We start from the raw sequence: 288,358 nt of genomic DNA on the forward strand, positions 1-288,358 counted from the left end.
GGAGTTCTGTGGATAGGTGTTTTCTTTTTAAAACACTGATACTCTGCTCAGCTAGCATGTTTGCTGTTCTCTGCAGGAAACGTCAGACTCAAATAGAATTGCCACAATGACAAGGGCACATGTAAAATTTCCACAGATCACTCGGCTAGTAACTTTCTGTTGAAATACTAATTTTTATAAAATAAAATATAAATTTGCTGTTTTTGAGCCATGTTTTTTCCTCAAGTCTGTCTCATTATTGATTAGCCTTGCAGGGCTTTATTCAGTTTAGGAGCTTTTAAGGTGGCCCTTATTTCTCAGAAGTGAGTGCTAAAAATAGCTTTCTTTCCAGAGCAAAAGGATGATCAGACATGCTGAATGCCAGCATATTCAAAATAAACCCAGCATTCAACCTCATTATCAAGGGGACAGCTGTTTTTCACTTAGGAAATATAGCTTACCCTTAGTGGTTATTCTCCCCAGGTATAGTTAGAAATTGATTACAGTTTGGCAGTAATGTGATCTAACTTGGTTTTGTCTTGGTGGCTGGCAGTAGAAGCAAGTCCTGAGAAGAAACACAAAAGTTGCAGATTTTTAGCCAGGCTTTTCCAAAATACATCTCCTAATGCTGGGTTTCTCAGGTTTGATTTACTTTATTTTTTCTCATTTGTTAAAAACTTCATAGGATTTGTGTGACATGAAATACATTGGATGCAGTGAAGTAATCAGATACAGTATTGTGAGTTGTAACTATTCTAAATATTTCAGAAAAAACATCACTTTAAAAACCTGTAGTGTTTTGTATCTGCAACATAAACCATGTTTATTTGCACAAGACTTAGAAAATTGAAGTTACACCTGCTCCCAGAGTACATTGCAAAATTATGTCTCTTTCACAGTCATTTCAATTATCGTCCTATCTCCATTTATGTACTTTTTCATTCTTTTTGGTGATTTCACAAGTATTCTAATACTTGCAAGTGAAAAGCATTCCAATGTGCCTGTAAGAGCAAAAATTACAGTTATTCCATCATAACCTTGGATTTTTCCTCCTGCAGTCAGGTAGGAAAGGCAAGGGAAGGGATGAGAAAGGCAAAACAAAGCAAGGCTAGAGAAGAAAGCAGTAGGCAGGTCAAGGTGGGGCGTGCAAGGTAATGCCAGGCAAGAGAGGGGTAGCAGGGAAGGCAAGGAAAGGGCTGGCTTTGCGTGGCAGAGCAAGTTAGAGGCAGGCAAGACAAGGAGAGTCCTAGGAGGAAGAGACAAGGCAAGGCTCCTAAGACTCCTGCTGAAGAATCCAGCCCTCCCTGGGACATCCGATGCAGCAGATATTGAAAAAGGAGGGGAAAAGGCAAGCTTGGAGTGGAAAAAGAGAATCTAAATACACCAGCCTTTAAAAAACCTTCCAATTGCAATAGTGGAAACCAGTCACATTTTCCTTGCTTTTTGTGATGACATAAATATGAAGTAAAAACACATTAAACACAACGCAGAGCTAGGATTTTACAGGTCTTCATTTCGACAGTCTGGATGACAAGTGTCTCTTCCCACATTAACACCCAGCCCAGTTTAAATCCATCCTTAGCCCAACCCTTCCTCACATCCCATTTCCCAGCACTGCTCAAGGCTTTGCACCTCACGCTCGTTCCTCCCGCAGCAGCATCGCACCAGAACGCAGCAAGGTGTTGGCTGGCAGCCACACTCTCCAAGCTGATCTTACCAGGAACTCCTGCTTTTCACTGCACTAGCCACAACATTTGCTCACTACAATAAATCTTTCCCACAGTGAACTGCAGGTGCAAGGGAAAAAGCTCTGCACAGCACAGCAATATTTTTCAGCCTAAGGACAAATAAATACTTTCTATCATTTGGATCCTGTTCCAGTGCTCCAGAACCAAATCAATCTGCTTTGGCTCTGGAAACATCAGCACCACCAAACTCAGCTGCCAGCATGAAATACCTCACTGTTCCCATCCCCCTGTCCCTCACACCCTGCTCTGTCACGTCCTATGCTACCACACTGCAGACTGCTGGGAGCAAGATTCATCCCTGAGAACAGTCACACCAATATCATTGGACATTCCAACTTCAATGTCAATATTGCAGGAACCTCCTGCATTCCATTCCTTAGTACAGAAACCAGACAAAGCTCTCACCCACCCTGTGTCTTCATAAAATCATGTACAAGATTTAAAAAAGCCTCCTGGTTTGAGGGGCACGGTTCGCCCAAAAAGCCCAACTCTGCATCCAGAGGAAATGAACATCACAAACAGACCACTGAACACCAGATGCAAGGGACACTGTCAGCTTGGACCTGCACAGCAGTGCTGAAACGTGAACCCGAAGGTCTCATGACAGAGTGGCATCCAGAGGAAATGAACATCACAAACAGACCACTGAACACCAGATGCAAGGGACACTGTCAGCTTGGACCTGCATTTAACACAGCAGTTCTGAAACATGAACCCGAAGGTCTCATGACAGAGTTAAAATATATTGAACACTGTTTCTTGAAGGTGCCCATGTCTTTACTTAAAGGTGTGGCTCAGTGAGTGGGCCACAGATGAAAAGCCTGTGTTTTTTTTTCTTTAAAAACCTCTCAACTACCTCTGCCACCCGGATGTGGATGGATGGAATGTAGGAGAGTAGAGATAGTGATGAAGGTAATTTACCCCTAAGGAGTTACAGCTGTGCTAATTATCAAGAATTAGGAACAGGCCTGCCCTTAGGCCACAGCTGGATCCAGTTAGGATGGGTATTGTAAAAAGTAGGTTGGCTGGCCGAGAAGTTTGGTGGAGTTTGTTGGCTGTGCTGTGAGGAAGAAGGAGTCAGTACTGTGAGGAGGTGCTCATGAGAAACCACCGAGAAGGTATGGAGGTTTTTGTAACAAGATGATAACATATCTCCAGTTATCATGAAGAGCAAATAGAAGTGATAGTACATGAGGCAAGGCATAAATGTTGATCTTTCTGAGTCAAAGGCTGTGAAGGCAAAAAAGGCTGAAAAAAGAGATGGTCATGTTAGGGTGAAAGTGGAGGAAACTTTTAACAAAGCTATTTTTATAGAATTTAACCAACGTGACCAATGCGGTCTCTATAGAAACTACTTCTAATGCGTTACGGAGAAGAAATGAATTTTTCTGTGTGGTCTAAATGAGTGGATTTGATTTCTGGTTTTGCTACTCTGGCCAGGAACTGGGGGAACACATAAACCCCTCTTAGAATTTGAAAACAAAGATGTCTGGGAGAATTGTCCTTGTCAACCTACAAAAAATCCTCACTGTGTGTCCCTGTGGCATGACCTGGAGAAGAGAGGGAGATAACTATGGAGCACTGGCACAACTCAGGAAGTGGGCAGGTTACTGAGGATGTTAGTGGTGTCAGGAAGAGACCTCTGTTTCCTGTCACTGGGAAAGTGAATGAAAATCAAAGGTGATATAAAGCTGTATTTGCTCACCATGACAAAGTGACCCCATCAATGAATGGGGGCCTATTGCAAAAATGCTTCTGTTACCCACTAGTCTGGTTGTAGAGTGGCCAGGAAATCTTCACAGAAAAAAAGCTGTACTCACTGTAAGAGAAATTAAAAGCTGTTTGTTTTCATTTAGACTTTGAACAAATAGCTTGGGTCTAATGTATTCATCTTAGTATAGAGAAAGTTTTAATACTGGCCCAATGACAGCTGCAATTTAGCTGGTTTTATCTCACAGTAGTAAACTTACTTTGCTAAAGAAACTGAGTCCTTCTGAAACACAGAACAGCTATGGTCATTATCCTGAAATGCACTGCCTTATATCTCCTTATACAGCAGTTACACATCAGAGATTTTTTGGTGCTTGGATACATCCAACATAATAATTTTCTTAAAACAGCACTCCCCTAAACAGTGTGTGTCATCAGCACAAGGGGGGCCATATTCTTGGCCTTTAGTATTCTTGCTCCTGGAGCCCATAGCTTGTACCTTCTGAAAATTGTTAAAATTAGAAATGGGTGATGCATGGAAAATAAGAAAAAGAAATTAAGTCCTCTTGAACTTTATTTGCATCCACAGATATGGGAACATTGCTACAGTGTCATGTTTGTATAAAGTTGAGCAACTGACCACACACTGAACTTAAACTATTTTTGAATAACTGTATGCTGAACTCACCTGTTAAACATGGATATAGAGATTACACACATGGAAAGCATGAGGTTATATGTGTGTTATGACTACTTAGTGCCACCTAAGTTTCTTCTGTTGGAACTTGTTTGCAAATGCAACTGATAGGTGTGCATAACTGGAATGCAGACCTGCCTTGAAAATACAGTCGTTACGAGGCATCAAAAATTGTATAACACCTGACATTGCTTGTTTTCTCTAAGTTCTTTAAAAAAGGTAGTTTGCAGTAGAAAAGAAGCTGTTTTATATAGTTACAAAATTTACAAATGTCTAGTGAAATTTCTTTCTGACTTGGAATACGCATATGGATTAGATGGTCCAGACAACTTTATGTGCCAGCTCTGTCTCATTCTTTGTGAATTGTAGCAGTTCATGTTACTTGCAGATTTAAGAGCCAGGGTAGATTGTACTCGACAAAATTGCTGGCTTTTGTTTCTCCCATCTCTTTGCTACCCCTTAGGGTTTAGGTAGATTGACTCTTCATTCATGAAGCAGTAAGGTAATTTTCAGTATTACACATGCATTTTAATCTTACAATTTGCAACATGCTAATTTAGAGTGGAGCCTTTTTCCCCACTTCCATTTTCAAGGGCCCTCTAGGTCTATTAAATTGTGTTTATATCTGTATCAGTGCAGACACTTCATTAGCATAAAGCATTCAGAATTACAATGTGGAAGGTCAAGAATACAAGGCTTTATTGACAGCATTTTAGGAATGATGGGTTTTATTTGGAGGGGGGGATAGAAGGGATGGAACTTAAAAAGGAGCCTTTTAATGGTGAGTTTAAAGCTCCTGGAATATATGCTTTAAATGTACAGACCAGATTACTGTTTTCTGCCACAAGGAATGTTTCTCAAACCAACTGCATAAATCAGGGTCATTGGTACTGGTGGTGCTAACAATTGGTTCTTTACAGCTGGGGTTTTTCTACTTGCAAAAGCACTTTCCTGACATAAGAGGCATTATCTGTTGTGATCTGAGAGATATCCAAGAAAATAAAACACAATCGAAAAAACTCCAAACTGATAGAGTATATGTCTGTAGAGCCTTACCTCAGACAGTCAGAATGCAGTACAAGTCTGGGACAAAGGTGCTGCCTTTATTTACTGGTTGGCAATTTTCTTGTAGGGAAGAAAAGCAAAATCTCAAGAATCTGACAGACTGCAAGTCACTTTTGGATGCAAGAAACACCTTCCAGTATTTTTCATGGAAAAACCCTAAAACCCAAAGCCAACAAAAAGCCAAACAAATCACAAAACTTCTTGAGACAAAATTCAGGTTTGGTGTTGGTGTTAAGTACTTCTGTAGCTTGCCACTATTGAAAATCCACACAGTGGTGATATGGAAGAGTCTTGGTGGTTATGCTCAAAGCTATTCTTATACCCTCAGCCTTTAACTAGATTTTCATATTGGTTATGAAGTGGAACTTATCACTTGATGGGTTTTGAGGAAAGCTTTGTTTTGGGTGAAGAGCATCAGAAACCCTTCAGAAGTGCTTTTTGTGTTACAAGAATACAAGGTTTTGGCTTTCTGCTGTCATTGTGCTCCATTGGGTTGACTTTTGCGTCCAGAGAAAATAAGTTAATAACTCTGCCCAGTTCTGCCTGGAGGAGAAGCCGTGGTCGAGTTGCAGGATGGGCACGAAGCCTCTGGGTGGCAGAGGAGACTGAGCTATCCGGCAGCTCAGCGAGCGCAGTGCCTGCGTTTGTGCTCCCGGCTGGGAGACAGACCAGCCTAAGGCACCTGAGCTCCTGGCTGGTGACTTCTAGTGGATTTTTCAGGAGCTGGAAAAGCAGAGAGAAGTGGAAGAGTCCAGCAGATCCAGTAACAGACTGAAGTATTCTGCTGGCCAACTTAAATTGCTACACAAGTATTGCATTGAGAAGGCAGTGCATAATCTAATGCACAGTTACAGGGTTTACTTGGAATAACATCCATGTCCAAAAGCAGCATATGCTTTCAATTTTTGTCCTTTTCTTCCTATCCTAAATTTAAACTATTGACTACTTTAAAGAAGGTGAAATGAAAAAAAGAGATCCAATTATTTCCTCTTCTCTGATGTACTGAAAACAGAAGTACTGGTATTTTATTTTTTTTTAATAAGGTACTAGACTATTCCCATCTTCCTGTATGAGGGGGCCTCGTACTCTGCACTCTGCTGCCTCTCCCCTCACTGTCTCTGGCAAGGTTATATTTGCACTTCAGGATTACAGCTTTAAAAGGAACTAGAAAAAAAAATTCCAAGTTGCAGCAGTTTCCTCTGATGGACCAGTTCTGCATTTACTTTGTGCTTAGTTTGCTAGATTGGTTCTAATTACATTTTTTTGTTTGATTTGTAGTGGGAGATATTTGTGCTGCAGGTCATTACTTGAGGTCTCTGCATCTGCCTAGTGCCCACAAATTACCACTGCCCACCATGAAGCCTGGAGCTGAATGAGAGACCCAGGTGACCTGGGTGAGGGACACAGTAGAGGAGCAGTGTTGTCCATTCTGCTCTTTCTCTGTGCCTTGGGGTGGGCTGGAACACCTGGCATACAACTTGAGAGACATTGCCCCATTAACTTACAGTGAACACATTCAGCATTCTCTCTGTGAACATTTAGCTGTTAATATGAAAAAAGAATCCATGGCAGTGGCTGGTAAGGGAGCAGTAGAGAGCTTGTTAATATGTCATTAGTAAAGTCCAGTTATTCTTCTCTTAGCATCAATGAATAATCTAGTTTCTCACTAGAAAATGCTAATTAGCTAAAACTGAGGTATGGGCACTATGTGACTGGTTAACAACAGTTGCCTGGAGACCTGAGGCTTTGCAAGTTTAGCAGGAATAATGACATATACTATATGCCAAATATAATAATACATTTATACAAATTATTATATAAGTTTATATATACTTATAATTATATTTTATTATATAATAATATATTTATTATAAATAATACCTGCCAAATATAATAATACGATCACACAGATTCCTAGATGACAGCATACAGGAATCAAATAGCATGGGAAACACAGGCAGCACAGGTCACTGAAAGAAGAGGGTGCTTGAAAATAATAGTTTGCTTTGCATTTTGAAACTATTTCTGGCGTAAACTACTTTTCAAAAAGCGAGGGGCAGTGACAGTGAGCCAATGTTTTCCTTTGCAGGTAGAGGTTGGGACATGCATCTGTTCCTCTTGTTCTGGAAATGGAATTTATGGATGAACAGTTCTCTGATTCATAAAAAGTAGGAAAATCATTCATCTAGGGCCTGATGTCCTGATTCCCATGTGACTCTTTTCATCTTTAGAGTAAAGCTCATCTGATAGGTGCAAAACCTTCTTCTCTCCAAGTTGCAAATTAAAATAATTAGCAAACAAAGCCTGTTGTGGATTTTCCATTGAAGCTGCAAAAATACAAACAGACACAGAAGCATCAAGGCACTTTTTCTTTCTTGTTTAAACATTATAAATGTCATGGATAATTTTATGGAATTCATCTTGCAAGATTAATTGCAAGAGCAATTAATGGTGTGAAATGGTGTGAAAAGGGTAGGCTGTGAAAAAAAACCCAGGGTGAACGTTAATGCAAGTACTCTGGTTGTCAGTGAACAAGCAAACAAGACACTTAGTGGTAGGTTGGCTGAAGAATATTTCTATAATAGAGAGAAATGAAGTGTGTAGCATAGTAAATGCAATCTGAAGAGCCATTTCCTGGCAACAATTTTTGTTTGTGTCATAGCCCACCATTAAAGAAAGCGTGGCTGTGTGTTCCTCTGTTTTTGTGCTGAGACTTTCCATTCTTTGCTGTGAGCTACAGTGATGTGGGAGGTCCTGTGGGGAAATGAAACTCTTTGAAACTCTAGGAAGTGTAAATGCTAAAGAAAGCAAAGCGTTGCTTCTTTGCATATGCAGAGTTTGGCTTGAAATAGCAGCCCAGAAAGCAAATTGTGAAAGTTCCTCAGTCATGATTTAAGTTTAAATTTGTTTTGGAGAACAATTAGGTGACCGATTCTTTTCCATTAGGAGTTTAGAGGTACATCCTTGTCTTTTAGTGTTTGACCAAAACCTGACAGGTTGTTTAAAGAGACAGGTTGTTTAAAGTTTCACAGACATTTCTTTAGCTTGCTTTACTGCATTTTAGGCATACCTACCACTGCCTTTCATTTTCTGTAATTTTTAACTTATTGTCTTTTGATGTCTCTTGTTGGTTGGATTTAAAGTTCTGCTGCTCAGTCATGCTGAGCTCCTGCACTGTTACAAAGAGCAAATGCTGCAAATCCAGGAACTGGGTATGTGCTCAAGTGCCTTAAATGAGTTAGTGCTGCACTCTCTCCACGTGGGTTGGGGCAGTCTGTAGGAAACAGTCTGAGGGAACAGTGTGTTCTGGCCCCTTGTGCTCTTACACCCCTCTTTTGAATCCTCCGATGTGGTGCTCTAGGGACAAGTCTGTCTTTGAAAGCTCACGACAGCCTCATGCATGGATCCACAAGCCAGGATAAATGGCAAGGTTCACAAATGTAAATCAATTGTCACCAGGCCTAAAAATAAGGCTTCTTTCAAGATAGTTCTTTTTACCATTTCCTTCAGAGCCAACAGTGCTAATTAAGCTTTGAAAAACTGAGCATGGAAGGAATAGAATACCAGTGCTTTCTGCATGAATAAAACATGCTTTTATGCAACAACTATTTTTGTGCCTAATCTGGGTTGAACTTGTTTTTACAAGTCATACTATTGCAAATGTAGCAAGAACTGAAATTTGGGTACAATTTCTGTATAACCACATAAATAATCTAATCAGTAGTCCAAATTTTTCCCATTTTCTAGTGGCATTAAAGGCAACTCTGAAACACAACTATATTTCTTATTATATTTGTACTTGATGTTAAATGAGTCATGAAGTGAGGCAGTGGATAAAGAAGTTGGAGAGAAGGAGAGAAAACTAGTGTCATCCTTATCTTCATTGAATGACTCATAAACCCCTCCCATGCCATGAAATCAACTCCAGCTCTACAGCCGGAAACTTTCTTTGGAAGTAAAGATGTAAAAAACAATCCTACCCCACCGAGTTACAGTCCAAATATTGCTGTGGGTGTAAACATCTCAAAATCATCCTTGTCTGAGTTGCAGCATAAATAATCTGTGCTCCAGCAATGGTTTTTCACACTTATTCTGCTGATGAAATGTACCGGATTTTGAATCTACCTGACTTCTTGTTCAAGAGTGTTTTGTTGTGATTTTTGGTTAGAGTTATTACTGTTTGATGGGAGACATTGTGAAAAAAAAAGTTGCTATTATAAGAAAAGCAAAAGCCAAAATACTCCTCAAATGAAGTGTCTTATCTTCCCTTAAGTATTGCTTCAGAAATGGGCTATGATCTTTTTTTTCTGTAATTCTTATTGGCAAAGGTTGCAGTGTTCTAGAGGCCAAGACACATCAAGGATAATAAATTTGTGGAGGCTAAGAGTTGGAATGATAAGCCTGGCCATCAGGAGAAAGAGGTGACCTTATTTAAGATTGTTACAGGTCATTGCCACAGTTTGGTGAGGGCAAAAGCAGCGATAATCAGGAAAGTTTTTTATTAAATGCTCGAGTTGCTGTTTCTCTTGACAGGGAAGTTCCCATTTAAAATTTTGCTTCAGGTGTCTCAGTCTGGTCTGATCTAGCAGGAAGATTTTTCAGTTCAGCCTCTGATCCTCTTGCTCATTCTGCCATCCATTCTCCTGAGACTGTTTTCCTCAACTCATATTCTCTCTTCCTCTTTCCTGCCTACCTGCTGAATACAGGTGTACTGACCTAGGCAGCAAGGATGGCTCTGCTTTGGGGCGTTGCTGCAGCTGTGGAGGTGGAGTGACATTCCTGTCCCTTGGTCCCAGCTCACACTTCCAGAGAGAAATGCAAGAAGAAATCTGCTTTTGTGTTCCTGGCTTTTAGCCTAAAAAAAAGTGATGCCCATGCTTGGATTTCATAAAGGAAAACTGTACTGTTCCACTTGCACTGCCAGCTCTGAGATGCCTGCTCCCCTTTCTTCCTCACTCTGTGGCACAGCTATTATTAAAGAGATGCAAGGTCATTCTTCAAAAAAAAACCTTCCTACTAGTTGGAGTGTTGACAGCAGGGTGGTCCTGTTGTTAAGCAGGGTTAAGGGATACATATTTCCTGACATACACAGATGTTCTCTGAAACTCTCATGTAGATCCAGATCTTCTCCCTGGCCAAGATTTTTCTTGTGAACTAACAGCTTCATTTAGATTCTAAAACAAGCATCCTAATTTTTAGAAATCTAATTTCCCTTGGGCATGGTTTGAAGCTATCTCCTGTTTAGATGGTAAATAGACCCATGAATGAAGTACTAATGATTAACATTTACCTTGGCAACAGACAAACAGCTCATTTTGGGGAAAAAAAAAAACTGACTTTTCCTGGATCAGAGTGTATTTTGGTGGGAGGGTTTGGAAAGGAAGTAAAAGTGTGAGATGCATCCCTTATTTTATAAATTTCATCTTACTAGACAGATTTTCTTCATACTTACAAAGCCTGTTGATTGATATGGCAGATAAATGTAGTCTGCATATACATGTATGAGTAATATCAGTAAAAAATTCACTGCTGAGTTGGTCATGGCTTTGTGCAGCCAATGTGGAATTTGGGGGATGTGATAGCATAATGAAACGTTAATGGGAAATGAAGGTGCAAATATAGTCCGGATTATGAAAGTGAGTTGGGTCCAGAATACACTGGCACTTCCTTTTATGCTTGAATGAAGCTCACATTTGTCTGGATGTCACTTAGATTTGTGTAGTGTCACATGAGAAAGGAAATATAGAAATTTATTACCAGTCTTTGCAAGGAGCAGGAAGTGATGGCAAATAACCAGGGAAGAGAAAGCCATTCAGAATTGTTTGCTAATGATTTTTATAAGAAATGCATTTTTATAGGAGAAATACTACAAGAAGTACAAATCTGTTAGTGACAAAGTTAAATGGAAAAGATATAATTGCAGAAAAGTATGGAAAAGTCATGGAATGGGCCTTGGATTGCTCTAAAGCTTTGAATCTCTGCCTAGTTCAGGGCCAACAACCTGGCAGTATATTGTAGAAGCTCCTCCTTGGGGCAAATATTGTAACTTTTCCAAAACTGGCCATAGCTAAAGAAGAGCCAAAGCAATTTCAATGACAAGAGATAAAGCTGGTCCTCTACTGAACACAAATAGCAACCAGTTCAAGTCATGAAAATGGAGACATTGGAGACCACAAGCAAGTTCCACATCGGCTATGAGTGGCTTACTTTTAAATATCCCTGACCTAAAGTGCAGCAAAGTTAGTCAAATCCAGAGAGGGATAAAATGTAAATATTTTACAAGTTGAGGAAGGAAGCTGGCAACTGTATATTGGCACAAACTTTTGAAGGGGTGATGGACAGTGTGTTTCAAACCAAGTCACTAACAGTGGCAGGTGGGACAACTTAAACTCTTGTTTCTTTCCTCCTAAGAACATTTTCACTGAAACATATTGCTCTAAGTACCTTGGGTGCATTTGTGGCTTACAGGTATGGTGGACTCTGTCTGGATGTTTAAAGTTTGAGTTTTTTGAGAGGGTCAGCTCACTTTTCTTTTCAGCATGGCCAAAGAGTAATGATGTAAGTGATCTTTCGAAGTATTTTCTTGAAGTCTTTTTTTGGTAGAATATTTTAAATAGCACAAAATATTGCATGGCTTAGTATGCAACAATGAAGAGCTTTTCAAAGATCTGCTCATTTTTAAAGCTGATGTCTATAAAACCAGCAAGGTTTCAGCTTTGGCACATGTGGAGGTTATGCAAAATCAGAATATAAAGCATTTAAAGATTTCCAGGTATATCCTTGCAAGCTGATGAGCAGCAATTCACTTAGAGGTGATGTTTTCCATCAGAAAGCAAAAGAGCAGAAATACAGAATGGGTAAATGTTTGCAGGAGGACAGGAGGAAAGTAAACATGTTTGTGATGACTGCTTATCATGAGCTGGCTGACGAGGGCAGTCAGCAGATGTCATAGAATGTATTATTTTTGTTCTTTCTGCAGTCCATTTACGTATCTTAGCTAAGTGCATTAAAGCCTTAACTCAGATGCAGTAACTCTGCCTTGCATCGCTTCATGCTGGAAAAACAGACCTTTTCCAGTGAACTAGAATGAACAGATGCAGTTTCAAATGGCTAGCAGATGTTAGAAACAAGTGAGCAGGAATCAGTTTGAGGGGCCTGTCTGACGGAAGCAAGTCTCCCAGGAATTATGAGAAAGGGAAGGAACTGAGGAGGATTTTCCTGAAGAAATGGCAAACAGTGCCATATTGACTTTTTTTAGCTTAGGTGAACAAGGTCCTAATGAATTCCAGAAATCTCTTCTCTTACACCTCCCTTTGGGTTTTTTGGTTGATGTTTTTTTCTTGTATGTTTTGCAGCCCAGGTGAGACTGCTAGCTTGGATATGTATTTATGGCATAAGAATGGTCTGTAATAAGTCTCCAGAAGTTATCTAATATCTAAGAGCAAAGTAGGTTTTATATTACCACTTTGCAGAAGTAGAATGAGAGAAGATTAATGGAAAAAGGCCATGTGAAAAAGACAGCAGAAAGAAAAAAAATGTAATTAGCATAACTTTTTTTTTGCAGCTCTTGAAGAGCTGGTTCTTCCTGCCCAGCAGTGTCACAGAGGTTTTTAGCAATCTCTGGATTGCTGCTCAGGCATTAAAAACCGAAAATTACTGTTGTGGCCGAAGTGCTTGCAATTATGCAGATTACCTGGTTCATTATTTTTATAAGGTATTCCATGTGGACCATTAAGAAACTCTCTACTATATAGAAATCCATTTTCAGTCTGCATGTGAGACCATGCTGTATTGTTGTTTTGCTCTGTTTCTTTCAGAAAATATGTTACAAAGAATGTTATTCTTTTTGAAGGAAAAGAAAAGCCCAAAATCATAGACCAGCAACATTAATTAGGCAAATTTGACTGTGTAAGGTGGGAGTACAGAATGGACTTTAAAGAAAGTACTTTGCTTTTTGTTATTACATACTGATGGAAAATTTGCAGACTGAATTCAAGTGGTATTTTGTAAAAAGGTAACACCTTTGTTCTTTGGGAGATGGCAGCAGTTCTGTTCACTTATTTCTGCCACAACTCATTGTTTCTGGTACAAGTGACAAAGCAAATGGTACCTAAAATGGGCAAATCCTGCTCAGACTGTCCAGGACGAGTCTTTTAAATAAAGCTCCAGTTAAACATCTAACTCCAAAAGAGAGAAGTTGTTCAAGGCATTGTCTTTCTGATTGAATAAGAAATTGTCAGTTAATCAAAGTGGAAATTGTCTGTTAATCCAAGTGGACAACTGTTGGCTGGCCTACGGATCGTTTCAGTATGGAACTTGATTGACAAATCTATGAGCAGAAACATGTAATTAAATGTACAGAACCCCCAAGTTCTCCAGCCCAGCTGCTTTGCCTGCCATGGCTGCTCTGCCATGCCTTTCCATGGAGAGGAGGTTGATGCTGGATGAGCTGTTGGGCCTTTGTCTGCTGCTGGAACTACTCTGTGAGGCTCCTGCCTTTCCTAGAGGGATCTGGTGCCACCTTGTCCCTTTTGTCCTACAAGCCAAGACCCATTGCTTCCAGGCCTTGTATTCCAAACATTTGTTCCTGACACTTTGGTCCCTCATTTTTTCAGTAGGGTTGTATGGGTTAGCAGTTGGATATCTAGCAGTTATTTTTTTCACTTTCTTGCCTGGTGGTGTTCTCTTGCAGTACGAGCTGATTTGTATTGAACATTAATCTGGTTATAAATAAGAAACCCAGCCCAGTTCCATATATCAGACTCTGGGCTGACTCAACCTGTAACAACTCTCCTAAAATACAACCATTTGACTGGTTCAGAGTCTGGGAGGTGTGAGGATTAGACCAATGGCTCTCTAGAGCAGGGAGCCTTGAACTGCCTATAAAGCAAACCCCGAAAAATAAAACACGCTTTTTGGCTCATGATCAGCAGAGGTCTGTTGTGTGTTAAGTCTCAGATGCACAAACATCATGTATCAGTGTTCTATTTATTAATGAAGTGTTGTTTTTTCACTTTTATCTATTAGTAACCATTCCTTATTGGTGAAAAGGGATTGTTGGAATCCTTAAAAGTAAGACAGATAATTCTACAGTGTTCTCCTTTAAATTGTCTCCTAACAAGACAACTCTGCCTTCAGCTAAGGCTTGTACTTAGCCTCTGTGCAAATTGATTACCACAAACTGTGGAAAGAGAGAATGATTTCATCTCTGATTGTATGTAGTAATACAGCAACCTTCCTTATAATACAGATTTGTCTTGTGTAAAAGACAAATCTTCTGCCAAATTTTCTCATTGTAGACTTCTTGACTTTGACAGAACATTGTTAAGGGATTGTAAATAATTGAGTAAAAATCCACAGAAAATCCAAAAATTTTTGTCTGATAATATTAACCACGTTATTACAAGATTGATGAATGTGCATTTTTTGTGTCTGTGTGTGTAATTCAAGTTGCCAGATTTGGTTATATCCCTGGGGAAACCAAATATCCAGAGTACAATTTTCATTTTTCATATTATCTAATATCTACTGGTGAATGTTGTTCATATGGAAAATGAATGAGAGTGCTGTCATCAATGTCTTGCTTCAGTTATAACTTCTTTTCTCAACAACATATGTGCAAGTGAGTGATGAAGTATACAGATGCTGTAAAACTGGGGGGGAAAATTAATTTTGTTTATATAAGATTACTCAGATCTGCTGTAGACCGAGCAATGCTAATCACTCCTTTTGTCCTCACAAAGCTTGCTCTTTTCTTGCTTGCAATTATTCAAATATGAAACTTTCCTGAAACACAATTTAGGAAATGATCAGGCTTTAAAAAGTTATCAAAATTAAGCCAAATAAATGTTTCTTCCCCTATACCAAAGAAAAGCTACTCAGACACTATTCATCTTTCATATGTATATGCCATATATGTTCATAGAAAAAATTCACATATCTAGCTATTCTTGTTCATGTCATTTAAAAATTATTATATATTTCTGATGGCAGATTTGCTAATGGTAGGATATGAGGACAATGCTGTAAAAAGATCTATCAGCTGATGTTGGTGATAATTCACAGCTGTTTCCCTGCTGACAAAACAATTTGTTTAACTCATGTCCCTGGTACCTATAGGGCTGAAAAAAAAAATATCAAGACACACATATACCATCTCCCTAAAAAACACATACACAGCCACTCTCACATGCACCTTCCTCCACACTCACTCCCTCCAAAAAAACCCACAAAACTCAAAAACTCAAAAAAAAAACTCACAAAGGAAACCAACTCACACAGCTGAACAGTCTGAAAATTTTCCTTCAGGTACAAAGATGTTTTGTGTGCTCAGTATCCCAAATAACTTCAAAAGAGTGAAATCTTTCCATGTAGGGAATAAAAGATCAAGAGCATTGGTTTAATATAGAATAACAGAAGTGGTCTTTAACCTTGTGCTGGTGGTAAAGTAGCTTTTAAGGATTTTGGGTGTCAGGAAACTATGAAAGTTCTTGCCTTTAATCTTCCCCTGTTTCAGCCTCACACTGAGGAGATTAGGCTGAAACACTGGGCACTGAGGACAAAAGTTTCTAACTTAGTTTTCACATTGTCCTGAAAACAACTGGCTTCTTAGCTAGTAGACAGGGATGGAGAGCAGAATTACTCCCCTGTTATTCCTTCCTCTGGGAGAAATCAGTTAGTGACCTGCTGAGCTACTTAGATGCTCACAAATCTATGGGACCAGAGGGGATCCATCCGATGGTGTTGAAGGAGCTGGTGCAAGAGCCTGATGAGCCACTTTCCTTCACTTTTCATGAGTCCTGGCTATCTGGGGAGGTCCCAGATGACTGAAGAGGCCAATGTGACCCCCATCCCAAAGAAGGGCTGAAAGGAAGATCTGGGAAACTCCAGGCCTGTCAGCCTGACCTAGTGCCCAGCAAGGTTGTGGAATAGATCATATTGAGTGTGGTCACATGGCCCTTACAGGACAGATGAGGGACCAGACCCAGCCATCATGGATTTGGGAGGGGCAAGTCCTGCCTGAGCAGCCTCATCTCCTTTTGTGACCAGGTGATAAACATCCTGGTGGATGTTGTCTACCTGAACTTCAGCAAAGTCTTTGACACCATCTCCCATGGCACAATCTTGGAAAAGGTGGCAGCCCACGGCTTGGACAGATGCCAATTCTTGTTTTAAGAACCACCTGGATGGCCAGGCCCAGAGAGTGATGGTGAGTGGTGTTGAATCTACTTGGTGACCAGTCACAAGAGGTGTCCCCCAGGGACCTGTGTTGGGCTCAGTCCTGTTTAATATCCTTACTGATGACCTGGGTGAGGGGATTCAGTCTACCAGATGACACCAAGTTGGGTGCCAGTGTCGATCTGCTGGAGGCTAGGAGGGCTCTGCAGTGGAACCTGGACAGGCTGGATAGATGGGCTAAACCCAACAATATGATGTTTAACAAGACCAGGTGCTGAGTCCTGCCCTTTGGCAACCACAGTCCCCTACAGCACTACAGGTTGGGATAGAATGGCTGGACAGCAGCCAGGCAGAATGGAACCCTGGGGGTACAGATTGACGGCAGAAAGAAGATTAGCTAGCAGTGTCCTCATGTGGCCAAAAAAGCCAACAGCATCCTGGCCTGTATCAGGAATAGTGAGGTCAGCAGGACCAGGGAGGTCATTCTTCCCCTGTACTCGGCACTGGTTAGGCCATGCCTGAGTGCTGTGTCCAGTTCTGGACAGCCCAATTTGGGAAGGATGTTGAGATGCTGCAGCATGCCCAGAGAAGGGGCAAGAAGGCTGATGAAGGGTCTAGAACACAAACGGAAGAATGTTGAGATGCTGCAGCATGCCCAGAGAAGAGGCAAGAAGGCTGATGAAGGATCTAGAACATGAAGGGAGCTCATGTTCCTGTGAGGAGCAGCTAAGGGAGCTGGTGTTGTTTTGCCTGGAGAAGAGGAGGCTCATGTAGACCTCATCACTCATTACAACTCCTTGAAAGGAGGATGTAGCCAGGTGGAGGTCAGTCTTTTCTCCCAGGCAACCAGCGACAGGACAAGAAGACAGTCTTAGTCTGTGCCAGGGGCAATTTAGGACATTAGGAAGACATTCTTTGCAGGAAGAGTGGTCACTGGAATGGGTTGCTCAGGGAGGTGGTGGAGTTACCATACCTAGAAGCACTTAGGAAAAGACTGGAAGTGATACTTAGTGCCAAGGTCTGCTTAACAAGGTGGTGTAAGGTTATTGGTTGGACTTGATCTCAAAGTTTTTTTCCAGCTTAGTTGATTCTGTGGTTCTGGGATTTGAGATGAGTATTTTGATGCACTGTGAAGCAAAAGGGCCTTCCTGTGAACAAAACAGAAGGGACAGAAAACTGGAAAGTAAATATTTCCAATGAAATTCACTTACTCTTATATTTGCCTTCATACTAGAACATGGACCGTTGATAGTGCTTGTTCTGGTCTTGTGGAGATTCTCTATCATGCCATGTCCTACCATGAAGTTGAGGTACGAATTCTAATTTTCTGTAAGGTTTTGGGTGGTAGCTTGGAAGATCTCAGACTAAACAAAGGCATTGAAATTCTGAAGCATAGTTACCACATAGCAGAAATTTTACTGCTTGTTTTCTGTAGATGAAAATAAATTGCCAGTATTGTGCCCTTAAAGAATAGATGAGCTGGAATTACATTTCTTCTTAAAGACCAGGGAAATGCTGGGCATTTCTCTGATGTACATTCATGATGCTTCTTACAGAAGTAAAAAAAACTAATTATCCTCAAAAGCTGTACAGATGCGTCTTAAATGGGAGTTCTGGTATGTTTGAAGAGCAGTTTTTCAGCATTCTGAGGATTTGAAGAGTCCTTCCATCCCTGTGGCATTGCAAAAACACCTCCATTACGTAAGTTGCCTTGGTACATACTGTGTGCATCTCCTTGTGCTCTAGATGTGAGAGGCAGCTGGTGACTGCACTTTGATAGCTGGTAGCTCTGAATACTGCCCTAAATTAAAACTTCATATGCATGTGGACAGTGCCATGCTCAGCTTTGGCCTGTGTGATGATGTAGGATAACAGGTTGCTATGGTAAAAACCGTGGTGACGACAAGCTGCGTGATGGCAAGCTAATATAAGGTGGTTTTAGCAAAATGAAGAAAATACATTGAGAGAAATATTAGGGAGATATTTTGGTGAATAATGCTCTTTATAGTTAATGAAAAGAAATACTATTCTACCTGCATCCTCTTTGGATACTGAATCCAAACCAGATGGGGCTCATGTAAATCTCTGGCCATTCATTTCAATCCGCGTGCTCAGGCAAACGGAATCTAATTGATGGAGAAGCGTCATCATTTCATTTTGTGCAGGCAATTTATACATTTCCTGAGATTAAGCTGAAACAGAGATGCTTTTGTGAGTGGGAGAGTGCTGTATTTAGAGAAAAACACAAGTATGTCCAGGGAGATATCCCCATTTTTGTTATCCAACTTTCCTAAATTGCTCCTCTTTTGAGAAGTATGCTGTAGAATGTCCCTCAGTTCCCAAGATTTGTAGAAGTACAGTGGTGTCTAGGGGATTCAAACTAGGTATTAAGCTATAAAGGAGGGGCATACAGAGCCTATATCTGTTGTTCAAATTAGCTGAGATAAGCCTTATTTTTATTAGTGCCTGATTGTTCATGTAGTAGAATTTTTTAACGTGTCCTATTCTAAATGGGTAATCTTCCCATTCCTCACTTCATCATGTTTCCAAGTTAAGGTTTTTGGACTATTTTTTAGCCACTTTGTATTTTTCAATACAGTTATAAATAAATGGTGAGAGAGTGCAGTAAATGAAAGCAATTATTGTTTTAGTTCTGAGGAACAAATGTACTAGGAGATGTTGTCATCAAATAACCAAGTCCCAACAAAAAATTGCTTAGAAATACACAGCAGAATTAGTAAATCTGAAAGGACACCATGACACTTGCATGAGGTTTTTATATTTGAGTTTGACTTTAAGTTTTTGATTGCAATCATTAAGCTGTTTTCTGTAAAGGGGATGCTAAGTTGTTCATGCTCTAGTAATGGTCAATTTATAAAGGAATAACAGCAAAAAAATGGGTATCAGGGCTGCTGAGTGGGAATGCTACTAGTTGTCTAAAGTTCTCAGCAGAAAAAAATGTGCAAAACTTGTTAGACTGTTAGAATAGAAGCTTATTAGTGTGGATAAAATGGTGAAAGGGCAATATAACATTTAAAGGATATTAATCATAATAGTTGTTCACCTGTTAACCCCTTTTTTTCTGAAGATAGCTACACAAAGCTCAAAGCATGATGCCGTTTTTTAAAATTTTCTTTCAAAAAGGATGAAAAAACCTTAGCCTTTATAGTTTTTTTACAGTCTAAGCTGATTTCTTCTCTTGTGAACTCTTAGCTGGCTTGAGAGAAATTGCTGTAGGTCTTCTTTAACATTTGACTTATCATCCTTTCACACATCACATTTAATTGTTGATATAATTTCGATCCAGAAAAAGTTATTTCCAAATCTTCCTTTCAGTTTTTTCCATTTTGTTTCTAAAGGTTTTTTTTGTTTTGTTTTGTTTTTTTTTTCCCAAGTGTATTTTTCTCAGCTCTGCCTCATGCTGGTTGAGGAATTAAGCTTTTAAATCCATAACAAATAGATGGCTACTGTATTGCCTCTTCTCAAAACTATGCTGAAGCTGGTGGAGCAGAGATTTAATGACTGCTAGGAACGTTTCATTAACATTTCATTAACATTCCTGTGCTTACCCTTTCTCTGGTGTGATGTTTGCCCTCCTCTGTCTCTCTGGATCCTAAGGCTGACTCAGGCAGGGGTGACGATTTTACAGTGGGTTGCGACAGTCTCAAATCATCACCACTGGGAAGAACACGGTGTATTTTTTGAAACATTTTCTAAGTGTTCTTACCCTGCTTTTTCTTGTCTGTCTTGCTTTTTCTTGTCTGTCTAGCATAAATTAGCTACATATATGGTGAGTATTTAAACTACTGGTTAACTATTTGTTTATTACCTATTTGTTTATTACCTCTAAAATGGTTAATACCTATTTTTCCTAGTTCTTGGCTTTTTCTATTTTTATATCTGCATCTTGTTGAGTTCTTTATATCCTTGGGCTCTCCAGTGTCATCCATATCACCTTCTGCCTGTATGCCTTTCACCAGGGGATGTTCAAGTGGGTAGTTTTGTTTAGCTGGTTTTTCTTCTTTCCTGGTTTGGTTTTTAAAGAAATAGCAGTTTGTTCTGAGATGTTTAATACGCCTTCAGCTAAAGGTGATGTGTGTACTATGAAAAGCAGCTGCTGGGATGAAGCAGCTTACCTTCTAATGCTTGAGCTCCCCAGCCCTGATCCCAAATGTTCCCAGTATATGCCTGGAGACCCTTCCAGGTCATTCCATGCAGAAGAGATCCTATATCCCTTGGGGAAATCCTGTGGCAGCTACTCACATGATGGAGATAGTGAAGATCAGCTAGTATCATTGAGGGAGACCATAATTAAAAAGTCTCTTTGGTGACTACCAAAACCGCTATGGGTTATAACAGAGCAGAGCCCTGCGTTTTTACTATCTCGACGGGAAGAAACTAAGAAATCTGAGTAGCTTACTAGGAAAACTGTAGAGCAGTGCAGGCTAAAGCAAAAAATATACTAATCTACTAATGCTACAGAGATTTAAAAAAAAGTTATATATGATTTCTTCCCATGACTGAAAAATCTATCCTCCCTCTCTGCAAAACCATCTCTTTCTACCAGCTGCAATACCAGAAATACCTTCAGTAGAATTTTAAGACAGAAGTTAACAGGATTGAATTAAGGGGGAATTAGGCTATCAAACAAACTGACAAATGGCTTTTCTTAAAAAAAAAAAAAAAAAAAAAAAAAAGGCAAAAAAGCAGAGAAGTAAAAAATATTGTACCAGCCTCTACCTATTGAAATATCAGGGATGGGTTTTCTCTCACTTTCCTTTCTCTACTTTCTGTTTTCCCACTCAGGCTGCTGGGTTAAGTTCCTGGATGTATACATCTTGGGTTGCTGCCTTCCAAGCCTAAAAAGCCACTTGGTGCCAGCCATGGTTCTCTGTGTGAATGAGGCTGGCTTTTTGGTGCATGTCCTGGTAGAAGTTTCAGAACTGCTGCGATAGCTTGGGCTGCGGGAATTTCTCCCTCTGCCAGCCCTAGGCAGTGTTTGAAACAGGTCAACACTCAGTGCACCTCCCTGCTCTTTTCTGTGGGTTTTCTGCTGTCAGTCTTCTCCTGCTCCACCTTCCGTGTTCTCCACTTTCTGCCATCAGCTGCTCTTTTCCTGCATGTCATGTTCACTTTCTTGTTCTCAGCTTACTCCAATCGAGTGACATTGTTTATAACACGGAGAAGAGATGAGAATGAAGGCCCAGTGTTGTCATCTTGCAAGGTATTTTGATGGATAATTAGAAATTGGAGAAATTGAGTTAATTAGCTGTACTAGGCATGCTCTCCATACCACTCACCTTGCTCCACTGTGCTGAGATGAGCCAGTGGAAGAAAACACAGGCTCTTTCTATGTTGTAAAACCTCTCAGTGATGAAGAGTTTCTTAAGGAAGCTTGGAGATCAGGGTGCTTTTTTGGTCTATCTATTTATGTCTCATCTTCTTGAAGCCTATGTGGAACAGAGATGCAGACTTTTGAAGTGGTGGGTGCTTTATCAAATAAAAACAACCAAAATTCAGTCTCCTTTGGAGATGCAAAATGAATTGATTTCTCTATTTAACCAGCATCATGTTGCATTTTGAGATTTTGGTAAATGGCATTGTCTGCCCAGTTTCATGTCTTAAAATTGTCAAAAACTTGAGTAGTGCTCCTAGGAGTCAAATATGTGGTTTACACATGTGGAGCACTCAAGTGTTTTATGGCAGCCATACATTCTTGTTTGTAGGCTACGATGTTTTGAGTTTTGTTTGACAATTTTATTTGGAAGTTACTTAAGGTCAAGTCCAGAAGTATTTCTTCATCACTGCTGCACTTTATGTAAGCTTCCAAGACAGAATACATTATTAGCTTTTTTAATAAGAAATATGATGTGTTGTTCACATTTTCCAAGATAGAAACCCCTGGTTTTTAGCACCTTCCCTAGGAATCTAATCAAATGGGCCCCTTCAGCAGCAGTATTAAGCTAATTTCAGGCAAGTGGCTGTCATGGCAAGTATGAGCTCATGTCTGTCTTCACTATTAAAAGAAAACAAAGGAGAGAAAATGAGAGCTGCCAAGGTGTGACCTTTTGTTTACAGAACTCCGGCTAATGACAGTATTTCAAAGCACATTGTTACAGCCAATCCATCCTTGTTGCTTCTGAGGAAAAGACATGAAGGAGACACCTTGCAAAGAACACAATTGTATTTGCAGGGTTGAGCAAAGATGTAAATGGCCCAGGGAACTTGTCACTACCTTAGATGCAGAGAATAGCTGTTTTAAGAGGATATTTCTTTTCTGTACCAAAGTCTTCTTTCCCCCATAACCTGACATGAAACTGAATGTCAGCAGTCAAAATGTTATGAACAATTATGTATCTCATCTAAATTCAGAAATATCACGCACTTTTTTTTTCCTCTGCCCAGGGCCAATAATCTAGTTCCAGATTCTACTTATTTTAGTAAGACTTCTTTATTTTTTTAATTCTCTGACGTAAAAAGAAACTATTGTCAGTAAAGAAAACAGACTATGGAAAGCTTAGATGATCCGGTGATTTAGCAAGTGTTGGCTACCAGGAAATGGGACTCAAGAATTTTTTTGTCAGGTGCTTTGAAAAGTTTGTGTTTGCTTTCATAATGGAACTGGAGTGTAGGCAAGTGCACCAGGTAGGGATCTAGCTATCTCTTTACATAAAAAAACATTCCTAAGAAAACATGCTGATACGCACACAATCATAATTAGTAATTGTGGCAATTTCTGAAAGAGGTGAAGATCAAATTTATCTGGAAGGAGTGCAGTTCCTCCCACCTCTGCAGAAAGACATAAGCTAATAGGGAAGCTTGAGAGAGAACTACAGGCAACAGATTTTGTTCAACACACAAAATTGTTTCCAGTTTTAGCTTGAAAAATGTTAGACCTTGGTCCATTGCTAATAAAATCAATTCACCTTCTGTCCTGATCTTTTCTATGAACTGTGTCAAATTTTTACCACAGAAGAATCTGACATAATATAAAAAGCTTCTGTTATTATCACATTAGGAGCTCTTGTACCAGAGTAATCAAATTCAGTTTAGCAAAATGCAATGCAAATTTGTAACGTGGAGGTGATTGAGGACCCTGTAAATTTGTTATTCAAGCTATTGCAGAACATAAAGTTATTTTCTGAAAATGCAAGTTCTCCAACAGAGAGTTGACTTGTGATGGTATGTTCAGCTCTGGGAAGGTTTGTACTGGGGGTTGGTAGAACAGTCCTCAAGTATAAAATTAAGAGGGTTATACAATGTACTCTTTTTGAACCTACACAGATTATTATTGCTGTTCTTGCTGCTATTTCTCCCCTGTAATTTATATCCCACCATATGTGGAGCTTTTGTCCTGCAAATAGTAGTTTGAGGTTAAACTCTATATAAGCGGCTCTCTTTTATGCTGCAGAGAAGATATTGAGGGCAGACAAGTGCTTGAGTCTTTCCTCAAAGTAGCATTTAAAGATTTTGTTCTCTTCCCTGCATACCTGCTGTCATGCCAGGAGAAGTTTTGCAGTGAGGGGCATACTCTCCCTCCATTCCTGTGCAATCCAGTTGACGCTCCTTTATGGAGTTCGTTCCTCAGTGCTAAGAAGCAGCTCTTTTTCTACAAACTACTCCAAGCTTGCATGTTTATGAGAGCCTGGGATATACAGGGGTTTGGGGTTTTTTTGGCTGGGAAACTTGTTTGTAAGTGGGAGATGGTAGTGTAGATTTTGTTGCAGCATATATGTTGCCTAGAAAAACTTCTTCCTGTCAAATAAAGCCATTTAATTTCTCTAGTAGGTATCTTCAGAGGAATTTTAAATCTCAAAATGTAGTAATAAGGATAGACAGTGTTATATATGAAAACTGTTTTTTGGTCCATTTTTCATTTCCATTTTCAAGTGGACAGCAAAACTTTTGAAAAGCAAAAGGTTGATTTCAGGTGTTAAAAATATATCATGCTCTTCAGCAAACATCTGCTTCTGCTTCTTTTTACTTTTTTAGTAAAAAAGACTACTTTTTTAGTTCAGCATGGATATTGATCATGCATTTTGTTCCTCTAGTCCTCAACTGAGGCCTCTTAGACTTAGTAATGGAACAAATACTCTTTTTACATGAAAGAAAATTATAGACAAGGTTCATATTTTTTAGCATTTAAATTGCTATTTATGATTGTTCTTTTGCAAGTTTTAAGCTCATGTCACTATGGCACAATATGCAAATACTGTATTATCCTTATTAAAGTGGAGAAGAAATGAAATGGTTTTGACATTTTCCAGAATAACTGCAGTTTTGCTGCCTGAAATATCCAATTGGGATGGAAGCTGCAGCGCCATAAGATGAGTAGGAAGAAGTAAAATTGGAGAGATTTTAGGTTGTGGGGTTTTAATGATTTATAGGAACTGACATCTTACATGCTGTTTTGGGAATACCTACCGTTTTTCCAGTCCCAAACACCACCTTTATAGCTAATTGTGAAATGACTCAGCATTATCTCTCGGTATAGGTTATTATATACCAAAATCTGGCACAACGTGTGCTTGCAAAATGTGTTGCTTTTATTTTAGAAGGCAAGTTCTTGAGACAAAGGAATTCTTCAGTAACCTTTACAGAGGTTTCAACATTCACTAGAGTAAATGTCCTGTGCTCTGGGAAAGTGAGGTTTCCTTTATATTTTTATTCATTTTCTCTATGCTGAACTCATAAAAGGAACCAGCTGACTGATTTGCTATCTTAATAACTAGTATATTAATGTTTGCTTACAGCTGTGATTTACTGTTGGTTATTGTGTTACATTACTGGTTTCTGGCTCAAGAAAATATTTATTACCATGTGTTTGTTCGTGTGCACTGGAGAGTTCTCTCCCCTTCTTTCTCACACACTACAGCATCAGTATTCAGAGCACAACACTGCAAGGCTGGAAATTCAGAGCTGAAAGCGTATTCCATGAACATGCCCCTTTCATGGGTGCCCCTGCAGGATGAGTGAGCTTTCCCAGGCTTCACCACCTGCTTGGAAGTGTTGGCATCCCCAGCAGAGCAGTGAGTGGTGTCAGTGGCAGATGCCTCTGTATGGTGCTGCTGATTTAGGTCAGACCTGGATGCTGTGATATATGGCCCTGTTCTGTGTGAAGAGTCACTGAAAGAGATTATGCTGGAGTATAATTGTTGCTATTGTAGTTTGAGAGGGTCCCAGGACAAGGGAAGAGACAAATCTCATTCCATAATTCTTGAAGGCTGAAATAAAATATAATATCGTGCCATGTGATGTAGTGTCATGACATGTAATACATGGTCATGGCATGTTATGTACGATAATGCCAAAAAATATAGTACCATATAGTATATGGCCATATCATACCATGTAATATATTGCCATAAAATGTAATGCCATACAATGTAATGCCATGTGATCCTGAATAATATAATGCCATGTAATGCCATACAATATATTGCCATATCATGCCTTAAATTATAATGCCATATAAAGCAATATAATAGAATGCCATATAATAGAATGCCATATAATGCCACATAATATAATGCCTTTTAATGCCAAATAATGCCATATATTATCATAGAATATAACATGTCAATATCATGCTATGTGATATATAGCATGTCATGTGATATAATACCATGCCATATAATATATGGTCAAGCCATGTAATATATGGTCATGCCATGTAATAAAATATAATTACATATAATATATTGCCATATCCTACCACATAATATATTAACATACAATGTAATGCCATGTGATGCCTTGTAATGCCATATCATATAATATAATGCTATATAATTGAATGCCATATAATAGACTGCCATATAGTGCCACATAATATAATGCCTTTAAGGCCAAATAATGCCATATAATACCATATAATGTCATGTAATATAACATAACTTAGCACAATATCATGCCATGTGGTATAATATCATGTGATGTAATATATGGTCAAGCCATGTAATATATGGTCATGCCATGTAATAAAATATAATACCAGATAATATATTGCCATATCACGCCATATAATATAATGTCATAAAATGTAATGCTGTATAATATAATAGAATGCCATATGACACACAATATGATGCCTTTTTATGCCAAATAATGCCATATAATGCTGTATGTCACATAATATAACATAACATCACATAACACAATATCATGCCATGTGATATATATCATGTCATGTGATGCAATATCATGCCATGTAATCTATGGTTATGCCATGTAATCTATGGTTATGCCCAGTAATATATGGTCAAGCCATGTAATATATAGACATGCCATGTGATATGTGGTCATACAATGTAATATATGGTCATGCCATGTAATATAATAGAATGCCATACGATACATTACCATATCATGCCATAAAATGTAATGCCATATAATGTAATGTCATATGTGATGCCATATAATATAATAGAATGCCATATAATGGAATACTATGTAACGCCACATAATATAATGTCTTTTAATGCCAAATAATGCCATATAATATAACATAACACAATATCACGCCATGTGATATATATCATGTGATATATGGTCAAATCATGTAATATCTGGTCATGCCATGTGATGTATGGTCATACCATGTGATAGATGGTCGAGCCATGTAATATAATAGAATGCCATATAATATATTGCCATATCATGCCATACAATATAATGCCATAAAATGTAATGATATATAATGTAATGCCATGTGATGCCATATAATATAATTCTATATAATAGAATGCCATAAAATGCCACTTAATATAATGCCTTTTAATGCCAAACAGTGCCATATAATGCCATGTAATATATCATAACATAACACAATATCATGCCATGTGATATATATCATGTCATTTGATATATTATCATGTCATGTAATATATGGTCAAGCCATGTAAAATATAGGCAAGCCATGTAATATAAAAGAATGCCATGCAATATAATATCTTGCCATATCGTGCCATACAATACAATGCCAGAAAATATGTAATGTCATAATATAATGCCATGTAATATAATGCCATGTCATGCCATATAATATATTGCCATATAATGCCATATAAATTAATATAATATAATGCTATATGATAGAATGCCATATAATAGAGTGCCATATAATGCCACATAATATAATGCCTTTTAATGCCATATAATGTCATATAATATAACATGTCACAATATCATGTGTCCTGCGTTGACTATATGATGCTTTTATCCACAGTCGTCTTGTTCTGTTTATACTGAATAATAAGTTTTACAGCTTTAAGACTCTCTTCCAGAGAGTGGAGAGGGGTGAGAAGAAGCGCGCAGTTTGTTTTCAGACTGCACTCACTCCTCCCCATCCTCTCCTGGACTGTCTTGTCTGTGAATGGACAGACAGCAGGACAGAACTCTCTTTTGCTTTTAGTTATTTTTTAGCTAGCTGAGGCAGAGAAGTTCCCTGGACTGTGGTTTTTCTTTTTCTTGGACCTGCTCAAACCTGCTCTGGCCTGAACACCCAGCAGAGCACCAGCAGCTCCACCTGTGACCCCCTGGCCGGGCCTGGGCTGAGGCATTTCCAGCACCGAGGGACCGATCAGAGACAGTGAGCCGAGCTGCAACCCGGGGAGGGGACTGTTCTGAGTTTGTCATCTCTTTTGCAGCAGCAAGAGGTTTTATTGTTTAATATTGTTTGGGTTCTATTGTTTAATAAACAAGAGTTTCTTTCCACTTTTCTCCAAGGAGATATTTTCTCCTGAACCAGTTGGGGGGAGAGGCCAATTGAATCTGTTTTGTAGAGGAGCCCCTTTGAGGGTTATCTCCCAAATTTGCCCTGAACCAGGACATCATTCCTTGTGATATATATCATGCTGTGTGATATAATAATGTGTGACATAATATATGGTGATGCGATGTAATATATGGTCAAGCCATGTAATATATGGTGATGCCATGTAATATAATATATTGCCATATAATGTCATGTAATGCCGTATAATATAATGCCATGTAATGCCCTATAATAGAATGCCATATAATGCCACATAATATAATGCCTTTTAATGCCATATAATGTCATATAATATAACATAACACAATATCATGCCACGGGATATAATGTCATGTCATATGATATAATATCATGCCATGTAATATATGGTCTGGCCATTTAATATATGGTCATGCCATGTAATATAATATAATGCCATATAATATATTGCCATATTTTGCCATGTAATATAACATATCATGCCATGTGATAGAATATGATTCCATGTGACATATGGTCATGCCATCTAATATGTTATATTACATTACGTTACATTGTATTATATCATGTCATATTATATTACATTGCAATTTATTCTATTTTATTGCATTATATTGCATTATATTATATTACATTGCATTATATTATTTTATATTTTATTGCATATTATATTGTATTGTATTGCATGAAATTATATTATATATTTTATGACATATTATATATTATATTATTTTATATGACACAATATTATTATATGATATTATATTACATTTTATCATATGGCATGATAAAATATGACGTTATATTATATGACACATTATATTTTATATGATACAATATATAAGATATTATATATATTATATTATATCTCATTTAATTTTTATATCATATAATACAATATTATGTTATATTTTATTATATTATGCTGTGCTAAAGCTATACTTAGAAGAATTGAGAAAGGAATACTTTTATGACATATTATATATTATATTATTTTATATGACACAATATTATTATATGATATTATATTACATTTTATCATATGGCATGATAAAATATGACGTTATATTATATGACACATTATATTTTATATGATACAATATATAAGATATTATATATATTATATTATATCTCATTTAATTGTTATATTATATCATATAATACATTATGTTATATTTTATTATATTATGCTGTGCTAAAGCTATACTTAGAAGAATTGAGAAAGGAATACATCAGAAGGCTAGGAAAGGAATGAATGATAGAAACCGGGGGCAGACCAGATAATGTGACACATCTGGATTTGATTCGTCATTAAGGTAAAACAATTAATATGGAACCAATCAAAGATGCACCTGTTGGTAAATGATCTCCAGACCACATTCCAAAGCAATCAGATCATTACTGTTTTTATTTCTTTTCTGAGGCTTCTCAGCTTCTCAGGAGAAAAATCTGGTGAAGGAATTCTTCATAAAATAGCATGGTGGCATATTATTGCATTTTCAGGCTGCGGTGCAGCACCCACACACCAAAGCACTTTGCTTTCCTTAAAAATACTTTGATTTTCCTTAAAAATAGAAAGGTCTCAGGTAACTAGAAATAAAAGGCAAGAGATCTGAGAGCTGGGAGGGAATAGACCAAGAGGTATTTCCAATAGAAGAAAGGCAAGGGATAAAATAAGGAGAGCTGCAGGAGAAAAGTTCTGACATGAACTTCACTTGCCTGGAAATGAGTAGCAGCAAAAAAACCAAAGACCTTAAAGTTTTCTTTAAAAAAGACTACAGGTTCAGCAAATAATACCATGGATATTCATTGGGTACCATGAATAAGACAGTAATTCCTAGTTAGGGTTCACATATTTGTTATGTGAAAGGGAATAAACACTTCCGGTTGCAGATACATGGAAGATATGAACTTTATAGCATGTAGCAAGATTTTCTTCTATAGGTCTCCATGTACTTTACAGAGGAGGGATAGACCATCATTTTTGATCCTTACACATCTGGTTTTTGTGAATAGTTACAGTAGTATATAAGTAACTGGCAAAAAGTGTAATGACTGAAGCTGCACTGTGCATGTTGGATCCCAGAGCAGGATCCTTTCTTCCTTCCTGTCTGCACAGATCTACATGTAGAAATATGCACTATGTATGACAGCTTCAGATAACCAGGCACTGGAGGGGGTTTCTATTTACCTTTCACGTGGCTAGAACTGCCTGCTAATGCAGGAAAAGAGGAATGAGAATATGGACACTAGTATGAGTGAAGGAATGGCATGTGGAGGTCTGCCTTCAGGTTGTAAAAGCATCTTTTTGCATCTTGTTTTGAGTTTCTTGCATCAGTAGAACCTTAGCCTAGATACTAAGACTGTTGTGGTTTTGTATCCTAATATGGAACCTGAGGATGGAACTGCTCACAGTTAAAATATGCCTATACTCTCAAGCCCACAGGGGCTTTGCTCTAATTGTTCATTGTGTATGAAAACATCAGGCATGTCCCCAAGGGCTCGTCTGCCCTCCCAGGGACCCATGGGACCCCTGCAAGCAGAAGGCCCTGCATGTTGACGTACTCCTTTTGTGAGCTTGCTGATAAGCTCAGGGAGAGTTGCGTTTCTGAGATCCAGGGCAGAGGGGAGCAGGATGGATGAACTGAGAGCTCTTTTTAGATGAACATTGCCATGGAAACCACTGCCATTCCTCTGTGCTTGCAGATGTATGTTGGACATTTACCTCTTGTGAAGTCAAGCTCATATATCAAATTTGTGAAGCAGAAGTGCCTCAGGGATCCCTGGGCTGTGCCTGAAGGAAGTCAGCACTGTTTAAATAGGGCTGATCAACCTCCACAGTTGAGTGGGCTAATGAATGTCTGCCTCAGCTCTTCAAGGATTGTTGTGAGAGGGAACAAGTGTGGTGCCTTGTCAGGCCTGCTGTGATCCCTGCTGAGGAAGAAAGCCTGCCCAAGCTATATGGGAATCTGCGTCTCATTTTCAGCTCTGGATTTGAGCTCCCTTTTGTGCCTTCATCTGTCCAGCTGTAAAATAGCATGGATATTTTGGAGGTTTTTTTGCACAAGTGAAAAAGATTTTGTCAACAGCAGTTATGATAAGATCTCCTCCAGAAATGTCTCTGCATTAATGGAAGAATGAGCACAACACTTGAAGTTGTTACATATGCTGAAGAAGAGGTGTTGAGCCCTTCTGTCCCTGCAATCAGTGAGGATTTGCACGACAGGATTTCAACTTGTCATCCACTTGCTAGATTATTTGCCCAAGAAATCTTAAAATTCCCACCCATTCTATGCAATTTTGTTGTTGTTGTTGTCCTTCATCTCTGGGACATAAGACAGAAGATGTGTTTGTGTAATAAGATACTGGAAGCCTCTGGGTGATTGCCAGTCACAGGCATCCCTCTTCTGGCCTTGCAGCAGAGCAAGTCAGTGTGGCAGAGAGCTGGACAGAGAGAACCTGTCCTCAGAGGGACAGGGAAGAGACAGACTATCTATCACTCTCTGGTCAGATTTTCTGCTCTTGTTTCGTTCATTTTGTGAGTGCTAGAAAGTGATCTGAATTTATAAACTGAAATCTGTTGGATTCAGGCATGTAAATGTACCTGGAAAATCTGTTATTCTGGGATTTGTTAGTTTTACCTACACAGTGTTATATAGTATCTTTTTATTTTGATTTCCTGAATCTGCCTGTGGATCTTTATAAATAATTCATCTTTTTTTTTCTTGTTGAGATTTAAGCCTGTTCGTCTTATGTTAAAGAAAATGTCAAAGAGACCAAATTGATGTTCCTGTTTACAAAGCTGGAATAGCACTTCTAGTTTTCTGCTGTTGTGTCACATACCTCCTTGATGCAGGCTGAAAAAATTAGACTGAAAATATGATTAAATATTGTGACTATGCTTTACTTTCTATATTTACTGAGATTTGTGTTCCTTGTCTTAAAGATTTTTATTCTCTAGAGAAAATGAAAGCTGGGGTTCTGAGTGAAGAATTGGATTCCACAAGCTGGAATTCCAGGAGAAACTTTTCTTCTTTGTACCAGCTCTACAAATCTTCAAAATTCTTACAGAGAATCACTCATTTTGGCATTTATTTCTTGATCTCTGCTCCCTGTGTTTTAAAAATGGAGCTATCCTGCTTGCTTTCATCACATTAGAGGCAGTCAGCCTCTTGGCAGAATAAGGAAAGGTTGTTTCTAATTAGTTTTTTCATGCTAATGCATCTTTCAAATATTGTTAATGATCCAGCAATTATTTAGAACCATCCTTTTAGTTCCCTGTGACCTTGTGTGCTTCCTTATTTCTTGTTGCAGTTAGTTTTTTGCATCTGAAGATACAGGGAAAACAAGAGACCAGGATCCATTGATTTTTAAAGACTTGCATAGCTCTGGGAGCAAAGCTGAGCAGTTTCGTGACTGACATTTACAATAAGCCCTAATGTACACATCTTGAATTCTGCCAGATGAGAGTAGGTGTCAATTAAGGAGGTGTGACTACTGTGAGATAATTTAGTCTGTTGACACCTTTTTGTGATCTACATCAAATCTTCTAGTTGGATTCATGTTAAAAAGTGGGGACATGGAGGTAAACTTGGAGAGTCCCTGTGCAGAAGTTTAGCACCTATTGTATAGCTTAAGTAGGAATTGTATTATTTATGGGGTGCCCTTGGGAAGACTCTGGAAGAGAGTAGTAATTGCTCACTGTTTCTATGTAATAAGGGATGGTTAACTTCCCTTACACGCTGTAGAATAGTTTGTAGAATATTTTTCAGAAAGCCAGTATTTTAGATGGAGTCATTGTAGTGAGGGGACAAAACCATAATCAGGATGTGTGACTTAATTGTTCTGGATTTTGATGAGGTTCTGTTGGGAGCTTCAGTCACTGCTGCATGAAACAAGGTGGATAATTGCTCTGGAAAAACATAAATCTTGCAAGATTGGATATTTAACAGCAAGAGTTTCTTTGTCTGGGGATGTATACAGTTATTACGTAAAAATGAGTCTGCCAAAGAGAATAGAGCACCCAGTGTGCTGCCTTTGTGAAGTGCAGAGATAATTTTAAGCACAAAACTAGTTTTTATCAGGGTGGAGGATGCTGAGAGCTGTGGACAATGGCAGAGAGAGTTTTATTGTGTTTCATCTTGATGATGCAGTTCAGGAAAGTCAGTGTTGAATCAGAGCTGCTCTGTAATCGTTTATCAGGGTCAGGAGAAGGGTGTTCTCTACAGAGGGAACAGGCTGTGCCTGAGATCCAGGGGCGATGTTGCTGGCCAATAGACGCATGTTCTTCCAGGATAATGTTGCATAAGAAACAGGAACAAGGGATAAACAATTTGCTGTCCTTGGACTTGTATTCCTGCTGAAAGGGATTTGAATGAGACCTTTCCATTGCACAAATGTCTAACTTTCAAGCACAACTTGTTTACTTTAGCATATTGGAAAATACGTGTATGGCAAATTCCAAAGAATCCCAGACAGTGTGAAGGAAGTACCTCAGTGCTCAATAAACTTCCAATTAAAAAAGTATTGGAAATCTAGACAGACAAAACTACTCTGGCTCTGGTGTTACACCTGTCCTACCGCAGGCCCTTGGTGATATTTGTCATCACTATGAAAGAAAAGGAATAAAATTTCTGTAAGTTCAAGTGCAGTAGCAATAACTAAGAAAACTACACTGGGATAAATTTTACATGGAGGGAAAACAGAAGGCAAAAAAATTAGTGTACTTTTAGAAGTGACAAAGAGAAACATTGAAGCTGGGACTCTAACGTGTTTGGAGAAGGGGTCTAGAGAAGAGAAGCCATGCTGGTTGTACAATAGCAAGAGCAATTGCTATAGCAATACATAGTTCTGTGACCTTGAGCGTGTCTCAGTGAGCAAAAAAAATTGCAAAGATGGTTGGATCATTCAGATTTTCAGAGATTGGATGGTTACACCAACCTTTAGAGATTCTTAGTGATCTCTCACTAAGGGAAAAAGAGGATTTAGCACTCCTCTATTTTGAGGAAATGTAACTAGTAAAATAATGCTAAAACATAATGGAGAGTGACTAGATTCACCTAGTAAATGACATGGGTAACTAAGAAGTTAATGACTTGCTTCCATTTACAGGAGAAAGCATTCAGGAATTGTTTTCTCTCTGGCAGAATTTCTTTTAAGTCAGGAAAGTGGTTTTTTATTTTCATAATTTTTTCTTTCTTATTTTTCTCTGAGGGGCAAAGTACTTGGACCTATTATCAAACTGAAGGCTGTGATCTGAAGGCTTTTGCTCAGGGTGAGCTGATACAGTGAGGGGCCATGGTGTTCTGTTGGCATTGCCCTTGCTTGTTCTGCAGAGAGAAGGACACATTGAATGATCTGTTCCTGTAAATGAACCCGTGTGCCACGGTTTTGGTACTGCTGTACTCATTGTCTGTTAGTCAAGCTGTAGGTCTGGCCATTTGATCTTGAGAGACCTGAACTGGCATTCTTGGGGAGGAAAGGTGGTCACAGAGAATATTTCTTTGAAGTGAGGGACCACAATATGAACCCTCCTGGAAAAGGTCCCGTGGTCCCCCTCTCTACCTGTAAAGCTTCGTAGAGTGGCACATTTGCAAAGAGATGGGAGACATGGGGTCAAAACTCCCGAGGAGCAGGAATTTAACTCTGCACATGGCTCTGACGAGAAGAGGGAACGCGAGCAGAAAAACATCTGGGGGGGGGGGGGGGGGCTACCTGTCATGGCACTCACTAGTACTTCTCTCTACTGGCATCTGTAAAGAAGTAGAATAGTAGTGTTAAAGGTAAAAGGCACCATTAACCGCAGATTTTGCTACTTGACTGTGTCCTATTCCCCATCTGTGCTTAAAACAGAAATGCTTGATGGAGTTACCTTAAACACTCTCTGGGAGCTGGTTTCATGACCACAAGACAGATGTGCAAAAAATAAAACTTCTATGGTCATTGAGAGTATTCAACAGAAGCCTAGTGAATAACTTGCTAAAATAGTTGTGAAGTCCTAAATATATTTGAGGGAAGAAGACTGAATAAAGTCATAGCTAAAAATCAGCCTTCCATGCAACATGTAAAACTTTATAATGAATTATAGACACTTTATAAGAATTTGTCCTATGTCAGATAGGCTAGGCTGAAACCTGTTAGGAAGCAAGTTAAAGGCCTCTCAGTCAGATGTGCCCAAGTAATGATAATAGCATTTAGGAACTCCAGGGAAATAAAGAACTGTGGTAACTCATCCCTTCGAGGAATACTCTAAAGGGAGGGAAAGGAAGAAAAGAAAAACTACATTAGCTAGTAGCTTGGCAGTTTTTGGCCTGAGGGGTAGTTCTTCCAGGCAGTGTCATGCAGATGATAAATTTATTTTATTGTTTTAGAGACCATTTTTCCTTTGAGGAGAGATACCATTCCAGATATTTTCTTCTCCATAAGTACAGCTTGTGCAAATGAGGAAAGCTCTGTTTTTAACAGGAAGCTGGGGAGCCCATTTTGTAATTGGAACAAACAGTGGAGGAATCCCTAATGCTCACTACACTAGTTATTCTACACAGAGCTTTCTCTGTTACCAAAATATCTACGTCTGACCTTTTTCTCAAAGGTGGGGAAGGGGTTGAGCATTTGTTAAGCACTGGTGGAAAGACAGATCAGAAGGTAAGACACACATGAGTATGCCAGTCAGGAATACAGTCCTGATTCTGTGGAAGGCTTCTAATATGATCTGAGGCAGTTTAATTTGAGGCACTGCTCTCTGACTTACCCTAATGGCAAGCAGCAGTGTTAAAGCCCCTTGCCTCACAAGGGTACTCTAATGGCTAACATTTTCTGAAGTATTTGGATGTAAAAGGTGATGGTAGCAAAGAAAAATATTTTGTGGTTTGAAGTGTATTGCATAAAGTCTGTGCTTACTTACCTGTGGTAAGTGAGCTCTAGCATGTAATGAGGAGATCTGAAATAAGATGTTTTTAGTTATTAAAGTTGTGTTTCTGGCCCTTTCCCCCATCCTTCTGATATACTGTTGTTATAGCAACAGTGTTTCTATCAGTAGATTCATAAGAACTACTAAACCCTCCTTGCACTTTTACCTGTTTTGTCGCAGTCGAGCTTATGTTTACTTTTTTAACCAGAACAAGTGTAATCATAATTTTGAGCAGCACTTCACTTGCTCAAAGAGGGCTGTGGCAAAATCATCCTATCTGCTGTTAAGTACTGTTTTTTCTTAATCCAACCTGTATTAAATAGCAGTACTTATTACTGTACTGCAACAGCAGTGTATTTCTTCTTTAATGCTCTTGAGCTGGACAAACAGGACTTCACAGCAACTTTCTTGCAACTTTTAATAAACATGGTTGAATGGAACTGGTATAATCAAGTTCACATGATTTACAGGATTATATTTCATTTTTCTGTCACACAACCTATTTTTAAACTTCTGCATAGCTCTGAAAAGAGACTCTGGATGGAGGGGTTTTCTTGGATATCACAGGACGTGCAGCTCCACACATAGCAATGCCAGAGCTTGCAGATCACCCTCCCATCCTCAACAAGAACAGCAAAGTGGCACTGACAGGATCATGAGAGAGTCATGAGGAGTCCCAAAACAACAGATGGCAGTAAAACATTATTGGGTCTCCTAACCAAAAGGAATGGAGGTGTGTGATATTACAAGCTTCCAGATGGCAGACTGTAGAAAAGACAGTTTTGTGATCTGCTCTTATGAATCCTAACCACTGCACATCACAGAAACAATTATTTAGAGGGAGAAGGTGTTTTAAATTATTTTGAGTGATATTTCACTAGTTGGATGTGTTTACCCAAGCTGCATTTTGAAATATTTTCTGGACAGGCAGAGCAGAAACTTACAAACAATTGTGTCATTCTTGAGCTTGGTGTGGTCAGTCCTTTTCCTTAGGTGCACTTGAAGTCTTAGTTTTTATTGACTTGAACATACCACTTCCTTCCTGTAAAAATGTCTAGAAAGCTTCTCATGACCAAATACAACAAGAAAAACATGGTTAAAACTTGACACATCATCAGAATACTCCATATTGGGTTGTGTCTTTAATTTTCTTTTGTTTGTTTGGGAAATATTCTTCAAGACAGATTTCATCTGAAATGTTTCAATCAGCAGGCTGTGACTTGGAAACCCCAATCTATTAAATAATTGTTGACTATTCACAGGTCTTGGGTAGTTCCCCCTTTTATAATATGAAAAATGTAAACTATAGCCTGATGTTCAAGAAATATATTTATTATATTAGTCTTAGAATAAATCTTAGTGAAAGAATGATCTTGGGACTTAGTAATTTTGCATCTAGTAATTATTTGTTATTTTTTGCCTGTTAATAAACTAAGGTTTTTTTCACTTTACTCATACTAATTTTCTCCATATTTTTGGAGATGGATTAGCTGAAACTAAGGGGTGGTAACTCATTTTAGGATGCCCACCCCCTCAAATTGTCTTAAAGAAGGACAGCAGCTGTCATTGCACGTTGCTCGGAGCACAGTTTGCAGTTGAAGTGTTCTAGGTGTGCTGAAATACTCATGTGTGTTTTGGGGTTTGGAGAGCAAGTGAGGCCACATTGAGATATGGGTTAATTAAAAAAAAAATCTACAGTTCTGAACAAATGCACCTGAAGATATTTACTGCTCATTGTTTCATGAACTATATAACTTTTGGTCTCTACATGAGCTTTAGCAGTTAGTGAGCTCTTACTAGCACTGGTCTCAATAACCAGCTTTTAAGACTTTTATGTAGAATTTCAACATACAAGAAGCAGTTTGAGGACTTATTTACTTTGCCTTTTACTTTTAGACCGTATCTTTGTACACTAGTAATTCAGTGCACCAGCAGTGAACCAAACATTAAATCAAAAACTTGCTGATGAGGCATTTACATCTCCATTGAGCATTGCCTGTCAGGTTTCTGTGGGACTAGATTTAGCATGGCCTTCTGAACTGAGGGCTGGCACCAAATGGGCTTGGAAGCTGCTCAGAGGTTCAGTCAGTGATTGACTCTTTTGTGCCACGGAAGCTTGGGTATACAGTCACTGAGTACTTCTAGAGGTGATGCTGTAACTGTCTCCATGCCCTGTAGGTACAAACAAGCTGCAAAAAAGTGTATTGTGTTTTCTCCCTGGCCTCTACATGTTTTTAACCTCATTTCCCAAGTTTCTTTCTTTGATGGTTAAGCTGCTCCTTGTGTGTATGAGGAAACGGACAGATCAAAACCTGCTCTGATGTATTCCTGTACTGGATGCTTTACCAGTAGCACAGTGACTTTAGAAAATCTTTATAATTACAATAACCACTTACTGAAAAAATTAATATGCTTTTTAAAACTCAATTAAATGAAGTTCTGTCATTAGTGGTATTCATCATTCATTGGCATTCACTAGCTGCCCCAGCTGGTTTGCATTGCAAAGTAATTCAATTTTTCATGGATGGTTATAAATGTGTATGAGCTGTGTTATTCATATGTAAATATTCTTTTGATTAAATCCATCTTCACTTGCCAATGCCCTAAAATGCTTTGATTTTCAATATTCTTCAAGCTTGTAGGCCAGGATGTAGGCCATGCTGCATTTTTCAGTAGTTTGTCTGCTCCCACAAGGTCTTTAATTTCTCCTCAACAGAAGGGACTATAGCAACACTTCCTTATACCTAACTGGGAACATTGGTTTCCTATATATTAAATTTTATTGTATGCTTGATTGAAAATGCTGTTTTGATGGATTTCTTTGAATTACTTGGAATACTTTCAAAATGAGGGGTTTTTTCTAGGTTAAAATTGAGATGATGATGATGATAACTTCTGCATTCTGGCAAGAGAGATTTTTCCACATGCTTACATGCTGTTCCCAAGCCACTTATTAGTGGGCTGTTGATTTATAGCCAGAAGGTAGCCTCCTCCCATGACAAAACTGTGAGATATTTGTTTGAAAATATCATGCTCATTTTATTTCTATAGCTGGTGATTATAAGGATAAACTTTCATGTTTAAGCAGTACAGATGACTTGGAGGCTAACTGCCATCAGCTTACAGAAGTCTTTAATTTTCTACTGCTTTTGGGACCCAGTCTCTGACCCAGAGCTGGTTTGAAGAATGCAAATCCCCATGAACTGGTTTCCTTACCCAGCGATATTGTGGTGTGCTGCGCCACCTGTAAGAGAAGCCTCAGTTCAGCTGCTGGTCATGCTGGTGATTCCAGGACTGGATAAATCCATTGTTACAGTCAATGTCTGCTGGATCTTGCCCACCAGTTTAATCAAAGAGGCTAGTTCAGCTTGAATCCTACTGACAACGTGCCAGAGAGAAAAGTGTCTCACCTCTAAGCAAAAGGATATGTGTGCTTTTGGGCAATAAACCACCAGAAGTCATAAAGACCAAGAACACGATTTTTCTCATCTCAGAAGAAACTCATAATGATTTACATCCCTGTAACTGAGAAAAAAAAATGAGGCTCTGAATATCTTAGAGGACATTATCCAATTGGAGAAAAGGTTAGATTTGCACATTTACCATCTATAATAGTATTTTTCTTCCCCAGATACTGTTGGTCAGACTTGTGTGTGTGAAATGCAAATGCACATGTGGGAGAGTAAGAGAGAATGTCATATCACAGGACAAATTTGAGCAGGAATAGGAGTGAATATATTCAGAGAAAACTTGTCCATTAGTCACTCACCCTTACTGCTTTTTCAGCTGCCTTTCATGTCTTCACTTGCATTTCCTAAATATATTTTCTTTATGAATGTAGATGTAAAAAGGTGAAGCACAGGCTGTTGGTAATGCCGTGTTCAGAAGTACAACATCTAATTAGAGCTAAAGCAATAATGTGTATCTGTCTGAGAGATGGACATAACTATCATCATAATGGTAATGAATCCATGTTATTTAGAGGTGCTTAACAAAACTGTGATGGTTTAGCTTGAGAAGGCACAAGCTGCACAGTTTAGCTCTCAAAAATTACTCTTCTTGGTTCTCTGTAAGAAGAATTTGTATCTTCCTTTAGACCTTTCCAGTTCTAACTCTTCCTGGGGAATGAAATTAAGAAACTGGGTGTAGAGTCCTAGATAAACCAATTAGTACTGTTTTTACATTAAACAATATATTTTATGTTAGAACAACTAGAATAGACTTTTAAAGAACTTGAGTTTTTCAGTCTAAGAGTCTTGGAGTGCTAATTTTTGTGTCATTGTAATTTAGAGCTGTCAGACTCCTGGTAGAAAGGGTGCAAAGCTATCAGTGCCTCCTCTGCTACTAGCACTTCCCAATTTCTATCATTGCAGCCATATCATGGGAAGAACTCCCTGCCACGGACCTCCCATCTCTCTGTATTACCTCCCTGACTATCCCAAGACTGGGGGATAAACCCCACATGAATGTGAGTGTCTAATTTGAACAGAAAGAAAGCCTTGCATGTAATTAGAAATACCTATGTACAAGTTTAAGAAGAAAATTTTTAGTTAAACTCATGTATAACTTTTGCTGGGAATCAACTTGCCTTTTGGGTATTGATTGAGAGATGTATGTGGCACAATAACATCAGATGGACCCTTCTTCCTGGGCAATTTTCAGTTATGGTCCATTAAAGGACCTTCTTGCTTTATTATTTAAAATCTCAGGTCAATGCGATGTGGGACTAAATGAAGTACTCTGCTGAACTCATCTTGGATATTTGCTGCTCAGTGCAACGCTGTGTTTCTTTAGAAATCCCCTTAGTCTAACTTTAGTCAGGGTATATTTGCATGACAGTAATGACATCTCAAGAACAAAAAACAGTCTTCTACCTGCCAACTACACTGTCACAGCTGTACCATTCCCTGAAGTCCTATGACCTGTGGTTTCGCTCTAGTGTTGGTGAGGGCTGTTGAGGTGATTGGTAAGCATCTGGAGTCCTTCCCCCTCGTTTCATCCTTAACCTAAGTTACACTTATTACTCCAGGATATACTTGGTTTCTTTTCTATCTCTCTGCAGCACAGCTGCCCACCTTTGCTTTTTCTTCAGTGTTTTGCAGCTCTGTATTACATTCAAATCTGCTGTATATGGCCATCTTCCTTATGCTGGATAATATTTCTTTTCTTTGTTACTTATAAGCAAAGATTTTTCCACATTTATTCTGTATTTCTTGAACTGCCCACTGATGAGTTGTTTATAGCTGTGTATTTCCTAGTGCCACGCCTGTGCCCCATTTTTTATGCCATGCCTGGTTTCCTATACTGCATCTCGTAACTGAGCTTCCCCAGGCCTCCGTCATCAGGCTGTTTCTCTGTGTACCACATTCCGTTAGTCATGGAACCATGGTATCACCATACAAAGATACACAGATGGAAAATTAATTAGCCATAGGTACCTGATTAATTAGGGGCGGGGGGGGAAATCGTGTTCCAGGGAAACAAATTAAGTTAAATTAAGTTGCAGGCAGGTCAAGGTAAGTTCAGATAGAGAAAGGTTGGTAAGTCTCAGTCCTACAAACTCAGTACAACACTTATGGGTTGTTAGTAGCAATAGCAGTATCATATCAGAGGGCTAGCTGGTTACTGCATTGTGAAGATGTCCTGTGCCAATTAAGTATGCTAAATTAAGACAATTGTTCAAAGGTGAGTATTTAATACACTGGAATGAAAAGTTTTATGTAACTTTTTGCCAACTCAGTACATCCAGTGACTGATAATTCTGTTTAGAAATAAAAATGCCTGGGACTCTAATATTTCAAAGTATTTCACAGCACTTTTAGAATATAGTGAAGGGGGGAAATGTTAGTAGCTGCCATTTTAGTGTGATGAAAGGGTCAGAACTGATCTTCAAAATTATGCAAGTGCATTGAAGGAATGCTATTCGTACCTAATGCCCTTAAGAGGGTGCTTATTCAGCATTGTTTTTGTTGTTAACATCATCTGTTACAATAATGTGATTTTAAAATCATCTTCCACTACTGTAGGTTAACATCTGACTGCAACCTATTTGGGCTTGTTATGGTTACTGACATTAGCAGATACAAGTACACAGCCATATTACACAAGTTAGACTTTGTTTATACAACAGTTGTGTCAGTTTACAAGAGTACCACTTCCACCCAGAGCAGCAAGTGCAAAGCAGATCCCCACTTCTTAAAAGAAACAGCTTTTTGTTACACAGAAATATTCTGATTTGATTTGAGGTTTTCTTTGGCTCTGCCTTTTCTGTGACAGTCATCAGCTGTAATAAACTTTGATGCTTCATCCTCTGAAGTTGTTCTTTGAGTTATTCTTCATTTATACTACTGCCTAAGTAGGGGTGCAAGAAGACTCTGAAGAATCAAGAACAGCCCTGGTAACTAAATTGGATTATCACTTTCTAAGGCAAGTGTTGCGAAATTATGTTCTATTTTCTTGGAAAGGTTTTTTCCAGTCAGAAGTTCTGCTTGTTGTAATCATAGTGGCAGCTGGATAGATGTGGCAATCAATGCTTTTTCTCAAATAGAACTGGATTTGTCTAAAGATCTCAATTAGTTCAGACCTAGATCTTGGTATCACAATCTGTTATTTTCCACACAAAACACTGGAGAATTAAAGTGCTTGGTACAAATTTGGCATCTCCATAATTGGATTTTGTCACATGCCACTAGCAGCAACTTCAATGTAAATATATATGCAAACTTCATAACATATAAATGATCACAAAATGTACTTATGCATCGTCTGTTTGGAAATAGAGAGCTGATTTCCACTCCCCCTTGCCCATTCATCCTTTTAGAGCTGGCATTAATGTGGATTTGAAAGACTGCTTAATTGGAGACAGCTAAACTGTGGAATTTGTATGGAAGAGCTCAACTCTGGTAACAGAATTCTGCTTGATTTTTAAAGCCTTCATATATGATTGGTAAGCCTTTTCCATATATGATTGGTGTCTTCCATGTGAGTCTGAAGGAGTAAGAACATTTTTCAGTGGCTAGTACACGAGCATGAAAATTGTGTATAGGCCACAGACAGAATAACCACATAAGCGCTTCACAGGGTGTATTCTGCATGGGATCTTATGGTTGTGGACATCAAAGCTTCATATTGTGAATTTATAAAGGTGTCACTTGCTCATCATTTCAAAACATGCTGAACACATGTATCCTCATAAAACTTTGTGATCATACAAGTTGTACAGCTACAGGCAGTTACTTCAGGTTACTTCTAGGCAGCAAAAAAAGTGATCTTTCTGATGCTCTTTTGTAACTAAAGTGAAGTCTGTACGTTTGTTTCTCTCTCACATATGTCTGTGTGGCATCCTTCAGCTGAAACAAGCTGATTTATTCCAGTGGTGTGTAGGTGGAATCTGGCCATTTACCACCTTTCTATACCTTGTTGGCCTTTGTTTACCATTCATCTACACAGAGACCACTGGCGTTAAGTGCATATCTCTAGGACACAATTTAATTTTGCATGAATAGATGGGGTATAGCTTCTGATACTAAAATAATTATATATATGTTTATGAGATTATGAAACATTGCTTTGTACCTCTATCACTACATAAAACTGAATCTCATTAAATAAGCACTATCTGCCGTGCCTGAGGTTAATTGGAAAATACTTTTAATTCATTTGCCATAGATCTAGAGGACTGCTGTGCCTCTTTTTGACCTTGAAAAGGTTACTGAATATTTTGGTAACAAAACTGATGAAGGAAACTGTTTGTCCTTCCTTCCTTCCCTCCCTTCTTCCATTTCAATAAAACCATCCATCTTAATATATTAAACCAATTGTTACTTCTATTCTGAAATGGTAAAGGAGGACACTTAGTGGTTTACAAGCCTTAAGAAACCTCTAGAAACCTCTAGAAAACATGGTTCTAGAGGCTTTGGAACAAAGGAACTTCTTCATCCTTTGCCTTTGTATTTTGTTGCTAGTGCTGGGGAGGTCTTGGTACTTCAGGCATTCTAGGAGTCCTGGTCCCAAGTCCTTGCAGGTGCCACCAGGTGAAACAAGTGTGACAGGTACTTGATCAATAGTAAGGACAGAAACTCCTGCCTTCTAGTACTAGGAAGAAACGTGTTACAAGTTTTCTCAGTGCACTGAGATGTCACAAATTATTTAACATCTGAGAATTTTCTCCAGTGGCTAAGTGACTTGAAGTTATTGCTGATGTGTCATAGGAGGCATGTGAAAACAAAAGAACTGCTTCCAGAGGTGGCAGATCTCTGTTTAGTGTTTCTATTTTGTTATGTGGCTATGTTTTAACTGTTCACATTGAAATTTCCTCTGTTGCTTTCAGTGGAGCTCACAAGTGGAATCCTTTGTAAAAGAATAGGCTGTATCATATGGTCTCATAATCACTATGAAATGGTACAGGCAGAAGTGCTCTTGAAGGAAGCTGCTGTAATTACCACCAGCAAGCACAATCTCCTGTCAGAACTCTAACGACTGCTGAAACATCTTCTACCCATTTTAGCTGCTTTTGTTGTTAAAAGGTGAAAAATTATTTAAAGTGAAATCTGGAAAACTCTGGAATTATAAATTAGCATATGAAAATTTTGCCTTTGAAGATTGTTTATGGTGAAGTGTTCATCATGCATAAATATATAACGTAATGATACTAATAATGGAGTTGCTCAGACATTGATTACAGCTTCATTAAGTGAGATTACTCACTGTGATCTCAGTGCTGCAAATTAGGTTTTGGTAATTTGAGCTATAATTTAGTGAAGCAGAAAAATAAATTGCTTAGGCAGGACACTATGTTAGAAAATATTTTTCTAACATTTTGCGAATGTTTATTTAAAATTATAAATATTACTCTAATACATGTTTATTTAAGATAGACAAGCTCATCTAAAATATTTTTAAATGTAACATTTTTATATTAAAACCTTGGGACACTTTATTTTGATTCAGTTTTAATTTTCTTGTCATAAGAAAGTTCTTCCAATTGCAGTGTGAGCACCTTTCTCCGAAGTATGCAACAGAAATATTTTCATGTCATAAATTCCTTTATAATCTTTTATGCATGTGTCAGAGACTGAAATGGTTCATGTCTTAAACATTGTTATGAAGGAGTTTTGCCCATTTTAGCAAAATCTGTATGAAGAAGCTACAAGCACAAAAGCCCGCCCCTCCTTGAAGATGAATGGCTGGAACTTTGGACTGTCAGTTAAGCTGCCTAGGTAAGACAAAAGGGACACTGTTCAATCATCTCAGGCCTAGGGAGAAATAAACGAGGCCGAGGGAAAGGAATGCTTCCACAAGAAAGCCAAACACAGCAGAAAATCCTCCCTGGCAGGGTTTGGGGTGGGGGAGACTACAGCCCACAGAGGTCAGGGTTACACAGACTCCCCCCAGCTGAGAGGCAAGGAGAAGGTTTCGGGTGTAACCTCTGGTCACAGGAGGTGAACACCCTCACACATCCTCCCTTACACAAACTGGCCCAGCTGTGGAACCCCCAACCCCACAGGCCCCATCCATGAGACATCTGCTTGAGAGGCAGATGAGGAGGTGTCATAATCCATCACAGACCCCCTGAAGTGCTGCCAGACATTCCTGGAGCCTTGCACCACAGGACTGTAGGTGATGCAATGATGCAACTGATCCAGAGCCTGCTGTAAGTGAAACTGTCATCGTCGCTGTCCCAGGGCAGGTACCTGGCCTAAGCATGTATTAATCCAATGCTTTCTGGGGACCTTCACCCTTTTGCCAACAAGAAAAATGAATGCCAGTGGGTGAAAGTGAAAAAGACCTGTTTATTGACAGACCAAAGTGCCTGCACAGCGCGGAAAAAAACTGAATAAATGCTAGATATTGAACTTTCAGAACCTTACCCCTCATCCCCATCCCCTCCCACTCCACCCCCCCTTCCAGCAGAACAAAAAGAAACCCAAAACACCCCAAAATGCCTGGGGAAGAAAACACACTGGCTGGCTGCTGGCAGGGAAGGCAAAACGCTGGCCTTCCCTTTGTCTCAGGGAAGGGAAAAAGGAGTTCATGCAGCAGCTCAGGCAAAACAGATGGGGAGAACCTGTTGAATTTCTGGTGTTGGTCTCCTCCTCACAGCAGATGAAGCTGTGGGTTTTGGTGTACTTTCTCTTGTTGGTTCAGCTTTTCCCAAGGTCTCGGGCTGGCTGGAGCAGCCCCTGCTGATCCTCCTGCAGGACCCCGTGAACCGCCTCGGCATTGTCTGATTTTGCACCGAAAGTAAGCCAAAGAATTCAAGAAAAAAAAAAAACAAAACAGAAGCCACCAAAAGGATTGCTGGTGCAGCCTCCAGTCCAGGGGAAGGGGAAAAAACCTTCTTGCTTAAGCTAGAAAAAAACTAACCGAGCTAGGCTAGAACACAATGTCTGGTCCATGCCAAACAAGCACACTCTGGAGAGAGTCTTTGAACAAAGCTTGCCCTGGGCTTCCCACACTCCTGCCCCTCTCCCAGATCCATCGTAAAGCTACACAGCCATTCTGGGCGTCAAGCAGATGGTCAGGAATAGAGTATTGTCATAAAATCACCCCAAGACAGTGAATTAACACATGTTTATTAATAGGTTTATCATGAACTCTGAGGAGTGCTTAAAGTGGCTCTTGAACCAAGTGGCTTAGTTCATGCAAGGTTATTGCACAGTTTAAAACCTATTTATTTCTCTCAAGTCTGAGTGCTGATTTTCATGAAGTTATGTATCTCATACTATCTCGTATCCTTTCCCTGTAAATAAGGAAATTTTTAGATCACTCCGGCAAAAATTTACAGAGGGTTCTCCTCCTTCCAAACACAATGCACATTCCTTAATGTAACATTAACTACGTTCTTATTCTATTACTGTATAGACAAAACTATCAATCTTCAATTATAGGATTAACTAAATTTTAATCATTATTTTTGAAAGCCACAGGGAGAAAACATAGCACACGGTTGTATCCTAAATCTGTTTTTGTCATTCCTCTCAGACTCAGTTATTAAATACATGGTCTTGAATAACTTGTAGAAATTTAACTTATATTTTTAGCTCAATTTTCAGCACTAATCACTCAGGCTTTATGAGAAACAGCACAATGAAATGTTTGTGAAATAACCTTACTCTGACTTAAAATAGTCCCCCAAACATGGATAAACATCAGATGCTGTGAAACAGACCTCCCCTGCTAAGTGTTTGTAGCTCTGGTTAACACAAATTTACATGAGGAATTTGAATGCCTGCTAGTATTATCTGTTTGCATATAAATGCATGTTGTCAGATGTGTGAAGATAAACCTCTCATTGCAGATGAAAAAGGAAAAATGTTGATATTATGACTGACGTGGAAGTTTTCATTACTAGGACTGTTAATTTCTTAGATTATTAACTGAGTTTCTTAGCTTCTTAGTTTATAGCCTGAGCCATAGGATTTCAGGGCAAATACATAGTATTAAGAGTAATTGATGGTGTGTCACCTTACAAATACCAAAAAGGAGCTTGTCTCAGGATGACAGGGAATCCTTCATCAAATTCAGTATCTTTTTCGCAGATGCAATCCACTGAACATGCAGAGTCTTTGTCATTCCTTTTCCATCTTTCAGAAGTATTAAATTTCAAACTACATCAGAGAGAGCCCACCCTGGCAGGTCTGTAAGTGTGGATGAAGCCCATGCATGGTATCTAAGGAATGTATGGATGATGCCTGAGTCTCCCTTCCAGGAGCTTAGCCAGACAGAGCTGGTTTCCCTGTGTCATACCTGTGACAGTGACTCTGCTTCTGGAGGATGTTCTGAGCCAGACCCATCATATCAGGGACAACAGCACCTCCAATCCCAGCACTGGCACTCTGTCACTGTAGTGATTGTTATGGTTCCTTTTAATGTCCTTCAGGTCACAGGGGGTTCTCTTTGTTCTACTTGGGGTTTGCCCACATTTTAACTATTTGAAATTCTTACACTGTGTCCCGTCTCAAGAAGCTTGATCTTGAAATTGAGCAGCAAGTATTGCAAGATATCCCCAGTGGACCCCTCATAACCCGCAGTGGCAAGTGAGCAGCTCTTTATACGTGCTTTCATATTTAGATCCTATTTATGTCAATTATAACCATCATAATCTCTAATTGACATGATTTTTTTTCCTTCCATTTTAACACAAGCTCAGAGTTCACACAAAACCAGTTTTCTATGTTTGAACTCTATTCAGTACTGGAGCTAGACATAGATTTATACATTTTAGTAAGTCGGATTTTCCAGCTTCCTTAACTGATGTACCATGACAAATCTGGCCCACATGATGAGTTTCTCCAGTATTGCTAAATTCAGATCTGATCAGCTAACGGGTGGTTTCATACACTCAGTGATGCAGAAGATTTTTGGTTATTGAAGAATGGAATGGAATGCAAACCAGAATGGAATGCATTATTTAACAGATTTTGCTAGTTCATCAGTCTTCAAATGGATGGCCTTGAGTCACTTCACTATCCCAGGAGACAGACCATCTAAGAGCTTTTCCTCTCTCTTGTTCTCTATCTGAAGTAGTGGCTGAAGGTTGCAAGCTCTGCCCAAATGTGCTCTTCTCACACTCCTGCTGCAGAAGCCGTGGACGTGTGAAGTGCCCAAAACTCGTGTAACACACTATGGCTAGCCGTTCTTTTCCTGCCACTAGGAGGCTGTCTTGTGAAGATGATGTACAGCTCCTGAGATGCACTGCTCAAAACCTTCCCCTTCTCACCGAGCAGCCAGCCCGATAAAGGCTTTTGATCACTGTCACTTTGACTTTGTTTAAAAGTCAAAAGGCTCTGTTCTCCATTGATTGATCTGTAGCAGCAGGGATGAAATAAGGACTAGCTTTTCAATTTTCCTTTCTCACATCTTCTTGCAGCTCAGCAGGGCTTCATGGGATGTGGACTACCTGCTCTCCATCCAGGCCCCTCCTGGAGTGGTGTTGTAGGGAATGATCTCTGCAGTGTCCAAGCTGCAGCCAGCCCTGATGGCAGCAAGTCCCAGACATGCTCTGCAAATGATGATTTTATGCAGTCAAAGCTGATCTAAAGAGCTGTTGAGGAAAACATTTTCTTGGTCTAGCAAACCCATATGACTCTGTCTCTGAAATCCTCGTGGATGCTTACTCACTTGCTCCTGTGCTGACACAGCACTGCCCCCAAACATTTTCAAAGGCAGGGAACAGTCCCTGCAACAACTCAAATAGACAGAAGTAGCATTCTTCTCCTCTAACACCTAAAAAATCAACACATGGAGAAAAAGCTACTAATCCAGCTACTAATCTGCCAGAACTGGAGGTCAAACATAGATCTCTTCTTTTTTTGAGGTCAGGTTAATGTCTGATAATGGATTGCATGAACCTGTTCATATTCTTTCTAGCTTGCATTATTGAGAGGTACTGAATTAATAGGAATATTCCTACAAAGCCATTTGGTTTTGTTGAGATTTTAAATAGAGATATTGCTGTCAGTAAAGTATATATTTTTAAATTAATTTTTTAAACTTGATTTCAAGCGTCTTCACCAGCCCCCACAATTTTGAGACAACCTGTATTTGGCTGTTGCAAAACAGGACTTCCATCTGAGATCTAATATGATGCTCATGCTTTGCTTACAAGCTAATTAGAACTGCAGCAGACAATGCTTAAAAATGACATTTTGTGTTGGTTTTGCACGACTTGATTTTTGATGAGGAGCAAAGAAGCCAGCCACAAAAGTGATTTTCTGTGAGGAGCTGCTAAAAGCTTCCTCTGTGCTGGCAAAACCAATCTCTGTCTGGCTCTGAGAACAGGCACACTGCTAAGCCAGTTAGAAAAGCTGATAACATTGTCACTGTGGGGATGGACACATGACATACACTTGTGCAGTGACATCAACAGCTTCTTCTTTGTTACAAGCTGTTCTCAAGTTTTATACCCCTAACAAAGTGTGATCTTAAGTCATTTGTTACATCAAAACAGCTCATTATATTCATTGGATAAGACAATAGCTTATTGTATTTTATTGGTACAAAGCAATTGACATCAATAATTAATTGGCAAGAGTTTAGAACAAGTTATTATTAAGGCATGTATGCTGCTCACTAAGGCATGTATCCTCTCACTGCAAGTATCCCTTATCCCTATTTTGTTGGTTTCCGTGCTAACGGCCTTGCTTTCTCCCTTGCTATGGATAAACTCATATTTTATCAATTTCTTCTGCTAACTCAGTCCTTTGGCCTGCAGGCCATCTGCTAAGCCTGTCTATGCAACGTCTCTGTAATAACATGTTTAAGAAAGGAATAAAAGGTGGGAATCCTCTTTCTTCCTGCCCTCCAAGGGGTTGTAAGGGGGCCCCTTCCCAGTGTGGCTGCTGGGGCCACGCTGTGGCTCACGTGGTGCCAGTGGGGACCACACAACCAGCAGTGAGAGGCATGGTGAGCAATTCTGCAGTGCATAGCACGGACAGGATCAACCTTGCAGCCTTCCAGAACTCTAGAAAAACTTTTTAATTGATAGAACTTGTAAACAAACAAACTTACGGACAGCAATTCTCCCACAAATCAGAGAAAAGGGAAAGGTGAAGACATGTGAAGAGAACAACATGGCAACAGCTAAGGGCAGTGCAATAGAGGGAGGGGGAGGAGGAGATGCTTCGTGTGTCGGAGTTGAGGTACTTCTGAAGCCATGGTGAGGAGTATAATGCAACAAATTATTTACCTATAATTCATGAAGTGCAGGGTGGGGGGGACGCAGAATTCAACCAAAGCCTGTGAGAAAAAGGTGGTTTTGCTGGAATGTGTGGATGCTGAGAAACTGATCTGGTGAGAGACTTGAACAGAGAGAGAGAACCCTTGCTTCTAGAGACAGAGGAAGAGGACCCTTGCTATTATAGTGTAACAGTAAATCCTGAAAAACTACACTCCATGAACCAAATGGCCCACAAAAAAAGAGTTGCGGGAAGACTGCTTTGCCCATGGAAGGGACTCATGTTGCAGCAGGTTGGGTGGAACTGCTACTTGTGAAAATTAAACCACATTAGAAAAGTTCACAGAGAACTGTCTCCCTTGAGAAGGACCCCATGGCATAGCAAAAGAGACTCCTCTCCCTAAGTAAACTGAAGAAAAATTTTTAGAAGTGACAAACTGAATAAAAACTCCATGTTTTATTCCCTGTGCTGTCAGTGGGAATGAAAGAACAGCTGAGGGGGGGCAAAGGTATTCTAAAGGTTTATTTTAGTTCTCAAAATGCTACTTCTTTTAATTTTGTCTATAAATTTTTCTTTATTTCTTTTAAGTTTTGATCCTGTTTTGCCTTTAGAGTGTTTTCTTCTAATACTTATCTCACCCCATAAGACTTTTAATTGTTCTTTCCCCCTCCTCATAGCAAAGGAGAATGAGTGAATAATTTTTCTCACTGGCTTCTAACCGATGTCAACCCCCTGACACATTTATCATGACGTTTTGCTAAGCAGCATGTTTTTGCTCAAGCATGTAAATGTCAAGGAGTAGAGCTCCTAGCAACCAGTTTGCAAAGATATTTTCAACCTGAAAACAAGGTTCATAGAGTGTGTTGGCAGATGTACGTTTGTTAGTGATCAGTAACTGTCCCAGTAGCAGCCTTGGGTAGATAGGTTCTTCCTTACCTCTTTTTTTTTTTTACTTATTAGCTTAGGAAAATCACACTTAGCAGGATAGGTATGCTTCAATCAGATGTCTTCTAGTTAGCTCAGATCTCTCAATCCAGTCCAGAGTCATTTTATGCAGGAAGAGTGGTGGGCGGACAACCTTTCAAGATTAAACCCTCGTATCATAAGATAAGAGAAGGCCTGATAGTCATTCAGTCCATTTTTCTCTCTAAAGGCAGCATTTGTGACAAGTCCTGACAAGAGGGTTTTTTTGGAAAAAATTTCCTTTGATAGAAATCCTGCCTTTCCTTTGGCTATTCAGTTAGAAGAAACATTGTCCTTTTTGATAGAGAGACCTTTGGTTCTGCTTTTCTTTAGAGGCAACCTTATTTTTCATTGGTGTAGATTTAAGCCTCACCTTTTAGAGGCAACCTTATTTTTCATTGGTGTAGATTTAAGCCTTTTGTCTTTACTTACTATGGGTGTGGAGAACATACAGGATTGCAAGAAATGTTCTTGTTGTGTAACACTGCAGTCTGCCTCCACCACAATCACAGCCAGAGGCCTGAGCAAGACTCACTAAGGTCTCCATTTGATTCTTCCTCTCCTTGTGACAATTTTTGTTTTGTTTTGTTTTGAATGCTTTTCCATCTCTTTTTTTTTCTTTTCTGATGATTGCTCTTTAGACTGCACAATCATTGCATACTCTCCTGGATCGTGTCTTCTAGACTTCTGACCATTGCCCTGTTCCGTGCCATTCTGGTCTGAAGGCAAACCGTTGGGAGGAATTAGCTCCACGCAAATATCTTCTGAGACATTCCAAAGCACAACTACAATTTAATAGGAAAATTATGATAAAGGCAATATTATAGAAGCACTGGTTTAAAGTTCTGACAAAGTCAGAATATGACCTGACACGCTGTTTGTTGGTCAGGGTCCTGGTAACAGTCCAATTAAATTGTAGCTGCAGTCCCGTTGGAGTGATGGATGTGGTTCTGTCAAAGTGGTGATCCTGTAGGAAAAGGTCTGGTACTTCTCTGAGGTCCAGTGGTGTTGGTCAAGAGCTCCTGTGCTCTGGGAATCTGGTGGTTAGAGTCTCCTGGTGTTCCAAACTCCAGATTATAGACATGTTTGGTTCCTCCCCCAGGGTGGGGCATCTCACAGTGGGATGATGTAATTCTGTGAGTCACTCTGGGAGACCTTGATGGCTCTTTGGTGGATTTGGGCCCCTCAAGGTGGCTGCTGCTTCCCTGGATGGCGCTATCAGGGCTGAGCCATGGAGAAGTTAAAGAACACTGCCCCGTCATTTTTACCAGCTCATGTAGATGGTAATAGAATACTTTTGGCTACCTTCTGCTGCAACCCAAGACACTTTCTTAAACCATATGCGTTATACTGATCATATTACATCAGTCCAACCTTCACCCGTGCTGATTATGTACCTTCTTTATGCCCCATTTATATCTTATTGATATCATTAATGCTCTGTTTTCTGGGAAGTGTGTTCTGTTATAGAGAGCATAAACTGGATTTTTGGCTAAAATATATGTTATAACGAGGACCTATGACTTGATTTTGAAGATGCTTCCATTCTGTTTGAACTAAATGGGGACAAAGTCACTTGTTCTTCAGATTATTTGAAATTTGTAACCATGGAGAATATTTATACATCTCCCTCTGCATCTGAGATCTGTTCTTTCATTGTTACTGAGGCTATTGTTATTGAGCCCTGAAAGAGCTTGTGGTTTTCTTAACTTGTGCTGAAAAAGACCTTTTCCTTTGGACTAGTATGTCTTTAGCAATAAATTCCAGTCCATCTCTGCAAATTTGGAAGGGGCACTCTTCTTGCATGTAAAAAAAAGAGTTCATGCTTCTCCATCCTGCTATCAATTAAGTGTGTGTGTTCCCCCACACAAGTGTCTCTATATGACAGAGCAAAGCACTGCATTTAATATGATACATAGGAGAAGGCAATCTATAAAAAAACCCACATTCTCTTCACATTTTCATATACTTTGTTGTGGGAAACAATGCAGTATCCGTGAGTCCCTAGATGAGAGAAAGATAGATATAGATACATCCAGTCTATCAGTCTCTCAATACTTAGATGTTCAGCCCTTGAATTTCCACAGTTCCATTTAGTATGTACTTGCTAGACTTCTGTGTCATAATAAATAGAACCTTGAAAGTGTGTTTTAGATATGCTACAAGCAATTGAGAGCTATTGCTGAAAGCTACACTTGCTTGTCGACACTGGCCAAATAGACGTTTGAAGGTGATTTCAAATGACTTCAAGATTCAAAGGAATATAAGTCTTGCTGAGTCCAAGTACATGTGTGGAACATTTCCCCTTTCTCCAGAGGAGCTCTGCTGGTCTTTGCAGGCATACTGAGAAGCAACACAAAAAGTGTGTGCCCCCAATGGTGCAGTGGTGGAAGGATCAAGGGAGGTAGATAACAGACAAAAATGGGCTCAGCTGTGGATGTAGTGATGTTCTCTGTCTTCATCATTGAGACTATGTGAGATGCGAACGAGTCTCTGGATGTTGCTCAGGACTGGGACAGTGTTTGGCATCTCAAAGGACTGGTATCTCCCTGAATATCTGTGTGACTGAGAAAGCTTTGCCTCTGAGAGGAACGTAATGATGTGAAATAAGTTTTTAGTGGCTTACTGTGCTTGTGCTGATTTAAAGTTATATTTTTGTTTAGAGTGGTGTACAGGTTGTCCAGTCATACATTATCTTGGAGTATTTTTAAAGGACTACGTTTATGGAAAACCAAAACCAAACAAAACCCACAAATGTTGCTTCTTTTTCCATTCCCTCTCCCCTCTTGCCCAGCTGAAATCCACAGTCAGGAAATTGCCATTTTTTTGGATCCCAGTCCTCAGAAAGTACTCTGTCGTGGCTCTTAAATCTGTCCCAGTAGATGAGAGTTTGTCCCAGATATTAGAACCTCTATCAACATGCCTTTCAATTTGAATCTTATTAGCTTTCATTTGCAGAGAGGTTGCCCTAACATGGCAAAGATCATGAACTGTTTTTTAGATGCTGTTACTGCATAGCAGCTGAGCTGGCCAATAGATCTTTAATTTCCTTTTGGCATCCAGCCCAAGGGAACATACAATGAGCAATTTCCTCAAACATAGCATCGGTGGAAAATTCATCTTTTTCTTAGCTAGCCTAGCTACAGGATCTAAGCAGGGGGCAGTATGATTTTTGGCTTTGATATTCTGAAACAGAGATTGGAATAGAAAATCATCCTCAGTATTGAACTGCCTGTACTTCCATGGGGGCATTTCAAATGATACAACTGCTTTCTTATCCTGACATTTTCTTAGGAGTTTCTTTAGTGTAGCTATCAGTAAGCTGTTTACTAAGTAAGGTGTAGTCCACCAATCCTGTGTAAAATAAAAACATTTTATTTCTTGGTAAGGAGAGAGAATTTAACAATCAAAATGAAACCAAGCAAGCAGGAATTATGTTTTGAGTCTTCAGAATTAGCTTATCTATTATTAACTATTTAGTGTCTAATTCTGATCTTTGTATACTCAAACCTCCAATGCTTATTTCACCTGTCACTAAATTTCAGTGGTTTTATTTGATTCTTCTCTTTACGTGTCTTTGCAGTTGTTAGATTGTTCAAATTATCTGTCATTTCAAAACCATTTCTCACACTTTTTTCTTTCAATTGATGATTCTTTAAGTGATGGAAAGCTGTATATGCTTTACTTGTGTAGCCTTGGATAGATTTTCAAAATTTCTCCTGAGCTAAAGATTTCTATACATTCTCTCACTCCACCCACATAATTGTATTTCATAGTTCCTATGGAAATTTGTGTTGTCTGTTGCCTGTTATTGTTGTATTGCCACACTGAGAGTTCAAATAGACAGCTTGCTTTACTGTAAGGGCTTTGCAGTATAACTGCTACTGCTGCTTAGCTGTGGTTTTCGAAATTTGTGTTGTCTGTTGCCTGTTATTGTTGTATTGCCACACTGAGAGTTCAAATAGACAGCTTGCTTTACTGTAGTATAACTGCTACTGCTACTTAGCTGTGGTTTTTGTTCATGTCCTTTATTCATTTCTTTCCCTTCAGTTTGGATCTTTGGGGCTAAGATTGTTGACCAGATGAATCCTTCAGCCTGTTATGTGTCAAGGATAGAAATTCAGGTCATTAGACAAAAAATTAATTCCTACTTTGGTTTGTCTGAATTTTGTTTTCACGATTGGCAGGTGCTCCATACATCAGACCTCAGTCCCTTTCAGTTGGAGTACTTTGCCTGTCCATAATGTACAGGACTTTTGGAATAAGGACACTCCAGTGTCGTCGACTATCCTCCTGCACCTCTCATCTTTCTTCTTCCCTGGTAGATTCCCCTCTCTGAGCACAGCTATCTAGGTTTTTTGGCTGCTTTGCTTGAACAGCCATCCAGCTTTGAGTTAGGACAAGTTCCATTTTCTTTGCTTGCTTTGCATAAATGCACTTTCCTTTTCTTGACAGTCAGCTTTGATCATGAAAGTCTCCCTCCTTCATGACTCCCTTTGCTCTGCTCTTGTCATATGTCTTAGTCCAGGTAGTGCATTTAACTTTCTGAATAGATTGTTGCTTCATTGCCTTTTCTGCTAGATTAATTTTTGTTAACTTCAGCAAGAAGTTTCTGGGTTTTTTTGTTTGGCTTGGTTTGGGTTTTTTTGGTTTTTGTTTTTTGTTTTTTTTTTCATTCCCCTGGCCTGGAGGCTTTTCATGGGCACATTTTTTCAGCAGTATTTTTGTTGGGTTTTTTTTGGTTTTTTCTCCCCAGTTCGGGGAGCCTGAGGGGCAGCTTTGGCAGGTCTGAACTCCAGTTTTTCTTTTTTTTTTCATTCCACTGGCCTGGAGGCTTTTCACGGGCACATTTTTTCAGCAGTATTTTTGTTGGGTTTTTTTTGGTTTTTTCTCCCCAGTTCGGGGAGCCTGAGGGGCAGCTTTGGCAGGTCTGAACTCCAGAAAGTCTAAGCCAGCAAAAGAAGGGACATTAAACTCCACTGACTTCGCTGGCTGTGAGAAGATCCATGCCTGAAATCCAGCAGGTTCCCAGCTGCTTTGTGAACTCTTTGCCTCTCGGCCACAAAATTAAGTGGATGTGGGGTGGTGTTGCAGCCTGAAGAGCTGCTGGTAAAGTCCAGGGTAGGGAAGTAAAAAGGGCCTAATTGCACATTATCCACAGATGTTTTATTCAGCCACGTAGTGAGATGTTCAGGTCCAAGGGAGACACACATGGAGGGTCCCGGTTTCTCTCCCCAGGGACCCCTGGGTGTAAACCTCAGGTCAGTACCAAATGAAGGCCAATAAGGGAATAGGCAGGGAGTGGCTCAGGGACACAGGAACAGACATAGGAACAGGGGAAGGAGCCAATGGGGTCTAACAGCTTTTTGAGAGAAGATTTTTGTGTCTCCCTAACTTAGGGGATGCCTCCCAGGGCCTCCACAGAGTGGAAGGTTCAATTCTCTTTCTTTTTCCTGTGCTTTGTGGGTATCTTGCTTTGCTTCATAAACAGTTTTACTTTTTTTCCACTTAGATCCTCTGGCATTTATTTCTCTCATTGGCAGAAGAAAGTGGAGTTATTGAAGCCCTCTCTCTTTAGAGAAAACCACTCATTTTAGAGCATTTTTCTCTTAGAATTTGTCTCCAAACTGAGACAAGGAGCTTGACATCAACACGGAACATGTTGGTGTTGTTCCTGCAGAAAGAGAAAACAGCTCCCAGTATTTTTGTTCCTTCTTGATGTTGATTCAGTAACAGAGGTCATGCTTACTTATCTAGTGTTTATTATCTTTTTCCCTGTCTTGCTTCACTTTTGGGAACTTATTAATGTCACTCTTGAAAGAGTGACTGTTAGGCTGCTCTTTGCTGCTTCCTTCATCTTAGCTCATAAGTGCCTGGCTTGGAGATTTTTCTATCCTTGGAGAAGATTTAAACATTCTGATGATGTTCACTGATCTTAGGCAAAGACTTAATACAGAGAAAGGTGAGCTTAGAAATTATCCCTTAGTCACCTTTAATTTGCATTCAGTATCATTGTCACCATGCTAGAATCAATCTCTGACAAATGCAAGGATGAACACTAACTTGTTCAGCTTCACTGTGCTGTCCTCAGCCTCTACTAGATGTTTCACATGTATTTTGATGTAAAATTGCATGTTCATGTGATGCACAGACAGATGCCTCTTCAATTAATTAATGTTGAAAAGAAGGGTGTTTATTGCACCGCACTGGACATGTGTGGAATCATTTCCAAATACATGTGCAAGGAGTCGCAGACTCCTGCTCTCTATTTAAAGAAAAGGTTTTACATATCTAAGCAGTTTCTAAGGACTCATAATACATTATTATTACCTGCCCACTTCGTATTATAATCAGCTGAATATCCACTGTACTCTCTTATCTACAATATGGGTGCTGCAGCACTTTTTTATTGCTCTTCTATATGATGCAAATTTGTGAATCAAACAATCACCCTATACCATCTCTGTCTGCCTGAGTTAGTTTAGTTCATCACTGCCTGTTTCATTTCTTGAGGAGTGTAACAATATTCATTACAGGAGTAAATGATGTTTCTTATTAACCTTCTGCTGTGGCTTTCATTGCGACCTATTCCCTGCAACTTTTTTTGGTTTTCTTCCCTCCTCATTGGTGTGCAATTTATTAAAGACTTTTTTTTTTGTGCTCCTTTAATTTCACATTGTAAATATTGTTGTTATTCAGCTACATTATTAGCTGCATTCTGTTTAGTAGAATTATTGCCAAGAAGTTTTTCTCATCTTATTTCTTGCTATTTCACAAACTGTTGCAGATAAGCTTGACCTCCAAGGGGTGTTCATTCTCTTCCTCCTCCCTGATGCATGTCTCCGCTACATTAAAACTAACTAATATTTGCCTTGAATATCATTACTTGCATTGCTGTTTTTATAGTATTTGTCTTCTCTGTTCTTGGCATATGCCCATGCACTATTTTAGTAATGTTTTTCATAAGTCTGTGCTCTTACTGCTTGCTCTTTTTTTCCTACGTGTGTATCTTGTTTGCTGAATTGGAAAACCTCATCAGAGTACAAAATACATTGTGCTCTATGCACAGTGGCAGAAGAAATGGGTAATATTTGCTAGGGAAAATAGTCTAACAAAAGAAAGTGAACTTTGAAAAAAAAGTTCTTTTGACTTCTCAGGCAAATTTCAATTTCCTGAAATCAACTGCTGAAAAAGTCAAAGTGAGTTATTTAAAAATGGATAGGTGTAATTCTTTTTATAAAAAGCTTTGCTTTTCTGGGACATAAAGGAAGCATTTACCATGTCAGATATTTGTGGGCATTGGTTTCTCCCAACATGGGGCCCTGTCTATAGGTGAATGGACAGGACACTTCATACTTTCAAGAAAGGTTTGAAGTTTTGTGTAGTCTGCCTGGGTGAAAAGAAGGAGATGGGGCTGTATTTTATAATGTGAGGTGAAGTGTTAACAGCTGCTGTCCTATCATCCATTTAATATGTCTTTTCAGGTGTCTCCTTTCTGCCCATTTCTGTTGTTTCCTAGGACAGGGATCAAAGCCAAGGTCCCATTCAAGGCTGTGGGTCAGATCCTGGACTGATGAAACTGAGTGTGTGGCAATGGAGACAACATCTCTGACCTGAGGACAGAGATTAGGGGATTTGTCAGTGTTTGCCATTGAAACAGAATTATAAGATACATTAAACCCATGGTCTCTCTTGTTTACTGCTGGAGATGGGTGATGCTGTAATACACAGCCTAATTAAAAAGCAGTTTGAGATTTTTTTCTCCTTTGCTATTTGATGACACTTTCAGAAGATTAATGTCATAAGGAAAGATTTTTCCTACAACCATAGTTCCTTAAGTGCAATTAAGATCCTAGAATGATTAGGGTTGAAAGGGACTTTAGAGATGATCAAATTCCAAACCCCTGCCATGGGCAGGAATGCCATTTACTAGGTCAGGTTCCTCGGGTTTCCATCCAAATAGGCCTTGAACATTTTCAGGAATGACAAAAATAAAACCCTATCCAAGACAGCTGGTAAAAGGCAAATCTCAAAAGACAAGTGAATAGCGGTACTGGGAGGTGAATGGAAAGAAACTAACCCATTTTCTACTGAAAGTGTCGGGTTTGCTGCTTCAGTGCAAAACCTGCATTGTGTATGACTTTGATAGATATTTCTGCACTGTATATGACTTTGATAGATATTTTTCTTTACACAACCCATCTGTCTTCCTGTTTAATTTTGCTTTTCATAATATCAGGAAACACTGAGGGATATGATAATTCAAATGACCATTTTTGTTGCCATTCTGTCTTAAAATGTCTAGATGTTTTCAGTGCATATGTGACAATAGTAAATACAGTTTAATTGAATTCCAGTTAACACTCTGTTCAAACTTTAGAAACAGTACTGCAATTATTTTAAGTTCCTGGTCCTTTTTCTATGGTAGGGGATTATGTTTGCTATTTCAGATCAATCCAGAAATTGATCCAGCATAGTAAATACTTTCAGCCAGTAGTGGAGGAAAACTTAGGAAAACAGTATGGAAAGAAGTGTGCTTAGGATATCTTTCCACATATATTTCTTTTTAGCTCTTGGTAAGCTGCTGAGTATTGTTTTCCACACTGATTTTCTTGATTATATCCACCAAAGATGAATGAGTCTAATTTCTTCTTCAACCTACCTATTTATAATTTGGCTTCCACAACATTTTCTTGTGGAGAGCTTAAAAATTAAGCTGGGCATTGCATAGGGGAGAAAAGAATACCCCTTGTTTGTTTTCAGCAAGCTGCCAAGTTGAGTACAAATTATACCTCAAACCTCTCAAAGTATTTAATGATCAGCCTGAACCTACCATTTTTCTAATGCTGAAGTTTCACATATGGTTATAAAGGACTCAAGGCTAATGGTAGTTCAGTACCTCTTGATATCTAAACTTAGGGCCTGTATCCATGCTGTAAATATTGCACTTAGTTTTGCCAATTAGCTTTGACATTGTAAACAGGCTCTGTTTTGGAATCCTGTGCTCAGTTGAAAATTTTTTGCAGGAAATATATAGAAGCTTACTCAGGTATCTAAAAATACTTGCACCAAATGATAAAAAACAATGATTACTAACAGTCATCTGTTATGCAAACCTCACTGTTTTACATCATCTTTTCCTCTGCTAACTTTTTTTTCCTTCTTCAGAAATATCTGCTGTGGTTTAAATAAAAATGGAGTAGGGTGTGTATTTGTAATACGTCAGGTTTCTCTTTCAGGTGCTGTCTGATAGAGCATACAAGTTCTATGTGTTTATCCCTAGGGAATGGTAGCCAATGGTGAAAAACCATCTTGTCTCAAAAAAAATTGCATGCAGTGGGTCATTAATGTATTCTATGTACACAGCTGTGCTAGTTAGAAAGCAAATCAGCAGAGGAATTAACACAAATATTTTGTGAGAGATTCCAAGTCAGAACTACAATTTAATAGGAAAATTATGATAAAGGCAATATTATAGAAGCACTGGTTTAAAGTTCTGACAAAGTCAGAATACGACCTGACACCCTGTTTGTTGGTCAGGGTGGTGGTAACAGCACGATTAAATTGTAGCTGCAGTCCCGTTGGAGTGATGGATGTGGTTCTGTCAAAGTGGTGATCCTGTAGGAAAAGGTCTGGTACTTCTCTGAGGTCCAGTGGTGTTGGTCAAGAGCTCCTGTGCTCTGGGAATCTGGTGGTTAGAGTCTCCTGGTGTTCCAAACTCCAGATTATAGACATGTTTGGTTCCTCCCCCAGGGTGGGGCATCTCACAGTGGGATGATGTAATTCTGTGAGTCACTCTGGGAGACCTTGATGGCTCTTTGGTGGATTTGGGCCCCTCAAGGTGGCTGCTGCTTCCCTGGATGGAGTTTTCAGTGCTGGGCCATGGAGAAGATAAAGAACATAGCCCCATCATTTTTACCAGCTCATGTAGATGGTAATAGAATACTTTTGGTTACACCTTCCGTTGTAACCCAAGACAACAGCCATTTGATTACAGTTGTTCCTGTAGTTTAGCACAATAAGACAGTCCAATTAGAAGTTCACCAGGAGTAGTGATGATGGGCTTTGTGTACTCTTGGAGTGAACTTATATCTGGATTTAGTTAGACTGCAGGCTACCTTATTTACTGAATATTTACCCTTGGTGGCAAGAGACGTTTGTTTTGTTCTTTGAAGGAGCAGAAGCAATATTAAAACTAAAAGAAAGCATAACTGAAGTTTGCTAACAGCAGCAGAGGATGGATAGGCACAATTAATTTTATTTTTGCTTGACAATTTACTTCATAATCACAGATATTTTTTCCTAAACCTCAAATGACTATTAAAAAGAAAAAAAAAAAGGGAAAAAAGAAACACAAGCCTTCTTAGCAACTTGGGATGATTCAGTTCTGCTTATTCTAGATGCCTTTCCAGTCAGAATGCTCCAGTAAGAATGACATGGCATTTTCTATAAAGATATGTTTACATACTTACCTGAAGTCTTTATATAGTTATCTCACAGAGATGCAGATATTTCCAATGTTTATGTTCTTTTCTACAGTTTTTTTTTTAAATCAAGGTTGTATTTTCTAAGCAAGAATTTATTCAGAGCACTGTGTCCCTCAGCTTATTTTATTTTAAGAGAGAAGGGCAGGTCTCAGTATGATTAAAGTAGTGTTCAGCATAGGAGTAGAGCTGTGTGTTTGGAAACAGTCATACTGGTGATTATTTAGGAAAGTCATGCAACTCTGTATTTCAAAAAGGACAGTGTGTCTTATTAGTGAAAAAGCAGCAGGAAGGTGAGTATCTTCTGGGTCTCTCTCTGCTGTCTGTTACCTGTCAGAGGTGTGACATTTTATGTCTATCAGAATTAGGTGTTGTAACAACAGTTAGTTTTGGCACTCAAACTGGTTTTGGTAGCTTATGACCTTCCCACTGACAGATTTCAGTGAGTTTGTCTGACTTTCTTGCTGGTTGCAGCATTAAGGCTATAAATCACAAGTTGTAGGGGTTTTTTGTTGTTGTTTGTTTGGTTTTTTTTTTGTTTTTTTTTTTTTTTTTTTTTTGGGGGGTTTTTTTTCTTTTTTGGGTTTTTTTGTTTGGTTTGTTTTTTTGTTTTTTTTTTTTTTTTTGAGGGGGTTGTTCTGCTTTTTTGGGTTTTTTGGTTTGGTTGGTTTGTTTGATTTTTTTTTTCTTTTAAATTTGTCTTGCTGTTCAACATGGAACAGACCATTTTGCTGTCTTGAGCAGGACCTCAGTGCTCCCCATGGAAATACATCTCTGACTGACATATCATTTCTCAAACCACTGCCTATTTCATCCATGTTTGCTGTAGAAGTTCACACCTTCACAAAAGAAAAAACCCAAAATACTTAATTTAGATAGACAAGACACAAAGCTGGCATTGTCATCCCATTTCCCTTTGGGAACACACAAGCCTGGACTTCTCCCCCATGCAGAACTGCACAGAAATCCTGCTGGGAATTAAAACTTGAATGAACTAGAAATTTATTCTCCCCCTTGCATCTACAGTTTTCTGGTTTTACACTCTGTGCCATTGTTCTCTGATAAACCCAAACTTAGCCCTGTCTTAGTGCCTCAAAACCTGCATTTTTCTATGTTGAAAGTGTAAATTTTGAGATGTCATTGCTTTTGCAATTTTGATGGTTTGACCATATTGTAGGTAACTAAAAATAGCATCTTATAATGGGAAATGTTGGTAAATTGTAGTTGCAGTAAGTACATACACAATTGTGTATTGTTCCTTGTAATAATAAGTAATGGGGTGAAAGAACAAATAGGCAATATTCTCTTTTTACAGTGATAGAAAAATCCTGCTTGATTCATGAATTATGCCCATGGAATCCATGCAAGGACTGACACACCAGAAATGGTAATCTTATGCTTTTCTCCTTTTCATGACTTCTGTTACCTGCAAAAGTGTCTGAGGTAGCTGTTTTCTGACCCTCGAGAGAGGCTTGTTCTCTTTACCAAGCCCTAGAGTTTTCAGCATTGTTCAATGTGAGCTTTAATTTGGATTATTTTCTCTTTCCACCAGTCAATTTTCCTATGTCAAATCATGAGCACTTTGGCCCTCACAGTCATGTCAGTGTGATTTGTTCATGTTCACTTGAATAAAAAACCTTGCTCGCTTGGTTTTCCTCCATTGAAAGTTAGAAGATGCTCTCACAAACATGCTCATTACCCTCTGGAATTATGTCCAATAAACCTCTCCCACTGGGACTGTTGTATCATGCTTTTTGTTTTATTAGTAGGTTTATGGCTTGATTTGTGATTTGGTGATTTTCCTTGGTGCTGTTTTCCTTTTGTCTCCGCCTTTCCCCAGTTATGTCGTCAGCTAGTTTCTAGTTTCTATTTCTCCAAACTTTACCCATTTATTGAAACCGTTTTTTCTCCCTTGGAAGTTTATTGGTTCACTACTGTTATTCCCTGCCTAGGTTTTTCACTCCCAACTCTCTTGATTTGTTGAAAGTTGGGTCTTCCCCTGACTTTCTCCCGAGATATAAGTCTTTGTTCGCCCCTTGAACGGGGCCCAGGAGAGGAAAAGGGGAAGTTTATCATCAAATAAAGTTTCCCTGGGACCCGTGTCCGCTGCCTGTGTTTTATACTGCGCCGAAACAATTGACAACTGGGATTCAACGGAGCTCCAGGGGGAACCTGCCGCCCCGCTCTCTTGTCATAAACTAGCCGGGGAAAGAGAAGCGGCAGGGACGTCTGGTGCATCCACATCCAAGAGCTACTTGTCTTCATGAATGGAGTCAGTTTGCCAGAAAACTCCCCTCTGCACCTGTTGAAACATGCTATGATCACTGGTCATCAGTGTGGTCTGGTGTTCCTAACAGCACATCTGAGAGGAACACAGCCCTGGATATCACCAGCCCAGTGAAGCTCTGGAGAATTATATTGAGACCAAAGAACAATTACAAAAATTGGACCAGACCTTTGGCACTGCTGCTCCACAAAATGTGCTCAACTTACCAAAAGTTCAGCATGGAAAAGTGCAACCTCCCTCCCAGAAGCTGTTTTCCTGCCTTCTAATGACTTTGTGTATCTGAGAGCAAGTGAGATTTTTAAATCCTGTTGAATTAAACACTGGGCTTAAAAGCCTGGCATAACTGCTCCTGTGTGGAGCAAACTCAGTACGGTGCCAAGAGGAGCCCTGCAGGCTGACTGAGGTGCAGGTGGTCAGCTCTGTGCTGATGGAGTGAGATCTCCTCCTTGTTATGCCATTACATCCTGCTGGCAACTGCCTCTGCAGACAGAGAAGCAGCAACCAAATGTGGCAGTGGCACACACGACTGCTTGAGGTCAGTCCCTGAGGGTTGAGAGCCACACAGCAGCACTGTGCAGAGAGAAAAGCCCAGTTCTTTGCTCTTCAATTTCAGGTACTTTTCTGAAGTTCTGCTCTAGTTTGTGTTGTTCTTGGATGAGATTAATTAACAAGTTATTTAGAGGCCATAACTAAGATGTAAATGCACAGATAAACCAGGAACCATTGGTGGAGAGGGTTCTCTGACCACAGAGTGCCTCAAACGCCTCTTTTGTGTTTGCTGATCCTCCCTTTTCTCTCTAGCTGAACTAAGCAAGGGCATTGTTCTTCAATTATTTTTCTCCAAAATCCAGAGATCTTATGTGTGCCTCTTTGCCCATACCAGAGAAATTGGGAGAAACAGAGGAAAGGGCAGACTGACTTGGAGCTATCGGTGTATCAGTATGTCATGTTTGGCAATCTACTTGATGACAGAGCTCTTAGTCCTTTAGCTCCAATTCCTTGCCTTTTCTGTTGTCCAGCTTAACAAACAAAAGTGATATTGCTGCCATTTAAACTGCAACTTTTAATCTGACATAATTTCTGTTAAGACATTTCCTTCACTACAATTTTCTGGATAAACACAGATGTTGAAAAAGGCAAGAAAACTTGAAACTGCCTTGAGAGCAGCCAGTTAAGTTATGGATAAAAATTTGCGCTCAAAAAATTCCTCGAGAAATAGTTTGTTGTTCACCTACCAACTCTGTCACCATTACATTATGGGTTGATGGGATTGTTGAATCTGGGAAGAGAATTTTATTCAAAAATACTTTGTTATGAAACTGACAGTTTTCTGGTTCATGGTATCCCTGAAGGCTAAATGGTGAGATGGGAAATGGTTTTCATCAGAGAACTGGCACAGAGGATCTCGTACTGCAAACTCTTCTACAGATGACTGCATATTCATTCTCCTGTTCCTGGTTCTCCTGATGATGGTTCTTGACTCATTTGTGACATTTAAAATAGAGAACTGGAAAATCCTGGGACAGAATGGCAGTATGGCATAACTACTTTAGATTTGGTACCAAGAGGATTGAAAGAACTCAGTGTGTTGTGTTATTCTTGTGTGAGAGTCAATTAAAACAAGAGAGGATCAAGTCCTCCTGCTCACTCAGAGCCCTGGTTTACTTTCCTACCAGATGCTCTGCCTCCTTCCCTTCTCAGTATTGAATTCTCTTTATTGAAACAGCAAATTTCCCCTGCAAAATCTGTGTGCAGTTGTCTGCTGTAGTTGTGAGGATGAGGGGAAGCTCTGCTGACTCTCAATGGGCCTGTAGCTGGACACAAAATAGACTTCCGTGGTTCATTCTCTCACACATGGTTTCAAGTTGTTTTGTGCAAATCCATATCATTCCTGATTGTCTTTGCAGGACAATCCTGCCTGTCAGAGCAGTTTATTCTTTTCCGCTGCAGCCACTGAGTAATCTCTCTCAGGAATCCTGCACCCCAAACCCTTCCTGGTGTGGAGCACACATAGCTTTGAGGAACTTGCTGTGTTTGAATAGACATGGGATTAGCTGTAGCAGTGTGAAAACTCATATGCTGGATACTTTCACAGAATTTTAGTAATCTCACAGTGCCAACAAAGGAACGACAAGGAGCCCTGGAACAATTACTAGGCTCTCCTAGCTAGGAAATAAAAAAGCAAGATGAAATTAAATAATACAGAACAGTGCTTCAGCTCACCAAGGTTTGCAAACCCACTGCACATCCTCATAATCAGGTTAAGCAGTGATATATAAGAAACATCTTCCTGGAGGTGATAATTATTTTTAATTCCCTTTGTTCTGTTGTCAAAACTGTCCCAATAATCAGCTATTGTACAGAAGGATCATTTTCTACTGTTTTGACACCATCAACTGCATGCAGTGCTGCTGGGTTTGGAGCATCAGAGACTTTTGTTAGGCCAGCTTGACACCTTATCTTTTCTTGTAAGTTCTGCTTTGGAGGTTCTAGGTATATGTATTGAATTCTGATCACCATTTTCTTTCATTTGTAAAAATAAGCAATGTGAGAGCACAAACAGTCTGCCTGGCTCTCAAAAAGCAGTATCAGCACTATTTTAGCTCATAGTCACAAGGTTGTTTCCCCTCTTCTAAATTTTTAATGAGACAAGCTTATATAGCACAGAATTCTATTTGAAAAGCATTTTAATTCAGCTTGATTGGAGTATCATGAAGAATTTACACAATTTACACATACATGTAGAAAGAACTGGAAACAAAAATTATACAGTAGCATAATATTTTAATGGCTGCTTCTATTTTGATTTCATTTGCTTAGAATAATAGCAAAAAATCTTATGTGGTCAGAGAAAACATCAGTTTTCTCTGGCAGTGTGAGCCAGCATTCACTTGTGGTTCAGTGAGCAAAAGCATAAATAAGTTCATTTCAGGCAAGCTTTGTTAGATGGATTTGCTCAGTGTCAAATCAATATTTTGGTTGTTTTTAGCTAGAAATACTTAGGCAGGATTGATGGCTAACAAGTTATCAATAGACTGAAATTAATCCTTGGCAAAAAAAGATGAGTTCACAATGAACAAAGGAGAGGAGTAAGTTTTAAGTGTCTTGATTATCTCAAGATATCGCAAGATATGCAGTTATTCACCTTCTGAAGTATTCTGCTTTTTAGAGCTGACAGCTTTTAAGAAGGCCAGCAATTTAGGCTGAACTCTCATAGTAAGGGCAAAGAACAGACACATCTTTTTCTACAGGATGCATTGAAAAGACTTTTTGTGTTACCTATGAGATATGTATAGATTAGATAGTACTGCATTTTTATTGGGTCTTAGTGTATTTAGAGTAATTTCTTCTCTCTGCAGGTTACACTGTGTCTGATGTTTAAATAAAAATGTATAAAATAAAAATTTGTAGCATTTTAAAATAATTTTGGGCTAAATAACAAATTCCCAAATCTACAAGGTGAACTCCCTCTTCTAGAGCTTTTGAGTGCATTTACATGTTCTCATTAAAACAAATGCTGTCTGTGTGTGCATCTGTAAGATCTTTCATTAGTCAGATTTGATGTTATGAAGAGGAGCTGCAAAGATTAATTTCTTTCCATCTCTTTCTTCTCACAAACAGATCCATTTTTTATTATTTATCCATCACAGTCTTCGTGTTATTTGATAATGCAGCTGCTGATGTTTGCTCCATGAAACCAGCTGTCTTGCGAAGGTAAGTGACATAAGGACATGTGCTATTTTTTGGGTTTTTTTTTTTTTTTTTGTAATGGCAGTTTTTCTGTGAAAATAGCAGCACACTGATACTCAGGTTTATAAATGTAGTCAGACCATCATGCTGTAGAATCAGCTGTAAAGAAAAAATAACAAACCAGAGCAGGCAAAGATCTCCTCAAGTACATGTAATGACACCAATTTCAAATAGATGCTACTGAAAAACGCATGGTGTGTGACTAGCAGCCATTTCCAAATTTCATAGAATTTTTTGTCCTCAAAGAGGGACAGCAAAGCTTATATCAGATTAGCTTTAAATTCAATGTATTCTGTTCTGCTGATATATCCAGAGTTCGAGTTGAGAGAGAGAATGTATTTTGTGTCTGTAATTCAGTTTTCTACTAACAATCTTGCAAGATTGTTAATGATCTGGATAAATTGTCTGTTTAATGTATTTCATATTTTTCAACTCATATTTTTAGTAGGCCTTATTTTTCTTTATAGATTAATTTACTTCAATAATGTGGGCACTAAATTTCATCTAAATGTATTGACTTACCATTTTGTGGCAGGTCAAGAAATGTGCCAGATCTAAAAAAAGAGGTGTGTATAAAAAAAAGTGCAGCTTCTTTCATGGTAAAACACTGATACCTCCCCATGATTAACATTTTAAACAGAGATGTTCCACTTTCTCTTTGCTTTGGCATTCTCAAAAAACTGATAAGAATTAACAGTGGCGTGTATTTTTAAACAGATATTGATACATATGCATGCAACAACCCATTTTACTGGACTTTATTAATTATCAAATTCTAATAGATTTCTAAGGCTACTCAAGGCAAACTGAGCAAAGTGCTCATCTCAGTTTGTCAAAGCTCGGAGACAATGTTATGTTTGGGCTTGGTCACTGTACTATTTCCTGGAAAAAGGTTCTTATTAAATAAAGGGGTTTTCAAGCTCTATTTCCCTTTGAGGGACTGCAGGAGTGAGTCAAAGTGTTTCTAAATGTGTTTTGTGCTCACTACAGATTAATGCCTGGCTGCACTGGCCACGCCTCAAATGGCAGCATGAGGGGCAACTCCTTAGCTACTCTTTGTTCCTTCACTTTATTGAATCATTTCTGCCTATATTGAGGAAGAAATGAAAAATTCTAGTTTAAGCAAGATTTTGTTTTCATGTAGGCTTTATACTGGGGAAGAACTTAGTAGATGGAAAACCTACTTGGAGATATACCCAGCCCTTCTCCTTTAAAATTTTCTCACTGTTGTTTGAAGAAAATCCCTTTTTGTTCAGAATAGACCAAATCTGATATGAGGATTAGATAGTTTGTGTAGGAATAGAATCTTTCATTTAAATTGAAAGTGCTTTAATGAGATATAGGTTATTGGGTTCTCTGTTTAAACAAAGGAAGGATTCAGATTGTGGATTGGGCTTTGACCCCTGATTTCCTCTCTGTCAGATCTGCTCTGGCTGACACAGAAAGAAAGGAAACTTCCTGTGGAATGGCTTTTATTGTGAAGCATGGCAGGAATGACTTCTCTGACCCAATATGAAATGGCTTCCCAAGCAAATACAATTTTGATAACATGCTTATTTATAGCATGCTGCACTTTCTAGTCTTATTCATGATCAAGGTGCCAATTTGCAAGCACACAAAGCATTTTTGTTTAAGTGGATAGAGCAGACATGAGATAAGTAAGGAAACAGGAAAACAAAATGTCTTTTTTTTTCTCCACGGACCAGGATAGGAATAAAATCCCATTGTCATGATTCTCAGCCTTGTGTTTTTCCTCAAAACTTGCTCTGCTCCAATTGTCTCCCTTGACAAACCTCAGATGCCATAAACTTTAGGCATGATAAACTTTCTGCACATCTCCTCCTTCCTTTCTTGGGCTGGCCAAGGCACACAGGCTGCAGCTTAATTGTTTTATATCCCATAGTGAAAAAGACACAAGAGTCCCAAGTGGAAGCAGTCTGAGCTGCTCCCAAGATGTCTTTCTGCACAACATCAATGTCACAGACTCTAGGGTTTTTTTTGCTCAATCTCTAATTCTCTTTAATCATATGAGGCAGTGTGAGCCAGCATTCAGCTTTTTGATTTTTTGTTAGCCTTTCCTACTTGGCTTGGATATTTTGATGTTGTTCAGAGACATCAAATGTTTTGATGACTCAGAGTAAGACATGCAATTAAGTGTAACAAACCCATTCCTGTGGTAGAGGACCTTTTAGTTTGCCCAGCCAGGAGCTATAACTCAAGCAGCACAACAAATTAATATCTCATTGATGGCTTCTCTGGTCTGGGGGTATATTAACCAAAAGTTGTGCACAACAGGAAAACAAGTGCATTTTCATCAAACAGCAGAGAGCATGCAGGGTTGATGATGGAGGCCAGTAACTGAAACATAAACACTGAACTACAGTCATCCATTCCTGGGAGGAGTGTATGTGAAAAGGGAAACTCAAGAAACTGTAACCTAAGAACATTTTAGATGAGATTAGGAAAAGGCAGTAGAATGCTGCAGAAGAATGTAGAAATGGTACTGCTCAGCACCCTCCGTGTGGCAGGAACAGGGCACAAGAAAAATAATGGTGTTATATTGTTCCCAAGTAAAGGGAGATATATACCTGTATTTGACAAGATTTGGTAACTATACAACTGACAAGTACTGACATGTGTGAATTCTCCCTCTTGGGATGGTTCAGTAACTGCAGAGCTGTGGGGTTAAAAGAGGATGTTCAGATGCTTTCCAGATATTCAAGACAGAATAGCTCTTTCAAACTCCCCTATTTCAGGAAAACAAACCTGACAGTTCTGGAAGAGATTTGTGCCAAGTTTGAGGTTCAAAATGTTTGGATGGCTTCTGATATGGAGAATTCATTGGTGTCAGTACTGATAAGTGGCTTTTAGAGAGTGAGGACTCAAGGAGCAGTACTTTTTGGGATCCTTCTGGGTGTTTCCTGCAGCTCCTCAGTATGCTTTCCAGTTTTCCTTTCTGTTTCATAGCATGTTGCCATATAAGAGGTGGAACATTTCCACCTCCTAACCCCAAACTTCTTTTATCTTTCAATTTTGTGAGAAATGTTTAAAAATCAAATATTTCTGGCCAGTTGTAATCAAAACTACAATTCAACTTCTCCCTTATTAAACTCTCCGTTTTCATGACTTGGAGTTTTGATTTTTAATCCTAAGTAAATGCTTCTGTCAAGCAAGTAAAAACATTTAGTTCATCACAGGTTCCAGGCAAGTGTTTTGTGAATGGGCAAGGCAAAAGCAAGGATGATTTCTAACACACTGTCAGTCACTGAGAGCTGACAATTTTGCTACCATTTGGCCCTTGAAAAAGTGTTGGCTTCTGTCTCTTAATACTGTCTGACAAAAATATGTAAGAAATCAGGAGTGCAAGCACATTCACATTCTACTCCATTAGATTAAGTCTATAGGGGATTTATGGTCTGGGTGGTTTGCTATATTAGCCTGTTTTCAAAGTCCAATCTAGTATTTTAAAATCTGGCCTAACTAACAGTACAGCCCTGTACAATGAACAAAAAATATGGGTGGTTTTTTTTTTTTGTTCATCCTCTTCAGAAGATTTTGGTTTTCTTTGGGCACAAATAGTCTTAATTTTCTACTTTGATAATTATGTTGAGTTATGCTTTATTTTATGTTAATAATGTTTATTGAGTTCTCTCTGAGATGGCTATGCATCCCTGCTTAAAAATAGATGTTTATAAAAGAACTAAAATTATTTTCTGGCTGGTTGATTGGATCACTGCAATTTTGTTAGATCCATTGTATACAGAGACATAAGTCTCATGTTTGCTGGATGCTCTTTTAAATGCATCAGCCAAGAGCATCCCTGACAACATTTATTATTACCAGGATAGTTTCAGAGAGCCATGAGTGACAGTTGAGTTACTTAGCTGGTTTCCTGTATCGCCATCCCTGAGCCAAGCCTTAGCACTGAATGAGAATAGTATTAATATTCATAAGATAAGCCTCTGGTAACATTTTGAATATAGATTGAGTAGCAGAGAAATGAGAGAAGCAGTCAGGGTCAGATCTTCAGACAGCATAAATTTGTCCCAGTGGGCAATGGATGTGTGCTGCATTTTGACATTGTTCTTTTGAGTACTTCCCACTGGAGAAAACTTTCCTAATTTTCTGAAACTATAAACTATAGATAAAATTTTAAAACCCTCACAGAGCAAAGTGTTCTCACTATTTACTTTTAGGCCAGAGGCCTGGGAAGTTGTGCTGGATTTGACTGGGGCAGCATTAGCTTTTGTCATAGTGGTTGGTGTAGGGCTGTGTCTTGGATTTTTGCTGAACGTGGGGCTGAAAATATAGAAATAGTTTAGTTATTGCTGAGTAGGGCTTACACAGAGCCAAAAGGGATTTTCCATGCTGAATTGCATCATGATCAGTATATAAAGTGGAGGAAAGAAGGAGGAAGAGCAGGATGTTTGGAGTGATGATGTTTTGTCTGCCCAAAGAACTGTTACATGTGATGGAGATAGCTGAACACCTGCCTGTCCATGAGAAACACTAAATTAATTCTTTGTTTTGCTTTGCCTGCATATGCAGCTTTTGCATTCCCTATTAAACTGTCTTTATTTCAACCCATGAGTTTTCCAGCTTTTACCTTTCCCTTCTCTCCCTCATCTTGCTGGTGGGCTTAGTGATCTGCTTAACTGCTGGCTGAGGTGAAACCATGACAGAAGTTAAGCTGGTTGCTGCTGTTCCAAGGTGCAAAAACTGCTGTTTGGGGTAGAAGACAGATGTGACTGTGCCTCACCTTTGTGATTCCCTTTGAAGCAGCTCACTAAGGTCCCAGGGCTCTGTCCCAGCCCTGCCTCTTTTCTCTTGCTCTTCAATTTCTGTGACAAAAATACCCCAGCATAACCTGGCCTCTGTGACCATTCACCACAGGATGAAAGGAAATCTAGCTCCAAAATTGGCTGCTTACAGGAGGAACAGCTTTGGAGGCAGTGAAGAAGTGGAGCAGGCCCAGCTGAGATGGGTGTCTACAGCCATGGTGATCCCCAGGTACCATGGACAGCTCCGCCACTTTCTCGGCTTTCCTTTTACAACAGATGAATTTTCAATTCTCTCTGTTTCAATAACATGAACTCAAAAGATAGTATGAATGAGAGGCAGCTGCTTCAAAATGGTTCTTTCCTTAACTGGGCAGTTGTGAAATTTTAATTTGCTGTGGACAGAGCAGAAGAGATATCAAAGGTTTTTAGCATTCAGGCCATCAATTTTGCCTCATAAGAACTAGCACTGTGCTTTACCTAAGAAGGTAGAAAGTGAACAAAACATGCTCTACTTATTGCTTGAACCTAACCTTAACAGAAAAAGCTCTGTCCTGTCATGGCACCATTGATATAAGGCTATGCCAAGATTAAACTTTCTCAAGAAAAATATAATTCTTGTAATTATTAATCCATTTTATTCAGTGACAAGAACCTTTAGTGCTTTCTAACCAATAAAAAGTTAAAATCTTATGGTACAGGCTAAACAGGTAACCCATTTCCAAGCAGACCTGAGCAGTGAATGAGGCACCTATTTTCCTGCTTTTAATTTAGGGGTTGGGTAACTAGAAGTGAGACAAAAAACAAACTATATTTTCCCTTCAATTTTTATTCTTTGTTATTAAAATACACCTGGCTGTAGCAAATGTTTCCACAATTGCCAAGTAGGCAAAGTTAGGATTTTCAGAACTGATTGGATGGACAAGGCATGTTGAAAGGCACCTGTTAAAATTTTACTGAGAGCAAGGTATGCGCTGAACTCTTTCTGAAAATCAAAACAAGAAAGGTTTTTATTTCTATTTGTGCAAAAGAAAATCTTTCTTAATAATGTATTCAGTCCTCAGGTTGTATTGACACAGATCTGGGTGGGGTTTCTCCTTATATATTGTGTTTTAAATCTAGTTTGTTTTTTTTTTTTTTCCAAAGGAAGAGTCATGGGCTAAAAAAGGGATGCACATTACTTGAGACTGTGCCCAGCAAGGGACTTGGGTATGAGAAGTTTTCCTGGCAACCTTCTGACAGGCTCAGACAGATCCCATGCCCTTTAAAGGGTGTGGGGAGAACTTTGTGCTTGAGAAGGAACCTTAATCCAAACCAGATAATAAGATTTAAGATGAGTATGAATTATTAATCTATTCCAGGTTAAAAAGAAAAGATAAAAAGCTCTCTTATGGTACCTTTTTTCAATGACTATTTGTATTCAAAATTGGGCTGAATGCTCTTTTCCTGCTACCTCAGTTAGTTATGAACATTTTGCTTTTATTGACAAACCTGCAGGTTTAGGATAAAAACAGTTTGCAGCTGATTAAGGATGGTGTGCCTGGCAATTTCTTGCTAATCTCTCTTATTATGCCCTTCATAAAAATGGTAGTCACGGTATAAATCCTAGTTTAAATCAATACCTGGAAGTGCTAATCTCTGAAAAGGAAAATGTCAAATACCTCCTGCTGTGTGCAAAGGCTCAAATTCTATGGCATAAACATTAAAGACTACTGAAATGATTCTGCTTTTTTTTCCTTTACACAAGGTTTTGCACTTCCTTTTCTAGCATTTCAGACGTCATTAGCCTTTCTTATATAAACAGCACCTTAATGGTGGGAGGTGCATGGTATGTCTGACAGCGACACATTGTCACTGTTCACCCTGTGAGGAGCCACTACTGGTCCCAGCTCTCCCACAGTTATTATCTTTGACTGTGCCTTGAGTTCTGGAGTCAACTTCCTTCCTTATTCATGGGATCTCTTCTGAGAAGGGTTTCTGAAAGCCCTAAGTGTTAGTTGCATGTGTAAGTGCAGTGTAGCACTTAAATGACCAGTCAAGGAATCCTGCAGCCAAAATGAGTGGTAAATTTAATCTGTTCTGGGACCTTAAACTCAGATTTGAATACTTACTGTCAGTATCCTACCATATCCCCATGATGTTTTTCTTGCTATTAACATTGGGACACACAGTGTTTTTAAAACCCTACTCTTTGCCCTGCAGTGCCAGAGGGCAGAAGGCAAGCAGGTGAACTGTAAGACTGGAAGATCACTTAGAAATGAGGACATAGTGTGTTTCAAAGTGAAACAACTTTACCTGCCTACTGTTTCTGTTCCATCTCTGCAGAAGTATGTGCTCTGGTTTCTAAATTAAAATTGTTCTCATAAAAATATTTCAGAACTTAGAGAAAATTTTTGCTGTCACTGATATCCTTGGTCCTCTGCAAAGACAAGCTGCTTGAGCACCATAGTGCATTAGGGAACCTAATTCTGTAAAGCACTTTTTGTGCTTTACAGATTTTTCATTATTGAGATTAACAAACTGAGAAGGACAATAATTATATAAGTTTTAAAACTTTTAGAAATTTTATTTTTATAAATATTTTATAAGCTACATATATATACCTTATAAGGTACATATATGTTTGTTTTTATAAGGTACACGTATGAATTTTGTTTGTCATTGTGTTAGTTCTGTTGCAAAAATAGAAGCCAAATTTAAAAAAAATCTTTCATTTCCTTTCATTATGTCCATGGATAAAGACGTCACTGATTCCATCTCAGCCCCAGGAAGAGCCAAGGAATACTGTGCCATTAGTGTCTGCAGATATGTCTCAGTGCTCTCTTTGTTTCAGACAGCTGTTTCTGAAACATGTTCTAGTAGCCCTTCAAATACAAGCAGCAGAGCGTGTATCAGGCAGAGGTAGTTGGGGTTTGGGGGTCCCTCTAATCCTGAGTAAGAAATTAACAAAGTATTACCAGCTTGGTGACTAAAGCCGCACTAGATTAAAGGTTTGCAAGGAAGAGACACCCAAGTTTGGGTGGTGTTCTCTTAGCGATGGAATAGGATGAGAGAGGGATGACTGCTAGAAGAGAGTCATAGCGTATGCAAACGGATGGTTGCAGATACCCCAGGAATGATTTGGTATGAATGAACCCTTAAGAAGTTTTTTTTTGAGATAGAGACAGCTTCTCTTATAAAAGAAGCTCTATTCTCCTAAGGATTTTTGTGTGTTTAAGAAAAAACCCCAACCTGTTTTCAGCTACAATCTCTAAGGAAGCGACCTTGAATTACACATACTCACACTGATTTCCTCCTGTAAAAATACTGTCAGAAAGAATATGTCTAACAGCAATCCTCTTGTTACAGCTCTGCAGCTGAAAGGACCAGCACTATTCTATCATTTCACAAAAGAAGGTAGAGTTTCTCTCTGGTTTTTGGCAACTTTTGGAAGCCAGAAGCAAATAAATGTTGAAAGCCTATGAATAGTAAATTTGCAGCTTTATACTTAAGACAGCTACTGCCAGATTCTGATCACATAAGCAGTCCTGCTGTAGAACCAACAGGACTGTGTGCAAGCAGGCTCTGGGGCACAGCCTGCATGTCTGAGATGACTACTCCCAAATAAAAACAGTGCAGAATTGCAACCTATTCTGCCTCCATTGCGTCAGTGACATTTCTGTTGACATCACCAGAAGCTGTGTTGTCTGATGGAGCTGAAGCAGCACCTTTCCTTTTCTGGGAATGAAGCAATTTTGTTTTATTTTAAGGGATGGAGGCATTTCACACCTCAACATTTTCATATTCCAGCAAAGATTAAAAGTAATTCAAGTGACCTCTCAGGAATTTGTGTGGTGAATCTAGTAGGTGGATTGAACCTTACTGTGGCTCCAGGGAACTGTGTGATAAATTAATAACTATTCACCAGTTGGATTTGTTTGCAGAGTCTTAAGGCATACTGTGATGGTGCTGTACTAAAAAGGTGCTGCATTCCAGCCCTTACAGATGTACAGAGACTGCATTAGCTGATTATTTAGAGCTGGTGCTAGTTGCTTTGCAAGATACTATGTCAAATATTAAAATCAATGCATATGGAGATGAACACTGGGCAGGTGTACCAGCAATGGAAATTGTTGCAGGGAAACTGCCTGGAAGGAGGCAAACAGGAGGCTTCTTGTTTGCCATGACAGAAATATGCATCTTGTTCACACGTTTGCTCAGTTTTTAAATCTTCCATAGCAGCTCCTCGCAGTGGCTTTCTCACATAGGCTTCACACATATTTTGTCCCCATCTCCTCCCTATGTGCCTCCAAACATTTTTCTTTTCTAAATTTTTACTGGTTTATAAATCTTTCACTTTTTGCCTCCTTGATTTGCTTCTGCATTCCCATTGCCTTCTCCCTTTTCCTTTCCCTCAGTCTTATACATTCTTTCTTCAGGCACTTTTGCCACTTTTTCCTAATTAATTCCATCTCTATATTTTCCTGGGCAGTATGCAGGGGCCAACTGGTAGGGTGTAATTACCCTTGCCACACCCAAATGGGAGCAAAAATTCTTGAGCCCTTAAAACCATTTCATCTTCCAGACACACCTGGGCTTTGGAAAAGGAGAAGACCAGCACACAGATCCTGACTGATCACAGGCAGTTCAAAAGGGGAGCTGCAGCTCTGCTTCTTCTTTAGGGAGGCTCTGAGACCTCCATCCTTTCCCAAAGAGAACCCCAAGGTACAACTAGACCCTGAGTTGTTACGTTTGGATCAAGGTCTCCTCTGCTGTTTTGTAGAGAAGGTCAGGTCAAGATATTCTTGCCACATATTTTTGGCTTTTTCCCCTCAGTTGATCTTGGTTTACTCTAGTCAGAACTGGTAGAGTTAAGTACAAAAGGTACAGGTTTTATCCTGCCAGAAGGATATGTTTTTATTACAATAATGTGCCTGGTCTTAAATGCCCCTTCTTTGTCAGTGCTTTCCCTTAGATGTGTGATTCTGTGATCACATTTTTAAGAGCAGGCCTATCCCTTCTCTTATGTTTTGGCTGATTGAAAAAACCCAGCTGGACTTTGCAATGTTTGGGCTGACTCTTGGCTTCCATGACTGTCTGAAGTGTTTTTGGTTTTTTTTAATACCTGCAGAAATCTCAATCTTTCTAGAATCTGAGTGACCAGAATTATTTATGTTGTTCCAAACATTCCCAGCACAACTAATTAAATTCTTGACTACAGAGAAAGCCTGCTTTTGTCAGAAATGTTAGGTAACTAACAATTACCAATGACTATCAGCAGAAAAATAGCTAATAAGTACTTCAATTTCAGATGCTCTTTAACCTTGCAACAAACACTGATTTTAAGATATAATTTCCTTTAGACATGCGTGAGTAGTTCGTATAATTTTTATGCCTTCTTTCCAGAGGTCACTCTCGCTCCTAGCATTTGTTTGACTTCTCTTCATTCATTCAATAAAAGAAATTCAGATCTGACATCTTAGCCAAATCCTTGGAGGTCAAGAAAGCTGCAATAAGCTCACGTGCCTGTAGCCACAAAGATATCCTTCTCCTGCTGTTGTGAGTGCCAGCTCACAGCCCACTCCTGCTTTGATTTGCTGGTGACCTTTCCTTTCAGTGCTCAGCCCTGTTGAGACTCTCATGAGGCTGCTACAGAAATGAACAGAATCAGTTCCTGAGAAGAGAAATGCCAGACATTAAATAGGCAGCTGAAGAAGCCAAGGATAAATAAGAATACTCTGTTCTTGAGAAGGAAAAGATTGTTTCTCTGCCAAAAAATTAGAATCCTTGTAGACTCCAGTCAGTTGCTTCTGGAGGGAACCAATATTGCACTTTGTGTTTCCATGTTTCCTTATAAAATTTAATGCAAGTGTTTCAATACTGGCTGCCTGATTAAATTAGATATCGCTAATTTATATATATATATTGTAGGTGAATGTCAGACTGGAATGGAAGGAATTCAGTCTCTGAATTCATGTGTTTAACCATTCCCCTTTGAGGGTATGCAATCACTACACAGATTTTCTCTTTTAAATCTTTTTGTCAGGACCATCATTTATCATGGATATGTGGGTACTTTTATTAAGATGACTAATATATTACTAGCAATCACTGTTCAGTTTTAAGATTATTAACAGACTGCTGAATTGTCCCCCAATGGCATAATGGGTACATTAACCCATGTCTGTACAGCAGTGCCATGCTGTGATAGTCACCTCTTAAACAGGGTGATTCAGTGTGAGATTTTCAAAGTATGAACAAATGAACGATACTGGTCCATCTGTACTGGGCTAGCTCAGGAAGAAATGGTACTTGCAAGGTAACAGGAGTGGAAATGAGATGTCATTTATGTGATCGAATGGAAGTGAAAATTGAAAAACAAAAAAAAATCCCCAAACAAATAAAACCCTTTACCTTTCATAAATGAGGGGCTGTTTCCCAGCTGTACCTATCAAGGGATTTGTTTCAGTAAAGAAGGGAGAGAAGGAGGATTGTTGTATCAGGGCATCAGTGGTGTCTTTTAGGTAAGGAGCACACTGGAGTGTGCCATGCACCTTGAGCTAAGAGCACAGCACACAGTTCTTCCTGCTGATATATTTTCATGAAAGCAAGAATAAGAGAAGTTCACTGATTTTTGTCTAAACTGATTCAGAGATGAAACACAGAGATGAAACATATCTTTTTTTGTTGTTGTTTTTTTTTTTTTTAACCCCCGTATGTATTCAAGGCCTTTGTAGAATAAAGACAATAATTAACATTAGTGCTAAGCTGTTTTTATCCCCAGAGCTCAAGAGCTATCAGTCTGACTGAATGGTTCCACCTGCCCAGTTACAAAACTTGAGACCTGGTGAATGAAGCTCAGGCTGTGTGGGATTGGACAGTGGGGAAAGACTCCTTGACCCCCTTCTGTGAGGTTGTATCTTCCTCCTCAGAGCTGGAGTTGTTTGTGTGCATGCTTGTTGGCATAAGAAGGCACAAAAGGAAGACTGTAAAGAAGATAAAGGTTGTTTTATATAAATTCTTTCACTTTCGGAAGTTAACTCTGTGGAGTATTGAAAGTAGTTACTTTTTGTTTGACTGTCCTTGTCTTTGTCCCTGTTTTCCTCCATTGAATAGCACTCTCTCTTTGCCCTGAAATGGTTTAAAAGGAGCTGGAATGTATTTCTGCTAAAACTCAGTGATGCTCAGTGTTACAAATCACCTCATTCCCAGGATAGACTCCGTTGAACAGAAGCATCACTGGTCACAGTGCTGTTCTGACTTCTTGGTGTAGCTCAGGAAAATGGGAAGGGTCATTGCTGCTGATTTAATAGAGCTGATTTGTTGAAACAGAGGCAAATACAAATCACCCTGTCAAATCAGTAAAGCAGACAGTGTCACCTGGGCCTCAGAGTACATTTTATTAAAGGGTTTGTCTTGGGAAGGAAGAAAAAATCTAGCAATAGAACTGAAGATGAGGTTAAGACAGAAAACATGCATGAATGTCTTGTCTGAGGAGCTGAATGTCCTCACTTGTCCCCTTGAAAAGGTAAAACTGGACAACTCATGATTTATCTGGTCCCTGAGGTTTTCAGCTGAGAGTGAGGAGTTCTAGGCTCTAACCACTTTTTCAAGACCCTACTTTATTTTTTATCCAGTGACTCCTGAATATGAAGTGCATAAACAGTCTTTTTACCCAGTCTAAGCTTTAGGTGGTTACAGCCTAGAAGATTTCAGCGTTGCGTTTCTGGACTTGGTTAAATTTTATCTCCTAGAAGTTTTAAACCCTCCTTGGGATATGGTACTGCCATACATTGGGTCATAATCCTCAGACACAGTACCTAAGTTTGGTTGGTGAAGTCAAAATGAGATTTCAGGAGTTTTCAAAATTGAATTTGGGACGCATTTTGCTAAGGTTGTTTGAAAATGGAGGTTTGAGGACTTGTATAGGTTCCATGCTCTTGAAAACTTTCTTCATATTTAGAGATCCATGCTTTTTACTGTTCTCATGCTGCTAGACTTTTCATTAATAACTTTCACATACAATTCAATAATTCTAGTAAAAAAAAAAAAACAGCAAAACAACTTTAAAAAATATTTTCCAAATTGCACAGGCCAATGAGTCAACCCAGTAGTACAGTGAATTGATAAAAAGCCCAGATATTACAGCTGTCATGTAACACATGAAGATGAGCTGTAACCCACTGTGTTGTCCCTGGTAGAAAGATTTTTGAGGGTGACTGTGAAGGGGAAGAACACTAGAGTGAGCTTGCATTGTTTCATAGAAGATTTAAGATAGGCTGAGTCTTTCAGTTGGAGAAACTGAACATCTGATTATTGACTGTGTCTATTCCTGCAGTGGTAAACAGAAGAGTTGAGACTAAAGTCAGAACAAAATCTCTCATTGTATAGACTGTCTGACACATTGTGCACGTTTTGAGCAGCACGGCTAGTGCCACCTCAGTGAAGCCTGTGTATTTCACCAGCTGTTAAGAGTATTACCCATGTAGTGAAGAGCTCAGGAGAGAGGCACTGAAAGATTTACAGCAATGCCACCTAGTGCTAAAATTAAATCTCCTGAAAACAATAAATTTTTATTTTTGCAGGCTGTAGGTTTTTTATTTCTTTAGTTTTTTGGCAATTTCACTTGTTAGCATTAAACTTGGACATCAAAAAACCACCTTGAGGCATAGTTAGAGGATTTGCTCAGCACCAGCTTGCAGTTGCAATTATAGCTCATGTTTTACTGAGAGCAGCAGGGAGAGCTGACCAGGAGGAGCCTTCTTGCCCCACTTCTCTTCTCCTGTCTTATACCAGTTAGTGGCTGGATGCTGATACCACCATTTAGCAGGTGGGTGTGCATCTGAATTTGACCATTTTTAGCCTTTGATGCCTGATTGTGAATCATTTCCCCCCCACAACAGCTGTTTGGATAAGGTGACCATCTGTTCCGTATTAAAAAAAAAGAAAAAAGAAAAAAAATCCTTTTTTCAGTGTTGTTCAGTCTATATCAGTTTAATATAAGGATATACTTTGTCCCACATTTTGGCAGTGATCACACAGAAGAGTCTACACAAAGATGCAATGATTTCATAAGATCCATAACTGTTGCATAGGAAATAGAACATTGCAGGCTTTCCTTTTCCTTTACCAGCGCTCATTCTTCTAGTTGTTTCCTTTTTTTTTCTAAATTTCTTTTCATTTTTGTATTTTCTGGTAATACAAACAGGTATTCGATATCTGTAATGCATTACTTTGATCCTTTAACAATGAAAAATTAGTAGGACTGTTCTACATTATGCATTTCCATAAGAAAATAGAATTGATATCTTTCCCACTGAGACTATTTTTGTCTCATGATGCCCCTCATCATGTTGGTGATCCTTCTCCCTAATTTCTTCATGGAGGGTATCACCATTTTTCAGAGATGGCTCCTGAGAGTAACCTGAACAGGATATGACTAAAAGAACCTGCCAAAGCAAGCCTTTGGGCAAAACAGAAATGCACATTTGGAGAGCCAGATGCTCTCTCTCTTTCATTTTTTAAAAATAGTGATCCATGGCTCTGCCAAGACCAGTGTATTATCATATATAGTGGGTAAGGTGCGCATACAAAGGCAAACCCGTCTTAAAACTCGGACCTTTTATTTCCTTTTAATCACTAATGCAGCTCTGCTCCCATGGAGAGATAAGTATTGCAAAGAACTAAAAATTATTGAGAAGTCTCTTGAAAGCCCCCCCACCTTGAAGCCAGCATGATTGTGGTAATGGGAAATAGGTTCTCACTTTTTGAAATTTGATCATGTAGCAAAGTAAAAACAAAACAAAAATTACACCCAAACCACACAGTAAAATAAATTTCAGTTTTCCCATACTAAGGTGTTTATTGAAGACTTGTATTCTCATCTGTTCCTTGAGGCTTCATTATTTTCTACAAGTGAAATAAAGATTTAGCCAAACATCAGGTTCTTGTAGTAGTTTTGAAATGAACTCTTGAGCACAGCCTGCACATGCTTTTGTTGTGTTCATCATAGTTATGTCACAGAAGAAATAGTAACAGGTAATGCATTTCTTTGTGAACAGAATGATGATAGAAGAGGTGTTTAGAACCCAAGTCATTTTTTTTTGGTTTGTTTTTTTTTTTTTTTTCTTACTGAAAATTTGCTTTTTAAATTCAGAATGTGTAGCAGCTATTTGGTGAATTATTTAGGAAGCCATGATACTGCTTAGCGTGACAATATGTATACACTTCTTAATGATTTGGAAAAGGACAACACTACAGAAACAAAGGTAGAGGAATAGAGGTGTTTGTTTTCATGCTAAAAATCCAGACAAAATTATTTCTGCCAGAGAAGAATTTCAAAAAATAGACAGCTTTATTATCCATTTCCCACTGAATTTCAGAAGGCTTTGTATGGCCTGGCTTTTAAAAAATCCTCCATTTTTATTTACAAAATGTTGTTTATTGCTGTTGTCTACAGCACAAGCACTTTGGAACCTCTGAGTGGAATTAAGTTTCTTCGTCCAAACAGCCTCAGTAATCATTACATCAGATGTGAGATGAAGGGAAAAAGCAGAGTTTTCATTTCTCCCTTTGCCTTTCCCATCACTAACCTCTAGCAAGCAGCTTTTTGTGGCACAGCTGGTGACAGCGGGCTGGGGTGGTGGCTGGTGGCAGCCTAACCTCCATCTCACCATGCTGGGACATGGCACACTGACTCTCATAATTCCCAAGCCAGTATCTCTAGTAGACTGTCTGCAGCATCCTCTGCACTTTGTTTCACAATTTTTAGGTTGTGCCTGCATTTCAGCTTCAGTGCCTGTGCACCAGAAGTGTAAAAACACCACTGGTTTCTAGGAAAAGGTTTTTAGCAGAGGTTGGGAATGAGGCACCCAAATATGACAAAATGAGAGGTAGCTGTGCAGAGATCCTGAAGGAAATTAATTTCAATCAGGGTAAACATCTATTAACTTAAAACTGATATTTTGGTGTGATGCTTTAAGCCATTTTGTGGATTTTCTTCTAATTCCTGCTGACATGAGCAAAAAGCTGTGGTCTGTAGGCTTTTCCAGGGTGGGAGGTGAACTGCCGATGTGTGAAACTGGTACTAGGAAGATCACAGCCTAATTCACTTCAGTCATTAACCAAGCACCTTAACTCTGGTCGTACTTGGCAGCTGAATTGTGAGAAAATTGATCGAAGCTGCCCAGCACAGATGATGAAGATAATTTACTTGTATTTGTCTGTACTTTTTGATGGGCTGCAAGGCTTTAATTTACAATAGAAAATACAGATACTTTGTAAGTTCTAGCAAAAGGATATTTATACAAAGAAGTCATGATAAGTTTATTTTCCTATAAACAAGCAGAACAAAGTTAGTAGTGGAAGAGTTTAATTTGCCTTACAGAAACTTGAAATTTCAAAGACAAACTTGAAAGAAACCTATATTAATCTGGATATATGGTGCCACATCTCTGATTTATGAACGCAAAATTAAGTCTGTTCATAGAGAGCTTTTAGCTCAGATGGGGACAACTTCTTGTTTTATTTTCATTCTTGTTTTTATCAGTTATTTTTTTGTGATCATTCCTCTTGGTTTTTCTTTAAAATCACACGCTAAAAAATGGATTATGGATTTTCTTCTGAGTTGTTATTTTTGGTTGGAAACAAACCCTGAGATTTTAATGCATGGAAATAGAAAAAATTCCATAAACATATCATGTTTCATATAGATGATTGTTAACTGCTAAGATAAAAATTATCAAGCCTTCTGTGGGAAGCATAGCATGTTCGAATGAATGAAGTCTAAAATGAAAAGCAAACAGTAAACACAAGACTTTTCAACATTTTTTTATTAGTAATCAAACACCCAAAAAATTGTCATGGAACTGTCATGGAACATTTTTGGGGACAGCTGTTTTGTTTTGTTGTTTGAGCCAAATGTTCTCTTTTAATGTTCTACCAAAGTTGAAGAGCTCATTATTTTATTTATGCCCCACCTGTATGTTGACACCCATTCCTTCTATCAAGGAGATGAACAGTTGCAGGGGCTCAGAAAGTTGAACAAACTGTAATGACAGCATTCTATTTCTCAGCCTTTCTGTAATTAATTTGAGACACAGTTCAGAGCTTCCCGAAGCAAAGTTAGATGAGTTAGTAATTGATGAAGCTTTCATCACCTGTGTGGGTGGACTTCTTGGAGACCAACTTTCTGGATGTTTTGATGTTTTGTCTTGAATTCCACTATTCTTTCCAATGCATGATCTCTGTCCCTAACTCCACATATCCAGTCATTTTCCATCACCCACTCATTCGTGTGGTCAACAGATATCTTTTTACCTCGGATTTCTTGTACCCTTTTCCCCAAGTCTGTTGTTGGCTTTTGGTTTTGTTTTGGCTTTTTTAAATGCTAGTTTTTCCAGGTCTTGCTTAAAAGCTTTATCTCACCCATTGTTATCTTCTAAAATGTCACTGAGACCATCTGATCCAAACTGATTCTGCTGAGCAATTCTAGTTCTCTAAGATCATTTGCACAGACATTATTTTTCCAGACAGATTGTCTTCAGCAAAGACTTGGTAGCAGAAAAAGCATATGAGTCTGGCCAAAGTGGCAATCATATCCTTTTAAAATAAATGAAGCATATATTTTCATGAATTTTAGTACCTCTTTAGCTGCCTAAGCTGAACATTTGTCTACGTGGACATTAAGCAGTGGCTAAGAGGTGGATTCAGGGAACAACTTCTGTACATAGATAATCAAATTCCTATTTAGAACACAGACATGTACATGCCATAGTCTCTTGAGGCTTTCAGCACAGGCCTAAACTCAATCCTGTCATTAAAGGGCTTAATTTTTCTTTTTTGTAAATGTATATTTTACCTGTAAGCTATTCTCTCTGTTGATTTTGGATTGTGCCCTCATTAAGTAAGTGTAGGAGATTATGCTCACTGGTTATCTCAATAGTTTTCACTTCTTTGTCAGGTACCATGTTGCTTAGCAGCCCCTCTGGTCCTTATGTCTGGGAGCATAAATAAAAAAACCCAAATTGCTTGAAGAGGTAATTACACCTTTCCTTCACCCATGCTCATTGCCTGCAGCCCTGCTGGCCTGCAGGCAATGGATGCTGAAAACTACACTCTTTACTATCTGCATTATCATGTCACTAAACCAGTACATGTTCACTCTGACACTTGGCAGTATAACACGTGCATAGATAAAAGTGTATTGAAAAGATTCTGCCTGCAACTTAAAGTTTATATAATTAGAAGCTGTGGAATAGGCTCCCAAATTCCAAATGTCTTTAACTTCGAAAGGTCCATGCAGTTTCGCTTGGTGATGGCACAAAATATTTTATCCTTGGTCACAATTCCTGTGCCTGGTAACTGCTAAGCTTCCTGGGCTCACATATGTTAGACATAGAAGGAGTCCCTGCTGTAGCCATCTCTCTTCAGTAACAACATTCAACATAAGATGCAACAGATCATGTGCCTATAAATAATTCTGCCATTGTTAATATATTTGTAACAGTAACAAAATATTTTGATAGTATAGAACAATGAAAATGGTCAGGGAAGTATTTTTTAGTAGGGAAAATGATCTTGAAGCAATCTAAGATAGATGCATGCCAAGCTCTTTAATCTAGAACACCCACACAGAAACACTGCTGTTGCTTGGCTTCATCATGCTTGGCTTTGCTGTGGTAACTCATTCATCCATCTTTCCATCATTGTACTAAAATGGCCTAGACGTGTTTTATGAAAATCCTCTTTGAGACAGACATGGCTGATTACCAAATCAGCCCAAAGTGGATTGTAGCTGTGCTCTCAGAACTCATTCACCGTAGTTTTTGCTTTGCTCATACCTATGCTGCTCATTATCAAAACAAACCAATTAAACTTTGCTTTTATACACTGTCATAAGACGATCCACAGCAATGCTAATGGACAGACACATTGTTGGAAAGATTCTAGAATCCTGAAGTGACTTTGACCCTGTAGCTGTAGTGGGCCAACTCAGCAGGGGATTTTTCAGCTCAACTTCTTTATGGCATTTTCTCATAGCATTTCACTCTATTCTTTTCATTCTGTACATTCAGTTATGCATGCTGTCCTGTGCTCTTGATACACAGGCAATATAAGCTTTATATGGGCTTTATATTCTTCTATATTCTCCAGTTCTTGCTTTTATTCATATAGGTCTGTGTTTATTCCCTGTCCTAAATAAAATTGTCAAATTTTCACTGTTTCACTTTTCTTTCAACTGTGGCCTTTTTAACTATGCATCCAATTCCTTTCCTTGGAAATCTCTTCTCAAGCCTTTTTAATCCTGTTTCTCTTCCTCTGAATTCAGGTATTATCTTTGAGCCTGCTCCAGAGTCCACTGAAAGCATATATGCTCACTTCACAGCTTCAGAAAGATAGGTTTAAGGGAGACTCGGAGTCGTGCCAAGGGATGCTTATGTGTTTTGTTCTCTCATAACACGAAATTTAATTATTGCAATGCTCTGTTTCCAGCTCTTCAGAACACTACTGCCCATGCATCTGCTAGGATGAATGATTAAAGATGAAAGCAATGTAAATCTTGGACTTAGGATTCTGTTTACTCACACAGCAAGGAAATGAGTTTTTGCAACTTCCTCTGACATACTGGTCCCTTGGCATGGCACCATCCTGTGCAGCCCCCAGGGAAAGAAACATCTCCTTTAAAGTTAGTACTCCATTGGCCTCATAGTGAAAGCCAATTACATGTTGTAAAATAATTGTAGTAATTTAATGGTTGTTTAAAAATATAGTCAGAAATCCATTTGGAACTGGGATTTTTAAACTAATTTTATATCATTTTTTTCAAAGCACTGCTGTAGTTTTCACTGGTACAGCTAGTATTGTTGTTTATTTGCCTTCTGTTAGACAAGCCAGAATTTATGGGGGAACTTTAGTCTCTTTTACTGGACTACCTGATGAAATTGAAAAAAATTGAAGGTTTTTTTGATCCATTGTATCTATGACATTGCTTGTGTCTGGGAGACCCTTAATATTGTGTGACATGTCAGTAAATAAATAGCATATAAAAATCAAAACGGCCTTTATGACACTAAACTAAAAACTGATTAAATGCTAGGTTCTTAAGTATATTTACAAACTGGGAATCATTGCTGGAGTTGATTTGATTCTGCAGAGGTTCCAAAGGACTGGGGCCAAGAAATTATCTCCGTAAAATCTTGCTAATCCAGTACATCAATATAAACTCATTACTAATAAAGTGAGCAGGTTAAAGAAGAAAGCCATAAAGAGATTAGTGCTGAGTGATTGTTTGGAAAGCTCCATGCAGGTAAATTATGTGTATTTTGACCAAGTAGAGTCATAAATATCTAGGTACAAAGATTGCTGGCCATGCAGGATACAATAACCTGTCCTGAAGAGGGCTCAGGGAGAACGAGAGATCTGAGAATCAGCATCAGCATTGCTGCACATCAGGGAGACTCAGCAGCATGGAGGCTGAATGAAATCCTCAGCTGGCCAAAGAATGGGTATCCAATAAGAATAGAATTGTGATGTAACATCAATTTAATACTGGCCTGACCTCTGCTGAAAAAATATCTGAATTGTGATGTAACATCCATTTCACACTGGCCTGACCTCTGCTGAAAAAATATCTGATGCAGTTACAGTTCACAATTCAAGGAATAAAAAGATTTATGTGAATGGTTGAAGGGACAGAAAATATGCCTTACAGGAAGACATTCAAGGGAGTGTTAACTCTATGTCTTTTTCATCACAATCTTAAAACTCATCTGGAGAAAATAACAGTTCAGCAGTTCCATGAAAAAATTCATAAGAACAAAACCTAGAAGTCAGTGTAGGACTGATCAGCATTTTAAACAGAGGCACAGATATAACTTTTTACAAATGACTGTAAGCACTCATTGGAACATTTCCCCAATGGCTGTAATAGATCAGTCTTGATTGTTAATTCAACATTTGTACGTTAAGGAAAAAAAAAAAAGGACTACAAACCAGATGCAAGAACTAATGCCAGGAAGTCCTACAGTTAACATAAAGTACTAGGTTAGAAGTCCCAGTAGTCCTGTCCAATCTTAAACTTCTGTAGTCATCAACACAATGACTATTTTTCTTTAAATTGCTGCTTTTGGTGGAGTTTTCTCTTCTTGGTGTTTAGATTTTATGTTTTAAACCAGCCTTTCCTAAATTAATCCTTTAAAAAAATTATTATTTTTTAACATCACACAGACAAAGCCATCAAAGCTTGTCTTTATAAGGTTTACAAGCCACAGACAGTGATGCTCCCTTGTTGGCAATGTCCCTTTAATGGCACCAGCTTGCAGAGCAGTACTGACAGGTGGCACTTGGGGCTGTCAGGATATGCACAGAGAATGATTCAGTCACATCCCTCACCCAGACCTGTGCTATGATCATTTCTGAATGTGTGCAGGACCTTGCCTTTCTGGTTAGAGGGAGCCAGGAGGGCTGCTCCATTGCCTTTGTTATTGGTGCTCCTCTTTCTGTGGACTGGCACCAAAATAAAAAGAGGTGTGTCAACCCAGGGAAGACCTCTGGGAAAAGAAAAACCTATATACAGGAATTTAAATTAGAGAAAATGCCTTTCCCCAACTTTTATTTTTCTTTTGTTTCTGATACCAAGGAACAGCTGTGGATGGAAACCAGCAGGGCCTCCACTAGCTGTCAAGCAGTCACCAGTAGGTATAACTGATCCAGGAGCTCACAGGCTCCAAGTTACCTGGAAATGCTTTAATACTGGAAAAATATTGTAAGGAGAGGTGTTGCTGACTATTGATGAAAACAAACAACTTGGTTTAAAGAAATAATATATAAAGTTGTTTTTAGCAACTGCCTCTTAGAACAAGCATCTAAAAGATGAATTCTACCATCACTAATATAATCTCTTAATGAGACTGCAAAGTTGTTTTCCTTCTCTACTGTGCCATTTCTCATGGTTTACCTTTACTTCATGTTTGATTTTTTTTCAACATCAGTCATTCAGTTACAGCATTTCTGTTGATGTAACTGGGCTTTAGATTAGGCTTCAAGTTGCCATTTCCTTACTGTTTGAATAGGGATTTCTTTTATCCAAAGGAAGGAAATCAATAATTTGTCATGACAAACCAATGCTCATTTGGATTCATAACGATGCGGTCAGCTCTTCTGTAGTTTTCTAAAGCATTTTAGGATAATGGAAGAAGAGCCTTGTTTGTGATTTTTGATGTTTTCCTTTGTTTTCCCTGATTTATTTAACATCTGCACTCCATTTGACCATGTGCAGGACAGATTACAGTAAATCTATAATTTTGTTTGTTTTAAAGAAGATTGGGCTTTCTGTGTCCCAAGTCTTTCCCAGGGGATCATTCAGGGATCCATCAAAGGATTGACCTTTGGTATGACAAATTAACAGACGTATCTGTGGGAAGAAGCTAAACTATACTTTGCAATAAACTTGCATAACCTGTACTGTTCCTTTCCAATCATAGCAGATGGCAGATTACTTACAGAACCGAGCTCCCATTCCTTTTAGGTGCTGCCACCTCTGCAATCCCACCTGTGCACGGAACATTCTCAATGCTCAGCTGTCTCAGCACAGGGAAGGCCCAGGTACTTTCCTGTCAGTCATCCCCTGCAAACTGTTTGGGGATTTTTCAGGGAGCCTGGACACCTTTGTGCTCCTGAGCATCCCGGCAGTATAGACGGAGTCAGTGAGGAGCCCTGGGCCTGAGGTTTTCCCCTGGCTTTGCACTATCACTGCTTAACCACCTCCCTGTCCTTTTGCTTTTGTAAAAAGAGGGATAAAGGGCAGGTTGCTGACGGCCCTGTGAGCAGCTGGGGCAGGGTTCTGGCTAGAACGGGAGGCTAGGGGGGAACTCCAGATATTTTGTGTTCGCTGGGTCGAAGAGAGAAGCTGGGCGCCAGTCCCGAGGGTCAGGGTCTTGCCAAAGTCTTTCGTACTCCAGTCCCTACAGCCAGCCCCGTAGAGGCTCCAGCTTCGGGGTGTCTGCCTCCCCTCGGCGACCTTCCCCCTCAGCAGGCACAGCCGGGGGGTCCGGGCACGGCTCGGCTCGGCTCGGCTGGAGCTGGGAGGGGGCTGCTGCGCGCTGCGATCGGGGGGTGCGGCTTTGCAGGGGCAGGGCTGTGGAAGGTGGGAGTGCAGCGTGGGTGGGGTGCCGGGGAGGCGTGCGGAGCGTTCCGGGAGCTGGGAGGGAAGGGGGGCCGAGGCGATCCTCCCCCCCATGATTGGCAGAGCGGCGCGTCCCCCCCCTCCCCGCTCGGCTGCTGCTGCCCCTCGGCCGCCGTGGAACACGCATCCGCGCCGCCCGGCCGGTCCTCTCCGCGCTGCTCTCCTCTTGCCTCTGCCGCTCCCATTTGGTTGAATTTTTTTTTTCGCCTTCCTCCCCTCCCATCCTTTGGGCGCTCCCTCTCTCGCCCGCCCGCCCGGCGGGCTGCCTCCGCGGGCGCGCAGCGCGGGGCCATGCCGCCGGGGCCGCCGCTGCTTCGGGGCTCCCTCCTCCTCCTCCTCCTCTTTCTCCTGCACTTCCTCGGCGCCCCGGCCCGCGGAGCCGTCTACAGCAACCATTTCTTGGTGGAGCTGCACGGCGGGGGCCAGGCGGAGGCCGAGCGGGTAGCGGCGGAGCACGGCTTCGGCGGGGTGCGCAAGGTAAGCCCCCCGCGCGGGGTCGGAGCTCTGCGGTGCCCTTCGCCGTGCGCTCGGGGCAGGCGGGATCCGTGTCTGCCGGGGGCGAGCGGCCGCGCCGGGGTGGCCCTGGCGCGGGGCTGGCCGCCGCTCACCTGCGGGAGGGGACGGCGCGGAGCGCGTCCCGCTGGACCCGCGCTAATTCCCGCTTCTCCAGGGGCTTGGAGGAATAGCGGTGCCAAGAGCAACTGCAGGTGTTCCTCGGCATTGGCCCAGCTGGGTGGTTATCTTGGAGGGAGAGCGGAGTTTCCCACATGGAAACTCGGTGCCTTTTGACTTACTATGTAAACATCCTGCCATGGAGGAGCTCCCATCCTGCGGGGCTGGGGCTGCCGCCTAGGGCTTCCCGAGCGCGCCTGGAGCGGCTCGAGCACCTGCGGAAAAAGGAAAGCCTCATCTCCATGGAGAAGCCTGCACACAATTTGAATAGAAGATTTCATAGGGGGTTTGACACTTCTTAATATCCCTGTTATTCTCCTAGTGAAATAGGACGATCCCATGATAAGTAATGAACGCTTTTCCCTAAAAATGTAAGTTGGGAAACTTCAAGTGCCATTGGAGGTTGTTTTGACTCCTGAGATCCTAGGAAAGCAAACGTAGCCAGAGTGACAGGTCCCCTCCTGGCTCCTAGAGCGTCCACCTCTGCTAGAAATCTCTCACTTTCAAATAATAATTGGACCTCTAAATATTTTAGGGTACAGTAAGACCTGGGGTGAAAACAGGGAGAGGCTGATAGAGTGCCCTGGTCAGTACAGTTCCTGGCAGACTTGCTTGGAGGGGTGCGAAAGAAAAGCGGGCTGTGAGCGTTGCTGCTGCTTGTTTGGGTTTTTTTCTTTTCCTGGTAGTTATGCAATGAAGCCTGATCCTACATCCAAGGAAATGAATGATAATAGCACCCTGAACATGACTGAGTGAAATGGCTGTAAACCTTGATTTAAAAATAAAAATTAAAAAAACATATCAAGTGAGGCTCCCTCCCTCAGGTTGCCTCGTTTCAACTCCAGTGGGAGCTTGTCAGAGAAATGAGGACAAGATCATTGTTGCTGTGACCACAGCTAATTCCTGCTCTGATAAGATGCTTTTGTTTTAGGCACACAGCCTCGTCATGATAGTGACAGATAGCTGCTGATACATTTGGGAAAGGATTCATTGTGTGGATTATGTTTTGTTATATGAGATTTAGATACAGCTTTTTGGTTAACAGTTTTCCTCTTCTAGTCTCTTCCTGATGGTGTTCCCTTCCTCGTCTCCTGGGATTGTCTGACTGATAAGGCCTTATGAGGAAAGAAGGGTATGCTCCTGCATAGATCAATTTCGTATGACTTTTGCTAGATGCTTTCAAATGATCCTGTGGTCCAAGTGGGGAAGAGACAGACAGAGAGAGAGAGGATTTTGTAGGATGGGGAAATGCAGCTTGTGGGCTGTTCAAATCCTCTCCCCTCTACCATGCTTCTCTCCAGGATGCCTTGGCCCCATTAGGAGACATACAGCTTTTTCATGGAAATCAGCCTTGTAGCTCACCTGAGCTGGAGGGAAGTCCCTCGGGTGTGCAAGAGGAGAGGGAGTACCTGCTTTCCAGGACTGGCTGCGAGGAGGCTGTGGACACGGGTGTCTCTAGGAATGAAGCCCAGCAGAGCCATGGTGTGATGTGTGTGTGCGTGCTCATGGCGTGGGGCAGCAGGTGGCTGCGCTGGGTCCTGTACTCAGCACATACTGTCTGAAGTTTTCTGGGTTATACTATCCCAATCCCTGAAAAGCTTGCCACCCCTCCTCCCCAGCTGTAAGAGGAAATATCACTCTGCTTTCTGCAAGGCAGTAATTTTAGGGAAGGGGAAAAGTTGGTAGGGTTTGACATTTTACTGGGCGTGTTGGAGGACAATCAGTGAGAGGCTGATAGCAATCTCTATTCTTGACGGGGTTTGGGTGGTGATAATTGGCTGCCAGTAGAAGCATGTATCATTTATACCAGTGGCTCTTCGGTAGTGCTGAAGAATCTCCTCTCTGTTTTGCTATCGTCAGGCTTGTCTAGCAGCCTACAGTCTGCAGACTCAGCTTTCATGGCGATATCGACAGTGCAGGAAGTTGAACGTGGCCGTGTGGAGAAGCACAGAGCTGTTAGTGGGAGGCTCTCGAGGGAAACTACTGTGTGCAGATGTGCTGTCTAATGAAATATTCAAAAAATACCAGCACACATCCACCCCCCCACACTCCCAAATTACATCAGAAATAGAAGTGGTCTTTTAGCTACTTCAATGACACATGCTGTTTGGATGATATATTGAGTTATTTACTTAAAACAAATCCAGTTAACTTTGCCCATATTGGAGAAGAGCCATGGTCTGAGAATAATCACCTTTATTTCAGTACAGTGTAGGAACACAAGAGCAGATTCTTTTTTTATTGTGTGTGAATTTAAGATGTGTATGAGAAAGATTCCTTTTATGCCTTTAGGGTATCACAGATCTCTTTTAACATGACTTTATGGGAGCTGGTTTTTAAATTATGTATTTTTAGTGCACTTTTTTTTCCCCAAAAACAAGCAATCTCTGAGCAAGTGCATATGACGTTTACTTAACAGCAGATTTCTGTAGAAATGCATGAGAAAGCATTGCCTTTAAGATTGATGTGATGGACTGCATGATGTGCTTTCTAATTGATTCCTTGGCCATGCTTCCTTCCATCATTTTGAAACCCCTACAAGATGTCAGGTAGGCTGAATGTGTTCTTTAAATTCAGTGCTTGATGAATTGATTGAGAAGGGCTTGGTGCTTACATAAACAGGTGCTTTTGTTTAGGTCTAGGATCCTAATGTGTCAAAAAGAGTAGTCAATTTTTCTTTAATCTTCCCTGAATTAATCCTGAATACAGACATCTTTGTAATGCTGATTGTGCTCTTTGATTGTTATTTTAATATTTGCAATTTTTCACTCAATTTTTACGTGCTAAAATTGATTCTATGTATTTCTGGTGAAACAGATACTGTAATAAAACATACTTTTTTCTTAAAATGGTTAGTCTTACCATCTTTGAGCATTCAGGAGTTGTGAGAATGCCCCCCTAATACTGTAAGAACTGCAGAAAGAGCAAGTTTTTGGTTTTGATTGGGTCCTGTCCCATCCCCCCCCCCCCATTTAATTTATTTACCTCTTGGCACGGTTGTCATCAGAATACATTTCTTAATGCAGGCTGAAAAAAACTGCTTTCTGACCTTGCCTTGCAATTTTTCAATTAATTTCTAACAAGGAGAGGTAGAAGATGCATTTAGAAAGGTCTTCTATTTGGAGATCAGAGTTTAGGCATCTCTTTCCATTTCATCAACAACAGCGACACTGAGACAGTCCACAAAATGCCACCATAACTATAAAGCTAAATATTTTGCATTGAGGTGAAGGGTTTTAAACAGCTAGCATTCAGTGGCCCCGGATTTTAAAATAAGAACCAAACATGGATTTGAAAATGTGGAGAATTTTATGTTTGTGTTGCTTAAAGCTGGTCTATTTTTTCCCACCTGCGAGGTGGGAGTTGATGTGGTGTAGAAGGCAGACCAAGAGGCAGAATAATGAGTTCACAGCCTTGAGAGCGCTTTGCTGGGATTTCTGTCAGGGATCCTGAACATTTCATCCTGGGATGCACATACTAAACCCTTAAAATGCCCTCCTGTGCAGATCAACCTCTAAATCTGGAAAATAGATGTTTGCTTTTTTTTTTTTTTTTAATACTTTAATACTTTGTGTTTTGCCTTGAATGCATAAACAGCTCCAGGAGCAAACACTCGCTGACTTGGAGCAAACAAAAAAAAAAAAATCCTGTTACTTAAATGTAATCAATTATGCACATGAAAGATGTAAATTATCAAGAAGATCTGTAAACCACAGGCTCAAGCACATCCCTAACCCAGTTTCTGTAAAACTCCTTCTCTGCCAGAGACTCAGACTGTTTGCTGGTGGTGCATGTTCTGTTTGAGCTATAAAATAATTACCTTGTCAGATTTTACACTTGTTTGAATGTAAAACAGTAAGGTTAGACTCCCTTACTGTAGAGCCCCACTGTAATTGCTTCATTGTTTTGAATAAGTGGTGTAGTTGTTTCTTGGCAAAACATGCAGATTAAACCTTACCTTTACAGATTTTTGGTTTTTTTTCCTGAACTACAGCTCAGTAAACAGAGAGTTATGGAATTCTCTCAGTTTATAAAGCTGCCAGCATTTATAATTTTATTTATTCCATATTGTTTGGACCCATTTGCAAAATAGACCATGTGGTAGAGACCCAGGAACTGCATCACAAGTGCAGTTCTTTTTTCACTTTTTTTTTTTTTTGATGCTGTAGCCCAATGGGGAATGTGCAATTATTGGTTTTCATTTACATTGTATTTAGTTTTGCCAGTGTCAAGGAGAAAACGTGTAAGAAGTGGACAGCATTCCCTGAATGCTGTGATCCCAGCATACTGGAACATGCTGTGCACTAGTCTATCTCCTGCCATCTAGCCCAGAGTGCTGGGCATCCTTGGCATTTGTTTATTAGCAGGCAAATGGTCCCGGGAACTGCGTCTGCTGCTTGTCTCCTTCAGAAAAGGACAGAGGTGTTTGAATTTCTTGGTATCTCTTTGAAAACCCAACTGTTGTGTGAATATGAAAGATAGCCTTCTATCTTCTTCACAAAACATGCCAGGTGACAAGATATAAGACCCCAGCAACTCTTAGGAAAACTTTTACTGCTGTAACCATACTGATGTGGTTAAAGTGGGGAAACAAACCCAACTGCAGTGCTGTTACTATCAGTGTAGGAGTACTGACTGTTTCACTCATTCCAAGTCAGAACAATATTAGCAGAAATTTAATTTCCACTGGAGCTTTTAACAAGAAGATCATGTTGATTTCAAAAAACACAAACAAACAAAACCAAGCAAAATCAACAGCAACATAAGAGCTTCTAGATTCCCTGGGATAGTTATGCTGGTAATAGTTACTGCTTAGTGCAGCTAAATAGAAGTTTGCATATGACCTTTAACCTCATCAGTCAATGGAGTTGTTCAGTTAAAATTGACACATGCAACTCAAGTTCCAAATGTTTGTAATAAAGCAGTTGCAAAGTAGTTGCCAAAACATAGGTAGAATTTGCCTGGTAGATAGTTTCCACTTGTAAGTTCTGAGAAATGTCCATGCTCACAGAATATTCTGTGAGCTGGAAATCAAGCCAAACTGTTAAAATGAATAATAAATTATGCCAGTTCTTATTAAAATATTATAGCTGGGAAACTCTTCTGTGCAGTTCCAGTCCACAGAATGGGTGGGTAGTTTCTGTGTGAGCGGTAGTAGCAAATTCAGTGTTGTTAATAGATGTAAAATTTACCTTTGTCCTGCAATGTTATTCCAATCATCAGAAACCCTGTTCTTCTTATTTTTATTTTTTTTTCCAACTTTTTCAGATAATTAAATGGGTCAGGTCTCTACAGGATGCTGCTGCATGGTGGCTATAAATATTGCAGTGAGCAGCTCAACCCTTCCATCCACCTATGGCCTCTGGTGGGAAGAAGCTGAACTGCTCAAGTATTTGTCAAAGTCTAGTGTGTTGCTCTTGTAAATCAAGGCAAACTCTGCATTTAACTCTCATAAGTTCATTGAAAAGGCAAACCCTGTGCTACTGAAATGGAGATTTAATTTCAGCTCAGCAGGCTCAGGCCATGTTTTGTGACAGAAAGCAGCATCCCAGGGAGAGCTGAATTCGGTGTGTACTGTGTGAAGTTCTGAGTGGCCATGCCACACAGTTTATCATGCAGTGTGAAATACAGTTTGGTCATAGATTTGTGACAGTAGCTCAGCAGTGTAACTCAGCTGTGCTGGTTGTGTTCAGCAAGTAGCAGGAGCTTGGACTTAAAAAAGAAATTATGAGCTTGGCCACTCTGTCTGTTTATACACTGTGATTATAAATAAGTAAGTTGGGTAGTAATAGCTCTTTTACAAGGAGTGAACTGGGACGTTGTCCTGTATTGCCTACCTTCTCAAACAAGACTTCTGTGGAAATGTTATATTCTTAGCTACTTTGTCCATAGAAAGCAAATGGTAATGATAGTGACCTCAGTGTTTACATCAAACCAATTGGCACATGTATCCCAGATACTCATGACTGAACTAGATTATTTGCTTCCAGATGAATAAGATGAATATGCCAGAGCAGTTTTCTCCAAAGAATCAATCTGTGAATACCTGAAACCCAGCAAATATATATTTAAATATTATTAAGTAGACAATTTTAGTTTCAGATAATTGTTGGATATAAAACTAGAGCCAAAGAGGTAAATCTCTTCCTTGTATGGGTAGTAAAAGAGATGGAATAGAGCCTTCCCTTTCCTGATGACAAAGGATCCTTCTTTCTACCTACTCATTTTTTATGAAAAGCCAGTGAAACGGAGGAGTGTGATGCTGAAATCTGCTCTGTGGGTGAGTACTGTCTCTGTCACCTACTGTGCAACACCAAGGGCAGCAGAAGCTTCTTTTTAAGGCTTTTAGCTGCAGCCAAATATGGTGAATTAGCTATAACCATGACTGTTGGATTCCCATCAGTCCCATGGGGACTTTCTGCTTCCCTGTATTGATTCATTTTAGAACAGTGTTTCAGCTGAACTTAGCTGTTTAGAAGTTAGAGCCAGTTGTAAAGTGGAACTGTCAGTTCAGAATTTGAATGAAGTATCAAAAATCAGATCTGGAACACATTTGGAAGAACTGGCTGCTAACATTGATGGAATGATGGTTGTGGATTACGACATCATCATCTTGACAGCATTTCCATCTTTTAATTTTTATATTGCCATTTAAACCCCCAAACTTCACAGGCAAATTTACTTTTCATCTCTTAACTGTAAAACCATTCAATTTCTCCTACAATTAAGATATAGTTCAGAATAGAACCATGTCAGAAAAGCAAGTGGATATTTTTCTTTCTTTTGATGAAGATTAAAACATTCAGTGTGATTCTGTAAAATCCCTTTTCCCCCCTTCTAACTGAACACATATTATTCATGTTAAATATATTATACCTTGCTAGAGAAACCCATTTTTCAGGCTCTAAAGGCTGAAACGCTGAGTGATTAATTAAAATTTTCCTTTGCTACATTTTCCTTGCTTGACTAATGTCATAGGAGCAAGATAACATATAAGCACATGCTGGACTGAAAACAATTTCTGCCAGCAATAGACTTCCATCATTTATTAATTGGCAGTAAAAGTCTTATTTATCAGATGTCTGAAAGGTCAGTGAGCAAGGCCCTGGGAGGAAGGGTAAGAGGTGGTGTTGGGTGTTGCTGTTTGCTTTCCTTCCTCATCATTATTGCTAGGTTTAAGTCATGCTTTTTCTTCTGTCTACCACAGAGCTCTTGACCCCACTCAGAGCAGCTGCTCCTTGTTGTAAAGTGATCATTATGCTTTTTTGTCAAGAGTCAACAGGAGCTCTCTCCAGGTTGTGGTGGCATGAGTAAAGGTTTTGCCCCTGACCTGATCTTGTGGTAGTGAGGATAGTGTCTGTGACTTCCTCCTAGCAGAATCAAGAAACTTTACAAAAATAAGGAAAACAGCAGTGTTCCAAAGTTTTCTTTTCCTTGGCTCTGCTGAAAATGTTTTTCTTGAGGCTTCCTTCCCCTGCTTTTCTCGATCATACTACCTTATGTTAAAAAAAATAAAAAAAAGGAGAAACAGTGTGACCCTCCTGTCCTGTCCTTTAATGTCACAGTTTTGTTTCTAATTGTTACCCATGGGCTTCTCTCCCATAAAGCACATATTTTTCTGAAGGAACTGACTGCTTCTCTGGCAACTGGAAGATTTTTCAGTGCAATGTAATAACAGAAACCTCTCTGTGAAGCATTTTCTGTTTATCAGCTCTTGCTTAGCAGCCTAGCATTAAACAGACACAGAGTAAAAAGGAAAGAGTAAAGGTTTTGAATTGCAAGAGAGGTCAGATCTTCTTAAAGTGTCAGTAAGAGCCAGCATCTTTGCATTAGAGTAATTCACATCTTCTGTGCCTTCTTGAGTAACTCTTGTCAGTAACGAACTAATTTTGCTCTGAGTTGCTCTTATCACTCTACTTCATTCAGGCTTGAGTTCCTGACTGCTTTTAGATGCTGTATGAGCTAAGTAAGCACTTGCACACATGTTTATGTAGCCACTTTGTTACATGAATGTAGACTTAAAAATAATGCCCAAGTGTCTTACTGAGGATCAGGATCTCCGTGTTTAGCAGCGTGTTGCCCTTCTTCATCGGTGAGGTTTAAGTACTGGTATTTTGTGTCTGGGGCATGCTGCATCTGAATGTTGTTTTTTAAACAGTAAACTTTAGCTCATGGCTTTTATCTCTGTATTTCTGAAGCTGATGTGGCACTAGGCTCCTGTGTGACAGTAGTAGTCAACCTGTTTGGTTGCATGCTTGAAAGGAGAGATGGGCTGTAAATCAGGAGTGAGGCAAAGTGGCCTTTTACAAGCAGTGCTAATTGCTGTCAGCAATATTGATCTATCTCAGAAGCGTACCATGGCCATTTAAATTTGCAGACTGAGTCAATTTCTCTAAGGAAGATATTCCGATAGAAAGAAGAGATTTCCATCTTCTATTTCTTAAATATATTACAACATTTAACAAATATTTGTTGTTAAGGAAGTGCCTGATTTCTCAGGTATATTACATGTGTAGATATACCCATTAATATATGTTTGCAGTGGCACTTGGCATTTTACAGTTAAGAGTTTCATATCACAGCCTGTAATACTGTGCAAACATTTATTAAGTGAATCCTATCAATAAATAAAATAACTAAACTAGTGCTTGTAGGAGTATGCCATTTTACACGGGAGGCAACTGATACAAGAATGTTACAGCTTTAATTGCCCAAGATTCTCCTAATGAAGAAGATGCTGAAACTCATGTCTTTGCAAATTTAGTTCTGGCTCTGTCCTAAAGCAGAGTTGCTACCATGTGAAGCAAGGGCAGAGAGGGAAATAGCAAAGGAAATGGTCATGGGTTGAATGATCTTGGAGAGAAGGTCGTTTGAAGTGTGAAAACTTGTACAGAGTATTAACAACTTGAGAGATGCTTTGAAAACACAGCAGAACATCAAAAAAGTGACAGGATACCCTGAGGAGCTCCATGGCTCCAAGCAGGAGACAGGTACTTACAGCCAAAATTTTTATTCACCTTTGTTAATAAAACATAGAACTGGCAAAGCCACTTCTGGTTACCATCCTTTTTCCTCCCTTTATTAGTGCAGCACTGACTGCCTCAGACTAAATGAGTTATGGTTAATTAGCTGGGTCAAGTATTGACTAATTGTCTCTAAAGAATGTCCGGAGTCTTGATTTCTGTTTGTCTTCTTTTCTCATTTTTGTTTGTTTAGGTTTGGGTGTGTGTGTGTGTTTGTTTATTCTATTTTGTTGTGTTCTTTTGTTATTATTTTGTTTTTATTGGGTGGAGATGTTTTTGTTTTGTTTTAATAGAATGGTAAAATTCTCCCCATTTGTGTAAAAAAAATTTTTGTGTAACACATACCTGCTTTAAGAAAATTTAATTGATTCACCTTCTCATGAAATCATATTTACTTAATTATTCTAAATGATGTGTGTGTTTATCTGTTGTTTGTGTAGTTGTAATCGAGTTGTGTAGCTGAATGATTGGAGAGGTTGTCTCCTTTTCCCAGTGGTAGTTTGTTGCTGCTAAAAATGACAACACACTTGGTAGATGCTCCCAGTGAGCATTTTTTGGTGCTGAACTCCAGAATTTTTTCTGGTGCCTGGGGCTTGACTGGCGTGCTCTTCTTGCACACACACCCACAGCCACCCCATTTATGTAAGAGGACATAATGATGATTGCTCAGCCTTTACTTCAACCTGTCAGCCAAACAATAATAATCACCTACTCCAGGTAATGGCAGTCTGGATTAAGCCAGACAGTGCAATTTGAGCTCTAGTGTATAAGCAACATTCTCCTCGAAATCTGGGAAGTATCCTGCTTGGGATCCTGCAAGTGGTAGAATTGATAATGGTGTTTACAGTTACTGGGGAGTAACAGATAAAACTCTCTAAACTGCACAGATCAATTCCCATAAACTAGAATAACAATTTTTAAAGTGTCAAATGACTTCTCCAATTCACTGATAAAACTATCAGCAAATCCAGAGTATTGTCACTGATGACTTGTATGACTTTATGTGCTTGCAGGATGGAGCTCTCCAGTGACAAACCTAACAGTGACACAGATACAGTAAAACCTTACACCTGTGTGATTCATTCAATTGCAGATCAAATTCCAACTATCACAAGCTTGTAACCAAGCCAATGGAGCAGTGTTTTGTAAATGCTTGGAAGCACTGGGTGGGGTAATCTAACAATAAAACTGATGAGAAAATGACAGTAGCCATTTAACATCAGAATTGCTCTACCTGAACAGCAGTGCTTCTCTTAGAGACTTCAGAGTGAAAGAGCTCCTGGGGCTCAGCCCTAACATGGCCACCTCAGAAAAGTGAGATGAATCATGCTTGGAAAGGGCCTCTTTTGCCATGAATTGTGCAGGGCATTCACATAAATTACTCGTGGACAGCTTGGACATGTAAGTGTAATCGCAGTCCACAACTGGTTAAGTTTAATTTACCTCCAGGTTTTTATTAAACACCTCGTGTCCAGCTGTTGAGGAGACTGTTTAACCTTGTTCTTGCTGCATGCAAGAGGGACTAGGCAAAAGGCTTTGTTTTATCCTGTTGGATAAAATAAAATCCTAAGGCATATATTTTACAAATTCTTTGGACATCACTTTTGGCTTTACCTGTTTTTCAAGGAGAAGATATTTTGCTGTGGTGGTGAGGAAACCTTTGAGAAACCATGGGAAATGACCTCTGCTGGCTTGAGATGTAATAGAACTTTTTAAGCAGGATTTCTGTGTTCTTACAGGATAACCACTATTCTAAATAACAGTAACAGGTGGCCTTGTTATCATGTGTGTTACAATATTTCCATTGACTTTTGTATCTCTCTACTTAGTCTTGGTCCCTTAATCTCACCCCCAGTTGCTGATTCCTTTAAGAGATGGTTGGATATTTATATGAAACAGCTGAAAACACATGAAAATGTCTAAGACAGGCATTTATGAATTAATTTGTAAGAGAAATTTTCACTTTGTGTTACTGAATTGATTTCACAAGGATGATCTGATGATGTTTTCATACGAAATGTACCTTTTGGGAGTATTGAATCTATGGCTATAACCCCTCCACCTGCCAAGGGAACCCCTCCACCTCCAAGATTTGCCAAGGGAAGCCGATTAGACTTTGGTGGAGGCAGCTGGCTCAGACACAGGTACAGGGAGAACTGATCCAGAAGACTGAATCATAGCACTCAGACCTGGGCCTGACTGTGCCAGTCCTTGGGGCTGTTTGGAGCTTGTGCAGAACCCTGGCTCCACCTGAGATCCTTATTTTGAGCCCTCAGCGTAATTATAGCACACACATGAGCAAGTGGAAATCCTTGCCTGGGGCCCTGGGGACACAGTGACTGGATTTCGTGCTGGGTGATCTCTGGTGCAGTTTAGTCCTCTGTGCTATTTCACATTTCTCTGCCAGTGTTTGAATTAATCCTTTAGTGTTCGTGCTTTGTTCTGTGTCATTTCGGTGCCTGAGGCTGCTGGTGTTTCTGGCTGGCTCTTCTCTTACATGGCCCTTATCCCTAAAGTGAGTGAGTGTTTTTGACTTCAGGCTTAGCTCCCATCTAAAGGTGTATTTAAAGGTAAAATGATTTCTAATGCTAATTGGGGTGGGGGAAAATTAGAGCAAGAGAGTTTAAAAATTAATATAGAATATTTATAAGCATCCTCAGTGCATTTGGTGAAACTGGGATAAAAAGGTTTCTAATTTCTGCTGTGAGGTACTTTGTTGTGCTTCACTTACAATGGTAACTGAATGTGTGAGGCCTGTGGGGCCTGCAATGTATTTGCCTTTTCATCAAATACATTTATTTGTACTGGGTTTAGGTCATATTTTCTGCCGTTGTAATTACTGAGCAGTAATGGGATGAAAGGGCTCACCTGTGCCAATTTATGGTTCCTTTCAAAGTCAGGAGTGATGCTTGGGCAGTGCTTGGACTCTGTGGGGAGACATGTTTTATGTTATACTTCTTTAAAAAAAGGAAAAAATTAAATTATTATTTGGGGGATTTTTTCCTTTGGCACCAGTGTTTGTTTGAACTCTCACATCCATGGCCAGATATTCATACTAAGGCAGGCAAGGAGCTCTGGGGAGGGTCTTTGTCAGCCTGGCTGCATGAGTGCTTTCTGTGAATCCCATTCACTGACAGATCCATTTATGCTTATTTTGGTGGCCAAAGGAGGTGGTAACTTGCTATAAATTGACCTTCTTGTATTTATCAATGATTTTGCTCAAAAGAAAGTTGTTGCAGACTGTTCCCATTGGTGACTTAACAAAAGGTTAAAGTAAACTGGTTTTAGAATATTACAGTATTGGGGAGAAATGGTTGGAAATGATGCACATAAGTCAGCAGAGTGCTGTAGGGATTCTGCATTATCTGAAACAGTGTGAAAGGCAGCATGGGAAGGCTGAGCAGAGATAGTTCCCATTAAAACAAGAGGGGGCAATCCAGGTTGTTCTTAAGCTTTTTGTGAGCACCATAATGTATGTAGAGCTCTGTAGTGAGCCAGTAAAATGCAATGTTAAAGACAAGGAGCCAGTAAAATTTTATATTAAAGATAAGCCTTGGAACCAATGTTCATCTTTATTTTTGTTGTATTCTATATTACCTCTTAAAGATAGTGACAGACTGTGAATGCTGGACCTCTCCCAGGGAGCCAGATAAAGTATTGATGCCACTGGCAGCTTAATTCAACTTGGGAATTTTCTTAAGAATTTATTGCTGCTTCATAATACCTTTGCTAGATGGGCTTTCTGGTCAGGAGATGCTGATGCTTGTTTTCTGTGTTAGCTCTGCCCAAGGTGGTCTTACTTGCTGCAGTTTTAGAATGAGAAACAGTACCTGATTTTAGTCTTTCTGTGGCTTTTCTTTAAACTTCCTCACTGCTTTGCAGCTTATATTGATTTCCTTTGCTTTGTGACAGGCAAAACTGCAACTGGTGTCACTGTGCATATTGTTCAAGGCAAGACCAAGAAAGAAGAGCAGTTTGATTTTCTCAGTCAAGATGGGATGGGAGCCATCAGCTCTGGGGAGCTATCTCTGTGTGCTGCCTCATCCTAGATCAGGTGTCTCTGAGGAACAGGCTTTACTTGATACCTGATTTTTCCTTCTCAGAGCAGCTGAGGGCTCAGGACTATCTTTTTCTCCCTTTTAGTACCAGGGAATGGCACCTCTCAGGAGCAATGCTTGGGCCTGACAGGGGAGAATTGTAGCTATGTGTTTACAGCCCTTCTTCACTGCAGTGGCATCCAGGGCAGCACAGAGTCACTCCCTTTTCTTTCTGGGGAAGGACTGTAAGGAGGAAAGTGCAGAAAGGTTGAGAACCATGAATTTAACTTTTCTCATTTTTATTTCAGCGATAATTACACCTCAACCTCTGTGGTTCAGCAGTAGCTTGAGAACAGCTAAGATACCTCAGACATATTGGTGCTAAAACTGTGGACAAAATGAAACATTTCCTGCTTCTTTCTATACCAAATGCTGCATCTTCGCCATTTTCATAGAATCACGGATTGTTAAGGTTGGAAAAGACCCTAAGATCATCAAGTCTGTTTTGCTTTCAGTTAAGCCTCTTCCACTGAAAGAGTTTTCCTTTGCTGCATTTAGTTGATCACTGAATTTTTAAAAGTTATTTTCTTGTCCACATCCTTCAGAAAGAGGGTTAAACGCATTTCATTTTTGCTTCAGAAAGTGTTTATTAATAACCACAAGGAGACTGCAAATATGAAGAAAAGAAGGAGACAGGCAGATATCAAATGTTTTGCTCTACTTGCTGTTTTGTATTTGTGATTCTGGTTTTGTTTATATGTATTTTCCACCAGTACATTTATACAACTATTGCAAGTAATGAAGTGCTTGTAATTCCTGAGATTCTGGCAGTCGTGCCTTGTAATGGACAATATTTATACATCAAGGCAATAACTAGGCCTATTTCTAATTCTAAGTAATCTTCCTCACTTGAATGTTAAAGTGCTTTCCAGTAATTAGTTATCTTACTTAATTGCTATTTTTTTTGAGGGCAGGAAGCTTTGCTTTTGTCTTACAAAAAGAACCTGAGTCACCAGGCTGAGTGCATTATTGCTCCATGGTACATGCTGAGCCTGCTGCTGCCAGAATAGGAATTTTACTCCGTAACATTTCCAGCTTTACAGCTACAGCTACTGATGGCACTCAGAAGTCTTTATGTACAGGAGATCTGTTTTCATTTCATTTAATTTCATTATTTGCACTGTTCATTTCACTATTTGCTCTTTTGCTGCAGCTCCAAATCAAAAGACACTTCCTGGAGTAGCTGGTAGTGGGAGTGTAAATCCTCCTGTGAGCTGCCTGTGTCCTCCATTTGGTTGGGACCAGTAAGTTACTGATCTGGCAGCAGGAGTCCCTCAGAATTGAAAGTTTCAGTCATTTCTTGTGGTATTCACACATCTCAGTGCAAAATCCTCTTCAAAGCTTGGCATTTTAGGCCCTTTCCTGGTGTGTGATTTCTCCCAAATGTATGGTCATTGATTTCAAGGATTTACTGCAGGGTTTAGATTCTTCCTGAAAATTGCTTGGTTTCTGCTATTAATTATTCACAATCCACAGTGCTGGATCACATAATCTTTCAGGTATTGCCTCACTGAGCTGCCTTCCTAGGTGTCTCCCTCTGGGTTTAATTGATCTGGTGTGAAAAACCATGTGAACCATAAAATATCAGAGTTCCTCAAAGATTACTGGGATAACTGTGGAAAGAGTGGAATAATCTTAGTCAATCTTATGACTTTGTCCATAAATCTGGTCCTTTTTGTACTATTTGTAATTGCTTATGGTCAAACTTGAATACACCAGCTTTAAAATGTTACTATATGCAATATTGCTTCATGCTAAAAGGTATTAGAAACTAACCTTATATGGAAAATAAACAGCAAATATATGTTATTATATATTTCCAGATATCTTCAAAATTGCTTAGACTAATCTTTAATAGAAGAACATGAAGATCAATATTTGACTGGATTTGATTTTAATGGTTGACACTGAAATAGAAGGAAGAAGAGTAGCCTGATTTCGTAAAGAGAATTAGAAAGCTAATTGGGCCACAGACAGCAAAGGATGGTAATGGATAGCACACCAGGATGGATTTCAAGCTGTAACTAATCTTCCTGTTTAGATTTTTTTTCCCCTGCATGTTTTTGAGGCATAATATATTAAGTGTGGGGGAAGGGCCTTTTCCTGGAGAGCCAGATCTATTACCAAGCTCTGGATTATGTAAATACCTGATAACCTAGTTGGTAAAGATGTCAGATACAAGTTTAAATGTAAATCTGCTTTTTAAAACAATTACCTAAACCCAGACAGAATTTGAACTTTCAGAGCTCTGACTCTGAGGATATATACAAAGTGAGGAGACTTTGGTGGCCTTCACTGTGAGCTTTCATAGTCTTTTTTCTCCTTCTGCCTCAGCTGTTGTATTTTTCACAGGTGTGTGGAGCTGAAGCTAAATATTCTGATTATTCACCCAGAAAAGCTTGCCAGTCAGCCATGCAGATCAGCTTCAGGGAACCATAATGATTTTGATGAACCTTTTAGAAACACTTTAAAAGAGGTCTTTTTTTCAGAACAGAATGCTTTGTTTTTTGTTCAAAGTTACTTCATGCTTATATAGCATACAGTATGAAATTTTAACATGAAAATTAAATGCTTTCATTTCATTGATAATAAATGTTTCAATTAACATAAAGAAGTACTTTGTAGAAAAAGAAAACTCAAACTTGCATACTCGTTTTTGGAATTACCGGATTTTAAACTTTCAGAATTCACTATCTTCTATTTCCACACTGATTTCCATGTATAAATTATGTTTGTGGAAGTGTACCAGATATACTGATAGATTGACTGAAACAGGAGGTAATTTCATAGAAGGTAATTTATATTTATGCACTGTATATATGTGTATACAAGAACAGAACCTGTTTTATGGCAGCATGATGCTGATACCTGTATTCAGCCCAGGTTCTCTCAACATTTTTTCCATCTAGACATCAGCCGTGGTATTTCAGTAAAGAACTTTGAACTCCTGCTAAGGTGTTTATGTTATCATGAAGTACAGATAATAAAAAGGAGAGGAACAGGCTGTCATAGCTGTTCTAGAATATCTCGTTTAAATAGGTATTTTACATGCAGGGTAGTCAAACCTTTGAAGTTGAAGTATTCATAGCATTAATGTGTAACTTCTCAACCATTTTTTTCAACTTTTACAAGGACTAGCTTAGTTTAAAAATGTGCAGTTAGTTGCTTAGATTTAAATGTTCAACTGGAATGTCCCTATTAAGTTCAAATGGGGAAAGAACTGATTATTTGAGATTCAAGTGGAGCTTCGTAATTAAATGCTGGAAGTGGGATGATGTTCTCCTAATACTGTCTTTTAGCCTTCTACAAGCTAAATGTCTATGAGCCTTCCAGTTGCTCTTTGCCAGTCCTGAGGAGAGAAATGCATTTAATAATGGGAAGCCCTCCAGAGGTGTTTGCTTGCTCCTTAAATATCTTGGACATTAAAGGTGCAGAACACTGTTCCCACCTGAACACTGAGCTGTCTGTTTCTTTAATATGTTTTGTACGTTCCATTTCGGGTTGCTCAGAAGAAACTCCAAGTATCGTATTTTTCTGAAAGTGGAAATCTCTTTGCTTTCTGCCTTCCATCTTATGGTGTCAGTTTGGGTATGTTACAACAGCTCAGAAAAGCATTTAGGCTCTCTTGGTGAGAGATGCTCTCTGGAGTTTCAAATCTTTTGCAATTAATTTTGTTCTTTTATTCTGGCTTTTTCAGGAAATAGGAAATGCTTCCTCTTGTGATTTGGGGTACCTGTCAGAAATATTGGCACTGTTGACCTTAAATGTAAGGTGGAAAGAGTACCAAGTGCATCCAAGTGAAGTTATGCACTGTAAACCTGTATCAAACAACTTCAATGCTGCTGGGTGCCCTTCTCAAAAATAACTTAAAAGTGGCATTCTCAGGAGTGATTTGGGCTCTTTGGTATAACTCTTCACAAGTCTTGTTGTAGATTCCTAAATCACTTCACAGGTAGAAGTTTTCTTGTCATCCTTATTAACAGTCAATAGCTCCATTATTTTTTTTCTCCTCTCTTCTTCCTCAGCTCCCTTTTTTAGAATCTGGATACTTTTTTTATCACAATGGTCTTGCTAAAGCCAGGAGAAGACGCAGCCTTCAACACAAGCTTCGTCTGGAAAAGGACTCCAGGGTAAGTGTTTCATCATTATGTGCACTGTCATGTTTTCTTTGTGACACAGACCATTTTTTTATGCAATCAGGTAATGATCAAATCTGTGGCTATGATTATGGGGTTTTTTCCCCAGTGCTTGTTTCAAGCTTGGTGGCTTCTGTATGCACACACTTCCAAAATAGTCTCAGCTTTTATTTTTACTTTACTGTTAGAAGTAGTCATACATTCTCTGAGATATGTCCTCTCTCCAGTAAGACTCAGTGATGCCATAGTCTCCAGGACATCTCTGTGCACTCTGTAATGTGGGGAGAAGCCATCTGAGGTACATCTCCTGGCTGTCCCCTCCATGAGTCCTGCTACCCATGGGTTATTCAGCTCTGAATACCTTGTGGTATGAATGGTGGCACTTTCTCAGCAACCACCATAGATTCCTTCCTTCTCAGGAACAGTATAAACACCAGTTACTAGGAGAGTGTAAGCTGTCAAACTTGAGTAGTTCTTTTAGAGGCTCTTGATTGCAGTCTACAAATGCTGTGCTCAGTTTTCAGAGTATAAACCTCTCAGACAGGAGAAAAAGGCCCCTTTTGTGGAAAGCTATGAGCTGGCACTGACAAATTCTTTTTCCTTATATGCAGAGTTTTTGCACCAGTTTAATACTGGGCTGAAGTTGGACCAGGTAGCACAAAAATTATATTTACTGCCCAAAGAAAGTAGGTCAGCCTAAGGAATGATATCATGACAGCAAATAGATTATTTTTTAATCCTTCATTAAGATTTCAGTTCACTGCGCTGTGAAGAGGGGGAAACAATTTTATTCCAGACAGAATGTGATTGCCAGATTTGTGTTATTGGAACACCTGTGACAATGAAACACTTGAGTAGGAAGAAGAGGAAAATGGATTAAATAAGATCATAATTGTTGTTGTGACACCAGAGCAAGCAAGGTCTGATGAATTCCCAGATTAATTTTCCTGCTTCTGCAGAAATTTCAAGTGATTCCAGGCCCAGGTCCAGCTAGGGTGCCCATTGCTGGTCACTTCTGTAGTTGAGAGCCATGTGAGGGAACCACACAGGTTCCAGGTGCTGCCTGCCCCATTGCTCTGTCCCAAGATGCTGATAGTTGGGTGCTCTAGGGTCTCTTCCTGGTCCTCTTCTCCATGGAGAAACCAGGTACAGGTGAGGGGTTATGAGGCAGAGACATGTTCAACCTGCCTTGAACAGAAATTCACAGGCTTCCATTATTTTGTTTACTAAGCAGGGGTCAGAAAGGAAATCACTGTGGAAAATCTACAATTAATGGATACTAAAGCAAATGTCCTGAGATATTTCCTGTCTCTGAACCACCCAATCTTGTAAAGTCATTTATGAAAAAATACATGAGAAAATTTAAGAGAAAAAACACACAATTAAGTCAGAACATTGAAAAGTGGTGTCTGGGTACATTCACTGTGCAGAGTCATTCCATATGCTCTTTGGAAATAAAGATTTCTGTAAGTCTCTGAAAATTTTACAAATACCTGTGATATTTGTATGAAACCACCAATTCTCATTGCAGCCTAACATTACAAGTCTGAGCACTCCTGTACTAATTCCAGACTGGCTCTTGCATTGATACCTCTAGACTAAGTGTCTGCACTGCTATTAAGAGCAGCTTAAGTGAATCTACCTTCTCGTTCAGAGATGGTCTTTTTTGGAGTCATCTGATGCTTGCAGTTTCCGTACTCACAGTGGGCTTCTGTCACTTGCAGTGAAATCTCATTTTTCCTGATAATCTCCACCTCATTGTGCTCCTGCATACCAGTGACTCCCTCCTTTGATTTCAGGGAATAAAGCTGTGTTTAAATGACTGACACTATCTCCCATGTGAGGAAAAGGACGCGCCTGAGTGAATTCTGACTTCGTGGTTTGTACTGGAAAATGGACGGGGGATGAAGCAATGTCTCATCTCCATGTGTAACATGACATTTTCTCATCTAGCCTGTCCTGTTGAATAGTCCTTGAGCTCTTATGATACCATATAGGTCAGTTGCTTTATGTAATACAGTTTGAGAGCAATTAAAATAATTAGTCTTATCTCCCTTCTTCTTTTCTATGTGAAGCCATAAAAATTCCTGTCAAATTTGTGTATAAATGGAAACATGAGTTGTGTTGACAGTACTTAATTTCAAACTCTAAAAGTAATTTCTAAATGTAATGGCAGCTTTCTAAACCATTTACAATCAATTTTACTTAGCAACAAATGTCAGCACTGTCATGGTTAATATGTTAGTGTGTGAAGCCAAGAATAAAATGTTCTTCTTTTCAGGCTAGTCAGGAAGAAAATTTCCACCACAAGGCTATAAAAATCTCTCAGGATCCGTTACGGTAAATGCTGCTGCAAAAAGTTGCTTGGCCCTACCCAAATGGGAGAAAGTGGGCTGCACTTATTCTGTATACTTTTCACTTTTAAGGAGGTTACAATGCCCAGCTAATTTTAGTTACTAGCTGGAAAACAGCACAGATGTTCACTCAATTAATTAATGTTTTTTAATCAAAGAAATCCCTTGAGGATCCATGTCAGCTTTTCAGGAGTCTAAGACAGATATCACAGCACTATGCAAACAGGGTACTGCATCATTTCCATGATCTGCATGTCTTCTAAAATGCTCCAAAATGCTTTGTTGTGTAAAATTTACTGTATGTTTGAACCAAAATAATTTGGAGCTATGCTAAAAACATTACAGCAATTATGTGATAAACATCACTGCAGTCAAGGGAGTGGGAATGGAATGTTAATAAATTTCTAGAAATCTAGCAAGAACTAATCTTTGTTTTGAAGAACCATCTCAAATACAATGGTTTTGACATTATTTAATGGATTCATATTGCTGAAGCCTGGAGCAGTCCTGGCAGTGGATGAAGGTACATTTAGCATTGTCACATAGTGTGTTGTCCTATTGTACTGTTCAAGAAGAAAGTGCAGGTGCATGAGGCACCGTGGCTTTTGCTGTCACTACTGTCCTGTCAGGGATCCTTGCTGTCAAGGTGGCAAATTCCATAGTGAACTAAATTGCTTCAAATGGAGGCTGTTTTGTTATTTAAATTACATTATCTGAGGTATGGAGAACCTTGCAGGAGAGGTTTGCTTTGACTCTTATGCATCAGTTACAAATTTCTGTGGATTCCAGGTGCACTTCTATTTTGTTACTTTAGCTTATATACCTTTGGTGCCAAATGAATTGCAGGGAGGGGAGGGATTCCCTTTACCATTTTTACATTATTAAACTGGAGTTCTAAATGAGCTAAGACATAGCAGCAACTACTCTAGCATTCTCCATGTGAAATTGCATTTTTGTGTGCCTTTATGTGTTTATTCCCTTAGCAGAAACGTCTCAGACCAAAAGGTCAGCCATTAGGCTTTTCTGATCTTGTAAGACTTCATTTAAGGGACTGCTGTACTTTTCCCTGGAGCTACAGACAGGAAAGTAGCCCTTGCCATGACCCATGGATGCAGACAGCCTGGAGGAGGTGACAGCAAGGATAAGGGCCCTGGGTGGAATAAAGCTGTGAGGAGCCAGAATAATATGGGACCAGGCATCAGTGTGAATGTGAAGAGAGAATAAGTGGGACAGGCTGGAACAAAAGCCCAGAGTCAGGGAGAAGGTTGAGTGATCTGGGAGTGGAGGAGTCCATGAGCTGAGTGGGACATTGAGGAGCATGTGCTGATTGGAGAGACTGGAAACAAGGTACCCACATTGACATCAAAATCTGTACTTCCTAAGTGTGGGTCACAACACAGCCTCAGAGCAAGGGCACCTTTAGAGAGTCTTCCCTGTGAGTAAGGGGGGATAACAGCTTCTGTAAGAGCAAACTTTGCTCTTAATAGTGAGGGCCAGTGGTATGTTTTATCAATGTGATTGCCCTGGAAGGGTGAGTCAGAGATACAGAGATACTTCATAGTGCCTTGTTTGTTAGTGCAGTAGAGGCAGGATGGGAAATGGAGTCCTCCCTGCTCCACCACAGCTAAAGGAAAACAAAACCGTGGGATTTGCTTCTGTAGTGGGCTGGTGCTGGCTGGATGCCAGGTGCATGCCAATTCACTCTGTTACTCCCCTTCCCAGCAGGACAGGGAATAGAAAATATAATGAAGGGTTCACGTGTTGAGATATGGACTGAGATCACTCATCAAACACCATGGGCAATACAGGCTAGAGATATGAATTGAATTTATTACACTAACCAAATCAGAGCAGGATTATGAACCCTTAAGAACACCTTCCCCCCACCCCTCCCTCCTTTCCAGCTCTGCCTCCTACTCCAGCAGTGCAAGGAGACAGGGAATGGGGTTATGGTCAGTTCATCACCTGGTTTCTTTGGTTGCTCAGGGAGGAGTTGTTTCCCCACGCCACTGTGGGGGCTCTCACACAGGAGACAGTTCTCCACAAACTTCCAGCCTGAGTCCATCTCATGCACAGCTGCTGCTGTGCAGTACTACCCCACTCTTCTCTGGCAATTACAACTGCACAATAACTTTTTCTTTCTTTCTTCTGAAATGAATTACCACAATTCCTGATTGTCCCAGGCTTTCCAGTGGCAAGTCTGTCTTTGGAGCTGCCAGGGCTTGTCTCTGCCAGACATGGTGGAAGCTTCTAGCAGCTTCTCCCAGAAGCCAGTCCTGCAGCCCCACTGCTACCAAAACCAGGCTGTTCAAACCCAGTACAGTTTCACTATCATTTTCAAAGCTGACTTACCTTCTAGTCTCCTATATTATAAATACAGATGTGGTCTCAGCTGTATTATTATGTAAACATTTTTAAAAGTGGCCACATAAATAAAAGGAAAGGAAAAAATCATGGTGATTTTGTTACCTTTTTGATCAATACTTCTGTACTTTTGTTGTTGGTGGTTATTTTCTGTTAGTAAATATTCTTCCACTGAAGGAGAAGGGTTGAAACATAATTTTTTCTCTCGAAGATTATTTTGGTTTTTTCCAAGTTTTAGATAAAACCATTTTCCTCCCACACAGTCTCTTTTGTCAGACAGCTGCCAAGATTAATCCTTCTCAGGGAAGGAGCTATAATATACAGAGAAGAGCTGAGTCCCATTACTGATATCTCTATTCTAGTGGATCTGTGTTGCTATTGGGAGAATAAATATGTATGTATGGAGGGAGGAAAGGTTAAATGAACATCTTCCACTGCAAGTGAGTTTGGCACTTAGATGATGATTTCTTTGGAAAGAAACATCCCAGCGATGGCAGTTGTTACATTTCAGAAAGGGATTAGAAAGGGAGACTTGGCTGTGCTGATCCAGGAATCTGAGGAGGGTGGATGCAGAGCTTCTTTCAGGAGTAGTTAACCAGGTGCCCATGGTTAGCAGTACTCCCAAACTGCTTGTTTCATAGGATAAAGAGAAGAAGAGGGTTGTAAATGCAGAGGATTTAAGCTTTTAGTTGAATAAATAAAAATCTTTCATCACCTTCCTCGCCTGAGATCCTTTATGTGCCCCCTTAATGTGACTGGCTTATTGTTGTCTTGCGCTGGGTTTGGTATTTTGCACTGAGTATTATGTTTGTATCACATGATTTGTTCTGTTTTTCCCCTCTCCCCCAAAGCCCCTGTGCTGGTGGTGGTCTCTCCCCAGGTTACTCTTCGTCTTGCCCCTGCCATCACTTGTGTCCTGTTGGCTGTAGCTCCTCTCCTCTGCTCCCCTTCCCCTGGGTTTAAAACCTGCCACCATCACACAGTGGAACTCTTTTCACCTCTCCTGGAGCCCCTAGAGGAATTCCATAATGGTGGGATGGTTGTCCCAAGGAGAAAGAGCCCTCCTGTCTTTTACTTGTGCCCTTTTGAGGTTGAGATGGGCCAGGGGTCCGGAGCCAGCCGGATCAGACCCCAAAGGCTCCGGGATCAGTCTCACAGCTTATTTGTGATGGACCCTTGCAACCTGTGAATGCACAAGTGCCCTCTATCTCCCCCCCAGAAAGGGGCTGTCCAGTGCTGCCAGAGCTTAATATTTTATCCATGTTTCCCCTTTAACAGGGAGAAAGAGGGATGGGTGGCAGCTTGGGAAGAAGCAGCACAGCAGCCCTTAGCAATGGCAGCACAATGTAAGTCAACCATCAGGGCCTTTTCCAGCACATTAGTGACAGGTTTGAGTTGGGCTAAAGGTGGAGCCTTTTGTCTTGCTCCCTTAGGTGTCAGCACAGATCTTCCCCTTTGCAGCAATTAAAATCTTCCTGATAAGATCAGGAAAACCCAGTTTTCCTCAGTTCTCTGTAGTTCTCCAGCCAGTGTGGAGTGCAGTGCTCTGGGGATGCAAGCACTAGGAGCCATTGGAGCTTTCCCTTGTTCAGACCTTTTTATTTGCTGTGGAGGTGTAACTTGTTTCTCCAGCTTTCTGTTACTGGAGGCAAATAACATGCTGTCCCTCCAGCAAAGCAATAAGAGCAATTAACAATTGGGGTTTTTTTAAATGGCAATTCTTGGCATTTTTCTTCCTGCTTCGTGCCCCACATCTTGATTTCTCAGATTCCTGACCAGATTCCCTGGTAAAAAAAAAATAAAAGCTTGGAAGGTATCCCAAGATGCTTCCTCCATCTGAGAAGAAGGCTGGTTTGCTCCTGAAAGCAAAGGGGCAGCAGGAGAAGAAAGGGCCATCACGTGACCAGTTCCCTGTTGTAATCCTGCTGTTGACACTGTGGGTGGAGGGAAAAAACTGCACTGTTTGTGTAGTTCACCACAGCAGTGATCCTAGATTCATACAAATTTTTCAACTTCTGTGGAGCTAAACATGACATAAATTATTGTAATGCCCAAGACTTGCTATCCCCTCTCAAATCTTAGATGGAGGTTTTAGGTTCACCATCCAGTTCTCTGCCGTGCAGGGAGGTGGTGTATGTTACGACAGAGAGATGGCAGAATGGCAGGACAAAAAGCCCTTCATGTTTTTGTCTCTTTGATGTAAATACATGCTGCAGATGGTAGAGGTTGACAGACTTCCCAGTAAAATCTATTTAGCATTTTGCTCTGGTATCTGTTGTCATAGGGCTGGCATTCTGGTAGGATTATGTTCGGGAGAAGTTTGGAGCTGCCATAATTTTATGAGACTACAGGGCAGCATTACACCTGCATCAGTGTTATCTTTTTGATATGAAATGGAACATTAGGTAGTAAAAGCTCTGCTTAAGTATCTGTAATAAATATTGAACAGCCAAGGAAAACTCATGGGAGGAAATGTCTTCTTTCCAATGCTGAAAAAAACCCCAAACTACCCTCAAACCTACACAGTATTCATTGAAGCTGTGCTGCACACAAGTACTGAAGAAAGTTTTGTCTCAGCCATGCTGATGAAATGAAGCATGTTATGCGGAAAACAAGCAGTGACTTCCATGAATGGATCCCTGGGTTATCATTTCTGATGTAAGTTGTCTTATGCTTTATCCAGTGTGTTTGAGGAAGGGTTTCCAAGAGTATGTACCTGTTCAGAGGGGGCCTCTTCTGGTACTGTTACCTTTTTCAGGTTGATAACCATCTTGTACTGTATTTATTTTGCTTTCCCACACAGCTCAGGACTGTTTTCGAAGATTCTGTGTTTCTAATTAATAATGAAGCCAGCTGGCCAGCATTGTAAGAAAAAAAGACAATTCTTTTGAGGGAACTTGAGTCACCTGTATGTCATCTGGTAATTGATCTTGTGTCTTATTGCTGAGAAAATTTAATGCTTAAATGGGCATGTTTCTTTTATGATAATTGGACCCTTTGCACATGTTGATGGGTGGTTATGGAATTATTGAAATATATGGGTTTATTACCTAAGAACACAAGAAGAAAGAAGCAGCAGAGATTACAGCACAGTGTTAAAAAAAATCAAAAACCCAAACAACTCAGACACAGAGTCAGTTTTTGGGAAGGTGGAATTCAACCTGCACTTCAGACATGGAAAGAAAAAGGGTCATACAGGCAGCCAGGCACAGACAAGTAATTGCAGGAAATATGCTGCATATGGTGCATGAACTGTGTCATTCCAAACAAGAAATCATCAGGTCTGCAAAGAGGAGATTGAAGTGTCTGTTAAGTGAGGAAAAAGGTTTTCCCACTACTCTGCCCTTCTTGCAATGCCTGTATAAGTAAGGGGGTACTCCTCTGCCTGCAGAATGCAGGGGATAAGCTAGTCTTTAGGTCATTAAATTGCTTCTGTGATAGTGTCAAAAGAAATGTATCAGAAATTCTGTGAGGCATCAAGTTTGGATTGTGACTGTACTAGGTACATAGCATGGGTGTTGTCACTGCAGACAGTGATTGCTGAAATCCCTGTGATTGCCTGTTGAAAATTGAAGCTTAGGGAGTCCTATTTTTGTTATTCCTGGCCTTTGTAGACTCTCTTCCTGCCCAGTGAGGGTTGCTGGATTTAACTGCTCATGGAAAGCCCTGTCCAGCTCTGTTTTGTGTAGTTGACCAGTGGGCATTCCAGCTGTAAACACCTAGCTGCTCTTTAATTCAGATATCACAATTATTATATGATCAGTTTCTGTCTTCAGAAAAAGGACTCTCTGATAATAAAAAATTATGAGGCCTAGAGTTATTCAGATACTTAAGCTATCACTTAGAATGATAGGGAAGTCCACTGCAGTGTGAGGGTGTTGAGCATGTGCTGAAGAATTTCACAGTTTCTAAGTTTAAATTCCTCAGATTTTGTGTGGCATCACTGCCCCATCTTTGGACTGCATATGTATATTGTATTTGTGATGTGCAATACAATTCTAAAGTAAAATATCGCAACACCATTGAGTATGGAATATTTCAAACAGTTTGCTACTGGAGAAAAATATGTCCAGCACAATGTAAAAGCTAATCTTAACTGATCTGTATTTGTAACTAGAAAGACGCGGAAAAGAGCCCAATTGATCAACATCAACATTAAAGAATGCTGAAATTCTTTTCTATCTGTGTTGTATGAAAAAAGCATCATTAGCTGCACACAATAAAATAGCAGACTATCAAAATGACATCAAACTCAAACATAGAGTGTCTTTTATGAAAATACTGTATAACTGAGTTTACAGGATAAGCTAGAAGTGTTTCTATTAGAAGAAAATATAAATGAATGTACTCTAGGGTAATAGACTGGTGGGCAAAGGCAGCACTGTGCAGATTAATGTAGAATTTTCCAAAAATAAAATCAGTGATGTACTGTTGTCTTGGTGCCACCAGGATCTGGGGAGTCTGGGTAGTTGGTGGCTTTAAGGTAAGGTTAGACAGTGACCATGGCTGAGCTGGATGTGGCTAATTTCTCTCTGTGGCTCTGGGATGGTTCAAGTGACCCCTTGAAGCTGCTTCGTGTCATGTATTGCATCATTTTCGTATTGCTGAACAGGATACTTGGGGTGAGGCAGTAGAAGGAGCTTTATTTCTCAAAACTGCTTGTAACCATGAGGAAGTTCAGTACTTTTACAAAAACCTGTTGTGATAGCTGGCCACATCCAGCTTCTCTTCTGCTGCCTGTAATTTGCTGAATTTGCATTAGTTAGGTTTCTGCTTTATTGTTGATGTCTTGTCTCCTGACTGCAGTGTTGCTCCCTGTCTCCCTCTGCCTTTTCCTGTTTCTCTCTTGTTTCCTGCCTGATGCAGAATCTCTGTTTTGTAGAGCAGGCCTTGCTTTTGTTATTTGTCTGTGCAATTTCCAGCCTAGGATCTTCAGAGAGGTCTGTTAAATATTACAAGCAGTGGCAGTGGCGAGGCTGTATGATTTAGGGTCTTTTTAGTAGGATGTAGAGAAGAATGGACAGAGTGAGCCAGTGGCTTTGTATTAAATGGAACCCACTGTGATGCAGAATTTTGCTTTGGTTTAGGACAAGTTTGGTTTGGTTTTGAAAAAGAAATGCAGTGCATTGATATGCTGAGCTAGCAGTCACTGAAGGTTGTGAGTTTCCCAGCATTCACTGGATCCAGGAATCCATAGGCATGCTGTTGGTGCTTGATGAGTGCAAAATATGTGGGGGTTCAAAAATTACCAAGTTACCAACATTAGAGCTGTGATAGAATTCAGACTGCCGTGTGCAACTCTGTCTTCAAGGTTGGCTTCACTTCCAGTTTAGGAAGTGTGTCTATTCAGCTGTACTTCCTTTTCTCCTGTACAAGTAAATTGTATGCTAAGAAATCTTCCTCAGGAACAATGCAACCAGACATATTGGGCTCTGTTTTCTTTTGGGCATATCTCTAAACCTAATAAAAAATACAGAGGCTGGAAAACTGTCTTTCAAAAGATTTTAAATATATTAACATACAACTTGGGAAGATTATAGAATTAGTAAAATATTGTATCTGTTAATATATGGTACCCAGACTGTGAGATGATAGGTGCAGAATGAAGCAAAATTGTAAGTTTATTTCTACTCTTAATTGATGTCAGAAAATCAATGTTAAAATCAAATGTTAAAACAGTTGATGGGGTTTCTTGTGTGTACACTTACATGACCAGAAGCATTTAATGTATATGACAGTAAATAAAATGTGGTGCAACTGAGGGTGTGCAGTTAAATCAATAACAACATAAGACTAGAATATTTTTTGGTGTAGTTTTTTGGGGTATCTAAGCATGGTGTACCAGGGCTTGTGTCACAGGGCTGTGACTTTGAAAACCCCACCCCCTTTCTCCTAAGAGACTTAAGTTAAAAGAATCTCTTCAATGGCATATGGTACTGTATCACACAATAACTGTATTATGTAGTGCTTCCACTCATGCCATTTAACCTACTTTACTGTTTGTATGCATAACATGCTCCATGAATACAAAAAGGGGTTTTACAAAGGTCACTGAAAGTTGATTGCAGTATTTGGAGATACAATGGAAATAAATGAAAGGTTTAGATGTAAATTATTTTAGTAGTAGTTTGCTGCAGTAGTTATTTGATGCTGCATTGGACTACTGCTTTTTCAGCCAATAAAAGCTCAAAATAGCCAATAATAATTAAAATGCTAATATGTATGTCATGGGTTGGTGAAGTTGAATAAATGCTTCTTGGCCTTGGGAACTTCCATACTGAGGGATAGAACAGGCCTGGGTAGAACAAAATACCATGGAAAGACTAAGAAATACTAAACATTTCTATGGTACATCTTTTCCCTAATTATCTGTAAAGTATCAATTCCCTACCATTATAAATGGACTCTGTTAAATATTGCAATTTTGCTTATAAGGAGTGATATCTGAATGACTACGTTTCTGTGAAGATACAGCTTTGTGTTTTACATTGCAAGCTTCCTACTGTCTGAGTGCTGAAAAGAAGTACACCCTTATTACAGGTACAGATTTAGTATGTCATCAGTGTAAATCGTCTGTCTTCATGGTCTTTATCTTACTTGATTCTGAGCGTTATACTTCCATACAGAGGAATATATGGTAAGGGATCCATGAGCTTTGCAGACATAAAGTCTTCACAGCAGAGCCAGAATTGCCAGATCTAATTATTGTTATGCTTCTGGTCTCACAGCAATGTCACTGAGCTGATTACTGCCAGGCTCTAGGTTATGTAACACTGCAGTGCTACGGTCAGCATTAATACCTGGTTCACTTCTTCCTTGCCAGCTCTTCACACCCCTATTCTTTTTCTTTGAAGGAGGCACAGATAACGTTGGATGTGTCTGCATCAAGAACCTGAAAAATAAAATAAGCCACCGGGGTGAGGAGATGCCCTGTGTTTTGTCTTGGAGTCTGGGGCTGAGGGATTGATTGCATTTGTTCCTATCTAACTTGGCTTTGTCATCCAGCAAATATGATAAACTCAGTGCAGAGCCCATCGTCTGTGTTTGGCTGTTGCTTCCCTGGCGCTCAGCCAGCCTTGCCCTGCAGAGCTTTTGGATTGCTTTCGTCCTCCCTGCAGTTCTACCAAAGTCAGGGCTATTATGTCTGGAGGCATTTTCTCCCAGCAAAACAAGGACTTTGAGGAGCTGTTGGCTGTAGCTACTTCATGCTTTGGAAAAACCACAGTGTAGTCAGTGACTCCACAGTGACTTAAAAAAATGAGATACCTCCTATAAACCTTGTAAGCACCATTTTAGCTGCTCTTTTTTTCCAGCTCAAAACAAGCTGAACTTGTGTTGTAAAACCTTCACTTATCTCCTGGACCTGCTCTCTTGGGCCAGCAAGTATCACTGGTAGAATCTGGACAAAAATGCTGGATATCTTAGGCCAGGATATACTAATATAATTATGCAGTGCTTGCTCTATTTTCACTTCTCAACTGGAATGCTCTCCTGGGAAAACATTCACTGGAATATGTTTTATTTCTTTTGGAACATGAGCTTTTCTTGGAATAATTCCCTTGATTGCTATTGGACTGTTTATTTTCTGAAAACAGGAAGGGAAATATCCATATTAAACTTATTTCCCTGTTTCCAGCTCTAGCCATGTACACATCTCATCATTTTCAAAGGCCTTTCCCCAAGTTGTGCAGGGCATGTTATGAGAAAAACTTATGAAAATTTTTCCATTTGACAGCCAACTAACTATAATTACTGTTTTCCCAAAGAAAAAACATCTTTAAGATTTCAACTCATATTGTTGATAGTGAGTCACAAGGAAGTAGAATCTACATTTTCATATTTGAAATACTTCATCAGGAAAAAAAATATTTCATAACACCAAATTATTTTATTTAGTAAAAAAAAATAATTTCATTTTGTTTCAGAGTTTCTGGTTGGAACCTTCCAGATTTTGTTTCATGGTCATTTTGGACTGTTTTCTTCAGTTTCATTATTCTTTCCAAATGAAAATCCTAATCCCAGGCTTCTGTCCATCTGAGTCCAGTTTCTAGAATGTGACAAGTATGTTTCATGCATGTTTCAAGGAAGAATAGCTAGTGGAAGGCAACCTCCAAAAGAAGCATCTGATGATCAGCCAGGGCTCCTCCAGCCAGTCTTCTCCTGGGCAGCTCGCTGCTTACTTCACTTGTCTTCTCAATTGGTTCTGGATGGCTAAGAACCAACTTAGAGGCAGCAGTGCCACTGTGAGGGACTAGAACTTCTCACAGACAAATCCAGGGGAGCTCAGCTCACTCTGCCTTTTCTGAAAACATCTAAGGAGGCTGAGATTTGATCCAGTCAGAGCAGACTTTCCCGTTCTGAGGAGATGATGCAAGCTGTGTGGTGCAGTCCCTCAAAGGAGAAAGTGCTTTACTCATGGTCTATAATTCACTGCAAACTGAAAAGCCCACCACTTGACTTGAGAAGACGAGATACAACTGGTACTTTTTTTTTCAGTTCCTGGAAGGTAGCTGGTGAAAAACGTGGAAAAGGGGACGTAAATGATTGGGTTTGGGTTGTTATCCCTAAGGATGAAAACTTTGTATGGAGCAAGCAACTTCTCATAGGGAGAAATTTTTTTTTTGTTTGTTTCGTTTCAGAGTTGCATATGCTATCTCGGAATTTGGATTTTAATGATGAAGTGTTTTCACTTTCATGTGCCAGCAAGGTTTGGAAGAAAGTTTAAATGTATGAAAGAAATGCAAGTTCCAGATTGAGATGGAAAGATATGAAAAAGAACATTGCTTTTAGGAGTCTGAATCGATTTAATATCTATTGGTGTCCTGCCATTCACTGTAGAATACTGAACATTTTTGCATAGAGAGAGGATGTATTTCTTTAAGGACAGCTGTTTACATGAGAATGTTGTTTGTCAGAAAAATCAACTCAGCATGGTTTTCTTATTAGCACTGCACTTGAGAAGTGTGTGCAAGGTGAATTACCTACTTGTCTTGCAAACAATGAATAATTCAGTGGGAGCCAGAAAGTCAAATGAATCTTCCCAAATACTTTCTGTCTGCCTACAAAATAGACAAAAGTGAGAAAAGGACTGCTTCAGTAATTTGACACTTGCTGCTCTCCCACTGAAATGATCTGTCCATCTGAAATAATTTGAGGTCTTTTGTAGTATTTAATGAAATAATATTTAAGTACAGGTTTCAAAGCACATTTCAAATATGGATTGTGTATTTCATAAATGCTGGAAGAGAATGTGGGAGGAAGGTGACCTTAAATTTTCCAAAAGGTTATACAGCAAAGCAGAGGAAGATGAGATGCCCAATCTACTGTCTGGAAGAAAAAAACCCCAACAACAACAACAAAATAGAAGTTGGATTACAGCCATTTGTAGTCTTTATAACACCTGGGCACTAAGAAAACTGAGATGAGAACAGTGGGAGAAAAATGAAACCGAAGAGATTAGAGCAGATCCTCTGAAGCCCAAAAGACTTACACAAAGGACAGTAACCTTAAACTGTAATTAGTTGTCTGGTGCTTCCACATGCATGAGCTGGAGGTGCAGGAGAAATTACTGTGCTAGAGGCTATCTAAGCATAAAATAACAACACAGTTGTATGGAGTCATTTCTCCCTAGGTATATTCCAGTACTAGTGGTCCTGCCTCTGTTCCTGTCCTTGCTTCCCCATGGCTCATCCCACATTTTTTTCCAGCATTCATGGAATACACAATCCATGGCTTGTTCCAGCTTTTCCCAGGTATTTCTTTATCCTGGGTAAAAGCAGCAGCAGATGGAGAAAACCTCTCCAGCGTTAATAGAGATTAGAGCCGACTTCATGCTCAGGAGACTTTAACGTAAATAGCACTTTTTCATTTACTATTTTCATTCTTTGCTGTCCAGTGAACAACTTGCTTTTTGCATAAAATATGCACAAATTGACTGAATGTGTTTTACTTCGTCTATCTGAAATATACACGTGCAATGTTTCCCAGAAGGCAAAATCCAACAGCCCCTTGCCTTTGTATTTTCAGGTGAAAAGCAGCAGAAATTTGGGGAACTGTGTGGTTTTTTTGCTACCTTAGACCTGCATTAGACTATACTACTGTCCCCAAACTTGTAATGGTTGGCTGGGGAGGAGATGGTTTGTCAGATAGATGTATCAGTGATTTCTTAGCAATTAGAGTTACATAGGTGTTACAGGTTTTTATTATAACATTTGCGTATGGAAGTTGGAGGTCTCCTAGATCTCAGCAGGTAGGAAGCTGTTATTTAGCTCCTTGCAGTCTTTTTGCCCCAACTACCAGGAGCATCGTCTGGACCTGGAATCTTCTTAGGTCTGATCCCACACTGCAGCACTGCCTCCAGGTTCTGGCCCGGGTTCTGTCGTTTGTGAGTGCATTGCACTCTGATGGAGATGGAAAATGAAATGATAAATAGTTTTTGTCCCCTTTGTGAAGTGATTTGAAACCTCTTTTAATATGTTTTGCTTGATTAAAACAGCAGCTGCCTGCCCAGACTGACTAGGGGAGCTAATGATGTTGATGAAAGACATGATGAATAATTTGCTTGAGATTTATGTGGGGTTTTTATGCCAACTCCTGAGTTAAACTGAGAGGAAACATAAGAGGGGAGAGGAGGAGAGAACTTTTTTCAGTTCTGCCTTTATTTTTTTTCTTTTGAAGGTTGACAACAGATAAGGTGGAATTTCTCATTTCAGCCCTATTTTATATAAAGACCTCAGATAAGATTTCTGAGCAATAAAGTACCTTTCAATGACTGTATTTTCATGAGATCTCTAGGAAAAAACCAAACATAATAAACATAATAATCCTTCCTTCATTCTTGGCCAAGCCATGACCTCAGTTACACGTTCATGTAAGGTATGAGCTTGTGCTTTCAGCCACTCTAAATGTTGCCTGCTTTGGGAATTAATATAAAGGGAAGAAAAATTGCCCTGAACAGTTTTCATCGCCTGTTGGGACCTGTGAAGTTTGAGTTCAACTGGAGGGAGGCTTTGAACAGTTTTTCCTTAGAGGGGTGGTGTTAAAAATGAGACAGATGTTTCTCCAGTTTGCAGCAGTGAAAATCTGAAGTAATCTCACAGAAATTAGTAGAGTGTATTTACCCTTGGACAAGAGGAGATGGAACCTGGGTCTTTGCACTTCTGGAGAACTGAATCTTTTCCAAGGAGCTAATACCAAATGTACACTGTTGTTGCACTGTCGAGGTTCACTGATTATTTTTTGCTGTGGTGTTCCTGAGCTTAAGAGTTTAATTATTCCTGCCTCCTCCATCCTGACTGTTTGTTCCTCTGACACCATTCTTTTTTTTTTTTTTTTTTTGCTGTTGTTCCAGTGGCATCTGGTGTTGGGATAGGGAATATGATTGCATTTTAAAAAGTTCTTTCTAAGCTAGAACATTATCCACATCTCATTTGCAATTTGGTCCATGGTGAAATGGGGTGAGATGAAACAAGAGAGACTGACAATAACAACTGGGCTGACCTTCCCTGAAAGAAAAGTGAGGAATGATGAGGGGCCCTACCCAGAAGAGATAAATGAAATTTTCAGGCCTTTTCATAGACCCGAGAGGTTTTCTCTGGTCTTTTGTTTGGGTTTTCCTGTTCTGCAGAACACTTCTATTACTCTCAATCTCGTAAAATGATATTTTGAACCAAGACTTCAGCAGTTTCGTTCCTTATATAATTCTGCTGTATTGTTGGCATCGCTTTGTTGTTTATAATTTTTATTTGGTGATGGTCGTTTATAGGTACAGCTCACTTTGCCCTTAAAGGAAAGGCCCAGAACAAAGGACATCATCTCTGATGTCGTTGCATTGGTGACGACTTGCCATGTCTGTGATTCTGCCATTTAGCACTGGATGTTTTACATTTCTTCAGGTCCAAGACACATAGGACTTTCTATCCTGGTGCCAGTCTAGGCATCTCTTCAAGTTGCCATGAAGTGAATCCCTCTGCTGTAGTAGTTTGTTTTCCCAAATCTCCCTTTTGTTGCTCTGGGAAGATACATCTTGAGTGCTTGCCATAACACAAATTAATTCTGGCTTTTTGGAAATATGAAGAACCCCTAAATGCATGTGCTGCAGGTACTGTTAGTATTAATCAGAGATTCATCGCTTCTCATATGAAAGAAATACATTTTCATGAGGGAAGCTTTTCTGTTAAATTTTTATTCTGTGGAAACCATAACATGAATTTGGTTTCAAAGTCTGAACAGAATAATTTCCATAGAATTTGCATGCACAGTTTTGATTGCCTGCAGTGGGAATCCTGAGCAAATGATGTTCTTCCATGATCTGCTAAATATTTGTCTCATTGGAAATAAACTAGGAAGAGAAATAAATATACAACGAAGACAGCAGTTTACAGGAGTCTGTGGAAATCTTCAGTGATAGACTAAACCCTAAATATGCTTTTGCTTTTCTCAGTCCTTTGAGGTATGGGCTCCTTTCAATGAGCGTGAATAGAGAAGTCCCTATTAATATTAATGCAAGTTATGTATGTGCACTGGGAGCAAAATATACCCTGAAGTCTAATTATTTTATGCTAATAACTGAACTGAAAAGATACTTCCTCATTCCTGGCCAAAAAAAGCAACAATGGTTCATAGAATTTTCAGCAGGATGACAATTTTATCACTTCATTTAAACCAGCCTCTGCTCTAACCCAGTGGGAACTAGGAAAAATTCTGGTACCAAAATCCCTGCTGATGCACATGCAATGACAATTAATAATGAGTTTTGTGTTCTTCAGGAACCATTTTTCATTGCTCTAGGCAGTGGATAAATAGAGGGGCTTATGACAACTCCAAATTACTTGGATGACCTGATCCCTTTAAATCAAGGCAGAAACCCCTTTTCCTCCAAGATTTTTGAAAAAAAAAAAAATTAATTTGCAGATATTCTTTAGAGAGGGGCTTGGCCAGCAGTCTGTAGGACAGGCTGCTGGAAAACATGGGCAAGGATGTAAAAAGCCTCTCTGCTGAAGTGGGTGTTGAGAAAACCTATGAAGAATATTCAGACCACACTTCTGTGTTTTAGTATCAAGGAATGGTTTGGGTTGGAAGGGATGTTAAAGACCGTCTAGTTCCAGCCCCCTTGCTGGGCAGTAACACCTTCCAGAAGATCAGGTTGCTCGAAGCCCCATCCAGCCTGGCCTTGAACACTTCCAGGGATGGGTATCCCTTGTGCTGCCCTGTCTCTGTGTTGTCACTGAGGAGAGTTTCCTCTGGGATGAACTCTGAGCATATTAATGCTTGTCTCAGTTTCACGGGTTTTTTCCCTCTCTGTGGACTCTGTTACGCTTGGGCCAGCTCTGTCTGTCCTCACCACTGCACTGTGTTGGCTCTCCTGCCTACAGTTTCCTATGAGATGTGATCCCTTTGCCAAGTCACTCATCGTCTGGTGCCTCTCTTGTCAAGAAAAGATCTGTAAGCTTTTGCTGGGGGCATATGGGTTCAGTGTGCTGCTCAAGCTGGGCACTGGACAGTTCAGGAGTTCAGGCCCAGAATGGTACTGTTCTGCCAATTGATAGCAGCCAGATTCAGGGATGAGGTGGGAAAAGTGCCCTGATGTGGATATCCCTGCCTTGGTGCTGGCCACCAGCAAGTCCTGCAATTGCACTCTGCAGGCTCCAAGGCTGTGATGCCTTATGAAGGCTGACCCAGAACAGAGACTAGATTGAGCTAAAGAATAAAGTAGGGATTTATTAAAGGCCTCAATGGCTACACCTTGGGCAGTGCAAGAGCCCAGGGAGGGCTACACCCAAGATGAACCCAAAAATGGTCACAAAATGGATGAACAGTCACGGGGTCTCACACTTTTATAAGTTTTGTCTAATTACAGCTTTAGCCCATGAAGCCCTTCTTGTTTTTCTCTCTTCAGTCCATGTTGTTTATGCTCTTGGGCCTAAGATCTGGATCAGTTGTCCTTGGTCCCCAGTTAGAGAAGGAATTGTTTTGTCTACCTACTCTGTGAAGAGAGCTTACCATCCCTAATATGAAGCCCAGACCCACACACTGAAGCAACACAGAATCTGAACAATATAAAACCTAAAATCTGAGGCATCGGCTGGAACTGAAAGAGAACATTTGACAATTAAAAGACAGAATTCTGATGTACATGTCTTGACATGGGTCAAGCACAATCCTCTTAAAGTATCGAAACAAAAACTAGTTTGGATAAAGGCCAGAACAGTAGGATTCTGGCTGTTTCTTTCCTTTTTGTAAGCCAATCCCTTACTTGTCCTTTTTTCCCACCTTTCCTCTTATTACAGAAATTGTTCTCTAGAAATGATTCTGTTTTGATGCTTTCTGTGTGGCAGATGGCCTGTCCCTGGCAGCTATACTCTACTAACCCAGTGCTGTACAGCAGTGATACATAAACCTCTGCTTATTTTATTAATGTGGTTGGTGATGGGGATCCATAAACCTCTGAATCTAGGCACTGAAATTGCAACCTGCACAGCTCAATCAATATAAATCATCAGTAGCTTCCTACTTGGCTGGGAAAGGCAGGGATGGAAGCAAGCTCCTATGTCTTTTCTGTCATGTGTATTATGGTAATTAAGTAGCTGTGAGCAACTGCTCTGCTTTTGGTTGCATGAGCAGATGTGTGAATGTCAGCAGCAGCATAATTGCAGTTTTCCCTCTGTCAAAAGACTGCCTGGCTTCTGTTTTGTGTCTGGCTTCTAGTTACAAAATTTCCTCAGAGAAGATGTTGTGCAGCCCATGTACTATCCACTAGACAGGACTTCAGGAAAATTAGTGGTTTGCAGTTTTTTATCTCATTTCCACTGCAATAGCAGCAGAGCTCTGAAGGTGTTAGAGATGGTCAAGAAAGGCTCACTAGTATGTCACTACCACTCATGTGAACATTGACGTTTAAGTATTGCAGGTTTTAAATACTAGAATACGCTTAAACTTCTTTGGTGACTGTTGCTATATCACTCCAGGCAGGCACCTTTGTAAAAATAGCCTTTGTGCTTTATTAAAGCTAAATGGATCTTCTGCAGTTGGCATTACCACCTGGTTGGGAAGTGTTGACAGCAGTGGGCTGTAATCCCTCCTAGCAGTCTGTCAGCATGGGGCAGTGAGGACCAGAACCAGGGCAGGGACCTGGAGCTGCTGGAAGAGAGCTGTGTGGCTTGCTGTGGCGTCCTTCTGTCTGTGCAGAGGTGCTCCCTTTCATGGTAGCCAAAGTAGCTCTTCTCAGCTTCAAACTGCATCATTTGATCACAGAGCAGGAAAAGCAGGGAAAAGAAAAATTGTATTAAGCAGTGGCAGTGCAGAAGAGGTTGCAAAAGAGAATAATTACATTCTTCAGGGCACTCTGAGGGTTGCAGCCAGGAAAATACAATCAGAAGGCACTTGGTGTGCTTTCTGAAACCAATTTTGAGAAAGCCTGGATTCTACACAGTGGAGCCAGCTTTTACTTCACTGTCACCTCCTGTCTCCAGGTTTGAGGACCGACAGCTAGTTTTAAATAATTCTTTTAATTCAGGCTTTCTTAAATTTATTTAGATAAGATTGGTTTTCAGCTTAGTTCATGAACTGCATGTTGGACAGCATCACTGACACTAGTCTGCCTGCCTTCCCTCCCAGGGCTGTGATCCCATTTTTATTCTGGAAGCTGCTCTTCAGCTGAGATTCTGGCAACAATTTTGCTGCCTCTGGATCCAGTGGGGCCCAGCTACTCAGAAGGAGCAGAGGAAACTGAAGTAAACTTTTACTCTAAGCTCCAGGCACAAGGGAAGCCCTCTACAGGTCCTGCTGTGGTTACCATGACTGAGTGCTGTCATTCCATTTAGGGATCAGCTGTATAAACGTGTCTGGGTTTTTGACTGAGAAGCAGTTTAGAAACGGAGTACAGATGAAGAGCAAAACAAATTACATAAAGGATAGGGCAACAGGCAGCTCTTCAATGAGTGAGACATTAGGGTGGGTTTCCTGTAACATGGAAACAAGGATAATGTGTGCCAGTAATTCTGTGAGAAAATATATATTATCATTTTCCAAGCAGATGGTCTAAGGTGAGTGATGAGCTATTTAGATGAAATTTGAGTGGGAGGGAGGCTGTGGAGAATGAAGTGGAAGTATGATGAGTTATAGCAAAGGTCAGAAGCTGGCTTTTAATTACAGAATCACTTTGGTGACCAGGGGGTGTATTTTCAGCATATGCTGCAGACTTAGTTTAAGACTTCATGCTGCTGACTCAGTTTCCCTAAACTTTACCTCCACAGATGTATTGCAGAGCCCTTCTAATCTGTCCATATGGAATACACTGAAACTTAATGTCTATAAAACAAATTTACATCTTTACAAAGGAAATACATGAAGTTAGAGGTGAAGCTGCTATCAGTGGTTCTTTATGACTCCAAATGTGTCTGGGCATTAGCACAAATATTCACACGTTTACAAGTCTCTTCTGTGTTAGGGTGAGTCCAGGGGACATGTCAACAAAAAGAATAACTTTACCTTTTAGTTCCTCCCATAAAAACCAAATTCAGCTGATTTTTCTCCAAGTGGTATTTTCTCACAGTTCCCACATATCTGAAAACTTGCTTTGTGAAATAAATTAACTTAAAATCAACAGAGTTAGAGAAATCTTTAGCCTGTGAGCACTCCTTTTCTCTTGGGATATATCAGATATTCATTGCTTGTGTGGAAGCAGCTACTGTACTAAGGGAATCACTAAAAAGGAGGTTATATAAAGGTGGATTGTGTAGTATATATCTCCTCATAGGACCAGTGAGTTGTGGAGTAGGAGGGAATCCATTGCTGGATGACTGCCTTGGGGTGTAAGAAATGGTCCAAAGTTACAAGTGATGACAGAGAGAATAATTAAATTAGAAGATTCAGCATCATATGAGCATCTCTCTTCTTTGCACAGACACAGCCAAAAGGTTTGCAATCTTAAATGTGATCTGGGCCTGATTCCTATTTAAGCTAAAACCCTTTTTATACCACAGAGAGGTACATATAACTTAGACCTACTCTGGTTATCACCTCAAAGACTGATGGTGTTCTTTGTAATAAGTAAAAATCACTCTACAAAAAGACTTCTTCTGTTGAGAAAGAAGAAGAAAAAGGCAGGTTTGGGTTTTTTTGCAAGCATAATGTTTTAAGAATGTCATATCTGCAGCACTTGACAAAGGAATATCAGGTAAAGTTTCTGCAAGTCACAGTTCTCCTAATTTTGCAGCTAGGTAGGATCTGCAGTTGATAATGACCTATATACAAAAGGCCCAGTTTTATTTTCTGTCACCAGGCATGCTGTTTATACCCACACTGAGGGGTGATTATTCTGATTGATTTGGAAAGGCTGATTGTTTCTTTGACCCATGTAACTGGTGAGACAGCAAAGTGCAAAATTTACCCATAAGCTGCTGATAAAGTGTCCCTGTGGTTTGCAGTCTCTGCATCTCTACTGGAAAGACTAATGTGTAGTTATAGCCAAACTCCAGGACATTTCTTTCTTACAGAGGTCTTTGATTTTGTAACTGAAGTGACTGTTCTGCTATCTTGCAAGAAGACATGGAAGAAAAGATATGTACTTTGTCTTTTTTTTGGTATTATGTAGAATAAAAAGAAGTTTTTCATTCCTTTGGAAACTTCTTAAGATTTCAGAAATGTTCTTGCTCTCATGCTGGCTCGTCTAAGCAGTGGAAAAAAAAATTTGAAACAGATACCTGAGAATAGCCAGAACCTGTGGTAGTGTGGATCCTGATATGCCCCTCCTGCCCAACTGAAGAGAAAGTAGAGGTGGGAATCAGTTTGCTTGCTCTTGAGGCAGTGCACAGAATATCAAGATATACAGGGCTTTTTCCTCTGTCTCAGTGTTTCCCCTTAATAAATTCTACCCCAGGGCAAAAAAAAAAATCTTGTCAAAGAGGGCATGATCCCATGAAAATTTCTGTTTTACCAAATTGGCATTTTCCATTGTAGACCATCCATACTCAGCATTGATTTTACATTGCAGCTTGACCAGCTCACTTGCATTTCAAAGTAGAAGCTGGAGGAGCTATTGATTGCTTAGCTGAGCAGGTTGAATATGATCTGCAGTCTCCTCTTACACATTGATTCCTTGTCTCTTTACTCTCTGTATCCTGAATGTCACTGAACTGTGAGAGGCCTGCTAAATGGACAAAAATATTGATTTTCTTTCCCCTTCTTTTATTTTCAAAAGCTCCTTATTTACCAAGAACTGAACTAATATCAGGAAAACAAAAGATAACAAAAAAAGGCAAAAGGATGGTAGTTTTTGCGTATTCTTTTTTTTTTTTAAATATGAACTTGGTTGAAACTGGAGTCCTTTAAGTTGTGTTTTCATCAAGAAAGGTTATTTGCCTGTATGAAACCTTTGAACTCAGGCTGTTCAGCTTCATATTTTATTATTGTCTGATTGATGATGAACTTCTGGGGTGGTTTCCTAAATGGCTGTACCTCTAGTGTTAGGATTTTCTGTGATTTTTGCAGAGAAGTTAATGAGCAGTCCCAGCTATGCCAGGTCTTAATGCAGAATGCAATCAGTAAGTCTTTTGTTAGAGTTTATTGTACAGTTTATTGTACAGGTTTTTGTTCCTATTTTCTTCACCCACAAATGTGACACATTGCAATACCAAGTTTAGAGGGACAGAGAAGAAATTCACGGAACATAAGCTGGAGTCAAATAAAAATGAGGAGACATGCCAAGAGGGATCACTGTGGGGACATTTACGTATCTGCTGATGATCTGTATAAGCTTAGACGTGTTTGGGATGGCAAATGGGGCTGGTTACAGAAAGGGTAAAACTAGAACTGGTCCAGAACATCCAAGTGTGATAATAAAAATACCCAGGAGGTCCTTGATATCCAGTGACATTGTTTCAACTAGTAACAAAAAAGTAAAAGCAAGGTAGAGGTATAGCTAAAAACAATGAAAAAGAACTATTTTACAGGGAATGTTACTTTTCCTATAAATCAAAGCCATGCTCATGTTGTCTGTGCTCATCATTAAGAAAATAACAATTTAAAAATACATAAAGAGTGATACAAGTATTTTATGGAAAGATATGCATTTTTCCTTTAATGAAATATTTGAAATTGAAAAAAAATTAAAAATTCTTTATGTGTCCTTTGCTTAGAAGTGGTAGGGAAAGTTCTGTTGATAGTCTTCCAAATTTCTAGAGATTTGTGCTCTAACACAGGATTTATGCTGTAACAGCTGCTATGTTTTTGCTATAGGGTAAGTCCCTGTACAAAACAGTCCCCAGGATACAGCTGGGGAGACACTTGGAGAAGTTGCTAGGAATAATTCTCCAGAAACACCTACGTTTAGCAACAGTGTCTTGTTGCTAGGTATGGAGAGATCCATGAGAGCCTTTGAAAGTCATTAGCTTGCTTGAGAGGAGCAGTTCTCATTTTATTAGTAAGGATTGGAAGGTCAGTGACACTCACAAGCCCCCTGATATTCCTCCTTATGCTTTCTGGGCCACAAAACTGGCTCAGAAACTTTGAAATCGAGCAGATGGAACCAACTCTGTCACAACAAAAGCACCAATTTTCTGCATTGCTGTGAGTGATGGTTTGACCCTGGTCAGATGCCAGGTATGTGCCAAAGCCTCTCACTCCTCTCCAGAGCTAGACAGGGGAGAGAAAATATAACATAGGAGGGTTCATGTGTTGAGATATGGACTGGGAGAGATCACTCATCAAACATCTCGAGCAATACAGGCTGTAGGTAGAGATAGGAGTTGAATTTGTTACTCTAACCAAATCAGAGCAGGATTATGAACCCTTAAGAGCATCTTCCCCCCACCTCTCCCTCCTTCCCAGCTCTGCCTCCTATTCCAGCAGTGCAAGGAGACAGGGAATGGTGTTATGGTCAGTTCATCACTTGTGGTTTCTTTGGTTGCTCAGGGAGGAGTTGTTTCCCCATGCCACTGTGGGCACCCTCCCACCGGAGACAGTTCTCCACAAACCTCCAGCCTGAGTCCATCTCATGAGCAGCTGCTGCAAACTGCTGCAGTGTGAGTGCATGCCACGGGCAGCAGTGTGAGTGCATCCCACGGGCAGCAGTGTGAGTGCATCCCACGGGCAGCAGTGTGAGCGCATCCCATGGGCAGCAGTGTGAGTGCATCCCATGGGCAGCAGTCCTCCCCAGACCACTGCAGCGTTGGGGTCACTCTTGCATGGGGTGCAGTCCTTCAAGGACAGGCTGCTCTAGCCTGGGCTCCTCTCTCCATGGGCCTGCCACAGGGTCACAGCCTCTTCTCAGGCACCCACAGCTCCTCCGTGGGCTGCAGGTGGATCTCTGCATCCCCATGGATCCCCATGGGCTGCAGGGCACAGCTGCCTCACCGTGGTCTCCCCACAGGCTGCAGAGGGATCCCAGCTCCGAGGCACCTCCTGCCCTGCCTTCTCCACTGCCCTTGGTGTTTGCAGAGCTGCTCCTCCCATATGTTCTCACCCCACTCTTCTCTGGCAATTACAACTGCACAATAACTTTTTTTTTTTTCTTTCTTCTGAAATGCATTACCACAATTCCTGATTGTCCCAGGCTTTCCAGTGGCAAGTCTGTCTTTGGAGCTGCCAGGGCTTGTCTCTGCCAGACATGGTGGAAGCTTCTAGCAGCTTCTCCCAGAAGCCACCCCTGCAGCCCCACTGCTACCAAAACCAGGCTGTTCAAACCCAATACACTGTCTGAATCATGTTTAGCAGCCTCTCCACCCCTGGTTATCATTTCATTTATAGAAATGAGCTGTCCTCAGTGCCTTTTAAAAGTGATTCAGTTTTGCTTTGTTCATCTGACTTGTTGCAGTCTAAGTAGATCTGTACTTTTCTTTTTGCTAATGAGGAGCTTCAATGTTATTACTTTCATTTTGTAGTGGAGAGTCGCACAAAAATGGGTTACTTTGTAGCTTTAACAAAAATGTAGAATGTGAGATGGGTGGTCCTCTCTGACATTGTATTTCTCTAATATATGCACCTCCCATGATACAGTAAAATTAAACGTCTTTGTCTGAGTAAATTTAGAAATCAGAGGTGAAAAATATGCACTCAGTAACTCTGTATTGGCTTTAGTAGCAGAGGGATGTCATTTATGGATAATACCCCTAAAAGCTCCTGTGTGTACATGCTGTCCCATTCTCATAACTTTCTAAAGGGTTTGTCACCAAAACTGCGAGGAAAACAAAAACCCTCTAACAACAATTTTAATGTTAGAGAGTCAATTACTTTATTATCTGGCCAATATGTATCATAGAAATCTTACCCATGCATAGCCTGGGTGTGCAGAGAGAATCACTCCGTGACACATGACATTTACGAGATTTTTCTGATCTTTTATACAGTCAAATCTCATAGAAATGAATTGGGTCAGTGTTCATTGGTCTAAAGTTGTGTAGTTCTTAGTACTTGGTGTCCTATTGGATCTGTATTTCTTTGCTTCTGATGTTAAGTAGATCTTCATTCCTTGATTTTCTTACCAGTCTTTTCTGGAGGAGATGTCTCCAACTCTACCAGAGGTAGAGTCTGGGGTAGATGTTCGTAGATGGCCACTGGTGGCTCTTTATCTTTTGGGCTATTCCCAGTCTGTTGAGATCTTAACTTCATCAGACCTCACCTAGAGGAAAAATCCCCTAGAAAGAAACTTAAAATTCTTTTTCCCCAGTCAAAGGCAAACAAAACCCCTTGACTAAAGTTATACAAAAATTTTTAAACTGGTGTGTTTTCCAACACGTTGGGTGTGCTGATCACTGGCTCAATTGAACTTTTCTGTCTTTCTCTTTTGTTGCCATATTTCTTTGGATATGAGAAATTAATGCTGCCAACAGTCAGTACAGCCTTCCACTGTCTGAAGCTGTTTTGTTTGGTGATGCCTTTGTGCATCTGGACACACTGTCCCAAACCACCTTCAAGGGATGTTGATCTTCAGTACAGTTTATAGGGCCTGAGTCCAACTACCAGCCTGACTTCTTCAAAACTACCGGCTATCGGTTTCCACTTCTTACTTCACCTTCAGGAACAGACCTGTATTAACCTTGAGGCTTTAGAGAAAAAAGAACCATTACTTCCTTTGATTGATCAGCTTGCTGCTACGTGCTTGTTGGTTTTTAAACATGCCTATTCGATGTCATCAGTTGGGACTACCTTCTTCCTCTGGAATTTGGTTCAGATTCTGCTCTTTTGAAGTTCTTGATATTTGAGGTTCAAGTTGTGGGTACTGTTCCACTTTCTAACACCCACTGGTATAATTTAGCAAATCTGTCATTTATGCTCAATATAACAGAGTCATTTAACTGCAGGATCTCATCGGTGCAATTAACCCTGTTCCTTTGAAATGAGGAGCTGATTGTCTTGGCATTCATGGGAGCAGAGAGCATAGTAGAGTGCTGCAGTTCCTGGCCCTTCCAGAGCAGTACTGCAGTCAATTGATTATTTTCTAATTGGTTTTGCATCCAGTATCCTGCTGGTTTATTGTCATCCAAGTGACTGTATGCACCATGCATAAGTAAAAGTACAGTAAAAATCAATACTTGAAACCTTTTTTTCCTTGTAAAGAAAGCCATCCATGGACTACCTTTGATACATGACCTTCATTCTGCTTGCAACACAGCTAGTAGTAACTTTTTCATAATTTAGGTCTATGCTAATAAAGTAGTTGCTCAGGTTCTGATCTGTACTTAAACTTGTATTCTAATGAAAAAGGAAGAAATTACTTAAGAATGAAATAAACTAAAGGCTGTTATTGTAGATAAATAAGCCTAATTTTGAGATGGTAAAATTCATGCTATTTTTGTAAGAAAATGTTGTTTCACTAGGTTCGAATAAATATACCTCACAGGCTTGAATCATTTAGTGACTGTTATCAGAAGCCTGAGTCCTATGAATGCTGCTTTTCCTGCTTCATTTAGAGAAACAAGGACTTAAAAGCTGGTGTGAGGTTGCATTGTGCGTGGGATTGAGGGCTGGGTTCCAGGTCTGAATGTCACACAAACTGATGGGATTATGGATGTTACAAGATGAAAATGTTTCCCAGTACTTTTCTACTGTTGGACATGCAGACGTGTTCTCTCTTGCACGTGTTTTTGAAACCTTGATGTGGTACTTAATGCCTTTGGGGAGGCCTACTCTTCCTTCTGAAGTAGAATGAGATGCAGTCCCTCTCCTGATCTAGACTAGATATGAAAGCAGAAATTTTCTTCTTGGGAAAAAACAGTGTGTTTTTCTAACGTAGGTACCCAGCTGGCAAGAAGACGAGGATTTTGCTGTGTCAGCTGTGTGCAGCCCTAAATGGGCAGTTTTCCACCCAGATCACTGGATTTGCATTATCATTTTCCAAGTTTGTTCTTTGGGGATCTTTTTTTCTGGAATACATGGATGTTACCTGTTCTTGGGCTCATTGCTTTCTAAACATGTCTTTGTGAGGAAAAAGGCAAATTCTTACCTTGTGCTGGTTGAGATCACACTGCAAGGCAGTTGACTAAGGCAATTTGTAGCTCATGGAAAAAGCTACCAAGACCTTTTCCAAAAATTTGAACTCTTCTTTTCACAAAAATGCCTGATCTTTTCCAGATTCAATTGTATGACTTACTGTCATTTGCAAATATGAGGAAACCCACTTGGTTTTTGTGGTGAAAAAAGGTCCCAGAATTTCTGAGACTGTTCTGTGTGTGGATGGTGACATCCTGTATGCCCTTTCTCCAAGTGAAACATTCAGAAAACAGCCTGCAGAGTGGGTTCAGTTCAGTGAAGATTATGCCTCTTTGGGGGGTGTATTTCCTTGTCTCAGGAAATTATAATGTTATACAAAAAATACACTATGTTGTATTGTGAAGATGGAACAAATCAGACAAATGAGGTGATGCTGAAGAGGGAAAACAGCCTGTGCTGTTTCTGCACATTGCTCCCTCTCTTCCTCTCCGTTGTCTTAAAAGACAAGCCAGGGCTCCCCAGCATTGCTTTTTAATTAGTAGAAATCCTTTTCTGTTTAATCCTAATTCAGTACCCTAATGCAGGCAGGTCCTGCAGAGCCAGCAAGTTTACATGGGAGCACAAACGCCTGAAATCTTTTTCTCTGGCATCCGTCTGCATGAGGCTTGTCTTCTGTTCCTAATTATGTTCTCTGGTGACAGCTTGGGGTTTGCAGTGGCAAGCAGAGAGGCAGGGGTGAGGCTGGGAGGGGGGAGGCAGAGTGACACGTGTTGCTCTGTCTCCATGGCATCACTGAGCTTTGTGTTAGAGCTGTCAAACACTGTGCTGATACCTTTCTTTACTGTGTACAGCGACCTGGTGTCATGAAGTACACCTTGTATGGGTCCTGCTTAGTCACTGTCCTCTTACCAGGTTATTTCATATTAGGTATTTTCTTTACTTTCAATCCGTTCCACTTTTAATGAACCTGCACAAGTATTGGGAGCACACATATAAATGAAAGAACCAATTCAGTATTTTACCATTTGGTGCCTTTAGTTAAGGAGGTAAAATTCATACAAGTGTATTGTTGGAAACCTTTGACCCTGCCTTTTCAGGGCATGCTGTGCACCATCCTGCTCCCTGTGAATTGGTATTGGGTTTTCAGGGTTATAGTGGAACAGCAGAGCTGGGAGGAAAACAGGTTTTAGCTCCCATCAGTTAGATCCCAGTTTCACCTCTGTCACAGACACCTCACTGAGCACTGGCTTTTATGCTCATGCTTTAATTAACTGAGACAGAAAGATGCCTCCAAGAATGATTCAACTGTCCTAAGATCTGATTGAATATACACAAAGTTGCTATGACACAGCAGTGTAACTCATATGTATACATTTTTAATCTGAAATGCCAAAGTCACATATGTAGAAGTTGTTCTCTGAGTTATAAGATTTATTTAATAACCATGGATTCTTTTCAAGAACACACCTAAGTAAATGTTAGGGGGTCTTGTACTCCTTTTTGCTGCACTTAAACATGTATTTAATGGTTTTAATTGTTCCTCTTTGATCAGGAAGGCTGGATTTTTTTCTTTTTTTCCTTTTTTTTTTTTTTTTAACAATTAAATGTTAGTACTCTTCGCTCTATCTTGTTACCAGGTTAGGCTAAAGAGTGCAAAATGAGTGTGCCGAAGCTGACAGAACCTTTTGCAATTTCTGTGAATATGTTATTACATATTACACCTCCAGCTGCAGCCACTGAGTGGTCTCCTTCAGGAAGGCTCTTTTACATGGGGACAAATAAGGTGGTTATGGTCTGACATTTGAAGTTCCTGCCTCCAAAGATATTTGCATGTTTAACTTGTCCTATATTCAACAGTGCTTCCTTAAATGTCATGTGGATTTGCAGTGCATAAAGAAAAGGATTTCTGGAAATCTGTGATGACTTGTGTTTTATAACCTGTATTTTCATATCCTATACTTCAGCCAGTGTGGTCAGTTTAGTGACTTCTTTGCCATGTAGTTTTTCTTGCCAGTATATTTATTTATCACTTATTTATTGCAAGGTTAATCCTTGAAAGTAGATCATTTTACGAGACATTTTTGAGAGCCTCAGAAAATGATGAAAGCTCACAACACCAGATTTTTTCTCCCAGAAAATTTCATTGGCAGTGTTCTGTCCTACTGTAAAAAGGGGAGTTGGGGGGATTCTTTTTGATAGATTTCTCAGCTGAAAATAAAATGACAAGGCTGCCAGCATGGAATAGGAATAGGCTTCCATAGGAAGCCCATATAGGAATCCTTCACCTCATGCATAACATTGAGACATAAATAATCAGATTGTTCCTATCAGGCAGGAAAGGTTATCTAATGATCTTATAATGACCTGGAGAAAAATCTGAAATAGTAGAAGTGTGGTTGAGACCTGCTTCCTCATTTTGTCAAATGTCTACAGCTTGGAGCTGTGACATATTTGGAATCGGTTAAATAATTTTAGCTTCTATTTTGATGGCAATGAAAAATACAACTGTGACAAGAGGACTCATGATAATAATGATGCCTGGAGAGGGGCTCACTCTTATGCTGATTGTTTGGTGTCTAAAACATTCAAGCTGAATTTTTTCTCCAGATAGAACACTCTGGTTGAGTGTCTTCCCTTCACAGCTGTTGCAGTAGTCCTGGAGATTTCTGCCTCTGTAAATTCTGAATGGAATAAGTCCCTGGTTTAGAAGTTGCAAATGAATGACACAAACACAAATAGTGTGTTTTCATAACCCTTATCACTCATGAAAACAAGTCTAAAATAAGCTTTTTATGTGTGTCAAGAATGCTGAGGTAAAGATGTAAAAATTAACCCTTCCAGGTGAGGAAAGCTGTGCAACAGGAGGGTTTCATCAGAAGGAAGCGAGGATATAGAGACATCAATGACATTGACATCAACATGAATGATCCTTTATTTACAAAGCAGTGGTACCTGGTAAGTTCTGAGAGAAAAATCTCAGTAATCATAACTAAATAATTGTCATTCAAGCCATGCTGTGCAGTTGCAGTGTTTTCCAACAGTTCTTTCCAAATGCAGGACTTGGGAATGGATCCAAGCCTCTGTTGTGTTGGTTTTAATTGTACCCCTTTTTTATTGGGAAGATCCAGCACATTTCAAGTGATAAATTTCATTTCATTCAATGGAAAGCTCCTTAGAAGGCTTGAAAGAGAACTATATTGATGTCCTGTGGGCATTGCTGGTGTGCTGGTGTGACCCCTAGAACTGCATACGAATCATGTCTTTGAGCTGTTGCCAGGTAAAATATTGTTATGGAATTATAACAAAAAACTATAAAGTATTTGCTAGCAAAAGTTAAAGCTTTTCTTTTCTTATGGAAATTTGAATGTAATTTGTCAAAAAAGAACAGCTGAAAACTGATGAATTTTGGCTTCAGCTAATGTCAGAGGAAATTCATATTTTGCTTAATTGTTTCAGTTTTTCTGTGTCATATTTTTAGAGTGAGATGTCTTTAGGCATGAAAGAAAAGTTATATTTTTACTTGGAAGTGAAATGATTTTTTAATTTAAAAGTTTTAATTTTTAAAGTTAAATGATTTTTTTAATTTAAAAAATTGATAAAGTAATTCTGGTCTGTTTTATTGTTGCAACATATTTATGATGAAATACTCAGTAAATGCAGTACTGCCTTGTTAACTTAAGAAAGGTATTTTTGCTTAAGAGTAATCTTTCTTCCTCTTAATCCATTTCTTACGTTTCATGAATCCATCCAATATGGCTGCAGTTGTTTGTTTTTTTTTTCCTGAGGCAAAAGGTTTCAAATGAATTGGAGGCACATTAGCATGGATGGGATTTTATCCTTGAAGAGTCGATAAAATAAAGTGGGGATTAATTCAGTTATTTTCTGGTAGTTAATCAAAATGTTGCAGTGATAAAAATAAGAAAAAATTAGGAAGCTATACAGTGGATCCCTACTTTCAAGAAAAAGTATTTCCTGCTCATAAAAATCAGTTGTTCTAACATTTTTCCTGGATTGATCCACTGGCTGACATGTTAAGTGGAAAAATCCTTTTTTGGGGTCCAAAAGATTCAATGTTTAACCAAATCTTATAAACCACAAAAAATTGAATTTTACCAGTTTTGGTTTTTTTTCAGGTTTTTTGTTGTTGTTGTGGGGGTTTTTTTGTTTTTTGTTTGGTTTGGGGTTTTTTTGTGGTGTTTGTTTTATTGGGGTTTTGTTTTGTTGTTGTTGGGTTTTTTTTTTAAAGCTGCATTATTGAAGTAGATATGATTATGGACAGATGCATACTCCAAAAACATACGGAATATATTTTCTGTACCAAAGATGCATGCAGAGACATAAAGGAAAAAACAGTGGCTGTGGAAATATGTCAGTCAAGTAAAAAAAGCTTTTTTTTTTTTTCACTGATGTATTAGATTAACACTGGTCAAGCAGATGGGACTCCTGGACTTGACCTTAACGTAGCTGAAGCATGGGAGCTGGGATACACAGGGAAGGGAGTAACCATAGGAATTATGGATGATGGTAAGTGAAGACTGAGTTCTAATTTAATACTTTTAAGTAGACTTTTTTCATGTAATTGAAGTTAAAAAAAAAGATTAAAAAGTAATAGTTGATTGCTTGTAGTGGTGAAACTACCAGCCTCTATAAATACTTTGACATCTTCAGGGAAAATATGATACAAAGATAGGGGTACTGAGGAATGGATATCCGAGCATTAGAAATAGTTTGCAATTATCACTCAGATGTCTTTCAGGGCACACTGTAATGGCCATTAAACCTAAGGAGAAACTCCCCTTGATTTCTGTAGGCACTGACTGGAGGAGGAAATTTCTGTGCAAAAAATACCTAAGAAAATGTTTTTTGGATTACATTATTTTCAAAGTCATCCTTGATAGCGGAAATAATTAAACACTTTCATGCTGAATGTCAGTGAAGATCTGTATAGTAGATATATTGCTAGCTTCAGACTAAGATCAGGAAAGATGAAGGTAAAAGGTACAGTTGAAGTTTCAGTTCTTCTACTTATGGGTTCTTGCTGAAGTAAAGGAATTCCATACAGCCTCTCAACACTCTCCTTTGGAATAAATCTTGAATGTTTTCCTTTAATGGGGCTGAATAAAATTAAAAATAAATAAAATGTCTGTATCCACATATGTTTTCTAGAGTCAACCGGGATCTGTCCTTACTTATTTCAGTTCCTCACTTGCTTACTCCTATGGCAAGGTTTTTGTGGAAGTAAGAAAGTAGACTCAGACATCTGGATATTAGGAAGAAATTCTTTGCTATGATGGTGGTGAGATACTGTAACAGGTTGCCAAGGGAGGTTATGGCAGTGTTCAAGGCCAGGTTGGATAAAGCCTTGAGCAACCTGATTTATGTATTGATGAAAGATCAATCTCATCTGAGAGGTGACGTCTTGTGTCATGATTTCACTGATCTCACAGAGGCAGGACTTGGCTTTCAGATTAGCAAGGCATGACTGTGCTGGGAATGATGGCAAACTGCTTGAGCTTTGCATCAATAAAACTGCTGGTCCATCAGATACAGCTTTCAGAGAAGGGAGTAATTTGCCTTATAATTTCTTTCTAGTGACTCTAAAAAAAGATGGCCTGAATAACAGGATTCTTCATAGGGATTTTTATTGTCCATCTACCATTTGGATCAGTAACAAGGGTCTCCTAAGGCAAATCTAATGCTAAGGATCCTACAGAATGAGAAGTAATCTTTCCATCAGAAAAATGATGATGTTATGGCATTCTCCTTGAAAATAAAATAGATTGTGTAATGGGGAGGTGGTTGGAAAAACAGAATAGAGTGGTGATGATGAAAATGTAGCATGAGATTGGTGGCCATTGTTTTGTATGTTTTAACTGGCTATGTAATAGGTCATCTTATCCCAGCTGAGTGTGGATCTGCCACCTCTGTTACACCATCCACTGGGATTTGTACATTTGGCATGTATAGAAAGATGCCATGCAGTAGAATGAGTATTCTATTATTCTATTGCCCTGCAATAGAAAGAGTATTACACACTGTTAGAATCTTTAGCACACTACCAAAATGTGGAGCCTATACACAGATATTTGCTAAAATGGTTTAATCCAATATTAAAAGTTCTCTTTCATGCAAATAATCTGAAATGTTTGCCTTAGTGATCACCCAAGTCTACTCTAGGTAATTTTCTAGTTTACAGTGGTTAAAAATACTCATTTTTCTATCCTGTGCTGATCCAGTGCTTACTAATCTTATTAGTTTTGGTATGCCTTAAGATGACAAAATTCATACAAAGATAAATTGTGATTTAAACCTTATAAATAAATATGATCTAGTCTACAAAACAATAAACTTTGTCATTCAGCTCACTTTTTCAAATGGCCGCTGGATTTTTACGTAAATTATTGAAAAGTCCACTTTTAAAAACTGGAATTTCACTTCAATCAGTTGCATTATTCACCATTATTATTTTCCTATGGTTGTAAAGGAATCTTGTTCTGTGATCATTAGAAAATCTTTTTTGAAACTCTTAACCTTTGGTTTCTGTTCTGTCATTGTCTTATTGCAGGAATTGATTATCTGCATCCAGATCTTGCATCAAACTACGTAAGTTCATGCTGACCTTTTCTGTAAGATGTGGATTTTCTTATTACTGTATTCCCTCTGCTACAAAATTTTAAATAGGGAGTAGAAGAGCAGTACAGCTGGACTCCTGATCTTAGTGATCATACATTTCCCATTGAAAGGAGCAGACTGAAAATGGGGCTGCCTGTGCAAGGAGTGGAAATGTGACAAGGGTCTTTGTGGAGGAATGACAGTCTTGTGTCACATTAAATAAGCTGCAGCTTGTAGTATTGGTTTTAGGACAGAAATAAGTAACATGTGAATTTTCTCTAAGTCCTGCTATTAAGATGCAGAATACCCCTATCACTTGCAGGGCCATGGAGCTGTGGCAAGGCAGGTATTAGCCTTTGAAACCTCCAAAACCAGTTTAATTCCTTTATACCAGGCGTTTTGATCCAGTGCTTCAAAGCATGTGCAGGGCAGATTGTGTATTCTCAGCACATGCTATGCAAATTGATTGTTCCACAAATCTCCCTCAGGATTCAGACCTTTGGACTAGAGTGTTCTTCCTTTCTTAACTCTTCGTCTCCCTCCAACCCTCCATTGGCACTAGCTCTCTTATCTTCAGGTCCCTTCCTGAGGGACGCCCAGGCTGCTTCAGCTGAGCAATGTGGTTTAGTTTGCAATTATAATTAAATGAAAAGAGGAATAAGGTGTGCTGGAGCTTTTGGAAAAAAATGTCAGCCACTTAGATAGAACAACTCCAAAATAAGGAAGACAGTTATTTTTACATACGGGCAGTTTGGAACATAGTGACACGCACAGGATGAAAACATATTTGTGTTGCAAGTAGCAAAGCACATTTGGTAGATAGAAAATGGATATGGAAGGCTTTGGAGCGGGCATTTGGGAAACAGCTGACCATAGAATGCAGATTATCCAGTTTCACTCCTTATGAACTGGCTTAATAGCAGCTAATTAAACCCTGTGCCCTGACTGCAGAATTCTCTCCCAAGAGAAATAACTCAGTAGGATGTTCCCATAAATTAATAGAAATAAATAATTTTTTAAAAGGCAGCCTTTTTCTTTGCAGAAATTGTGCTCTGTGTATATTGTAGTATGTGATGTGGGCAAAGCACATGCTCTATATTCACTTTTCAGCAGCAAGTGTGGACAAAGTATGTGGGAACATTCTGTTTCTAAAAATTATGTTGCAAATAGACAGGAAAATTCTGCCCAATATACCTGATATAAGAGTTCTGTTGTTAACAGTGAATTTAGCAAAGCACATGCTCTATATTCACTTTTCAGCAGCAAGTGTGGACAAAGTATGTGGGAACATTCTGTTTCTAAAAATCATGTTTCAAATAGACAAGAAAAAAGTCTGCCCAATATACATGATATAAGAGTTCTTTTAACAGTGAATTTAAGATCATGCCCAGAAACCAAAACTAGATTCTGCTGTAATACAGTGTTTTCTCTTTTAATTCCAAAATATTTTGTGTTTGATGGATAAGTATTTGTCAGGTTTAGCAGAAATATATTGGTTTTAGAGTGGCAGTAGTGAATATTGTGGAAATTTGTGGAAAGTGACACAGAGAAGGGCAATGCACAGATATGATGGTAGAAATCCTGAAATAATGGAACTGGAGAGAAATCTGAGAGTTACAGGATATTAGAAAAATATCCCTTGGATATTGGAAAGAAAATTGGAAAGAAAAGCTGTCTGGACATAGGATCATCAAACCTTTAATGGCAGTCATGGAAGACTTGTGAGGAGACTGATTTGAAACAAGGATCTGAAAAGATTTGTGCAGGAGTGACTTTGTCCAAGTGAGGAGAGGTTCTGCAGTGTAGCAGTGATCAGGCTGTGGAGAGAAAAGAGAAGATCAGCTGGCTAATACAAAATGCAGAAGCAAATGGCTGGTTGGTAAGACAGTCATTAAAGGAGCAACAGAAATCCCATCTGAAAGATCTTGAAGGAGATAAGACCTCCAGGCTTTAATACTGAAAATCCAAAATAGAATTTTTCACATGAGGTCTATGGTCCTAGGCTGTCACAGCACTGTGTCTGAGAGGTGGCTGGTTAAGGACAAGGTTGATTCCTTCTCCTGCTGCTAAAACCTGCCATCACCTCCCTTGCCCAGCCACAGCAGAGTGAGTGCAGGGCTTGGTTCACCTGTACTTTGCCTCTCCCTGTGAGGCTACACAGGCTGCACAGTCCCAAGAGTTCCTGCTCTGGCAGCCTCTGCTGTCTCTCAGAGGCCACAGGAGCCTTTTCCCAGCAGGGAGTAATTTGGGCATGAACTAAAGATGAGGACTTAAATTCCACTGGAGAAAATAACAGTTTGGATGTAAAAATGCACTGAAACGAGTCTCTTAAGCTGACATAGCAATTGCAGTCTTCTTTGTACAACTCCTGTACCACATTCTTGGTGTTTTGCTATATCTGCACTTTGGGGCAGCTTTCTCTGAAGATCTGTTGTTTATTTTTAAGATAAATAAAAATATTTTCAATAGTATTAAAGCCTGCATACCCTGGCAGTGTCTGTACATCTTGCTTGGAAAATTGGGAGCAATTAGAAAGTCTCTCAAAGGTGGTAGGTTTGGCAGTTGAGCATTTTCAAGTGTAAAACCTTGGCCTTGGTTTCTCATTTTAATTTGTCTTTTATGATTTTGACTTTCTGGTTTTCTTGCTTGAATAGTTTAATGGAGGTCAGCACTTAGATGAAATGCAGGGTCAGGGAAGAGAAAGATCTTTCTGAAGAAGAAAACTTTGTACTTTCTCTTAAGATTGTTGAACTTCCACCTATCACATGGAGTGCACTTCCATCCATATTTTTCTTTGCAGTTTTCTAAGATTTACTGCTTGAATCATCCATTTCTGGGCTCTTTATATACATGGAAAGACATGTGCCTGCTCATGGTGTGGGTGGACTGCTCTCCCAGCATTGCCTCCTGGCTTGCTGCAGTATAGCTACTTGCTTTTCTGGGATCAGGGAGTTATGGCAAAGCTGGAATTTTCCATTCTACACTGTGAATGCAGAGAGACTCATTGTCAAATGAGCTATATTTTCTTCCAAGCCTTGGAAACCCTGCAGGGAACCTTGGAAACCTTCAGGAAACTATTTTTTTCACCACAAAGAGAGCCCTTCATTATGAACTGATAATTAAAAAGCTGGGGCCTAATCTACACCATGGTTTGCTTTCAAATCATAATGTACATATAAACCCAGCAATTTTCAGGACAGTTTCTCCAAGATACAGCATCTGAGTGAGAAAGAAATGTCAAGTTACAGGGGCTGCATCTGAGATATGTCTAATAAAAGGGGAAAAAAGCAGTTGTTGGGGATGGACATAGCAAAGTATTTCAAAGAAAAAACTAAGCAAATGGAGAGTTCTTGTTCCACAAACAGAAACATAAGCTGAGTTCTATCTGATACCAGTTTTTTATTGTGGTATTTTATTCTTGGCCACTGCCTGCTGGTGAAGGTCAGTGTAGCAGCATTTTCCCACTTAGAGCAGTGGGGAGCTGATCATGTCCTATAAGTGGGTCTGTCCCAGATTAGCAGTAGTTTGAAAAATCAGGATCCCACCAAGAGACTCAGGCCAGGAGTGAAAAATTGCTGGTTTCAGTGTCTGAACTCTGCCTGAAGCTGAAAGCTTGTTTCAAAAAACCTAGGGAGGGAGAGAGAGCAAGACAAACACTATAGGAAAACTGGAGGTCCCTATGTGAGTAGGTAATGTTTTCACCAAGTATTGATACATATAGAATGAGAATCAAGTAGCAATTCTTAATAACAGATAGCAATTGAAAAGATTTTGAACTCTATAATTGCACAGATGTAACATGTGCAAACAAGCATCAACCTGAGCAGAGGTTCATTGCTGGCCTTCCCCAAACCTCCTCTCTTTTCCTCTCTGTGCTACGAGTCCTTGTGGTGCAGCCTTATCTTCCAAGGTCCTTGCCAGCTGTCACTCCAACTGTACACAGGAAAGGCCCTATGTAAGGAATGAGGATTCCTTTGGATTTACCTCGGGGTTAGTCAAAGTTTTCCATCATCTACCATTTCTCATTCAGATGTGAACAGCAGATGGCCTTACCTGTCTTCTCTTCCCGCTTTGTCAGCATCTCCAAACAGAAAGCAGTCTGTCTCTCATCACTTTTGATAACTTGTCTCCAGCCAATACCATAACAGCTCCCCCTGCCTTGCTGAGAGTGGGAGCGTATTTTTGGAATAATTATCTTATCACATAAGCAGCGAAGCAGGGAAATGTTCCACTTCGTTCTGAGCTGCATTTGCCATTGTTTGCTAGAGGAACAAAAACACCATTGAGTAATCTTTACAGCCACAAAAGGAATAAGAAATAGTACAGACAATAAATTTTACTGCAATATGTGCAGTAAAGCATAGCAACAGCAGGAAGGATCTTCTTACTTTTAGAAAGTCTGTTTTTCCTTCATTACCATGAATTTCTGAGTATGATTTGGCCTCCCTGCACAGCACAGAAAGGACTAGCAAATTGTTCTAGTAGCCATGAGCCTAATTAGGCAATTTACCAGTACAAACCATCAGTATCACAGCACAGAAAGGACTAGCAAATTGTTCTAGTAGCCATGAGCCTGATGGCAATGATTTACCAGTACAAACCATCAGTAGCTCCTGTAAAAATCTCTGGGGCCTAGCTGTGTGATTTTGTAGAGCTGACACAGCTTCACTGACATTTACTGATCCACACTGCTTTGGCCTGGGTGACCCACTGCCCACCCCACCCCAATCCCAGCTGGTTTTTTTCCTGAGTCCAGTAGAGTCCATATATAACTGCTGGGAAGAAAATGTTGTCTCTGCACTTAATGTGAACCCAGGGAATCCTCAGGAATCGTAAACACAAACCATAGGAGAGTCAGGTTCCTACTGGCCTAGTGTCAGGGAATGATATCAGGCAGCTTTATGAGATCTGATTCCCATGGCATGATTTTCAAAAGACTGAGACAGACTGCATTTCCTACTGCATTTCAAAGGGTTATGCAGCACATGCACTAGACACTTCATTTCAATAAACCTTTGCTTCTGATACATTAAAGGTATTTTATGGAAAAACTCTATGTGCTGACTGTCATTGCTAGCATCTATTTTTAATTGTAATGTTAAAAAAGCATTTATTATAAAAAAATAAAGAACAGAATAAACTTGTGTCAGCACATCACTAATTAGATTTGGGCTTGGTTGGTTTCTTTTGGGTTTTTTGGTGTTGCTTTGGAGTTGGGTTATTAGCAAGAGCTAATAGGTATTCTAAAATAAAAACTAGCATAAAACCTAAAAATTATCAACCAAATTCTGGGATAAATTCACAATACATCCTTCTGCTAGCACTGAAAATTCAGTTAGAACACTGATGGATGAAGGCTGTTAATGAAATTTCTGCCACAATCTGCTTCAAGAAATTGCTGAGACAGAAGGAAGCCTCTCTTTTGCCAGGATGGAAGGATGGATCAAGTGTTAAAATGTGAGGCTGACTGATGCCTTAGCAGTCAAAACTGGTAGCCTTCTGTTGGGCTGTTTATGCTGCTCAGGTGGCTTCTGGTAGCTCAGGGGCTTATTTTAGAGTTTAGAATATGATTACTCAGGACATGCATGACAATAAAGTTTCACTGGAAAAAATTAGAAGTTACTGGGAAAATAATTAAATTCCCTTTCAGACGTGGCTATTTTTTCTGTTATTCTGTGCAGGATCAGCTCCTGGGCTCATTTCTATGTTCTGTGCAATCTGTTTTTGGATTTTTCCTCAGAACATAATAAAGGCTAAAAAAGAGATGATGCCTTCCCTGATCAAATCAGCCAGGCATATAAGGTTCTCAGTGTACCTGGAGGGGTGTCCTGAATTAGTCACCTACAGAAAATGCTTCAAATCTTGGAAAACATAATGGGCTCCTACAAACAGTCCTTCCCTGCTCCCAACAGTAACTGCTATTAAAGGGACATGTTGTTGGTGCTCGTGAATTGAAGTCTAAATAAGATGACTGTGCAGTTCCTCTGCTCTGTGCCTCATTGCTGCTTAACGTGAGCACTGCCAGTGGGGGAGAGAAGCCTGTGTAAAGGAGATGTCAGGGTCTTCCTATTTAATGAAAGGTAAAAAGTTTCTGTAATCATAATCTCTAGCTTTCAACTCAATAAAAAAGATGGAACAGCAGAAAGAATGTCAAGGCTGTTTCTCTGGATTATTTCATATGGCCAGAGGGCACAGAAAGAGGCTTTTCCTGCAAAAGAGACTGTGACTTGTGAGGGAGGTGTGATTGCCTTAAGGAGAGGTGATTTGTGTCACAGAGCTGTGTTTACAGCTGAAAGCTGGATTTCTTCCACTGAAAGTTGTTATGTGAAAGGCTTTGCTGAAGCCCATTTTTAGAGATCTGGACCCTGAATGCTTGACAGGACCTGGGGCTTAGTGATTAGTACCATCCATGCAGCTGGAGTTGGCACCACGCCACTGGTGTTGGCCTCTCCAGGGGGATGCACTGATTTATGCTGGCTGTAAAATAGCCTCAAAACACTGTTCCTTTGGAATCAAAAGGCGCTCACATACTGTAGTTGCACTTGCCCAATATTATTTTGAGATCAATGTATGCTGCAGAAAGTTTCCAGCTTTATTCTATATTAGAACCACCTGAAAAGGGGATAATTTTCAAGTTAAATACATGCCTGGTGTGTAAGCAATTTGAGATGGTGCCAAAGATACTTACTGTGCAAGCTAACAAGCACTCATTGTCTGCAGCGTTTATTTTTCTCTATAATCAATGCACTTAATCAGTTGCACACTGAGAAAGTGCAAGGTGGCTAATCACTTTAATCATAAAGCACTAGTATTAATTTTCACTTAAGGCATCATCTATGGAAAGTAAATTAAGATTGTTGAAATGAGAAATGCACAAGGATGAAAGAGCAGATGACACTTCTGCATCAGTTCTGGCTGATGTTTTTGGAATTGGCTTGTGCCTCTCTCTAGGGTTTCTCCAAGTAAGCCTTTTCATAAAACTAAAGTGTCCATGGGAAAACAAAAGTGAGATATTTTTTATTTTGGATCTGTTCAACCTAATTTTAAATATCTGACATCCAGAATGTGCTGAACTAAAACAGCAGCAATAAAGTCCCACTCTGGTGCTTGGTGCACTTGGGAGAAGAGGGTCAGACACATGATCCCCTGAAGGCAGTGAACACCATGTAATTTTAAAATCAAATTCAACAAATTGAAAAAAATAGCTTTCCTTTCCCCAAAGTGAAAGTAATACATTTTGCATGGAAAATGGCCCAAACAATTTTTTAAGATTTTTCCATTTGAAAGCCTTTATTTTCTGTTTCTCAAAGAATAGTTATTTAGCTGGTGATATTTTTTAAGACCCTAACTAGTGTGAAAATCCCTGAATATCCACCAACATTTAGATGCAACTTAATTAAAATTCATGCTGCAGTAATTTTTGGTTACCAAGGTATCACCAGGGAAGTCTGAATTAGATGGTGCATGTGGAGCACTGTTCCCTCACAAAGCTTCATCAAAATTTGATGGGGTTTACGGAGAGTTTTTTGGGCCCAGTGGTGACTTTGGCAAGGGAAGTCACAAATCTGCTTTTAACTACTGGACTTTCAACTGCTTTTAAAATGAGAGCTTTGGCCAAGCCCTCTGGATAAGCCAGTCTTGCAAAGTAAAAGAGTGTAGGAGATCTGAAATTCACAAGTAGTGCCCTTTCTTTTTGAAATCAAAATGGCCTAGATACAGTAAATAAAGCTACAGATGTTCGCCAGTACTTTAAACACCTCTCCTTCATTGTACCTGTAAATTAATTTGGTTAATTTGAAATTAATTCAATCTTTTCCATCCTGGCACTTCATCTTGGCACAACTGTTTGCTTTGCATTGTTTGATTTTATTTGTATGCATTTATGTTCTTCATGTTAATATTTTATTTCTTGGCAGCTCTGTAGGTAGTTAAGATATTTTTAAACCTCTGCCTTGTTTCAGATTGCTTTGATTTAAGTATAATGTTCATAATTTCTGTTTCTTTCCCAATAGAAGCAGTATGCATAATGAACATCTCTTACCAGGGAACAGAATAGCTGTGCACAGTGTCTTATAAAATGCTGGCCCCATTGAAGTCAATGGTAGTTTTTGTGTTAAAATCAGCAATTTGACAGATCATGTAAATAGCAGTTTGTTCTACTGTGCATTGCCTTTATTTTTTAAGCATAACAGTGAGAGGCACAGACTTCAGCAGAGCAATTAATGATACCAAGGGCTGTGGAAACATGACTGCCTGGGATAGCATGTTTTCCTGTGGAAAAGGAGCTTGTATTTGGTGAAATTTTGGCTACTTCCAGTACGGTATTGATGTTCTTTTGGTGAAACTTAAATGTATATTGTAGTGGATATCTCAGTCACACATTCCCTGTGCTGTCCCTACTTGTAAGCATTTATGCAGATTGGGAATTGTTGGAAATGTTTTTCAGGCAAGCCATGTTCTGACTTTTGTTGAATGAGGTGAGTCTGTCTTTAAATATGTACAAAGGTGAGGATGAAGACTGTGCTGTGTTCAAGGACTTAATAATTTCAATGCTAGCAGATGTTTTTTTAGAATTTCTTCTTGTGAGAAACTAAATCACTTTAATTCAGTGGCACTTAACTCATTTGCAGGATTAGTCAACCGTGATACCGTGTCTGACAGATGTAGTTGAGAATCTTTCTGTCAGTCATCTAATGATGTCTAGGACACTTCTGAAATTTTAACATCCAGTAAATTACTGTGAATACATTAGCTATGATCAAATATACTAATCTTTAGCAGAAGAATCTTGAATGATCATGTACTATTTAAAATCTTAAATACTTGAAAAATTTAGTATTATTCATGGATTTACATGAGCACATTCTGAAGATTCCACCTTTTCCCTCTGTAATTTTGAATTTAGGTGATTGCACATGGAATAAGCAATGCAAACTTTAATTAATGCCAGAAAATCTAAATTTGTGCATTAAAATTCCTGAGAGCCCAGCATGTCTTGACAGGTATTAGTCACATTATAATTCTTCCCTGGGATGCTAATGTGGTCAGCTTACAACTGAAATAACATACAATAGGTCTTCAACACTTTTAACTCTAAGGATTGTAAATCAAGCTGTGTTTGCTTTTTGTAACAGAAGAAATGCAGGTAATAGTTTGCATTATGATTTTTGAGTCTCTTCTATGAAATTTTCACCTCCTTTTGCTTCATCTACAATGTCACTTTTATGTGTTCATTCATCTTCCATATCCATGCAATTTAGGTGAAACACCAGCTGTGTGGTTGTTAACAGTTCTCTTGTCAGCTGAGAAGCCTTTGATGAGAAGGAAAATACCCAACCAGTTTTCTGTCTTGTCTGCTTTCACTTTCAGTTCCTCTGCATCACCAGACTAGTTTTCCCAGTCCTCCCCTCTCCATAACCCACATGGACCAGGTCTCTCTGTTGTAGATCACCCCCCAAACCACCTAAGCCCCTTTGATTTCCCTCTTTGCAAAGCTCCAGTTTGGCTGTTCTGTAGCAATAGTTTGGTGTAGCCTCTAGAAGTGGTCATCTTTAACAACCTGCCATATTTGTTTTCTGAGTGCCACTGCAACCACAAGTCCAGTCACAGCTGCCTTTTGCTGTGAGTGCTGCTGATAATTGTCAGCTTTTTTGGACTCTGCAATGTGGGTGCCAGTGCCTGCTGGTCACACACTGCAGCAGGGAAAGGTTGGCTCTCCCAGCATGAGTGACCACTCCTTGCCAGACCATATCATGCTAAATGACTTGACTTGAAGGACTGCTGAGTTTGTATTGCAGCCTCTGAGCTACAGGTTTTCTCACAGTGATGAAAAAAAAAAATCTCCCTAATCCCCCACATGCCTCTTAAGAGACCTTGGTGCTGGGTGTGATCTGGATCTTGCTGTGTTTGATGAGAAGAGGCCTTGGCAGATTTTGCTAGGTGTTGGCTCATGGGCAGGAGCAGGATGGTTTAGCTCCTCGTCCCTTCCTGCTTATCCCTCCAGGAGGCTCTTAAGTGCTGGCTGTCATCAAAACATTGCAAACATGACCTTTACTGCAGCTCAGTGCCCAGCAAACACATATTTGATGTAGTGATGGGCTTGTCAGCTGTTTCTTACAGGGACATAACAAAGAATAATGGACTTGGACCTCATTTCTCTGCTGCCAGTTTTGTACCTCTATTAGTTTTTCAACTTCAGTAGGTCAAACTAATGCATAATCAAAGTATCTGAAGGGGAAAATTATCCATTGGAAGGGGAATGTGGGCCAGGTTTTTTATAAAATGGAATGCTAAAACTAGATGAAAAGTGTGTTCAGAGGTTTTTTTGTAGAAGTAATTGCACAATTTGTATTTCCTATTATAATAAAATAATCCAAGGACTCATTTTTCTGTAACAACTTATATGCCCTCTTCCCCCCTTTTCATTTTCCCCAAATTAAAGAAACCAAGGAGTTCACTCCGTAACCCAAGGCTTTAAATTTGCTGCTTGCCCTGAAAATCTTTAACAGCAACTAGTTGCCTAATTTATTTTTATTTTACTAATTTTATTGCCTTAGCGTTATGACTCTATAAGCATACCTCCTTGGTGTGTTGTAGGTACAGCTTAAAGGCTCTTGTGCACCCCCCTGAAAATTAAGGAATGCTTGGCTAAGTAGAAATAGGTTTCAGTTCTGTAGGTTAACTTGTTTTTTGCCTTCAGAGCTCTGGCTCTGAGCAATTAACAACTGGTGATGTGCTTCAGGTTTTTCCCCATCAGACTGAAAATTGTGGAGCAGGCTAAGAATGCCAAGAGGTGAATCATGAAGCAGTGTCTTTATTATAAACAGAAATTCATTTGGCTGCTTCTTTTTAATAAAGTCTCATGTCTGCCTCAATTTCTTATTTTTTTCCTATGTCAGGTAAAGATGCAGGGGAAAATAATGGAGGTTATTTCAATAAGCTGGTTTTATTTTTAAAAATTGATTGCAAAAAAGAATTCTCTACCTCTTAAAAATTCTGCCCAAGATAACATTTTCTCTGAGTCTTTGTGATTCCCATTTTTTTGGTCTTGTTTGACTCTACATCTCTGAGCTAAGCATTAGCAAACAGCCACGGGGTTAGATGGCATTTAGCTGGATATGTTTGGACTTTCATTTTGTTCACTGGGAAGACACCTGACAATCTTGGTACCTAAGAATTAATTTCTGATTTCTTTCCGGTTCTTTGGAGCTGGGAATTATCTGTGTTTAGATCTACCTGGGTGGTATACAGCACTGCTGTACTGCCCATGTGCTTTACCCTGTGTGAAATAAAAAGTGTTTACTCCACCCCTTTTTTTTAAAGATGCTCACATGCTGGAGAGCATCAGCCAGCCGTGTAACTAATGCTGGTTTTCTCATTTTGTCTGCAGGGGAAATAGGAAGGCCATTACTCTGGTAAAAGTAAAATAAGTGATTGTGTGACATTGTAGTGCTAAATGATATGTAGAGAGGATCATCAGTTACTTGACAAAGAAATCTGTTTAATATAGAAAAAGAATACAATGTGATATTACTTCAGCAAAGTTATTTTTCTTCATAACTGTAACTAAAAATTAATGCTACCTTAATGAAGATAAATGCAAGTGTTAAAGTGAGACTCCATGGTTTTTTTAACTGCCTTTTTGTTTGTTTGCTTTTAAGCCTAAGAAGTGAAAAACGTTCAGCTTTGCAAAGTAAATTGTTAGATCAGAAGTGGGGGACAGCCAACTTGTCTTCCTATAAACTCTGAGCCTGGATTATTAGAATTCTTACATTTTGTAAGCTCAACAACTTTAACTGTTGTAAATTAAGCAGTAGGAACTTGTTTGCAGTCAGTTTATCTTCTTTTGACTGTAATTCCACTAGTTTTTCCTTTGGCCTAACCCAGATGCTTGGTGATTGTTGAAGAAATTGAAGGTTTTTTTCAGTAATAACTACAAAATGAAATCATTGTTGTGGTGAGCTCTTTACTTGCTCATTCTGTGGCCAAGCAGAGCCTGTACTGGAATACCTGGAACTGGAATACCAGGAGGGCTTACAGGCACCTCAGGTACTATTCTGGACCCAGGACACAACTCCATCAATTTCAAATTATGTTCTGATTTATTATTCTGTGGCTGTTTTGAAAAGAAGAACAGCAGAGAAGTGTGCTGCTGTCTTATTTATTATTCAAGATCTGGCTGGTGTTGTCTGGCTCAGTATTTTTGCTTTCATGATGTACCTGTAAAAGCTGGGTAAAAGGCAGTTTCTGGAGAGACATGGCAGATTCCACCAGTTCTGAATTTGCTCTCTAAGGTTAATATCTTTGAACAAAACCCATTACTTTGTGGATATATTATTGGTGTTTACATGGTCTTCAAACTGGCTCTGAATTTGCTGGATAGAAAAATATAGGACATGTACATTAGTTCATATAGAGACATTAAAAAAGTTACAGGGCTTTTTTCATTTCCATTTTAAAATCCCCACAAACCAAACCAAAATAAAAGGGTGCTTCCCATGTCAGAGAGGAGAGGGTTTATTGTACAATGGCTGACTCAGCAGCAGTGCCTCTGTTTTTTTGTTAATGACCTTTAAGCCTTGCAGCACCTCTCCTAAGTTAAACATGTTGTCTCCTTGCTCACCTTTTGGTGGGCATATTCCATTTATTTAAGCCCATGTGTACAGAACGGAATTTCATTTTGCCACCACATGATGTTCAGATGTATTTTAGTACCATTTCCTTGAGATGTTTTATTTTGTAATTTGAGTTCATGGCTTTGCTTTCTCTTTGGATCAGTAAAGAAATTAAAAAAAAAAAAAAAAGGCATCTTTCTACCTCAGATCTAGTACAGGACTTTAATGTCATGAATAGAATCAGCCTGTGACCAGTGGGAATGTGGCTTTAATTGTCTCCTGCACTAGCATGTGAGCATAGGCATATTTCTTGACTTACAGAGAAAAAGGAGAGTGTATGTGAATTACACTGCACAAGCTTTTGAAGTCAGACAAAAATTTATGGGCTTACTGCATTATTCAAGGTACATAATTTTATTACAGTGCTGAACAACTCATGGGACAACTGATTTATTGTTAGTGTCATATTTTGCATAATGAATTTTTTCCACAGATGATTTTACTGCATGTGTTTTAAAAGGTACAAGGCAATTCTTTGGGACGTTCTAGTCTAAGGTTATTTTTAAGGAAAGCAGAATTTTATACAGAGGCAAAAGTAATCTATTTGTGTGATGGTATACAAGCCATTACTTAATAAATTATTGAAAAGGTCTCATCCTGGCATCTGATACTCTTCTGTTAGTATTTTATTTGGTGTAGAGGCTAGAAGACAAAAATAGAGATATTCCTTAGAGAGCAATACCATTCCTCTCTGTAGTAGCATTTTTTTAAAGAGATATTATTTTTTAAAGAGATATTATTTATAAGTAGTTGTGTATAGATAGTGACTGATAAACATCAGATCACTCTGCAGCAATGAACTGGTTTTGATGGAACATGAGGGATTAGATTCACCTCATTGTAATAGTGGCTGGTCTAAGGCCACACCAGTGCTTGAGGCTGGAGGCTCAAGTTCTCCCTGAGGTTAAAAACCAGGCAACTACCTTAGATATTGAAAATCAAATGTTAAACACTTCAAGTCTAAGAGAAGGAACTGCCAGCAGACTAGTTTGGCAAGAAAACAGGGCACTGAATCACCTGGGTGGAAAAGCAGTGTTCCCATTTCAGTGTGCTATTGTGGCTCCTCATCTGCACTGGTTTTGATTGCAACCTCACAGGTTCCTATGCTGATTAATTCTCCATGTCAGCAATAAACTCCCTCTTGCTGCCTGCTGGGGGCTCCAATCTATGGAGGACAATGGCAAAACACAGATTTTAATATTCACTTTGCAAAACACAAAATGAAATATTTAAGCTGTCCACTCAAGCAGTTCCCTTTGTGGTGCAATTCTGAAATTGTTTAATTTCTTACTTTAGCTTAAAAAAATTAACAAAAGCTGAGGCTTAAGTATTTGTAGATTTAATCTTTAAATTAGGAACTTCAAGCAGTCCATTTGTACTTCTCTCTGCTGTTTCATTATCCATTTCACTGCTTCCATGGTGTGGGTGAAATACTCCTTCACAATGCTGAAACTCACTGTCTTTTCTCAAAGACCCTAATGAAGATAAATTGCTCAGTTAGCAGTTGTTTTCTTTCCAAGACTTCTTAATTTTGCCCTTTGTGGATGGTTCCCACTCCATTAGTTATCTTTTTCCTATGAGTGCTGTGATCCAAAATGGAGCAAATGAGAGCTAAAGGATGTGGCTGCACAACTTGGTTTATAGCCTGCTAAAGGCATCTTTCCATAAGCTGCCTTACCTGGGGCCTGCAGCAGAGCTGCAGTTTGCTGTAGGGTGTCTGAATCATTTAGACTGGAATCCCTTTGTCTGTCACTGCTGTGAACACCAGTGGTACAGCAGCACAGCTAGAAGGGCTTCTCAGCCTTAATTTTTGCACAGGGGAATTCTAGAGTCGAGAGTGGTTGATAGCAAGTGCAAGGTGCCTGCATATTTGATGATGTCCTGAAAAGTCAGCCTTACCAGACCCCCTTTGAGCTTAGGGTATGTAAGTGGGACTGCATTTCTGCTAAATGGGAAAATAAAACACGGTTGACACGTGGCTGAGTTTAAATTTGTACGATATTTTTAGAGTGGAAGCAGAAGTTGTGAGTGAGTATGAAGTTGGCAATATGTCTGTGTGGTATCTATGACAGTGAATTTTGTAACTCATTACATGTTCTGTGGAAAAGTACTTGTTTTCTGCTGCTTTTAAGTCTCCCCCTCAGTAATTTCAATTTCTTGAATTATGAGAAGTAGTAAAAAATAACTGCTTGTCCACCTTCTCGGTACTGCTCATGAATTATAGACAAATGTCAAATTCTCCTTTTTTCTCTGGCTGAAAAGTGATGTTCTGTTTACTCTTAGCTCATGCAAACCTGTGCCATTCAAAGTGCTGTATAAGCAGTTGGGGTAATTAAAAGAAGCAAATTAATCAGACACCTGGGCACAAAGACTTAGAAGCACTGAGAATTTGTGGCATGACTGGAAGGCATCTTCAGGCTGAAAATCAGGGCCTTAGCGTGGAGATATGGAGAGATCCATAAGGATCTCGAATTAATCTCTGAGCTGGAAGACAGCATCAAGCCATTTGAGAGCCATTCTGAAAGTCTCTGCTCCATTCAAATGCTGCAAAATATTTACTGTCTGTGCTGAATATAAGCAACCAGGCTTTGAAGTGACCACCCAAAAAACCCCCCTGTACAATAACTTGAAAGACATTTAGTTTTGCCCTCTAAGTATCAAGGGCAATGTTGTCCTCATTTCATCCTGGAACAAGTGTTTGGGAGTTCAAGGGTTTGAATCCAAAACTTGGGTGCTACCAATGGACTGTCTATTCCTGTATCTCAGGAACTGAGATTCAGATGAAAGGGAATGTTTTTAGGAGCAAAGCTATTCATGCACAAGTCTCAAATTATCTTCAATAGCATGCTCAGCCAAATCTTAAAAGGAATACAAGTACACATTAATTAAGAATTAACATAATTCTGTTCCATGAGTATGATGATTATTAAAACATAAACTCAATGAACGTACACTTCAGAGGAAACTGCTAAATATTTTTAAAAGCCTAATTTTCAGTCACCCTTTATTTTTTCATTAAGAGAGAAAAAAGAAGATGGCACTTGACTTTCTGAAACTTTCTATTTACTTCAGATCAAAAAGTTGCTGAGTGTCCTTAGCTGCTGATAGGACAAATCAGGAATGAATTAGATTTTTATAGAAAGCCGAGACATGGGATGACAATTTGAGAAGTGCCTGAAAGCCACGTTTGTGAAGCTGTTCAGACAACTAAAGGAATGAGAAAATACGCAAAGAGATTTTCAGCATATGGCTGGCCATTAATGGCCACACGTTTGTGAAGCTGTTCAGACAACTAAAGGAATGAGAAAATACGCAAAGAGATTTTCAGGCATATGTGCTGGCCATTAATGCAGTTTTTGCAGTTGAATTTTGAGAAATTTACATTCTTAGGCATTGAAATGCTTTTAGAAATCCGACTGTTGTAGTACCACAAATGAGGTTTTCAAAAATACTTCTTTTGTAGAAGACCCATGTGTCATGTCACTTCCACCACCATTTGGAAAATGGGATTTAACCTTTGCTTTGCCACGCCAAGTAGTTTAATACCTGAATACTCTGGTAAGTGTTGATGTTGATGCTCAGCAGTAACCTGAGCTCTCACACCACCTCACAATTGACCACACTGGTCTACGGGAGGCTTTGCATGCCAGAAAGTATTGTTCCCCAGGCTTGCTGGTGTGGAAAATTGGAAATGGCACAGCACTAATGGGACTGGTTTCTGTCCAGATACATCTCGCAGAATGAAGAGGGCAAAGTTTGCTATTGATTCTCAGCTTCTCATTCAATTTGTATTTCACTTCATGTCTGTTCTTCAGCTGATTTTTGTGTTCCTTGTGTTTTGTAGAATGCCAAAGCCAGCTACGACTTCAGCAGCAATGATCCCTACCCCTATCCCCGCTACACAGATGACTGGTTTAACAGGTAAGTGGATTTTGGGCAGCCTGCCCTTCACTTTGGCTTGTGTAAGAAATTCTGCATTTTTGTGAAATGTCTGTTTTCTGCTGAATTCAATCATCACAGAACAGACACTGCAGTCTCACTGCTGCTTGAAAATTAGAGGTTACTTACAATGTCATTTTTTTAGGTTTATAGTTTATAAATGAAGTTGCTGTCCAGAAAAGTATATTTTTAGATTGTTTGGATAAGTGGTGGCTACATAAGTTTTTGTTGAAAACTTTTTAAAGATTTCAGGGCTTAGACTGAGTGCTTATCAAAAAATATTTCAGGCCTATTTGATGTGGTTTTCATCTGTAACTTAGGATGACTGGATGGTCTCCTAGTTTTGGATGGGGGTTTTTGTTTTTATTTCTAAAGAAATCAATTGTAGTTCTGTCAGAGTGACACAACAAAGAAGCAGCTGTGCTTCCACCTCAGGTAAGGGCCTCCTGGAATGGATTAAATAGAGTTAGGAGCTGTGATGTCCTTCTTTGTGGTCCTGCCATTTTTTCAGCCAAAGCAAGATCTCAGTGAGATTTCTGCTTCATTTTGGGCAAGGACATCTGACACTTTTAAAGTAGTATGAATCCAGTTAGTGAATGGAAAGTCACAGAAAGACTAGGGCTCTAATTTGTGAAGGTCTGCTGACTTTCTTGCTCTATTTATGCAAAGGATCTTTTTAAGAGGCAGATACCACTTACCTCTGGAGAGGAAGAAAATTAAAATTAACTTTAGTGTGTAATGGTAGCTTTTGTTGTTTTCAGTGTGGAACTTCATAAAATTAAGTATGTTCTGCCAAGTCCCATTAACACTGATTCTGCTGCCATTAAGTATTTTATAGTGGGGCCCAGTTTGCCATCCTTACCTGTTCTGCAAAGTAAACTCTCCCTGGAGGGAGAGTTACATCCCAAAGTCTCTTTGAATAGACCTCAAGCATTCCAGACATGGCAGGGGTTATTGTCTCTGGTCCCAGGTGCCCCTGGCTAACTTGAAGCACTTCAGTGAAGAATTGAGGGTGAGCAGCACTATTGTTTGTGACCCAATCTGTAATAATTGAGAACAACATGATTCAGGTTGTCAGAGAACTGCAACAGTTTCCTCTTTCTTGGGGGAATGGAGAGTTCAGGTTGGCAGTAGGAGGGGGGGAAACGATGGAGAAATTACTTTGCAGATATCCTTTACTGTTCTTTATTTTCAGAAAAAAATAGTATCAATACTTAGGAAGTATAACATTGTTTGTCAATGAACCTTGGATGCTCCATCCCTGGAAGTGTTCAGGGCCAGGCTGGATGGGCCCTGAGCAGCCTTATCTCATGGGTGGCATCCCTGCCCATGGCAGGGAGATTGGAGCTGGATGATCTTTAAGGTCCCTTCCAACCCAAACCGCTCTATGATACGATGAACTTTCAGATTTCTTTTGCAAGCCAGGGAGTTTTCTGTCTTGCAAGGTAAATCATGGGAGCAACACATTCAGTGGGGCATCCCTTTCTTGTCTTCATAGAATAAGGAAGGATTTAAGATGCAAGATTCTTAGTTTTCTGCAGGTTAAGATGCAAACCAGCACACAATATCCATCTGTCCAGGAGTAGCTGTGACTGTTTTTCTCTGTGTATTTCTTTGCTATTCCATTATTTGAGCTGAAATACTCCTCTATAAGCTCTTGCCATGGCTTCTGACTCCTGAATTAGTGTTGCTGGTAGGTAAAGCTGTCTGCTTCTGTCTGTCCCTATGTGTAGCTACACAGGTGCATCTGGATAGGGCATGATTACATGGAATATCTATTGAGAGAAACCTGAAATAGAGGTTCGGTTTTGCACAGCCAGTGATGCATCTCCCATCGAATTTTATGCATGCAGAAGGATCAGAATTGAAATAGGATAGTGTAATATTCCTTTTTCCATAAAGAATACGTTTCTGTGTGAGCAATTCAAGTGATTTGTGGAACAAGAAGCAGAGGACTGATCACCAAGGGGCTTTTGTGAGCTGCCAGCTGCATGTGGAATGTGTTCATTAGACTTTAAGAATAAATAGGAAAGGTTTTTGCATGGAGTATTCCATTAATCACAGCTGCTCTGCTTGTAAGCACAAATTCCCCTTACATTTGGGGCTTTGTAAGACTGCTGGAATCACTTTGGCCTTTCCATCTAACAGCCACTGGCCTATGAAACCATGCAGGGTGGTTTTTGGAAGGGAAGGGTGGTGCCTCAGGCAGGGTATTGGTTTCAGGCAGTTCAGCTGCTGCTGTGGGAAGAAGAGGCCCATAGATGGCTTGGCAGCCAAGGGGTTTATTCTTATGTTTGTTGTATTCACTGTTTGACTGTTCAAATCCACAGCTTGGGGACCCAGCAGGAGAGTGACACTTGTTCACCCTGGAACAGAGCTGTGTTTGAGCCTGAGGAGCAGTGGGAGCAGTGAAGGAACTTGAATCAAGCCCTGTTCCCAAAATGAGAGGCAGCCCCACAGAACTCAGTGTTTTTTAAGAACCACTTTAGGAACTGACTGATTTTGAACACCCTCTCCTTCTGAACCACATTCAGTTCCTTGGCATGTTCCACATTCTGCAGGGAAGAGGTAGCCATAGGAATCAGTGATTCAGTGACTGCTTGGCCTCATACTGCCCTCTGATTTCACGTTGTGAGCATGCAGAAGGCACAACTTGGGCTCTCCACCTCAGAGCACTGAGATTACAAATTTCTGCCCTGACCTAAATAGCGAGTATTGATCTCTGCTCCTATGGCCTTTGTATTCTGTATACTCTCTCACTCAGATAATGAGTTATCAGGGAAAAATTTATTTGCTATTTTGGAAACCTATATTCTTCAGATGTAAGAATCTTTTGCTAACTGTGGATCCAAACCAAAGCAGGAGAATGCTTTCCCTTCTCTGAACACTCAAATTCTTAGAGGCTGACAATGTCATGTGAGTAAAAAAGGGATTGCATTTTCCCCACAAATTGTCCATCTGAGCTCTGCATGTTTAATTGCTGCCCAGTGCAAGCAGCTAAACTGGTCAAGAAAGGCAGATGGTCCCAGCTATTGAGACTGCAGCTCTGCATAGCCCTCCCCTGAAAACAGCTGAAGATAGGATGGATGGCTCCTGTCCTTTGCTGTCTGCAGAAGCATTTCAAAGCAGCTGAAAAGGAGCCTCAGTAAAAATCTGTGCCGCCTCTGACACTTTCAAAAATACATCAGTAGGGAGGTACACACAGGAGAATTGGCAGTGGATTTTAAAACAGAATTCTTTTCAAAGACAAAGCAGAGTGAAATTTTCGTAGCTAGTATAGGTATTTTTTATAAAACAGTATACAAAACTGTTTTTCAGCTAAATCCACTTCTCCCCCTTACTTTTTTATGAACGCTCACGTAAAATGCGTTGACTTACATGAAGTTTACGTTAGACTTGCTCTTCTTGCTAATATATGGTTTACCATTGAAGCAGCACAGATAAAAATATTTTTGTATTCTATCCCCTTACTTTAAATATTGAAATAGGGAAGAGGTGAACACTGTAGAGAAAGGCTGTGATTTGTTCTTCTGACATGAGTCACTTCATAGAAACCACAAAGGGTTTATCAATGATACATGAACAGCAAATAGGGCTGAGTTGGAAAAGTCAGATATTTGCCATTAATAATTCAACCAAATGCATTTCCACTAACTCAAACGTGATTTTTTTTTTCTCTCTCTCTAGTCAGCAGCACAATATTGAAACTCTGAGCTGCTGGAATAGGCCTGTTTACAGTCTCCATTGTGTGGGCCACTGCTCTGGAGAGACCAGGACAGGGAGAAGACCTTCTGGTAAAACTTTTTTGTCAGGAAGGTCCTAATACAGTTTTTCTCACTGTAATCTGGCAGCATCAGTGGTGTTTTGCACCCCAGCATTAGTCAAGCCAATTTTGAACAAAGCCATTATTCTTCTCTGTGCCTTGTAGTTAGCCCATAGGTGACTAGATAATGAATGCCTAGCATGGCTAGCACCTACCAGTGAATTCCTTCAGCAAGATCATGAGGGAAAATCTTGTTGTTTGATTGTTGATAGCAATTTCTGCAGCAGCTGAATAAGAAATCTGTATTGCTGTCTTCTCTACCCGCTTTGTAAAAGAAAGCAGATTAGATCTTCTGTCATCTTTCTTTATGGAACTGCCTCTAAAAATATATTCTCCCAAGCAGAGCAGGAAAAAGTATGTCTTGCTTCTTATCTTTTTATTAATGTTACACTTACCTTTGCCAGACACACGTAAAGGGGAAGAGATGGGAAAAAGATGATTAAAACAGTTTTGCTGCCTCCCAGGGTGGTCCATCTGATACTCAGTATAACCTTTATAACACAGCATTTTGAATTGCATGAATCCATAGCATGCTGTAGGATCAGTGCCAGTTTCAATGCTCAGAGTGGATTGATGTGAGCAGTAGGATGGAGTCATATATTGATTCAACATCTTAGACTAAAAAAAACCCTGACAGCAGCACAGGTTTCAGTAGTTTCCCTGCTGCCATGCTATTTTTTAAAAACTAGGTTATGTTGTCTGTATTTCTCTTCTCTTGAGTTTAAATTCTAGGATTAATTAGGAGACAGAAAAATGCAATTTCCCTTCCTGCAGGAGCCACTGCCAGTGGTGCCAGTGACTGCCACTGCAGCTAAAGAGTCTCTGTTAGGAGCTGCAAAGCACTTCACAGACACCAGGTATTACTGAAATACCATGTGTCAGCCCAAACCTGGACCTCTGTACCAGAACAGAGACTTTTCCCGCTTGAGCAGCAAGCAATAGCTCTGTGAGCTGGAGCACCTTGTCAGCTTTTCTGGGAATTTGTCACTGGATGAGAGGGATGCACGTGCCTTAGGTCCCACAGTTTTGGGCCTGGCCAGCCATGTGCAGCTCTGCTGCCGAGGAGTGCAGTGACCATGGTGGCTCCCTTCTGCTGCCTTCTTGGTATTGCACCCACCTCTTCCTCTAGCATTTCTTTTGTGGGCAGGGATATGCTCCTTGTATGTGTTCAGACAGCAAAAAGGCAACAAGACTGTTCCATAAGGTTCAAAGTAATGGGTGTCATGCTGTCAAGACACAAAAATAAAGGAATTAATATTGATCTTACATTTATGCTGTTCTGTCAGGGGCTGTTTCTGCTAAGAGTTGTTAACGAGGCAGAACCTGTCTCACAAGCTAAAATGAAAAGGCCTGAATAACTTTACAGTTAAATGCAGTGTAGGGATACATGTTTACCTCAGAGCAAGCCTCACTCCTCCTGCAGAGGGGAAACTGGATATTGCCTGCTTCAGCAAGGAATGAACTCATGCCAGTATTCAGCACTCAACAGTTTTCCATGGAATGGTTTTCCTCTGCAGCGCTGGGAGCTGACTGAGGCAAAACAGGCTCACAGGGATCCAGCTCAGCTCAGCACGTGCGTTTGCTGGGGCTCATCTGGTCTCTCTGCCTTCCTTTTCACAGCCACGGGACAAGGTGTGCAGGAGAGGTGTCTGCTGCTGCCAACAACAACATCTGCGGCGTGGGAGTTGCATACAACTCCAAAGTGGCAGGTATGGTAGCAATCCAAGGTGTAAATAGCCCACTGTGCTTCAGGCAGAGCTCCTCCTGCAGAGGCACAGGGTGTTGCCCCAGACAGGGCTGTAGATCAGTGTCGGACCATGTGTTTATTACTTTTCACAGTAGCTGGAGAGAGGAATTTCTCCATGGCTTTGCCTTTTCAATCAAGGGCCTTATAAATAAAGGCTCTTTAATAACAGTGGAAAAGAGCAGCTCTGCTCCTCCATATACCAGCTCCTGTTTGTATGCTGATTTTCAGTGCTTCTTCCCTGCGTAGCTATGGAATCGTTTGTGGCAAATCTCATTTTGCAGGAGGTAAAGTATAAATTCCTGCTGCACTTAAAAGCCATTTGAAAAGGCAAATCTTATTTTGCTCTTACTCTTTAGGCTCTCACAGGGCAGGACCTGCAGTGCTGTGTATCTCTGTGGTTGTAGGTTTCCTCTGTTTTAACAGGGATGGAGAGTGATAGGAGCAGATGCAGAGATTGAAACAGGTGGTACCTAGCACCCAGCATCCACACCTTGGGTGTGTTGGGTATTTTTGCTTCTAATGAGCTCTTCTCTGCACATATATACTGAATACAATGCTTGGAGTGAGTTAGGCTCTCCACACCGTGTGTGGAGAAGTTGAATCTGAAGAAATCCAATTTTCCCACTCTTAAGACAGTTCCATGATGATAACTGAGGTACAGCAGGCAGAGATAGATGCTTATGAATTTCACTTCACTTTCCCTGATCCACACCAGAATTTCAGCATGGCTGTACTCATTGCTTCTTGGAGATGGTCCACAGTGTGTGTACATGGACAGCTCTGCTCTGCTTGGCCAGCCCCTGTTTCACTGTAGTGTCAGGAGAATCTGAGGAAGGTCACATTTCACCTGTCACCTACATGACTAAAAGCTGAATCTCCACCAGAGAAGGGCACCAAGCAATGTTTGCTAAGCTCTTACCCGAGAAATATCAGTGAGAGTTAGTAACTGGCTGGGCAGGTCTAATAAATGTCTCCTTTCTTCAGGAAGGGTAATATCTCCTTCAGGGATGGGACATTCCACAAAATTTACATTCTTTCAAGAGTTATTCTTCAAGGAATCTGAATTGATGCATGGGATTTTGTCTGGACCATGTCCATATTATTCATATAACTCTACAACTTCAAGCTGGTTCCTTAAAAATCAAGAGGTGTGGCAATATTTCTGGTGACCAACAGCCTACAAATAATTTTCTGTGTTTGTCCACTTTGTAGTAAAATCCCCTCAAATTTTTGGAAGTGCCAGCCAGCCTTCCCTGCCCGAGGACAATGTGCATTGGCAACAGCACTGTGTGGTCCATGGCACTGGAAGCCCATGGAAGTTGAGGGTCTGCTGCTGTCATGGTTTGGAGTCCATGTTTGCAGAACGAATGGGAAGCTGATTGCAGATCTGCATTTTATAAGTATGGGAAGCAATTTCTCACCCGTTGAGTTTGACTTCATCATTTCTAGCTCAAGTTAGCCCATCAAGAACATCCAGCTTTGGTCTGATTTCTATTTGAAATTTATACCACCTTTTTTCCAGCCTTATATTTGACACATTTGGGTTTCTGTTGAATATAATAAAGCCACTGGCTTCTAAATCAGGATCCTTATTTCCATTCACACTGTTTGGCACTGATTTCTGCCTAATCTGTGTCCTAAACCATTGGCAAAAGCTGAACTTCAACTCAGGGGTACAAATTAAGCTTGGAATGAATCCCTGGTTACTCAGGTCTCATCCAGAGGCCAAGTGACAGGTTGGCTGTCAGTGAAATTGTCCTGTGTGTGAGGCACGGTGGAAGCTTAAGGGCTTGCACTGCTGTCTGTTGCACTCTGGTTCACTTAGAGTCAACACTTAGAGGTTTTATGAAGTTGACATATCTCAAGATTGTATCATTTAAACTCTTTAACTTCTACTGCAGTATGGGTTAAAGGAAGTGAGTTTTAGTTTGCTTTTTTCCTCCACATGCTGGCCATATTTTGCTATTGCATCTGCATGTTGGCAGAATTATATTTTTCCAGGAAATTGCTGTGTAGGATGTTTCCCTCCTCTGATTAAATTCTGGACATGTACCCAAATAAATAGAAAAATTACTTGAAAAACTAATGACATGTGAACACAAAACTGAATGTAAATTAGATGAGGGAGGGTGCCTTACTCTTTTTTGCTAGCTTACAAAATCTTATTTTGAATGCCATTGATATTATTTAAGCACTGGTTTTCTGAGACTGCTGAATTCTGTTATTTTTAAAGTGTTCTCGAAGAGTAGATGGAAAACACTGTGTAATTAGAAAGCTAACAATAAAGTTCTTTGTCTTTCTGGGCCATGCTGCCTTGGTGTTTAATACTGGCATCCTGCTGGGTAAGCACACCCTGGTGACATGGGAATGTCAAGTGCAGAATTACTGAATGGATAAAACTGCCAGTGACTTAAAATACCTGTAACTGGGGGGCCTTCTGCAGGTGCTGAGATTACATTTGGTGCTGGGTAATGCATATTTCATGCTTATGTTGATTAAAACTGCAGGTATTCGAATGCTGGACCAGCCGTTTATGACAGACATTATTGAGGCTTCCTCCATCAGTCATATGCCTCAAGTCATAGATATATATAGTGCCAGCTGGGGACCAACTGATAATGGGAAGACTGTGGATGGACCTAGAGAGTTAACACTGCAAGCAATGGCAGATGGTGTGAATAAGGTAACAGTTTCAATAATCTGGGTTCTGGGGCAGAATAGTGTGTACATGCTTGTGCTGAAACCAGTGACTTGGGAACACAATGCATTTGCACAAATTATCAAACTTTCACCATATTTCAAGGTTCCTTTGATGTTTTTGGTATTGATTTTATTGTATAGTCTCAGCATACTCTGTTTATCTCCAGTCAAGCTTAGAGATGCTTTTCATAGGCCATCGCAGTCAAAATGGAAGAGCCTGAACCTGTAAATATTCCCCAGGTTGAAATATGTCAGCTGAGCTACTGACACTGCATTTTCTGTTTTAGCATGTTACCAATTTAATTTTTAATTATTGTTAATTATTGTCTCTTGGGCTACTCATGTGTGGTCATTATTACAGCTGTGATTGAACTGCAACAGTTCAGGTGTCCCTGGACTAATATCATCCAGGAGCCTTCTTGTTTATCCCCACATTCCCAGCTCCTTCTAGGAACAGTCCGTGGTCTTTGTAGAAGACACTCAATATCATTCTGTAGTCTGTTTAACCTGCACGCTATAAGATGGTTGGGGGAAATGTGTGTGCCACAACTCAAAAATAAAATAAATTAGCCCAGACAAACCAGCCTTGCATGGCTTTGTCTCCACCTCTTTAGAGTCGTGCCGCCAAGGCAACCATGGCTGCCTCCTGGTGCTGTAGGGAATCAGCCTCCTCCCTTTGGCTGAATATAGATGGGTTTTTGTATTGACAAAATCTGAAATTACCCAGAACATCTGCGATGGTTTTCTGTGGGAGCTCCTCAGTTACTCACTTTTCCATCCAAATTATTTCTACCTTTTACTTGTGCCAGATTCTCCCACTCTTCATCACCAGCTCACTGTAAGCAGCACATTCTGTTTACCATGTTTTGTGACATGATAATTAAATCTACCACTGTGACAAGTAGTGAAGCATTCAAAGCTTTCTCAAATGCTGAGCCTCAGATGTTTTGCCTGTAACAGAGGGATTATAGGCATCTTCATGCTTCCACCCATAAAATTGGCAATGTACTGCAATAACACTGGAAGACTTGTCAAAAATTCCTTCTGAGTCTGCTCAGTTTTGTAGTATAAACTGTACAAACCTCTGAGTCCCTCTGAAGTCACCTTACACAAGCTGTGTTTCTTCCTGTGATTTTCATTTATCTAGTGTTTCCATAAAGATCGCCTTAAACACTTTGGTCTTGAGGAGAATCTTTCTTAGGTGTGTGACAGTTCTAGCAGCACCTTGATGTGTTATAGTTGCCTGATCTCTCTTCCACTAATGTTGGTTGTAGCAGATACAAACTTTGAACACAGAAAAGTTTTCATGTAATTTCTGTTTTGTCCTCGTCCAATGGAGAACTTGTGTAAAAGCAGCAAAAAAGGTGGAAGAATGAAAACTGAGCTAGAGTTATTTTACCCTTCAAGAGAAGCAGATGTTAAATCATAATCATGGCGATTTTTTGTAATTAGGTATAAAAAATACCTTTGAATTAACTTGCTGTCATATTGCCCTGTGCTTTAATTTGTGCAGTTACACTGGAATTAACCTTCTCTTTGAATGTTAAATATCAGAGTAGGGATTCTTCTTTTCTGTTTTATTGCTTGGTTGAAGTCCCATACTCAGTGTTGGGCATGTGACCTTTTTAATACCTTGCCTTCAGGAGCGTTTGTGATTCTCTTCAAAAAATAATTTGCAGTATTAAGACCAGAAGAGGCCCTGAGATCACTTAGGTTGAAGGCTCAGGAAAGAGAGAGCACAGTGACAGTGAGCTGTGCTCTGGCAAGGATTGCTCTCATCAGGAGACATATGTCTCTCTTATCATGAGACATAAAATTAACAGGAGAGCCTGCATTAGTAAACCAGTTCTGTCAGCCATTGCAGAATTAGGAGGAATTATACTGGATTCTACCTAAAAAAATATATTGTTGTCTAGGGGCAATTACACTTAACCTTGTAGTGGCAGTATCGCAGCTATCTCCTGTCAGTCTCCCACAGAAGATGGGATAGTTCCATCCCAAATAACTCCCTTTGTGTTGTGATCATAGCTGTATCTACCCTTCTTTTGCACATTGCATTTCCTAATAGAGCAGTTTTTTTGGGTGTAGTTTGTTCTGATCTGGTTTGTTTGGAGAGACAGATTTTCTAGAGATATATCAAGCTGTCAGTGGATGCTGGGTATTGTCCACGGTGCTCTGAAAAACCCACTACAGAGTTGGCTGCATGGAAAGGAAGACTAACAAGCCTTTGATATAATACCCTTTTACCTAGAATAGGTCTATAATACATGCATCACATTCTCTATTGACTGTAAAAACGTAAATCTAGTTTATTATTATTTTTCAGTGTAACCCTCCTGTCTTATTAAAAAGTATCTTTTGTAAACTGAGAGGCAGAAAAAACACGTAAGAATTCTTTTTATCAGCCTAGAGCTGATTCTCACCAGAGTTATGGTTCACGAATTAATGATGAAGCTGAAATATTGGCAGGGAGGAAGCAACATGCTGAGAATAAAAATGTGTTCTTAAACTAAAAGCAATACTTCCAAATGTCCTAGAAGGCAGTGTAAGAGCTCTAGCATGGAGCAAGATTAATATCCTTGCTTCTAATGCAATAAAATACAAATAGTAAGTAGGAGTGATACAGAATTCTTACACAGAATATGCATTTAATTGAGTTGACAAACACAGGTAATGTTTGCCTTGCTGCCGCCACACTTGGGAGCCCAGTTCAAAGAGGACACTGCCAAGTGTTTAAACCTTCAACCTCCGTTCCACTTTCATGTCCTTTAGAATTTCTTCTTCCAGAGCTACTGCAATGTGGGGGTAACTAGTCACCTGATAATGACAATAGGATAAAAACTACAGAAACTGTGAAGCTTCACGTTTATATGCCTATTTTTATGTCTTGAAGTCACCCAGCTATAAACAGGTGGACTAAGGCCAACATGTCTTCTATTTCTGATATATATTCTTCTAGCTGAAGGTGTTCCTGCTCATTGCAGAGTGGAGTTGGACTAGATGGCCTTTAAAAGGTCCCTTCCAACCCAAACTATTCTCTATTTTCCTACCTTTCCTTTTCCATTATCCATTCTTGGCATGTGTTAAACTCATTCTTGCCTTTGCCTTAATCATACCTTCATTTTGGAGTGCTGTTTGCTTGGAAGGTAAATAGCACGAATAGAGGCAGCACTGAATAGCATGAATAAGGACAACACAGTCTGTCATCACACTGGAAACTCCTTTATGGGCTCTCTTACTAGCTATATCTAAGGCTGAGCACAAAAGGGATAGTGTGTGCCTGAACTGGGTGTCAGCATAACCCATGGAATCAGAAGTTATTGGGAAAGGTACTCAAGCTGCTTTTTGTTACTAAGACATAATCCCACTCATTTTTTTAAGGTGATCTGGCTTCACTGTGTTATCTCATGGCTTTAGTTCAGGGACAGTGGTCAGCAGCATGGCTGGGTCACTGAGTACTGGTGTTGCACTGCAAGGATAGATGAGCTTACAGTTGAATTAGCAAGAACCTGGGAATAGGGTTTAAAAAGACTTTCATCCACACAAAGGTCCACAAGTATTTGGCAATTACCAGCACTAGCCTGAACACAGATGAACACTCTTACCTGATGCGACTTTCAGCTGCTAGAGAATACTTATACGGGATGTAACTGGAAAGGACTTTTAAAAATCTCTAGTTTTTAAAAATTAGGCTGAAAGTTTTATGTTTATAGTACTTGCCTAATGAGGGGGCCTTGCCTTCATTGTATGCATAGTATGACTGGACAAAGCAGTGCTGTGTGTTTTACATATCCCTTGTCCGTGCTTACCACTTTGGGGGCTAGAAGGCTTGCAGAGGGAGGTAGAGATGATAGATAGAAATCCTGTGACAAGACATCTCTCTCTAAAATAGAGACTTTCTGTTCTCTAGTACCTTGCATCCAGAATTGTATCAGCCATCCTCTTAAACAGGAAAAGGCGACTTAGGCCAAGAACTAATTCCACTTATATTTTATGGTACATCCTGTTTTTAGTGTAGTGTCCAGTAAACATTTCTTATTCGCCGTTTCGTGAGTCCAGTTCTTTCCAGCTTCAGTTATTGGAATTTAAGGCAACAAAAAGAAGTTTTGTCTCTTATCTATTGCATTTTTATGATGTAGGCTTTATATTAGGAGGTCGTGAGTGGTTGCTCATGGACTGAATTAATTCCTTGAGACTTCACCTTCTCAGCCAGAATTTATAAGACATAAACCATTTTTGCTTGTGCTGGTGAAAACATTATTGCTTCCCTAATGTAGTTCTACCTAAGAAAACAATGCCCAAGTGCAAATTACCAGGGGAGCAGTATTAAGAATTCATAGTCATGTCAAGGCTTTGTAATTGGGCTCACCAATGCAGGAAGAAAGGAAAATGAAAAAAATCAAAAGGAAATATTTCTCATTTGCCTCTCTCCAAGTGCACAGAAATTGTGCTACCGTTCTTTGAAAATATCACGTTAATGAAGTGTATACAGTTAGATGCCTCTAACATAATTTTATTTTTCAACAGCTAAGTGAGGAAAGGAAAAATTATGATCTGGCAACCATCTGATTACTCACTTTTTGAGGAAGCCCAGAAAGCTTCTTTATAACTTGGGAGCCCTTTACCATTGTATTGCATTGTGTCTGAAATATGCATTATAATTCCATGCCCTGTCTTATTCATCTAAGATAAAATCAAACCTTATTAAAACCCCACACATGTTGTATCTGCTTGGAATTCTGAACCCTGGTCATCTGACAGGGATGTTTTCTAAGGAGGCAAGACAATAATGTAGCCTGAAGATGCTGATTTTGTTGTCTCACTCTGCCCCCAGGAGTGTTTTTTGTCTAATCTCTGTGCCACAGCTCAGCAGGTACATGGTTTAGCTTACCAGCAAGGCTAATACTGGGAACCTTTGCACTGTGCTTCCAGGGGCACAGGTGAACCTATGAGGCCAGAGTTCATCACACCACTTGGGAATGCTGGGAAGGGAAACCAGCATTGTCACTGCTAAAGAGTAAATTGGGTATGCATAGTCTCAGTTATAATCTAGCTGAGAAATAATGAGAAGAGGATGAGATTGATTTTTTTGCAAATAATATCGATACTAGAATTAGGCCTGTAGAATTGCTGTATTATCACTTGTGGTACACAGCCCAGAATCCAGCAAAAAAGAAATGCTAAGTAAAAAGTTTTGCCTTAGCATTTTCCAAGTTCTGTCCTCATTGCCCTGCTAGACTGAACCCTCACTGAAACCTAATGCTGCCTCTCTTGACCAGAAATACAATTTTACATACATTTCTCTTGGCTAAGAGAAGCCCATCCAATTTCAACAGCAATTTAGGTATAGAAAATGGCTCAAGCGTTATTTTTAGCTAAAGGAGGTATTAACAATTACGCAATTAATTGCGGGTTGGCATATGTGAGTTCAGTACTCTTCTGTGACCAATTCTAAAATAAGTTACAGAAAGCCTTTTATTATGGTTTATGAATTATATGCCTTAGGTTTTTTGAGAGTCTCATATGCAGCAGTCTTGGAGTTTGGTGGTTATTACTTGACCCAAATAGTTTCAGAAATCTGCTAGGAGAAACTGAACAGACAGTTATTAAAGACAGCAAAATATGAAAGGGACATAAAAAGGAGAAGCATGTTGGAAGTGTTGTTCCAAGTGATAGTTATCCTCTGCACAGTAGCTGAGTGTTGAACTGAGTTCTTGCTCCTGTCAAAACAGCCTTTCCTCTTCCACTGTTGAATACCAGAAGATTAGGCCAGCAGGAAAGGGACAGGGCCTTCATCAGTGGTGAATTTGAGAGGATAACCCTGTTACTGTTTCTTCTGAGCTGAACTGCATGGCTTGTGGCTGTGCTGGGCTTTTTCAGGGCGACAGTTCAGCATCTCCAGGCTTTCGGAAGGAACTGGATGTAGGAAAAGTACAAACACATTCAGCTCAAACAGGGTAGCTGTGCCCCTGAACCTGTGTGGTGGCAAACTATGGCAGTCCAAGTATGTTTCCTGCTATGTTTTCTCTGAGGTATCTCTGAGGTTAAATCAAGGTTGCTTGGCTGGCTGTCAAAAAAGCGTTTCTGCCTAGATTTTGCTTTAGGTTTTTAACAGTGCCCAAGTCATCAGTATAGGAAAGGAGCAAAGGGATCCAGTAAGTCACAGGCTACTAGATTGCTCTAGGCAAATCATCCTGGCAGCTGGATGAGCCAGGGGAGTGAGAGATGTCAGGGATGCAGGAGCATGCAGGCAGGCTCCAGAAAACCCTGGCAATAAAAAAAATGGGCAGCAGTTCAGGGATGCCAAGGACTCACTGCCTTCAGCTGGCTTGTACTGCATAGCCACCTCTGCAGTAGGCTGTTGCAGCCTGAATAGCTGCAAGTAAAGTCCAGGGTAAGGAAGCAAAAAGGGCCTTTGCATAATATCCACAGATGTTTAATTCAGCCGTGAAGTGAGATGTGTAGAGTCCCAAAGCACGCACACACATGGAGGGTCCAGGTTCCCCTCTCTTGAGCAGCCCCCAGGGTGACCCTGGTCTCAGGGCAATACAAAGATGAGGGACAATCAGGGAATAGGGAGGGAGTGGCTCAGGGACACAGGAACAGACATAGGAACAGGGGAAGGAGCCAATTTATTGGCTTTCGAGGGAAGCTTCTTGTGTTTCCCCAACCCAGGGGATGCCGCCCCAGGGTCTCCACAACTCCCTGTTTTGATATTAAGAAAGCTTCTCTGAAAGATCAACTGAATCAACACAAAATGACAAAAACAAAGAAAAACCCTCCACATGTGTGTGCTTTGAGACTCTATTAAACATCTCACTGCATGGCTGAATTAAATATCTGTGGATATTATGCAAAGGCCCTTTTTGCTTCCTGACCCTGGGCTTTAGTCGCAGCTGTTGAGGCTGCAGCAGTAGGTGGCTATGCAACAATCAAACAATCAAAGCTTCAGGAAACACTGGCTCAGGTACTAGCCCAGCAGGCATAATGAATGAAGAAAACAACAAGCAGGCATAATGAATGAAAAAAAAACATAGTTTAAGACATGCCTGAAGTTACATAAGTGAGAAAGGCTGAAGTCTTCTGCCAGCTAACTTTTGCAAGGTAGTTCACAAAAGATATTTCTCTGGGATAATGCACTTGTGGAAGATGAGAAAAAGGAGTAAGAATATTTCTCAGGGATTTTTTTCCTCATAGTGCAGCTTCTCACTAAGGACGCTGGAAATAGAAAACCTGCTTTTTTCTTAAAGAGAGCTTCACAGGAACTGTCTGTGAATTACTAAACATATAGCCTTGCCAAAAATTTAATTCTGGTTCATTCTGAATTGAGAACTGGGCCTCTCTTGGGCTAGTATTAAACACACCCTGATCCATTTTCAGCTCTGAGTGAGATGTATCTTCAGATGGCTCAGAAGGGCAAGTGCCAGGCCATACATCACTTTTGGAGGAAATGAGCAGGGTTCTACAGGATTCTGGAGGAAAGATACTTTTTAAAACGTGTCTTACAACCTTGCTGTGGTGTTGTGTTCTCCCTGACTCTTCCCTCAGGCTCCCTCTGGTGTTTACAGTGTATGTTACTACTGCCTTCTTCCGTCCTGTTTTTGGTCCTCATGAACAGCAGCTTGAGTCACACTAGTAACATTTTTTAGGTTCACATAAGGTTGAGATGCAAACAGGAGCTTTAGAAATGATGTTTAGTTAATGTGACTGGTTTGGGTTTTTTTTTTTTTGTTTGTTTGTTTGGGGGTTTTTTGTTTTGTTTTTGTTTTGTTTTGTTTTGTTTTTTCCTGTGTTATCATAGAATCATAGAGTGCTTTGAGTAGGAACGGACCTTAAAGGCCATCTAATTCTTGAACCCCTGCCATACCTTGAGCAGGGATGCCACCCACTAGATCAGAACTAGATCAGTTTTGTTACTACTACTATTCAGAGAATTGAAAATTCACTTCTCCTGAAGCCATATATTTCTACCTGGTAAATGGCACGATGCCTGAGAAGAGCCACCAAGCAGCTTGCCTGTGCAGGCAGTCCCACTGCGGGGTCTGACCGTGGGACAGGTGAGCAACAAGTCCTAAGCATCACTACAAGTAAATGCAGTTGGGCTGCTGTCAGTTTATTCCAGCAGTGTTTGCTCATCTTTCCGGTCCTGGCTAGGAAGGAAAGGCAATTGAAATTAGAGTATTAAGAGATGAGTTGTAGGTTTTAACAGTAAGACCCACTTATGGATATGCCTTCTGTGAAAGTGATATCCTGAGGCCATTCTCAAAGTTACAGTAATTGCATGCATAAAACCCATCCCAGAGTTTCAGTTCCTCTGTGAATTCCCCTTGCCTCACACCAACAATCTGTTACATGCATTTTCTGCCATTCTGCTACAAATCCCATCCATGGGGTAAAATGCTTGGCAGCATGGAACAGTCCTGCTGAGCAGGGCAAAGTTTTTTTCTCTGTGCTGGACACTGCAGAGGTTAAATTCATCTTAGTACTTTAGTGAATTTCTCAGGTGAAATTGAAGTGTTTCCTCTCCCTTTCAAATGGCAAGAAAGGAGATTGTTTAAGAACGGGTCTATACATGACAAGCATCCTATTCTTGCCACCTGCTTTCTGTGTTGGACAGCCACCTGTTTTTTTGGGACTGAGGCTGTCCAAAGCAGGTAGAGGGTTGCAAAGCAGTGAGGTGGTGTAGGTTGGCATGGTGGTGGCAAGATTGGGATGTAGCCTCTGAAGGCAGTCCAAAGACCAGGTTTGGGCCCTGTAAACTAATGGCAGTCAGAGCAAAAGGTGGGATATGGAAAAAAATCAAAGAGAAAAAAGACACAATTGGTCTTTTTCTGCTGATTTTTATTTTTAAAATAAATTGCTAACATGATTTTGATCTTAAAAGTACATATTTTTGCAACAGTATTCTCCTCCCTTAAAATGCAACTGATACCAGGCCTTTGTGGAAGTTCTTAGATGGATTTCAGTGAGCTTTTTCACAGTCATTATCTTTATTATGAAAATCTGTGGCCTGAGATGTTACATATCCCAGTGTCAGCAATCCTGCTGTGCAATTCAGTGGATTATAATGCAACTCACTAACATGCTTGAAATAATGAGGTTGCTCTGTTCAGTGGGGTGCAATGAAAAATAGAAGCTACTGCTGGGAACTCAGATTTGATTTAAAATCCTGACTGAAAAGGTTCCCTATTAAAATGCCACTGCAGGTTACTAAGTTTGTATATTCATTAACTTCCATTTCATGCTGGGCAATGAGAAGACCAGAAGAAATTTTTTGTCTTTTGCTCAGTGCATCTAAACAGTGTGTTAAATTCCAGCCTTGAAGACTTCTGGTGCTCTTGGAAGTAAATGTTGGATTACTTGAACTAAACATAGAGAGAAATGGTGGCTGGGTTGGAATCAGATGGAGATCTGAGATTTGAGTTCCACAGCACTGATCTTTCCCTGAGAGTTGAAGTTCTCACATCTGACTCTCTTTCAGGCAGCTCCTACCTCTTTCTGATTATGGAATTAGAAGGAGCTGAGTTGATCCCTTCCCACTACCTGCCTGTCTGGAAGTTAGGTAGAGGGTGTGGATTTCTTTCATTTAATTAATGGCAAGCCTTTATAGTGGCCCTTCAGCATCAGTCAGTCCTCTCCATCTCAGCATAATTGCTTGGCCATTTTTCTGTAGATTATTTGCATGGCCTCATAGCTTTATTTTATCCTTAAAAGTAGAAGCTGGTTTGTTAGAAAAACAGCTCTGAGCCAATAATACATTTGGAAAAAGAAATGTATTGAGAGAACAAGGTGCTGGTAGAGCTTTTCAGCCATTGTCTGAACTTAACTAGATCTTACAAACCCAGCCTGTGAGATGACCTATATCCCTTTTAAAAGAATACTTTTCCTCATGGCACTTAGACCATGACATAAATGCTAATGAATCCATGTCTTAGCATGTGCATCGGGAGCCTTCAGGGTGTGAAGCAAACCAGGTGATAAATGGAAGTGCTTTGTGTACACAAGGTTGCAGAACTGGCTTTGGCTGCCATTTACCTGGGTTTAGTAACCTGCATAGGTCTGTATATCACAGCTGAAGCTTCATATATGTTTTGTTTGTACCATATTTCTCCTTTATAGATGCTCAGCTTTACAATTAGATGTGCAGTTGTTTTGCCAATTGATAGGGGTGATTTAAAAGACATGGACACCAATAAAGAATGGTCTTTTTTACTACTAATACTAAGGCAACACAGAGGCAAAATAATACATTAAAGAAAACAATAAGCTTACTATGCACTTGGCTTCAGCAACAAACAAAACAAGCAAGATAATGCACCTAATCAGTACTGTATGAGAGACAGAGAATAGTGATTGAAAAAGATACATCACCAATTGCCTAAATACTTTGCCATCTTCCAGAACCCACAGTTGCTGGGTCTGTTGCAGTGGCGATTTGGAGAACTTTCCAGGGAACTGGGATGTCCTAGAAGTGCGTTCACTCCTAAGTGAGGTCTCCAAAGTCACTGCAAATGGGATTTTTATAACACACTTCCCAACCAACAGGGACCAGGGCTTGGCCAGAGCCCAGGCCATGGTAGGGATAGGGGTTTCTTGCAAATAAACATCTGGTGATGTCAGTTGGGAAGTTTTCTGAAAATGATACATTTATTAACATATCTTGCAGATGGTTACACAAGGTCATGTGAAAGTTCCTAAAGCAGCCGGGTTCACATTAAAGCAGCTTGGTCAGTCTGTGTGCAAAGTTCTTTTGTTAAATGGCTAACATAGACAGTATCTGTTACATGATTTTCAGGATTCAACTAAGTCAACTTTGGCTTGTGCCTGTTGTTCAGGCCTGAACACTTCCGAAAGCAGCTTGGTCAGTCTGTGTGCAAAGTTCTTTTGTTAAATGGGTAACATAGACAGTATCTAAGTCAACTTTGGCTCAGTCCTGTTGTTCAGGCCTGAGCACTTCCAAAGTTTAAGGTTGCTGCTATCTGCTATTTGCTGTTTGACTCCAGAGGGTCGAATTTCCCCTCTCACAGGGCCGGGGTGGAAAAGGCAGCATCTATGTCTGGGCCTCTGGAGATGGAGGCAGCTATGATGACTGTAACTGTGATGGTTATGCATCGAGCATGTGGACAATCTCCATCAATTCTGCCATAAACGATGGACGGACAGCTCTGTATGATGAAAGCTGCTCTTCAACCTTAGCCTCCACTTTTAGTAACGGGAGGAAGAGAAATCCAGAGGCTGGTGTGGTGAGTCCTGATACTATTGTGCTGCTGTTGCTGACTTTGTGCATGATGTATGTCTATCTGCATGACCTATTGCAACTCTGTGTACTTTGGAGCAGCAGATGGTTCTTTGTTGAGATGAATATTTTCTCATTCGCAGTATGTGATGGTGCCAAAACTGTGAGCTGAGAAGATACGGGATTTTTACTGAGAACAGCAATGATCTTCCATCTTTTAGAGCTTCAAAGGAAAGCTAGTGCTTTCCTTTATCAGAAACCAGATTACAAAGTTCAGTTGCCCTCTTTCTGGAGGACAGTGTGACAAAAGGTCTCTGTAAAAATCTAAGTTAACATTTGAGATCATATTTACTTGTACTGGCAGACTTCTGCTGTACAAGCAGCACAGAGCAGAATGACATTTAGTAACCCACGGAGGACATACAGGGGTTCAGATTACCAGAGCCTGCTGTTGCTGCAGGGCCATACCTACAGCTGGAAAACAGGCAGGTTCTGTCCAGTTGTATTTGGGATTCTCTTCCACTGTAGTGATCACTGCTCTTCAACTCTTCAGCACCTTAAGACTAACCAGGACTTAGTTCAGTTTACAGAGTGGAAAAGGCAGGCATACTGACTCAAGGTTAGTTTTTGCAAAAAGCTGTTGTACAGTTTTCATGACCCTGTCTCAAATCCCCAAGACACACTGTGCAATCCTAAATGCCCACATGCAGTAGCAGACAGAGCACTGGTTTCTGTCTTCAGTCAGCTCTGTGATGATACCAGCCAAAATGATCTGTGGCATAAACTGCATTTCTGAAGTTTTCTGCTGGTCTCTGCTAGTGACTAATCTGCACAGAAGACAGCAGCCTGGTGCTGCTGCTGGTCTCAGAGTTGGACAAATGTTAAAAAGCTCAATAATGTTAACAATTCTAGTTTCAAATCTTTTTGATAATCAGAAAGGAATTTAAGGCCTTTGGTTAAGCTGTGTTTGTAAGAAACAGATGGGTTCTAAGTGATAATGACCACTGGTTGACTACCTGATGACTTGCTCTTTCATTTATGCTCTAAATGTGTCTCACCATGGTTTTAAATTGATTACACTCTTCCAAAAAAGAGAACAGATCGTGGGTATGAACACAATTAAAGAGCAAATGCACAAACTCCACTTTCTGTATTTTTCTGAGTCTGTAGCTGCAACGAAAATGGGATAGCTGGTTTCATTAATTGCATCTAATATCATTGCAGGCTACAACAGATTTATATGGCAACTGCACCCTGCGTCATTCAGGCACGTCTGCAGCTGCCCCTGAAGCGGCTGGAGTGTTCGCCCTGGCGCTGGAGGCTAAGTATGCTTTGGAGAAATTCCTCATGAGCTCTGGGGAGGAGAGGGCCTGCGGTTTGTTTAATGGTGTTCATCATTTCAGTTGGCTGGCTGTGGCACGAGGCTGCAATAACCAGCTCTAAAGCCGACTCGTACAGTAGTGACGTGCACGGTGACTTGCAGATGGAGCAACTTGCCAAAGTTGCATGGCAGATGTATTTTGCTGTCTGGCTCTCTCTGTGTCCTCCCCATCTTCTGCATCTAGGGAGTAGACTTCTCTGGCACTGTTTGGAGGAAGAGATTATTTAATTTCTCCACATGTCCTCTGTGAAATGCCCAGCCTACAGAAACATAAGAATGACCCTGTAATATCAGACAGGAGTTCATCTTGTGCCAGGGCACTGTCTGCAATGACAGATGCTTAGGAAGAGGACAAGAAATGGGGATTAAGAGTGATCTTTCAACAAGAGTTTTGTTGATCCATGATTTGTAGAGACAGCAGTGGGTCTCTTCTGTTGAACAGCCACAGGCAGATTGATCTTCCTTGAAGCTGTCTAACTCTTTTTCAGATTGTCTGTATTTGGTACCTAGGTCATCCAGTAACAATCAGTTCCTCAATATTTTTTTGCAATGGTGGTGTGGAATGTTTTCTTTATTTTCTTAACCCATTGCTGGTAGCTTACTTCTGTGCTGTGTAATTGCTCTGTTACTTGAAGGAGTAAATATCCATTGTCTGTTTACCATCTCCATGGTATTCCTGACACTGAAACCTTTTTTTATCTCTTGAAATCATTATCTTTTTCTCTATTGATTAGGAAAAGTTTTCCTATCAATAACTTACACCACCTTTTTACTTTATGTTATTTTTTTTTTCATGAACTGAGGCAACATTTGCCTAGATACAGAGCTTCAGTTGCTGTAACCACGGCATGAAGTGAGTACTATGTGCATAGTTTCCTTCAACAGTGCAGAATAACGAAGATTTGTCAGAGGAGGCCAAGTTTACATTAGCAGAGCAATAGCTGTCGTGCTCAGAACATGACTTCCTCCAAGTCTCATTTTTCAGGTTATATACATGTAAAACACATGCCAAATGTTTAGCTTTGTATGATCATTCCTTCTACTATCAAATTCATTCAGTGTGACAGCCACTATATAAAATATTAATATGGCCATAAAAATGTAAATGTTTAATGAATTTTTTGACCACTGAATGTTTAAACTGGACTGGAACCTAAATATTTCAGAAAAATTATCATTCTTCTTCATTTGAGCTACCCAGAAATCCCATTATTATGAATAGGAATTAGACTTAATACCCCTGGCTTGCACTAGAATTTCTAGGCTTTGCTGAGAAGGCAGCAGGGGAGAGAAGGAGCTGTCAGTGTCTCCCATATCCTTCTGGCTGTATTGAATTTTATTGTGCAGAACTATCCTGGACAAGCCTTGCCAGGAATCACTGACAATCTCCCATGAACCCTGTTCTTGCCTGCATTATGTCTGTCAGCTCATACACAATATAGGACTGACATGTCTCTCGAACCAGACCAATCCATGAAATAGAAAGTAAAAAGTAGAGCTTTAAGATATGTAGCAAGCTCTTAAAAGATCTCAATAGGAATGATGCAAGTGATATCTTCTTTTCAGCTGTCTTGTGTCACCTTGGGGGAATGACAGTAATTGGCTATTCTGGTATACATTCAGCACGCACACATGCTTATTACTTGGGGCACAGAAAGCTGAAAAGCACATCCTTTTAGGCTGATGGTTTGAATCAGACATATTGTGATGTTGAAAGAGTTCATCATAAAACTACTGGAATAGCTTTAGTTATGTAGAATTAGAATGTCAGTTCTAAAGCTTTTTAGAATAACAAGTGCCCTTCCTGTTTTCATAATCACTGTATATCTAGGAAGACAAGCGATGATGAAAAATAACCATTGCAACTAGGGAAATGTTACTTGACTGCATCCATCCATGCTAACATAACATGGGTGAAAAACCTCTGCCATACCTTATACTGCAAAGCTGCAGCCACCCACGACCCATATATCCATAGTCACAGAATCCCGACATTACTAACACCTGGATCGTGAGAGCACAGCAGCTTCATCAGATTAGGGCTTCTGAGGGTGGATCCTGGAAGCTCCATGGGAAAAGCAGGAGGAGCAGGCAAGAAATAAGGGGCAAGATCTAAGAGGAAAACCAGGTGAACTTTTTTTATAAACCTTGAATTTTTTGCATTTTTCTCAGGATCTGGTATAATATCTTGCTCATTTTATTAGTTTAAAAATTGCATGTTGGATCTGTAATGTCTAGTTAAAAGAAGTTTTTAATCAGAAGTGGTTTTGCAATTTTGGAGAACATAGTTGGAAAAGTGCTATATACTTCAAACCTGTTCTTATTCCCACTGAGATCAATAGAAGCTTTGCTGCTGATATGTGTGTAGTTACAATTCCAGTGTTACTCATAGAAGCAAACTTCACCCAAAGCCTTACTCAAGCACAGTTTTTCTTTAATACCTGCTTGGAAATAGTGTAATGTTTGTTTCACATGTTGCTCTTCCACAGCTTGCATCTGACATGGAGAGACATGCAGCACCTGACAGTGCTCACCTCCAAGAGGAACCAGCTTCATGATGAGGTTCACAGGTGGCGTAGGAACGGCGTTGGGCTGGAGTTCAACCACTTGTTTGGCTATGGTGTCCTAGATGCAGGAGCCATGGTTAAGATGGCAAAAGACTGGAAGACTGTTCCTGAGAGATTCCATTGTGTTGGAGGGTCAATACAGGAACCTGAGTAAGTCTGAATAGTCTGGTGGATGTGTTTGGCTTCTTCAGGCATCTGGGGAGACTGCAAGCATACGATTATGTTGACAAAGACAGTTAAAGAAACTTAATGAGGATTTTTGTTTCCTAAGAAACCGTAACATTACCAGTAATAAGTTGATAAAACATTTTTTATCAGCAATGCTTGATGACACTATATGATCTTCCAGTTCCTGGCTTGCTGGGGCAAGACATTCTATAGCCCATCCTATGTGTTAGTGCCAATAGGGTTAATAGCAACATCCATTTCTCCTGGGCACTCACAGGCATGTTTGTGCTAAAGTTTCTGTGAATAAAGAGCCTATTCCCAAATGAGAATGTGGGAGACTGGCACTGTAAATTACATAAGCTGTTGCCACATGAAATATCTATCAGCCAGGTCATATCTCATTGTGAGATTCTTCAGCAGACAGTTTTATCTCCAGAAGACTGAAACAATCATCTACAGCTACCAGCACTAGGCACGACAACATTTAATTTTGCTTGCCTTAAGCTTTTCAATTCTCTAATTTCAGGGTAGGTAGTCAGGTTATTTTCTGATTTACCTTTATGTGCTAAAGTGAATGAGTCAACAAATGAATGAATGAATACTAATTGACTACAATAGCTTTAGTTTAATTTAAGTAATTGAAATACTAACTTAATAATGGCCTGAATTATATCTATACAATTTGAAATTTGACTTTTCAGTGCCATTTTTGAAGGGAATATTATTCTGCTGGGAAAAGAAAACAAACCAGGATGCTGTCCTAGCACATAGCTCAGCCAGGGAAAGAGTGAGTTTTCCCCCAACCTTGCAAATTGAATTTGCATGATTCAAGGTTCTACAGCTGAGCCCTGAGTTTTAATTTATCTGTCTTATGCATACTCACAGGTAAAAAACAAATGAGCTAGTTTTAGGATATCTCTAGTTTATTAATAATTAAATGCACAATAATCTCATTTATCTTAGGGCAGCTCCATTTACTGAAATGGGGATCATCCTAGAGGAGGAGAGAACATTTATTTCTGGAGGCTGTAAGGAATGCCTGACACATCCATATGTTGCCTGACACATCTGTCAATTGCCTGACACATCTATACATTAACAGCACTGCTGTAATATTTGTGTTCCCCAATGAAAATGTCACTGACAGGAGCTGATAAGCATTATGAAGTGTAACACGTAAATTTTTTGAATTGCAAAAAAAATAGCTAGCTAAGTCCCAGCATCTCCAGAGATTCTTTGGAAATGAAAACTCTGCATTTCTGTTGTGGATAAGCGGATTATTCTTTCAGTTTGGTTTGCTGAAGCAACATTTTATATATATATATTCTCTATCTTTTTATTTAAGTATAGGTATTTGTATACATAACGTATGTATTTGGTATAGATTTATGAAGGTGAGTAGTTGATATGGAGATGTGTTTCAGAGCAGCATTGTCAGTTAAGCAAAAGGCCAGGAAATAATTAACAGACATAATATACCATGTGCTGAAAGCAATCAATGTTTAAAACAGAAACATTTGTTAGCAACAGGAACTTTTCCTGACAAGGGTTCTGGCTCATTTAGGGAAATGCAAAGTTTTGAGACAATTTAGTCCATTAACTGAGGGACAGGAGTACACAGGAGCTTCCTCTGCTCATCTCCCACTAGGTACTACACATGCAAAAGTGGATATACTATATATAATCTCCCACTGGCTACTATGCCATGGACATACTATATGTGTGTGTATATATATGTGTGTGTATATATATATATACATACACAAGTTGGGTAGTGGCACGTGGTAAGGCTGAGGAAAATCCACTTTCTCTTCTTCACCTTTGTGTCAGGCTTTTTCCACTAATCCTGGTTCTTTTTGTCTCTTTAGGAAAATTTCACCTAGACTACAGTAATTACCCTAGTGAAGCAGAGACTATTCGATCCTAGTTAATAGGAAAGGGAACTAGAGGAAGCCTTTGCTCGTGTTTTTAGAGAGCTGAGAAAACTTTTGCACTGCAGTACTTGAGAAGGTGGAAAGAAAAGCTTTTTGCAGCTGTCAAGCCTTCTGCAGAGCAGATGTAGTAGGAACACATTGCTCTTGTTTCTTTGGGCTTTAGTCTGGACAGGAAGAAAAGACTTACACTGTGATGTCCCTCCTCATTAACTGAAGGAGATAAAACACTTGTCACATCTCTGGGAATGAAGCAGTGTTTGACAAAGCTTTGTCCACTGCATGAAAATGTTGTGAGACAACATGAATTCAGATTGAGTTGAGATTGAGGCTTCCCATGCAGAGAAACTGCAAGCACGTGGCAACTGTGAAATTACAATCCTTCACCTCTTTCTGCATGTAGTGCATTTTTCTTGTGCTTTGGCATGTAAAATAAGTATCTCAAGGGTATTATATTAGATGCTCATATGTTTTAGCTATACAATATTTATGTTATGCCAACTTCTCCTCCATAATGTTCAGAACAACACAGGTTTTTCAGTTTAAGGTAAGTGTTTAAATGCCTTGAGGATCTAGATCTAAATGATGTTTTGCTCTGCAAGTACTTCCAAGAAGGTAATGCTCAACAGAAGGGGGCAGAGACTGGCCTGAGCCACTTAGTGAGGTACCAAGTGTAATATCTGGAGCTCATCTCAAGAAGAAAAGAACTCCTGGAAGCTAGGCTTGACTGAAATGCTTTCACTGGTCTCCAAAGAATGTGGTATTTCATTAGCAGAGGGAAAAAGCTGGTACTGATTTCTTTTGAAAAGAAGGTATTCATTACCACAGTGTAGTCAATGCCCTTCAAAAGATTCTCAATTTGCACAACTAAGGTCAGGGAGAAGCCACTGGAAGACAAGATAATAACAAGGTGACTGGAGTCTTTTGTGACTTGGTCCCTTTTGTAATGATTGCTGTAATTCTTGTCTTTCAGTTCTTTCTTGTAGACAGAGGAAAATGTCACACTGCTCGAAGAACACTGATGGTGAAGATGTAGAGCATTTTTACACTTTCCCTGTATTTTGCCAGCCAGTTTCTGAGGCAGTGGGTAATTGAAGTTGCATCCTGACCCCAACAGGTTTAGAAGGCACTTTACAGCCTCAGCTCCTGGGCCAGACAGCACTTTGGTAACTCAGTAAACACGGGCAGCTTCTTTCCTTGATGCATGTACTCATGTACGGGAGCTGTTCAAGGATGGAAATCTTCATGGAAAACTATTTTTCAAATGAGCCGACTCCAGTATCCCACGTTTGTGCTGGTTTCCAAAGCAGAACAAGGACATAGGCTTTAATGTGACTGCACTGAAATTCTGTGCAATTGGTTCCTCCAACACCTGAGAGGCATTTTCTGCTGTCATTTAAGGAAACTGACATGACTGACTACTCATGGTTCTTTTGCTGAGTATGCATGTTATTATTCAATTACCCAATATAGGAGTAATAAGTAAAGACAACCATTAATGTTAGTCCTTAAAGAGCAGTATGTGCTTCTAAAATTGTATTACTTCTCTCTTTGTATAGGTGTACATTTCATAATTATTTTCAAATTAAGGTTTTGGTATCATTTTCTAAAAGGGGAACATTTGCTTTCCGGCTAAGTTTGCAACTATTATTTCCTTACTTCTTCATGTATTAATAAGGAAAATCATACAGTGTTTTTCTGTGAGGCACTAAAACCTAGTAGTTTTAGCATAAGCCATATTGTACTGTTTTAATTTGCTTAATTATCTTTTGACCCACAGAAAGATACCACCAAGTGGCAAACTGTTCCTCACACTGACAACCGATGCGTGTGAGGGGAAGGAGAACTTTGTCCGGTACCTGGAACACGTGCAGGCAGTTATAACTGTGAATTCCACTCGGAGAGGAGACCTCAACATCAACATGACCTCACCGATGGGAACAAAGTCCATTCTGCTGAGCCGGCGCCCCAGGGATGACGACTCCAAGGTGGGTTTTGACAAATGGCCTTTCATGACGACTCACACTTGGGGAGAAGACCCCCGAGGCACCTGGGCCCTGGAGATTGGGTTTGTTGGCAGCCAGCCCCAGCGGGGTGTGCTGAAGGAGTGGACACTGATGCTGCATGGGACTCAGAGTGCACCGTATATAGACCAAATCGTAAAAGATTATCAGTCCAAGCTGGCCATGTCCAAGAAGGAAGAGCTGGAAGAAGAGTTAGATGAAGCAGTGGAGAGAAGCCTGAAGAGTATACTGAGCAAGAAGTAGTGCTGTGTTGCATGACGGTGTCTTTCCTTCCCCAGACCCCTCTACTCACCGTTCTACTATCCAAACCTCTGTGTTAGACGTATTACAATGATTGTCTCTGTAGACAAATTATCACCTTCTTGATTTTAAAGTCTTCTATCTCGTCAATAATTATTTTAATTGCCACTGAAGCAGTCCATTTTTTATCTCTAAACCACAAAATATATTCCCACCAAATACTGTGTACAGTTTGTGACTGTAAATGATGATTTTTCTTTTGTGTCATACAAATAGGTAATAACCTGCAAAGAAGTTAATGGCTTTTCCCTTCATATTTCTGTGGTAAATGTTTGTATTAAAAAAAGAATGAATTTTAACACTGGAAGTTGGTGATAATTGAGCACATTTTGAAAAATTACTGAGAGAAAGGGAATCACAAAGAGGTTGTCTGGAGAGGTCTTTGAACATGCTCCTTCTGCATCACTGACTTCAGTGGGACTTCCTCCATTGGGTTCAACCAAAGTACCACTAGACCCCACAAAAATAAATAATCCAGAGATAAGGAAAATTCACCAATCTGATTGGCAGAAATCCAATTGTTTTGAGAGTTTTATTTCATACTACAGTTACACTACATACACACTTCAGCTACAGGATGGATCAACAGATATGCAATAAGGAAGGCAAAGCGATGCCAAAGCTGGGTGTCAGGGAGAAGTGATTTGCAAACCGGGTCGGGGCCTCTTAGAAGCACAAGTCCCAGTTTTGCTGGAGTTTTTTTTAGTTTGGTTGTTTTGGGGATTCTTTTCCTGTGTTGCTGTTCTTTGGGTTTGTTTTTTTTTATTATTATTATTTGTAATTTTGGCAATTTAAATCAATTTACCATCTTACAGCAGAACAAGCACATAGGGATTAGCTGTAGGATTTCTGGCAGCTTGTGTGCATCTGCTGGTCTCTCAGTACTGAAATGTTCTCCAGCACTATAAAATGAGGCTGTGTCAGCATTACCAACCACAGACACCCATTTTCTGGGGTTTGCAACCCAGCTGCCAGTAAACTGCTGTGGGGAAAATTTGAAGCACACAGTTTCAGTCCCAAAGCAATTTTTAATTTAAATTTCTTTTTTTTTAAGCTATATATTTGCTGGTATTATGTTATACAGATATATTTAAGGAGAAAAATATGCTGAAGTTATTAAAGTGTAATGCAATGTTGGCCTTCTTGAGAAATAAAATGTAGTATATTTGGGAAGATTTGTTGGCAGTCATTGTTTTTTCTGTTTAAAGTCAGTCCCACCTTGACTTTTTGGACATGAGTTAAAGTCCATTTCTCTCATCCTCAAGAGTATGCTCTGGCTATTGCTGCAAAAGATAACATTCTCCTGTTGGGAATTACTGATGGAAGCAACCACTACATGTTCTCAGGTGTGAGATCCCAAATTTAACCTTTGAGAAATAAAGGGTCTTCATTCTGCAAATATTTAGGCACTTGCACTAAAGCCCATCAGTGGACCTACTCAAATGGTAATTTTAAGCAGGTATTTCAGATCTTTGCAGGATCCAAGATCTACATTTTAGCAGTGACTAGTTTCAGACTTTTATTATGTATTTTTAATATGCAGAGTATGAATCTAAGATGTTTTAATAAGAGTTGTCCTGGTTGATCCGGTGCATAGTAGTAGAAACACATTTAGTAAGTAAATATTTATCTAACAAATTAAAAACATAACCCAAAGGTTCTATGTTGGACGTGTTTCACTTAAGAATGTATGAGAATAATGTTAATTCAAGAGACTATCCATCTTTTATTTTTCCATAAGAGGCCTGTTCTTTCCTTTTCCAAATGAAAAACAAATAGCTCAACCTACTCAAAGTCTATGTGAATTACACTCTAAAGCCAAGCCAAGCAGCCTCACACTACTCACAGTTTCTCACTGTGTGCAGCAGTCCCATCAGAAAAATTTACCATATATATATTTATGCACACACCTGTGGTATCACTCTCTGTGTGTGTTTTATATATCTCTAACATACAATGTATATATTCAGAGTACATTATGTATATTTTCATATAAATATGTCTAGAATTACATATGGTATGTAAGGTATAATACACATACATCGTAACTTTTTGTGTGTATGTGATCAAAGAAAGAGGTTACTGAAAGCTTTTACTGGACTTCTAAAATTTGGAAAAGTTTTGGAATAAGAAAAGTCCATGTGGAACTCTTAAATGAACATGTACATGACTTTCCATTGCATTCATGTAATTTTGCAGTTGTCTGTTAAATTATTAAATATCTTATAAAGCAGCAAAATAACTAGATGGCTGTCCATATTTTCATAATGCTGACATAATTTAGTAATTGAAAAATCACAATAGTGACTGATATACAGAAATGGTGAATTTTTATATAATTATATATATAAAACTACATTTATATACAATATAGAGATCTACTTCAAATTCTTGGGGATTTTTGCTTCAAGGGATCACTGAAAAATATGTCCAGTTAGACTTTTTATGGTATTGCTGATGCAAAAGAAAGTTAATTTTTTTAGTATTTATAATAAAAGGGAAAATTAAGCTCATGATGCAAAATAGGTGAGCCTTGTGATGATGTTTTATAATATCAGTAAAATAAAGAGCTGTTATAAACTGGCAGGTCCTATCATCATTGCTTATCTGAAGGTATACGGGAGGTAAAATGCCGCTCTCAGTGTGATGACTTCCTACTGCTCTGCTTTTTACACTGGTAAAGAAATTTGTATCCTGCATTTACTTAAGGTTACGGAGAAGATAAAGAGGTGATAGCAGCAGATTATGAATAAAGTATTTTATGTCAACTGTGAAACTCTGTCACATACAAGATTCACGCCACAGGCTGGGAGGAGGTTTTTTAAATTTACCTGACATTATTTTCATGGTTCAAACCCATTGGCTCCAAGGTCACTCTGCAAGAGCAGCAGCAGGGCAGGTGCTGAGATGCATTGGGAGGAGGAGGAGGAGGAGGATGAGGAATAGAGACTCTGGCAGTTTTTCACTTCAGCTCATAAGCAGCTCTGGTCCTAAGGAAATGCTGCAGCAGATTTTTTTTCCTCTGCTGTTTGGAGCACTTTGATTCACATTAAACCCCCTGTTTCCCTTTTCATCTCTACTTCCCCCTCCATAACATTTGGGTACTTTTCAGCTCCTGTGTTCCCATGGCAGAAAGTATATTTCATTTTATAATACTCTGTCATGTCTGGAGCAGTATAATCTGGCAGGGAACCTCCTGATCTAGTTCTGGTTGCCTCAGAAGTGAGAATGTGCCTGTAGAAACCTGACTCTCATTCCAGTCTCTTGTTGAATAGATGCTTGCAACTATTTCACCATTAAACTTTAGCATTTAAACACTTCATTGAGGATCTGCATTTAATGTAGAGGTTAGCCCCTAAAAGTACGAGATTTACTATACACTTCAGCATGGTCACTATTAACCAGATACTACTAGTGGTTTTCTATATAACTTTCATGCAAATATACAGGAAGTTTACAGATTGTAGCAGAATTTAGCCCTCACCTCTTCTTAGTCCTTGACTTCTGCTGTTTGCTGCCCAGGCAATGCAGTATGTGATTTCCTTCAGCAGTAAGTGCCATTAAACCAGATTTAGGAGCAGTTCTTACATCACACTGAAATCCTGAGCAAGGGTTACAGCCATCATAAACCAGGTCTGGGTCAGCAGCCAGTGATGACACCACAGCACGAAAACTATTAAGGTGGTGGAGGTATTCACACACTGGACACCTCGCCCAGGCTGTCCTGACATTGCCTCCTTGCCATTGAATGAGGCTTTTTGTATTCTGAACACTGGGTCCACTGTGTTGCAGTGAAATCAGATGGACTGGGAGAAGGGGAAGAATACCCAGTTCCATCTAGGTCCTGCCTGTCTGAACCTATTTATACTCTGCTTTGTGACAGAATTATTAAACAGCCTACCTATTGCTGCAATGAGGTGGTTTTTTTTGTTTACCTTGCAGAAGTCAAATTCCTTCAGCACCAATTATTCTGGGCAGTTGCTACCAGGTCACCAGAGCCCAGCCTGAACAGGCATTGATAAACTTCCTTCTCTGGAGTTATTTACACTGTTAATATATTAAACTGAAAAGCAACACGCTCTAGTAAGCCGTGTCTGGAATAAACTCCCACAGCATTCCAATAAACCAGCATCAACAAAAAGTCCTGACTAAAATTGTGACTGTGAGAGTCACCTGTAGCTGTTTCAAAGAATAAAGTGCCACTTTACCAGACCTAGCAGCAATCACAGTAGATCAGATGCTACCCCTGTGCTGGACCTCATGTATGAAATAACTCAACATATTATTGAAGGAAAGCCTTGGGTGCTGTGAGGAGTTCCTGAATCTCAGACTTGTCAGTTCAAATGGCTTTTAACCTTGCTTTGCTGCAGCTGACAGGAGTTAACAGGCAAAAAGAAAAGGCACAATAATGCTGAAAGCTGAAATGAAAACAGAGAACTGGCATCGGATTGAACAAGAAATGTGTAGAGACTAATCTAGTACCACCCTTCAGTAAGTCTTGGGCTTTAGCGGGATCATTTGTGTGCCTGGAGTCAAGCTGAGGCCTAAATGGTGTAGAGCTCACTATTTACACACATACAAGCAAAATATTTCCTTTCCCTGATTTTTTCTTTGTGGTTTTTTTTTTGTTTGTTTTCTTGAGCTGAAGGTTTCTGGGAGCCGCAAGACTCTGTTGTTGCTGCAAGTGTTGATTTTTGCTTGCCCAGGCATGGGGAGGTGGAAAGGCACTGCTTATTTCAACAATCCTGTGGAGCTCCATTGCCTGCAGGTGACAGGAGTGAGACAGGATCCTGTGGCAGTATGAAACTCTACAGTCCAAGGAAATACTTAAAAAGAAAATACCTAAATACTCAGTCTTTGGCTCCAGTCTGCTCAAAAGCTCGTTGCCATTCATAAGTACATTAGCTGTGCTGGTGAAAGACAGACAGTAGATTTTGTAAGGGAGATCTCCCTTCAGGGAATTTTATTACGAGCAGTAAGAGCTTATCTTGAATACAGGAAGTTTGTCTTTATTGCCAAAAAGAAAGGTCTGCCAAGCTCACTGCTATTTAAAGACTCTGAAAGGGAGAAATTTGGAACAGGTTGTTTAAGAGGTATCCAGCCCTTTCCCTAGGAAACCTCCTGCACACCAGTCAGGTGACGTTTACAAGTAGGGTCTGTTTGCAAGTAGGGTCTGTGAGTCAATGTTATAGGCAAAATAAACCCACAGCGAGTATCTTTGGTAGAAGGCAAAACTTTTATTAAATGAACCAGATGTCACAAGTTAACATTTGCAGCTGTGTCAAAGATGGGGGGTCGTACGGCAGTTAAAGGAGTAGTAGAGGAATATGCAAATTTGTCCCGGATACTGTGGAAAGCCAGGCAGCTCTGTCATAATAATTTCTTCCCATGTGTCCTAATCATGAAAATCAGTTGTATAGGATGTGCCCTGGAGAGTGCTAATGGTTGTTGCACCAAAGGTGAGCCTACATCAGACAGAATTGCCATCAAGTTTTCAATCTGTTCCATACCAAACAGCAAAAATCTCACTACTGTATCATTCGGTCAGGAAAAAAACACAGTCATTTAATAACTATGCCAGACAAATCGACTATCAGAGGGTATGTGTCACTTAAGAGCCTTTGTCGCCTGGTTTCTTCTTGCTTGTCTTCTCTATCATTGTCTCAACAATCATTGCTGTCTCTTCATACGTCTGAATTTTGTCATCTGAAAACTTCTCAATGGACTCCACCACCTCCACCTTCTCATAGCTCATAGAGCCAGGTAAGGCTGCTTCCCTGAACAAAAGGCCCTGCTTATCTTCTCGCTCGTATTCTGTCTCTCGAAGGAGTCCTGGCTCAGTTGGGCTTATCAGACCAGAGGGAGTAACTGTCTCAGGCTCAGAGATCTCCGGGTACTTTGTGATTTGCTCAATTTTTCCTCTTGCTTTTTTCCCCCACTCAAGCACATCTTCTTTCCCCTCCTCTCTCTGTTTATCTGGGAGTTCAAACTCTTCTCTCCTTTCACAGATTTCCCCTTTCTCTTTTTCTGGTGGTTCAGCAGGTTCTGGCAGCTCTGGTATGGGCTCCACAACACCACCATTCATCACCTTCCCATTGCCAGTGGAAACTGTGATCCCTCCCCCAGCAGGGATACAGGGGGCCAAGATGCAAGGTTCTTCATAGCCTTCCTCCCCTGTCACCAGCACATAACGCCCTTTGGGATGGGCATCAGACTTAGCCTCTGGTCTCTTGTGGACTCTTATTTTCTCCCTCACAATATTACACAATTTATCAAAGGCTTTACTTATCTGGGCTCCATCAGGTACGTCCTCTGGGCCCATTTCTTTTTCATCAAATTCTGATCCTTCTTGCTCAGGTTCACACCTAACTGAGCCTTCACGCCTAAACTCCATGTGGTCTTGGTCAAAACCTTCCAGAGTTCTTTCATACATTCTTTCAGGCGAGTGACTGTCGGTTATGTCTTTTGACACCAGCTCCTTTTTCCTGGCAATTTTCTTTGTCAGGCCTTTTTGTCTGGGCTTTATACTGGCAATGTCTTGCATGGCCTGGGTGATATCTAAAGAAAAATCAAAGCAAAGAGAACAACAAATAGTGCTTGAATACAGTCACTGCAAATGCTAGAGCTGCCTCTTGCCCTCACTACTGCAGGTGGAGAGCCTTTGTATCCCGGGAGGGGCTAAAAGCAAGCCAGGCACCTCCACTCCTGAAAATTTGGAGTATGGACAGATGCTGAGAGTCATGTAAGGAGGGAGCAGCAGTGGCTGGTGGTCACAGAGCTGAGAAGCCACCCACCTACAAAGGCATCACTCAGACACTGTCACTGAGCTCTTAGAACCCCCTGATTCTGATTTCCTGGGCAATCGGTAGGCACAGATCCCATGAGAGCTTAGCAGCAGCAGGAGCATAGGCAAGGCACTGATTTCCATGGCATGAGCAGCTAGAGCAGAGGAGACAGGAGTAGGTACTGGTAATTACAAGAACATGGGGACAGACAGATATTAACATACTTTCCCCAAGGCAGCTGTTTTGTCCCCTGCCACAGTACAGTAACACACATGAAATACCATGCTCGTCATGCAGGAGAAATCAGTGGTGTGTCTAGAGACAGGCCAAATCCTCAGCATGTAAAACACCACTTTGCACAACAGCAGTTATTTACAGCTGCTCAGGGTCTGGCCTCAGGCATTATGGACCCATTTAATATAAAACTGCTACAGTTCACAAAGCAGTTAGAAAAATTAGAGCTGCATTGCAAAAACATCCCTCATACAATGGTTTGTCTCCATTCTCAAGGCAGTTTGTCATTATTAAAACCCCAGTGAGCCTTGGATTTAAGTCATCCCACGTGTTAGAACCTATCACATCAATTCCTTCATTGAGAGCAGTCTTGCTCATTTAGCCCTGGCCATTTCCTTGTCAGCAGATTTACAAGCATCCTAATTCTATCAAGTCAAGCCAACATACAACATAGAGAAAACATAATTCATAGGAAAACAGGCCTCAAAAATGGCCTGCTGCACTTAATACACCTTGGTGCTCTTTGCACATCACTAAAGTGCACACAAACTCAGAATGAGTCAACACAAAACCTACAGCTCTTTCCACCATTTCAGGTGCCTTTTGATTTTACTGTTGACTGACCTAAGTAGCAAACTGTAGAAATTAGCAAATAAATGTTTTTGCTTGTGGTGTTGGCCTTTGACAGCTTGTCTCAAGGCCAGCTGAGGTAAGCTGAAGTGGTTGCATTTACAAACCTGTAGTCAGGCTGTTGTGACTGGTGGCCATATTAAAGACAGATGGACAAAGAGCTTAAAATGCAAAGATGTCCTGACAGACACAGAAAGACACATCACAGGTTTACCTCTTCCTCTTGAAGCCTGAGGTTGGGCAGGTCGGTAAATCTGTGTGAAGAGTGTGACTGGGGTTCCTGCTATAGCAGAGTTTAACCTGTGGAGAATATGTGCATCCATCAGTTCTCTCCCCACCATTTCAGTGAAAGCAAGTGAAATTGTGCAAAATTAAGCACAGAGGTTAAAGATATCTACTTCTCTGTGGTGAGGAGTCAAAAAGAGTGATGGGAACCTGCTTGTTGTCTGGGGAAAATCAAGACAGCCACAGCACCTTCACTGGAGCGAGGCTGGTTTCTGCCAGCAGGAGACATGGGATACTCCAGTAGGTAAAGTACACCAGTAATTACAACATGTAGCAACAGCTTTGCATTTAGCATGGCACTTTGAAAAGGTGGGAAGTTTTTAGATGGGCAAACAGTCAATCCAAGCCTACCAGAGGTCAGCAAGAACTCTAAATCCATTTTTACCATGCTGGCTGGCAAAATAGGAAATTTGGAGCAGTCTTCCTCGGAAAACATTTGAGGAGTCAGTAGTATTAAGGGTTAAAAATTAAAATTGAGAGGCAGGCCTATTGCAAAACAGGTACTGCATCTTTGGCCTCCCCAGTCTGCTCTGCTGGAATTTGAGATATTTTGTCCTGTCAGAGACCCAGTGTCAATAAGATTTTTGGTGTTGAGAATTACTCTGTTAAGATACATCTAACTAGAACTCAGTGTCCAAAATTAGACCCTGAAAATTAATTAAACTCCCATTCCCCACACATCGGATGGACTATTTAGTGAGTGTTCTTCCCCTGCATTTTCTGCACAGCCTGGAGCAGTAGTTTGGGTGCCTCGGGGTCTGGCTCTGCTGCTGTGAAAGATCCTTTTCTCCACTGTGGCTGATGGTTGACATTAGAGGGAGACAGTGCTCCTCTGTAGGTTTAAGCATAACCCAAATCCCTGCCAATTCCTTGTATTTTTCCTCTTTCTCCCCATGCCTGAGGAATGGCTTTGCTGTGAAGAATGCTTTGCTTTACAGGGCATTTGCTTTGTCTGCACCCTCCAAAAATCAGCCTGCCAGTAGTGTTGAGCGAGTGCCACCAACACCCTGTCTGAGGAGAGGATGTTCAGATTGCTTTTGTGTGCTCCTGACCTCTGTACACTGATGCCAGAACAGCATATGGAAAGGAGACTGCACGGACAGGAAAGCCCAAAATGGCTCTGACCCTTTCCTTGGCAGAAGTTTAACCAGATTTTGCATCTAGTTAGATTTCTATCCCTAGATATCTACCAGTGAAAGGTGTGAAAATGCTATAGCTTTGGGTGAATTAAATGTCCTTAAACATATATTTTTCAAACGAGATAATAATAGAGATCACTGGTCCCTTTGTGAGTGCCCAGAAATCCAGCCTTACCGGCTGTCCTCATTCTCGATGATCCGTTTGTACCGTTCCAGCTCATTCTCCAGGGACTGCTGGTAGATCACCAGCTGGCGGCAGTCAGTGGTGTACTTCTCCAAGATCCTCTCAGCCTCCTCTATCCCCTTCCTAAGGTTTTCAATCTGCTCATTGTAAAGCTGAATTTCATCGTCATAACTCTCCTGGGTGTTTTTAATTGCTTGCTCCAGCATGGTTGTCTGGTAAATAAAACCGGTGATGAAAGAAGCAGCTTTGAAAAATTCACCATCCCCATATTTTAAGCATAATGAAAGGCAAGTCATGCTTTATTACAATATGATGCTGCACTGCTGAAACACAGGAGCAATTTCACTACCTTTGTTCGGTTATTCAAAAAGCAGTAACTCATCAGAGTGGGCAAGACCTTACAAGGGCAGTAAAAGTCCTTAACTGGGAAGATGAGCTCTCTGTGGTCTGCAGACAGGGCAAATAAGACCAAAAGTCACATTTTAAACAAAGAACTCTCCTTTTGAGTTCAATTCCTCAGTCTTTTTACTTCAGCAATAAAACCAATGAGCACATCAACCAGGAGGTGGCAAAAGTCGCCTTCCAAAAATAAATGCTGAGTTTCAGGTGGGATATTTCACCCTGTAAATCTCCTCTCACTTTCTTCTGCTATTTTTAGCTATTTATTATAGTTATTTTGTCCCTTTTTTCCCTACATTTCAAAGAGATGAACTCACAAAAAGTTAATGGGGCAATAAGTGACTAATGAATTCTTCAATAATTGATTTATTTCTATATGCTTCAGGCATGATAAGAAAAGGGACTTTTAGGAGCCTAAATATAGAAGTGATGTCCCTTGTCATTAGTTTAGTTATGTTGTAGTGTACAAGTAAACTGAGACTCTTTTCTGTTCAGTGCTCATGGGGTGGGGTCCCTGACCTCTCAGGCACATGGCTGTCAGGTCGAGAAACAGGAAAGAAAGGAAACTTGATGACACCTCAGTCATCAGATCCAGCCTTCACCATCACAAGCAACTGTGTCACTGACCTCTACTCATAAAGCTATTTCACTCTTTTAATCTCAAGGAACAAGAATGAATGAATGAATGAATAAGCTATTTCTAACTGGGATGGGAAGATTTGATTTTGAGAGCAGCACGATTAATTCCCCAAAGACTGCCTCTCTCCACCTGCCAGCAGAAGGCTGATTTCCTGCCCTTTTTCTCAATATTGAGTCACTATCTCATCCCCATATTGATTCCTGTCCATCCCAGAGTGCATGTGTCCTTTCCACCAGAGCATCAGATGTGAGAAAGAGACCTAGGAAAATACACTCCTGACCCTAATCAAAGAAGTCATGCTCAGGAAGTTATGAGCTGCTGCTATGGCTGTCCACAAAATCCCACCAAAAGATGTTTTGGTCAATATTTCATTCCTCTCACCTGGATGGACAACTCGAGGCACAAAGGAAGCTGCACCTGGGCTCATTCTCCACCCCATCTGCTAAAAAATATTCAACTGCATTCAGGTAGGGACGCCATTGGCAACTATTCAGATCTGGTTTCTATCCACTGCAGCCTTCAGCTGCTCCTCCTCCTCCTGCCACCCTCGGCCTTGCACTGCACTCATGTTTGCAGGCACTGGCTGGAGACAGAAGGTTGATTTAGGGCAGGTTTGGCTGGGAGATGGCAAGGACAACTAGTCAAAGTCTTGGCCAGACATTTTTAGCAAATCAGGGGATGGCAAAAAGCATATGGTTTTTCCTGCTGGTAGTGTCCAAGCACAGGAGAGATGCTGGCTTAATGCTTAGTAGTGACATCAATGAAGGCAGAAAGCCAAATGTAGCTCAACACCCCTCTCAGCTTTGTTCCCCAAACCTGTCCAGTTCTTCCCACAGCAAGCTGAGCATTGGATGTGGCAGTGGTAGAGAGGATTGGGCAGAGCCCTGAGGGTTCCCCATCAGTTTTCATGGAGCCAATTTCCAGCCAGAGCTCAGCAAGTAAGAAAGTCATAGGAGCCCTGTGGGACTTTTCCATTCACAATATCCTGCTGATTCTGTCCTGCAGGAATCCAGTTGCATTGTGGAAATCTTCCCTCATCAGCCACTCTGATAAAGACAAAGCTTCATTGCACCTACAACACCTACAGCCCATCCTGGCCATCTAAACCTGACAATTTGTTCCATTGAGAGAATGGGAATGAAACAGCTGAAGAAAAAGATGGAAATCTAAAAGGAAAACACACTCCAAGTCCACCAAGTTAACATAACCATGTTAAAGCCATGTTAGAGGTTTTACCAAGTGACCATAAAAAAAGCAGTTCATGAGCAACATGGTTGAGTTTATGGCTAGTGATTCCAGTACCTCTGTCTGCAGCTTGTATTTCTGTGCCTGTAGCTGGCAGAGGATGCTCTTGTATTCCTCCAGCTGGCTCTGCAGAACAGGGATCCTCCTCTCTGCTATCAGTTTTTCCTGGTTGGAAGAAAACAATGTGTGTACAGGAAATTATGTTTCACTCCTAAAAAGAGCCAAAAATTGCGCTACTGGAAGTAAACTGTAAAGACAAATAGAAAATGGCAAATGACAGATAAAAGGTGGGCATTGAACCTCGAGCCAAATTCTGTTGAATGGTGGCACAGCTTTAAGAATAAAGATATCAGATGGCAGGTCTGTAACAGTACAGCTTAGACCCTGTAAACCTGTTCACATCTTCTTACAAATATTGAACATTCCTGCCATAGCCACTCATATTGGTGGAAATCACCAAGTTTTCATCTAGTCTGTATCAATTAATTTCATTTAATTTTTTCTCCATCTCACCCCTTCAGGATAAGATTTCCTTTCTCTTAAAATATTCATATATCCTGCCAGCTCCTCCTCAGAGAAGAAGCACAATTACTTCAAATAACTTTGTACCACACATTTTTGGGACTAATATATATGTTGGAGTGCACCTGGCAAAGCTAATCTCTCTTTCCTCATTGATACAGTTTTTCAAAGCTACAGTAATTTTTTTTCTCCCATATTCACTATTCAGTACTCACACATTGTTTTGACAGTTCTCACCTAGCCTTGGAGCAGAAGTTAAAGGATCTGGGACACTTTAGGTGTAAACATTATCTCTTTCTTACTTAGAGCTGCATGTATTTCCCAACAGCAATACTTGCCTCACATATGCCAGTGGTTATTGGGGACACACGAGGAGTTGTCTGGATGATCTGCTGCAAGACATTGACGTAGGTCTGGATTTCCATGAGGTTCTGTGATAAGGTAAAAACATTTTCATTAGAAAATGCCATAGTAAGGTAGACATTTCCATGTACTCCTGGGGCTTATTTTTACATATGTAATGCTTTTAGCCCATAAAAGTCCAATTCCGCTTCAGGCTTGGGTTTGGAATACAACTTACAACTGCTTTTGAGTGCAGGAGTGCTAGCAGTTTCATCATACTGAGGGTATATAACAGACTTTTGGATAAGGACTATACAGTTCATAGTCTTAATTGAAGATTTCATGATTTCCAATTTCATAGGAGATTTTCAAAACAAGAATCACAAATATCTTTGCCTGTGGCACAAAAAAAGTCACTTTTTTCAAAAGCAGCAAAGGTGGGACAGTGGCTTGATTCCAAGACCCACAGTTCTCCCAGGAAGAAGGCAACAAATGTTAAAGTCTGCTGCAGTGGAATCATACATCCACAGGCATATGTCTGCTGATTACCTGGAGTGCCCTCTCCCAAAAAAATGGATGATGAAAGCAACAGCTTCCTTAGCATGAAATATAAGACAGCTTGATCAGCACTTTGGGTTAAACCATGACACGAGGTTGACAAATTCAAGACTCTGCTACAGCTGTAGTGACTGGACCCTGAGAAGAGTGTTTGGGTGCTGCAAACCATCTGGCTGTGGTGCCCACTGAAAATAAATAGTACTATATGCACCCACCAAAATTTAAATGCAATTTGCTTTAATTTGCCACCGTTTGATCATGGAGAAGGGCAAAGTTCCACGTCTATCTCTACAAGGAAAACAGCAATTTCAGCCAGTTACCTTCTTGTATCTGTCCTTTGTAGCATTGATGTCATCCTGCAGGAACTGGGACTCGATTTGCAGCTCCAGGTTGCACAGCAAGGCTTCATCAGCTTCCTGCAATGCAGAGACACGTGGCATGGTGGTACGTGTGGCTGGAGCGCCAAACCCACAGCAGTCCCACAGGCACTGCGTGAGTCACTGTGCACATGGAGCAGCCTGCCTGGAGTGTGAGCCTACTGGAACATACAGCAGGACCATGAAACCAACAAACAGCAGCCATGTTATTCACCATGCCCTGCGCAAATGTAATTTACAATAGAGTCTGGCGCTGGCACTGTCAAAATAATGCTGGGAGGCAACACCAGATTTTGATGTTAAAATCTTGAAATGGTGGATGAATCTTAAACAAATGACATCAGCAGACTAAGGCATTGATTTCTGTAGTGTCATGACAAGATCTGAGGTATCCTCATGCCTTTTTAAGATCCCTAATAAAGAAGTCCTTCTAAAAACCCAGGATGGTCCACAGTATTTGCACCCTCTTTGGTATGTTCTCAAATGCTACAAATTTTGTCAATTTGGAGCCATTTCTGGAAGTAAAAATGACAGCTGACCAAGTTTAGAAAAAATCACCTTGCTGCACAAGTTTATAACACTGGGATTTGCGAAGACAAAAGTTCCTAACATCCAATTAGTTCAAAGAACAAACCATATGACTAGCAACCATGATCTCAGAGTACACAGGTATGAGTGGCACTGGTCTTTATATCTAATGAAATCTTCATTTCTGTTCAAAGGCTTCATTTATATTTTTCCTATGTTATGTTATTTAACACAAAACATGGAATTTAGAGTAATTTCCACGGAACCTGGGAATATATTTTACAAACATGCGAGAGTAGTAATATGTTTTATTTTTCTATTTAATGAATTATTTCTTTTTTAGGTTTGGCATTAACTATGACCATAAAATATAATTTTTGGGAAAGCATCTTAAAAAATTTTAACTGAATCTTCCTTGCAACTCTACAAAACGTGCCAGTTCCTCCACCAGTTTACAATTTGCCTCAAGAAAGTCCTGCTTTCTGCATTTAACTCAAAGAATACAAAAAGAAGTATTTGAAAGTATCTCTTTCAAATTATCCATGTGCCATTATCAGCTGTAAAAATACCTCTGTGAGTGGATCACGGGCTGCAAACAAACCACTGTGGGTGCAGCACATGACTGGTAGAAGAGGATTTTTCCTTTTGCATGCCTACAGCATGCGCTGTTCCAAAAATGTGTAGATGTTGGCTGCCTTATTGTGCTGCTAAGCCTCCCAGGCACAGAACTCTCCAGCAGGCTCTGCTTTGTGAGCCAGGGGCTGATTCAGACACATCCAGCCCAGCACATTCAGAGCCAGCCATCAGGAATGCCCGCTGCTTTTCTGCACTCCTCTCCCATCCTATTGAGAGGAAGATCAGCAGGACAATGGTCATGTTGGGAGGTTTGGGAGGGAGCCAAAAAAAGCCCCCAGGCCCTTAGATAACACCTATAAGCAAATATTTCTGCATGCAATAAACAAAATCAGGTTTTGGCTTTCCAAATATTCCCTTAAAGGGGAAAAATACTTCTGCTTTTATTCCATGCTTTCAAAGAGACCAGCTTCCTCGATGGAGTTGTGTATCAGAACCGTGCAGTGTCTACACATTTTCATTTGAACTTTGCAGTATTTGCTAATCACTCAACTTCTGAAAAGCCATTGTGCTTTATGTTATGATTCCAGAACATTGATCCATGTGCTGAAGCAGTACTTTTATTACTGTGGAAGAAAAATTCTTTACATCTCTCCAGAACCAGTATTTTCCCAGCTGTCAGATAAAGAATGAGTTTGCACCTGCACATGCAGGTTTTCAGGTCACATCTTGGGCCCTGTACAGAAAACCAGCTGTATTCCCTCCAGCACCTGGTGCTCCCAGTGGAAGGAGCTGCAACAGAGGTGTCCAGGGACACCTTGGGATAAAAAACACCCTCGTGCCTCAAGATTTTGTGAGTTGTGCCTAAGGTTGGTGAATCAATTCACTTTTCTTTAGCTGCAGATTCGTTGAGAGGAACTGTGAAGACAGACTTACCAGCTCTAACAAACCCATAACAAAAGGGTTACCTTCACAAAAATTTTTAAGGGTTTGCAGGATGTTCAACAGCAGAGTGTTCTGGAAAACAGAACTGATGCGGGATGTCAAGAGCTCACTGGAGATAGAAAAGCTAAAATGCACTTTCTGTCTTTTCTTATTATAAAACACACATATCATTGATATGACAATGCTTCAGCTGAGCAGGTCCAGCCACTTGTAGCAAGGAAATAAAAAAATAATCTCTATTTAATCCACCTTTAATTGTTTTTCAGTACAGAAGATGAATGATAGCCTGTGCAAAGTAGAACTGGGGAAAGATATAATACTATGCTCTTCACCCAGATGAAGGCTAGCAGTGAGAGAGGATGCCTCGAGATTTTTCAGTTTCACAGACCTGGTTTGGAAACTTCCAAAATACTTCAGCCAACTTTTATCTTTCTCTAAGCTTTGTATTATATTAAATCTTATTATTTTTATTATTGCTTTTCCCATGGTATTAGATTAAGAACTATATTGATGTAAAAGGAACAAAACAGGGGGAATTGTGGCTTCTCTTTTATTTGGAAACCTAATGGCAAAACTGAGGGTCTGTCCTGGGAAGGGCTGACCGTATCCTGCAAGAGACTAAGGAGCTTTGAGACACTCCAGGCTTCAAAACATGGACTTAATCAGCAATTATTCATGGCATGGTTATCATTAGTGACTGTATTTTAATACAGTAGCTATGTTTAAAAAGCATGGGGAAAAGGTTGTCATGCTGAGGCTCAGACGCCTACATAGGGAGGGGGAGGATGAAGAAGGGCATAATGACAAGAAATGCCTTGCTCTGACATTTTATCTTCCCACTGCTTCTTCAAAGCAGCTCGCTGTAGTAAATGAAACCAAAAGGAAAAAATTGTACACTTTTCCCCTGGCATTTTCCCAGACTTACTTTATTAAGGTGCTCCAGGGTTTCTTTTAGCCTCTGCTGATATTCACGTTCATTTCTATACCTGAAAGCAGAGAAAAGGAGATAAAAGTTCAGCAGTTCATCCCTCTGCAACTGCATTTTTATCTGCACTGTCATGCAAAAAATATGCTTCACGCTAAAGGAGAATATGAATCTTGAAAGGGCCCAAAAGGTTTATTCATGGATTAGCATTAGTTATTTTTTGGTCCTAGAATTGCCTAAATTCTTGTCTTCAGCTTACGTAACAGAATACAATGAAATACCATATATTTGCTATCACTTTTTTGCAGAATGCCCAAGGATAGACTATCTACAATAAAAGCATATTCCATTGGTATTGGACTACAGTGACAGCCATTCAGCAGTGATTACTCTGTGAGGACTTGCTACAATGGCACATGAACATTTAATTACATTGTTGGTTTTCTACTGTACCGGCTGCTGTTCAATAAGCGCTTTAATGACAGACACATAAAACATGAAGATTGCAATTTTGCATACTGACCGTGTAGGAAAGACGTTGGATTAGGATGCTTAGGTGGATCAAGATTTGTGTCCCCTTTAATGGTAATTTGTATATTAACTTTGTCAAACAACAAGTGAGCCTTAGTAAGGACTGCATTTAACCAACTATTCTTATGCTTTTATAAAACATCCACAAGTGCATGACTTGCATGTTCCTGGTGCTGAGGTGGATGTATAATGTGTTTATGTTTGATTTGAGGAAAGAGCACATATTCTTTAAGAATTAGGACTCCACGTTTGTATGTAAATAGAATTATCTTCTAGAAAATCCTTTTAGTCACAGAGCACAAAATTAATTGTTGATTATTGTAATTTATTCCCTTCCTTAAGTAAACCTCATATGAAATTTCAACAGTAGACGTGGCTTAATTTAATGAGACTCCATTAAAAAACAAACAAACAAACAAACAAACAAACAAACAAGCAAACAAAAAAAGCCCCTGAAAAACCACCAGCCAGAAGCAACTTTGGCAGTGAGACTTTGCCATCAGTACTCAACAAGTGACTTATCAAACTCCAACAGCAGCAGAAATACAGTCTTAACCCTTTAAGTTTAACACTTTACTTTCCCTAAAAAAAATAGATGTAGATATATATAAAAAAGCTATAATTATCTTACTTTCCACAAGAAACACTCTGGGAGGTGACAAGTCAGCTCTGGTGATAAGGATCCTTCATTTGCAGTAAAAGCAATGGATGCCAATGCAAGCCAAAATTCAGAACAGAACATAAGCCCCTGTCTGTCTTCTAAATTCATTGATCCAGCCCAGATGTGCTGGTGATATCAAAGTCAAGAGGGAACTTGACAGTTTCTGGACTGAGCACATCAAGGATTAAGTTATAATGATCATGTCAACCTAAGTTCTCCTGAAGGATGAACAAAGAACTTTATTCACATCTCTTTCAACACATACTGGAAAGCTGAGTGGATGATGTCACTCACAAACTGACCAGGACCACAAAGGAAGAACTTGGCAGAACAAGGAAATGGATTTAACCTGGTGCTCTGGTTTACCAACTTCTTCTGAAATCCCATAATATTAGCAAGGTTGGTCACTGGTCTGTTTTCAATTCTTACACGAACAGCAAATAACCAAGTGAAAATGATGAGGTTTTATTTCATCATCACTCCAAGAAATTGCTGATAAGACTAAAATAACATCCTTTTGCCAATTAGTACTAACCCAGTTTCACTTAGAAGGCTAGAATATTTTTCAGCTTCAGAAGTGAGACTGCCTTTGATTCAGGTATTTACCAAGTAGTTCAACTCCAGCCAGTTTTCTATTTATTTAAAAATTTTTTGTGTGCTCTTGACAGTAAACACTTTCCTAACTTTGATACTTTCTGACAGCTGAGCAAGAATGAAGCAAATTGTGGCATCTTGTGAAAATCAAATACACAGTTACAATAAAAGGCTGGTTTTCCACTCACAGTAATATACAACCATCTGATGGATTCAGTGTCTAAACCTCAACCCTAATGTAATTCAGATCTCCCTCACTGCTAGATCCTCACTCAAAAGATTTTTCAGTGACTAAAATATTCAGCTACATTTTCCTTTACTCTCAAGTAACCCAAATATGTGCCGTGCCACACAGCTGTAAATCCACCTGGCAGCTTGAAAGAGTTAGTATTGCATGATTATCATTTGAAGGAGAATTTCTTTCAAGTGATGTTCAGTCTTTTCCAGAAGATCAGTGCAAAAGTGCTATGGACCTCTTTGAAATGCTTCAGAGACTTCAGGATGCCTCTGTGCCTGTTGAAATGTATTTGTAAGTGCAATGGCTGACAAGTCGCAACCCTGTTATGCTTCAAAGTTGATTTTCATGTTTAGTAATTAGCTAGTCATGTCCAAAATTTTTTTTTTATTAGATGGTTGCTAGTCAGACTTTGCTGGAGCTTAGGAGCCATTAAGTTAATTTGCTTCATTAAAAAAAATCAAAAACAAAAAACAAAAATCCTTCAAAAACCAACAAAACACAAACCTTCCCACCTAGTCAGGTAGCTTTAGGTCAGCGACAAATGTTTTTGGACTTGTTGAAAGAAAAGGGATGTTAACTGTTTTGGTTTTTTTTTTTCTTTTTTTTTTTTTTTTGCACGGGGGGAAAAGAATGGTGGGGAGGGAGCTGTCAGGCTCAAAGAAAGCAGATCAGAGGATTAAAGATTTCAATCACCTCTTTTTTTTGGACCCTGCCTCTGCTGCAAGGGCTCGCTCCCCTCCAAAGAGGAAACAGTAACAATCCATCCCAGCAATGCACAACGGCCAGATACGTAATTTGGCGTCAAACCTGAGCATTTCATCTGAATAAAAATGGTGCCTCTCTGTTGAATGCTACTGAAAGGCAGTAGCACCTCTTGGCTAGTACCTTTGTCATTTTCTCTTTCCCTGATGCACCTCACTAACCTTCTCTCAACAGACAGCAGCAATTTGGGTGCCAAGGACAGCACAGACTATGAAAGGGAGGTCCTACAAGGATGATGGACAGGCCAGTAATATTTGTCATCCAGGGTCATACCCTGAATGCGCAGATGAGCCCAAGAGGGTTGTGCTTTGCTGATTTATGAACAGATTCTACCTGTGTTATCAAGAAGCCCCTGCTTCTTGATAACACAGCTGACAGTCGCAGGACAATATTCTGGCAGATTGTGGGGAGTGTGGAGGGCAGGCAAATGCTCCTCATCTTAGCTGCAGCAGGATAAAGTCCTTCCTATCCCCAGAGAAGCAGCAGCAGTGCCAAGACAATCCCTGCAGCTTTTCCAGTGGAGTCCCCATATCCTAGCTATTGTGTTTTACCACTTCTTTTCTGTTGGGTCTCCACTGTGGCCCCAAAGGGTGTTAGCTTATCAGAGTATCACCACGCAGCACATCTTGTTCTGGAGAGCACTGTGCCAATTACTGTGTCCAGGGAATCATGTTGTATGTTCAAAATTCACTGCATTAGCAGTGCACAAATTTTTTAATTAAACAAATGATTAGCAAGACATTTCTGAAGTCCGTTTATCCTATTCAGTCAAGGCCACTAAAATCTGGATTCCAGTATCTTTCCCAATATCATGGAGAGAGAAATACCATCCTGTCCCACATCCAGATGCAATGTTGCTATAATGTTGGTGGTCAGGTGGTCAATAGGTAGCATAATTAGTGGTTTTTAAGAGATGCATCCAGACTATTCCCAGCATTGATTTTTTTTTCTTTTTCCAACTTCAAGAGAAAGAATTATCCCCTGATACAGAATCCAAACTATTCATGTTAATGAGAAAAGCTATGAATGTGACCATAGAGGATTTAAAAATAAATTTTAATGTAAGTTCTACTTTTTAATGGTTCATGAACATTTAATTGCACAGACCCAGTAGTCTTAGGCCCTACTCTGTCTAAATGCAACTTTAAAAGGCCTATTTATATAAATGTAGCTTAAAAGGTTTACTTAGATACAAATCTATCTCCCCAACAGTGAAGGTGAGTGAAAGAATGGGTTGTAACAGTCAAAATTCTTTGCATTAGTGAAGGACACAGACATTTGTCAATTAATTGATTCAAAATGCTCCCCTCTAAGAGATTTTGTTAATGCTAGTGCACCAAAAGCTTTATGATTCAAGCTGCAGCAAGGAACCTGCAGCGCCTGTTGCCAACAGAATTCAGACTCAGGGAGGAGAGCAGGTCTTCAGCACAGGAATGTTTCTAGTTTCAGCAGCCCCTAATAGGGCACCGAAGATTACTCCTCCCATATTTTGTCTGGGGAGCTTTGTTTATAACTTTCAGGAACTGAAATCAGAGCCATCAGATAGCAGAGTACATGTTACCAGAGCAGTGGCATTGTTTTAAAACCTGCAACTCAAAACCATCCCAACTTTTTCACACTGAAGAAATGTTTACGTCTGTCCTCTAGACAAATTCAGCAGCTCTCAATGAAAAGAAAAAAAAAAAAAACAAGCCCATCAAAATTCACTTGTTGATGTAAACCAATTGGAGCAATTTGGTTAAAAAGCACCCACTGTCCTTCCACTGTCATGGCCCTGTGTATCTTTAATTTTTAAATTGCAATTTTTGGCTTGAATTTAGTAAAAGTTTCCCTCTTTTGTTTACAGCTGCTGAGTGAGCATCCCAGGCTTGAACAACAAAGTACCACCCCTTTTTTTCTAGGAAGCCACTAACTACCCCTTTAGCAGGTCCTAAATCTTGCTTTCTGAAAGCACAGCCCTTTTCCTGGGTGTTGTCTCCTCCTCTGGATTTTCAATGCCCTGTATTATTCCCCACCTTTCTAGTTTGCTTAAAGTAGCTCTAATAAAGTAAATTACTTTGTGTCACATTACTAATCCTGTCCTATTCACACATATTTTTGACTAATATGCAGCTAGAAAATTAAGTACTGAGCGTAGTCAAATACTCATCAGCACTGTGCAATAAAAACACGAGCAAGTACCAGAGTCAACAGCTAAACTACAGCACTGACTCATAGCTGAATTTCCTGCTCATAAATATTGAAATACAGTTCTGCCTAATCAGGTGTTTATTACCCACTGGCACTGAGTCAGGACATTGTGGGCATCTGACCACTGGCAGCAATAAGCCTCAGTGACCTGGATGGGCTATTCTCTCCTGTCAGATGAAAAAAGAGAGATCAGGGCTTGGCATTTCTATAGGTATACTGTAGCTCACAACCCCCACATGGCTGCTTATTTGGCAGTGTGCCAAATTTTCATGGGTGAAGTAGCCATTTTGGGGGTAAAAAATCCCTGACCAATAAGTAACAGGAGGATTAAACTCTTTTGTCCTATGAGCAATGCTCACCAACTCTTGTGTAATTAGGCCATGTGACCAAAATTGCCTGTTGCTGGAGGGAAGGCACTCATCTCCATCAGCATGTGAGGCTCCTGCTCTTTGATTTTTGGTGGCACAGAGGTTAGAGAGGTGAAATTAGGGGAAGCCTATTCTTATTGTTTTAGTGGCATGAGATGGAAATACAAGATGCAAGGAAGAAGAGGAGGGCAAATTTTATACACCAGGAAAAAATGTATCTCCTTTCTTTTCATGACACATCACAGATGTGGTTGGCACAGACTGGCCCACATGCTTCATAGTGGCCGTAAATAAGAGTTTCTCAGAGACATCCTGCATATTTCAGGAGATGTTTGGCATGGCATAACTCTGGGTTGCTCAGACACAAGACTCGCTTTGAGACACCTGGTAGGCAAATAGGGTTATTTCGTCTTTGCAACTCAGAGCACAGTTCTCCTAAGGCTAATGAACAACAGCAGTCGACGTGTGCCAGGGCTGCTGCTGTGGAATGGAGAGGGCATTTTCCCATCTATGAGCAGTGAGACCAGGAAAGGCAGAGCTGCAGCTCCCCAAGTCTTGATACCTCACTTTTCACCATGGGCTTACACGCCGTCCCTCTTGACAAGCCTGATACCCACGGAGAGGCATCACACACACACAAGAAGTAGCTGGTGACACTGAACCCATCCTTATTACAAAGATTAACTACAGCAATGACACCACCCATCCTCCATGGATTGTAAGCCTTACTTGTTGCGGTACTCATCGAGCATGCGCTGGGCATCCTTCTCCTCCCGCTCCAGCTTGGCTCGGTCAGAAGCCAGCTCCCGCATCCGCTGCCGGTTGAACTCAATCTGCCCAGCAAAGGCTTCGTCCAAGCCCACCAGCTCATCCATGCGCTGGAAGGTCTCCAGCTGTTTGCGCAGGATGGTGTTGCGCTGCTCCAGCACACGCGCGCGGTTGATGTAGCTGGCAAAGCGCTCGTTGAGCTCCTGCAGGTTCTCCAAGCCCCGGGCTTGGGCCAAACTGTCGAATTCCGGGGAGCCTCGCAGCTCATCGTAGGCATCTGACCGCTCATACTTCTCCTTGCGTACCTCACGGAGGAAGCTGCTCCTGTACATGGCTTCAGAGGGGCTGTGCAGTGCCGGGGTCCCCTCTTGTGTGCCTGCCTGTCTCTCCAGTTTGGATCTGAATTATGTCTGGGGGGTTTGGGGAAGAAGAACTGGACATAATCCCCACCCCCAGACGATTAGGACTTGTCTCCAGGGTGGTTTGTGGCACTAAAGGCATCATCTGCAGCAGTGAACTAAATAAATCCCAATGGCCCCGCCTTGGAGCTGCCCATCCAGGCGTCAGCAGTTCGGAGGAGCGGCGGGCACAGAAGGGCTAGGGGCTTTTCTTTTCCAGCGTTGCAATCGTGTACAGCCAGGATAAAAGAGAGCAACGTCCAGCTTTCACCCGGTGGATTAAAGCATTATCCATGGAAAACAAAACAACTGCTTTGCAGTTTTGAAGGCTGAGCTCAAAGCCTTTCATGGCTGTGCTGGGGGGAGACTTTTGTCCCATGGGGGTGTCCCCAGGGCTGTGCACAGAGGCCTTCTGCTGAGACAGGATTTTGGTGTGAGTGGATGGCAGCCCTTGATTTTTGTTATTTGACAGTTTTGTGATCATTTAGAATGATGGGATAGTATATAAAAATTCATGTGACTCCAGCTCCATGGGCAAGATTTGATCATTTGGTTCTCACTTCAGGCTTCATGTCAGGCTTTTCTGCAGGTTAATTCTACCTGGCATGAGAAGCATCCAAGCAGCAGTGGTACTAAAAATCCTGGCTTAACAGAGCCTCTTTGCGAAGCCACTTTATTTGGGGATAGCCAAAAGCCAGTCCACCTCATGGTGAACTTTCCATATTATCCCAAGGCAATCCCAGGGATTCTTCCTTTACTTCCACCGTAACGGAGTCTTGTGTGCTGCCATTCCCTAAGAGGCTTTAATTTCCCCTTGATGCATCTCCTCTAGTATTTTTTTCCTATCTTTCATGTTGAATAACTCTATTTCTTGGATGTGTTCTTCCCTAATCTATTTACCCAGACAGAAAGCCCAACACCAAGCCACTCCAATTTTGAGATCTCTTTTAATAGTTCATATAAAAGTCAATTTCACTTCTTAATGGTACTATCTTAAATGAATACTTAAAACTTATGTATTTTGAAGCTCAACATATCTCAAGGCACTGATGGCAAGTACAGAGGTGAAGAAAGCAGTTGGTGCTCAGGTGACTCAAAAAGTTCAACTTCAAAAAGAAAGTCTGGGTTCTCTGCTACTAAATCTGAATCAAAATGGGGGAAAGTTCATTAGACATTTCCTATATATTTCTACTTCAGATTATTTGGAAGCGCCATGGGGAAAGAACAAATGATTTCTCAGAAAATTAAATTAGGCTGTGCACACAGACTGTGCAGCTCCACAGTCTGCTTCCAAAGTATATAAATAGCAAAACAGAGATAGATCTTTCAGAAATGTCTGGGATCTTTATGAACCAGTGAACGTGAAACCACTGGTCTCCATCCTGCACAAACATATCGGCATTTGCAGCTCTTTGGCAGGAGCAGCCTGCTTACTCCAACAATGTAGCTGAGCTTTTAACAAAGTTAGTCTTTCAGAAGAGATCAGAAAGTAGATTCTGCTGGATTGTGAGCGGTGTATTTTCATGGCAAGAGTTTTTATGGATTTAGACAGCCTTTCAGTAAAATAATAGCCCCTGTAAGTGCTATTCCATCTCTCTCAGTGGCTGGAAGAAGCACTGACTCCGTCCTTAAGTCCTTGGGTAGTAAAAGGACAGGCCTTTCAGCGACTCACCATGTCCCTAAACGGGGCGATCTGTCTGCAGGAGAACCCTTGCAGTCCCAGTTTCTCTTATTGAAATTTTTCCCATGCCTTCTACTGGGAAAATCTGGGTTTGGTATAGCATGCTTTGCATTTACATGCATGTCTCTAAGGTGAGATCCCTGACTCCAAGACGTCATCTTGGGCAGTTTCTGTTGTTGGCATGCAATAGACGCAGCTTTACCAGAGCCAAGGCAAGCTTACTTGACTGTCAGGCTCTGTGTTAGTGACTTTTTGAGATGGAGGTGACTTAAGGAGTCACCCTGGCCTCCAGACAGCTTGTGAACATGCAAATCATAGAAATTATAGAATTGTTAAGTCTGGAAGAGGCTAATAAGAGGCCAGCACTGCCATGTTCACCATTAAACCATGTCTCCAGCTATCACATCCACAAGTTTTTTAACATTTCCAGGTATGGTGATTCCACCACTTCTCTGGGCAACCTGTTCCAACGCTTGATAACCCTTCCAGCAAATTTTTTTTCCTAATATCCAATCTAACCCTACCCTAGCACAACTTAAGGCCATTTCCTCTCATCCTGTCACTTGTTACTTGGGAGAAAAGACAAACTCCACCTCACTGCAACCTCCTTCATATAGTTGTAGAGAGAGATAAAGTCTTCCCCAGGCCTCCTTTTCTCCAGGCTAAATATGCCCAGCTCCCTCAGCTCCCCTCATCAGACTTGTGCTGCGCACCCTGCAGCACATCCATGTCCTTCTTGTAGCAAGAAGCCCAAAAATGAACACAAATGCTGCAAATCACAATAAGATAGCCTAAAAGAAAAACCAGTTTGGAACAAACTGCAGCTGTTACTCTTTTCAAAAATAAAGAATCAAAAACACCTCAGAAAAATCAATCTGCTTCTGTTATGTGCTGAATTATTTGGCTCATCTGGACCACGAAGGTGAATTACACAGGGATCTTGTCCACTGTTTCCTATTCAGAAATGGCTCAAAGACTGAAAGGTTATCTGTATACACATCAACGAAATGCCTAACAAACTGCTTGAAATATTTTTAGATTTAAATCAAGGAGTGTGTATTGAAGAACACACATAAAGAACACTTTTCATCCTAACACCTGCAGTACAAACAGGAAGGAGTATACAGAAACAATTTGCACTTTCCCTCTTTGTCCCCAGATTATGTGTGTCTTCTTCCAATAACAAAATCTGAAGGCTGGTTATTTGCTGTTTAAATGCACTATATGATATATCACCATCAACCCAGAATGGGTGTTTACTTACACAGCTCAATAAACCTGTGGTACAAGAGGGTGATTTTTTTTTCCTTCTTTAATTGCTTGTATTGCTATAAATCACTTTGCAATCTAATTTGGCTAAATCCTTGATGCACAACATGAGTATATTTTAGCAGTGCCAAAACCCTGCTTGTACTGCTTACTGCTTGACTAAGTCAACACAAGTTTCTCAAATTAAATAAGAATGTATAAAATACATTTAAAAAAAGTCACAATCCAAAGGAACTCTCTCTTTCTGACAAGAACTGGCCCAGTCCCAGCTGTGGTTGGCCACGTTTTACTGGCCATAGCTGTGGGGCAAACTTGGAGCTCCTGTACTCTCCCTATCCTGGGAACTTCCAGCTCTGTTTCTTTTCTCATGGCAAAAGCCTTTTCTACACTGGTGGGTTAAGACAGGGTAAGAGTCTTAGAGATCCCCCAAGGCAGTGGGCTCAGAGCTTTCAAATTAATCCTCCAAGCTGAGTGTTTTCTCAGTAATAATATGACAGCTTGCTGGTACAACTGCTGCCATAAAACAATCACATCTACTGGTACAACCCGGCTGAGACACTCAATCCACCCTTGCTGTCTTTTCAAGTTTTTTGGCTTTATTCAGAGCCTGATGCTGTAGCCCAGGGTTTCCTGTTGCTGTAATCCAGACCAAAACTTCAGAGAAGGTGTGATAATGAAATGTGTCACAAGTTTCATGCTGAGATCTCATAGATGGAAATTGAGGTTATTCTTCATTTTGAAAAATGATGCTCAAGAGCCATGTCCAAATACATAACATTACCTATCTGAACAAACTGCTGTGAAGACATTCAAAGCAGAACTTTTTGTGAATGATCGATCAGAAAGATTAAATAAATTTGTACTGATTAGCTTTAAGGAAGGATCAAAGAACATATATTCAAATATGAAAGAGACCAGCACACTGGAAAAAAAAAATTCTTTTGTGCTTTTTTCTTTTCCATGACCACAGTAAATAAGTCAAGGAATAATGACTTTAAACTGTGCAATATAAGCTATGAATGAGATATAAGACAAGTAGGCTAATCGTTTCTCTAATGAAGCACAGGGAGTAAAATATTGCAAGATCTCAGTGATTTAAGCACTTTAAACATCAAACTAAACAAACTCTACCCAAGAGTAAGGGATGCTTGTTTCATGCTCCTTTAGGAGACAGAAGAGTTTATTGCTGATTGTCAGAACACTATTGAAGGGTCCTTACTGGCCTCTTCCCAGGGCAAGTATTTTTTTCAGGACAATGATTTCTAAGGTCTCTCCTAGTCCTGTAAAGTAAATACCCTCCCACCTTACTGTGAGTACCCTTGCACTCAGTGGCTGAATTTTCTTTAGAAGTTTTTATCTGGTGGGTCATGTCCACGCAGTGCATCACAGACGGATGCTGACTTGCACTCTGCTTCTTGGACTCTTCCCCCAGAGATATTCTTACCCCTCCAGGCAACACCAGGTTACTGGTCAGAGCCCAAAGGTGAGATTTTCCCTATTATGTTATGCAGCTCTTGACAAAATAAGTGATTTGGTGCCACCAGAGGGCTGTAGTTCTACAGCAAGGCTGTGGCTTGGAGACTCAGTACCATGTCAATCTCTGACATAAGCAACCCCAGAGATTCCTGCAGAGAATTTGCTTTGCAGTAAGAAAGAAGCTGGCTTTTGTCCTTATTGCAATAGTAGATGCGCTGCAACAAGCTATTGCTTCTGCTCAGGGGGACCAAATCCTGCTGGGATCAGGATGAGTCCCCCAGCAGAGGTGGATGTGCTGATATAAAGGTACATATCTGCTGCATTGCTCAGGACACATCTGCCCCCACACCTGTGGAGATCCAATGGCCTGGCCCGGCCAGTCATAGCCAGGATCAACTCAAGGCCATGGAAGCTACACCCTAAGTTCAGGGACAATTTCTCAAGTTAGGTAAAGTTTTTTAAATTTTTCAAGTTAGAATTAAAGTTTGTTTGAATGGGATCATGGAAGTTACTATGTTAATATAGATTACGTTGCCTATTATGATTGGTTAGGATGTTTCTAGAATGTTCCATGTTAGTGTCTATAAGTTGGGATCACCCCCTTAAGAGGTCTTAGTGTTTGGCTGTATTCACCAGCGCTCTTGTTACTGTGGCAAAAAGAATAAAAGACCCTCGGATTTTCCACCTAAAACCTGCTGTCCGCTTTTTCTTCTGTGCCAACCCCTCACAACATGACACAGACCAGCCCAAATAAATACCCCAAAGCAACAGCAGCACTAGGACACATCCCTTTCTAAGATGTTTTGAAATCAGGCCAGAAGAAAGTCTGCTGCACAAATCTGGTGCTCAGTTGTGCTCTTCAGAGAGATGGGCATGGAATTTGAGTAAAGGAAATGACATTGTTAATTTTTGTAGTGATCAAAAACAAAATTAAAATGGCAATTTTAATGGCAAATTTAAATGGCAAAATTAAAATGGAAATTTTTGTTTGTTTTGTTCTGGTATGTCTGTGACAATATTAGTGACTTTCCCAATTGCAGTGGTAGGCAGACAAGCTTTCTCCAGTTAAGCTGAGATGGTTTTCCCTTCATTTTGGCTATGAGACAGAAGAAATGCTACTCTGATAGATGCCTTTTCAGTCAAAGGATCAGATGTGAAAATCAGGTAAATACTCAGGATTTTATTTTTATTTTTCTATTTTCTTTTTATTCTATCCACTTGGATTATTTTTTCTCTTTCTGAATAATGCATAAAGCAGCAAAGGACAACATATCAAAAATAAATGAGATCTGTGACAAGTGGTTTAGACTAACTCAGACCTCCTGGGGAAAAAAGTGGAACTCAAGAAAGTGAGAAGACAGTTTGAGCTACTTGGAGAAAACATTCCTTTCAGCACTTAATATTCCCTGACTTGGGACACAAGATGGCACCTATCCATACTCCTCATTATGTAATAATATTGCTAATTTGTAAGCACAGAACATTTTGGAGATACTCTGATATGTCTGTATCTTGTCACCCTGAAAATGCTTCAAATACCTATTCAGTCTTTGTAGAAATAACATTTCTTAAGAAGTTCATTCAGAAGCTTCAAGTACTGTGTCTATTTCCTTGGCACTTCAAAAAAATTCACTTGAACAATTCTTGTTTTCTCAGAATGTCTTTGATGAATGAAATATTTCAGAACAAATTTTTCCATGCAACCTTAAGGTTTTTCCCATTTCTTTTTAGTGAAAAACATAGTAATTGAGATATATATCACTTCGATGGGACCAATAATATACTTTACAGTATAGACAAGAAAAAATAAACACAGTTCTCTCACTGAAGAGTTCATAATATGAGGAAAGAAAAGACATAGCATGTCTCATAAACCAAATGCTCTTTCCTTTTATATAGGAAAAAAAAAAAGAGCAGGAATCTTTTTCAGTTGGAGTGTTTAATTTCCTGGAGGCAGAAAGAAAGTGGAAAGGCAGCTGACCTAATCTGGGCTTCATCTGAGCCCTGTAGGCAATAATCTGAATTCCTGTGACAGAACAAGGAAAACAAGAGCCAGAGGAGATGTGCAATTGCTGCTGGAAGAAATATCCCTAATGAATGAAGCACTAGAATTGGGGAAGTGAAACAAGAAGAGCCTAAAAAGAAGGCAAAAGGATAAACTTACATTTTTGGCTGATATCCAACAGCTGTTGGCATACACCATGCTGGCTGCTTGGGGAGCACTACTGATGGTAATTCAGAGGAAGAGCTAATGGCAACTCAGCACTGACAGTCATGGGAGGTCCAGCACAGAAAACAGGACAAGGAGCCTCCATCAGACTGGGGAGAGAACTGGGGATGGCTCAGATGCCCCATTCCTCTCCTGCCTCTGCCCCAGGAGTGGCTCAGTGCCAGGGTCTTGTTAAGGACAGCTTTCACAGAGGAGGATGAGTGAGACCACAAACCACACATGTGCCAGCACCTGCAAATCTGAAAAGCTGAGCCTGATCCTCACAGCTACCAAAGGCACATGCCACCCAGGTTAAACTGGCATTCAGAGCTAATTGGCCCTTCCTGACCCCACAGGCCAAATAAAGGAGCAAGAAGCAAGCCAGAAATGGGTATCTTTCCTCCCCAGCAGCACCAAAGGGCACACACCTCCCTGTCTCTGATGTCAGCAGCTGTTGCTGTTTTTTCCTGCCCAGGAAATAACAGTTAAAAACCACACATGTGGCAAATGACGATGTCTTTCCTAACAGCATCCACATGGGTGTGTGCTCACTTTGAGGAACTGCTCTCAGACACATCTGAGCAACATTTCATCACAATACTGGGGATGTATACATAGCCTGTGCACAGAGAAGACTGAAAATTCTAAACACACACCATTTATTTCTCTTTCTCTCCCCTCTGCCCTGAACATTTAGCAAAGAACTGCTAAAATCCTGCCTTAAATTCTCAGAATGTAATTAAACTAGGTAAGATGCTTGAATTCTCTCCAGCAGCAGATATATAAAGAAAGGTACTCAGCAGGGCTGATTTTTACTGGATGACATCTCCAGTGCAGGGTCACAGGGATGAAGCAGACATGTACTAATTCAAAAGGCAATTTTTAACCTGCCCTGTTTTTCTGGAAAATCACTCTGCCCTCAGAGCTGCCAAAGGCATTCTAGCAAAAAACAGACCTACAGAGGGAGAAGTAAACACAGGGAGATTTCCTTGAGAGCAGGAAACAGAATTCACCAATTGCAACAAAACTGACCAGGGAATTTTTTGAAAAGAAATTACACCAGGGTAGTGTTTCCTTCTCCTCTTCCCCTAATTTCACCATAGATGAAAGTGGAAATGTTATAGAATGTAAGTCACGTAACAGGATAAATTAAGTAATTTTGAATAAATGACAGGTGAAAACAGAATTATCTCCCTTTCTGATTGTATTGCTTGTCAGCTGTGTTTGCATGAATCCTGTTAAGCAGGAAACATGATAAAGCACTTTAATATGAAAGCTAAAACTTAAAGCATCAGTGGGAGCTCGGGTGAATGGGAGGATGGGACATTGCTCCTTTGAGCAGCTCACAGGCAGCTGGTTGTGATGTCAGGCTGTCGTGCTGGTGGGGCCAGCCCCAGCTGCAGCGGCATCCCCCACATGGGCTGTGGACCCCCACTGCTGAGAAAAATAATAACTCGTTGCCCCAATTAGATTGCTCTGTGAATAGGTGCTAATCACAAATCTTCTAGACCACAAAAAATGCCCAATTTCATTAAAAAATAAACTACTTGTGTCATAAGAAACCAGTTGAGCTTGAGGTTGCAGACACAGAGCATCATCTTCTGCCTGCCCTTATGAAGTTAATAAAGTGCACAGAAATGCTCTCAAAGATCATTATAATCCAAAAAGACTGCTATCAACTTTTCAGTACAAAACAGATCAGATCATTACGCAAATAAATCCTAGGCTCAGTTTATGGCTGCTTGCAGTTGGTGAGGACCCAGTTGTCTCTTGGGCTAATACAAAAGGCATTGGCACTGATTTTAAGCAAGACAATGAGCCTGATTTTCAATCCTCTGGGGTAGCAGTGAAAAAAAGGGCAAAATGTCAGGATTCTACAGATTAACTATGTGACAAAGACTACAATGGAGGAACAGGGAAGGAATGCTTCAGAAGACTCTGTCTGTCCCTCTCCTGTCTGGCCTTGCCAGAAATGACCCTTGAAGCAAAAAAGACATGCAGAGCAGACATGCAAAGCTGAACTTTGAGATGCCATCCTATCAGGAAACTCTCCTAAGGCCATGTCCTTTGCTTTCCAAATGTCACTGAAACTGTGGGAAAAACAGAAACTCTCCAGCACCATCTTCTAAGTGTTAGAGAATCAGGCATTACTTTATTATAGCCAGGATGTTTTTCTGTAGAAGATGTGCAATGTGAATCATTCCATCCCCACATGCCCAGTGCAGTAGAAATCACTCCATCACACTTTATTTTTTTACCAGACTTTTCACATATTTATACATAAACAAAAAAACTGAAGAAACTCTTGTTAATTGATTCCATATTACAAAATTCTTAGTATTTGGTCTCCTATTGGTTATTGATCCCTTCATCTTTGATGTTAGTTTGGCCCTCATTCTTTGGTTCTCTCATAAACCTTTTCCCAGATCAGGAGTCTCTGACTGCACAAGGGAGTAATGTCTCTTAATGTCTATTTATCTCCTTTGTATCTTCTCTCTACTCTCAATCTGTAGATGTTAAACTCTCTGAGTGTTGTGGTGTGTTTTCATTTTCTTTATTTGGTATATTTTACTGCTTGATTTGTGGTTTTTAAATCCGTGTTTTTCTCCCCCTGCCTTTGGAGTGGCACAGGTTCCCCATTTTGTATCTTATGTTGCTAAATTCAGACTCACTCCCTCCTTGTTATTCAGCTCGGTTAACTGTCAGTTCTTGTTTGTTGCCTTCCCACTCCCTGCTAAATTGTCAATCCCTCTTGTCCCTACCCTTTTCCCCCCAAAACCTTCCCTGCTCCTCCCCTCCTCAGATGGCAATCCTTCCCTAAGCCTGCCCTTCCCTCCAGAACCTTCTGTGTCAGTTTTGTATCCTTTGATACCCCATTGGTTTATTAAAGCCTTTCCCCTCCCTTAAGATCCTCTACTGGTTTATAGATTGTATTTCCCCACCTTGTGTTCCACCCCAGTTCTCCTGATTGGTTAAAAATTGTATCCTCTCCCAAGACCGCCCGTGTTTATAAGTTAGTGCCTGCGCTCGGTTCAGGGTTTTGGGATCTTGGACCAGGTGAGTTTTGTCATCTAGTAAAGGTACCCCTCTTCCGACCCCAAGGCTTGTGCTGCTGCCTCTTTGTTCATCTGCGCCAAACCTCCGCTGGCAGCTGGAATTGTGCGGGGTCTGCCAGGGGGATCTGGCTCGCCCCTGTTGTCGCTATCACCGGGCCAGGGGCACATACCCCCCATGCTGTGACGTCTGAGTCTAGGAATGTTCTTTTTGTTGCTTGAAGCCCCATCAGGCTTCACCCATTCAAACCCAAACCTTCAGTGGACAGAGTCTTTCAAAGATTAACCTTAATTCTACTCCCCTTGGCAAATGTGAACAAACCCATGATTACAGTTACTCAAAAAGTTACAAGTTCTATCATTTCCAACACAAACATGAAAAGTGTTCCTTGGCATTCGTTGCAGAATTACCTAATTTCTGCCTGTACTGATTCTGCCTGAATACCAAGTATTTTTAATTGAGCAAAATTTTGGGTCTCAGGTTACTGCTGGCAGCGGTCTGATCTCTTGAAGCATGTGAAATAACTGCATGCTGGAATCACTGAGAGTCTATTACCTGACAAAAGGAAACCACTTATCATTTACTCTGAATTCACTGCATCAGCCTTTAGGGAAATTTTCCTAAACACTCAAGGCAAATTTTCTAACTCTGGTTGTACAGAGTTGCTTCAAGGTCACTGCCTAATCCTCCAGACGTGTTATTATTTTGTGACTTCCTAACAAACAGAAATATAGAAAGTTGGTTGTTACTGTGCAGTCAACCATGTGATTTAAAGAGGATGCATTAGGGAGAGGGGGGGGGCCCCCGGGGAAAGGGGGGGGGAAAAAAAAAAAAAAAAAAAAAACCACCAAGAACCCTGTGATGACATGCATTTCAGGATAAATTCCCCATTTCTCCATGATGCCACAAATTCCCTCTGATGCATGGCAGGTTGAGTCAAGGAATTAGGAAGGATCTGCCAGGGAAATATTAATTTTCATTTGTGTAGAGGAAATAGAATTGAGGGAGATAATGGAGAAAAGGAACCTTTAAGTCTCCTTGTAACTCTCGGGCACACAGTATAGCTCTTGGACCGTTGCCACTCCCTGGCCATGGCCACAACTGGTTCCAGCTCCCTGGGGAAGGATCTGGCCCAGTGGTGCTGGTGATTGCAGATGTCCATGCTCCTCTCAATGATTCTTGATCCCAGCTGCCACTACTGTATCATGTTGTCCTTGGGAGCAGGGGAGTGGAAAACTTCATGCCACTTGTTATCTGCATTTCCATCATCTTCCAGCTCTTGCTTTGGTTAGAACAGACTGAGTCCCAGTAACATCCTGCCAGTTGTCTTGAGGTATCTGCACCAATTTGTCCTTTTGACATCACTTATTTTTATCATTTCCTCCACCTCATTCTTGTGCTCTTCACTTTCAGACCACACAATTTCTGGTTTAACCCTCTCTGTATTCCCTGAAACTCAGCCTTGCTCTAGTTCAGGGTTGGACTTGCTGGTTTAATTTGCAACCTTACATGTGTATTTTTGCTGCAATGACTTCAGTCAGCTTTGCTGTTCCTACATGCACTGCAATACTGGAACTTCACAACTTGCCAAGCCTGACCCACAAACTGTAACCTCATTTTTTGAATTCTGCTATTTTTTTTTAATCTCAAGATTACTTACCAGTTTTTAGGTACAAGTCATTTAATGTAAAAAATTATGTCTTGCGGTAAAGTAAGTTTTTAAAAGGATGACTACCGTCCTCAAAAATTACATTATTTATTAGCATTGATAGTGTTTTAGAGTAAGTCTCACAAATCATTAGTAATCAGATGCTGATGTACAATTTTCCTTCCAGGGTCTCAAGCAATTTATTTAATGGATTCATTGAAAGTTCCAAAACTAACAGAGATCAGATTGAACTGAACTGCTCAACTTCATTATCTTTTTCCTCCTATCACTGCAAAGCTTTTTTTTCCTCCTACTCAGTCTGGAAACTAGAAAAATGGGAAAACTTAGGACCAATTTTCCATAATGCGCACACAAAAATTACAGAATAGCTGTTGTGGGAGTATCATTAGCATTTTCTGTGACCTATCTCCCATATTCCTGGCACTATTAAGAGGTTTTGCAAAACCAAAAAAAAAAGGGAAAAAAAAAGGAATGAAAAGTTTCCCTTAGCTTTGTAGATAAGCTTGTCATACTTACTAAAGATTAGTGGCTAAAATGTTCTTCACTTGCCTAAAGTTGCAGTTCTGAGAGTGGATTTCAGACTTCTAATGACAAAATGAAAAGCAAAACCAAGCAGGAAGTACAAACTAATATTTTCCAAAACTCAGTATTTTAAATTACCTTGTGTACAAACTGCTAGGAAATCAGTAGGAAGCCTTGCAGTGATTTTTCTCCTTAGAGGGAGTGTGGTGGAGAGTGAACTAACACAGAGAGTCACACACCACATGGATGAGCATATTTACAGTGAGAGTGTCTGGGCAAATGTGTGGTGCCTGGCTTCGCACTGAAGCACAGCTTAGGTGCAGCTGCTCAGAGGCAGACCCGTGCAAGTCCCTAGGTCCAACAGGCTCCTGCTCATCGTGCCTTCCTGGAGGCTGCAGGAACAAAATAACACATTCCTACTGTTGGATATGGGGCTACTTAGAGTCTTAAGGCCAGTGACGTTAATTAATGTGTGTCATTGCTCTGACTCTCACCTACCTGATACTGTGCATGGTCCACTGGTGCACAAAAGCCACCACAGCGTGGTAGACAAAACACAGCCTAATGTGCCCTGTGCTTGGTATTCCTCTCCACACCATAAAACACTTTTGCCTCAGCAGTGGTACTGGCAACCAAAAATATTCCTTAATTAGATATTTATAGGTTTGTGCTGGACCAGCACAGCCTTATTTATGTTTCATCATGGCTTCACTGATGTTTTCTGACTGGATTGGTTAATGCTTGTGGACATGAGTCCCATTGCTGCAGCAAATCAGAGCAGCTGGCAGAGTTGCACAGCTGGCTGGCACCAGAAGAGGGTCTGGCTCCTCACTTAACATATGTCACTTAGTATTAGGTGATTGCCCGAGATCAAAATTTTTTCCTTCCCCTGACAACACTACTTCAATTACAGTTCGTGTGACCTCTGTAGAGAGGTGTTTTTTGCATTAGTTTCTGCATGAACCATTCCTAAGCACAGTCACATTTAGCTCTGATTTTAGCCGAACCAAATCTTCATCTAATTCATTAATGTTGCTACAGTACCATCTTGAACCATATAGACTTCTCTCAAACACTGCCTACTACATACAGTGGCTTCAAGTGTGGCTTCAAGGCAATTTGTAAAGATAAGCAAAAAAAAAAAAATTAATCCCTTTGACTAAACATTCCTTAACGCTTTTCTGTTTGGTTTTTTGGGGTTTTTTTTTAAGGGTTTGAGGGTTTTTTGTGATTTATTTAAATTCTGCACTAGGGTCCATAATTGAGGGTTTCAGCGAGAAGGTCACCTTCCTTCCCCATGTTTCCTTGCTCAGATACCACCTACCAGGTGCTAACTTTATTTTGAAGGTTTGCATGCTGTTCCTGCTAGGATAGGAGCCACTCAGCCTGTGCCTCATTGTGACAGGGAAAAACATCTCCATTGGTAAATTCTCAGTTTCTCTAAAAACAATTCGGGGGGTGCTTTTACATTGGCCTCCATACATATTTTTTGTTGACACAAGCACAGTGCTTCATTTGAGTCTTCATACTGATATGGAAATGCAGCTCATGAAACACAGAAGCAGTTTTAAAACCCAGCACTAAGAAGTACACTGGAAAGTCATTGTTGCTTCAATAGTTTCATCCTTAAATCAGCTCTGGGACCGAGTGAGAGAAGGGAGAGCAGTCCAAATATGTGATAAAGTTAAACCTGGATAATTTCAGCATGATTTTAAAAGATCCTCCCAAAAATGCTGGTTTAGAAAGTAAAGTTCTAGTACTCACAATCTGTGTTTTATCTGTTTTACCAAAGGATAAACAATTTCCCCATACATGTCTCTTTAGAATTTTTTTTTTCTTTTTCTTTTTTCTTTTAGCCCAGGACTGAGGATACTGTTTTTCTACTATATTCACTATTATAGCTCCAGGTTTCATATAACTTCAGCCTGAAGGATATCTCTTGTGAAAATGAAAAAAGAACACACTATTTACCTAACAATACTGTAGCACATTCATCGGTGTAAGACAGCAGCAGCTTGCTTCCCCACTTCCAGCATTCTGAGATGCACCTTGCACTGCTGAGGCTCTGCTGGGAGGTTATCTGTAATAAAGAGCTTCCAACTGCTGCGCAGACAAAATGTCTCACTGCCAGCCAACTGTTAATTACCATCACCTGAGCCTCATTCACTCCTCCCTTCCCTCCCATGCCCAGTAGCTCTCTGCTTTTTTGCAGTTTGCAGTGGTGCTAATTGAACTGGCTTCCCATTAAGTGCTGTCACCCCACACTGTTACTGGGTTCAAGCAAGTGTTCCCAGAGGATGGGCCACTCTTGCACTCCTGCCTTGAGCATTTTCATTCCAGCTGGTTCATAATGTGCAGAATAACATGCTTTAGGGCTTGTTTTCTCTGAGCTGCCTCCTGGCAGAAGTCCAGCTACACGGCACTGCTGTCTGAGCCTCCTTCACAGGGCTGTGTTGGGACCCAGAAGGCTCTTACTTCAAACTACGTCTTCATGATGTATCAAAGGTGCAGGTTTGATGCCTGGGTGTGCCTTTTTATTAACCTGAATGTTAAATGTACCCTGACCACATCAAATGTGTGGGCCATAATAGGGTGCCACTGTTCCTTGCAGTAAAAATAATTTTATAGTATGACAGGTAAAGTATATTGTTAGTCAGAAGCTGAAGGGCTTTTTCAGAAATATAGCAATGCTGAAAGCAGCAGAAGAGTTCCTACTCATCTTTGTTCCCATCTCATACATATTCAGAAGCTGATCCACAAACCTCAATCTGTGTTTTGACTAACCTTGCTTTTGGAAGAAGGGTATTTTGAGGAGCACTTTAGTGCGGAAATGTGGATATGGGAAATGGGAAATGGGTGGATAAGAAGGTTGTGTCTTGCATGGCCATGCACTCTGCACATGCCACTCTACTTTCACCTCACTTTGCCTTGACTGTTAATTTTTCAGCCTTCACAGTTTCTCTTTCACTCTATCTAAAAGTAATGCTCATATCTCCAGTCAACTACATATGTTTCTGAAAACTAGAATTTTTGAGGAAATTTACTCAAAGTTCTGATTTGCAAAAGAAGTGGGATGAGATTACCAAATGTTATGAAAATAAAACAAATTTTTGACAGCAACCTAGGTTTTTTGGAGTTACTCAATACCAAAGCTGGGCAGTAAAAAGCTGTACTGAATGTATCATTGTGCAAAAGACTGCAGTTGAAATCTTCAGTGCAGGCCCTGCCTGGAGTAGAGGAAATCAGTGGAAATTTTGGCATTGATTTTAATAGAGATGGGCTGTCAAATTTAACATTTATGCCTTGTGGCCTCTGTCAAAAACACCAATCACTTGTTTTAAAATTTTAAAGGTTTAATAGTAATAAAATGGTTATAAAAATAGTAATACAAATTAGAGCAATAAGAATTTGGACAATCAGAGTTAGCACAATAAAGGACAAGAAAAGCAAAGAATTACGAACATTCGGATGCTTTCCTTCTGAAAGCATGGCTCGCTAACAAAGGATTAACTCTTAAAAGCAATAGCCTGTTGCATATTCATATATCTCATACATGATTCAAAAATTCTTTTCAAAGGCGTTTTCTGGTTATTGTCAAATTCTTCCCTCGTCTTGTAAATCAATTGTCTTGGTACCTCGAAGTCTGGTTCTCCCCGATAAGGAGGCAATAATTCTCCTTTTGGAGATTTTGGTGTCTTGTGGCTGTTACCTCTGTGCAAAGAATTTCTTGAGCTAGTTAGAAAAAATATTTTTCATTGCAGTTTCTATTTTAATATTGTTATAGCTTAAAACTATATTTAGCACACTCCTGAAAAGGATTAATACAGTATAACTTTCTAACATAACACATATAATATTCATTTTAATATTTGTGAAAAGCCAATCATATAATATGCATTTTTCACACCACTGAGATGCTTTTTGTAGGAGCACAAAGAACTTGGAAAATTGTAGAAATAAGCTGAGCTGCTGTAGGTACTTGCTTGGCTATTGGCTTTTGAGTTCATGTCCCTTCCCAGGAAGGAGGATCATGTCTGGAAAGTTAAGCCCTAAAGCAGAGCTGCTGCCCACTGAGGCACTACCAAAATCTAGAGCATCGGTCCCATCCTGTTCTGTCTGAAAGGATGAACTAACCAAGCAGACACTACTTTGATGAAAACAGCTTCAATTTCAGGGCTGAAACTCCCTGATGAGATACAAGGGGCAGCATCCTACTGTCCTGAGCTGGAATTTGATTCCTGGCAGCAGTGCAGACAGGGAGCAGTTACCTACTGCTAGGGAAAAAGCCAGAGAAAACCTGCAAAGAGGGGCCAGACCCTGCAGGGAAGCTAGTTAGGAGGAAAAATCCACTAATAGATTGCTGACTTGCTGGCTTGCTCAACATGAAATTAATTTTTATAGACTTTTTTTTTTATAGCAGGAAATTAACAGCTCAGTGCTTGCCTGCAGGTCAGCTCCTGGTAGGATTGATATGAAATGGGATAAGAACGACGAGCAGAAGGAACCATTTCTGTGTACACATCCTCCATCATATATGGAACAAAAGTATTCCCTGCCCACATTTATGAGAAATAGAAATGGGAAAAAGAGAGAGGGCTTCCAGTTAATTTTATCCATTTCCTTTCCCATATCCCCATTGTGTGTGTTTCTTTTCCCAAACCACACATCTTTCATGGCATTAGAAAGTCAGCAGATGCTGCCCAAGCTATGGAGATCACTGGATCCCATCTATACATCATGTACCTAAAACATCTCACACACCTAAATCTTGTCATCTTCTGCACTGTGAACAACTACCCTAAGTTAAACCTGTTGCACAGAAGCTGTAAAACAAATAATTTTTAAAAGTGGCAAAGAGAGATCAAGATACATTTGCAGAGAAATAAAAGCTGTTCATTATGAAGGATGGTCAATCTTTCTTACCTATAAAAATTCCATGTTGTAAGTGTACGAGACAGCCATGAGACTTGAGGATCTCTCCATCCTGTTGTGATACATATGAAAGTTATGTATAGCTATTTCTTAGCAGGCACCAAAATACAGAATCAAATATCCATGTGTCTCTTCTAAAAAAAAGAAAAAGCACATATTTAAATGTCTCAATAAAGTAATGAGGAGTTTTGACAATGTGCAATGGTCAATAAGCAGAAGTACTTCAAACAGTTGCAGAAATAATATTTTTCAGGACTTCCATAAAAAATAATTTAGTAGTAATCAAAATAACTTCTAATGAAGCTTCAGGGTAAAAGTTCAAAGGTGCATTTTTGTCAGATTCCAAAAGTATTAAAGCATCTGAGAATATACCAGGTTTGTGATTCTACAAAACTATAAGGGAATTTATGCAGCCAAGAGTATAAACAGACAGCAGTATTTAAAAAAACCCAAACCTTTCTAATCATTCATACTACACCTTCATCTCTGGAGAAGCAGTATTTTCTGGAGAAATCCTGCTAATTCTCCTCTCTTTAAAAAGCAAAACTGAAATCACAACATACTTGAGACCAGCTTTGGCAGGGTCATCATCCATCTTCATCAACTGAGGGATTTCACAAAGGATCCAGACAGCATCAGAGTAGCATGACTGGTCCCATGGAAAAAAAAAAAAAAAAAACAACACCTTTACAAATACTCAAAACTGAGCACTGTTGTAAATTCTGGTGCATCACTAGAAAGCTTGCACACACCAGATGAACAGTTCTCAATGTCAAACACCAACTGCCAGCACCACTTTCCAAACTGTAATCCAATATAAGATTGAAAATGAAAATGAAGTCCTTGAATATATTACCCAGAGCTTCTACAGAGAGAACCTGATGCCTGAATAAAATATATATTGAATCTGAAAGCAAGACTCCTACTGATTGCAACAGGCTCAGCAAGAATCTTGGTAAAATTTCCATGTGACGAAACTGGGCACAGGGTGTGATGGAGAATGTATGAAGTGAGAGGAGAAATGTGTTGACTTCAGCATGGAAAAATAATAAAGTGTGAAGTGTCTCATGAGGCAAATCTTGCATAGGCCAGTGACAGCACATTACTCCATGTACTTAAATCCTCAAGCACTGATACTATTCATCACAAAATTATACTTATCCTCTGAGGGTAGGAGCACAGAATTTTTAATTTTTTATGCTCACAATCTAAAGCCGTGACAATTAACTTTTTTGGTGTCTGGTGCCAAGCAAAATCTTTTGTGAGTTTTACATTTTTTGGTAGTTAGGAGCAACCTTAATCTCCTTCAGTGTCTTTTTAAACACGTAATCCTTGAGAACTAGAGATAAATTAGCACAGTCAATAATCTGGCAGGCGATGAGGGCAAGCACCCACCCAAAGCTGCTGGGTGTCCCAGAGCTGTGCCTGCAATCATTCTGCTCCCTTACAGTGAAAGTGATACAGCAGGACATGGAGACAAGTGGATGCCAGGAGATGGCCAGGATTGGCATTATGGGTTCCCACTGGAAGATCCTGTGACATTCATTACTCACATACACCTTGCCAGGTATCAAAGAAATCTGCAGGGAAATACGTTTTTTTTTTTTTTTATCTGGTGTGTGAAGTGTGCTGGAAAGAGGCCCCAGGCACCAGGAGGAGAGTTGCCTGTCTGATGCATCCATTCCTTCCCGTGATCATTTCCTTGTGCAAACATGTATTTTCTGTTGGTGACAGCCACTAAGTGACTGACCACCTCTGTGCAGGAAAATACCACTCCATTTAGGAAATGTAGAATCTGCCTGAAAACAGAAGAAAAGCAAAGAATTGGAAAGATTTAGAAGACAAAGAGACTAAATGCCAGGGCAATTATCTTCTGAGAAATAAATCAAGGTATCATTTTCATACACTGTCAAATTATGACAGATAAACAGACCATCTAAAGAGAAAATCCTCTTAATTAAAAAAAAAAAAAAAAAAAAAAGGTTTGCCTCCTGGGAGTACCAGCCAGCTGGTATTATGCATTTGTCACTAATGCTTTATTTCAAAGCTTTCACTTCATTGTTGTCAACAAAATTACTGTCACCATTCAGTACGTGTGACAAACCTCTCATAGATCCATCCTGCTCAGACAAAAGTGACTGTCATGCCTCAATGCCTGCCCCTGCAAAACGGGGTTCCACTGGAAAATTGTAACACTTCAGATAGTCTGCATACAGTTTGTTTGCCAATCATGAGGTACACTGTTAGTTTTTGAAAGAGCTTACATGAACGAGCCTTTCATATTTTAATAAGCAGGTGCAAAAAGAAAGAACTAAAATGTCCCATTTTTTCTGGGGCACATTAAACTGGGTGTTTCAGAGGATGCATGAAGCAGTCATAAGGCTTGAAATCACAGCTATGGGAATTAATTTCCAAGGCAGTTGAAAAAGGAACCTAATATGTCTGGTATTGGGTATCTGAAGTCACATGCCTTTTTCTCCCATCATTATCCCAACACTTCCTAGAGCTCTGTACTGGCCTCTTCTGTACTCAGTGAAACTCCTGTGAGGAGGACTGTCATCATATTCAGTGCAACAAGTCCTGATAGAGACAGGGCACAGACAGAGATATTAAGCATTTTGGTAATGTATGTGTTGAATAACAGTAAAGACTGATGTTTCTTTGGTACCTGGGAATCTGAAAAACAGAGGATAATGTAATACTCTTGCTTTCTCTTTTGCTTTCCCTGTGTATTGGCCTTATTTTAGTAAACACTGGACCAATTTTCATCCACTTCAAAGGAACAGGATCAAAATCCCTGTTCTGTTGTTTGTAGAAGGTGGTAGCTGTCAGCAGGAGCATTTTCACATCTGCTCTTGGCTAAACATCGTAAATTATGCTAAAATGGCTTCTGTAAAGATGCACAGCATGGGAATATTGAATTTGCTGTTTTAAAAAGACAGTGGAAAAATCAGATGTCAGTTGAAACACCAGGTAATGAGAAATACATAGGAGTAATTTTCTGTTGTCTTGTTTTTATAGGAGGTAGAGAGAAGTACAGAATGGAAATTAAGAGAAGCCATTAGGACAGGCTATGTCAGTGCCTTTTAAGTCAAGATGCTTATTGATTTCAACAAAATATTAATCATGTTAAAGGGATTTGTGTGCTAAATGAAGAGGACTAATGTCATAGAGTCATGTTTTGTGGTTTCAGCTATAATCCACAGTTGCACTGGCTGATCATGATCAAAACCTGTGGCAAATGGTACCAAATACAAATTTGAAGGCCCAGGAACTTGCCATGCTAGTGGTGCAGTCAAGCTCTCTTATCTATATCCAGGGCTCATTTTTGCATATTGCTTGGCAATATCCACTGGCAGATGTTATTTCTAAGGCAGAACATTTTCAGCTTTTGCAGCCATTCAAGGAGAGAGAGAAATGAAATCCAAATTTTCACAATGAGGAGGGAAGTAAAGTTGCAATTTCCTATTTCCAGGTGAGTTACCTACTTTAAAGTGTGAGGCTGCAGGCTGGATGCAATTAGAGCTGGTCGGACAAACTGGAGCCCTCCCATCGGTCCTTTTGGAGACCAAGCCCTGAGGTGAGAGCAGCTGCATCATCCAGTGAGACAGATCAGATTTACAAAGCCATGCAGTGTAAAACAAACACATTCATCCTAGAGCTGAAGCTTGAATGTGGGCACCAGCTCCCATGGGAGTCATTCTCTAGGTTTCACAGACCAAATTAAGACACCTATTTAGCCATCAGTCTGTCTTGAGCTGTAATGAACATGCTTCATATTTTGTTCTGCTCTTGTCCTCAGCTGCTGTCAACAGAAAAAGCATTTTAGATCTTTTTGAGGGAGGTGGGGTGTGAGTGCTTTGACCTTGACAGCAAATTCGGCTAAAAAAGTGTTCCCTGAGCAATCATCTCTTACTCTGTCTACCACAAAGACCAAGAGCTGGCAGAAAACAATGAAAACAGGTATCTGGTGAAACTTCTCTCATCCTCCAGTAAAGTCTTGTCTGAATAGCACTTCGGTTGTATCATGTCACCAATTAAAAGTGTTGAAAGTGTTAAAATAAGTATTAGTAATTGTTGAAGGCCTGGCCATTTTTCCAGATAGTAAGAGGGTAAGGCAAGACCACCTCAAGTCCTGCAAACTGCACAAAAAGAAGCAAGGATTCCTTGGTCCAAAAAGCTCTTCCATCAGTGTAAAATACCTGAATTCCCACTGCTCCTTGTAAAAAATTGCTGAAATGTAATACTATCACCTTGCAGGTGCATTGCTCCTCTTAAAGCTGAGGCAAGGGAAAAGGTGAGAGCTAACTCTTTGCTTTCACAGCAGCCAGGGATCACTTACAGGTGATTTCCTGCCTCTTGGCTGGAGAACTGTAACTTCCTAAATTTTAAGAAGTGAGCATGCCTTGTGTGAGAAGTCCTTAAATTTATGGGTAGGTGTAAAATCTTTGTGTGGGTGGTAAACTGAGGCACAATCCTAAGAGTTAGTTTCTGTGCCTGCTGTTGCAGGCTGTGGCACGACGTCTATCACCTGCTCCCCCCACCACAGATAGCTGGTGCATAAACAGATAAAATAAGGGCTGAAAGGTCCAGCAAGGGGTTATCTCTGGTGCCAAAAGGACTCAGGCCTCAGCTAAGAACCAACATCTTAGTCTGGAGAGCAGATGTGGGAAGAGGTAAAAGAAATATTCTTGATTAAGAGACAAGTCTGGAGAGCAGATGTGGGAAGAGGTAAAAGAAATATTCTCAATTAACAGACGCTGTTTTACAAACCATAAAAGATACATGAGTTTTCGCAGAGGTAGAAGCCTGCTACACACACACACCCCCTGAAAGTGTGGGAGACCTCTCCCTGGAGCCGGGATGCAGGTTCCGTGGTTACTTCCCTGGGGATTGAGGGAAAGGATTTCAATGTGTGCCCCACCAACAACTGGATGGTAAGATACACTGAATCCTAAGTTATATTATTTCTTCACTAGGTGTAACATTAATAGGTATTTTTAGCCTCACGCTGTATGTATCTACTAGTAGTCTCTTATCTTTTGGTCTTTATTCCTGTGTAGTATTAGTTAAAGTCTTATGTCTGTTAGTTTTATATCTATTAAATAAACAATTCATTCTGTAATAGACTGAATCAGCCATTATTAAAGAACTTGTGAATGAGAGTGGGCTTTGGGGTGCAGGCTGCCTCAGTAAAGCTCCTGCCTGCTGCCAGAGGCCTGGGCAAAAGGCGGAGACTTCTCCAAACCCCCCAGCCATTCGTAACACAGGGGAGACAGAGGTACATGTTCACGCTTGCTCAGGTTGTAAGAGAAGAAGGGATTTATTTGGCACAGTGAACTCCCACAGCACCCACCAAAGTGGAAAATACACTGGTTTCTACCAGGCCAGCATTTGGATAATGATGAGCTCCAATCCTTCTCAGCTCAGCTCGAGATGTGCAGTCTTGTAGTGTTTGCGATCATTCTGAATAGCAGAATATCAGGTGTGTTACATATTGGCATCTTCAGACAGCAGACATCTGCATTTTGGCATGATAATATGTGGCTGCTGATGCCTGAAAAAGAAAAAGGTATATTTGGACAGATTGTTGCAAAGCTCTCCTGAGCCAGACCTCAAGAGATACTGACCACCTGCAGCTCTCACTGACCTTCTCCTTGCTAATGTAACCATGCTGCTGATGGTACTTCTGTGCTTCTGTGTTACTCACAGTTTCACTAAAAACCTTTATGGTATCTGGTTATTTGCTGTCTACCTGAAATCTGACATTGGTACACAGCAGAGTAAGAGTTCACTCTGTTGCTCTCTGCCCTCTTCATTAGTAGTTTTTCAAAAATGAAGCAGAAATAAATACCTTTCAGTGATACATTATGAGCCACTTCAGTGCACTCCCAATATCAGCAGTGTTCCAGAGCATCACCTATTGAATGTGCCCCATTTCTTTCAGCTAATTCATATGTTACTCTAAATTTGACCTAATGAGTACAGACCATTATACAGATCATGAACATGCAGGGCCTTCAAGTGGTGTAAAGCAGCTGCAAAATCCTGAAGGGTCAAAATGTACCCATGAACTGCTGTTTTCTGGGAAAGATACCCTGTCTCTCTAACATTTCTCCCTTAATAAGGCTCAACCTAGGCCAACTTTTGCCATCATGACATACGGCAGGATTTTAATACTCCAAGGACGTGATACCTGGTGTCTCATCTGTGACTCCTCAGGCAGCCTGTGTGCTATAGCAGCTTTTTGAATTTCCCTGTTCTGTCCTGTCAGGGCAGCTGGCATTCATCACCAGGTGCATTTGCCGTGTGTTTCCCTGATAAAAAAGGAGACTGCAATATTTTCTGCATGCTTCCCTCCTTATTTACTTATTCTGCACAGATGTCTCCTGCCAGCTGATCAAAGGGACTAAAATCCTTGCCTTAAAGGTACTTGCTGTCTAAGTTCTATACTACTCCAGCACTCCTCATTTTTCTCTTGCATCTTAAATGTTTCACCCTTCATTCTTTCTGTTTCTCTACTCCAACTTCCTTTTGCAAATGTCAGTCAGCCTTTTCTCTTATGTGTCTGTCCTCCCAAATAACCAGTCTTTGATTTGTAGAGAAGAACTGTAAGTTTTACCTGGCAGTTACAAGGAAAGAGTTGCTTTTGGAAACCTCTCTCATTAACATTTCACTTGTTTCCCCAGGCTTTTTATTTTTTCAATCAGCATAAATTCAAACAGTCAGGGTGCAATTGGAGTCAACCACTACTGGGATTTTATCAGAGGCACTGCAAAAGATTTCAATAGTTATGAACTGCTTTATGGGTTTTTTTCCCCTTAGAAATTTTAGCAAAGCAGCAGAACACATTTCTAGACATATGTAACAAAACCAGAACATATTTTGAATGTTTTTGATTTTTATCTAGTGATTTCCCAACACTTCCCAACACAAATAGTTTTATCATGCAAAGCTCTATTTTCTCTGGTTCTGTAAACAGTTATCAACATGTTCATAAAACACCAGATATAAAAGTCCTGACACCCTCTCATTCTTCAAGTGAAAAATTAACCATTAGAAGTTGCAGTAATATCTTGAAGAATGGGGATCTTGATCCTACGACTTAATCATCAAATTGCACTTTTCTGCTCTAAACTGCTCATGCTTAGTCTGTGTGCTGAATAACCCTCAATGTAGCTGGAGCCAATAGACATCCAGTGCCCAATCAATCAATCAATCAATCAGTTTGACAGCTGACAGTCAACAACAGTTAACAGAACAGTTAACCACCAAGAGAAGAAAGGTCTTTTAGAGATTGAAAGTTATTTCTCATCTCATTAAGATAATGAACCTTATGGACTACTCCAGATATGGCACAGAGACAGGAGAAAGAATAAAAATATTACACCCAGAATAATCCTTAAGCAGTATAAAACCAAATCAATGAATGAAAATAAGCAGTGCTTCTGATTTAAACTTCACACAGGATGTAGGTTGGGGTATATATTTTAATTGTTGCTTTTGATAAATCCTTTATGTATTTTTTAAAAATGCAACTGGCTTATCTGAACAGTGTCAGAACATGACAGCTGATGCTTCTTAAGTAATTTTGGCCCTGCTACTTGGTCTACACAGATCCTGTGGATTCAAAGTGAGCAGCTCACATAAATCTGCCAGGGGCCTTTGCCAGTGAGCTGCAAGAGTTTGAACATGTGAACAAAATCACTCTCCTAAGTAAGTAATGGGTCTTGAGCCATTACAAACAAATAATTACACTCAGGATCCTTGCTTTTCTCTTCTCAGCACATAGTGCCAATTGGTTGTTCTGTGGGAAAGATTTAGGATTGGCTCTGTAATGAGACTGAAAGTAAACATTAACAATTAATGCAATTCATTATCACAGTATTTTTAAATGGGTGCAAATTGATTTTTGAAGAGTATCCAAACCAATCTGTTTTAGAGTAACTGCTAACAGTAACTTACCTCTTTGTGGTGCTTAGCTTTTACTGAAATAAAAATGCACTATTCTAAAATTTATGAGAATTGATATCAATGTTTTAATGAACTTCTCAGAAAGTGCAAAAGTCCTCGGTGAGCTGCTTAGGATGGGCTTCTGACACCATAACTGGTATTCAAGAGACAAATTTTATTCCAAGATAGTTATGAAAGTCCAGCAAGGCCATTTGAAGGGCCTAAGCAATAGTGTGTAATTCAGTATGAATAAACATATAAAAATCTGCTATTATGAAGTGTTTCTCAGCTACCAGGAGCCTTGCTGTTCCTGTATTGAATCAAAAGCACTCACAAGTTATGTCTACTATTTACAACTTCAAAATCAATTAGTGCATTATTACTGGGTAATGTGAGAGTTACAGGAAAGCAGCGATAAGGAAAAACAAATGGAAGCAGGAAATACACAATTATTGAAAGTCCCAGTCTTGGTAATAGCTATTTCTTATTAAATATAAATGGATGAGAAATGTCTGGCTGTAATCCTCTTGACAGATCACCAAAGGGTAACAAAATAATAAATCATCTCCCACAAGCAAACAGTTTTTTGTGTAGGAAAGAAGCCACATATTCCATTGACTTATTTGGATTCTGCTGAAGGAAAGGCATCTAAGTGAGTTTGAGAGACAAGAGAAATGAACCTGAACCCTGGTGACAGTTTACAGGAAATATGCAAAGAGCCAGATGAGAAAATCATGATTTTATCATCCCGATAAGAAGGTGAATGCTCTCCCTCTATTAAGTCATCAATATAATGAATTATATTGTAGGTTAACCTAATTGTTTATGCTGTTTGGACATGGACATTTTGGTAGATTTGGATTTGAAAACACATAAATGGACTTCTTGTTCCTGACAGTCAATGAGTTACCTACAAGGTGCAGAAGTTTACCATGTGGAGTTAGAACTTATTTAAAACAACATGTATTGGTCAGCAGGGACTGAGCTCCATCCAGAACAGTGTGTAGCAGAAGATAATTGGGTAACACACATCAACTAAATATGACAAGGTGAGCACAAATATTTTTCTACACTACATCAAATTTGAAACTGAATAAGTAAAGTTGTTATCTCACGGAAACAGACTCTAGATAAATGTCTTGTAGTTCTCTGCTCTTGCTAAGGAAAGCAATAATAAAGCCCCCCAAATTTAAAGCTTTTATAAAATCTAATAAAAGACAGTTGTTGCAAGTCTGGTCAGTGTCAGTCTGGTCACATTAATTCTTACTCAACATAAAAGCTTTAGCCATTCTACATCTTTTGTTGTTTCTACATGTTTAAAAAAAAAGTAAATTATCCTCATAATAAATTTTAGATTTATTCCTTTCATTCCAGCTTTATTATTTCTCACCTGGTCCCAATTGCCTTATTACATTTTTGTGTTGCTCTTGCCAATAAGTTGTTGGTGGTGATTACCACTTCAAAAGTTAATATTCATGCTGGAACAGAAAAATATCATTTTCTTCAGCTTTTGGTAAAGTCCCCAGTACTGATTTCCAAAGAAAATGCCATCGCCATGAACAGGAGTTTGACACTAAAGGCACACAAGATAATGCTTGGAGGCCAGGACTGGAAAAAAAGTCCATGCCTGTCTATATCTGACTCCAGCACTTGCTCCAGCGTGAGTACTGCATGTCCTGACTCCCTGCATTTCCCAAAGGTGTTCTTTTTAGATTCTCTTGAAAATCTGTGATGCTACATGTGCATCTGGACAGACCGGCGTGGGAGCTACAGGCAGGATAAGCTTTTCCATATGCTCAACATCTTTGTGTGGATGAGGAGCTACTGAGCTGCAGTAAGTGGCACTGTGGGGACTTATTATCCTCTTTGGGGCCAAGACATGATGAAGCCTTCCTGGATTGCATTGGAACAGGCTCTGGGTGCTTATTTACATCATGAAAGCTGGAGGATGGTGATGGGTGAGGCAGGTGTGGAAGCTGCACAGTTTGTACACCTGTCGCTCCAGCTACAATGGAAGAAGCCACTCTCACCTCCAAACTGAGCACAGGCACTTCCAAGACCCTTCTACAGCTCAAATGGTGACTCACAGGATTAGAAATCCTGTTGAAAACACTCTTGTACCCTCTGAATCAGGCCGTTTGTGAAATAAGTCACCTTTTACTCAAAGATATGTTTTTACATGCTCTGTGAGTCCATCCCTTTACCCATTCCCAGCACAAGGAGAATCTATATTTTCTTGCTTGACCTATAACTTTCTGTAGGCATTAAATTGTCCACGAGCACAGGGTAAAAGCAGTTGAGCATTTATACCTGGTAAATGAGATTCAAATGCTGGACCTTTCTCAGTCACTAGTAGTCACTGATGCTTGTGTCACTCCCAGTTAGCTAAGCCATGGATTTTTCTAGTATGATAAAAATTGAAATCCTGCTCCTAAACTGTAACTTGTTCCCAGGACCTGTGTGACAGAGAACTCAGCTGAAATCACATGTGAATCTGAAAAATATTACAGTCATCGTTCTAGTTAGCACATGCAAGCTACAGTCCCTGAGCAGAAAAACATTTAATATGGGTTTTTAATTAGTGTGACTACAAGTAAGAGATCAAGGTGATAGAAACTGGCTGCAGTTTTCACAGCATATCTATGGAGTTAACACCTAAACTCCTGTCTTCTGCAGCAAAATATCAGTGTCATGTTTCTCCTTAGCAGCACATGACAGATGAGGGCTGCTTCTGACTCTTTCTGGAAACCAAAGGAACCAAAGCTCTTCCTAAAGAGCACTCTACAGAGCTCTACAGAGGGTCACATGTGAGAGTTTCATGTTTCCTAGAGGCTCCTTGCACATTTGCTGTTATTTCCCCCTCTCTGTTGAAGTAATAAATCCTTTGGGGCAGAAGCTGCCTCTCACTGTGGTATAGCACAGAATTCTGTTTCCAGTCTCAGTGGAGGCTTTTAGCTGTTGCTGTAAGATAAATCAATAATAGCAGGTAACTACAATATAGATGTTCTGTGGTCTTCAGAAGGATCACCTGTCTGCAAAATTAGTGTTTCACGTGTCTTAGCTAAAGTTTATTTGTTTCTTGTTTATTTATTAATTGAAAATACCTTGTGCCTAAAGGTAAAGCAATCAAACAAAATTATTCGCTTTCATTTGGAGGAACAGATGTAATTTTAACCACAGGTTTTTTGTTGGCTGCAGTTGGCAGACCCTCACACAGAGGCAGAGCTTTTTGATTTGGTCAAGTAACAGATCATTAAACACAGCCCCAGGCAAACCCAGGGAACTAGGAAAATGCCTCCAAAATACTTCAGCTGCAAGTTAGGCAGAACCTACCTTTCACTTGTTCACTCTGGCCCCCTGACTCAAACAATAAATACACTGGGCAATTTAATAGGTAGCTGATGCCAGCACCTGTGGCTACAGATAGGAAATGTACTTGATGCTACAAAGAGCAAAGTTGGTAAATTTGCTGTAGGATCACAGAAGGGATCTTTCTCTTTAATGATTTCTAACTGACAAACCTCTTGCAAGATTCACTTAAAAAAGCTTTTATCATGAATTCAGGGTTCACAAGCCATAACAGGACTATGAGCTCTGCAGCATGGGATGCACAAAACACGTTCCTGAAAAACTGAAACTTGAGAAAAACCCCTATTTCCCAGCAGCTCCTCCTTTCCCATCACCTTCACAAAACATAACCTTAAGGCTCACCCAGACTTTCATTTCTCAAACTGTGAATAAAGGAGAAGCCTCAGAATCTGAGATACCAACAAGCAGAATGTAAAGGCGCAGTGCTGGGACAAGATGGGAGGTCCTGCCCTCATTAGCATCCCTCCAAAACAGAAGTTAGGGATACCCCTCAGCCTGGAAAGTGCTTCCTGGGGAGGCAGTTCTGAGTGCTACTCAGACCTACAGCAAATCTGGCTACATTTGCATCGAAATTTTATTAGCCATTTCAAACAAAGAGAAGCATTTAGCTTGTTCTAATGTTTTACTAAACTTGCAAACCTGCAGCAGTTTTCCTGTGTGAACTGTCTTTAATTACTGCTGTTTTCTTCTAGCTTTAATCAGAGCATGGAACACCAGCTTTGACGATCATCTCAAGGCAAAATGCTGACACTGTGAATGGGAACATCATCAAAATGCTCTGATACATTTCATCATGGTTACTTTTTTACTGCATTCTTTAAAATGTAAAGAAAAATAAAACCACTTAAATATTCCATTTTTAAAAAAATTGGGAGTTGTTCTCATGAAATAAAATGCTGACAAAAACTTTGAGGAGTCGTGTTATGCCATGACGTCCTGCAGCAGTGAAGCCCATACAACTGCACAGTTTATGTGCAACAAGTCCTAGTATTTATTTCTCTCTTCCAGCAAAACTCACATCCCAAAATCAGCCAAATTTGGGTAGACGTTTTGTACACCTCTTAAGCTTGTAGATAGATAGCTGGGTAGAAAATCCACTTCTTTTGCAGAGTGTGTTACGTTTTCATGTTTTGTTTATGACATTAGTTTATTCAGGGTGAGAACGTCATGCTGTGAGCTACTTTAATATGAGAAAAAAATAACTTTGTCACTGGATAATGGATAAAAACAATGTATTTTCCAAGTTTCTTTCCACAGATTGTTTTCCACAAACTTGTTTGTTTTCTGTCAGAGGGATGAAGTACACAAAACATCATAATAGCCCAGACAGAAGAGGGATCCTGGCTTTGTAGGAATAGAGAACAGTATCAGTAGTAGAGAAAAAGTTCCATATGAAGAGAGCATGATTTTGCTCTACACTCCTCTGCAGACTGACAGACAGCATGTATTTTGGTCACAATAATCCATCACAACACAAGTTCCCATCCTCCCAAATGATAAACCCATTTGAAAGTGCAATTAAAACCGATTTGTGCCAAATTTCATGAGAGGTGGCCTAAGGCAGAGAGCTGCCCAAGAAAAAAATCTGCTCCACAGCATACAGCACTTGGCTTTGGATATTTTTCTCATTAAACAAAAAGTCCTAGGATGGGTTAAACAAGGGACAGCGCAGGAATGAGAAGCAGCAATGTCTCCCTGCAGTAAAGGGCAGCTGTACTCCCTCCTTCCATCCTGGAAAGCAGGGGAGCAGCTTTCAATTACCTCCTCTACTGTTTATTTCATGCACTCTTAAAATACATACTCCTTTTATCAATATTCACAAAAGAAGAAGCAATCAGTGAAGTCATGCATTTTGCAAAGAGAGAAAAGTAAATTCTCTCACTTTGAAGCATCACCAAATTCTCACCTCCAGAAGTTAGTAGAAGACCTTTCTTAGAGAGCAAATTTTGCACAAATGTACAGTTTCATTCTGACCATCTCCAGATCTGAGGATAATAACTTGAAAGTAGGTAAAATATGTCAAACCAAAGGTCTGCAGAGGTCAGTATTCTCCCTCTAATTGTGAATATGGAGGCAGGCTGTTCTGTAGCCTGTTAATTATTGTTATTTGTTGTCCCTTGATATCAGTTGTTTTTCCCCTTGTTTTTTTCACTTTTCTCTTTTTGCACTTTCATGCCCTACAGGACCTCAGAACCTACAGGCGTAGGTTCATGCCTGGCCATATGAGGAGGATCCAGCATGAAATGGATGGAAGAGCATGGGCACAGAGCAAGGAGTCAGACTTTTCCACATGGGATGGAATCTTAGCCTTCTCTTCCCACTGGGTTTGTGGCATTTGGGTTTACTCTCTTAAGCTGCAAAGCATAGGTTTTTGCTGCTCTGAATCAAAACAAGTATGAATAGAGACTGCAAACCATGGCCTGAATCTATAATGGATGACTGCTGAAACTGTTCAGAGATGCTCCGTGAATATTTTGGTTAGAGATAGGTCAGCCTATCAGTACAAAATACAGTTGACTGTTGCATGGCCAATCAACAGCATTTGTCTCCATTTTTCCAAAGAATGCCTGAACCTTCTTTGAAACTTTTGAGTACATGGAAGAATTAAGTATCCATACTCAGATAGGGCAGCTGTCAGAGAATATATCCCACTAACTTCAGTGGGGTAGAGAGATCTTCAGGAAATCAAGTCTTGAATGGGGTCTTATATTTGAAATTTTTTCTTAATGTCTATAAACAAGCTTCATCTTAATCTACATAAACTATATGTTCTCTCGTTTTTGTCTGGATATCATCAAAAGCAAGGCTTGATTTATCAATATAAAGCAAAACCAGATGAAAATTTACAAACCATGTACATTGTTTCTAAAACTTAGAACAGGTGTAATATTTATTTCCTACATATCATACATACATACTACATAGTATGTATGTATGTATGATACCAGTGTATCATCACTGGTAGAGGTATCAGTGTTTTGTGATTTCAGTTGTTGAAAACTACAGGTAAAAAAATTTCTTCAGTACTTGAATTTTCAGTACTTCACTAGAAAATAGTGTCTGAGGAACCAAGTAGTGTGTGCATCTTATACTTGCATATGGGAAATATTATATATATTAATTTGAACACACTGGGGAAAAGTCTACTCTAGAGCTAAGGAGCTGATGACTGAAAGAAGTTATGAATACAAACTCTTCAACTATGAATATAACAGATAAGTAATATTCATAATAGAGAAAAATCTCTAAAAATTAAATGGGATGAAGCTCTGACTTTTATCCTTTCCCTTTCTGTGGATTTGGGTGTTCCCCAGTGTCTTACAGAAAACATTTTTACATGGCACTTTAGACCTAGGAGCAATCTTCCAATCTATAAACTCCACATTTAATTTCTGCTGGCTTTCATTTGTCTCATCAAAATTTATTCAGTAAATTATACTCCCTTAGTAACAAAAAAAAACCTCTGCAGTAGCTTCACTGAAGATAGCAAGACAATCCCAGTTAGGACCTAGGTTATAACAGGATGTTCTTGTCACTGGGCCCAGAGAAGTCAGGAAAGGTGGGTGAGACACAAATCTGAGCTTTTGAACTGAAATCTTGGTCAGAGATTTGAGCTAGAAAGCATTCTCCCATTTTTCCTATTTGACCTAGTTATGGGTCGAATGGGAGCTTCAGACAAGCCCTGCCATTGGCTAAGATTTTTGGCAGCAGCTTAAATTTAGGAAGCTCACACCTAAATCCCTTCAGCCCAAAAGCTGTCAAGAATGGTAGATGAGGTCTCTTATAAAATGCATGACTTATTGAATAGATAGGAGATTAAGAGTAAAAAGGCCTTCAACAGAGTTACTTATTACACAGTATAAAAGAACCACTAGCAGATTACATGAAACAGTGCACAAGATTAGGGTACCTGTATTAAAGATAGCAAAGAAATAGTTTAGATTAAAAATTTACCACTGAAATGACAATAGTATACACAGAGTCCTTTCACTCAATCCCCAGCAGAGGAAGCACAAAGAGCTGGTGTCATGACTTCGGGGAGAAAGCTCCACATGTTTCCAGGGAATGTGCAGAAGATTTCTGCTTTGTGAAAGTTTGGTATAGCTTTTACAGTTTGTAAAGTGAAGCGTCTGTCAGTAAGAAATTCCAGCTTATCTTTCTACATGTGCTTCCACAGCAAGATGTTCACTGTCACCTAACAGCATCAATTCCATGGTGCTGAAATAACTCACTGCAGGGCAAACTGTCTTCATTGAGTCATTGCACCAAGGCTTAGGTGAGCAGATGTGAGATGCCCTGAGTTATTTCGTCAGCTGACGAGCAACAGATACGCTCTCATCTGGTGGGGGAAGATGCCCTCCTACAGACCTTGCCATGGACCTCACAAACTGAAAAACCAAGACAAGTAAGTGAGCTGGCATTTGTTTACTCTAGAAATGTCATGGCCAAGCAATGCTGCTGGCCAGTTTTGCATGCATTAGCAGAGGTAAAGAGATGTTTTTACATTCTGGAAACCTCAGCTGGAGGAAAGAGAGTTTAGTACCTTAACAAGAACAGACAAAGTAAAGATGAGGCATTTACTTGTATAAATACGTAAAAAATCTGCATCTTGAAGTCCGTATTCCAAGTGTTTCACTCAACTGTTACCTCCACTTTCATATTCAGGAAAGCTAAAGGACACAAGGAATACAGGCAACCAAATGTTCAGAATTAAATAGAATCATATAATATATAGCAAGAATTAAGAATTAATTAGAATCAATAATAAGAATTAAGAATTAAATAGAATCATATAATATATAGCAAGTACTAAAGCTCAGGAAAAAAAAAAAAATCAGGACATGCCAATGTAATTGATACTCCTGCGCATTAAGACATAGTCTTTTAAAACATGATATTACTCTGCTTTATTTAAGAGCTTTTAACTCATCATTTCTGGATACTTTACTCTTCCCACTAAACACCTATAGACTCCAGATTAAATTACTTGTCTAGGGTGAATATCACACTAAAACTTTCCCTGTTGGCACTCCATGGATTACTATAGAACTGCTTGGGGGAAGCCATCATGTTCAGAAGTGGAAGGTCCAACATGAAAAACTCAGGTCTGTCTGTGAGAACATGGTGTGAGTGACTGTCTGTAGGGATAACCGGCATCTCCAGCATTACACTGAGCTACTTTGAACAAGGAGGACGGGTGTGAGTCTGCCAAGAGAGGAGCTGGTAGTGTCTGTCACTGGAAATGTAGGGGAAGGCCCAAGCAGCAGCTCTGACTGTGAGCCCATTTTGCCCCAAAGTACACAACAGACCATGCAGCAGTGGTGGCACTCGGACAAAAAGCAGCAATCCAGAAGAACTTAAACAATATCCATTTGCCATCTGACTTCCAGGAGCCAGACACCTGCCTCCATGATGGCATCTTTGAAAATCTCTACAAAGCAATTTCTCAGAAGTCTGCAGTTACTAAGCTCCAGTGCCCCCCTTCACAATGCTAAGATGATGAAATGCATTATTTATGGATTCAAATGGTACATTCTTCTCCCAAAATAATTGTTGTATAATTGGGATAATGCCCTTGATTGTCTGCCTAAGTGAAACTTGGGTAGGAAATAACTCTTGGCTTTCAGCCATTTGATCAGAGCTGACCGAACACTTACCATCACGGCATTCAAGAATAATTAATCTCTACAAATAAACAAAATATTTCACAGTAGTAGTCCTCTTCCTTACAATATTTTATAGTATTTTAGATCAAAATAATTTTAAAATGTCTTTTCCCCCTTCTAAAAACTCTTGCAATAATGTTCAAAGCAATTACAATATTTTCCACCTTTTCTCCTCATCAACTTCTTCCCATCATCAATCCTCTTGTACAAGTAGATGACTGTCAAGATTGCAGTAGGGAGTTATTACCTGTGTATAGACAATAGGTCTAGTGTTCATGCCACTGCAGCCTTGGGAAGGTTTCAGAAGGAAGTTAAGAAAAGGTTTCCAGATTCTGGAGAGCTTTACAATGTGACACAGGGTAAACTGAATCAATGTGGCATCTAAAAGAGAGGGTTAAGACTGTGATAAATTTAATGGATGTGTCCACGGTGCTGTAGTGGAAGTAAATATATCCCAATACCATAATGGGATCTCTGTAGCTGTACAGCCACAGTAACATGTGTTTGGCGTGTTAATTAACTCTGAGTTAATTATCCTTGAGTTAGTTAACTCAGGAGCTAACACAGCTTTCAGATCCAATTTTGCAGAGAGCACTGAGTCCTGGTGTTGCTGAACTGAAGGAACAGACAACCCATCTTGAGAAGTTTGAAGCCATTTGCTACACTGGAAATGTTTTTTTCCTCTTGACTTCCATGTCTAATTTGGAGAGGTTCCACTTTTGATAAATGTATGAAAATTATCCTTCTGCCCTGCACTGAAAAATAAAATTTCAAATTTGGTCCTTAAAACACCTTGCAGAACCAGACCCAAGGGCAGGAACTGCACCACTGAAATATCATGGATTATGATATATGGAATAGTTGTGAAACAACAGGTCAGCATCAACACAGCAACAGGGCACGCCAGCACTGAGCTCCTGTGTGAGGGCAAAGGCTCAGGCACCTGTGACTGCATACAGCTATTCCTCCTCAGGCTCACCACCTCAGGCACCCTTGGAATATAACAAATCACTGCCTCTCACTGCAGGATGTGCTCAATAGCAAGCTTTCCCCTCTTGGCAAATCCCTCACAGTTTCTCATTGGCAGAATTACAAAGATACTTTCCCTTAAGTATCCAGCATTTCTACTGGCAGGGCTGAGCTCCAAACGAGAGCAGAATCATCTCCTATGAAGTTTTCAGTAACTCAAGGTATTTAACACCTTCTGTTTTAGTGCTCTTGACCAGAGTCTGGATCTGTTGCTATTTGTCTGTGTGGGCTGTATTTCCACATTTGTAGAACATGATTACAGCAATTCTTTACATCACAATGATGTGACCTGACTAGATTTCAACAGAGTGAGCAGCTTTATGTTTCAACATGTTAGGAGAGATTCCCCCAGACAAAATGGTGATTTAAGTATGGAAAGATTCAATGACCAAAATAATCCCTCAAAACCCAGTTCCATACATGACATTCAGCGGAGGCTAGAAGCTCCCTTTCTCCTCTCTTTAATATCTGAAGATGTTAGATGAGGAAGACTCGAGAGGAAGTAGCTAGCCAAAGGGCAAGAGAGAATTATAAAAGAATCAAAACATGTGAACGGAGAGTAAATTTCTGAATCTAACCATCCACACATACAAAATTATTCCTTGAGAATTAAATCAGGATTGGAGATAAAGTAATTTGGTGAAGAAGCAGTAGTAACACACATCTATCTAGGTTAGGAACCTTGCTGTAGTATTATGCATCAAATGAGTGATATTTTTCAGTTAAATCTTCTGATCAAACCAGGAAGATAAACAAAAGAAATAAAAAGAAAGTAAATAAAATTGTCTGTAGCAAAGTATTTCTGTAGGTTTCTAATCTAGTAAGGAAGCAGAGAGAGGGAGAGGAACTACTAATCAATGAAGTGTTGCTTTTTGACTTACTGGTCAGCCAAGAAAAAAAAAATCTACCTCACATATCAGATATAATTATTTGTATACACTGAGAGTAATCATACTGAAAATTGCCATAAATCTTCCTTACTCTGATCTTTTGAAATCCATGACAAACGTTTAATACATTCAAATGGCAATGGTAAATTTGTTCTAGCAGGGCTGGGAGCTCGGTGATGAGCACCCTTACTCCTGGTCCCCTCCACCTCATGTAGTAAAGCTGAGAACTCCTAAGCCAATAACGTAATGACTGATACGAAACCCTTCCTGAGCTGGGTTTTTTATTCCTACTGGGCATGAAAAAAGTTTATACACAATGAAATCATTAGGTGAAACTAGAACATGTATGTCACTTAAGCTTATAAACTTGCCTTTCTATTGGTTTTCCCAGTTTTGATAAAACAGATTAACCACTGCAGAGTTCCTCCTTATATGGAATAAAAGGGCTCAATATCCAGTCATTTTTATTTCCTGATTTCTCATATTTGTCTTGTTAAACGAGCTGAATTGTTTGTAACCTTACCCCACTGATGTCATGGCAAATATCCATCAGGCAATCACTTTTCCTCAGAACTGCTCAGCCCGCAAGATTAATAAAGGCAGACCACACGGACATCCAAGACCCATTTCTTGGCACTCTAAAAAACCTCCTGCCACAAGACACCCTCCAGTTGCTTCCTTTGTCTTCCTCCACTATTAATTTTTCTCCATTTCTGAGCATCATCCATCATCATCTTAGCTCACACATGCTGGTTTTTCCCTATGACTTTCCTGTGGCTTCTTATGGTGGAATCATTCTCTTCCTTTTATAGGTGGGGGCACGGCAGCAGAATATGGTGTCAAGATATACGAGGAAAGGCATAGGCAGCTGTGGACCTCTTCCAGACTACAGGAGGAAGCTGATGAAAAACATTAAGATACAACAGAAAATTAGGAAATAAAAGAAAACAAAACAAAACAAAAACCAACAAAAAACAACCCCAAAACAAACAAAAAAAACCCACAAAAACAAACAAGCAAAAAAAACCCCAAAAAACCCCAAAACCCCCCATCTAATTTTGCTTGGGCATTTGAGGAATCTAATGCTTTGAATACTTTCAGGTCATAAAAAGCATAAATTGCGTAATCACTACTAATAGCTTTTCTGACATCTCGGTCATTCATGTTGAAGCTGTGTTTTATTTCACTAAATGGTAACCACAGAAACCAGAAATCAAACAAAAGAGGTCTCAGTGATAGAAGCATGGTGATATGGCACAGAGTGATACTTTCTGCCTTTGTTATCTGTGACCACCAGAAATACAGACAGGAAGAGAGAGAACACCACGGTCACTTTAAGATGTGTATTAACTCTCAGCTGTCAAAGTACAACACAGAAATACATCTGCAGCAAACTCCTGAAACAAAGAATTACCTTATGTGACAGTTTCAGAGGATGACACTGCATTTTTTTCTCCATAAATACAGCTTCATGATTTAGTCTCTCCTAAATGTTGAATATAAGCTGTCAGTAGAGAGATAGCCCTAGAAAACAGTAGCTTTATGTGGTGAGCAGTCTGCAAGCTGCGTGTACTTCTTGTGGCAGTGTCTAGCACATACACAAGAGTCACCCAAAACAAGCCCTCCTGATCCCACAGCTAGCTGAAAAATATGGAAGAGCCACATATTTAGTGTATTCCTGAACCTCAGCTTGCACAAATACAAACTTTTTTGTCCACTCATACATCGAACCTTTAGAGATAAAACCACCCAGATTTTTGCTGCTTTCTGGAGAGAACAAACACAAGCAATATAAGGGTTGCACATTAATTTTGTTTAGAGAAATGTTGCCCTATTGCCCTTCTCTGATTTGGAATAGGACAGTCACCAACAGGAATTATACTAAATAACCACAAAGAAATGTTTGTAACCTGGTTTACGTCCCATGCAGAGAGATTTACTTAACTTCTGTAACAGAGAGATTTCTCTAGCAGAGAGAAATCTTTTTAAATAGACAGATAATTCAGAGAAGCACCTTGAACTCATGATTTCATGGCTCCTGCACTCTCTCTTAGTGAGGTCTAAATTTCCCTGTATGTGTGGCAGGGGAGGTGATATCTGTTCACACACATTTGAAGTAAACAACTCAAATATTTTAAAGTCTAAAGTACCATTGAAAAGCCAGCCTTGGTCAAGACCCATCATACAGTTGTAACATTTTTTCTAACTTGGTCAGTTTTGGTTTGGTTTGGGGTTTTTTTTGGTTTTTTTTTTTTTTTAATATGAATTTATTTTTGGCAGAAAATGTCTCCACTTAACTAAATTTTATCTATTTTCAATTTACCTAATTTTGCATTTCACTCCTGCCCTGCAGCACTCCATCTCATTTCAGGGATAATCTTACCTGATTTCTTTATCCCTTCTCTCCAGACACAGTAATTATCAGCTCTGAGAAGTCAAGAGGGCAGCTCCTCACAGAAACCTTAAGTGATTAAAAAAATTGTATAACAAACTATTCTAGATATAATAATTTAATTTCCCCCTGATCTATAAGGTTTGGGAGCTGAACATTTCTTTTATAGTGTTGAATAAAAAATGAGTTTCTGTTACAGATTTCTAAAGAAAGTGCTCTGACAAATATGCTACAGATTTATGCTGAAGTGATTCGGGTTGGCAGTGCACCTCATTGCTTATTTTCTTTTCTCATTTCATACCCAGCCAAGATGACCAAAGCATAAAATCTTAAAGTAAGTTTTCTCAAGGGCACGGCCTTAGCATGTGGTTCAGATAGGCACACAGAATGTTTTTGGAAAACCCCATTTTCCTGACGCAAGATGAAGTGTCATATTAATGGGGATTGCTGCAGCTTAATAGGAATAAATGCTACATCTGTGATAACCAATAACTTAACCAATGAATGGCTAAAACGCTTTTTAGCTCCTAATCTCTGACCTACTTTTTAGGCTCCCATCAATCTCAGGGATTTTTCCCCCACAGCTGAATTGAAAAAACCATTTTTCTATTGAAAAGTCTTATTTTACACAGGTAAAAAATTTGCTCTGTTCTTTTTTTCTTCTTTGGGAGTTTTCATATGATGAAATCCTTCCTCTGTATCCCTCAGCCAAGGGAACAGAAGTGACATGATGCTGATACATTCCAGAAGGACAAGGCACTCAGAAGGGTGGGTGCTGCCACCACCTGCCATGTTGCCTCCCATGGAAAAACCAAGTCAGTGGGAGGGTTGGAAGCACAGGACAGGAAGACCACTGGAGACGCTCAAGCTGGCTTCACCCTGATTCAGGGTGCCTTTCATTTCAAAAGCAGAGAAGTTGGAAGGAAGCAACTTGGTTTTAAGAAGCTCATCACAGACTCCAAGAAAAGATGGATGTTTTGAGAATAAATTGCATCATCAATAAGCAAAAGGATTTTTTTCTAATTGTACACTTAGTTTTACAGAACTTTCAGACATGCAGCTCAGTACTTTATATGTCAGTATTTCAGATCACATGGACATTGACTTTCCAGAATGCTGGAAACTCACTGATGTGTTCAGCAGCAGGGCTGCTGAGCATCCCTGCAGTGCAGACTTGTTCAACCACTGGCCTCAGCCTCTTCAGAGCCTATAGACAACCAGATACTGAAATATGCAAAATTAAAGCAACTTTAGGCAAAAATAATCGCTTTAGTTGCAAAGTTTGAGATGTCACCTGCAATTCAATTTCAAAAGAGTAGAAATCTTTTTAAAATCCTGTTCTGGCTTGGCCCTGACAGATTGAAAGTGAAGCCGACAGTGGGGTTACCCTTTGCACAGGCATGACATCACTGACTACAACAGTAATTCACAGGAAAAGAAGCAAACCCACCCAGTCAGGTTTAATGTAACTTTTTATTAAAGTAGTACTAACAAATAACACATCTTATGAAATTACAGAATCCAGTTTTAATTCCTGAATTTTACAGCTCAGCATTAATATTGCCACATATTTACAAATGGTGTAAAACAAGTACATTGGGATCTTTAATACAAAATAAACTTGTTTGATGGAACAAACTATCTTATATATCTATACAGAAAGCAATTTTTTTTCCAAACAAGAGCTACAATTAAAACTAGCCACTACCTTAAAGTAACTACTATCTAAATCTCCAAAACCTAGACATGGCTTCACATTAAACTACTCCATGAGAAATGGACCTAACATATGTTACTACTATATTTTGTAATATTAATTATATTACTTATATTATATGGTATTGTATTGTATTATAAACATATATTACCACTACCTTACATTATTATTATAAAATAACATATATTAAAAGAGAGATCTATGTGATGGATTGCAGCTGGTTCCATATTTTAACATTAAACAGTTGCAGCATTGGAAAACCCATAATGAAGTTTCATATTTTAAAATTTCAGTTTCCTTTAGGAATCCAGACGAGCTCTTTTCTTTGGTGATGTCTCATTATCTTCATCATCAGGATAACCAAATATTTCAAATAGACCTCTCTGATAATTAGAAAAAGAAAAAAAGAAATTATATTCCCACATTGAAAAACTACACTCTGTGCATCTGTTTTGCCCCTAAGTCTTAGGGGTGAGCAATAAAATTCTTGCCACAGTTTTCTACAGCTGCTCAGAAGCTAAGATTCAAGTAATGCTCAGCTGTAAAAGGCACAAAGGAGGTATCACTTCCTGCATTTTGTCTGCTTAAAAACACTTATTAATTCCCTGATGGGGAATAGATTCCAAAAAAGGCAATCTTATCTGCACATCACACACACAGGGCACCAGCTGGGCAGGGAAGAAAGCCAAGGAGTTCGATCATGCAGAAGAGGCAAAATTAACCTGTGCCCACCAGATGAACAACAGACTCCAGTCCCACCCTATCCTCCTTGAACCTTACCCCAAACTTGTCAGGGTTTCACTCTTAGTGAAATTTGTCCCTGACTGAGGCACCCTGTACAAGGCTATTGCTGACTGGGCCCCATTACACCCAGTAAAGCTCCATGAGGCTGCTCTGCTGTCCTACGTGAGGACAGGAGATTCCATGAAAGTTCTCTCCCACCTTGGGGGTTGTCTCCACTGTGGTCAGGGTTGTGTTCATTGGATGGGAGCCATTGGAGCTTGCTGGTGACATTGGAGCTGCCTTCTCTTCACCTTCACTGAACTGCCCATTTTCATCCTGTGAGACTACTGCTTCTTTGACAAATGTCTCACCAGGTAATATGGAGACCCTGCAAGAGACATAGAACAAGTGATTGAAGCTTTGCCTGATGTTTCAGACTCAGACAGGACATAAATGTCATCCATTAAGTGACTTGGAGAAGGCAATCCAGCTCCATCCCTGCTTCCATCTGCACCATAAACTTCACAAATACCCAGGTGATAATGAGGCAGACTGGATCCTAACTCAGAAGAACAAAGCAAAATTATGCTTTTCATAATCTGAAAGTTTTCTGAACAGAACATTTAATCTACTGACCACATCAGCTCTAGTCAAAGAAAGGTAGATGGGGGTTTACTCTAACCCAAGAAGTTTTCATCAAGAATGAAATCCAACCCAATCCCAGCCATCTGCTTCTGCTGTTCTATGGGAAATTAAAAACCAACCAGAAGCCTGCAGAATGGCAGTCACTGGCAGCCTCACAAAACAGAAACTGGGCCATACCTGTTCAGTTTCTCGTTTTGCTCATATTTTGCTTCTTTTTGCTTTTTTGCTTGCTCATATTTTGTCTTCAGTCCCTGGAATGTGTGCATGTATTTGACAGATTCCAGTGCATCCGAGAAGTTTTCAACTATATGTGCAATAAGGAACTGAATATCCTCCTGAATAAGAACGAAACAGGGTTTCAGTCTCAAATGTTCACAAGCAGAAAGTCAGAAAGCTTTTAACTTTATTTTGGAAAGCAACTGATTCCTTGTCCAGAACCAAAATATTTTTGTCAAGAGCAAACGGGAAGCAATCAGATTTACTCTTAGGACAAAAGCTGAGATCTAGAAAGAATTCTTAAACTTCCCTTAGAATTGAACTATAGACTCAGCAATGTCGCAGTTCCATTTGTGACCCTTCCAGTAAAACAGGATGTTTGCTATCTTGGAAAATTCTGCCTTTTGCCTCTTGCCCTGCGAGGTCACGGACGGGATGGTGCGAGGCTGCTGCTGAACTCACCTTTCGGATGAATTCAAACAGCTCTATCGAGGCAGACGTGAGCAGGTTGCACTTATTCCTGTTGTCCAGCACAGCATTTACAACTGGTTCAAACAGGTTTCCCACAGTGATGTATTGGTTATAAACTTTATCTTTCAGGCCAATTATCCTCCTCATAAAGCGAAGAGCACCTGTGTGAAGAAAGACATTCAAGCATTCAACAACCGCATGCCAGGCTCTCACCTTCTTGTGGAGGAATTGAAAAACCTGGTGTTACCCCAAGAGTAAGATGCATCCCCACAGTGCAGAAGCACATTTGTTGACAGGTCATCTTTCATTCCTTTTTGGACTTTCCTGGGTATTTGAAAGTCATCAGGAACCGTGGATTTCTTTCTCAAGTCCAGCAGCAATGCATTCCAGCATGCATGAAGCTAAATTGTTAACTCCCTGCTGTGCTTTTGTCCTTGTTCCCCTCCCAGAACAAGCCCTAAGTCTTTAAAGATCCTGGTTCACAGAACTTCATTCACTCTCCATAAGGAGAACCAGATTTAGGACATTATTAAGAAAGGACACAATTTCCACTGAAATGAGGCAAGAAATCTGATTACAAAGGATCCTGTAATCAAGATTTGAAAGGATCCCTGTAGACTTCAAAAGAGACAACAATCTTCTTCCCACAACAAACGGCATTGGTCTGTGCTTACAGACAGCTGCTACCTCACTTTTTCCAAATTACTTAATTGCAGCCTGTAAAACACAGCAAATGAACAGGAATTCTGAGTTCAAGTGTACATTGGTACTGGTACACCTTCCACACAGGACACACAAAGCCTTGAAAAAGGAAATCACGACAGTTCCATACTCACACAAGGCCAGAAATTTGTGTTTTGATTTCATCAAAACCAGTGTTCTTCCTAGGAGATCTTTCTTGATAACGAAAATCTTCATGTGATACTTGTGCCGTTCCACACAAAAAGACAACAGCTCCAAAACTGAGGCAAGTATTTCCGCTGTTTGATAATTATCTATAAGAAAAAGTAATGCCATAAGTTGTACCAAGAAAATAAATAATGTACTGTCAAAGTACACTGAGGTCAGTTGCTATTGCAGTTCCTGACATATTTTTTAGTGGAGTTTTTGTTTTACTGGATTGCTTTGGGAAGCAGGACGTTGGGTCAGAGCAAAACAACAAACACACCCGTGGCCTTTTTGCCTTTACAGTAAATATTCTTTAAAATTAGACTGGTAAAACCATGGCATTATTCTCAATATACATGAAGGAAGTGCATCTTTACAAAGTGCCCCATCAAGCTATGTCAGCATTCACAGCTTCAGGAAAGGGCTGTGAAAAGTCCTGCCCCCAGAATCCCTGTCCCTGGAGGAACAGCAGCTTGCAGCAAGTGTATTCCCAGCAAGCATCACAGGTCTATTGCTGTTACCAGGACTGTAAGGCCCTTCAAAGGGAAAAAAAAAATTAAACTTTCATTACCTATTTCATACCATTTTTCTGATGTATCAGCCAGAAGCGGCGCTGTAAGATCATGAATGTAACGGTCGTAGAAGATATCGAGAAATTCAAATACTTCTAAATTCTAAAACAACAATAAGTTCATTAAACACTGGCATTCACATACAACCTTTTAAATAAAAAGAGTACTAACAGAAGAAACAACCTACAAAGAATTCTACTGAGTTCTTTGGATCTGCAGCACACTCTTCACACAAGATCAATTTCTTTATTTTGGGACAAACTTTTGTTTCTTGTGTTTCCAAACAACTGAGCTATCATTAAAAGAATCCCCAGCATTTGAGAATATATATACTGGAAAAAACATCCATGATTCAAAGTGCTTGACAAAGTGTCCTTAAACCATTTTGAAATGCATGTAGTTTTGCCCATAACAACCTGTAAACCATTTTACAGGTATTCTGGTATGTAACAACGTATTAAAATCTTTCAGGATTTGTCATCCAGATGAGAGAGCTGTGGTCAGACAGTGCTATGGCACATAGGATTGTGTGGTTTAATACTGGCACAATGCCCCAGACACATACCTGCCATCAGCAAAATTAGCTTATCTTTTGTTTATTTAAAGTCGCTATCAGACCACACTCTACTCAATTAAACAAACCCTACAATTTTTTATCCTCTGCCCACAATAACAGCAATAGAGAATATCAGGCTTTTAAGTTTGCCAAGACAGTATCATGTTTTCTGCCATTCATGTTCTCTTACACTAGCTATGGCCAGCATTTTTTCTGGATCGATCAGAGCACACAAAATCTCCATCAACTGATTATCTCCTCCAAATTCAGGGTTGGGATTACAGATTATCTGCTCAATGACCTCAGTGATGAGTTGGGTATCCTGCAAAAAAAAACCCAAAGAAAGAAATCACAAAATAATTACTCACAAGAATGGAATGAGTTCCCCACTTTCTGAATTTTTTTTTAATAGAAATTAAAACAAAACACAGAAATTTATGTTTTATTTTGCTGGTTATTTTCCCGTTTGCCATAAAACTTGTATATTCAACAAACGCCAAACCACTTTTACTTACATTCTCACTCTGCTGGGCCTCTTGCATTACAAATTGTTGGACGGTGGCTGGACTAAATTCCACTAGATAAGACAATATATCTGTAGCAGCAGATCTAACTTGCAGATCATCCATTCCCTCACAAAAAAAAATTAAAAAAAAGTTAGCGTAAATCAAGTTTGGTATTCATTATCACGTGAAGCTGTAAAGAGTAGGGAGTTTAAAAACTGGAGAACATTTAGTTATAAAAGTTTTCATAAGAAACATGACAATATGGTTACAGAAAAACAACACGGAACCAGGCAAATCCTTTCCCTACTGTTTTCCTCCTTTAGAAAGGACACAAGACTTTCTGAGCCGTAACATAGGCTGGAAACATTCACAATGTCCTACTTGCTTGAATATCTAACTTTATTGATATTCTATGCCTGTTATCCACAATTTATTAATTTTGTACTAAAGGACCATCTGTACAAATCAAGGTGTACCACAGTTTCTGTGCCCATTTACAGGCAAGAAGAATCCAGAACTTTCCTTAAGGGATGTGATTTTGTCTGATAAAAAAACAACAATCAAGCTTCCACAAGAAAAAGCCTTTTTCACCTTTTGACTACCTTGTCACAAGGACTTCATGGCCCTCAGACTTCTCCATCATGAAGTCTGAAAAGTAAAAATAGTAAGAGCAGTGAAGTCAGGCTACTCCAGAGCAGAACTGTAGGCAGCTTTTGGATTCTGGACATTACCAGAAACCTCCACTCTCAGCAGAGCAAAACTCTCCATCAGGCTTACAGAAAGGTGCTCAGCAGATTAAAAAAAATAAATAAATAAAATAAAAATAAAAAGGCTATATGGGCTTTTCTAGTTTTATTAAAACCAGTTCTAAGTTTTCACTTACCATTAATATTTCAAGAGTTGGAAGAAATCCCAACTTTGCCAGAGTTTGAAGAAATTTATCTCTTCTCTCAGGTAACATGAAAGAAAAGGCACAGAATTCCTTGAAAAACTTCATCTGGTGCACAAGGGGAAAAAAAAAAATTTTTGTGCATTTGAGTCAAAAAACTCTCTGAAAGGAGGAAGCAGTTACAATTTGTACTGGGGGCTGTACTGCCTGATTGTCCAGAAGACTGCAGAACTCTCAGGACAGTTTCACTTTCTACTTCATCCCTCTCATTTAAAGCCTTTGAGGAACCACCAAGACTGCTGACTTACCAATTCACATTGTTGTTCACCAGCTGTAGCTTCATTTGTTAATTGTGCAAAAACTTCAGGCAAAAATTTCTCATCTTTCTGTGGAGCACGCAAAAAGAACACAAATTACACAGTGCCTTCTGGAAAGCGAAAATATGATCTTTCTAGGATCCCAACTGCACAAAGTCAAACTTTCCACACTGCCATTATTTTTATCACAAAAAAGGCAAATGGTAGAGTACACATCCAGGAGGATCATATCCAGTCTTTCAGCACTCCTCCTGTGCAGCTGAAGCATCTCCAGGACACGGAGCCACAGGTAAAGCTGGGCACAGGGGATGATCCCTAAATTCTTCTCTACAGTGTGACATTTCCTTTCCTTCTCTGCCATGCCACCCCTATGTTTTGCAGTTCTGCCAAACCTCACAGACTCCCTGTGGCATTTGTAACACTCTCACACACATCAAAGGGACAGAAAAGGACAGTCCTAATTTGTTTCAGACTCCCTCACAGCACTTTGCATATCAACTGCTAGGGAATCAACTGGTACACTTCTGACATAAAAAGTGCTAACCAAGAGAAAACTTTGGCCCTACTGTACCTGCACCATTCATACTACACTGTGAACATCCCAAGGGGATCGGTTTCCCTCTTTTGGATCTGCAGCATCTGTCCACACATTTCTCTGCAACCCTTTACATGGAAAACAGTGTAATAAATGTCCCTGGAATGAAATACTGGCAGTTACAAGTTCCTTAAATACTTATACAAAACCAGCTCCAAAGGTTTGCTTGGCAATCAAAGAGAAGGACTTTATTTTGTTACAGCCCATAAAAAGTATTAAGATATTCACCTGAAATTTACCATTTTGAAAATACAAAAAATCCAAGCTATCAGAAAGAAGGGAAAGCATTCAAAACATTTTGCAAATGAAAGTACCTGTGATTAACTTCCACAGTATTCACTAGCTTTAAACCATTTCCAAACTGCAGCCAGAGGGATCTCTACAGATCCCATCTAAGCCACATTAAAAACACTTACCTGCAATGCATGTAAAATCTCCTCTTTGCTGGAGCTGATGAAGGAATTGAGGGTAGAAAGAAAACCCACTTCAAAATCCGATGGATTTGGCATGATGATGGTGTGAATGTACTGTGCCCTTGATGTCTGGCGGATTTTTTGCCTGATTTTAGGGTCTCTGACAGGAATAACCTCCTGAAGCTTTGCTGTTTTGGTCAAGAATTCCCTGTGCCATCCTGGCTGAGCCAAACAAGGATCATATTCAAGGCACCCGACAACACCCAGAATACACTCATCAGAAAACATGACCTCAAACAGAATGGCTTTGTCCAGGTACAAAATTCCTCTCACAATGTCAAACAGAAGATGCAAGCCTTCAGTGTTCTTTACACTCTCACAGACTTGGAAAAGCTGTAGCAGTTTTGGAATATAGCCTTCATTCTTCAAGGCCAGCGCTAGCTTTTGCTTACGGATGCGTGAGAGGCGAACAGAAGCCACTAGGTCTGCAATCTCTCCAAGTCTGTGGAGTTCACAGGTGGGAAGGTCTATCAAATTACTAATTCTACCCATGTCTTTAGGCATTCCTCTTCTGACTCAAGAAGGTCCTGGGTGACTTCCAGAGAACGACACCAGTACCCAAAGGGGACAAGAGGGAAGGAAGAGAGGAGCCCACTCTGCACTGCCCTCCTGATGCTCTGCCCCTCCAACTGCCCCAGGTGTTCTTCGGTCATTGTGATGTCACCTGCATCGGAGCCTGCTGATTGGTCCATCCCTCTAACTCCCAGTCTCCAGAATGCTGGGCTCATGACCGTCCAGGGTCACGGTGAGTGACCAGTAGCTGTTGTCTGTTATTGACCTTTTAGAACTTCTAGAGCCCGTTCCAGTACCTGCCAGGGGCCTGTAAGAAGGCTGCTCTTCCGAAGGGCAGGGAGGGAAGAGGGGGAATAGCTTTAAGCTGTTTCTGTTGGATATTAGGAAGAAGTGCTGGACAATAAGAGTGGTAAGGCACTGGCACAGGTTGCTCAGAGAGGTTGTGGCTGCCCCATCCCTGGAAGTGTTGAAGGCCAGGCTTGGTGGGGCTTTGAGCTACATAGTCTAGTAGAAGATGTCCCTGCCTATTGCAGGGGCATTGGAACGAGATGAGCCTTTAGGTCCCTTCCAAACCTAGCTATGATCAAATTGTCATCATGGAAGCAAGCTGGGACACTTCCCCAACTTCCCCAACTGCACTGCAGCTGAGGGCTATGGGCTTTTCAGAAGCAAGAGGCTAGGAAGGGGGCTTTCAGTGTTAAGGAAACTTCCCTGTCCAACCACCCAAGAGCCACTCTGGAGTCATTCTCACATCACCTCATGTGGGACCAAAGGCTTTCCCAGCTGTATCCTCCACTCTCACACAGTCAGACCAGGTTTCCTTATCAGCTTAACCCTGGGTTTCCTACAACAGAGTCTCAGATGTCCATATCCTCAAAACAGTTTAATCACGATTCAGTAAGTAAATAAAAAAATAACAACTGAAGCTGGTGCCTCTGAGGAGGAAGCTTGAATAAAGAAACTCCTGAGCTTTCATCCCCTCACCATCTAAGGTAATGAAGGTTTGGGCTCATCATCATACTGTGTCTCTGAGTCCCCTGGCTGCCCCACAGGTCCCTGTGCCTTAGTAATGCAAAAGGCAGTTCATGGCCTCTTGCCTTGGGCTTGGGCTCCTGCCCCCCACCAGAGCTCACCCTGCATCTTCTACTGCAGCTGCATCCCGAGTCACCTGCACTGAATGCGTTCTTTAACACCTACCTCACCAGCATTTGCTGAGAAAGTAACACAGCTGGCTGCAAGAAACCAAGGGCACTGCTGGAGCGTGTAGGGGACAACTTCCTGATCCAGATATCAGACAAGCCATCCAGAGGTTGTGGATGCCCCATCCCTGGAAGTGTTGAAGGCCAGGCTGGATGGAGCTCTGAGCAACCATGTCTAGTGAGAAGCATCCCTGCTCATGGAAGAGGGGTTGGACCCGGGTGATCTTTAAGGTCCCTTGTCATGAAAGCCATTCTATGATCCTATGATTTGGAAGAGATATAAAAACAGTAATAACTGTATCATGGCTCTTACCTGTGTTGGCTTGTTAATAGCAGCTGTTTTTGTCTTTTCAGTAAGTGCAAAGAATAATTCGTGTTTGTGCAACACCTTAGAAATTTCACATGACATTATAAGTGTTCTTTTCCTGTCGGTTACTTTAAACATGCTACATGTCCCTTCATACCACATTCACTAAGGGCCACACTGGCCCTTCCAGAAATAACCATGCTGCAATATAGGGAGACATCCTATAGGAAATAGGAAAGCCTATTGAAATCAGATGGCAATGAACAGGTTCAGTGTTTAACAATTATGGGTGTGTCCCAGCTTCTTCTACCCATGGTGATGCCTTAAAAAACCTATGACTATTTTAGAGCTGGAAAACTGACTGAAAGTCCCAGGTTTTGTCTATTTATGCTGTCAGTGGGAAAGAAAAGAAGGTGTGGGGTGGAGGAGAAGTCTTCTACAGGTTTATGCTGATTTCTTACAATTTTTCTTTTCATTCTGTTAATAAAGTTTTCTTTATACCCTTCAAAGTTTGAGCCTGCTTTGCCTTCCTCCTAATCCTATCTCACAGCAGGAAATGAATAAATAATTCTAGTGGGTGGACTGACGATTTGGCCAGCACTGAACCCATCCACAGGAGGGCAAGGTCTGACAATTCAACATGCAGCATTTTTCCACAATTTTTTTCCCATGCTGTGTTGGCACTCTATTTGTCAATAAATGGTTGGCTTTTTTCATTTTCATCCACTAGTGTTAATCTCTCATTGGCAGAAATGGAACTGCAACCTTTTTTTTTTTTTTTTTCTTGCCAGCATTTAACACTTAAAACACTGTTTAAATGCACATCACCACAACCCAGAGTGGAGATGAGAGACACAAGCATTCCTGGGCTATACAGGTTTTATATATTTCCAGGAATTTGGAGTCTCTGTCTGCAAGTCATGAAAAGTGGAGGAGCTACAGGCTTAGCAGCAGTCCATAGGAAATGCTAGTGGAGATGCATTAGAAAACACCTCTCCTTCTCAAAAAGGAGAGCTTTGGTGCCTGACCTCAGTGCCCTGATCTCTGGAGGATGTAAGACCCCAAACCTTACCCTGAGAAAGAAACAAGAACTGGAGTTAGGATTTTCAGCAGCCCTGGCACTTTCCACTCTGGCAAAGAACTTTCAGTCCTGCTTATGGAAAAAGATACACTTCACTCAAGCACGGGTTCCAATTTAAAAGGTACTTCAGCAGCCAACAGTCCAACTGCAAGACATTTTCTGATTTTTCCATCCCAGGTACCTGTTTAATGTCACAGTCTGTTCTGTCCAAAAGCATGGTGCTGTTGTCTTCTGGGACATCAGGGCCTGTTCCATCCACCAGACTTTAATGCGTAATCAGAGAATTAAAGAAAGTAAGTGTCTTCTCCAGAGTCCATTCCCCAGTTCTTGCATGTACTAATAGTCATGGAACTCTTCATTGGTGGAAGTCAAGAGTACTGTAGAGAACACATTGTTAAAGGAGTTGATATGAAGGTCATTGTTAAAAGAGTTAACATAAAGTTGTAATGTTGAACGTTCTACAGTTATGTAAATCCCCCTTAGTTGTTTGTTGAATATTCTACAGTTGTACAGATCCCTCTTGCTTGTTTGTTAGATGTTTTGTAGTTACATGAATCCCCCTTTCCATTGGGTATTGCTCTCGCTGCTCCCACTGTTATCTAAAATGGCGAACCACCCAAGACCATAAAGAAGATTACGTCACCCAGTAAGCAAATATGAAACTCCCATAAGACTTAGCAGAAAAGGATTACCTAGAGAAAGCCCCTAGAACAATGGACCACCATGCAAATAAAGAATTAAACTAACACCTCTGACCAGACAAAACATAAGACAACATTAAGACCCTGGTCAGAACTTTTTGCCTTCATCACTCTAACCAGAGCGAGCCAAGAGGAGTATAAAGACTGTGAATCTGCAACCAACAGGTATCTACTCAGAGACTCTTGTGAGAAGAGCTAGCTCCGCCAGATGACAAAGCTGACATCCTCCTCTTCCTCCTCCATGCTGTCTTGGGAGCAGCGGTGGTGTGTGCACACCCCCATGGGTCCTGTACCTATACTGTTTCCAACAAAGCTGAAATCACTAGAGCTGGTCACGTGCCATTCATAACAGTGTCATCACCAAAATACTACCATTACAAAGAACATGCTGATATAAACAACAAAGAAATGTGCTACTAAAAACAAAAAAGACTCTAAGGTCAGCTTTACCTGAGCAGAGGATACTCTAGCTATTCAGTGGATAAATACTAATGTAATTTTTTTCTTGATCCTCTGCAACTAGATATCAAGCAGGGCTGGTCTGTCTTCTGCTAGGGTAGAGAAGTAAAAAATACAAAATGAATACCCTCAGTATTTTCAAAGGTACCGTATAGGAAAAGCATGAAAGTGGTTTACACATCTAGTAAGTATATACTCATTGTGTGCTTTTAAGTCAGAAATAGATTTTTTCTAATTAAAATATTTTAAATGTGTTTTAAAACCAAAATTGTTTAATTTCTCAAAAGGAAAGAAATGCAAGACCACAGAATGCACAGTTGTTTCCTTCCTGTCAAATGAACTGCTTCCTCAGGAATGCTGAAGAGTTTTTACTGCATGAGATCAGTGGAAAGTAGAGCAGTGGCATTTATTTGGTGAAGAGAGATTAAGGACATTATGCAGGAGATAAGGAGATATACGGCCCTTATTTCAAGAGCTGCAAATGCCCTGATATTGTGGTACGTGGTTTTGATTGTAATTCGGTCCTAGTAGTCAGTTTTAGTCAGTAGTCGGTTATAAAACTGACTGCTAGGACCAAATTACAATCAAAACCATGTTCCACAACATCAGGGCTTTTGTATTGTTATATCATTTTTTGTATTGTTATAGCATATTTTATAACCAATGGGTTGTTGCTTTTCCCCCTGCATTGTTGCTTTTGCCCTAGTTGTCCATCTCCCCAAAGACCTGCCCTTTTGTTTCCTGTTCCTCCTCCCATTGAATGTCAGTCCCTCCCCAAGCCTGCCCCTTTCTCTAGAAACTTCTGTATCAATTTTGTATATCTCAAAAATGAGATCAGTGGAAAGTAGAGCAGTGGCATTTATTTGGTGAAGAGAGATTAAGGACATTATGCAGGAGATAAGGAGATATACGGCCCTTATTTCAAGAGCTCCAAATGCCCTGATGTTGTGGTACGTGGTTTTCATTGTAATTCGGTCCTAGTAGTCAGTTTTAGTCAGTAGTCGGTTATAAAACTGACTGCTAGGACCAAATTACAATCAAAACCATGTTCCACAACATCAGGGCTTTTGTATTGTTATATCATTTTTTGTATTGTTATAGCATATTTTATAACCAATGGGTTGTTGCTTTTCCCCCTGCATTGTTGCTTTTGCCCTAGTTGTCCATCTCCCCAAAGACCTGCCCTTTTGTTTCCTGTTCCTCCTCCCATTGAATGTCAGTCCCTCCCCAAGCCTGCCCCTTTCTCTAGAAACTTCTGTATCAATTTTGTATATCTCAAAACGCCATTGGTTTGTTTAAGTTGTTCTCCTCCCCTGTAATCCTCTAATTAATGGTTTAAACATTATATTCCCCGCCTTGTGTTGCACCCCCAGTTTCTCCCAATTGGCTAAAGAGTGTATCCTCCCCTGGGACCTCCCCAGTTTATAAGTTGGTGTATGGTTTTGATTCAGTGTGTTTCTGTCCCTGACTTTCTGGGGAATAAACGGCTTTGTAGAACATACAGAACATGTTTCCGTTTTCCTTGTCCCTACTCTCAGTGCAGTCCTACCCCCAGCGCAGTCCACCCGTGCCATGGAGCAGCTGTGCCCTACAGCCACACCCCGGATTCGACAGCTGTCTGGGAGCCGCACACTCTCGCCGATGGTGTTGGGAGAGTTAGTTGGGCAGAAGAAATCCAGAGCCGCCGCACCCTGAGGCCTGTGTGATCTGCCAGACTGGACTGAGGGCAAAATGGACCTGACTAACCCTTGCTGACCTTGCAAGATATCTATCACAGAAACAGAGACATTCAGCAGTCTGCTGTTAAAGCAAAAGAGTTTGCTTTGTTCTAGGCCCTCTTAACATGATTAACAGAAGGTTTGCAGAGTCTAGACATACCACCCTGATGGACTGAGGAAGGCAGAAAAGAGCCCCTAATCTGCTTTCAAATAGCATTAGTATATTTTCCTCAGACATTCTCATATGTTATCATTAGCTGTAGTACTGTAGTTGTATAATTATCACAACTGAACTTTTTTTACCCAGAATAACAAACTGTAGTACTGTAGTTGTATAATTATCACAACTGAACTTTTTTTACCCAGAATAACAAACTCCAGAAAAAATTCCAGCCTCAAAAAAATCCTTTTCATGCCTTTCTTTTTAGTCATTGTGATCTGAGGCCTGTATTAAATTCTAGCTACAAGCATTTCTACATTGAAATTCTTACTGATTAAATCTGTTGGATCTAAAGTTTCTTCTTCTGCATTTTTGCAAAGTTATAACAAAACAGAGTTGACCAAAAAAGACACAGGAAACAAGTGTTGGGGTGGATACCCTTTCAGGTGCATTCAGGCAGAAAACCCTCTCACTCCAGTCTAATGAAATTTCAAGTGCAAAAATCTCTGGCAAGGCTGAATAAGACCAGTAAAGCTCATTATTTTATATTAAGCCATAGTACAATCAAGTTTACTTTCTTCCAAAAAAGTGAACATGTGAAGATCCTCTTCTGGCACAGAAAAATGAGTGAAAGTTACTGATATACTAGAAAGCAGAGTTAAGGAATGTGTATATTGCTAGAAAATTGTAGTTACCAATTTTGCCACCAGCCTCAATGACAGTGGTTAAAAGCTTTCCTGGGTCTGTGGGGGAAAAGGTTGGAATTAATAAAAAATATACAGTCTTGAAGCACCCCTGTGTGTTACAGTCAAATGGCAGAATAGCCTTTGAGAGGCTATTAAACAGATTGAGAGGTTTTAAAGGTGGCATTTTTGGACAACCTGCATGTCACACTTTCTGCCTTTTGCAATTGAGTGGCATCTAGGAGCAGACTGAAGATGAAAAAGCTTTCATTTTAAAAAAATCTATTTCAGTTTCATGGCTCCCTAGGAGAAGCATTATTCTTCTTAGAAATGAAAGGAATCTATGCTATACACTTATTTTCAGGACAGAGCTGGGTTGCGAGCAGGACAACTGAAGGAAATTCATGTGGGATGCAGAGGGTATTCAGCCTCCGTCAGTCCAAGCAAGCCAGTGTTTAGGGGAAAATGATCAGAACAAAGTAAATTTAGCCCTTCTGCCTACATCAAAAAACCTTCCCAGAAGTACTAAAGTTTTAATTAAATTGCTGTTTTCAGCCATTCAATTTTAAAGACCAACTTACCTTCTGGGAATTTTGTCTTTTAGCAACCCTAGTATATCAGAGCAGCATACTTTATATAATTAAACCAATCTCACAGCATATTCCAGATTGGCTGTGCAGCACAGCAGTCCCTGGGCAATCAGCACCTTATTCAAAATCTGCTCTTGGCATAGACTGTGCTTGGTGATGGTGCTTTGAGCCAGAGAAGGGACAGAAACCTGTAAAATGCATCCTTTCCCAACCATCTGGGCTTTCTGTGCTCCCAGTGAGGCAGCCTTGGGTGCAAATGCTGCAGGGTAAATATCACTCCCTCACTGGAGATGCATGGGCGTGTCTTACTACAAATCATGCCCAACATGCAGGTGAGATAGCCCAGTGCTTCTGGGACTCCTGTACAACACAGTTGGAAAGAATCAAAACAACTGCCCTGAAATGAACTAGAAGTACATCTGTGTAGACACCAACAAGGGATTTGGTCCCCCTGACTTAAACACTTTTCAGTTTATTTCTTTGCTTCTCAAATTCAGAGAGACACCATTTAAATCAAATACTACATTTCAAGTCATGTCCCTTCTTGAGACTAAAGAAAACAAATCCGTGGCTGCTATTTACATTTCAGTTCTTTTGCAGATAATACAGTCCTCATTATTCAAATATAATCAAAGGGGGAAAACTAAGGTTCTTCATGTAGTTATATCTTAAATATTTCACTTTCAGGTCATTAAATCTCAGGTACCTTCCTCCCACTCTGCAAGCATCCCCTTGTGTTGTTGCTTTTCTATGGCTGTTGCCTGTGTGACCAGTCTTCCCAGCTAAGGAGCCACTAATACTGCAAATATCACTATATTGCCATTAATGGAACACACAGTAAGATGCCCAGATCGCTGAAATTACTTCTTCCAAATTGTTATCTCTTGTGTTTATTGACTATGAACTTGAAAGACACTTGCTGTTGTGCTGCTTGTTCATTGCTGCCAAGAAAGACCACCCCAGTTCAACCTTTCTCCTTAGAACATCTTTCAAAAAATTTTTTCTTGTTTTTTTTCTTCCACCATTCTACTGCTCCTTTCTTCTTCTCTCCTAATATTCATGAGTAAGGAATTAATATTAAGATCATTGCCTCAAGGAAAGGTCAGGTCTGTGGTGAATGGACAGTAAGAGTGCAGAAATCTGATGCCTGCCACTGCCCTATCACAAAGAACTACAGGAAATCACCACAAGTCACCTTGTCCAAGTCACCTTCTATAAAATGAGGGAAAATATTCCATACTCTGACCCCAGAGGTCTTCTGGGTATCCCTCCATGGAAAGTTTTAGTTCTAGGAAATGAACTTTTTTAAAAAAGCAGTTTTTCAGAAGTAAACTCCCAGAAAATGACCATGGTTAGAGATGAGGATGATTAGAACTAGCAGTATCAAAACACGTATACTTCTGGGTTATTTTGCCAAAGAGTATTGATGATCTTGTGCTGAGCTTTCATGGGTATCTTCCACTGTGGTGCTGATGAAGGACAACACAGCCTTCCTCACAAGCACAATGTGACAAGGGCAACTCCCCAGAACTGAGTGATGTTTGGCTCGTGCAGAGCCTTGTATAAGGAAGTCCTTCAAACAATACAATTGAAATATACAGAATAAAGAATGGGAGTAAAGGTGACTATTGAGATTTTAAGGTGCTGATACGTCAGCTCTGAAGTGGCTTCTAAAACAAGGTGATTTCAAAGTGCCTGAATCCAGAGTATCATATCAAAAAGGTTTTGATTTGAGGGAGATTAGGACTGTATTCATGCGGGAGCAAACCTCCTGCCTGTTAAAATGCACTATGCACTCTGGAGGAATGGCCTCACTCTGGCAGTCCAGCTGTCTGTTTAAGTAAACATGCATTCAGCCCAAACAATAATGTTTTCTTCCAAAAGTTGCTAAACATCTCCACAAAGTGGATTAAAATTACTCAGTCAGCAGTTTTCCTTGATTGTTGATAAAACTCCAAAGTTGAGAGAACAATCAGCAGTTAAAGCACTGCGTCAGGTTTGTGTGTGAAATTTGTGAAATCAGGGAGTATAGAAACAAAATCTTCAAAAAATCAGGATTGTTTTGACTTTTGTTGATGAAAGATGATGCTCAGAAGAATTTGCATAGCTCCCCAGGAGCAGCTCTGATGCGCTGGTTCTCTGAGAGTCAGCTCATTACATCCATAACAGTGAATGTCACTTGATTTCCTTTCTCCAAAATTAAGGATTGACAAATGTGAATGAAATGAGCTGAAATGTTGTCTGAAAGATGACAAAAACTGATGAAAAGTCTGTGAAAACCATTGTTCTGTACTTACTTTTAAAAAAAATTTGAATACTTTCAAAACACTCTGGCCAGCTGTTGTTATTGGCCATAAAGTAGTTATCATGGTTATCACTGTTGTTATGATGAAAATGATAACGAGCTCCCTGATGTCAATACAAGGCTCAAAACAACATCTTCTGAAGTATGCAAAAAGCCTTGAATAAATATTTCTCTCTTTAAAAAAAAAGCCATTGTATATGAATAGTTAAAAAAACCATATTGTAAATAGATCTGTATCTTAGCCATGCAAAATGTTGGATCAGTTTTGAAAATGTAAAGGTTTAGAGATTTTAATTAATAGAAAATATTTACAGATGTGCTTTGGTGCAAATATAAGAAGTGGAAGTATGTTTAATATCAGCATGAAAGAATGTTTAGAAAATAGAGATCAAATGCATAAAATTACTGGAAAAATGAAAAAAAAATTATTGCCTGAACTTGGTTGCTTGGTTTTAGTTCACTTTCTGTATCTGCTATACTGAGTGTTGACTGTTCATGCCATTAAGTTCAAGACAAAAAGAGAAATTCAACTCCTTTACACGTGTCTCAGTAAATGTGCTTTATTCTCTCAGAGCAGGTATGTTGGAAATTACTAAAGCAACATTGCTGGGCTTTGGATTTCTGGGGTTCTCTTTGTTCAGGGCGATGTTCAGTGATTAGCATTCTGCATTGCTCTGCAATTAAATTTATCTCAGTATACATTAAAAAAAAAAAAATTCAAATTTGGAGTGTAGGGACTCAGGTTTAACCTAGCAGCAGTCAAGCTGCCACAGCAGAAAGCAGGGAAGTGATATCCAGGGAAAAGAATTGATCAGGATAATAAGAAAACAACTACAGTATTTGTAAGTTGTTTTCACTAGTAGAGAAGCACTTTCTACAGGCACTCAAAAGTTCATGTAACTACCAATAACCAGCTGATAGCAACATTTTTTTTTTGCCTTTTTGCAATCCAGTTTCCAATCCTTAGTCTTTTTGCAGGGGTGGCAAATTTATCCAAATAGAAATAAACCTCAGCTGGTTTGCTTTTTCATCCCATATTTTGCCAGCTAGTCTGAAGGATTCCTCCATTTAAACCCTTCAGTTTATAGTGACCACTCAGTAACATCCCAAAAGCCAAACACTGGTCCTAACCACAGCCAACAGAGCACAAGGATAGGAAGAAATTCTGCAACACACAAGACCACTCAAAGCCAATTTTGAGTAGTAACTGGTGCCAGCTCTGCACTTCCCTATCTTCTCTGCAGGATAAGGCATATTCAGTTGTGAATACAGGCTTTGGATATCTGGAGAGCAGGGATTGCCACACTGAGTTTCCCAAACTTGATCCTACTATTTTCCAATCCTCTATGCTAGAAAATTATTTTTTCAAAGAACTGCACAGGCCCAGCAAAAGGCAGAGGACTCCAGGATCTGGGCTGCTATAGTAGAGGCTGTGAGAATCCATTCTCAGCAGTAGAAAAAACCCAAAAAACAAACAAACCAAAACCCTTCTTAATGACTACACAAATTTGAACATAAAATAAGATTCTCTTTCATTTATATCAACTTAATCCCACTAACAGCAGAACAAAATTGATTCACCTTTACAACCAAGCCTTTTTATGGCAATCCATCACAATGAGGTTGTAATTTATAAAAGCCCCTTATAATACTGCAGTAGCAGAGAGTCCCTAGGGCCTGAGAATCAGATGTCATACACACACAAATAAGCACAAAATCCCCTCAAGTGCCAACATCTTTTTTTATCATCCAAGTGTACAAAGAGATAGTAGGGATGAGTGAAAATAAAACCATGGACAGCCTACAGCTCTCTATCCTGCTCATGGGTTTTGATCAGAAAATCAACTGAGGTGCCTGAATATTTCTAAGAACTGACACCTAACCTTGATATATATGTGCGAGTTGAGAGCAGAATTGGAGAAAACTTGATTTTGGCAAGGGAATGTGTTCAATAATGGAAAATGTAATATTTGTGAACTTAAGTGTCGTGGGGCTGTCTTTAGACTAAAGTATGTTATGGCCTTATTAGCTGTGTTTTTTGAGAATTAAATTCATCACTGAAGTAGTGTTTTCATAGAAGCTTTATGAAGAAGGATAAGGAATATATTTTCTTAAATTACTAATCATATAAAAAATTTGTCTTTTCATGTGAATAAAGGATTACATGGAATGGTACCACCTGAGTTTTAGCCAGCTTTCAGAACTCCTCCCACATCCCATATGACTGAAAAGGGCAACATAGTGTCAACCCTTGGCAAAAGAATCTACTAGTGGCAGGTTCAGGCAAATTATCTTCTGGCCACGCCTTATTCCAAAGGGAAAATGCTAGGGCAGATAACCTAGCTATTACATCACCCAAACTGTGCTAAACCTGCAGGGGTCAGGGCTGCTCCTGTGGCTGAAAGGGTAATTATGAAACAGCACAAATTTTATAACTGGGTTTGCTCCCAAGTGATGTACACAGAGCAGCACAGACAACTTGGTATATTTTTTTTTCCTTTTATTTTTTTATAAATCAGAATAACACCATCCTTTGATTTATGTTGTTGTTGGTGATTTTTTTGGTTTTGTTTTAGTTTGGGTGTCTTGGGTCTTGGAAGGATTTCCTGTTTTCTTGTTGTTGTTGGGGTTTTGGGGTTTTCGGTTTGTTTTTTTTTTTTTTAAACAAGAATGCAGAAGACTGAGAAGGAATATGAAAAACTTGTTTCTATGAAATAATATTTTTTAATCAGAGGAATTAAAGGAAAACTATAGCAAATAAACAATTTAGTGATTTCTTATTAAGGTCACAGGAATTTTGTTCATGTGGCCTGATACTGACTGCCAGAAAACCTCACAGTGACCTAATAAATTCAGCATCATTACAGTGCTGCCATCCAAGTATCCTGGTATTGAGTCTATCTGGCATAAGAAGGGTGACTAAAACAGAGGGAGGAAGTGAGCTTTTACCCCTGAGAAGAAAGTGGAAAAGTACTGGCAATCTTCACTTTGATTGTCTTTTGAGTGGTATTTTTTTCTCTTTTTTGTTATTTTTAAAATAAAGCCACAGGTCTCTTGTTCAGTAGCTCTGATTTGTCTTACATGTTGAAGCTCTGTCTGAGGCCAAGGTCCCTCTCTGTTATATCATCAAAAGCAAGCAAAATGAGGATTTGTTTGAACTGTAGATGTTGAGGCAGTGTCAAAGTATGGGAGCTGGTGTAGATTTCAGAAATAAACTGGCTGTTGCAATGTGCAGCTTGTGAGAAGCTGAATGAAAAGGTCCACATGAGCTCATCCCACTAGTAACACAGAATTTATCCTTCAGCATCCTATGCTGAGAGTCTTAAGTATATTTGAGCAAAAATCCCATGCACATCTCAACTAAAATAGAAAGGGATGAAAGCAGAAACAAGAGTGAGATAATCTGCTTATTTCCTGGATATACTGGGATCAAGGAACTAAAATAACAGAGTGCTGTCACCTAGCACCTTCCCTCCCCGGATGCAGCTGAAGTGGAATTAGCACTTCCAAGAGGAGCAAGGGTGTCTGAAGGCCATGCTCCTCAACATACTTGTCCCCCTCAGAAACTGCTAGTTGGTGGGATTACAAGAATATTAGAAACAGAGATAGAAATCCTAAATTGGGACAAGTTTGTTACCACACTTCTGCATACAATCCTTACATTAGTGTGTAGCAAAGGCTCCAGGTTCTCACTTCCCTGTTTGACAAGGCAGCAAAGCTTCAGGGACAAGAACCAAGGACCACATGTGCGTATTTTTTTTCATCTCCACCTGACAAAAGCAAATGCAATCTGAAAGAAACCTCCTGCATTACCTACCATTACTTTGTGGAACACCTGGCAAAATGACAGTACAGGCCTGTATGAGGTTATAGCACTTGAGCACTGCAAGGAGAATCTTCCTGCTTCCATTGTATCCCTTCCAAGTATTTGAGAAATTATGTCATGGTAGAATTGGAGGATGGAGTGAAGTAGCAGCTAGCAAGGCCTGAGTAAGCAATTAGCCAACTTTAGATACAAGGGGATTTCACATGAATGTAAGAATCACAGAGTAATTTAGGTTGGAAGGGACATCAGACCAATCCACTAGCCAAAGATAGTTTAAACCTAACTTGTAAGAGTTATCTTAGATATGTTGTTGAAGAGATACAAGAAGACAAACAGAAGTAGTAGTTTACCTTTTCTCACCTCAGACAAACACTTATAATGTTTAAACAACACCCATAACCATCCGCTTTGACAAAATCCATGTGGTGCTGTTACTAGAAACACTTACAGAAAGAATTCTTTTTTCACACAGATGTTCGTTTAAAAAGTGTAATCAGCATTTCTATATAAGCAATCTATTCACAATTACACTATCAAATTTTTGCTAAAACTATTATTCTTTCACTTGGAAGTAGAAATAAATTCAGTCAATCTATCTGATAACTCATAAAATATCAAGTCTTGGAAAGAAGAAATGTACAGCCTGTGTCAGACGTGCAAACTTGGAAGCCCTTGCATAAAATCTATTCACCCTGCCACCAGCACATGGAAGAGGCCTTTATTCCCCTTTTGATGTACAAGTAAAGCCTGAGAATGTGTCTCACATACACTTCTACACCTCTATATGTATTTACTTGCAGTAATTCACACTGACTGAAATGAGGATGAATCCAAATTTTGGTTGGTGTTTCTTTGATAAACATCTTACAGATTTCCCCCTTTAAATATACCCAGCCTTAAAAAGGCATGACTCATATCAAACAAATTGAAGACTACTACTACATAAGTAATGGCAGTTACAAAGCAAAGGGGGAAAAACCATTCCTATTTCAGTACATTTCAGTATCACATATGAAGAACCTTCACACTTCTAGAAACCTCCAGTAAATGAAAAATACCAAGTGTTTTGGCCTAGACACCTGGAAATTAAATTGGGATTTGAGCAATTTTTTGTAGAACAACATGAACACATCATTGAACCCCTTCATTACTCATATAAATTATTTGCTGAAAGGGCAAAGACACCCTAACCAAAGAATCTTACCTTCTTTTCAAAGGCTGTGCCAATAATCTTGCCTGCAAAGTCTCTTGTTTCATTGCTTCTCACAACTGTTTCTTGAGTGACAGCTTGGCACTGAGTGTTTGCTCTGGACCTGCCTTCAGCTGTGTTGCACTTTGCAGTTTTTCTGCTCTAATTCCACATGTGCACAGTAGGAACTCCTCAATGCTGATTTTAAAATAACAGGTGGCTTTTTCCAGGGTTTCTTCTATGTAGACACAAGAGAAATATGAAACTGGTGAGTTGTACTGCTGTCACTCAGACAGTGGAGGTGGTAGTGAGAGAAACAATGCCAACAATTAATGTTTACAGTGGAGAAAGGCACATCAAGTTGGCTTTTGATGGTCTGCTGTACCATTATTTCTAATTGTCATCTCACTATGTAATTAGATGATCATGCAACATACTTGACCAATAATGCAAAACTAGGTAATTTATGGGAGAAAAAATACTATACTGGGTAATCAATGCCATGTAACACATGTGGTCTGCACTGAAGTTTGCCGCATCTCATTTATCTTTTTAAAAATTCCTGAAATGTGCACATCATTACTGCCCTATTTTGGGGGTGCCCCCCAGAAACCATCAGCCTTTCTGCCTCTACACTTGAACAGCTCCTGCCCTGAGGGGCTTTTCATAGCAGCTGTTCAATGAAAAAATCCCAAACAAATAAAACCACACATTCACGCATTCACACCTGCACCTCTGCCACAATAAAAACTCCACTAAGGTTTGTCCTTCTTCAGCACAACCCTCTCTAACTGATCTCTCACAATATAGCTGTAATAGCAGCTGAAGACATCAGAAACAGGCCTTGCCCGTGACTTTTCTGTACAGAATTTATCCACATATGAATGGCACAGAAAGGCTATCAGAAGAGTAGGGTTCCCTGGCTCCACTTTTACAGTGACAGGTTTGTCAAGTTATAATTTGGACTCCTCCTCTGCAAAGAACTCCGTGCTGTCAAAACCCCCCAAAGTGTTGTCAGTAAAAGTGTCTGCTGAGAAATGAAACTGCTTTGAACTCGTGTTTTCCCCCTGAGTTTCTACTTCCTCTCTGCTTCCCACCCTCCTCCTGCATCTATCATCCAGCTTGAGTCTGAAAATGTTGTGAGCTGAACAGAGGGCATAAACTGTCTTCATCTAAATGCAGGGTGCAACTGCTCCTGTAGTTCATGTGTGTTTCACAGTCATGAACTGCAGAGAAGACAAAAACCTCAATAAAATAACCTTAAATCTTCTCAGCATCGTCCTGTGGTAACTCTTTGTCATGATGATAAAAGGACATTAATTACACAGTCAAATAACTGCATTATATCATTCTCAATAAAAGGACATTAAGACTGAAATTCTTGGAAATAACTTGACAGCTACAATGAAGCTCATGCATCATTCTAACATTATTCATTCCAAATTGTAAGGGTTTCAGATCAGCGTGCTTCAGTGTGTTGAATGCCAGCACCCTATAAATCCAGACAAAAGCTTGTGATACACTCCTTCCAGTCTATCCTCACTAGTGACAATACAATGCAGGGACTGAAGAGAAAAACTATCGTGGGAATAATTTTTAAAAAATTGTCTGTAAAAACAACAATTCTGTTTTAAAATCAAAATTTTGCTAATGATTAGAAAGTCATCAAGAGCTACATTGTGCCACTGAATTTTCTTAGGCATTCCTAGGAAGAAGAGTTTCCTCAGGGCTGAGAATATTTGCTTTGCTTTCATCCTAACTAAGAAGAAAGAAAATTGCTTTTAAGACCAAATGTGCAGCATGGCAGACTCTGCTGCTTAGAAAATCCTCATGTCTGAACCTCCAGTGGGCAAGACCTGAAATGTCTTTTTTGTCAAAGTCGGGATCCATGGAGAGTGTTCTGTGCTTTGCAGAAGAGGCTCCTCAGTGCTCAGGATCTGACTGACAACAACCTGTGAGGCACAATAACATCCCAGCACTAGGAGCATGTCAGCAGGTGTGTTTGTAGTTTTTCCCCAGGGAAAGATACTCATAGCTGTTATGCAACACCTCTGCAACACCCACGAAAGAGTCCTAAACACAAATATGAAAGCTCAACATTTCAAGGGTTTAAGGGTATATTTGAAAAGATGATATTTTCTTTCCCTTCCCCTACAAAAAAGAGAACCCACAGGAAACTCACAATTCCTCCCAGTCTCCCTCATTAAACAGCTCATTCTCCTAGTGCTTGTGTCCACAGTATATATAAATCTCACGAGACAAATGCCAATTCGTCTGGCACAGACATAACTTCAAGGCTCTCTGCTTCTGAATATCAGATTATGTGAAAATTTAAGCATCTGTTCTTACCTTAGGGAAAAACAGATGTCTTTTCCAAATGCACAGGTTATAGTTATTAGTATCTGTGCCCTTTGTAACAACCACAAGTAATGACAGCAATCAGATCAGTACAAGAAAGTGGGCTGGGTAAATAGTAAAGGCTGAGATTCAGCCTCCCTGGGAAAAACAAAGACATGTTGCCATTCATTTTGGGTGTTTTCTGTGTGAAAAGAAATTATTCACCACCAATATACAACATCTGTATGGATTAAAGAGGAGTAAACACTGGATACTAACTGGTCCTTTCTGCACAATTCTTTGGAGACAAGAAGAGTGGCAAATAAACTCTTAGAGTATCCATTAAATAATGTATTTTCATATAATTAAGTATATTCTAGTCAGAAGCCTTCACCTCTTAGACTTATTAGTCAATTTTCAGAATAATTATCTATTATTCATGGTCAAATTTGGACCATGCAGCCAGCATGGATTTTATTTTGTTTATTTTAAACTTATGACTGAATAATTGAATTCTTATCTGATCAGGGCAAAATTATTTCTGAAACTTAAGAGTACTAAACTATCACGGTTTTCACTACTATACATATTTCTTCACTGACTAAAACCTCACATTTCTACAGCCACAGGATCGTTTCTTTTACCAGGAAACTGACCCCAGCAATTCACTTTTCACAAGTTTTGCAGAGCATACACTTGGGAGCGGTTGGAAATGTCATCCAGTTAAAAATGCCAAAACAGAGGCCAGTTCCTGGGAGCTTTGACAGTGAGGGAAAGAAGAAGAAACCATTGATGCAATGCCTGTGAGGCAGGTGCTCTGCTACTCCAGTGTCACTTATACATCCATAATTACAGTGCCAATGTGGGTGCTGCCTGCCCCTTCTCCTAACTCTACTGCTGCTCCTTCAAACAGCCAGATTTCTCCTCACACCTCGCAATCCCATCAGCAATAATTGGACTAAGGAACATAACAGCCAGAGAAACCAAGCATGGAAAAGGTGTTATTAAGAAAGTTATTTACAGATTGAATTACCACCTCTTTCAACAATATCCTAGTTAAATTCACAGAGTCTAGCAGAAAAATGGGAATACTGGTGAATCACACCTGCTCCAACATTAACTATCTTAGGCCACATGAAGCAGTTTTCATGAATTTATTACCCCTTCAGTTTCAAAGCCAGGTAATAATTTGCAGGGCTTTCCATGCCTAAGGCACAAGCAATCCAGATCAGTGGGCTTCAAAGAACATCTTTATTATAAAAGAGAAGAACAAATGAATGGTGATTTTCTTGCGAGCAGACAAATACACAGTAGGCAAGAGAACAAATTTCAACTTGTTTTCATTATTTTTATCACAAAACTGGTGCCTTGAAGCATGAGATGTTCATTGCTCTGCTCAGCCAAGTGGAAATGGCTTAGGAGAGGCTCAGAGAGCCTGTGCTGATGCCACCTCCCAGGTACCCATGTGATTCCTAGGCCAGGATGCAGGGATTCCCCCCATTCCTCCTGCAGGGCATGTCAGCCAGTCAAAGCTGCAGCAGTGCCCTGCTGGACACAGGAGCTATCCTGCAGGCTGCACAGATGCCAGAAATGCTAACAGAGTGTGCTGTGCCTACATCCAGCTGCGAAAAGGTTCCATCTGCACATCCTTTGCAATTTTCCACATCAGAAGAAAAGCAGATTCTAAAGGACTATCAAAGCTGTTCATATAAATAACCCTTCTAACGTGCAGCCTGCCTGCAATTTTATTACCCCTCTAGCTTGTAGCTTAAGCATTACCGTAGACAGAGAGCTTCTTTCCTGCTATTTTGATGAATGAAAGAGTCACTGACAGGACAAGTGCTATTGAAAAGTGATGTTCTGCAACTCACCTGCATCACCAGTAAACCCCAAATCTTTCTTAAATAACTGCAGAATAAGGAAGACTTGTGCCCTTTGTGTCTAAAGATCTTGCTAAGCTCCAGTATTCTCTTTTATATTGCAGATAAATCTGTTTCCCAAAGAAAACAAGAAGGCTCAGAAAACTCAGGCCTGCCTTGAGTGCTGGTGCCCAACAATCACAATATCCATGAAGCCTTAAGAACCTAAAAATGAAGCAACATACACTTTCAAGATAATATTAGTATAAGAGGTAATACAAAGGTTGATCTTTATTGGAGGCCTCCAGGGGGTAGATATGAAAAATGTCCACAAAAGCCCACTCCCACAGGGGTGAATACAGTTTTAGAGGTTTAGCAAATTTTCATATTTGACAAAAATCACCAATTAGGAGCACAAGTGGTGATGTAATTTCCCCCACCAGTCCAAGTCCCTTCTAAATCCTTCCCCCTCAGATAGGCCTAAACATTCTTGATGAAAATGTGTGTCAAGGAGCTGTTTCTTGGCCTTGGTTCCTAAGGAGAACCACGACAGGATAGGGGCTTTGGAATATTTTGTCTTTCTGCCTATCAGGGTAGGGAAAACTACTAGGAAAACTAGCTATGAATGCAATAATGGACTACAAAGCTACAAATATGTGTGAAGAATGCAGAGAATATATAAAAGAAAAAAAAAAGACAAAAATCATTAGGCATCACCCTGAGCTGTCACTTTTCTGTGCTGAATTCAACCCTGCTAGGGAGGTGTTCAGCCACAAGGCTGCAGAAGGAGAAGTGGTGAAGTTAATTCGGTTTTCTGCACTGCATCTCTGCAGCAGTGCAGAGATGCAGTGCTGCATCTCCACCTAAGACTACTTTGGTAGATACAGTGCCAACTGTGAGGCAGATGGAGAAGAGCAAAAAACTTGGGGATATATAGATTTACAACTAATAACCAGTAAGATCATGAACATTAAGCTATTGAAATACAACTACTGGCCAGCCAGCCTTAGGAAGCTGTGTTGGAGTACAGATAAGAACAACTTAGGTACAAAGACCTCATTTCAGAGCCAGTTAAAAAGTAGCTCAGCTGTGTTTCCAGTCCGGTGTTGAGATGAAGCTGGTGTACAAGAAATCCTTTGTCTTCCTGCCAGATGGCCTCTGAGAGACTCTGGATGAGAGAATTTAGGAGTTAGAACCTGGTGTTACTGGGACTCTCCTGTGGTCATGCAGGAAACTGAGGGATGCACTTCTCCTTAATGACCTTTCATCAACAGACTCACAAATACAAGCCTCTCACATGCCGATCCTTAAAATTTGGGGGCAAAATCACAATCCAATTTCCCAGCTATTCCATTCCTGCTCTTCCCTACATACTGTAGGAGTAAGCTGGCACAGAATTTCAGCCCTACTGTATCTATTTGGTGGTGGAAAGCCAAGTTTCAAACCTAATCAGCAACTTCAAACTCCTCTTGCCAAGGAATCTGCTATGTGGAAGGGATGGAAATTTCAATTAGAGCTTGTCTGAAATACAGATCTTTGATTTTATTTTCAGGTAACATGGAACAACACAAAAAGCTAAACTCCAAACATGCTACTTTGTTCTTTCAATTTGAGCAAGTCTATAAAATCTGTATTATAAGTTCAGGGTGTAAGAACAGAACACTAAAATAATCTATCACCAGTTATTTATTTTAATAAAGATTGTATTTCTAATTGTTTCCTACCATTTTAAAGCAATTGGCCCTTCACTGAACTTCAACAAATGAGAGCTTTGAAAACACAGCTATTAAGAGAGATTAATAACAGTTTCTCATCTCTTGTCCCAGGAGCCCAAGATACTCTCCCATTATTGCTATTCCTCTCAACATGCAGAATTAAAGAAAAGGGCATGAGGACACGGAAGCCATTAGCAGTTCCCAATTGTAAAGATATGGCAAGACAGGCAACAACATTTTGTTTGAAAGCATAACCCATTTAGTCCAGTGAAATTATTTTAGCCTCTAAAATCGTAAATCCACTTAAAACTAGAGGTCACTGAGCATCTCAGCTGCCATGCAGCACTAGCACAGTCAGGTGCCTTCTGACACTTGCAAAGCTCAGTGTTAACAGATCTGCTCTCTAGTCCTTATGTCTAGTTTCAATGCTCTCTTTATTATAGTATTTATTTTTATAGTATTATACTTTATATAGTATTTATAGTATAGTATTTATTACTAACAAATATAATCCCTCTATACTGCTTGTGTAGCAACAGTATTTTGGGCAATCAAAGAGTTAGAATTTCCAAATAAGATTCCTTCAGAGCCAGGTCAGAATAGTGCTAACACAACATAATTGCCCTGAATATATACAATTTCTTGCTGAAGTTGTATATATTCTCTATACAAATTCTTGCTGAAGTTGTATATATTCTCTATGCAGCTTCCTTTTATTGAGGAAGATAAACAGCAGTTATCAAACACCTGTATCAGATATTCCCATGTGAGATAAATAGACTTAAACAGAGCCAGCTATCTGTTTTGGAGGTTACTTGACGTTTACACAGAAAAATCCTGATAACTTGTCTGTGTGCAGCAGCTAAAGTGATACAGTACATCTATAAAGGAGAATGTTCAAAGCAAATTATCTCTCTTTGGTAACATAACTGCTTGTTATAAATCAAGACGATTTTCACCTCTTTTGGATCAAGGTTAATCTACTCATAGCCATTAAATTCACACACATGCATTATCAAGGATCTATTTTACAGCTTCTCACTCTAATAATTTGAAGCGTTACCAGCTGAACATGACGTTTTCTATCACAGATGCAGAAAAGCCAGAAAGGATTTGTACTGTTATGTCTAGCTTCCAGGCTATGCATTGAGATGTTCAGGAACAAAATCAGTAAGAAAGTTTAGCAAGACAGCAAAACAAAGCTGTATAAACATGGGAAACCAAGGCAGATTGGCCCACTGCTGGGATTTTTCCCCCCGGAGATGATGGAGAATATTTCTGCACAGCAACAGTGTTAACCTAGCACCTCCAAAAGCCTAGGTAAAAGGTGACCAGGCTAAGCCACACCACTCCCAAAGGCTAGAAATTATTGCATGATGAAGCCCAGCCCATATTCTCCTTGCTAAAAAACTGAAGTTTTATTCCATTTAATAAACTTTGTTGCGCTAAGTGACACATCTCTAATTAAAATATACCACGTTTTAGTGTGAAAAATCCTGAACCACAAGGGAAAACCAGAGCCCTATTCCACTGTTCATATTTCCAGGAATTCCCTACAAAAAAAAAACTAGCAGTATTAAAATCCATGTTTTGGTAAGAGTGGACAGATTACTGTTTAGCTTTGCAAACTGAACGAATCAACAGCAGTTTTACACCACTTGAAGATTTCTCCCTCTTTCTCCACCTTGCATGCTGCAAACAGCTGGGCACTGCAAATCTCTGAGAGCGCAAATGTCTGAGCAAGAGCAATGATAAAGACAAGGTAAATGCAAACTTGAAAACTGTTTCCTCCGCAATCAAAGAGGACTGCTTTCAGGCATATGAAACCCAGGCTAAGTGCATTTAATGACCCACTAGCATTTGCTGCCAAAACCAGCTGGATTTGAAGTGTTAGCCTCAGCTTTGATTAACTTTCTAGTAATCTATGAGGGCAGCTGCTCTAAGACGCTAAACAGATGTATCTCTAAAAGGAAACAGAAAGAAAAGTGTTTCCTCTGATTAAGTTTCGAAAAAAACTTGACATACACTTTTGCAAACAGTTGAGAGGTAACAAGTACAGAGATCAGACTATCAGAGAGATGAGGCACGGCCTTTTTTTACAGCAGGAGTAAACACTAAATTTTAGACTAATTATCCCACTTTAATGTTACCAGAGGTATTACTGGTGCTTGACTAAACTCAAAGCAGTGGCATGTTTAATATACACAGTGCATTGCTGAATGGAAAGCCAAAGTCAGAGGCTGAGTAGTTTATTTTACATGTAATGAAACTCACAAGATCCTCCAAGATCCATCCTGCATGAAATGGCTGTACTGATTACGTGAACATTCCCTGATCCCTCCTGCATGAAATGGCTGCACTGATTACGTGAACATTCCCTGAGAGCACTCATGTGGATGCAGAATGAACAGAGAGGCAATGAATTCACAGCACCATGAAGTGTTTCCTCTGATTAAGTTTCGAAAAAAACTTGACATACACTTTTGCAAACAGTTGAGAGGTAACAAGTACAGAGATCAGACTATCAGAGAGATGAGGCACGGTCTTTTTTTACAGCAGGAGTAAACACTAAATTTTAGACTAATTATCCCACTTTAATGTTACCAGAGGTATTACTGGTGCTTGACTAAACTCAAAGCAGTGGCATATTTAATATACACAGTGCATTGCTGAATGGAAAGCCAAAGTCAGAGGCTGAGTAGTTTATTTTACATGTAATGAAACTCACAAGATCCTCCAAGATCCATCCTGCATGAAATGGCTGTACTGATTACGTGAACATTCCCTGATCCCTCCTGCATGAAATGGCTGCACTGATTACGTGAACATTCCCTGATCCCTCCTGCATGAAATGGCTGCACTGATTACGTGAACATTCCCTGATCCCTCCTGCATGAAATGGCTGCACTGATTACGTGAACATTCCCTGAGAGCACTCATGTGGATGCAGAATGAACAGAGAGGCAATGAATTCACAGCACCATGCCCTTGGAAATTGAAATGTGCCTTTCACAAACAATCCACTGAACCAGATTTAAAATAGGTTATAAAAGAGATTTCAGAGAATCAGAAGTTCAATGAGTTCATCCATTGACATGTGCTTTCCACAGAGGCATTTTCACAGATTAAAGCTGTGTCACCCTCAGTATATAACAAGAGGTGTGATTACCTGGCAGCAAATTACACATTTTTGTTAAGGAAGATGACTGATGTTTTTTATGAAGACAGGCATAGGCACCACACAGGGATGAAGGTTAAGTTACTTAGATTCACGGTGGAAAACAATAGTACATTCAAACATTCCATATAATGTTTCATTTCCCACAGCCAAAGGGCCCAGAATTTCCTCACAGGGACCTTGTGAACACAAACCCCTAGGAAAGATGAGAGAGAGCAAGTGCTGACCCTGGGAAAGCATGTGGGAGAACACATGGCCTCAGCACAGCTGGGAGCTCCAGAAAGGCTTCTCTTCCCAAGGAGGTTCTGCCCCTACTTCTTTCCCTTCTGACAGAAGACACTAAATGGACATTATTTGGAACTGCACTTTCAGCCAGACTCCAACACATTACAGCCCATGTGAAAGAACTGAAACTATATGGAAATACATAACCCACGTACCTGGCTTCCATTTTGTAGTAGCTTTTCTGACTACTTCCTGACACTTCCCTGACAAGAAGTCCTGCTGTTTTCAAACTACAGAAGATTGGCATTGGTTTCAAAAGATTCCCTGGGGCAATTTTTCCACAATTTCTCAATGCAAAATTTCCCCTGCACACTTTCTCTGCCAGTTGTGTGTTCATGGCACAGTCTTAACCTGCTCATACTTTGGTGAACAGTCAACTGCAACAAAAAATATCCATCATTTAGTGCAAAAATACAGAGGCGACCAAGGCCATCAGATCTGTCCAGGTATTGTGGCAATGTCTGTTCCTGTACAGACTGAATCTCAAAAAATTGGTGGTGCTTCCACCCACAAGTCTGCTGAGTGACTAATTAGGCTGTGTTATGGGAGTAAATGCCCAACTCAAAAGAGGTGCATGGAGCTTTCCCTTCCAGTGGCATTTCTCTAAAAAATGAAGGGAGTATCTACTCAAATTCTACTCCCAGGCCAGAAAAGGAGCAGTGTCTAAGTGCAAATAGAGGTAAAGACACTTGGACCATCCAGAGCTACTCAGCATCAAGTCAGTAAACGTGACAGAGCTGTTGCTGTCTGACAGTGTGTTAGGAAAGGCCATTTTCTCTGCCAAGATTTACCTTTGAAAGGATCCAAGTGTAGCCTGAAGTGAACTGCAGCACAAGTGTACTGATGAAGCTGAGGCAGGGATGAGAGCAGCAAGCTTTTCAGCCAGGAGGAAAGGACACAGCTGCACAGCCAAATGCCAGTAGGAACACCACAGTCACAATCAGGACACATGGTCATCACAGGCCAGCCAGATGTCTAAACAGTGTGGAAAGCACTTCATGGAAATAATCATATTATCAAAAGAGCACAAATCTTATTTTCTGCTTATCCCCGTGAACTGGTTTGATGGCAAACCAGCAGGAGGAATTAACTCTGCACAAACATATTGTGAGAGATGCCAAGTCAGAACTACAATTTAATAGGAAAATTACAATAAAGGCAATAGCACAGAAACACTGGCTTATACCAACAAAATCAGAATATGACCCGACACCCTGCTGGTCAGGGTGGTGGCAGCAGTCCTGTTGGAGTGATGGATGTGGTCCTGTTGAAGCGGTGATCCTGTAGAAAAGTCTGGTCCTTCTCTGGAAATCCAGTGGTGGTTATTGAGAGCTCTTCTCCTCTGGGAATCCTGTGGTGGTATTGTGGTGTCCCAAGCCCCAGTTTATATACAGGTAGGAAAGTTTGGTTCCTCTCTCAGGGCAGGGCATCTCACAATGGGATGCTACAATTTTATGAGAAATTCTGGGAGGCCTTGATGGCCCATTAGCAGAGATGGTCTCCCCAAGTTGGCTGCTGCTTGCCCAGAGGGAGTTATCAGGGCTGAGTCATACAGAAGGTGAAGAATACTGTCCACAGCTCACGTAGATGGCAATAGAATACATACTTTTGGTTACACCTTACATTGTAACCCAAGACACCTCGTTTGCTTTGACCTTCATGAAGCTTTCTGAGCTGGCATTTATGCATACCCTAACCTCTTTTAGTAACTAAGGGAATTTCTTTCTGAAATAGGCAAAGGGAGGTCAGTTCTTCAGCACAGTTAATGCTCCCCTTTTTTCCCTATCTCTATACCAACTATTTCAATCAGCCAGGCCCTCCTACAACATTCCTAATCACTGCTGCTTATTCAGAGTCAAAGCCTATTAATCTCAGAATCTGCAGTTCTGGAGGTTATATAGGTTGGAGAGAAGTGAAGTATTTTAAAAGACTAAAATAATGATGAGGAGTTAAATATCATTATCTGTTAGTATTATCTTAATTTTACAGAGTGCACAGATAGGCACTGTAAGAATCCCTTTGCCCTTGGAAAAGTTTGTAACTTGCTTTAACATTACAAGGATTTTCTTAATCTTCCCTCAAAGTGTTGGAACAATCCTATAAATTTCCTGACTAATCTTGCAAATTAATTCTGCAAATACAGCTCTAGAGGCTGGTTCTCCCTATGCCTCTGCTCTGTTAATTTTGCTCAAGGAATAGCAGCAGCAGCTGAGGACAGAACGCTGCTGTTCCCTGCCAGGGAAGTGTTCACCATTCCTGCCAGCAGCAGTAAAAGCACTGAGTGTGCCAAGACAAATGGGATCCAGCTGTTTTAACACACACCCACAAACCAGCTGGATAGGGCACTGCAAGTGGAGTGGCAGGTCCATACTGGGTTTTTTACCAATATTACTGAATATGCCTTAGCTTGTCTGGCCCCTGCTGCTGAACCAAATAGAGACACCTGAGGCCTTTTCTCCCCAGAGACACTATATAGCTACCTGTGGTCACAGCTGAGCATGTGGGGACAAGTCCAAGTATGTCCCAAGCTCCAGTCTGAGGTCCAGTGCTTATGGGCTGGGGCCTGTTGGTAAAAGAGGGTCACTCCTCAAGCCTCCCTGTGCTGAAGAAACCTTTTAAGGCAATGTGAAGAAGGAGGCGATCCTGATGGAGGGTTTAATCCAGAGTTTTTATTCTAGGCCACATGACCTCTGAACACAATAACAACCCCACCAGCACATGGTGTGCTTCCCTTTTAACCCGGGGGAGAGGGGGGAACCAAGGACCAGCAGCCAGGTATGGGGGGAGGAGGTTTCAGGTGAGAAGGACACCTGGATGGGCCAATGGCCCCAGGGGGTGGAGAGCATCCTTTGAACCTGCCAATCGCTCGATGCTCCCCTGGAATTTCTGGGTTGACAGAGAGTACCCAGCAGGGGTCAGGATGGGGGAAAGGAGAGGTGATTGACACACCACCTGGGGAAGGAAACTTCAGGGAGAAACCAGGGAAACTGAGGCATACCATGACAACACACTGCAACAGGTCCAGATACTTTTGTTCTCTAGGCATTTCTAAATCTTGGAATAACTCATGGAGAAGAGGCAAATGTTGTTAGGTACCCCAGTTTGTCTGACAGTTTGGAGCTTGGCAGAAACCCACATGACTAAAAGCTACAATCAGCAGCTTGGTATTGGACCATCCAGTCATTAGATCTGGTCCCATCAGACACCATCCCTGTGAGAGAGCTATGGGCACTGTAGAAGCAAAGCATCATTTATAACAAAAATTTCAAAGTCGCCAGAAGTTTTAATTGAAGAAAACGTCTGTTGCAGGTCATCTGCCTCAGTGGGGTTCCAGATTTGTAGCCTGTCCCATTTCCATCATACACAAAATTTTCAATTGTCCACACTGATCTCCTGTGCAATACACCTGCTGACAAATCACCCTTTAATATTAGTGATAATTTAATTATCACTATAATTATAATTAGTGATTAGTTAAACATCTTTCTCTCTACCTGCTCCCAACAAAAGCCGATTACTTAATTTCTTCTATGTGTTCAGATTTTTTGACTGCCTGGCTCCAATGAAGCCTTTTACAGTCACCTATAATTTTGCTTTTTGGCAGTCCAGAAGGCAGAAACTAATGAGGAAAGATGTGTGTTAATGTCTTTACAAATACATTGATGGGGGAAGGTATGGCTGTTACATCTTTGAAATGGGGCTTAATGTCTCTGCTGACTTTGGGCAGCAGATTTCTTAGAGAGCCCAGACATCTTGGCTCCTGAAACAGACAAGGGAGCCCGCACAAGGCTAAACTTTGGGATAAAACAGTTGGTTCAGGGGGAATATGTGGTAGGCAGTTCAGGAGTTTAGGATAAAAGGAGGCTGCACCCTCCCAAACCCTGAGAAAGAAAAGCCCCTGGGCATGTGCCCTGGTGGACTCTCTCCCTTTATTTGAATAAAGGATTCCTCTGTCTCCTTTTTACACATACATCTCTGGTGTTTGTGGATTTTCCTGACAATTACAATAGCTGCCATTCTGCTTTTGGGGTTTTTAATTGACTGAATGGCTGCTGAAAACGTTTTAGCTTAAGTTCATTGCCTGCTAAAGAACATAAGATGAAACACTGAAATACACAGCTTGCTTTTTTTTCTGCTCCCTAAATATAAATAATTTACTGTCAATACTCTTTCCCCAAAGGAAAAGAAAGCCCAACAAAGAATTAAGTTCTTGCGATAAATGAGTAATGAAATAGTTGACTCTCACAATTAAAGGGCAAATATTATGTATTTGCTAAGAGCAGTTTTATAGATTTGTGGTTGTTTCCCCCTTCTGCATTGTTCTCACAGGATGCTTGGGGAAGCTGGGCCATTTGGGAGGGTCGGCTCATTACTATGGCAACACCTGACCTCCAATCACGATGTCTGGAAGTGATCTCCACCGCTGCACAGCGAAGAAGGAGCCAATGGACAGAACTTCAGGAGGGGCCAAAGGGTTAAAAGGTGCAACATTGATTGTGTGGATGAGCACATGGTGGGAAAAATCCTTTGCTCCCAGCACCATAATATTTTCTCTATTCAGTCTTCTGTTGTATTTTTTATAAGGTTTTAATAAACCTTTTAAATTTTTTGAAAGGGAATATAATTTCTCACAGTCCAAAATGTGAAAGCACAACAACATATTTTGGAAAGCCATTTTTCTTATAGTGAGTAAATTAATACGAAGTATCGTCTTGCAGTGAGTGCATTCCATGATTCCATGTATTCTTGGATAATGTATTCCACAACCATCTGCCTTGTGCCCAAAAAATGGTTATTGTATCTTTGAGGCCAGGGACCAGTGTGTGTGGAGCAAGGAAGTGCATTTTGAAGCATCACTCCTCCAGCTATTTCACGTCTCTGGGCAACGTGTTTTTGCTTGACTGAAAATCTTTTTTTTTGGCCCAAGCTTTTCCTTGCCTTGGTGCAGAGAGGCTGCAGTGGCGAGCCCTAGACTGCCCTGAGGTGAGCTGCTGTGTCAGAGACGGGGACTCGGCGCCGGCAGGAGCGAGGCGGCGCCTCGCTGGTCCAAAGCCCTGTCAGCTGGGCCCAGAAAACACACTGAGCCTCCAGCCCAGATGTTTCTGTGGAGCCCTGCTGTGGGGAGGGGATCAGTGCTGGACAAGCCACTGGGCTTGTCGCTGTCGAGGTGGTCACGACAAAAAGCGGAGACCACAAGCAGTCTCAGATGGCAACTCTTTGTTATCGAACATGCCTGACTTTTTATACACTTCCTAATTGTTTGTACTTCTTCTACCCTAACTATTGGCCACAATAAATCAACAAAACACCATTGGTGAAAAGTTACAGTGACTTCAACTAACTTTCTAAAAATACTTCCTGCTGCAAAGTTCTCTTCTTATCTTTCTTCAGTTCCTCACTTCTCTTGGTCTCCTTGGTTACAGCCTTGGAGAGAGCTCCTTATCAGCTTCTTCTTGCTCCTTTGGCTAACAGGCCTGCTGTTAGCCCCTTCCACTGGGCTTACATCTGTTTTGCCATAGCCCCTGGCTGGCTTTTTCCTTTCCTCAAGAGAAAGGCCCCATCCTGCACCGCATGTTGTGAACAGGTATTTCTGTGGCCTTTTGGGTCTTTTGTCCCAGTGTTTGTGCATGGGGTAAGGTCTGACAGCTTAATATCTAACAGCTATTTTCCTTCTTCTTTTTTTTTTTTTTTCCTTGGCTTGTGGACATTCTGTTTCTTAATAAATCATTGGGGTTTTTTCACTTTCATTTGTTGGTATTCCTTTCGTATTGGTGGAAAGGGATTATTGGAGTCCTGTAGAGGAGACGACACTCATTCCAGTGTCCTCTTTTAAATTGTCTCTCAAACTCAGACAAGTGTAAAATTCAGAACAGAACTTGCCCCCAGTCACTAGCTCCTGTTTACTCAGATTTTTCCTGGGGACAGCTGTAGCTCTCCTGTCAGCCACATTCCTACAGCTCTTTTGCAGACGAGTAATTTAATTTCTATGGTATTTTTAAAAGCTCCATGTGAATACTCTTTTCACAAAGAATAATCAGGGGCTTGGGGGATGTGGAGAAAGATTATCTTTTGTGTGGACAATACAGTTGAACCATATTCTTCTAGATCAGTATGTCCTTGTGCCACATTTTCAGCCCTGACTTCTAATCCACATAGTTGCTGTCTTCTCCAATAATGTTCAAGAATTATGTTGTCAAATCATTGGCATTTACATCAGAGAATCTCAGCAACTTGTCATGCTATGAGGGGTTGAACAATGTTTTCTCTACAAGTATCCTGTCATTGCTTCACAAATAGTTTAGGCTCATTGCAGAGGCCACTCATCGTTTCCTTAAGAAATTTCTTTCAAGGGCTATTTCAATAGAAAAATATAATTTGAAGCTTTGAAGGGCCATGAAGAACTTAAAGAAAACAGCTTCTGCAAATCTCCTTCC

The 288,358-nt window shown here is 40.1% G+C and overlaps 4 protein-coding genes across 4 annotated transcripts in view; 2 read left to right on the forward strand and 2 right to left on the reverse strand.

The window, feature by feature from the left end:
* SNRPB2 (small nuclear ribonucleoprotein polypeptide B2) overlaps positions 1-207 on the forward strand; it is a 7,829-nt gene extending 7,622 nt beyond the window's left edge. Inside the window, exon 7 of the mRNA XM_041477289.1 lies at positions 1-207. This exon is cut by the window's left edge and continues 177 nt beyond it. The gene's annotated coding sequence lies outside the window, so the exon portion shown is untranslated.
* A 90,900-nt stretch (positions 208-91,107) lies between these two features.
* On the forward strand, positions 91,108-190,905 carry PCSK2 (proprotein convertase subtilisin/kexin type 2). The gene is made up of 12 exons (XM_041477194.1): positions 91,108-91,621; positions 108,962-109,066; positions 140,059-140,172; positions 141,633-141,741; positions 143,783-143,820; positions 160,348-160,424; positions 165,886-165,974; positions 168,520-168,695; positions 179,740-179,955; positions 181,173-181,273; positions 183,819-184,046; positions 187,776-190,905. Exons 1-12 carry the CDS (start codon positions 91,436-91,438, stop codon positions 188,260-188,262), a joined length of 1,926 nt encoding a protein of 641 aa, XP_041333128.1. The 5' UTR covers positions 91,108-91,435; the 3' UTR covers positions 188,263-190,905.
* Positions 190,906-193,540: 2,635 nt separating this feature from the next.
* BFSP1 (beaded filament structural protein 1) lies at positions 193,541-211,304 on the reverse strand. The gene is made up of 8 exons (XM_041477198.1): positions 210,704-211,304; positions 204,631-204,691; positions 201,603-201,698; positions 200,721-200,813; positions 199,918-200,025; positions 197,568-197,788; positions 196,183-196,268; positions 193,541-194,877 (listed from the first exon to the last, which is right to left on the reverse strand). Exons 1-8 carry the CDS (start codon positions 211,072-211,074, stop codon positions 193,931-193,933), a joined length of 1,983 nt encoding a protein of 660 aa, XP_041333132.1. The 5' UTR covers positions 211,075-211,304; the 3' UTR covers positions 193,541-193,930.
* Positions 211,305-251,267: 39,963 nt separating this feature from the next.
* On the reverse strand, positions 251,268-258,547 carry LOC121358695 (serine/threonine-protein phosphatase 4 regulatory subunit 3B-like). Its single transcript, XM_041477109.1, is given in 12 exon segments — positions 251,268-251,351; positions 251,911-252,079; positions 252,514-252,671; positions 253,015-253,184; positions 253,860-254,018; positions 254,483-254,585; positions 255,230-255,361; positions 255,555-255,671; positions 256,429-256,542; positions 256,743-256,820; positions 257,763-258,316; positions 258,319-258,547. Coding segments are annotated over 12 exon segments (2,067 nt in total).
* Between the last annotated feature and the right edge of the window lie 29,811 nt (positions 258,548-288,358).

This window comes from Pyrgilauda ruficollis, unplaced genomic scaffold, assembly GCF_017590135.1.
Source record: "Pyrgilauda ruficollis isolate IOZ18807 unplaced genomic scaffold, ASM1759013v1 scaffold4, whole genome shotgun sequence".
NCBI classification, from domain to species: Eukaryota; Metazoa; Chordata; class Aves; order Passeriformes; family Passeridae; genus Pyrgilauda; species Pyrgilauda ruficollis.

Excerpts from the sequence above, each read along its gene's own strand:
- PCSK2 (XM_041477194.1), top strand. The coding sequence starts at position 91,436 with ATGCCGCCGGGGCCGCCGCTGCTTCGGGGCTCCCTCCTCCTCCTCCTC. Across the intron at positions 141,742-143,782 it reads CATAGGAATTATGGATGATG|GAATTGATTATCTGCATCCA; the intron begins GTAAGTGAAGAC and ends GTCTTATTGCAG. Across the intron at positions 160,425-165,885 it reads ACAGATGACTGGTTTAACAG|CCACGGGACAAGGTGTGCAG; the intron begins GTAAGTGGATTT and ends TCCTTTTCACAG.
- BFSP1 (XM_041477198.1), bottom strand. The coding sequence starts at position 211,074 with ATGTACAGGAGCAGCTTCCTCCGTGAGGTACGCAAGGAGAAGTATGAG. Across the intron at positions 201,699-204,630 it reads CCCTGGAGCACCTTAATAAA|GAAGCTGATGAAGCCTTGCT; the intron begins GTAAGTCTGGGA and ends TCTGCATTGCAG. Across the intron at positions 200,814-201,602 it reads CAAAGGACAGATACAAGAAG|AACCTCATGGAAATCCAGAC; the intron begins GTAACTGGCTGA and ends ACCTTATCACAG.